Source organism: Pseudophryne corroboree, chromosome 9 (genome assembly GCF_028390025.1).
Source record: "Pseudophryne corroboree isolate aPseCor3 chromosome 9, aPseCor3.hap2, whole genome shotgun sequence".
NCBI lineage: Eukaryota > Metazoa > Chordata > Amphibia > Anura > Myobatrachidae > Pseudophryne > Pseudophryne corroboree.
In genome coordinates this window covers 442,153,973-442,442,330 of record NC_086452.1, presented here as the reverse complement: position 1 = coordinate 442,442,330, position 288,358 = coordinate 442,153,973, and the positions used below count along the sequence as shown (strand labels likewise).

Genomic DNA, 288,358 nt, shown 5'->3' with positions numbered 1-288,358 from the left:
AGCAACACCCATATCCTCCTCATCCTGGTGTACTTCAACACTGACATCTTCAATCTGACTATCAGGAACTGGACTGCGGGTGCTCCTTCCAGCACTTGCAGGGGGCGTGCAAATGGTGGTAGGCACATGCTCTTCACGTCCAGTGTTGGGAAGGTCAGGCATCGCAACCGACACAATTGGACTCTCCTTGTGGATTTGGGATTTCGAAGAACGCACAGTTCTTTGCGGTGCTTTTGCCAGCTTGAGTATTTTGATTTTTCTAGCGAGAGGCTGAGTGCTTCCATCCTCATGTGAAGCTGAACCACTAGCCATGAACATAGGCCAGGGCCTCAGCCGTTCCTTGCCACTCCGTGTGGTAAATGGCATATTGGCAAGTTTACGCTTCTCCTCCGACAATTTTATTTTAGATTTTGGAGTCCTTTTTTTACTGATATTTGGTGTTTTGGATTTTACATGCTCTGTACTATGACATTGGGCATCGGCCTTGGCAGACGACGTTGCTGGCATTTCATCGTCTCGGCCATGACTAGTGGCAGCAGCTTCAGCACGAGGTGGAAGTGGATCTTGATCTTTCCCTAATTTTGGAACCTCAACATTTTTGTTCTCCATATTTTAATAGGCACAACTAAAAGGCACCTCAGGTAAACAATGGAGATGGTTGGATACTAGTATACTTATGGATGGACGAGCGACTGCCGACACAGAGGTAGCTACAGCCGTGGACTACCGTACTGTGTCTGCTGCTAATATAGACTGGATGATAATGAGATGAAATCAATATATATATATATATATATATATATAATATCACACTAGTACTGCAGCCGGACAGGTAGATATATTTATTATGTAATGACTGATGACGGACCTGCTGGACACTGTCAGCTCAGCAGCACCGCAGACTGCTACAGTAAGCTACTATAGTAGTATGTATAAAGAAGAAAGAAAAAAAAAACCACGGGTAGGTGGTATACAATTATGGATGGACGAGCGACTGCCGACACAGAGGTAGCTACAGCCGTGGACTACCGTACTGTGTCTGCTGCTAATATAGACTGGATGTTAATGAGATGAAATCAATATATATATATATATATATATATATATATATATAATATCACACTAGTACTGCAGCCGGACAGGTAGATATATTTATTATGTAATGACTGATGTCGGACCTGCTGGACACTGTCAGCTCAGCAGCACCGCAGACTGCTACAGTAAGCTACTATAGTAGTATGTATAAAGAAGAAAGAAAAAAAAAACCACGGGGAGGTGGTATACAATTATGGATGGACGAGCGACTGCCGACACAGAGGTAGCTACAGCCGTGGACTACCGTACTGTGTCTGCTGCTAATATAGACTGGATGATAATGAGATGAAATCAATATATATATATATATAATATCACACTAGTACTGCAGCCGGACAGGTAGATATATTTATTATGTAATGACTGATGACGGACCTGCTGGACACTGTCAGCTCAGCAGCACCGCAGACTGCTACAGTAAGCTACTATAGTAGTATGTATAAAGAAGAAAGAAAAAAAAAAACCACGGGTAGGTGGTATACAATTATGGATGGACGAGCGACTGCCGACACAGAGGTAGCTACAGCCGTGGACTACCGTACTGTGTCTGCTGCTAATATAGACTGGATGATAATGAGATGAAATCAATATATATATATATTTATATATATAATATCACACTAGTACTGCAGCCGGACAGGTAGATATATTTATTATGTAATGACTGATGACGGACCTGCTGGACACTGTCAGCTCAGCAGCACCGCAGACTGCTACAATAAGCTACTATAGTAGTATGTATAAAGAAGAAAGAAAAAAAAAAAACCACGGGTAGGTGGTATACAATATTATATATATATTATATACAATTATATATATATATTAAACTGGTGGTGATTATTAAACTGGTGGTCAGGTCACTGGTCACACTATCAGCAACTTGCAAGTAGTACTCCTAAGCAGACAATCACAATATATATTATACTGGTGGTCAGTGTGGTCACAATGGCAGTGTGGCACTCTGGCAGCAAAAGTGTGCACTGTACGTTATATGTACTCCTGAGTCCTGCTCTCAGACTCTAACTGCTCCCCACTGTCAGTGTCTCCCCCACAAGTCAGATATACATTAGACAGTCACACTATCTATCTATCTATCTATCTATCTATCTATCTATCTATCTATCTATCTATCTATCACTTCAGCAAGTAGTAGTACTCCTCCTAATGCTCCCCAAAATTACTACTGTGTCTCTCTCTACTCTAGTCTCACTCTCCTCTCTTCTCTATAAACGGAGAGGACGCCAGCCACGTCCTCTCCCTATGAATCTCAATGCACGTGTGAAAATGGCGGCGACGCGCGGCTCCTTATATAGAATCCGAGTCTCGCGATAGAATCCGAGCCTCGCGAGAATCCGACAGCGGGATGATGACGTTCGGGCGCGCTCGGGTTAACCGAGCAAGGCGGGAAGATCCGAGTCGCTCGGACCCGTGTAAAAAAACCTGAAGTTCAGGCGGGTTCGGATTCCGAGGAACCGAACCCGCTCATCTCTAATGCCAACGCCGGTTTGCTGGCCGCCGGCATACCATACTACACCCTGATATAGAACTGTGTGGGTCTAAAGCAGTGATGGCTAACCTTGACACTCCAGCTGTTGTTGAACTACACATCCCAGCATGCCCAGCTACAGTTTTGCTATTTGGCCATGCTAAAACTGATGCAGGGCATGCTGGGATGTGTAGTTCAACAACAGCTGGAGTGTCAAGGTTAGCCATCACTGGTCTAAAGTAATAACCTGATCTAAAACTGCATGCGTCTGAAGGCATAGCCTGTTCTAGAACTGAGTGAGCCTAAAAGCATACCCTGATCTAGAACTACATGATCCTGAATCACCTCTACTAGATCTGTGTAAGCCCGAAAGGTATCACCTGTTCTAGAAGTGCGTGGGCCTGAAAACATCAACTGTTCGAGAAGTGCATGGGCCTAATGTCACAACCTGATCTAGAAGTGCATGAGCCTGAAGACATCACCTGCTCTAGAAGTGCATGGGCCTGAAGACACCACCTGCTCTAGAAGTGCATGGGCCTGAAGACATCACCTGCTCTAGAAGTGCGTGAGCCTGAAGACATTACCTGTTATAGAACTGTACAGAGAGGGAACATATTTTTGTGAAATGAAAACGAGATTTATGGTAAGAACTTACCTTTGTTAAATCTCTTTCTGCGAGGTACACTGGGCTCCACAAGGATAGACATTGCGGTGTAGAGTAGGATCTTGATCCGAGGCACCAACAGGCTCAAAGCTTTGACTGTTCCCAGAATGCACAGCGCCGCCGCCTCCTCTATAACCCCGCCTCCCTGCACAGGAGCTCAGTTTTTAGTTAAACAGCCCAATGCAGTAGCAGGAAAAGAGACGACAACGGTTAGTAGCCACATACACCACTCTCCCGACAAGAGAAGTGTCAGCGGCTAATGCCATACCAACCCAAAGAAGCTAAGTGCGTCAGGGTGGGCGCCTTGTGGAGCCCAGTGTACCTCGCAGAAAGAGATTTAACAAAGGTAAGTTCTTACCATAAATCTCGTTTTCTGCTGCGGGGTACACTGGGCTCCACAAGGATAGACATTGGGGATGTCCTAAAGCAGTTCTTTATGGGAGGGGACACACTGTAGCGGGCACAAGAACCCTGCGTCCAAAGGAAGCATCCTGGGAAGCGGCAGTATCGAAGGCATAGAACCTTATGAACGTGTTCACAGATGACCATGTAGCCGCCTTGCACAATTGTTCAAGGGTAGCACTACGGCGGGCCGCCCAAGTAGGTCCCACAGACCAAGTAGAATAGGCCGTAATGTGAGCAGGAGCCAAGAGGCCAGCCTTCACATAAGCATGTGCAATCACCATTCTAATCCATCTGGCCAAAGTTTGCTTGTGAGCAGGCCAGCCCCGTTTGTGAAATCCAAACAGCACAAAGAGAGAATCAGATTTCCTAATAGAAGCAGTTCTCTTCACATAGATACGGAGAGCCCATACCACATCCAAAGACCGCTCTTTGGAAGCTGATCAGGAGAAACAAGTGCCGGAACCACAATCTCCTGGTTAAGGTGGAACGAAGAAACCACCTTAGGTAAGTATCCGGGACGAGTCCTAAGAACCGCCCGGTCACAGTGAAATATCAGATATGGGGAACTACAGGACAAGGCACCCAAATCAGAATCAGCTTTATTGGCCAGGTGTACTCACATACACTAGGAATTCTTTGTGGTACAATGCATCGCCAAGCAGCAACATGAAGGGGGAATACATAGCATACGAAGGGGGAAGAACATAGCATACATTACACACATTACACGTATGAGTTGATACTGCACATTGCAACTGTACAATAGACTCAACATATTAGACATATTATACACGTAGGACTAAACACAAAGGCTGCTTGGCAGAGCAGCACCGAGGCAGCCATCCGCGGCGCCAACTAGAACTCAAACAATGCACATAATACAGAAGATTTAAGTATTACATCAAAAGATAAACCACACAGACAATAAAGACAGAAAGCATAATGCAGGGTTGGTGTAAGCATTTTGGGTAATAACCTCCAGGGGTTGTGTATTCCACCCTCACAAGGTACCAGGTGCGGCAGCCATCTTAGGCGCTCTGCGTAAAATTACCCAGGGTGGAATAGTCCACCCCTAGAAGAGAACACAAAACGGGGAGATTGCAGAGTCCTTAGGTTCAGAGTAGGGTTCCAATAAAACCATCAGGTCCATGTATTTTTCATCCCATCCACAAGTTTACCGGATAAGGCCGCCATGTTGGGCGCACTACGAAGGTTACACAGTGGGAGATGAGCCATACAAGGGCCAAATGCATTCACGGGAAAACTGACACGAGTGTAGGAGTATGCTATACCCTGCATGGAAAGATCCAAATGAAGCACACCCTGCCCATGGAGGAACCATCCGAGGCAGCCATGTGAGGCGCACTGTGTAGGTTACTGCTGGCAGGGTGTGCAACCAATGGAGGTACACATTACAGGAATAGCACACAGTGGGGGGGAAAGTACCCTGTAAGAAGAAAGAAGAGAAAGACACATTTGCAGGAAAACATTAATTTGTGAAAATTATAAATGTCCTGGTCTCATGAGAGCAGTGCGGGTGGGTGTGAGAGTGTGGGGAGCAGTGCGGGTGGGTGTAAGAATGTGGAGTGCACACTAATGTCCAATGGAACTGACCCAGCAAAATCTGGTCCTGATGCGCACACCCCTCAGTTCCCTGCTCAGCTTGAGGGGTAGTCTTGGGGGCAGTCATGATGTTCTTGGGCAGAGAAGTAGTAGGCATTGGTCCTGGTGTTCTCAAGGCAGAGGTGAGGAGAGGCCACATGATGGTCCTGAGTTACAGTGTTTGGGGAAATTGTTTTATTCGAGATTTTAGCATAGTCCAAATCCAGTTCAAACTCCGGTTCGAACTCCATTCTTAAATCACATTCTTAACAAATGCATTCTTCACAATTGCAAGCAGGCCAAGTCCTGACTGCAGGCCTTGATAATATTGCTCTTAAATGCTCCAACTATATCAGCTGGCAAAGGGGGAGGTATGCAATCAGAAGTTCAGCTAATTAACAGAGGTTATTTTGCATTGAAGAAGGATCACAGGCAATTGCAGACAAACTTCCTTGGGGTGTGAAAAGTGTAGCCAGAGAGAGATGAGAGACTCAGATATACAAGCATGAAGATGGTGTTTTTACCTGTGAAGAGAGGAGAAATGGTTTTCAGTTCAGGTTCTAACTCCATTCTTAAATCACATTCTTAACAAATGCATTCTTCACAATTGCAAGCAGGCCAAGTCCTGACTGCAGGCCTTGATAAATCCGACACTCTTCTAGCTGAGGCAATAGCCAGCAGAAACACCACCTTAAGGGAAAGCCACTTAAAATCAGCTGAACCTAGAGGTTCAAATGGAGCCTCTTGTAACGCCTCCAAAACCACCGACAAGTCCCAAGGAGCCACAGGCGGGACATATGGGGGTTGGATACGCAACACACCCTGAGTAAAGGTATGCACATCAGGTAAGGTCGCAATATTTCTCTGAAACCACACCAACAAGGCAGATATTTGAACCTTGAGGGAGGCCAGACGCAGGCCTAAGTCCAGGCCCTGCTGAAGAAAAGCCAACAACTTGGCTATACTAAACTTGGAAGCGTCATAATCGTTAGATGCACACCAAACAAAGTAAGAATGCCAGACCCTACAGTAAATCCTAGCCGAAGCCGGTTTCCGGGCCCGCAACATAGTTTGAATGACCGCCTCAGAAAACCCTTTAGCCCTTAAGACGGAAGCTTCAAGAGCCACGCCGTCAAAGACAGCCGGGCTAGGTCCTGGTAGACACAGGGGCCCTGAACGAGGAGGTCTGGGCGTTGTGGAAGTAGAATTGGACGCTCTGACGATAGGCCTTGCAGGTCTGAGAACCAGTGCCGTCTGGGCCACGCTGGAGCTATGAGAAGCAGATTTCCTTTTTCTTGCTTGAACTTCCGAATTACCCTTGGCAGGAGTGACACCGGAGGGAACTCGTACGGCAGCCGAAACTTCCACGGCACCGCCAGCGCAACCACGAATGCTGCTTGAGGATCCCTTGTCCTTGCTCCGTAGACCGGAACCTTGTGATTGTGTCGAGACGCCATCAGATCTACGTCTGGAAGGTCCCACTCTTCCACTAGGAGTTGAAACACTTCTGGATGGAGGCCCCACTCGCCGGCATGTACGTCCTGACGACTGAGAAAGTCCACTTCCCAATTCAGGACTCCCGGAATGAATATTGCCGATATGGCCGGTAGATGGCGTTCCGCCCAATGTAGAATCTGTGAGACTTCCTTCATTGCCAAACGGCTCTGAGTGCCGCCTTGATGATTTATGTAAGCCACTGTGGTGGCGTTGTCCGACTGTACTTGAAAAGGACGGTTCTGAATTAAATGCTGGGCCAGGTTCAACGCATTGAAGACCGCCCGCAATTCCAGAATGTTGATCGAGAGGAGGGATTCCTCCTTGGTCCACCGACCCTGAAGGGAGTGTTGCTCCAGCACCGCGCCCCAACCTCTTAGACTGGCATCTGTCGTCAACAGGACCCAGTTGGATATCCAGAATGGACAGCCCATGCACAATTGTCGGTCCTGGAGCCACCAGAGCAGCGACATACGGACCTCCGGAGTCAATGAGATCATGTGAGACCTGATCCGGTGAGGCAGGCCGTCCCACTTGGCTAGAATCAGCTTCTGGAGGGGGCGAGAATGGAATTGAGCATACTCCACCATGTCGAATGCTGATACCATGAGGCCCAGCACCTGCATCGCCGAATGTATCGACACTTGCGGATGTGAAAGGAAGCAACGAATCCTGTCCTGAAGCTTCAGGACTTTCTCCTGAGACAAGAACATCCGCTGTTTGTGAGTGTTCAATAGCACTCCCAGGTGCACCATGCTCTGCGCAGGGACCAGGGAGGATTTCTTCCAGTTGATGAGCCAGCCGTGGGCTTGTAGAAACTGGACAGTCATATCCAGATGACGCAGGAGAATTTCTGGGGAATTTGCCAGGATTAACAAGTCGTCCAGATACGGCAGTATCCTGACCCCTTGACGGCGGAGTACCACCGTCATCACCGCCATGACTTTGGTGAAGACTCGCGGAGCCGTAGTTAAACCAAAAGGTAACGCCCGAAACTGGTAATGGAGGTTACCAATCGCAAACCTGAGGTATTGCTGATGCGACTCTGCTATAGGAATATGCAGGTAAGCATCCTGTATGTCCAGGGAGACCATGCAGTCCCCAGGTTCCAAGGCCAGAACTATAGAGCGAAGGGTTTCCATACGGAACTTGGAAATCTTCACAAACCTGTTCAATGCCTTGAGGTTGAGAATGGGCCGGGAGGACCCATTCGGTTTCGGGACTAGAAACAGCAGAGAATAGTACCCCCGGCCCCTCTGCGCAAGAGGCACCTGTACTACAACTCCTGTATCCAGGAGGGTCCGTACCACCGAATGTAGAGTGTTTGCCTTTGTCTGGTCCAATGGGACGTCTGTTCGGCAAAATCGATGAGGGGGTCGGTTTTTTAAGGCTATGGCGTAACCTCGAGTGACGACTTCCCGTACCCAGGCATCTGAAGTGGTCTTCAACCATTCCTGGGTATACCCTAGAGGCCGGACCCCCACCCTGGGATCCCCCAGGGGGAGGCCCGCCCCGTCATGCAGCAGGCTTATCGGTCTTGGAAGCTGGCTGACGGGCCGCCCAGGCTCTTTTGGACTTTGGCTTACCAGGTTTGGAAGTGCGGGCCTGCTTGTTGTACGCCTGACCTTTTGCTTTACCTGAAGTACGAAAGGGGCGAAAGGAAGTACCTTTAGCCTTCGACACAGAAGGAGCGGTACTTGGCAGACAGGCAGTTTTGGCAGTAGCCAAGTCAGCCACAATCTTATTTAAGTCCTCCCCAAACAGAATATCTCCCTTGAAAGGGAGTACCTCCAGGGTTTTTCTAGAGTCCAGATCTACAGACCAGGATCTCAGCCACAATATCCGGCGAGCCAGGACTGACGTAGTAGAGGCCTTGGCTGCTAGGATACCGGCATCAGAAGCCGCCTCTTTAATATAGCGAGAAACTGTGACAATATATGACAAGCATTGTCTAGCATGGTCAGAAGAGATTTCAGCTTCTAACTCCAAGGCACATGCTTCAATAGCCTCTGCAGCCCGTGTTGCTGCAATAGTGGGCCTTTGTGCAGCACCCGTGAGGGTGTAAATCACTTTCAGACAACCCTCCACACGTTTATCCGTAGGCTCTTTTAGAGACGTGACGGTAGTGACAGGTAGAGCTGAGGAAACCACCATCCTAGCCACATGCGAGTCTACAGGAGGAGTCGTTTCCCAATTATTAGACAGCTCTGGCGCGAGGGGATAGCGAGCCAGCATCTTCTTTTGAGGCACAAACTTCGTACCCCGGGTTTTCCCACGGTTCCTGACGTATATCCACTGGGTGGTCAGAGTGAGGTAAAACTTGTTTAACCACCTTCTGACGCTTGAACCTATCTGGTTTCTTAGGAGGGACGGATGGCTCGGGATCATCCGTAATCTGCAGAATCAACTTAAAAGCCTCCAGAAGATCAGGAACATCCACGTGTGAACTACCCTCCCCATCAGCCATATCTGAGTCAGAACCTGTGGGGTCAGTGTAAGTGCCGTCTTCATCAGACGGGGTGTCAGTGACAGCAGTGGATTGTGAGGAGACAAGAGCTCGCTTAGAGGACCCCTTGGGCTTAGGCGAGCGATGGTCAGACTTTTTAGTAGTCAGGGACTGGTTCAACTTCCTCAATTGAGCAGATAAATCATCCGCCCACGGCGGGTTAGCTGCAGGGACCACATACGGCTGTACCGGCACAGGGGGTCCCATAGGGGGTGTTAGTTTATTAACTAGCGTATGTAGAAGCGTGGAAAAAGCGGCCCATGGTGGGTCATTATGTACCCCCATTGCCACAGTCCCACTGGGGGGTAAGGAGCCCCCAGAACCAGAGCCACCAGCTGCTATACTTTCCTCATAGGGGTCTGTGGCTTCAGCAATACCTGTAGTGTGTTCAGCCCCAGAACCGTTACCCTCAGAAGCAGACATGATATAACTTGAAGTATCAGGTAACACAGTACAATTATCAGCAGCACAATACCTCTTACCCAAACCCCTGCGCAGTGTAGTCAGCACTAGCAGAGATAAAGGAGAGATATGGTGACTACATCACAGAGAAAAATACGTATTAAAGTATATCTTTGTGAAAATCCTATACAGGTTGAGTCTCCCTTATCCAAAATGCTTGGGACCAGAGGTATTTTGGATATGGGATTTTTCTGTATTTTGGAATAATTGCATACCATAATGGGATATCATGGTGATGGGACCTAAATCTAAGCACAGAATACATTTATGTTTCATATACACCTTATACACACAGCCTGAAGGTTATTTTAGCCAATATTTTTTATAACTTTGTGCATTAAACAAAGTGTGTGTACATTCACACAATTCATTTATGTTTCATATACACCTTATACACACAGCCTGAAGGTCATTTAATACAATATTTTTAATAACTTTGTGTATTAAACAAAGTTTGTGTACATTGAGCCATCAGAAAACACAGGTTTCACTATCTCACTCTTACTCAAAAAATCCGTATTTCGGAATATTCCGTATTTCGGAATATTTGGATATGGGATACTCAACCTGTATCAATATAAAACCTGACGCACCAAGCCTCCTCAGGTTATAGTGTCGAAGTCAGAAAAATGTCTCTATGCACGTTGCCATATTTGCACCGCACACTGGTCCGTGCTGCGCATGCGTGCGCTCTCCCGTGGAGGCGCATACCCGCAATAGCGTGCACTCGCAGGCGCGGTATGCGTATTTACGGTAGAGTTTACGTAGTCGTAGCGTGCGACCCATTCGTTACAACTGTTCACAATTAATGTAGTTTATAGATCATGGTCCCTTTGATAGATTCTGAAAGTTTGGTTAAAATAGAATGTCCCTGAGCTGAGGAGTCCCTCTTTGCATCGTACGAAGGGTCTAACAGGAATCATACAGCAGTGTTTGGTACCCATCGGAAGAGTATTTAATTAGCAATATTCCGGTGTTGGTTTGGAGCGTATTAATTGCTCGTGCGAATAGTTATGGACATAAGAAGTTATGTCCATTTATTTATTATTATTTGTTCTTACTTAGTCATGCATCTGAACAGTTGGAGACAGGCATCAGTAGGTCTCAAATGTCTCTTTGACCTCAGAGATCCCCCAAACAATAGTTTGCATGTTAAGAGGGCCTCATATCTACACATGCATAAGGTAAACACAGAAATAGTAATTGAAGATCAATTGTACTCCAAATCAGTATCTTTCCCGCAGACGGAGTACAATAGCCTTTAATTACACTGAGCTTTTGAGACTCAATAAGGAGGGCCAACACCTGTGTTTACAAATGGGGCTGGATTTATATACAGGAGAATGAGGGCTGAGATGTCATTGTCTCAACTGAAAGTGGACATCATGAATATAGAACAAAACCCAGACAGGATTCTGTTTTGTATTCGCCAAACAATAGCTTCTCACTAGACAGGAATGTGTTGGTCATCACCCATTGTGTTACATAACCAAGGCCACTGATGCAGCTGGCTCACATGCTGGGAGGGACACACACTTCCTGTGGTTGACACACCCCCACAGCTGGAATGCAGGTATGATATACCCACTGGAGATCACAGGGCTGACGGACACTCAGAACTAAGCTAGTATCAAGCAGCATGGCGGCTACATCCCCAGGACAGAATTCCTTCCCAAAGGCTAAGTATAGAATCACATGGCTATAGAAGGAAATATAGACATATTGCTTTCTGGTTTAAATAGGATATTGTAACTTGGCTGTGATGATTGTTGGGTGTTAGTGTTGGTGCCCTGTGGAATCTGTGATGGTAGCTGGGATCTTGTTAATCATAAATACCACCATGCAGTACTTTTGAATATGTGCTGGTAGCAATGGCAGGCTGATACTTGTGAGTACCTGGTGGTCTGGTCTTGTGATAACTCATATGCTCTGGTTATAGAGATACTGTGTTTGCTTGAAATTGTGAAAGGTGATTTAGATTGTTTGGAATTGTAAAATCAGAACATATGCATTGTTTTGAGGCTTGGACATTTTGGAATAAAATGGAGTCTAGCTTCTGCCCCATGCGGCATTGTAGGGACGATTGTGTAGCTGGGTGTTGTGTATATAGGGACAGGCAGCATGGGTAAGCTCAAGTACTTTCTAAACAAAGATTCTCAGCATTGATTAACTGCGCAGCGATTGTTCCTCACATGTGTAAGCTTCGCTGCAACCATATTGTCTTTTAATGTTATTGTGAGCCAATCTCTCTCAAATCTCTCTCTCTCTCTTGTCTTCTCATCTTCTCTTATTTCTCCTTAAACTTAACTGTATTGTATTGTAGTGTGTTTCCTGTATAGTTATCTGGTTAGGTGGTTTATGTTATACTGTAGTGTATCATTTGTACTGTGATTCCTTTTTGCAAGTATATTAGTTATAATACATAGTTAATAGGCTTTGGAACCTAAACCAGTATCTGTGTATTTTCTATAGTGTTAAGTGTTCACTTGAGCGTCGGTGACGCTCAAGCAGCTTTGTAGTTAGTCAGGTTACACAAGGTTGCACTTACACCCTGTACTCACATTAAGGTATTCAGTGTATTTCATTGGTATAAGGTTTTAACATAAAGGTATAGTGTTGTGAGCGTCTGCATCGCTGGTGTGATAAAGTGAAGTAACGCAAAGGCGATAATTAACGCACAGCGGTAGATAACGCGAAGCGGTAAATAACGCAAATCTATTTTTGGAAAATCTGAAATTTAGTTTAACAGATCCTGCTCCTAATTGGTAACACTTTTGGCCTAAAGACAATTTCTGCGCAGAAATAGATATAGAAACAAAAGTGTACATGTGTTGAGTGAGTGTGTTTTGTATACAAAAGTTTATATAACTGTAAGGTGGAACCAAAAGGAAAGCCGGGTACTCGTCAAGGGACATACGTGTAAGTGACATATACGGTGGCTAGGGAGGCATCCCTGGTTAAATAATATTTGAGCATTAGAGTATAGCGGACCATAAGGTAACAAGACCAGGAGGTCATAAGGTAACAGACCAGGAGGTCATAAGGTAACAGACCAGGAGGTCATAAGGTAACAGACCAGGAGGTCATAAGGTAACAGGTAAAATAGACAAAGAGGTCCGCTATAAAAGTCCAGTGGCACAACACCTGGGGTGTTGGTGCAGAACCCATATAGGCCATACAAGCTCTTGCTGAAGGAATCGCGGCCGGAAACATCGATTCCATTGATCTTTCAGTACATGACAAGTAGTGCTCGTGTACTGAACGATTGGACCGCACGTAATTTTGTGCAGTAGTTAGTAATCTGACCTAATACCATTAGAGTAAAGTGGTCACAAACGCTATTTGTACATTCTGACGTGATTTGTGTAATTTTTTATTTTTGGAAGGGAAGTTCGCTGGTCACTCAGGAACTATCCAACAACCGATACTTGCTGGGGAACGCGCCCCAGTAAATAAAGGTTCACAGGGGCCCTGGGTTGGGTACAGCAGCTCTGGTTACAGTGATTGCAGCACAGGCCAACGTGGGCGAGAAGTAAGTGGGGTACTTGATAAACCACCACCGCCGGCCTGCCCAAGGACATCTTGGTTTGTTTGTAAGGGTTCGCTGAAAACCTTGAGATAAAGATCCAAGGAGGAATAAGCAACGCCTGCAGATTATGGGGGCCATTTGTTCAGGTAGGGGGCGATCAACCTCGGTTCGGGTTGATTCAGAGAACCGACCAGTTGGGTCGGCACGATATGTAATGTGTGAAAAATACGGTAGTCACACAGAGGTTTTATGTGATGAATGGGAGAGAATGACTGTACAAGACAGGGACAAATTCCCAAGAATAGGTAGCTTCAGTCCAGTAGTGTTACAAAATTTAAGGAGGAGGATAAGTCTCATTGAACCAACGAAGAGACAAAATAAACATTATGAATATTTACAGTTATGGCAACAGGAAAGTGAATTACAAAAAGAGTCTATTGACTTTTCTGACTCTTATCTTGAGAGGAGAGACAGTGGCATCAGGAGAGGGGTTGATTGCGGAGAGAAAGACACAAGGGTGAACAATAAAAACGCTCTTAGCAACTGTAATATAGATTATAAGAATAAGTGTAATAAATGTAACAATGATTATTGTAATACTGTTGAATGTACAACTATTAACCTGTGCAAGCTGCACCCCATGTCAAACCTCCCTCAGGAATACAAACAAGAAAGTGAGCCCAGAACGATGTCGGCACCTCTTCCAGAAGCCATCCTACAAGACATCCAGGTGGACACGACCAAATTGGTAAAGGCAATAATCAAACCCCCTAACGGAGGGTCAGGTGAGGTCGTGTCCACAGGTACGTACAATGTTTTATATCACGCACAAACAAATGTACCTCATATTGTAAGACCAAAACAAGGTGATGTAATTGAGTTTAGTCCTGTCAGGGTGATCACAGTCCCCAATGGGAAGACTGACGATCAGGGAACCATTCCCGTCAAGGACAGTGCAATGCGCCATCCCTGGTCCCGGACAGAATTGAGATCAATCATGTCTGATTACCCAGATCCTAGGAAAGATCTAACTGTATGATCAAAGATTCACAGAAGGTATATCAACTCCCTAGACAACGACATAATCATGGTATCCAAGGAATCAGGTAGGTACAGGGAAAGCGGTTGATGGTGATGAGCATCCAAGCGTTTGAGGAGGCATCAAATCAACCAAAACCCCAGGCCATTGGCACATGGAGGAACTTAAGGATTTGTGATCTGTGCAAAAGAGAAGGGCATTGTGCTAGCAACTGTAATAACCCACATAAAGTTAGACCCCCTAGACCAAGAAATGAGCAAAATTACAATACACACCATTATAATCAAGGATCACATAGGCAGGAAAGGTGATTATTAGGAATGGAGGCAAGCCTGAAGTAACGGTTAATGAAGTGGGAGGTCATTCACTAAAGACACAGGAATGACCAGGTGAAAAGTTGTAAATGTATTTGTGAAAAATGTTTTTCTCTCCCTCTCTCTATCCCCATCTCTGACTAGTAGTGGTAAGAATTCACACATTGCATACCCACTTGGTCCTTGCAGAAGTCTACCAAACCCCAGCATGACCTCCGCCACAATGTATTTCTGGCCAGATACAGACAGTGGAGTAATGCAGGTGCTGGTGGGGAGGGACTGCTCAAGGAGACCAGTAGACACATAGATATGACAGCCTAATAAGTCTGACAATGTTTTTCTAATGCTAACAATGTTTTCTTACAATGTTTAAAAATGCTTTGTTTCTCTTTTCTTATTGATGGTTATTGTCGAGTTATGTAATGTATATATGCACATGAATTGTTCTCTATCTCTTTTGTTTTTTTTTATTTTCTCTCTCTTCTCACTCATGTTTCCATGGTTTAAAGATGCTATGTCACCCCTCAGTTGGACCAATGGTAATGCCAGATTTTTGCTCCTTACAGAAAGATCGTCGGTTAGGAAGGAATATTGCATCACCAGAATGATCGTTTTTGAAGACTGAGAGACAGCACCTTTGAGAGGACAGCAGAACAAGAAGAACAACGAGACGAGAGAACTTATTATCGTAACGAGTTCTCCCCCCCCCCCTCAAACTGTTTTCTTATACCCCCTTTACAAATTTCGTCTTTTCTCCTCCTGTAAGATGGACTTGCCCCAAGAGACTGTGATATGGATTTTTCCCGTTAACCATGATGTTGACCAGAGCAGTCTGTTTCGGTGAGAGTACCAGTGAAGTCGAGAAAGGATCCAGAAAGGTCCTGATGACTGAGACGGAGGTGTAAATTTCCAATAGCAACCCAATCACCAAGCAAAGGCGAGTACCGGGCACGATCTAACAACCATGTTATTTGTAAACAACTGTGAAGGAATGTTAGTTCAAAAAGAAAGTTGTATCTGTAGGCTCTGTAACAAAGAAATGCCAATCCAGTTTTAATATCCATATGGACCGGCATCCATTGAGTGACTATCACTCTCTAGTGGGTAACGTGTTAAACCAAACAGATTGTTGGGTATGCTCTCAAGTACCTCAGGGTCACAGCAAATCAGGGCTAGTACCATTTCCTTTAACGTTAGGGGAGGTACTTGAGCTAAGTGGTGGGAGACCGGTGGACCGGAGGTTTAATATCTCCAGCCCTCCTAGTTTGAAGCTCCACCAATACCATGTGGATAGGTCCCTCATATGTTTTAACATCTCCAATCCCAGAAAACCGGGAAATTGGGAAGTGTCATGGAGCAACCTTACCATGACCTTTTCACACAGAGCAGATAGAATGCCTACAGATACAGAGCTGGTACGCCACATAGCCAGTAGAGGAAAATCTTTCCGGTATCGATATACCTTAGGAAATAGGATTACTAGAGTTGGAGAGGTATCACCAGGATACTGTGCACATATCATACAAACTGATACGTGCATTAGGCAGATGGAAGAATTAGGGTCAGGAGATTTCACCTGGAAGGTTTGTAACATGGTCATGTCCTTCTCCGTCCCATATGTTCTCCCCGATGATGCATATTTCATATGCGGGAGAAAGGCGTACAAGTGGCTTGCCCCAAACTCTGAAGGATTGTGTTATATTGGAAAAGTATTGCCTGAAGTGATGACTGTTACACATGACAAAATGAAGGACATACACCGTGGTGCCCAAGCTCCTTATACTCACACTCATTACGAGCACCGAGTTAAAAGACAACTGTCAGAAAGGTTAGAGCATCCGGCCTCCGATCTTATCCATGAATCCACCGGGATTCAGGTTCTGGTAGCGTTAGATTTCACTCGTACCGCTCGAGGAGTGATGAATTATAGATACATTTCCGCACTCGCCAATTTGTTAGATAATATCACTGAAATGTATGATGACACGTTTAGATACACTGGAAGAGAACTTCAAGCTTACAAAACAGAACTAGTTCAGCATAGGATGGTTCTTAATTATCTTACAGCAGTAACAGGCGGATATTGTGTTACATTGGCAACACAGTACGGCATAAAGTGTTGCACGTATATCACAAATAGCACCGAGGATCCGGTAGTGTCACAACTGAGGGCCTGAGCTGACGGGAGGCAGCCTCAGTTGTAGGGGCTGAGATGTACCGGAACCTGGGAGGTTGTATCAGACCCCTGGACATGTAAGTAACATGAATAATAACTGCCCGAAGGCGTGACCACGACAACTTAGATAAAAGTCAATGATGTTTATTATGACAACTCCGCATCACAGCAGCAATAAAAGAAAACGTAAAAGTCAGCAAAGAATAAATACAGTTCCTGAGTACTACAGCATGGCAGGAGCCACAGGGCACTGGTAGTGTGAGATAGTTCTTATGATCTTCTAGATGGAAAGTCCTTACCAGGCCCGGCTGTAGCAATGGAGATAACCCAGGATTGTACCAGCTGGTGTTCCAGGAAGAGCTGGGTTGCTGAAGGTAAAACAGCTGCTGTGGATACTGGCTGGAACCAGACTGTTGTTAGCACGGAGTGGATACTGGCTGGAACCAGTTAAATAATAAATGAACTTTGGGAGCGATGAAATGTGAACTGAAATGTAGAACTTGAGAGCGGAGAAATAATAATTCCGGTGGAGAGTGGTAAAGTGTAGAAAGGACACCGGCCCTTTAAGGGAAGCTGTACTCTGCTGGAAGCTGAGGCTGGAAGCAGGTAGTGTTGTAGCTGGAAACAGATGAATCCACAATGGATTGGAGAGTCAGGCTACACCGCAGGTGGAATGCTGGTGCGGGTCTCTATGGTGGAAGTCTTGAGACAGGAGCTGGAACCTGGAAGACAATCATAGAAGAGAGACAAACAGGAACTAGGTTTGACAACCAAAGCACTGACGTCTTCCTTGCTCAGGTACAGCTTACTTATACCTGCAGCAAGGAAGGGGTTGGCTAGGCAATTATGCAAATCAACAACACAGACAGCAGATTGGTGGAAATGATCAGATGACAGAATCCAAGATGGCTGCGCCCATGCAGACACTTGGAGGGAAGTTTGGTTTGTAATCCATGTGGTCTGGGAAACAGTAATGGCGGCGCCGGCCACCGGAGACAGGAGACGCCAGGCTGATAGATGCACATTTAACCACGCGGGCACAGCGGAGGCCGCGGCTGATGAAAAGACCACTCTGCATGTGGAAACTCAGGAACAGCGGAATCCGGTCCTGGAACGCTGAGCCCGCCTTAGGAGGCATCTGAAGGGTAAGTAATGGCGTCCAGATACCCGGATCGTGACAGCACCCCCCCCTTTAGGAGTGGCCCCAGGACACTTCTTAGGCTTTAAAGGAAACTTTGCGTGGAAATTTCGGACCAAGGCAGGAGCATGGACGTCAGAGGCATTGGTCCAAGAGCGTTCTTCAGGACCATAGCCCTTCCAGTCAATGAGATACTGAAGTTGACCGTAACGGTGACGTGAGTCCAGGATCTTGGCCACTTCATACTCAACGCCTCGTTGAGTTTGGACTTTCGGAGTTGGTGGAAGTGAGGAATGAAACCGATTCAAGATTAGCGGTTTCAACAGGGAAACATGGAATGTCCTGGGTATTTTTAAGAAGGGAGGTAACTGGAGTCTGTAAGCAACAGGATTGATGACTTGATCAATTTTAAAAGGACCGATGTAGCGAGGTGCAAACTTCATACTGGGAACTCTTAACCTCAAATTCTTCGTGGATAACCATACCCGATCACCCACCTTGAGAGCAGGAACTGCTCGACGCTTCTTATCCGCAAACTTCTTGTACCTGAACGATGCCTTGAGCAGAGCTGATCGTACGCTCTTCCAGATATTGGCAAACTGATGCAAGGTGATATCCACTGCGGGAACAGAAGTTGCTGGAAGCGGTTGGAACTCAGGGACTTTAGGGTGGAATCCAAAGTTGGTGAAGAATGGTGTTGAGGAAGATGAAGAATGATACTGGTTGTTATGACAGAACTCGGCCCAGGGAAGTAATTGAACCCAGTCATCTTGAGAGGAGGACACATAGATGCGGAGGAAGGCCTCCAAGTCCTGATTCACCCTCTCAGTTTGACCATTGGTCTGAGGATGGTAAGCCGTGGAAAACTTTAACTTGACTTGGAGGACTTGACATAAACTTCGCCAGAATTTGGCTGTGAATTGAACTCCTCGATCTGAGATAATTTCTTCTGGAAGACCGTGGAGTCGGAAGATCTCTTGTATGAATACTTGAGCCAACTTGGAAGCTGACGGAAGACCGGTGAGAGGAATGAAGTGTGCCATCTTGGTGAACCGGTCAACTACCACCCAGATGGTATTGAACTTGTTGCACATGGGCAAATCTGTAATAAAATCCATCGACAAATGGGTCCATGGTCGACGGGGAACAGATAGTGGAACCAGTTGCCCCGCAGGCGACTGGCGGGATACTTTATGTTGAGCACACTTTGGGCAAGATGCAATAAACTCCAAAACGTCCTTTTTCAGAGTTGGCCACCAATAGGACCTAGAGATAAACTCCAGGGTTTTTTGGATACCTGTATGTCCGGCAAAACGGGAAGCATGGGCCCAATGCATGAGCTTCTTCCTTAGTGTCGGCTTCACAAAACTTTTCCCTGATGGGGGCGTAGAGTCCATCCCTACCGTGGAGAATGCCAACGGATTTATAATAGGATGCTTGTCTGAAGACTCTGACTCATTTTCTTGCTCCCATGAGCGGGAAAGGGCATCGGCCTTGCGATTCTGAGAGCCCGGACAGAACTGGAGTTTAAAGTCGAACCTGGAAAAGAAAAGTGCCCATCTGGCCTGACGAGGGTTGAGACATTGTGCGCCTTTTAGATATAGAAGGTTCTTGTGGTCTGTAAGGATGGTGATTGAATGAGAAGCTCCCTCCAACAGATATCTCCACTCCTCTAGAGCGAGCTTGATGGCTAGCAACTCCTGGTCGCCAATGGCATAGTTGCGCTCCGCTGGGGAGAACTTCCGTGAGAAGAAACTGCAAGGATGTAAATGACCATCTTTAGCCCTCTGAGATAACACCGCTCCTACTCCAACGGAGGAGGCATCCACCTCTAAGATGAAAGGAGAGTCGATGTCAGGCTGTTTCAGGACAGGTGCAGAGATGAACCTCTGTTTTAAAAGATGAAAAGCTTGCATGGCTTCTTCAGACCACTTGGACGGGTTAGCACCCTTCTTGGTGAAAGCAGTAATAGGCGCCACAATGGTGGAAAAGTCTCGTATAAACTTTCGGTAATAATTGGCGAACCCTAAGAACCTCTGGACCCCTTTGAGGGTTAAGGGTACCGGCCAATTCTGGATTGCTTGTAGTTTCTCAGGATCCATCTCTAGTCCGGAACCGGACACAATGTACCCTAGAAACGGAATGGACTTGACTTCAAAGACGCATTTCTCTAATTTGCAGTAGAGATGATTGACACGGAGACGGGACAGAACCTCCTTTACCCAGAAACGATGTTCCTCTAAATCGTTGGCAAAAATGAGGATATCATCTAGATAGACCACGACATGACGGTATAGAATGTCTCTGAAGATCTCATTGACGAAATGCTGGAAGACAGCTGGAGCATTGCTCAATCCGAAGGGCATGACGAGGTACTCATAATGTCCGTCACGGGTGTTAAATGCGGTCTTCCACTCGTCACCCTCACGGATCCGGATGAGATTGTATGCACCTCTCAGGTCCAGCTTTGTAAAGATGGTAGCTCCGCTAACTCTGTCAAAGAGCTCAGTAATCAGGGGTAAAGGATAGCGGTTCTTGATGGTAATGTCGTTCAAACCTCTGTAGTCGATGCACGGCCGCAGACCACCATCTTTCTTCTTTACAAAAAAGAAGCCTGCGCCGGCTGGAGAAGAAGAAGGTCGAATGAACCCCTTTGCTAGGTTCTCTTTAATGTATTCCTCCATAGAATGTGTCTCGGGGAGAGACAACGGATAAGTTCGGCCTCGAGGTGGAACCTTCCCTGGAACGAGATCAATCGGGCAGTCCCATTCTCTATGAGGAGGAAGGATATCAGCAGAAGCTTTACTGAACACATCCGTGAAATCTTGATATGGAGGAGGTGGAACATCAGACGACCTGGGGGAGGAAGAACAGACAGGCAACACTTTAAACAAACATGTCTTAGTACAGGAGGAACCCCATGCCAGGATTTGCGTAGTCGTCCAATCAATTGTAGGATTGTGAAGACGGAGCCATGGAAGGCCCAGGACCACAGGATGTGTGGCTCTTGGAATCACTAAAAATGAAATAAGTTCGGAATGAAGAACTCCCACTCTCAGACGAACTGGTAGAGTCCTTAGAGAAATAACTGTATCAAAAATTTTACTGCCATCCACAGCAGTTAAGGAAAAGGACGAAGGAAGTCTCTCGGTGGGTAGGGACCACCGTTTAACATAGGCTTCAGTAATAAAGTTCCCAGCTGCTCCGGAATCCAGGAGGGCAATGACGTTCTGATAACGTTGAGCAACTTGAAGCGAGACTGGGAGGTTACAATCTTGAGGAGATGGAGAGGAGATCATTACTCCTAGCCGGCCCTCTCCTTGGCGAGCTAGGATTTGGAGTTTCCCGGACGTTTGGGACAGGCATTAATGGTGTGAGACGGAGCTGCACAATACAGACAGAGAAACTCGGAGAGACGTCTTCGGCGCTCAGCAGGAGTTAAACGGGAACGGACAATTTGCATGGGTTCATCTGTAGTTGGTGACAGTTGGCGAGGAGGAGGAGTAGAAGATTTTGGAGCAGATGATCTTCCACGCTCAGTTGCTCTCTCTCTGAAACGTAAGTCAACTTTCGTACAAAGTGAGATTAGCTCATCTAACTTGGAGGGTAAGTCTCTGGTAGCTAACTCATCTTTAATACGCTCGGATAAACCATGCCAGAATGCAGCATACAGGGCCTCGTCGTTCCATGCCAGTTCGGATGCCAGGATCTGGAACTGTATAAGATATTGTCCTACAGTACGTGATTCCTGGCGTAAACGGAGAATCTCAGACGAAGCTGAAGTTACCCTGCCTGGCTCGTCGAAGATGCGCCTGAATGTTGACACAAATGCAGTGTAAGAAGATAGCAGGGTGTCGGACCTCTCCCATAACGGTGATGCCCAATCAAGGGCTGAGCCACTGAGAAGAGAAATAATGTAGGCAATTTTTGTACGGTCACTGGGAAAATTGCCAGGTTGTAGCTCAAACTGAATCTCACACTGGTTGAGAAATCCCCTGCAGAATCTTGGAGATCCGTCAAATTTTGCTGGCGTTGGAAGATGAAGACGTGGAGCAGAAATGGGTAAGGTGGGTGGGGTTATAGCTGGAGTCACTGTGGTTGACGCACCAGACGCGCCTGATCCACGGAGAGTTGTCTGAATCCCATCCAGCCGAGTAGAGAGATCCTGGAGACAGCGGATGATGTGGCCCTGTGCAGCCTCCTGATGTTCTAGTCGGGCTGCCAGTTCTTGCATCGGCCTGGCCGCTTGATCCTGGTCTCCGGCTGGATTCATTAGGTCAGTGCTTACTGTCACAACTGAGGGCCTGAGCTGACGGGAGGCAGCCTCAGTTGTAGGGGCTGAGATGTACCGGAACCTGGGAGGTTGTATCAGACCCCTGGACATGTAAGTAACATGAATAATAACTGCCCGAAGGCGTGACCACGACAACTTAGATAAAAGTCAATGATGTTTATTATGACAACTCCGCATCACAGCAGCAATAAAAGAAAACGTAAAAGTCAGCAAAGAATAAATACAGTTCCTGAGTACTACAGCATGGCAGGAGCCACAGGGCACTGGTAGTGTGAGATAGTTCTTATGATCTTCTAGATGGAAAGTCCTTACCAGGCCCGGCTGTAGCAATGGAGATAACCCAGGATTGTACCAGCTGGTGTTCCAGGAAGAGCTGGGTTGCTGAAGGTAAAACAGCTGCTGTGGATACTGGCTGGAACCAGACTGTTGTTAGCACGGAGTGGATACTGGCTGGAACCAGTTAAATAATAAATGAACTTTGGGAGCGATGAAATGTGAACTGAAATGTAGAACTTGAGAGCGGAGAAATAATAATTCCGGTGGAGAGTGGTAAAGTGTAGAAAGGACACCGGCCCTTTAAGGGAAGCTGTACTCTGCTGGAAGCTGAGGCTGGAAGCAGGTAGTGTTGTAGCTGGAAACAGATGAATCCACAATGGATTGGAGAGTCAGGCTACACCGCAGGTGGAATGCTGGTGCGGGTCTCTATGGTGGAAGTCTTGAGACAGGAGCTGGAACCTGGAAGACAATCATAGAAGAGAGACAAACAGGAACTAGGTTTGACAACCAAAGCACTGACGTCTTCCTTGCTCAGGTACAGCTTACTTATACCTGCAGCAAGGAAGGGGTTGGCTAGGCAATTATGCAAATCAACAACACAGACAGCAGATTGGTGGAAATGATCAGATGACAGAATCCAAGATGGCTGCGCCCATGCAGACACTTGGAGGGAAGTTTGGTTTGTAATCCATGTGGTCTGGGAAACAGTAATGGCGGCGCCGGCCACCGGAGACAGGAGACGCCAGGCTGATAGATGCACATTTAACCACGCGGGCACAGCGGAGGCCGCGGCTGATGAAAAGACCACTCTGCATGTGGAAACTCAGGAACAGCGGAATCCGGTCCTGGAACGCTGAGCCCGCCTTAGGAGGCATCTGAAGGGTAAGTAATGGCGTCCAGATACCCGGATCGTGACAGGTAGAGGTCATAGACCAAAAGATGGACGATATTCTCCAATTGAAGTGGGAATTTCGTCGAAAACACAATCTCACCCTTGCTGCTGTAGGTAATGAGCTGACTAGTTGGGTGTCATGGTTGAACCCGCGAAATTGGTTCTCCGGTTTGGGAGAATGGGCTCAAGGAGTCATAAAGGATGTTGGAAAGTTTCTACTATGTATCTTGGGTGTCGTTATATCAATTGGATTGATATTTAGATGCGGGCAGGCTTTAATGAGGTGCAAACAAAGTACAAAAGTGATGAGCTTGAGGAGTGAGGAAACTGTAATTAACCTGGATTTGATTTATGACCCAATGATAGAAACCAGAATGTGATGAAAAATGCGATTATACGGTCCGTTTCTTTCACCTGTTTTTCTGCTTTTCTCCAAGATGCAAAGACCCCCTTGGACGTGGAAGTTGACGAGACGCTATACAGACAACAGACAAGCACCAAAGATGAAGTTTTGACAACCTATGATATGGACACTTGATGAACTTTGCCATGGATCCCCAGTTTCCCTAGTACTTTTAAACTCACGCTAGCCCAACATTTTTTGTAAATCTGATGGCTCAGACAAAGCTATTTGCTCATGCCTAAGGAGCAATACAGCGCAAAGAAGACGACTCTCAACAGATACCGAACACAACCTCAACGACAGATGTACATTTCCCTGACATAGAATATCATTGCATTCTCCATAAGTGTTCTTTATCTTCATCTCTACAACCCTCAGGTAATAACACACATAGTCGACAGGGAATACAGGCACAGATATCAGCAACCACATACCTCCCCCATTCATGTATCATCAACTAAAATGTGCTTCCCCATTTTGTTACAACCACAGCCGAAATGAGCTCGGTAGAGTTTGACAGCCCATCCACAGACCTGTACCACAGGATAAGAAGGAATTCAAATGTATACTTCGCAATACCTCGAAGCTTGATTTACCACACGTACGGCACGATGATACATGACCCTCCAAACATGGACTCATACACACATGCTTCTACTCTCTCACTAGGTCATACCCTTTTCACACCTACTCCTCTCTTCTTCCTTACCCCACCATGGAAATCAATTAACCCCTGACTTACATTTTTCTCCTTAAACGTTTTGTGGCAGTTATTATTGACTGCCAAAGGGTGGACTGTCGAAGTCAGAAAAATGTCTCTATGCACGTTGCCATATTTGCACCGCACACTGGTCCGTGCTGCGCATGCGTGCGCTCTCCCGTGGAGGCGCATACCCGCAATAGCGTGCACTCGCAGGCGCGGTATGCGTATTTACGGTAGAGTTTACGTAGTCGTAGCGTGCGACCCATTCGTTACAACTGTTCACAATTAATGTAGTTTATAGATCATGGTCCCTTTGATAGATTCTGAAAGTTTGGTTAAAATAGAATGTCCCTGAGCTGAGGAGTCCCTCTTTGCATCGTACGAAGGGTCTAACAGGAATCATACAGCAGTGTTTGGTACCCATCGGAAGAGTATTTAATTAGCAATATTCCGGTGTTGGTTTGGAGCGTATTAATTGCTCGTGCGAATAGTTATGGACATAAGAAGTTATGTCCATTTATTTATTATTATTTGTTCTTACTTAGTCATGCATCTGAACAGTTGGAGACAGGCATCAGTAGGTCTCAAATGTCTCTTTGACCTCAGAGATCCCCCAAACAATAGTTTGCATGTTAAGAGGGCCTCATATCTACACATGCATAAGGTAAACACAGAAATAGTAATTGAAGATCAATTGTACTCCAAATCAGTATCTTTCCCGCAGACGGAGTACAATAGCCTTTAATTACACTGAGCTTTTGAGACTCAATAAGGAGGGCCAACACCTGTGTTTACAAATGGGGCTGGATTTGTATACAGGAGAATGAGGGCTGAGATGTCATTGTCTCAACTGAAAGTGGACATCATGAATATAGAACAAAACCCAGACAGGATTCTGTTTTGTATTCGCCAAACAATAGCTTCTCACTAGACAGGAATGTGTTGGTCATCACCCATTGTGTTACATAACCAAGGCCACTGATGCAGCTGGCTCACATGCTGGGAGGGACACACACTTCCTGTGGTTGACACACCCCCACAGCTGGAATGCAGGTATGATATACCCACTGGAGATCACAGGGCTGACGGACACTCAGAACTAAGCTAGTATCAAGCAGCATGGCGGCTACATCCCCAGGACAGAATTCCTTCCCAAAGGCTAAGTATAGAATCACATGGCTATAGAAGGAAATATAGACATATTGCTTTCTGGTTTAAATAGGATATTGTAACTTGGCTGTGATGATTGTTGGGTGTTAGTGTTGGTGCCCTGTGGAATCTGTGATGGTAGCTGGGATCTTGTTAATCATAAATACCACCATGCAGTACTTTTGAATATGTGCTGGTAGCAATGGCAGGCTGATACTTGTGAGTACCTGGTGGTCTGGTCTTGTGATAACTCATATGCTCTGGTTATAGAGATACTGTGTTTGCTTGAAATTGTGAAAGGTGATTTAGATTGTTTGGAATTGTAAAATCAGAACATATGCATTGTTTTGAGGCTTGGACATTTTGGAATAAAATGGAGTCTAGCTTCTGCCCCATGCGGCATTGTAGGGACGATTGTGTAGCTGGGTGTTGTGTATATAGGGACAGGCAGCATGGGTAAGCTCAAGTACTTTCTAAACAAAGATTCTCAGCATTGATTAACTGTGCAGCGATTGTTCCTCACATGTGTAAGCTTCGCTGCAACCATATTGTCTTTTAATGTTATTGTGAGCCAATCTCTCTCAAATCTCTCTCTCTCTCTTGTCTTCTCATCTTCTCTTATTTCTCCTTAAACTTAACTGTATTGTATTGTAGTGTGTTTCCTGTATAGTTATCTGGTTAGGTGGTTTATGTTATACTGTAGTGTATCATTTGTACTGTGATTCCTTTTTGCAAGTATATTAGTTATAATACATAGTTAATAGGCTTTGGAACCTAAACCAGTATCTGTGTATTTTCTATAGTGTTAAGTGTTCACTTGAGCGTCGGTGACGCTCAAGCAGCTTTGTAGTTAGTCAGGTTACACAAGGTTGCACTTACACCCTGTACTCACATTAAGGTATTCAGTGTATTTCATTGGTATAAGGTTTTAACATAAAGGTATAGTGTTGTGAGCGTCTGCATCGCTGGTGACCTCCTCGTGGTCTCGAGCGTAGGCTACGCTACAGCGAATCATTCCCCTAGACATAACCAATAACGTGTCCTGTGATCACTGGGCCGTGAGCGAACGTGACGCTTGAGCGTCTCGCCTACGGCTTAGCGATCGTTACGCAGATAGCGTACCCATACGGTATTTCTTAAGCAAACAGCGTACAGTGTTCTTAGCTTCATAAAGGGTTGTTTATACGACAAGGGAATTTGGCATTGTCAATAGAATATAGGGATAGCAAGTTGAGTGAAAGACACAAAATGGACACCACTCAGTTAGCTAGTGCACACACAGATAGTCACAGTTTGTACAATGCAGAGGTTATTACTAACAATAATACTGCACTGGACTAGCTTATATATATAGCTATGTAGTCAATAGATATAACACTGCACAGTAAGAACTGGATGTATATCACAGGGTAATTGTACTAGAAAACCCTGACTAAATGCACTCTTTCTTATATAGCACTGTCTAAAAAGGCAGGTAGAATACTTAAGTGTCATGTAAAGTCACAGCACTGACAACCAGGCGGCTTTACACAGGAGGATTTGCCCAAGCAGTCCCAGGAACAGTGAAGCTGAGAGATAATGGCGCCCAGACACTGACAGGGAGTGAGGGGGAGACAGATATGCAGCTCCAGGGCGGGAACATTTGCGGGAAATGGCGCCCTGGGGCTGGGGGAGGGGCTTCAGGTCTAAGCCTTATTCACCTGCTGGCAAAACCACCGGGTACTGTGGGCTACTGAAAATGGTTTAGAGAGAAAACCTGACCTGCACCCATGCCCTGGTGATCTACTGGGATCGCCTGTACTGCCACAGTGTCCACCGCCAGCACACGCGGCCTGCCTCCCACTGACCGCGTCGGATCGCGATAAAGACCAGGTCCCGCAAGCGGGACCCACTTACCACCTCCCGAAGCGCGGCCACGCGATCCCGGAGAGCCCCCGGCGTGTGTGCCTGACTGTGAAGAAAACCGGAGCCCCCAGCTGTAGTTACAGCAACCAGGGCTCTGGAGTGTACAGCGCCGCTGGGGAGAGCTGGAGCTGCAGCAGTGAATGTCTTCTGACATTTACCACCGCTGCTGCCCTTGTAGTCTTCACTTTTTCTTCATAAAAAGCTCTTCTTAGGACTGCCTGGAGCAGCCCCTCTGTTATGTGCCTGCTTAGTGCAGCACCAACTACAAAACTGAGCTCCTGTGCAGGGAGGCGGGGTTATAGAGGAGGCGGCGCTGTGCATTCTGGGAACAGTCAAAGCTTTGAGCCTGTTGGTGCCTCGGATCAAGATTCTACTCTACACCCCAATGTCTACCCTTGTGGAGCCCAGTGTACCCCGCAGCAGAAAGTTGGGTTAGTTTACCTCTGGTGAACGTCATCTAATGTGATGTGTGTGAGTACATCTCCCAAACAGTCTGTAGCGTATAATATATCCAGGTAGTGATGGCTACATAAGGTATGGAAAGATGCCCAGCTGGCTGCCTGGTAAAGTTCTGTCAGAGACCTGTACACCCAATAATTTGCCACCATTGAGGTGAGTGGGCTCTTAGTATTGATGGCACTTTATACTCAACTGTCTGTATGCCTTTGTGATTACTTCTGTAAACCATCTGGTGATGGCTATTCTGTTTTCCTCCTTTGTCCTGGAACAATTCACAGTAATTGCTCTCAGAATCACACACAGTCTCTACTATTTCCCATCAACCTGCTGCGGGTATAAAGATGGCAAAGCAATCTCCAGATTAATATGGAATATACACTGCTCAAAAAAATAAAGGGAACACTAAAATAACACATCCTAGATCTGAATGAATTAAATATTCTTATTAAATACTTTGGCCCTCATTCCGAGTCGTTCGCTCTGTATTTTTCATCGCATCGCAATGAAAATCCGCTTAGTACGCATGCGCAATATTCGCACTGCGACTGCGCCAAGTAATTTAACAATGAAGATAGTATTTTTACTCACGGCTTTTTCATCGCTCCGGCGATCGTAATGTGATTGACAGGAAATGGGTGTTACTGGGCGGAAACACAGCGTTTTATGGGCGTGTGGATGAAAACGCTACCGTTTCCGGAAAAAACGCAGGAGTGGCTGGAGAAACGGGGGAGTGTCTGAGCGAACGCTGGGTGTGTTTGTGACGTCAAACCAGGAACGACAAGCACTGAACTGATCGCACAGGCAGAGTAAGGTTGAAGTTACTCAGAAACTGCAAAGTAGTTTGTAATCGCAATATTGCGAATACATCGGTCGCAATTTTAAGAAGCTAAGATACACTCCCAGTAGGCGTAGGCTTAGCGTGTGTAACTCTGCTAAATTCGCCTTGCGACCGATCAACTCGGAATGAGGGCCTTTGTTCTTTACATAGTTGAATGTGCTGACAACAAAATCACACAAAAATTATCAAGGGAAATCAAATTTATTAACCCATGGAGGTCTGTATTTGGAGTCACACTCAAAATTAAAGTGGAAAAATAAGAATTTACTTACCGATAATTCTATTTCTCATAGTCCGTAGTGGATGCTGGGGACTCCGTAAGGACCATGGGGAATAGCGGCTCCGCAGGAGACTGGGCACATCTAAAGAAAGCTTTAGGACTAACTGGTGTGCACTGGCTCCTCCCCCTATGACCCTCCTCCAAGCCTCAGTTAGGATACTGTGCCCGGACGAGCGTACACAATAAGGAAGGATTTTGAATCCCGGGTAAGACTCATACCAGCCACACAAATCACACCGTATAACCTGTGATCTGAACCCAGTTAACAGTATGATAACAGAGGAGCCTCTGAAAGATGGCTCACAACAATAATAACCCGATTTTTGTAACAATAACTATGTACAAGTATTGCAGACAATCCGCACATGGGATGGGCGCCCAGCATCCACTACGGACTATGAGAAATAGAATTATCGGTAAGTAAATTCTTATTTTCTCTAACGTCCTAAGTGGATGCTGGGGACTCCGTAAGGACCAGGGGGATTATACCAAAGCTCCCAAACGGGCGGGAGAGTGCGGATGACTCTGCAGCACCAAATGAGAGAACTCCAGGTCCTCCTCAGCCAGGATATTAATTTTGTAGAATTTTACAAACGTATTTGCTCCTGACCAAGTAGCTGCTCGGCAAAGTTGTAAAGCCGAGACCCCTCGGGCAGCCGCCCAAGATGAGCCCACCTTCCTTGTGGAGTGGGCATTTACAGATTTTTGGTTGTGGCAGGCCTGCCACAGAATGTGCAAGCTGAATTGTACTACAAATCCAACGAGCAATAGTCTGCTTAGAAGCAGGAGCACCCAGCTTGTTGGGTGCACACAGGATAAACAGCGAGTCAGATTTCCTGACTCCAGCCGTCCTGGAAACATATATTTTCAGGGCACTGACAACGTCTAGCAACTTGGAGGCCTCCAAGTCCCTAGTAGCCGCAGGCACCACCAATAGGTTGGTTCAGGTGAGACGCTGAAACCACCTTGGGGAGAAACTGAGGACGAGTCCTCAATTCCGCCCTGTCCGAATGGAAAATCAGATTAGGGCTTTTTCAGGATAAAGCCGCCAATTCTGACACGTGCCTGGCCCAGGCCAGGGCCAACAGCATGACCACTTTCCATGTGAGATATTTTAACTCCACAGATTTAAGTGGTTCAAACCAATGTGACTTTTGGAACCCAAAACTACATTGAGATCCCAAAGTGCCACTGGAGGCACAAAAGGAGGCTGTATATGCAGTACCCCTTTTACAAACGTCTGAACTTCAGGGACTGAAGCTAGTTCTTTTTGGAAGAAAATTGACAGGGCCGCAAATTTGAACCTTAATGGACCCCAATTTCAGGCCCATAGACACTCCTGTTTGCAGGAAATGTAGGAATCGACCCAGTTGAATTTACTCCGTCGGGCCTTACTGGCCTCGCACCACGCAACATATTTTCGCCAATTGCGGTGATAATGTTTTTGCGGTTACATCCTTCCTGGCTTTGATCAGGATAGGGATGACTTCATCCGGAAAGCCTTTTTTTCTTCAGGATCCGGCGTTCAACCGCCATGCCGTCAAACGCAGCCGCGGTAAGTCTTGGAACAGACAGGGTCCTTGCTGGAGCAGGTCCCTTCTTAGAGGTAGAGGCCACGGATCCTCCGTGAGCATCTCTTGAAGTTCCGGTTACCAAGTCCTTCTTGGCCAATCCGGAGCCACGAATATAGTGCTTTCTCCTCTCCATCTTATCAATCTCAGTACCTTGGGTATGAGAGGCAGAGGAGGGAACACATACACTGACTGGTACACCCACGGTGTTACCAGAGCGTCTACAACTATTGCCTGAGGGTCTCTTGACCTGGCGCAATACCTGTCGAGTTTTTTAATCATGTGGATGACTTCTGGGTGAAGTCCCCACTCTCCCGGGTGGAGGTCGTGCTGAGGAAGTCTGCTTCCCAGTTGTCCACTCCCGGAATGAATACTGTTGACAGTGCTATCACATGATTTTCCGCCCAGCGAAGAATCCCTGCAGCTTCTGCCATTGCCCTCCTGCTTCTTGTGCCACCCTGTCTGTTTACGTGGGTGACTGCCATGATGTTGTCCGACTGGATCAACACCGGCTGACCTTGAAGCAGAGGTCTTGCTAAGCTTAGAGCATTGTAAATGGCCCTTAGCTTCAGGATATTTATGTGAAGTGATGTATCCAGGCTTGACCCTAAGCCCTGGATATTCCTTCCCTGTGTGACTGCTCCTCAGCCTCGCAGGCTGGCATCCGTGGTCACCAGGACCCAGTCCTGAATGCCGAATCTGCGGCCCTCTAGAAGATGAGCACTCTGCAACCACCACATGATGGATACCCTTGTCCTTGGTGACAGGGTTATCCGCTGATGCATCTGAAAATGCGACCCGGACCATTTGTCCAGTAGGTTCCACTGGAAAGTTCTTGCGTGGAATCTAACGAATGGGATTGCTTCGTAGGAAGCCACCATTTTTACCCAGAACCCTTGTGCATTGATGCACTGAGACTTGGTTCGGTTTTAGGAGGTTCCTGACTAGCTCGGATAACTCCCTGGTTTTCTCTTCCGGGAGAAACACCTTTTTTCTGGACTGTGTCCAGGAACATCCCTAGGAAACAGAAGACAAGTCGTCGGAACCAGCTGCGATTTTGGAATATTGAGAATCCAATCGTGCTGCCGCAACACTACCTGAGATAGTGCTACACCGACTTCCAACTGTTCCCTGGATCTTACCCTTATCAGGGAATCGTCCAAGTAAGGGATAACTAAAATTCCCTTCCTTCGAAGGGATATCATTTCGGCCATTACCTTGGTAAAGACCCGGGGTGCCGTGGACCATCCCTACGGCAGCGTCTGAACTGATAGTGACAGTTCTGTACCATAACCTGAGGTACCCTTGGTGAGAAGGGTAAACTTTGACATGAAGGCAAGCATCCTTGATGTCCCAAGACATCATGTAGTCCCCTTCTTCCAGGTTCGCAATCACTGCTCTGAGTGACTCAATCTTGAATTTGAACCTCTGTATGTAAGTGTTCAAAGATTTTAGATTTAGAATCGGTTTCACCGGGCCGTCTGGCTTCGGTACCACAATAGTGTGGAATAATACCCCGTTCCCTGTTACAGGAGGGGTACCTTGATTATCACCTGCTGGGTGAATGGCTTCCAAAACTGCCTCCCTGTCAGAGGGAGACGTCGGTAAAGCCGACTTTTGGAAACGGCGAGGGGGAGACGTCTCGAATTTCAATATGTACCCTTGAGATATTACCTGAAGGATCCAGGGGTCTACTTGCGAGTGAGCCCACTGCGCACTGAAATTCATTGAGAACGGGCCCCCACCGTGCCTGAGTTTGTAAGGCCCTAGCGTCATACTGAGGGCTTTTGCAGAGGCGGGAAAGGATTTCTGTTCCTGGGAACTGGGTAATCTCTTCAGCCTTTTTCCTCTCCCTCTGTCACGAGCAGAAAAGAGGAACCTTTTGTCCGCTTGCCAACAAAGGACTGCGCCTGATAATACGGCGTCTTATTTTGAGAGGCGACCTGGGGTACAAACGTGGATTTCCCAGCTGTTGCCGTGGCCACCAGGTCTAAAAGACCGACCCCAAATGTCCCCTTTTAAAGGCAATACTTCCAAATGCCGTTTGGAATCCGCATCACCTGACCATTTTACTGGTAGAATTGGACAACGCACTTATACTTGATGCCAGTCGGCAAATATTCCGCTGTGCATCATGCATATATAGAAATGCATCTTTTAAATGCTCTATAGGCAATAATATACTATCCTTATCTAGGATATCAATATTTCCAGTCAGGGAATCCGACCATGCCAACCCAGCACTGCACCTCCAGGCTGAGGCGATTGCTGGTCGCAGTATAACACCAGTATGTGTGTGAATACATTTCTGGATACCCTCCTGCTTTCTATCAGCAGGATCCTTAAGGGCGGCCATCTCATGAGAAGGTAGAGCCCTTGTTCTTACAAGCGTGTGAGCGCTTTATCCACCCTAGGGGGTGTTTCCCAACGCACCCTAACCTCTGGCGGGAAAGGGTATACAGCCAATACTTTTTAAGAAATTATCAATTGTTATCGGGGGGAAACCCACGCATCATCACACACCTCATTTTATTTTTCAGATTCAGGAAAACTACAGGTAGTTTTTCCCTCACCGAACATAATACCCCTTTTTGGTGGTACTCGTATTATCAGAAATGTATAAAACATTTTCCATTGTCTCAATCATGTAACGTGTGGCCCTACTGGAAATCACGGTTGTCTCTTCACCGTCGACACAGGAGTCAGTATCCGTGTCGGCGTCTGTATCTGCCATCTGAGGTAACGGGCGCTTTAGAGCCCCTGACGGCCTATGAGACGTCTGGACAGGCACAAGCTGAGTAGCCGGCTGTCTCATGTCAACCACTGTTTTTTTATATAGAGCTGACACTGTCACGTAATTTTCAACAGTACATCCACTCAGGTGTCGACCCCCTAGGTGGTGACATCACTGTTACAGACACTCTGCTCCGTCTCCACATCATTTTTCTCCTCATACATGTCGACACAAACGTACCGACACACAGCACACACACAGGGAATGCTCTGATATAGGACAGGACCCCACTAGCCCTTTGGGGAGACAGAGGGAGAGTATGCCAGCACACACCAGAGCGCTATATATATATATACAGGGATAACCTTATATAAGTGTTTTTCCCCTTATAGCTGCTGTATGTTTTAATACTGCGCCTAATTAGTGCCCCCCTCTCTTTTTTTAACCCTTTCTGTAGTGCAGGGAAGAGCCAGGGAGCTTCCCTCCAACTGAGCTGTGAGGGAAAATGGCGCCAGTGTGCTGAGGAGATAGGCTCCGCCCCCTTTTCGGCGGCCTTATCACCCGTTTTTCTGTATATTCTGGCAGGGGTTAAATGCATCCATATAGCCCAGGAGCTATATGTGATGCATTTTTTGCCATGTAAGGTATTTTTATCGTGTTTTATTGCGTCTCAGGGCGCCCCCCCCAGCGCCCTGCACCCTCAGTGACCGGAGTATGAAGTGTGCTGAGAGCAATGGCGCACAGCTGCAGTGCTGTGCGCTACCTTATTGAAGACAGGAACGTCTTCTGCCGCCGATTTTTCCGGACCTCTTCGCTCTTCTGGCTCTGTAAGGGGGCCGGCGGCGCGGCTCCGGGACCCATCCAGGCTGAACCTGTGATCGTCCCTCTGGAGCTAATGTCCAGTAGCCAAGAAGCCCAATCCACTCTGCACGCAGGTGAGTTCGCTTCTTCTCCCCTTAGTCCCTCGATGCAGTGAGCCTGTTGCCAGCAGGTCTCACTGAAAATAACAAACCTAAACTAAAACTTTCACTAAGAAGCTCAGGAGAGCCCCTAGTGTGCACCCTTCTCGTCGGGCACAGAAATCTAACTGAGGCTTGGAGGAGGGTCATAGGGGGAGGAGCCAGTGCACACCAGTTAGTCCTAAAGCTTTCTTTAGATGTGCCCAGTCTCCTGCGGAGCCGCTATTCCCCATGGTCCTTACGGAGTCCCCAGCATCCACTTAGGACGTTAGAGAAAACACACTACAGGCTGATCCAACTTTGATGTAATGTCCTTAAAATAAGTCAAAATGAGGCTCAGTAGCGTGTGGCCTCCACGTACCTGTATGACCTCCCTACAACGCCTGGGCATGCTCCTGATGAGGTGGCGGATGGTCTCCTGAGGGATCTCCTCCCAGACCTGGACTAAAGCATTTGCCAACTCCTGGACAGTCTGTGGTACAACGTGGCGTTGGTGGATGGAGCAAGACATGATGTCCCAGATGTGCTCAATTGGATTCAGATCTGGGGAACGGGCGGGCCAGTCCATAGCATCAATGCCTTCGTCTTGCAGGAACTGCTGACACACTCCAGCCACATGAGGTCTAGCATTGTCTTGCATTAGGAGGAACCCAGGGCCAACCGCACCAGCATATGGTCTCACAAGGGGTCTGAGAATCTCATCGCGGTACCTAATGGCAGTCAGGCTACCTCTGGCGAACACATGGAGGGCTGTGCGGCCCCCACATGAAATGCCACCCCACACCATTACTGACCGACTGCCAAACCGGTCATGCTGGAGGATGTTGCAGGCAGCAGAACGTTCTCCTTGGCATCTCCAGACTCTGTCACATGTGCTCAGTGAGAACCTGCTTTCATCTGTGAAGAGCACAGGGCGCCAGTGGCGAATTTGCCAATCTTGGTGTTCTCTGGCAAATGCCAAACGCCCTTCAAGGTGTTGGGCTGTAAGCGCAACCCCCACCTATGGACGACGGGCCATTATACCACCCTCATGGAGTCTATTTCTGATCGTTTGAGTAGACACATGCACATTTGTGGCTTGCTGGAGGTCATTTTGCAGGGCTCTGGCAGTGCTCATCCTGTTCCTCCTTGCACAAAGGCAGAGGTAGCGGTCCTGCTTCTGGGTTGTTGCCCTCCTACGGCCTCCTCCACGTCTCCTGATGTACTGGCCTGTCTTCTGGTAGCGCCTCCATGCTCTGGACACTACGCTGACAGACACAGCAAACCTTCTTGCATAGCTCGCATTGATGTGCCATCCTGGATGAGCTGCACTACCTGAGCCACTTGTGTGGGTTGTAGACTCCGTCTCATGCTACCACTAGAGTGAAAGCACCGCCAGCTTTCAAAAGTGACCAAAACATCAGCCAGAAAGCATAGATGAGAAGTGGTCTGTGGTCACCACCTGCAGGACAACTCCTTTATTGGGGGTGTCTTGCTAATTGCCTATAATTTCCACCTGTTGTCTATTCCATTTGCACAACAGTATGTGAAATTGATTGTCAATCAGTGTTGCTTCCTAAGTGGACAGTTTGATTTCACAGAAGTGTGATTGACTTGGAGTTACATTGTGTTGTTTAAATGTTCCCTTTATTTTTTTTGAGCAGTGTAGATATCACTCAGGGGCATAGCCAGAACATTGTGTGCCAAATAGCAACATTTTAAAGTTGCCCCAGCCCCAAAGCTTCTCTGCAACAATAATTTTTATGCCCCCATAACCGTGCCCTAGTTTATTGCTGAACCATAGTAATACCCTGGTTCACAGTATGACACATTGCTGGGTCACACAATACCTCCAAATTCACAACATAAAAGTGTCCCCAGTACATATTATTTCACATTAGTGCCTACAGTTCATATTGTGCCACATCAGAGTGCCCCCAATTCGTATTGTGCCACAGTATAGTGCCCCCACTTCATAATGTGCCATATTACAGTGCTTCAGTTCATAGTATGTAACATTATAGTGCCCTCCAGTTCATCTTATGCCACATTACAGTATCCGCTTTCCATTATAACATCCACCTCTCACTGAAAGTGCAAACGTTTAGCAAGGGCATGTCGCTGAAAGTACGGGCTATGCAGAATTGTGCTTACATGAAATTATGCTTGTTTGCAGACAGAACGTTTGCCCCAGGGATAGAGTTGGTGCAAGCGCGCATGGACGACAACCAGTACAAAACCAGGTGCGTGGATTGGTGATGGGCAGCTGCAGTGCAGAGATATGTAGAGCCCAGCAAACCAGCCAATATTCGCATTTAGTTCTGTGCACACAAAGCAGGTGCAATTTCTGCCGGACTTGAGTTCAACTCTGCAGCCCCATAATGTGCTCTTGAGGTAGGCTGAATATAGCCATCAGTAGCTGAAAAGACTTTCTGATGTACGGACCACTCCCGTGGAGCTGGCCTCTGAATTCTAGAAGGGGGAAAGAGTTGTACAGTGTAGTACTTCTTGCGGGACCCTAACATGTGACCATGTTATGACTGTATGACTGTTATTATTGTATATTGTCTGGCCCAAAAATGCCGGGATTTGAATCCCAAGATTGGAGCCTCCAATCCCGGGATTCACGGGCTTACATTGCGCATGTGCACTTTTGCACATAGCACAGCGCTTCCCGGGAGGCAGCGGGGTGTTTAAAGCAAGGTGGGAAGCCATGTAGATACACTGAATGCGCCGGCAGCATTTCAAATGCAACGCTGGCGGCCAGCCAATCGGAGCTGATGGACCTGCAGACAATCAGGGAAGCAGCAGCGGTTCCTGATTGGCTGCCATACTGTAATACTAAGTATCGCTACCTACACCCACCCTCACTGCTCCCTACATCCTTCTTCACTGCCCTCCACGCATCCCTACTGCAATCCTGGGATTGAGCATTTTTCAATCCCTAATCCCGGGAATTGAAAAGATGGCCCAGGATTGGCCCCCTAATTGGCAATATAGAAACATAGAATGGGAAGGCAGATAAGAACCACTTGGCCCATCTAGTCTGCCCGTGTACAACACACTAATTTTTGTTAGGGGCCAATTAACCTACCAGTATATATTTGGATTGTGGGAGGAAACCGGAGCACCTGGCGGAAACCCACACAAGCACAGGGAGAATATACAAACTCCACAGTTAGGGCCACGGTGGGAATCGAACCCATGACCTCAGGGCTAAGGCACTAATGACCACCATTACACCGTCCGTATTGCATATGTTGGGAGGAACGTCCCGTGGGGCAGATGTATTAACCTGGAGAAGGTATAAGGAAGTGATAAACCAGTGATATGTGCAAGGTGATAAAGGCACCAGCCAATCAGCTCCAATATGTAAATTAAGTTAGGATCTGATTGGCTGGTGCATTTATCACCTTGCACATATCACTGGTTTATCACTTCCTTATGCCTTCTCCAGGTTAATACATCTGCCCCTGTGTTCTTTAGGAGTGCTACTGTGGGAACATTCAATGTCTAGTTTTGTAGGTGTACCTAGAAAAGAACAGTCCACAATGCATCTGTCCTGATGAGTGCAGCACAAGGAGGCATTGCCACCCATCCCAGGAGCGTGACCACCGCCTCAGGTGAGCTGGGGCACCAACCGTCCCTTTCTCTATGAATGCCAGATGCTTATCAGCCGTTCACTGCTGCGTAGAACAGGACATACTTCCCCAACTTCCACTGTTATCGAGAAAGAGCCCTAAAATCAGGACTGACCCTCAGAAATCAGAACAGATGGGAGATGTCAAAGTCAACATATTGACAGTTTATGTTCTTTTCTTTACATTTGCTCGCCTATGGCAGTGAACATCCGATAGGATTATATACTTCACAATTTATTACGGTAAAGCAAAAAACTGATCAATTACAGCCTGATATTTCTCGGTTTCAAAAACAAAACAAAAAACACAAACAATTGCTAATTTCCTAGGTAAACCTATTAATTCACCAAATTCTCTCATGTATTTAATTATTCTTACACTACAGGAGATTTTCAATCATGCTTCCTTTTAGGTTGGGAGCTATACTGTTCAGTAGGCAGACACTTTGTAACTGACTTGCAGTCTTCTAGGTAACATCGTATCTTAAATGTGTGGCATGAAAAGTTGACATTCAGAATGTCAACAGAAGAGACGGTTTTCAAAATATTTTATTAATGATATGATGTGTGCGTTAATAACCCAGTAGGCTTTGCTATATAATACAGCAGCAGGCTTTCATTAGTAGATCTCTGGGCTCTGTATTAAACAAATTAAATAAAATATGCTCTGCAGAGTTTCCAACTTTATGTAAGTATGATGGACCGCTCCGTAGAGTGAATGGTGGGGCCCCTTGCCTGGGATGTAATATAATGGGAAACTGTTATACTGTATTACTGGTTTGTAACAGTATTAGACCACATGCAGGATGGCCCTTGTGCAGGGTTGGGTACAGGATACCGGCAGTGAGGATGACAGCGCCCAGAATACAGACACGGTCATTCCGACTGCCAAAATTCCAATAGGTGGCCGCAACTAACCCTAACCCTCCCTTCATACAGCCTAACCCTAAATCCTCTCTTCCTGCAGCCTAACCCTAACCCTCCCTCTGCAGCCTAACCCTAATCCTCTCTTCCTGCAGCCTAACCCTACCTTCCTGCAGCCTAACCCAACCCTCCCACTGCAGCCTAACCCTCTCTTCTTGCAGCCTAACCCTAACACTCCCTTCCTGCAGCCTAACCCTCCCACTGCAGCCTAACCCTAATCCTCCCTTCCTGCAGCCTAACCCTAACACCCCTGCAGGAGGCGTCTATCTAGAAACATAGAATTTGATGGCCACTTGGCCCATCTAGTCTGCCCCCTTTTTTTTTTTTTTTACCATATTGTTATCTCAAACTTTATTTGATCCTTATTTCTTTGTAAGGATATCCTTATGTCTATCCCATGCATGTTTAAATTGCTCTACTGTCTTAGCCTCTACCACCTCTGATGGGAGGCTATTCCACTTGTCCACTACCCTTTCTGTGAAGTAATTTTTCCTCAAATTTCCCCTGAACCTCCCCCCCTCCAGTCTCAGTGTATGTCCTTGTGTCCTATTGCTGCTCCTCATTTGGAGAATGTTTCCCTGCTGGACTTTGTTAAAACTTTTGATATATTTGTAAGTTTCTATCATGTCCCCCCTTTCCCTTCTCTGCTCCAAACTATACATATTGAGATTTCTTAGTCTTTCTGGGTATGTTTTGTGATGTAGGCCAAGCACCATGTTATTTGTCATTCTTAGTACACTCTCTAATGTATTTATAGCCTTTCTCTTACGTCCTAGAGGAGACTGGGGATCCATTTAGTACCATGGGGTATAGACGGGTCCACTAGGAGCCATGGACACTTTAAGAATGTGATGTGCGCTGGCTCCTCCCTCTATGCCCCACCTACCAGATTCAGTTTAGAAAATGTGCCTGGAGGAGCCGGTCACGCTTATGGAAGCTCCTGAAGAGTTTTCCGTATTTATTTTTGTTTGATATATTCAGGCAGGTCTGCTTCGTGGGACATGGAAGGAAGGGGGCGGTAATAGACACGGCCCAATCTCTTAAAGGGTTAATGGTCCCATTCCCCGCTGACAGGACACTAGCTCCTGAGGTAACTATTTGCAAGCCCCACCACGGCGAGCCTACATTCCCGCAGAAAGCCGCCACCCCTAGCAGAGCCAGAAGAGTGGTGAGTACTAAGCCGGAGTCCCGGTTAGCAGGTTGCCGGCCATTATGGCGGCATGAGGGTACAGAGACGCGCAGCTTTTAACCGGGACGGACTGCGTCTCCAGACTCAGTACAGACGCACCACTTTGGAGGGGGCGAACTGAGTCGCAGTACACTGTACCCACATTGGTATACAGACTAAAAACGGTTATGACTCCATTTTAAGCACTAAAATACCTCAGCCAGTATTAAAAAAAAAAGCGGGTTACCGTTTGCCATTGAGGGGACGGGGCTTCACTATGAGGGGATCCAGCAGCTCGCCAGCGACATTTTCCCTCTGCAGTGGACACAGACGCTGACTGACAGGGACGCACAGCTCCTCCAGAGTGACTCCAACTTACCTCAGTGGTACCCGAGGGTCATAGTAGTAGTTGGGGGGGGGGGGAGGAGATTATTAGTGACTACATCCCCAATCTGGGTACTTAGTCAGCAACCGGTTAAGCTTGGCATTAGCGATTAGGACGCGGTGTGCTGGCTCCATAATTTATCGGTCTCTCCCTGGAAGAGCTCTTTGTGGGTCAATTGTGCTCTTAACCTTTTGTGTGTGTGTGTGTGTGTTCTGTCACATTTTCAATATGTCAGGCAAAGAGTGTGTTTCATGTACGGCAAAGTATTCCTCTTCCCCACGGGGCTCACTACAGTGTACCTTCCCAGGCTAGCAGGGCAGAGCTAGCATAGCTGGATTCTATTAAAGCAGACATGTCCAAACTGCGGCCCTCCAGCTGTTGTGAAACAACATATTCCAGCATGCCCTGACACAGTTTTGCTGTCAGAGAATGCTAAAGCTGGGTCAGGGCATGCTGGGATGTGTAGTTTCTCAACAGCTGGAGGGCCGCAGTTTGGACATACCTGTATTAAAGAAATGATTTCCCATATTTCTACTAAATTGTCCCGCAATGAGAAAGAGATGCAATACTTAAAAGAGTCTGTGGATGAGATTATGAATAGAGACTAAGGGGGACATTTACCAAGCAGTGATAAGAGCAGAGAAGTGAGCCAGTGGAGAAGTTGCCCATGGCAACCAATCAGCACTGAAGTAACATCTATAATTTGAATACTTTAAAATGATACAGAGCTGCTGATTGGTTGATGGGGCAAATTCTCCACTGACTCACTTCTCCGCTCTTATCACTGCTTAGTAAATGTCCCCCTCAGTCCCCAAACCAGCGTCTCAGTCCCCTGCCATTTGTCCGCAAAAACATACTCTGGCCCATATCCTGCAGTCTGACTCTGATGATGATGGGTCAGACATGGAGGAGGGGCAGGTGGACTCAGAAGAGGGGTGGGGGGATGCTGCTCTGTCAGAGGGAATAGAGGCTCTTATAGAAGCTATCAGAGACGTTCTGCAAATTCCTGATAAAGTGACAGAGGAGTGTGAGGAATCTTATTTTAATGTAAAAAATAAATCCTCAGTCACTTTACCTGTGTCAAAGGAATTGAATACCCTGTTTGAAGAACCATGGGTTAATCCTGAAAAGAAATGTAAAATTCCTAAGAGGTTACTCTCATCCTTTCCTTTTCCTCCTGATAGGAAAAAATGGGAAACTCCACCGATAGTGGACGCATCAGTATCCAGGCTGTCAGGGAAAATAGTATTGCCTGTCCCTGGTGCAGCCTTCCTGAAAGACACGGCTGATCGTAGAATTGAGACCACACTCAAATCCTTGTATACAGCTGCTGGGATGGCCCAGAGACCCACTATAGCATGTGCGTGGATTACCAAAGCCACTGCTAAATGGTCAGGTAACCTAACTGAAGGGTTGGATTCCTTATCTAGGGGGGGGGGGGGGGGGGATTGTTTTACTCCTGCAACATATACAGGACTCTGCAAACTTTATGGTGAAAGCCATAAAAGAAGTGGGTTTGCTTAATGCATGCAGCACTGCTATGGCAGTGTCAGCACGCAGGGGCTTATGGCTGTGCCAGTGGACTGCGAGACAAACTCCAGGAAAGGTGTGGAAGGCCTACCCTTCCCAGGAGAGGCCTTATTTGGAGATGAACTAGACAAATGGATCTCCAAAACTACTGCAGGTAAGTCCCTCAGCCAGGAAGGCCTACTCAGGACCTAACCTACAGTCCTTTCAGACTGACAAGTTTAAGGGCAAAACCAGAGGCAAACCACGGAAAACAGCAGCTGCTGGTTCTCAGGAACAGAGCTCAAGCTCTGCTACCTCAAAGACTTCAGCATGACGGTGGACCACGATGCCTGGAGGACTGGCAGGTGGGAGCTAGACTAAAATTTTTCAGTCACATATGGACAACATCATACCAGGATCCCTGGGTCATAGATCTTATTTCCCAGGGCTACAGACTGAAGTTTCAGGAGCTCCCACCTCACAGATTCTTCAAATCAGGCTTACCAGTTTCACAAGTATAACCTTACAGGATGCCATTCAAAAACTGGTACAGACTCAGGTCATTTTTCCAGTTCCACCTCATCTACAAAAAGGAGATTTATGGTAAGAGCTTACATTTTTAAATCTCTTTCTGCGAGGTACACTGGGTTCCACAGGGATAACATGGGTGTGTAGAGCCTGATCTTGATCCAAGGCACCAACAGGCTAAATGCTTTGACGGTTCCTAAGATGCACAGCGCCGCCTCCTCTATAACCCCACCTCCATGCACAGGAGCTCAGTTTTGTTAACCAGTCCAATGCAGTAGTAGGTAAAAGACGACAACAGTTAGTAGCCACATACACATATTCTCATGACAGGAGAAGGTATTAGCAGCTAATGCCATACCAACCCAAAGAAGCTAAGTGCGTCAGGGTGGGCGCCCTGTGGAACCCAGTGTACCTCGCAGAAAGAGATTTAACAAAGGTAAGTTCTTACCATAAATCTCCTTTTCTGCAGCGGGATACACTGGGGTTCCACAGGGATAATATCAGGGATGTCCTAAAGCAGTTCCTCATGGGAGGGGACGCACTGTAGCGGGCACAAGAACCCGGCGTCCAAAGGAAGCATCCTGGGAGGCAGAAGTATCGAAGGCATAGAACATTATGAACGTGTTCACTGAGGACCACGTAGCTGCCTTGCACAATTGTCCAAGGGCCGCACCATGGCGGGCCGCCCAAGAAGGTCCAACAGACCGAGTAGAATGGGCTTTGATGGTAGCAGGAGCTGGAAGGCCAGCCTGTACATAAGCATGTGCAATCACCATTCTAATACATCTGGCCAAGGTCTGCTTGTTATCAGGCCAGCCACGTTTGTGAAAACCAAAAATGACAAAGAGAGAATCAGATCTCCGAAGAGAAGCTGTCCTCTTCACATAAATATGGAGAGCCCGTACCACATCCAAAGACGGCTCTTTGGAGGATAAACCTGGAGAGGTAAAGGCAGGAACCACAATCTCTTGGTTAAGGTGGAAAGATGACACCACCTTAGGGAGATAACCAGGGCGAGTTCTAAGAACCACACGGTCATGGTGAAAAATCAGAAAGGGTGACCGAGTCTGAAACCAGTCTAGCAGAGGCAATAGCCAGCAGAAACTAGACCTTAAGAGGCAGACTCAAGAGGCTCAAACAGAAACTCTTGTAAAGCATCCAGACAAATCCCAAGGAGCCACAGGCGGGACATAGGGCGGTTGAATCCATAAAACATCCTGAGTGAAGGTATGAACATCAGACAAAGTCGCAATTTTTCTCTGAAACCATATTGACAAGGCAGAAATAGGAACGTTGAGGGAGGCCAGACGAATGCCTAAGTCCAGGCCCTGTTGTAGAAAAGCCAAGAGTTTTGCGGTACTGAACTTGTATGCATCATAATTGTTAGTTGCACACCAAACAAAATAAGAATTCCAGACCCTATGAAATATCCGAGCAGAAGCCGGCTTACGGCCCTTAGTTTGAATGATCGCCTCAGAAAAACCTTTGGCCCTTAGTACGGAAGCTTCAAGAGCCACGCCGTCAAAGCCTGCCGGGCCAAATCCTGGTAGACACAAGGGCCCTGAACGAGGAGGTCTGGCCGCTGCGGTATCAGAAGAGGACGCTCTATCGATAGACCCTGCAGGTCTGAGAACCAATGCCGTCTGGGCCACGCCAGAGCGATTAGTAGTAGTATTCCTCCTTCTTGCTTGAACTTCCCTCCGATGTCACTTCTGCCCAGGGTGATAAGGAACACATACGGCAGCCGAAAGTTCTATGGAATTGCCAGTGCGTCCACAAACACTGCTTGAGGATCGCTTGTCCTTGCTCAGGAAGACCAGAACCTTGTGATTGTATCGAGATGCCATCAGGTCTACAACCGGTAGACCCCACTGTTCAACGGGGAGTTGAAAGACCTCCGGATGAAGGCTCCACTCTCTGGCGTGTACGTCCTGACAACTGAGGAAGTCCGCTTCCCAGTTTAGGAACCCCGGAATGAACACTGCCGATATGGTTGGCAGATGGCGTTCCGCCCAACAAAGAATCTTTGACACTTCCATCAGTGCTTTGCGGCTTCGGGTGCCGCCTTGATGATATATGTATGCCGTGGTGGTGTTGTCTGACTGTACCTGAACAGGTCTGTTCTGTACTAGCCCTGCCAGCGTCAACGCATTAAATGCCCGCAATTCCAGAATGCTTATCAGGAGGGATTCCTCCCCAGTCCACTGACCCTGAAGAGAGTGTTGCTCCAACACTGCGCCGCAACCCCGCAGACTGGCATCCGTTGTCAGAAGGACCCAGTTGGAGATACAGTGTGGACGACCCCTGCTCAGTTGATGGTCCTGCAGCCACCAGGTCAGTGACAGACGGACCACCAGAGTCAAAGATATCATGCGAGACCTGATCCGGTGAGGCAGGCCGTTTCACTTGGAGAGAATTAAACTCTGCAGAGGGCGGGAATGAAATTAAGCGTACTCCATGTCGAAAGCAGACACCATGAAGCCTTGTACTTGCATCGCCGAGTGAATTGACACACGTGGGCGAGAGAGGAAGCATCTTATCTTGTCCTGAAGCTTCAAGACCTTCTCCGGAGACAAAAACAACCGCTGGTTGTGGGTGTCCAATAGTGCTCCCAGGTGCACCATGCTCTGAGCAGGAACCAGGGAAGACTTCTTCCAGTTGATGAGCCCACCCGTGGGCTTGCAGGAATTGGACTGTCAGTTCCAGGTAACAAAGGAGAACCTCAGGGGAGTTCGCCAGGATCAACAAGTCGTCGAGATATGGCAGGATCCTGATACCCTGACGGCGGAGTAAGGCCGTCATATCCGCCATGACCTTGGTGAAAACTCGAGGAGCCGAGGTCAGACCAAAAGGAAAAGGCCTGGAATTGAAAATGTAGGTTGCCAATAGCAAACCGCAGGTATTGCTGATGCGACACTGCAATAGGGATATACAGGTAAGCATCCTGTATATCCAGGGATACCATGTAGTCCATGGGCTCCAGGGCCAGAACAATAGAGCGAAGAGTTTCCTATATGGAATTTGGAAACTTTCACAAATTTGTTCAGAGACTTAAGGTTGAGAATGGGCAGAGAAGATCCATTCGGTTTCAGAACTAGGAACAGCGTTGAATAGTACCCCCTGCCTCTCTAAGCCAGAGGCACCGGCACTACCACTCCCGATTCCAGGAGGGATTGTACCACCAGATGGAGAGTTTTTGCTTTTACTGGATCCAAAGGGATGTTTGTTGAGCAAAACTGGTGAGGAGGATGTTTCTTGAAAGAGATGGCATATCCGTGAGTGACGACTTCCCTTACCCAGGCGTCCAAAGTGGTTTGTAGCCATACCTGGGCGAACCGCAGAAGTCTGCCTCCCACCCTGGGATCCCCTATAGAGAGGCCTGCCCCGTCATGCAGCAGGCTGACGGGCAGCCCAGGCACGTTTAGGTTTGCGCTTAGTGGATTTGGAAGTGCGAGCCTGTTTCGGGTACGCCTGACCCTTTGCTTTACCGGGAGGTCGAAAAGAAGTACTCTTAGCCTTTGGGACCGAAGGAGCAGTACTGGGCAGACATGCAGTCTTAGCAGACGCTAAGTCAGCGACAATCTTGTTGAGATCTTCCCCAAAAAGAATGTTTCCCTTAAAAGGGATCACCTCCAAGGTCCTTTTCGAGTCCAGATCTACCGACCAGGACCGCAACCAGAGGATCCGGCGAGCCAGAAAAGACGTGGTAGACGCTTTGGCCGCTAGAATACCTGCATCCGATGCAGACTCTTAAATATAATGAGAGGCTAAAACAATGTATGAAAGACACTGTTTTGCATTATCAGGAAAATTAGACGGTAGTTTCGCTTCTACTTCCTGAACCCAGGCCTCTATAGCTTTAGCAGCCCAAGAGGCCGCAATAGTAGGCCTATGCACAGCTCCAGCCAGAGTGTAAATGGACTTCAAGCAACCCTCCAAACGCTTATCCGTCGGTTCCTTCAGAGAGGTGACGGCAGTGACGGGCAGAGCAGGTGATACCATCAGACGTCCACCGGCGGCGGTGTTTCCCAATTTTTGCTCAACTCTGCAGCGAGGGGATAAAGAGCCAGCATCTTCTTAGACAGAGAGAATTTCTATTCCCAGGATTCCTGACGTATGTCAACTAAATGGTCAGAATGTGGTAAAACTAACTTAGTAATCTTCTGACGCTTAAACTTATCTGGTTTCTTAGAGGGAGCCGGTGGTTTTTTGTCATCATCAATTTAAGAATCAGCCTTATAGCCTCTAAGAGGTCAGGAACATCCACTTGGGTCAGGGATTCCCCATCAGAAGCATCTGCATCAGTGTCTGAGGGATCAGTATATGCACCATCTTCATCAGATTAAGTATCTGTAATTTGAGTGGATTGTGAGGACGTAAGGGCCCGCTTAGATGACACTTTGGTCCTAGGCGGGCGAGGGTTAAGATTTTGCTTGGCCAAAGACTGATTTAATTGCTGTAACTGAGAGGACAGAGTATCTGCCAATGGCGGATTATCAGCAGGGACGATATGTGGCTGTAATGGCACAGGAGGTCCCATAGAGGGCACAAGTCTAGTTACCAGCGTAGTCAGTAAATTTGAAAACGTAGCCCACAGTGGGTAAGTAGTTGCCACCGTTGTAGTAGACTGACTGAGGGCTACAAAGCCCCCAGCACCTGAACCCTCAGCTGCAATATGACATCCATGGCATGAACACTGCAGGATCAGCCACAGAACCCTCACCCTGATGAGCTGACATTATATGAAAGCTTTACCTTAGGGCGGCACAGTACAATATAAGCAGACAAGGTACCTGACAAAAATCCCCCCGAATAGTGTGACTACAGGCAGAGCTCACACGGAGGATTTAAGAGGTATATGGTGACAGTAACACACAGAAAAAATACCAACAGAGTATATCCTGTGATAAACACTATAATATATGAAAACCCTGACGCACTTAGCCCCCCTCAGGGTTCAGAATATAGGGATAGCAGTATATGTGAGATACACGGAATGGAAATCAGACATGTAGAATACTTAAGTGTCCTGTAAATGCACAGCGCTTAAGATGCAGGCGGCTTTACAGAGGAGGCATCACCCAGCAGTCCCAGGATCAGCGCAGCTGTGTGTAATGGCGCCCAAAACGCTGACAGAGAGAGAGAGAGAGAGAGAGAGAGAGAGAGATGCAGCTCCAGGGCAGGAACATTAGCAGTAAATGGCGCCCTGGGGCTGGGGAAAGGGGTACAGGTCAGAGCCAGATCCGCATGCTGGACTTCACCACCGGGTATTGCGGGCCTTATGTAAACGGATTAATGCTACAATCCGACCTGTACCCTTACCCTGGTGGTCTAGTGGGGTCCCTGCACGGTCAGTGTCCACGCCAACTCACGTGGTCTGCCTCCCATAGACCGCGCCGGATCGTGGTTTGCAGTGGTTCCCACCTTGGGGGACCCTCTTACTTCCTCCTTGTAGCAGCCACGCGATCCCGGAGAGCAGCGGCGGTGTGTGTGTGCGCCCTATGTAAGAACCGGTGCCCTCCGCTGTAGTTACCCAGCAACCAGGGCGCGGGAGTGTACAGTGCCGCTGGGAGGTGAGGGAGCCGCAGCATGTGTCAGAATGTCCCATAGCACTTTTAAGTGCCTATGCTGTGGTTCTTGAAGTCTTCTTTCTTCAAATGAAAGCTCTTTTCAGGGCTGCCCAGCGCAGCCCTCCCTGTTGTCGGCTTGCCCTGCAGGCACCAACTTACAAACTGAGCTCCTGTGCACGGAGGCGGTGTTATAGAGGAGTCGGCGCTGTGCATCTTCGGAACAGTCATAGCTTTTAGCCTGTTGATGCCTCAGATCAAGATCCAACTCTACACCCCGATGTTATCCCTGTGGAAACCCAGTGTACCCCGCTACAGAAACAAGGGATATTATTCCAACTTGTTTGTAGTACCAAAACCGGACGGTTCGGTAAGGCAGATTTTGAATATAAAATAATTGAACCCATACTTACGAGTGTTCAAATTCAAGATGGAGTCTGAGAGCGGTGATCTCAGGTCTGGAGGAGGGGGAATTGCTAGTGTCTCTGGATATCAAGGATGCGTACTTTCACATTCCGATCTTGCTGCCTCATCAGGCTTATCTACGGTCTACACTGAAGGACTGTCACTACCAGTTCCAGGCCCTGCCTTTTGGTCTCTCCACGGCACCGAGGGTGTTCATCAAGGTGATGGCAGAGATGATGTTTCTCCTTCGCAAGCAGGGAGTGAACCTAATTCTGTACCTGAACGATCTTCTGATAAAGGCACCGTCCAGGAAGAGGTTGTTGAACAGCATTGACCTCACAACAAATCTACTCCTGGATCACGGGTGGATTCTAAATCTTCCGAAATCTCACTTAGAGACAACTCGGAAGCTCCCATTTCTGGGAATGATACTGGACATAGAGTCGCACAATTTTTTCTTCCGTTGGAAAAGGCATTGGTAATTCAGTTGATGGTTCGGGATGTCCAGAAGCCAACCTGGATCTCAGTACATCTATGCACCCACCTTCTGGGGAAAATGGTGGCCTCTTATAAGGCTCTTCAGTACGAAAGATTTCACTCAAAACACAGCTTGATCTGTTGGACAAATGGTCCGAATCACATCTTCACATGCACCAGAGGATCCATCTGTCGCCAAAGGCCAGGATCTCCCTTCTGTGGTGGCTACAGACTTCTCACCTAAACGAGGGCAGATGGTTTGGAATTCAGAATTGAATTCTGCTAACCACAGACACAAGCCTCAGAGGTTGGGAAGCAGTCACCCAGGCGGTGCAGTTTCAAGGAAGATGGTCAAGTCAGGAAGTCATCCTTCCAATCAACATTCTGGAACTCAGGGCCATGTACAACGCTCTTCTCACTATCCAACATGCTTATTCCACGGTAGGATTGCCGGTTCCAAAATCAGTACAGGCCCACTCTACTAGGTCGGTGGGTTCTTCTTGGGCGGCTGCCCGGGTGTGTTGGCTTTACAGCTCTGCCGAGCAGCTACTTGGTCAGGTTCGAACACATTTGCAAAGTTTTACAAGTTTGATACTTTGGCCTCTGAGGACCTTCAGTTTGGTCAATCAGTTCTGCAGGAACCTCAGCACTTTCCCACCCGGTTTGGGAGCTTTGGTACTTCGCCATGGTACTAAATGGATCCCCAGTATCCTCTAGGACGTAAAATAGGATTTTAAATACCTACTGGTAAATTCTTTTCACGTAGTCCGTAGATACTGGGCGCCCGCCCAGTGCTTAGTTCTTCCTGCGCGGTTACTTGGTTAAGTACTGTTTGTTGGTTCAGATGTTACCGTTTCAAGTTGGGTTAGCATGGCTTTCCTCTTGTTTGTGTGTGCTGGTTCGGAATTTCACCACTTTCCTTTTTATACCCTTCTCTCAAAGTATGTCCGTCTCCTCTGGCACAGTTTCCTAGACAGTCTGGTAGGAGGGGCATAGAGGGAGGAGCCAGCCCACACTATCAAATTCATAAAATGCCTACGGCTCCTAGTGGACCCGTCTATACCCCATGGTACTAAATGGATCCCCAGTATCCGCTACGGACTACGAGAAAAATAAGATTTTAAACCTACCGGTAAATCTTTTTCTCGTAGTCCGTAGAGGATGCTGGGGACTCCGTAAGGACCATGGGGATAGACGGGCTCCGCAGGAGACATGGGCACTTTAAGAAAGACTTTAGGTATGGGTGTGCACTGGCTCCTCCCTCTATGCCCCTCCTCCAGACCTCAGTTAGAGAAACTGTGCCCAGAGGAGAGGGACAGTACGAGGAAAGGATCTTTGTTAAACCAAGGGCAAGATTCATACCAGCCCACACCATTCACACCGTATAACTTGTGATAAACTAACCAGTTAACAGTATGAAAAAACAACATAGCATCAGTCGGAGACCTATGAAAACTATAACATAACCCTTATGTAAGCAAAACTATATACAAGTCTTGCAGAAGTAGTCCACACTTGGGACGGGCGCCCAGCATCCTCTACGGACTAGGAGAAAAAGATTTACCAGTAGGTTTAAAATCTTATTTTTGTCACAACTGAGGGCCTGAGCTGACGGGAGGCAGCCTCAGTTGTAGGGGCTGAGATGTACCGGAACCTGGGAGGTTGTATCAGACCCCTGGATATGTAAGTAACATGAATAATAACTGCCCGAAGGCGTGACCACGACAACTTGGATAAAAGTCAATGATGTTTATTATGACAACTCCGCAACACAGCAGCAGTAAAAGAAAACGTAAAAGTCAGCAAAGAATAAATACAGTTCCTGGGTACTACAGGATGGCAGGAGCCACAGGGCACTGGTAGTGTGAGATAGTTCTTATGATCTTCTAGATGGAAAGTCCTTACCAGGCCCGACTGTAGCAATGGAGATAACCCAGGATTGTGCCAGCTGGTGTTCCAGGAAAAGCTGGGTTGCTGAAGATAAAACAGCTGCTGTGGATACTGGCTGGAACCAGACTGTTGTTAGCACGGAGTGGATACTGGCTGGAACCAGTTAAATAATAAATGAACTTGGGAGCGATGAAATATGAACTGAAATGTAGAACTTGAGAGCGGAGAAATAATAATACCGGTGGAGAGTGGTAAAGTGTAGAAAGGACACCGGCCCTTTAAGGGAAGCTGTACTCTGCTGGAAGCTGAGCTGGAAGCAGGTAATGTTGTAGCTGGAAACAGATGAATCCACAATGGATTGGAGAGTCAGGCTACACCGCAGGTGGAATGCTGGTGCGGGTCTCTATGGTGGAAGTCTTGAGACAGGAGCTGGAACCTGGAAGACAATCACAGGAGAGAGACAAACAGGAACTAGGTTTGACAACCAAAGCACTGACGCCTTCCTTGCTCAGGCACAGTGTATTTATACCTGCAGCAAGGAAGGGATTGGCTAGGCAATTATGCAGATTATCAATACTGAGAACAGATTGGTGGAAATGATCAGCTGACAGAATCCAAGATGGCTGCGCCCATGCAGACACTTGGAGGGAAGTTTGGTTTGTAATCCATGTGGTAATGAAAACAGTAATGGCGGCGCCGGCCACCGGAGACAGGAGGCGCCAGGCTGACAGATGCACATCCAACCACGCGGACACAGCGGAGGCCGCGGCTGACGTAATCGCCACTCAGACACTCTGCATGCAGAAGTTCAGGGACGGCGGCGGAGGCCGCGGGAGACGCCATGCCAGGTGTAATATGGCGTTTACTGTGACAGCGTCCCAGAGTGACAGGAGAGGATACAGGAATGTACACATCAGGATAACAGATGGGATCCGGTCCTGGAGCGCTGAGCCAGCCTTAGGAGGCATCTGATGGGTAAGAAATGGCGTCCAGATACCCGGATCGTGACAATTTTCTCTTACGTCCTAGAGGATGCTGGGGACTCCGTAAGGACCATGGGGATTATACCAAAGCTCCCAAACGGGCGGGAGAGTGCGGACGACTCTGCAGCACCGATTGAGCAAACAGGAGGTCCTCCTCAGCCAGGGTATCAAACTTATAGAACTTTGCAAAGGTGTTTGAACCCGACCAAGTAGCAGCTCGGCACAGCTGTAGTGCCGAGACCCCTCGGGCAGCCGCCCAAGACGAGCCCACCTTCCTAGTGGAATGGGCCTTGACCGATTTTGGTAACGGCAATCCAGCCGTCGCATGCGCCTGCTGAATCGTGTTACAGATCCAGCGAGCAATAGTCTGCTTTGAAGCAGGAGCGCCAACCTTGTTGGCTGCATACACGACAAACAGTGCTTCTGTTTTTCTGACTCTAGCCACGTAAATTTTCAAAGCCCTGACCACATCAAGGGACTCGGAATCCTCCAAGTCTCGTGTAGCCACAGGTACCACAATAGGTTGGTTCATATGAAAAGATGACACCACCTTAGGTAAAAATTGAGGACGGGTCCACAATTCCGCTCTATCCATATGGAAAACTAGATAGGGGCTTTTATGAGACAAAGCTGCCAATTCCGACACTCGCCTAGCCGAAGCCAAGGCTAACAACATGACCACCTTCCAAGTGAGATATTTTAACTCCACCGTTTTAAGTGGTTCGAACCAGTGCGACTTAAGGAAACTCAACACCACGTTAAGGTCCCATGGCGCCACCGGAGGTACAAAAGGAGGCTGAATATGCAGAACTCCCTTCACAAAAGTCTGTACTTCTGGGAGAGAAGACCATTCTTTTTGAAAGAAAATGGATAAAGCCAAAATCTGAACCTTAATGGAGCCTAATTTTAGGCCCAAATCCACTCCAGTTTGTAGGAAGTGAAGGAAACGGCCCAGATGGAATTCTTCCGTAGGAGCATTCCTGGCCTCACACCAAGAAACATACTTTCGCCATATACGGTGATAATGTTTAGCTGTCACGTCCTTCCTAGCCTTTATCAGATTAGGAATGACCTCATCCGGAATGCCCTTTTCCGCTAGGATCCGGCGTTCAACCGCCATGTCGTCAAACGCAGCCGCGGTAAGTCTTGGAACAGACAGGGCCCCTGTTGCAACAGGTCCTGTCTTAGAGGAAGAGGCCACGGATCTTCTGTGAGCATCTCCTGCAGATCCGGATACCAGGCCCTTCGTGGCCAATCTGGAACAATGAGAATTGTATGTACTCCAATTTTTCTTATTATTCTCAACACCTTTGGGATGAGAGGAAGACGAGGAAACACATAGACCGTCTGGAACACCCACGGTGTCACTAGGGCGTCCACAGCTACCGCCTGAGGGTCTCTTGACCTGGCGCAATACCTCTGCAGCTTTTTGTTGAGGCGGGAAGCCATCATGTCTATCTGGGGCAGTCCCCACTGACTTGCAATCTGTGCAAAGACTTCCTGATGAAGTCCCCACTCTCCTGGATGCAAGTCGTGTCTGCTGAGGAAGTCTGCTTCCCAGTTGTCCACTCCCGGAATGAACACTGCTGATAGTGCGCTTACATGATTTTCCGCCCAGCGAAGAATCCTGGTGGCTTCCGCCATTGCCACTCTGCTCCTTGTGCCGCCCTGGCGGTTTACATGAGCCACTGCGGTGATGTTGTCTGACTGGATCAGAACTGGTAAGTCGCGAAACAAGGTCTCCGCTTAACGAAGGGCGTTGTATATGGCCCTCAGCTCCAGGACGTTGATGTGAAGACAAGTCTCTTGACTTGACCAAAGACCCTGGAAGTTTCTTCCTTGTGTGACTGCTCCCCAACCTCGGAGGCTCGCGTCCGTGGTCACCAGAACCCAGTCCTGAATGTCGAACCTGCGACCCTCTAGAAAGTGAGCACTCTGCAGCCACCACAGGAGAGATACCCTGGCCCTGGGGGACAGGGTGATCAACTGATGAATCTGTAGATGTGACCCGGACCACTTGTCCAGTAGATCCCATTGGAAGGTCCTCGCATGGAAACTGCCGAATGGAATGGCCCCGTAAGATGCCACCATCTTTCCCAGGACTCGAGTGCAGTGATGCACTGACACCTGTTTTGGTTTCAATAGGTTCCTGACCAGAATCATGAGTTCTTGAGCCTTTTCCATTGGAAGATAAACCCTTTCCTGGTCCGTATCCAGAATCATGCCCAAGAAGGTCAGACGAGTCGTAGGAACCAGCTGCGACTTCGGGATATTGAGAATCCAGCCGTGTTGCTGTAACACCTTCAGTGAAAGTGACACGCTGTTCAGTAACTGCTCTCGTGATCTCGCTTTTATGAGGAGATCGTCCAAGTACGGGATAATTGTGACTCCCTGCTTGCGCAGGAGCACCATCATTTCCGCCATTACCTTGGTGAAAATTCTCGGGCCGTGGAAAGCCCAAACGGCAACGTCTGAAAATAAGATTTTACTCACCGGTAAATCTATTTCTCGTAGTCCGTAGTGGATGCTGGGAACTCCGAAAGTACCATGGGGAATAGCGGCTCCGCAGGAGACTGGGCACAACTAAAGAAAGCTTTTAGGTCACCTGGTGTGCACTGGCTCCTCCCACTATGACCCTCCTCCAAGCCTCAGTTAGGACACTGTGCCCGGACGAGCTGACATAATAAGGAAGGATTTTGAATCCCGGGTAAGACTCTTACCAGCCACACCAATCACACCGTATAACTCGTGATACTATACCCAGTTTAACAGTATGAAAACAACTGAGCCTCTCAACAGATGGCTCAACAATAACCCTTTAGTTAACAATAACTATGTACAAGTATTGCAGACAATCCGCACTTGGGATGGGCGCCCAGCATCCACTACGGACTACAAGAAATAGATTTACCGGTGAGTAAAATTTTATTTTCTCTGACGTCCTAGTGGATGCTGGGAACTCCGAAAGGACCATGGGGATTATACCAAAGCTCCCAAATGGGCAGGAGAGTGCGGATGACTCTGCAGCACCGAATGAGAGAACTCAAGGTCCTCCTCAGCCAGGGTATCAAATTTGTAGAATTTTGCAAACGTGTTTGCCCCTGACCAAGTAGCAGCTCGGCAAAGTTGTAAAGCCGAGACCCCTCGGGCAGGCGCCCAAGATGAGCCCACCTTCCTTGTGGAATGGGCTTTTACTGATTTAAGATGCGGCAGTCCAGCCGCAGAATGCGCCAGCTGAATTGTGCTACAAATCCAGCGAGCAATAGTCTGCTTAGAAGCAGGAGCACCCAGTTTGTTGGGTGCATACAGGATAAATAGCGAGTCAGTTTTCCTGACTCTAGCCGTCCTGGAAACATACATTTTCAAGGCCCTGACTACGTCCAGCAACTTGGAATCCTCCAAGTCCCTAGTAGCCGCAGGCATCACAATAGGTTGGTTCAAGTGAAAAGCTGATACCACCTTAGGGAGAAACTGGGGACGAGTCCTCAATTCCGCCCTATCCATATGGAAAATCAGATAAGGGCTTTTACATGACAAAGCTGCCAATTCTGACACACGCCTGGCTGAAGCCAAGGCCAATAACATGACCACTTTCCACGTGAGATATTTTAGATCCACGGTTTTAAGTGGCTCAACCCAATGTGATTTTAAGAAACTCAACACCACGTTGAGATCCCAAGGTGCCACTGGAGGCACAAACGGGGGCTGAATATGCAGCACTCCTTTCACAAACGTCTGAACTTCAGGTAGTGAAGCTAGTTCTTCCTGTAAGAAAATCGACAGAGCCGAGATCTGTACCTTAGTGGAGCCTAATTTCAGGCCCATAGTCACTCCTGCTTGTAGGAAATGCAGAAATCGACCTAGTTGAAATTCCTCTGTTGGGGCCTTTTTGGCCTCACACCAAGCAACATATTTTCGCCATATGCGGTGATAATGCTTTGCAGTTACATCTTTCCTGGCTTTAATCAGCGTAGGAATGACTTCCTCCGGAATGCCCTTTTCCATCAGGATCCGGCGTTCAACCGCCATGCCGTCAAACGCAGCCACGGTAAGTCTTGGAACAGACAGGGCCCCTGCTGCAGCAGGTCCTGTCTGAGCGGCAGAGGCCATGGGTCCTCTGAGATCATCTCTTGAAGTTCCGGGTACCACGCTCGTCTTGGCCAATCCGGAACCACGAGTATTGTTCTTACTCCTCGTTTTCTTATTATTCTCAGTACCCTTGGTATGAGAGGCAGAGGAGGGAACACATAAACTGACTGGTACACCCACGGTGTCACTAGAGCGTCCACAGCTATCGCCTGAGGGTCCCTTGACCTGGCGCAATATCTCTCTAGTTTTTTGTTTAGGCGGGACGCCATCATGTCCACCTGTGGCCGTTCCCATCGATTTACAATCAGCGTGAAGACTTCTGGATGAAGTCCCCACTCTCCCGGGTGGAGGTCGTGCCTGCTGAGAAAGTCTGCTTCCCAGTTGTCCACTCCCGGAATGAACACTGCTGATAGTGCCAGTACGTGATTTTCCGCCCATCGGAGAATCCTTGTGGCTTCTGCCATTGCCATCGTGCTTCTTGTGCCGCCCTGTCGATTTACATGGGCGACTGCCGTGATGTTGTCTGACTGGATCAGTACCGGCTGGTGTAGAAGCAGGGATTTTGCCTGACTTAGGGCATTGTAAATGGCCCTTAGTTCCAGAATATTTATGTGTAGGGAAGTCTCCTGACTCGACCATAGTCCTTGGAAGTTTCTTCCCTGTGTGACTGCCCCCCAGCCTCGAAGGCTGGCATCCGTGGTCACCAGGACCCAGTCCTGTATGCCGAATCTGCGGCCCTCTAGAAGATGAGCACTCTGCAGCCACCACAGCAGAGACACCCTGGTTCTTGGAGACAGGGTTATTAGGCGATGCATCTGAAGATGCGATCCGGACCTGTTTTGGTTTCAGGAGGTCTCTGACTAGAGATGACAGCTCCTTGGCTTTCTCCTCCGGGAGAAACACTTTTTTCTGGACTGTATCCAGAATCATACCCAGCAACAGTAGACGTGTCGTCGGAACCAGCTGTGATTTTGGAATATTCAGAATCCAACCGTGCTGGTGTAGCACCTCCTGAGATAGTGCTACTCCCACCAACAACTGCTCCTTGGACCTCGCCTTTAATAGGAGATCGTCCAAGTACGGGATAATTAAAACTCCCTTTCTTCGAAGGAGTATCATTTCCGCCATTACCTTGGTAAACACCCTCGGTGCCGTGGAGAGTCCAAACGGCAGCGTCTGGAATTGGTAATGGCAATCCTGTACCACAAATCTGAGGTACTCCTGGTGAGGATAGTAAATGGGGACATGCAGGTAAGCATCCTTGATGTCCAGGGATACCATGTAATCCCCCTCGTCCAGGCTTGCAATAACCGCCCTGAGCGATTCCATCTTGAACTTGAATTTTTTTATGTATGTGTTCAAGGATTTCAAATTTAAAATGGGTCTCACCGAACCGTCCGGTTTCGGTACCACAAACAGTGTGGAATAGTAACCCCGTCCTTGATGAAGTAGGGGCACCTTGATTATCACCTGCTGGGAATACAGCTTGTGAATTGCCGCTAGCACAGCCTCCCTGTCTGAAGGAGTAATCGGCAAGGCAGATTTTAGGAACCGGTGGGGTGGAGACGCCTCGAATTCCAGTTTGTACCCTTGAGATACTATTTGCAGGATCCAGGGATCCACCTGTGAGCGAGCCCACTGATCGCTGAAATTTTTGAGGCGGCCCCCCACCGTACCTGGCTCCGCCTGTGGAGCCCCACCGTCATGCGGTGGACTTGGAAGAAGCGGGGGAGGACTTTTGCTCCTGGGAACCTGCTGTTTGTTGCAGCCTTTTTTCCCTACCTCTGCCTCTGGACAGAAAGGACCCGCCTTTTTCACGCCTGTTTTTCTGAGTCCGAAAGGACTGTACCTGATAACACGGCGCCTTTTAAGGCTGTGAGGGAACATGGGGTAAAAATGCTGACTTCCCAGCAGTTGCTGTGGAAACTAGGTCCGAGAGACCATCCCCAAATAACTCCTCACCCTTATAAGGCAAAACTTCCATGTGCCTTTTTGAATCTGCATCCCCTGTCCACTGGCGAGTCCATAAGCCTCTCCTAGCAGAAATGGACAATGCACTTATTTTAGATGCCAGCCGGCAGATCTCCCTCTGTGCATCTCTCATGTATAAGACTGAGTCTTTTATATGCTCTATGCTTAGCAGAATAGTGTCCCTGTCTAGGGTGTCAATATTTTCTGACAGGGAATCTGACCGCGCAGCGGCAGCACTGCACATCCATGCTGACGCAATAGCTGGTCTAAGTATAATGCCTGGATGTGTATATACAGACTTCAGGATCGCCTCCTGCTTTCTATCAGCAGGTTCCTTGAGGGCGGCCGTATCCGGAGACGGTAGTGCCACCTTTTTAGACAAACGTGTGAGCGCTTTATCCACCCTAGGGGGTGTCTCCCAACGTGACCTATCCTCTGGCGGGAAAGGGAACGCCATTAGTAACTTCTTAGAGATTACCAATCTTTTATCAGGGAAAGCCCACGCTTCTTCACACACTTCATTTACTTCTTCTGATGGGGGAAAAACTACGGGTAGTTTTTTCTCCCCAACATAATACCCTTTTTAGTGGTACCTGGGTTTATATCAGAAATTTGTAACACCTCTTTCATTGCTTCAATCATGCAACGAATGGCCTTAGTGGACATTAGACTAGACTCATCGTCGTCGACACTGGTGTCAGTATCCGTGTCGACATCCGCATCTGCCATCTGAGGTAGCGGGCGTTTTAGAGCCCCCGATGGCCTTTGAGACGCCTGGACAGGTACGAGCTGAGAAGCCGGCTGTCCCGCATTTGGCATGTCGTAAATTTTTTTGTGTAAGGAGTCGACACGTGCACGCAATTCCTTCCATAAGTCCATCCACTCAGGTGTCTGCCCCGCAGGGGGTGACATCCCTTCTATAGGCATCTGCTCCGCCTCCACATCATTATCCTCATCAAACTAGTCGACACAGCCGTACCGACACACCGCACACACACAGGGAATGCTCTAACAGAGGACAGGACCCACAAAAGCCCTTTGGGGAGACAGAGTGAGAGTATGCCAGCACACACCAGAGCGCTATATAATGCAGGGACTAACTGAGTTATGTCCCCTATAGCTGCTGTTATATATACTGCGCCTAAATTTAGTGCCCCCCCTCTCTTTTTTACCCTTTTCTGTAGTGTAGACTGCAGGGGAGAGCCAGGGAGCTTCATTCCAGTGGATCTGTGAAGGAAAAATGGCGCCAGTGTGCTAAAGGAGATAGCTCCGCCCCTTTTTCGCGGACTTTTCTCCCGCTTTTTTATGGATTCTGGCAGGGGTAATTATCACATATATAGCCTCTGGGGCTATATATTGTGGTATTTTTGCCAGCCAAGGTGTTTTTATTGCTGCTCAGGGCGCCCCCCCCTAGCGCCCTGCACCCTCAGTGACCGGAGTGTGAAGTGTGTATGAGGAGCAATGGCGCACAGCTGCAGTGCTGTGCGCTACCTTGGTGAAGACTGATGTCTTCTGCCGACGATTTTCCGGACCTCTTCTTGCTTCTGGCTCTGTAAGGGGGACGGCGGCGCGGCTCCGGGACCGAACACCAAGGCCAGTTCCATGCGGTCGATCCCTCTGGAGCTAATGGTGTCCAGTAGCCTAAGAAGCCCAAGCTAGCTGCAAGCAGGTAGGTTCGCTTCTTCTCCCCTTAGTCCCTCGCTGCAGTGAGCCTGTTGCCAGCAGGTCTCACTGTAAAATAAAAACCCTAATTATATACTTTCTTTCTAGAAGCTCAGGAGAGCCCCTAGTGGGCATCCAACCTCGGCCGGGCACAAAATCTAACTGAGGCTTGGAGGAGGGTCATAGTGGGAGGAGCCAGTGCACACCAGGTGACCTAAAAGCTTTCTTTAGTTGTGCCCAGTCTCCTGCGGAGCCGCTATTCCCCATGGTCCTTTCGGAGTTCCCAGCATCCACTAGGACGTCAGAGAAATTGGTAATGACAATCCTGTACCGCAAATCTCAGGTACGCCTGATGAGGTGGATATATGGGAATATGAAGGTATGCATCCTTTATGTCCAGAGATACCATAAAATCCCCCCCTTCCAGGCTGGCGATGACCGCCCTGAGCGATTCCATCTTGAACTTGAACCTTTTCAAGTATAGGTTCAGGGATTTTCAATTTAGAATGGGTCTGACCGAACCGACCGGTTTCGGGACTACAAACAGGGTTGAGTAATATCCCCTCCCTTGTTGAAGTAGGTGAACCTTGACCACCACCTGTTGAAGATACAATTTGTGAATTGCATTTAACACTCTCTCCCTTTCTGGGGGAGAAGTCGGCAGGGCCGATTTGAAAACCCGGCGAGGAGGCACCTCTTCGAATTCCAGCTTGTAACCCTGAGAAACAATTTCTATTGCCCAGGGATCCACCTGTGAGTGAACCCAGATGTGGCTGAAAATTCGAAGACGTGCCCCCACTGGGGCGGACTCCCTTAGCGGAGCCCCAGCGTCATGCGGTGGATTTTGTAGAGGCCGGGGAGGACTTCTGTTCCTGGGAACTAGCTGTGTTGTGCAGCTTTTTCCCTCTGCCCTTATCTCTGGCAAGAAAGGACGCACCTCGCACTCTCTTGTTTCTTTGTGACCGAAAGGACTGCATTTGATAATGTGGTGCTTTCTTAGGCTGTGAGGGAATATAAGGCAAAAAATTTGATTTACCAGCTGTAGCTGTGGAGACCAGGTCCGAGAGACCTTCCCCAAACAATTCCTCACCCTTGTAAGGTAAAACCTCCATATGCCTCTTTGAGTCGGCATCACCTGTCCACTGCCGGGTCCATAGGACTCGTCTAGCAGAAATCGATATAGCGTTGATTCTAGAACCCAGTAGACCAATGTCTCTTTGAGCATCTCTCATATATAAGACCGCATCTTTTATATGTCCTAGGATCAATAAGATGGTATCCTTATCCAGGGTTTCAATTTCCGCTGATAAGGTATCTGTCCATGCTGCTACAGCGCTACACACCCAAGCAGACGCAATAGCCGATCTGAGTAAGGTACCCGAATGTGTGTAAATGGACTTCAAGGTAACCTCCTGCTTGTGATCAGCAGGATCCCTGAGGGTAGCCGTATCTTGGGATGGCAGCGCTACCTTTTTAGATAAGCGTGTCAACGCTTTGTCCACCCTAGGGGAGGATTCCGACCGTATCCTGTCCGTTGGCGGGAAAGGATAAGCCATAAGAATCCTTTTGGGAATCTGCAGTTTTTTGTCTGGAGATTCCCAAGCTTTTTCACATAACTCGTTCAGCTCATGTGAGGGAGGAAAGGTTACCTCAGGTTTCTTTCCCTTATACATGTGTACCCTTGTGTCAGGGACAGGGGGTTCCTCTGTGATATGCAAAACATCTTTTATTGCAATAATCATATATCGAATACATTTAGCCACTTTTGGCTGTAACTTTGCATCATCGTAGTCGACACTGGAGTCAGAATCCGTGTCGGTATCTGTGTCTACTATTTGGGATAGTGGGCACTTTTGAGACCCCGAAGGTCCCTGCGACATAGGTACAGACATGGGTTGATTCCCTGGCTGTTCCCTAGCTTCCGCTTTTTCTAATCTTTTGTGCAATAAATTTACATTAGCACTTAAAACATTCCACATATCCATCCAGTCAGGTGTCAGTGTTGTTGACGGAGACACCACATTCATTTGTTCCTCCTCCTCCCTAGGAAAGCCTTCTACCTCAGACATGTCGACACACGCGTACCGACACACCACACACTCAGGGAATCCTCTTATCTGAAGACAGTTCCCCCACAAGACCCTTTGGATAGACAGAGAGAGTATGCCAGCACACACCCAGCGCTATATGACCCAGGAAAAAACACACAATATGTTTACCTAGATAGCGCTGTATGTATTTTGCGCCAAATATGTGCCCCCCCTTCTTTAAAACCCTCTAAACGTGGATAAGCAGGGGAGAGTCCGGGGAGCTTCCTCAGCGCTGTGCTGTGGAGAAAATGGCGCTGGTGAGTGCTGAGGAAGAAGCCGCGCCCCCTCGGCGTCGGGCTTCTGTCCCGCTCAAATATCTAAAAACCTGGCTGGGGCTCTTTATATATAAAGTGCCCAGCTGTATATATATACTTTTGCCAGAAAACGAGGTTTATTGCTGCCCAGGGCACCCCACCTGCGCCCTGCACCCTTACAGTGACTGCCGTTTGTGTGTGCTGTGTGGGAGCAATGGCGCACAGCGTTACTGCTGTGCGTTACCTCAGTGAAGATCTGAAGTCTTCTGCCGCCTCTGAAGTCTTCTTTCTTCTCATACTCACCCGGCTTCTATCTTCCGGCTCTGCGAGGAGGACGGCGGCATGGCTCTGGGACGGACGGCGAGGGCGAGACCTGCGTACCGATCCCTCTGGAGCTAATGGTGTCCAGTAGCCTAAGAAGCAGAGCCTAACATTAAAGTAGGTCTGCTTCTCTCCACCCCCCCCCCCCCCTCCCCAAGTCCCTCGATGCAGGGAGTCTGTTGCCAGCAGGCTCCCTGAAAATAAAAAACCTAACAAATATACTTTCTTTCAGGAAACTCAGGAGTGCTCCCTGTAATGCACCCAGTCTCCTCTGGACACAGTAGTAAACTGAGGTCTGGAGGAGGGGCATAGAGGGAGGAGCCAGTGCACACCCATACCTAAAGTCTTTCTTAAAGTGCCCATGTCTCCTGCGGAGCCAGTTTATCCCCATGGTCCTTACGGAGTCCCCAGCATCCTCTGGGGCGTAAGAGAAAGGATTTACCGGAAGGTAATTAAAATCCTGTTTTTGAAGATATGGTCTCCAGAATTGAACACCGTATTCTAGATGAGGCCATACCAATGACCTATACAGTGGCATTATTACTTCTTTCTGCTGCTGATTCCTCTCCCGATGCAGCCAAGCATCTGACTAGCCTTCCTCATTGCTTTGTTACATTGCTTACCTGCCTTTAAGTCTCCTACAGACAGGACAATGCCTTACAAATCAAAATCAGGCCGACGTTTATCTGGATACAATTATGACTTGTGGTGCAGAAGACAAAAGGTGCCATAAACTACAGCAATGTATCAGATGTCTGCTTTTATTCTCCAGGCTCCAATAGATATAGGCGCTATATAAAAATGGGATCACTGTTGCTTTCTGTTCTGTGCAACAGGATTGCTCAAGGGATAACAGCCACATTTCTTATTACCACATAGACTGACCGTCCGCTTTAATAAGTACACCAGCTCTCTCCAAGTACCAAATTGGTAAATAATCAGGATTTTGGTACTTACCGATAAATCCCTTTCTCCGATTCCACAGGGGCCACTGGAGTGCAGATACAATGGGGGAATAGTAGCCAGTAACTGGCACTTTAAATTTATAACCATGTGACTAGCTCCTACCCTACTATGTCCCCCCTCCAAGCCAGTCTAGTCAAAACTGTGCCCGAGGAGAGCTGGAAAAGACCAACGTCAAAGTAGAGGAGGTTCGCTAAGCCAACTAAAACAAGATAATACCAAGGAAACCTGGAAACATAGTGATAGGGTAATAGGAACAAAACGCGTAGTCACACAGTGACATGCAACCCGATAATTGTAGGAGGAGGAAACAGCGCTGGGTGGGCGTCCAGTGGCCCCTGTGGAATCGGAGAAAGGGATTTATCGGTAAGTACCAAAATCCTGATTTCTCCTTCATCCACTAGGGGCCACTGGAGTGCAGATACAATGGGGACGTCCCAGAGCTCCCAAGACGGGAGGGAAAGCGCTGAGAGTCCTGCAAAACGGTCAAATCGGTAAAACGTGATAAACGTATGATGTCCCGACTAAGCGGCATCGCAACATGAAGCATTCCTGGAAACCCGTGGACGGCCGCCCCCGAAGGTCCACCAGAGCGCATGGAGTGGGCCGAAATGGAAAACGGAGGCTCTCGAGCAACCGCCAAATAAGACAACGGCCCAACGTCTGCTCTGCTCCCGGCCATTTAGGATGGGAGCATCGTACGGAAACAAAGAAGAAATCAATTTGTCGAATAGCCGAACGTACGGAACAAAGAAGAAATCAATTTGTCGAATAGCCGAAGACCTCTGTGGAGAGAGTCGGCGAGCCCTGACAACATTCAAAGAGGGCCGAAAACACAAGTGTCAGATTTATATGAAAAGCGGACATCACTCATAGAAGGAACGACAGGTGAGTATGAAACTCAGCCGTAACCTTATTCTAAAAAGAGGGGCTGCCGGTAGAGTACTCCCTGCAAGAGAGCCTGAACTTCCGGCAGCCAGGCTAATTTCCTTTGGAAGAAAACCGAAAGAGCAGAGACCTGAAATTCAGGCCAACCTAGTCGAAGCGCAGCCGAGCAAAACCACCCGGAGAAAACCAAAGGCGGCGGCAAAATGAAAAACCGAAGGGAAAAAAACCCTCGTCACCCACACCAGGCCACATAAAGTTTCTAAAAGTGGCAACAGTGAGACGAGGAAACAGACTTTCGAAATCGGGGCTCAGTAGGTATAACCGAACTAGGGAACTCCTTCCTTCTGAGAAGGTCTCGTCAACAGTCATGCCGTTAAACGAAACCTGTGTAAGACTGAACAAAGAAAAAGGACCCTGTTGAAGTAGACATTCCCACAGATGGTAGGAGCCAAGTCTCTTCCACTGACAACAGTGTAGGGTGGATCTTCAAGACGGGCGCGGCCAAATTAGAGTCACCGGAAGGACTAGCGTGCATGCTCCCTTTATGTGTTGCAGAAAGTGAGGAAGAAACAGAAAAGGAGGAAAGATAGACTAACCAGAAGCTCCAAGGAGCCGCAAGAGCATCCTCGGTTACTGCCGCCAGAGCTCACGTCCGAGAGTAGTAAAGGTTTGAAGAGTCAGTCGGAATGCCATGAGGTCGACCAGAGTTCTCCGCCAACAGCGGACCAGCTGACAAAACTCCGGGGAATGTCCACTCACCCGGATGCCTGACCTGGCGGCCTGACCTGGAATGAAGATAGTCGTCCTCTGTGCAGAGGAGAAAGTAGGTAACCCCTCCCAGCGCTGTCACTTGGCTGAAGAGAGAGGGGAAATGGTCCCGAGGAAGGAAAAATCCTCTGACGGACCGAGCTGAGAACCATCCCTAAACACAGAAAACAGTACGAAGAGCATAAATGGTACCCGTGTCGAATCAGAAGATCCTGGATCCTCCGGATATTCAAAAGCAACCTAATCTGCAGAGTGGATTTCCAGCAGTGGATTGTCCAGTTAGGGGAAAAAACGTCACTCCCTGCCTATGAAGTAGTGCTATCCTGAGCCTTTCATGAACACGGTGGGAGCGGAAGAGAGCCCGAGCGGAAAGGTCTGACAGTGGAACTAAGTATCCTGTACCAAGAATCGGAGAAAAGCCCGATGAGGAAGCCCAATGGAAACCAGTAAATAGCATCCCTGATGACTAAGGACGCCTAAACCCTCTTTCTTCTTAAAACTGGCAATCACAGACTGAAAAGGACGCTAAGTTCAGAATAGGCCTGGCCAAGCCATCTGGCTTCGGCACGGGGAAAGAACAAAGACCTGACAAGATTGCCCCGATTCCAAGGATGTGCGGAAACAGGTAACCGCACCCCTGCGGTCAGAAGCATCTGGAACGCCACCTGCAGTACGACTCTTGTCGTCGTAAACCGGTAGACCTGTGGTGAGCGACCCCTGAGGCGGTCGGACTCCAAAATAGAGTATGTACCAGTGATGCAAAACCTAACCCAAACATACCCAGGCCTCCCAGAAAAACCACAGTCATGCGCCCACCCTGGGATCTCCCAGGTGGGAGGGAGGGCTGACCTGCAGTGGGTGTGTTGGAGGACCTATAATCAGACTGGTTTGAGGATGCTGAAGCTCTGCCTTGGCCTTTTACTCTGATATCCCTTGGTGACGGAGATACCGCCCCTGTCATGGACTCGAATGGAAAGGGCACAGAAAGATCGGTACAGGTCCGTCTTGGAGCTGGAGCAGCAGTAGGGGAAAGAAAAGTGGACTTACCCCCAATGGCCTGAAATATCCAGGCAGGAAGATCCTTCCCGACCAGGCCCATAATGAACCTGCTGCTCTTAGGATTCAATATCCGCTCGTCACTGTCGCAGTCCCAAAGGTCGTTGGGTTAAGACAGCCCAAGCGGAAATGCAGGCTCCGAGTATACAGACGTCCTTGGAGACTTCAAAAGAATATAAAGAAGAAACGTGACTGATCTGCCCAAGGAATCAGGTGATCCCGATGCAAACCAACCGGTAACCTAAAGGACAATTGTTCCACAACCTACCTGCTCCGGACAAGGTAGAACCCCTGCTGCCGCCTATTTCTCTTAGATGGCTCCTCAGCAAGGTTGCCCCAGGAAAAGGCAGCTTCTTGGATCGGCGATACATCGAGGGGTATACCCTTGGAGAGGTCGGATATCATTTCCTGCTATCTGCGGGGAAAGGATAGGAAAAGAAACCATGTTTGATACCTGAAATTGTGCATTCAGATGTCTCCAGGCTGTCGACCGGAGCACATCCAGCTCATCCGAAACTGGACAAGTCGTTGACATTTCTTCATTGGCGCCAAACTCCCGAGTTACGTGAAGTGACCGACTCCCTTACCTGCAGCACCAGATGAACTGCTGTACAATGCGCCTCGATATCCTGAGATACTGGTTCAGACTCCACCGAAAACAGTCATCATCAGTATCCTGGACAGCTCTCGCCTTCTCCAAGAGAGGCCTCTCATCCGCAGAGTCGTGTAACACTGAGGTTAGCAACCTCCTTTTAGAAACCTGGAGAGGGGAAATGACAGACAGGGTCTCTGGTGAACAGCGACCTTACCTGCGTAAGCTGAGCTGTGCAAACAGGAGCGTCCTGCAGCTGCGTTGAGGGCTGAACAGATGGCTGCCCCGCACAATCCCCACCTAACAGGGATTTCTCTAACTGTCCAGGTGATATGAACGAAAGGTGGGTTAAAGATGCGTAGCCCTATGTAATGTCTGCACTATAACATGCAGTGACCGATACATTTCAAATAAACCTTCTGAAGCAGCGGAGACCTGAACCGTAAATATCGATTGTAGTGGGAAGTGGGTCCTGAACCCAGTGCTGGATACTGTTGGAAACTGCTAGGCAGTGGCTCTAACCACTTGGCTATTACAGCCACTGCTGCACTGCGGGACAGGAGTCTTAGCCACTAGGCTATAGGAGTTTTAAAGTAGGTTTTTGTTGGGATTCAAACGCTGGTCCCTGTGTTCAGATGTCCCCGCTACTAGTGTACTTGTCTGATGCCACACACATTCCACAAATTACAAGTAAAACAAAAGGAATAATAAAGGGAAGGAAAACCCGTCTCGGAGGCTCCGATGGTCTCCCAAAATGGCGGTTAGCCAGTGATAAAAGCCGGGGGGAAATGTTATGTGGCAAGGCGGAGCTATGTGCAAATATGAACCCAGGTCTGTACCTGGATGTGGCAGAGGTTTCCCCTGCAGGGAGGAAATGGCCGCCAGAGTGAAATTCCTCTGGGCCATGAGTTAAAATCTATATAGTGGACAACTGGATCAGTGTGCTGAGCCACACTGCCTCATTGTACCGGACTGCATAGTGTATACTACATGCTCACCAGCACCACCTGTCTTCGCTGCCGAACAGCATAAAACATGTGCTCCGCATTGGTTAAACTGAGTATAAAGTGGGATCTGAACCCAGATAAATGGCCACCACACTATAACAGCGGCCGGGGAGCGGAAAGCGCTGAGCCCGCTGTACAGAGCGGGAGTTAGCTCCGCCCCCCAGTTATGGCGCCTTATTTAAAATTTAAGAAAAAAGAAATACAGACAGCGCTTGCAGACTTCTTATTATAATAATAAATGTATTAGTTTATTTTATCTTATTATTAATTCTCTATTAGTACCATAACAAAAACAAGATAAAAAATATAGTAAAATCCTTCCCTTGCCTTTACAACTAATTTGCATACAAAAATATAACTAAAACCACAATGACATAAGGAATTTTTTTTCCCCTGACACATCTAATAGAATCATTCAATGCTCTGCTCCATATATAGTTTAACTAACCCTCTTAGTGCACAAAAGATACAACAGTTGCAATAAATTCACAGTGTTTCACTTAGTTGCTACAAGCTACAACAGCTGAGTCCGTTGTTCAATCTCTTATTTTCACTCAGAATAGTGCTGTATCCTTTCCTTAATTTAATATTAAGTCAGATGTTATATGGGCACTGAGTCAGAAGGAGATAAAATATGATGAAAACTTGCTTTCAATAGTGCATCTTACTTGTAACGTTCAGCAGCTTTTTAGCTCCCTTAGAATAGATGCTAATCTGTTTATAGCAGCAATAGATTAGTCACTTGTATATACATGCATGTAAAATACTTGAAGCAGTAGAATTAATGAATATCACCACGGATTTTATAGAACATGGCCATGTTATAATTGATTACCACTACGCCTTCTGGGTTCCGTTTTGTAGTCCTCCCGGCTCTGGTGCCAAATACCCTTTTATAGCGAGCCTTATCCGGAGATGTGTCTGAATTACTTCCCAGTGCTGGACACAGGTGGTGAATAGAGTTGTCACTGGCAGGTCAGGTACAGAGACGCGTTTCACTGCCTCCTCGCATCGGCAGGTTCCTCAGACTGCAGAGCGGGGCTTAGCTCCGCCCCCTCCATAAAATTCGCCAAATTTAAAAATTGCTTTGCGCTCCAGCGGGATCCCTGTGCCGGCTCTGAGTCGCGCTGAGCGGGGATTCGTGCGGGGGGAGCGGGGAGGTGAGCCACAGCCGCCGGAGAGCGGGGGGAGCGCACCAATTTACAGACAATGCCCCATACAATAAAACACTCAGTACATTTCAGCCCCAGAGAGCCCTTCTGGAGTGGGTTGTACAGTTCTACAATAAAAAAGTGTATTGCTCTGAAAACATAATAGCCACCACAAATAAAGGGGTGGTATTCATGTGACCGCCGGTCAGCTGACCGACAGTCACATGACCTCCTCCACGAGCCTGACGGCTCACTTTCCCGATGGTCCGCATGCCGACCAACAGGGACTATTTCCACTCGTGGGTGTCCACGACACCCATAGAGTGGGAATAGAACCCGTGGCGACCGCAGGTCGCCACCGAGCCCGCAAGGGGCTTGCTGCACTCGCCCCTCCCCGCCGGGATCCCGGCGTCGGTATGCTGCCGGGATCCCGGCGTCGGTAAGCTGACCGGCGGTCAGGAGACCGCCAGTCAGCCATACTACACCCCAAATAAAGTACAGCTTACTCACCACTGCTGCTGTTCTTGGTGGAGCGGCCCCGACATGCGCCGCACGCAGCGGTGTCCGGCCACAAATACCGCTGCCAAGCTGTCGGAATCTTCTGCCGACGGAGCGGCACCGACACGCGCCGCACGCAGCAGTGTCCGGCCAGCTCCGGAGAGCTCAGTGTCTCCTTCAGCCGGGCCCCATCCCGAGCCGCACGCAGCTGCGATGGGACCCCGCCGGCAGCCTCCCGTGGTGCAGACTGGCAGTGGCAGAGCTGCCAGTCTGTGTGTGCAAGAATAAAAATAAATAAAAATTTTCAAGAGAAACCCCAAGAGTGACCAGCTCCCTCGGGCACTAAAATAAGACTGGCTTGGGGGGCGTGGCCACGGCGCTGAGCGGGTAGGAAGCAGGCTGGTGGAGCTCCCCGGACGGATAAATCCTGAACCCATCCTGGGGCCCCTTCTGAGGCTCAAACCCGGCCAGCATAGAGCACTGTCTGTGGGGTGGCGGCGGGCATCATTTGCGGCCCTGTTCCGGAGCTCCCAGCCCGCGCCAGCGGCCGCCCGACTCCTGGGCCTAGGCCGCCAGAGGATCCCCGGGCTCAATTAGCACTACACAGCCGCGGGCGCACGCGCGCACGGACCCGCGGCGATCGCCGGGATTTGGCTTCCCCTGTGCCTGGGGTGAGCGGCTCCCCTCACCTGTGTCCCCTGGCCGCTTCTGCCCCCCTGGAGCCTGGAACCGAGCTCCTTGTACAGGGAAGGGAGAGACTGCATGATCCGGCGGCCATCTTGGCTGCAGCTTTCCTCACATATCCTGCCTGTGTGACTCTATGCATTTGTGGGGACTGCAGGGCTGAGGGATCTGCTCTGGGCACGGACTGTCCTGTCCTCGTGGAACACTATATATTATACATTACCATATCGCCCGAGCCCCTCTGCACCCCCCCCCCCCCCCTCCGCTGTACTCTCCTGTTGGATGCCCTGGAGTGCTGCTGACATTATACCTCCTCCCCTCTGTTGTGCTTTCTGACACTGAATACAGGGACCTTGAGCGCTACCTGAGCCTTGCTATCATGGTGATGGGTGGCCAGAGTGCGGCGGCTAAATTGGAGAAGTATGCCCGTCAACCGGCTGCTCAGTCAACTCCCCCGGCTGGGGCCGTCTCGGGCGCGGACGCGCAGCCACCTCCTCCTTCCATTCAGCAGGTCCTGGAGGCCATAGCGGCCAGTGAACAGCGTCTGTCGGACAAAATGGAGAAGGTGCAGTGTGACCTATCCTTATTACGTCAGGATGTTCAGCGGGTCCGAGAGAGAGTGGGAGAAACGGAGACGCGGGTCTCTAATTTGGAAGACCTCAGCGGCCCCCTCCAACGGTCTGTTTCTGCGGTCACACAGCAAGTCTCTACACTGCAAACTAAACTCCTGGATATGGAGGGACGACTTTGCAGAAACAACGTAAGATTCGTGGGCTTGCCTGAGAAGGAGGAAGGGGCACATCCTGAGGACTTCCTGGAATCCTGGTTGACAGAAGCATATGGCGCTGAATCCTTTACATCCCAGTTTGCAGTGGAGCGGGCGCATCGGGTACCGTTCCGGCCTCTGCCCCCAGGCGCCCCGCCGCGGACATTTATAGCCAAGTTTTTACACTATAAAGACCGAGACTCTGTTCTGCACCTGGGTCGCACGAAGGGCCCCCTGATTCGAAATGGTGTCCGGGTGTCAGCATTTCCGGACTTCGCTGCGGATGTCCAAAAAGACCGGGCCCAGTTTCTGCCTGTCAAGCGGCGACTTCGCGACCTGAATCTCCCCTATTCGATGCTGTTCCCCTCTCGGCTGCGTGTGGTGGCGGACGGGGAAACTAAGTTCTTCAACACTCCGAGGAAGGCGGCGGCCTGGCTGGACAGATATGCTCCGGGTGCCCGCCAGCTGGCTCCAGACTGACGCCCAGCTACCTTTCTCCATGGGCCATCACTACGCAAGTATACGTCCGGGGAGTTTCCCCTGGTCATGGTTGTTCTGAACATTGTTGAGCAGTGACTTTACTTAAAGTATTAAGGGTTTCTTTCCCTTTGGGTCTGTTTGCTGCGTATAGCACTGTCGTAGGCTTTCTTGGGCTACCAGATTTTGTGGTTTGTTAGGGATATGTGTATGCCACAGTTCGGGGAGGTATACGGGGAGGGGGGATGTTGTGGGGATGCTGTTTTTATTTCTGTTTTGTATTGTTTTTCATATGATGGCCTATTCTTATGTGAGGTGAGGTTGTGCTATTTAAGGGGTTATGGGTTCCGGGGTAGCACTTTGCAGGGGCGGGTGGGAGCCCAGACAATGCTGTTGCTTGGGCTTTCACAAGGCGCTGCGTCTCAGAATATGCATGGTGCGACATGTCTGCTTTAAAGATTTTGGCATGGAACGTCCGGGGCATTAATAATAAAGTAAAGCGGTCCCTGGTATTTAAAATGATTAAGAAATATGGCCCGGACGTCATCTGTTTGAGCAAAACTCATTTGGAGGGAAATAGGCTGTTGTCGCTCCGTAGGCCTTGGGTGGGCTGGGCGTATCATTCCTCTCACTCCTCTTCCAGGGGAGTGTCGGTAATGATACATAGAACCGTACAGTTTGAATTGATCACGGTAAACACTGATCCATATGGCAGGTTTGTGTTTATGGAATGTAAGATGAACTCCCGAGCTTTATTCATTTTGTCTGTCTACACCCCCCCCCCCCCTGTTTTCATATGATGTCCTGCAGAAAGCTGCATCGTTTATTGCTTCATCCCCCCATATTCCTGTTATATGTCTAGGGGATTTTAATAACGTGCTGGCTGTCTCCCTGGATAGATGGAGGTCCTCTCGAGATCCAGGGGCGGGAGGTGGCCAGTCGTCTTCTCCCTCTAAGTTCGCAGATGTTATAGATCGCATGCAGTGGGTGGATGTTTGGAGGGTTCGGCACCCTACACTTAGACAGTACTCATGCTTCTCTGGTATGCATGGTACATTTTCCAGAATCGACCTGGCCCTGGTCTCGCCCGAGCTTCTACCTAGTGTAACGGATGTTCATTATGAGGCGCGAGGGGTGTCTGACCACTCGCCCCTGTTGTCTCTTGATGTGGAGTGCCGGAAGGGACAGTCTTACTGGAGGTTGCATCCATCCTGGTTGATTCAGTTAGGAGAACGCCCGGAGTTACAGTCCAGGTGGGAGGGCTTTTTTGCGGGTAATGTGGGCTCAGCCCCGGTACATGTTGTCTGGGACACATTCAAAGCATATCTGCGTGATACGCCGATTGGTAAAATTGCTACTTGCAAGTTAGAGTACAGAGCGACAGCTAGAGTATGACTATAGGGATTTAGAAACCAGATATTTGGCGGAGGGCACCTCCGCACTAAAGGTACGGTGGTTGTTAGCTAGGGAGGCTTGGCTGGCTTGCCTCGCAGACAAAAATGCACGATCCCTTTTGTTCAGGGCAACCAATATATGCAGGCAGACAGGCCAGGTAGTCTATTAGCTCATTTGGTGCACTATGACCGCCCTGGGAATACGATAGTGCAGATGTCTGGCCCCGACGGCTCCATTGTGAGCAATACCCCTGACATGGTACAGCTGTTCCTCTCGTACTTTAGGGAGATCTAAGATTCTCAGATGCCGTGCTCCGAGGGGGACTTAGATTTAACCTTGTCTATTATACCCCTTTCAAAGCTTCCCCCTGAGGCTAGGGACTCTCTAGACGCGCCCTTGACTTTAGAAGAAGTGACTGCGGCGATAGGAATGTGTCCCGGTGGTAAGTCTCCGGGAAGTGATGGTATTCCCACCGAGCTGTACAAACAGTATGTGCAGTTCTTTGGCCCAAAACAGTTTGAGATGTACACGGATATATTTGCCACCAACCAACTTCCTCGCTCAATGTCCGAGGCCGTTATTATAGTACTGCCAAAGCCCGGCAAGGACCCAGAATTGAAGGAGTCTTATAGACCAATCTCCCTTATCCCTACCGATGCCAAGATCCTGGCAAAAATCCTCGCGGTTCGGCTCAACCTGGTTATCCAAACTGTAATACATCGGGATCAATCTGGCTTCATGCCGGGGAAATCCACGTCCATCAATTTGCGCAGGCTCTATACTGTATTACAGGCTCCACATGATTTCCCCTCGGACACAGTTGTAGTTTCGCTGGACGCGGCTAAGGCCTTCGACAGTGTTGAATGGTCCTACTTGTGGGGAGTCATGAAATATATGGGCTTTGGTCCTAATTTCATACAATGGATCAAACTACTCTATCAGAATCCACGTGCCAGGATCTTGGTCAACGGCTATATATCCTCCTCCTTCACCTTGACTAGGGGCACCAGACAGGGATGCCCCCTTTCCCCCGCCTTATTTGCCATAGCCATCGAACCCTTGGCTTGTCTGGTAAGGTCGCACTCGGACATTGGGGGAGTTGTTACGGGCCCCTGCACTGATAAAATAGCCCTTTATGCGTATGACCTGTTGCTGTTCTTACATGACTATGCCGTGGATATGCCTGTAGTGCTGCAGGTCATAGAGACCTTTGGCGGCTTCTCAGGTCTCCGCATAAACTGGTCCAAATCATGTATAATGCCCATCATGGGTTCTCCTCCCCAGGTACCGAAGATACCCCTGCCGCTGTGCTGGACAAGCCAGTTTAAATACCTGGGGATCCAGGTTACTAATGACCCCTCGGACTTTATACCCTTGAACCTTGACCCTCTTGTACACATGATTGTACGCAAGTCGAGGGCCTGGTGTAAACTCCCACTGACAATGACGGGTAGGGTTAGCCTTATTAAAATGATAGTTTTGCCCAAGCTACTGTATGTTTTTTCACAATCCCCTGTGTACGTCTTTCCGGCCTTCTTTAAGAAATTAAACAGTATATTGACATCACTGATTTGGGCCAATAAAAGGCCTAGAATAAAGTTGACTACCCTTACTAGACAAAAGGCAGAAGGGGGCTTGGCCTTGCCTCACTTCCAGCTGTACTACTATGCGGCCCAGCTAGCTCACATTGGCATTTGGTTACGGGGAGGAGGCTGATTTATGCCGGACCTTTCCCCGGCGCAGATTCTTGTGGGAGGGAGCGCTTCCCGGCTGTCTCCTCCTATTATTTTTCAGGCCATGAAGATTTGGCTGGCCTTGACAGGTATGTTTGGATATGATGGTATGGACCCGGATACTCCCATTTGGCACTCCGCATCGCTTCGTGAGATGGGGTCCTTGGAGGGTGTGGGCCCCATACTCGGTGACTTCCATATCCCAGCTGTATAGCGACGGTGCTCTGAAATCCTTTCAGCACTTAAAAGAGGAGTTTGGTCTCCCGAACTCTTACTTTTACAGATATTTACAGCTCCGGCACGCCTTACAGTCACAGTTCGGGGATTCACCTCCGGCGCTCCTCCCCTTCCCCATCAAGACCTTTTTATGTGCATTGGGTCGGGTCAAGGTGATCTCCTTCACCTACTCGTACCTTCTTGCAACAATACAGGCAGACCCGCTCTCGACCCTTCGGGAACGCTGGGAGCATGATTTAGGCCCTATAGATGTGGAGGAGTGGGGGTCGCGCTGGGGAACTCGAGCCAGGTCACCAAATCACTGCGGTTCCAACAAATTCAACTCTTTGTACTACACAGATCGTATATGACGCCGAGCAGGTTGGCCAGATTCGGGGCCGGTGGCGCTGCCACTTGTCCTAAATGTGGGACTGCTGGCGGATCATTCTTGCATCTAGTGTGGGAGTGTCCGTCCTTGCAGGTGTTTTGGGCTGGGGTTGGGTCGATTCTGGAACATACGGGGGTGCAGAGAGTCATGCTGACTCCGGGATTCTGCATTTTGGGGGTGGGAGGGCCTGATTCTGGGCCTCGGTGGGAGGGATTGTATGCTTGTAGCATTTGCGCCCTTGCTAAGGTATGCATAGCGCGGACATGGATGGCCCCACATTCTCCTACGATGTCTGCATTTAAAGCATTGGTGAATGACACCGTACTGAAAGATCGGTATGTCTATATGAAAAATAATGCTCTCTCTAAATACAGGGAAAATATGGTCCTTGTGGATCAATTCTATATACTCCTCCCCTGCCCTCAAGCTTTGAGACATTTTGTACCTTCACGAGGGCCTGGTTATATGGGACTTGTGTAAATGGCCTGGGCCCCTCCCCCGGTATTGGTATGTACATTATGCAGATTCTGTACCTCACCTCGCACGACTACGAGACTATAGGCTTGATGGTATTGATTTGTTTTATTCTGCTTATGTTTTTTGTTTATTATTTATCTTGTTTTATTTCTTTTGATAATTATTGTTATTTTAGGCACCCTTGTTCAGTGCGCTAGGCCATGTTTGGCCTTATAGTTGGGGGGTTAATTGAGCTAGATTGGGGAGAAATTTGAAAATGTTTTACGAACGTGTTGATATTTACCTTCAGACAAATTGTTTTTGTGGGTTGTTATTGAGATAGCCTTATGTCTGCCGGTTATGCTTAAACTTATGTGTATATGGTGTGGCGGGGCTATGTAAATTGTATGTGTTATATAATGTCACCCGGATCTCCCGGTATACACTGAAATGTCTGTAATTCTTCCATTTTTGTTGAATAAAAACACTATAAAAAAAAAAAAAAAATAAGATTGGCTTGGAGGGGGGACATAGTAGGGGAGGAGCTAGTCACATGGTTATAAATTTAAAGTGCCAGCTCCCAGTTACTGCCTACTATATCCCCATTGTATCTGCACTCCAGTGGCCCCTAGTGGATGAAGGAGAAAATAAGATTTTACTTACCGATAAATCTATTTCTCGTAGTCCGTAGTGGATGCTGGGGACTCCGTCAGGACCATGGGGATTAGCGGCTCCGCAGGAGACAGGGCACAAAAATAAAGCTTTAGGATCAGGTGGTGTGCACTGGCTCCTCCCCCTATGACCCTCCTCCAAGCCTCAGTTAGGATACTGTGCCCGGACGAGCGTACACAATAAGGAAGGATTTTGAATCCCGGGTAAGACTCATACCAGCCACACCAATCACACCGTACAACTTGTGATCTGAACCCAGTTAACAGTATGACAAACGTAGGAGCCTCTGAACAGACGGCTCACAACAATAACAACACGATTTTTTTGTAACAATAACTATGTACAAGTATTGCAGATAATCCGCACTTGGGATGGGCGCCCAGCATCCACTACGGACTACGAGAAATAGATTTATCGGTAAGTAAAATCTTATTTTCTCTAACGTCCTAGTGGATGCTGGGGACTCCGTCAGGACCATGGGGATTATACCAAAGCTCCCAAACGGGCGGGAGAGTGCGGATGACTCTGCAGCACCGAATGAGAGAACTCCAGGTCCTCTTTAGCCAGGGTATCAAATTTGTAGAATTTTACAAACGTGTTCTCCCCCGACCACGTAGCTGCTCGGTAGAGTTGTAATGCCGAGACCCCTCGGGCAGCCGCCCAGGATGAGCCCACCTTCCTTGTGGAATGGGCCTTGACAGATTTAGGCTGTGGCAGGCCTGCCACAGAATGTGCAAGTTGAATTGTGCTACAAATCCAACGAGCAATCGTCTGCTTAGAAGCAGGAGCACCCAGCTTGTTGGGTGCATACAGTATAAACAGCGAGTCAGATTTTCTGACTCCAGCCGTCCTTGAAATATATATTTTCAATGCCCTGACAACGTCCAGCAACTTGGAATCCTCCAAATCGCTAGTAGCCGCAGGCACCACAATAGGCTGGTTCAGGTGAAACGCTGACACCACCTTAGGCAGAAACTGAGGACGCGTCCGCAGTTCTGCCCTGTCCGAATGGAAAATCAGATATGGGCTTCTATACGATAAAGCCGCCAATTCTGACACTCTCCTGGCTGAAGCCAGGGCCAGTAGCATGGCTACTTTCCATGTAAGATATTTCAAATCCACCGATTTGAGTGGCTCAAACCAATGGGATTTGAGAAAATCCAAAACTACATTAAGGTCCCACGGAGCCACTGGGGGCACAACCGGGGGCTGTATATGTAGTGCTCCTTTTACAAAAGTCTGGACTTCAGGAACTGAAGCCAATTCTTTCTGGAAGAAAATCGACAGGGCCGAAATTTGAACCTTAATGGACCCCAATTTGAGGCCCATAGACAATCCTGTTTGCAGGAAATGTAGGAATCGTCCCAATTGAAATTCCTCCGTGGGGGCCTTCCTGGCCTCACACCACGCAACATATTTTCTCCAAATGCGGTGATAATGTTGTGCAGTCACCTCCTTCCTGGCTTTGACCAGTGTAGGAATGACCTCTTCCGGAATGCCTTTTTCCCTTAGAATTCGGCGTTCAACCGCCATGCCGTCAAACGCAGCCGCGGTAAGTCTTGGAATAGACACGGTCCCTGCTGAAGCAGGTCCCGTCTTAGAGGTAGAGGCCACGGATCTTCCGTGAGCATCTCCTGAAGTTCCGGGTACCAAGTTCTTCTTGGCCAATCCGGAGCCACGAGTATCGTTCTTACTCCCCTTTGCCGTATAATTCTCAGTACTTTTGGTATGAGAGGCAGAGGAGGAAACACATACACTGACTGGAACACCCACGGTGTTACCAGAGCGTCCACAGCTATTGCCTGAGGGTCTCTTGACCTGGCGCAATACCTGTCCAGTTTTTTGTTGAGGCGAGACGCCATCATATCCACCTTTGGTTTTTCCCAACGGTTCACAATCATGTGGAAGACTTCTGGATGAAGTCCCCACTCTCCCGGGTGTAGATCGTGTCTGCTGAGGAAGTCTGCTTCCCAGTTGTCCACTCCCGGAATGAACACTGCTGACAGTGCTATCACATGATCTTCCGCCCAGCGAAGAATCCTTGCAGCTTCTGCCATTGCTCTCCTGCTTCTTGTGCCGCCCTGTCTGTTTACGTGGGCGACTGCCGTGATGTTGTCCGACTGGATCAACACCGGCTGACCCTGAAGCAGGGGTTTTGCCAGGCTTAGAGCATTGTAAATCGCTCTTAGCTCCAGTATATTTATGTGAAGAGACATCTCCAGGCTTGACCATACTCCCTGGAAGTTTCTTCCCTGTGTGACCGCTCCCCAGCCTCTCAGACTGGCATCCGTGGTCACCAGGACCCAGTCCTGTATGCCGAATCTGCGGCCCTCTAACAGATGAGCACTCTGCAACCACCACAGAAGAGACACCCTTGTCCGTGGCGATAAGGTTATCCGCTGATGCATCTGCAGATGCGATCCGGACCATTTGTCCAGCAGATCCCACTGAAAAGTTCTTGCGTGAAATCTGCCGAATGGAATCGCTTCGTAAGAAGCCACCATTTTTCCCAGGACCCTTGTGCAATGATGCACTGACACTTTTCCTGGTTTTAGGAGGTTCCTGACTAGCTCGGATAACTCCCTGGCTTTCTTCTCCGGGAGAAACACCTTTTTCTGGACTGTGTCCAGAATCATCCCTAGGAACAGCAGACGTGTCGTCGGAAACAGCTGCGGTTTTGGAATATTTAGAATCCACCCGTGCTGTCGTAGAACTACTTGAGATAGTGCTACTCCGACCTCCAACTGTTCTCTGGACCTTGCCCTTATCAGGAGATCGTCCATTTTCTTTGAAGAAGAATCATCATTTCGGCCATTACCTTGGTAAGGACCCGGGGTGCCGTGGACAATCCAACCGGCAGCGTCTGAAACTGATAGTGACAGTTCTGTACCACGAATCTGAGGTACCCTTGGTGAGAAGGGCAAATTGGGACATGGAGGTAAGCATCTGTCCCGGGACACCATATAGTCCCCTTTTTCCTGGTTCGCTATCACTGCTCTGAGTGACTCCAACTTGATTTGAACCTTTTTATGTAAGTGTTCAAATATTTCAGATTTAGAATAGGTCTCACCGAGCCGTCTGGCTTCAGTACCACAATATAGTGTGGAATAATACCCCTTTCCTTTTTGTAGGAGGGGTACTTTGATTATCACCTGCTGGGAATACAGCTTGTGAATTGTTTCCACTACTGCCTCCCTGTCGGAGGGAGACGTTGGTAAAGCAGACTTCAGGAACCTGCGAGGGGGAGACGTCTCGAACTTCCAATCTGTACCCCTGGGATACTACATGTAGGATCCAGGGGTCCACTTGCGAGTGAGCCCACTGCGTGCTGAAACTCTTGAGACGACCCCCCACCGCACCTGAGTCCGCTTGTACGGCCCCAGCGTCATGCTGAGGACTTGGCAGAAGCGGTGGAGGGCTTCTGTTCCTGGGAATGGGCTGCCTGCTGCAGTCTTCTTCCCTTTCCTCTATCCCATGGCAGATATGACTGGCCTTTTGACCGCTTGCCCTTATGGGGACGAAAGGACTGAGGCTGAAAAGACGTTGTCTTTTTCTCCTTTATACGGCAATACTTCCATGTGCCGTTTGGAATCTGCATCACCTGACCACTGTCGTGTCCATAAACAACTTCTGGCAGATATGGACATCGCACTTACTCTTGATGCCAGAGTGCAAATATCCCTCTGTGCATCTCGCATATATAGAAATGCATCCTTTAAATGCTCTATAGTCAATAAAATACTGTCCCTGTCAAGGGTATCAATATTTTCAGTCAGGGAATCCGACCAAGCTACCCCAGCGCTGCACATCCAGGCTGAGGCGATCGCTGGTCGCAGTATAACACCAGTATGTGTGTATATACTTTTTAGGATATTTTCCAGCCTCCTATCAGCTGGCTCCTTGAGGGCGGCCCTATCTGGAGACGGTACCGCCACTTGTTTTGATAAGCGTGTGAGTGCCTTATCCACCCTAAGGGGTGTTTCCCAACGCGCCCTAACTTCTGGCGGGAAAGGGTATACCGCCAATAATTTTCTATCGGGGGAAACCCACGCATCATCACACACTTCATTTAATTTATCTGATTCAGGAAAAACTACAGGTAGTTTTTTCACACTCCACAAAATACCCTTTTTTGTGGTACTTGTAGTATCAGAAATATGTAACACCTCCTTCATTGCCCTTAACAAGTAACGTGTGGCCCTAAAAGAAAAATACGTTTGTTTCTTCACCGTCGACACTGGAGTCAGTGTCCGTGTCGACCGACGGAGGTAAAAAGACGTTTTAACGCCCCTGACGGTGTTTGAGACGCCTGGACAGGTACTAATTGGTTTGCCGGCCGTCTCATGTCGTCAACCGACCTTGCAGCGTGTTGACATTATCACGTAATTCCTTAAATAAGCCATCCATTCCGGTGTCGACTCCCTAGAGAGTGACATCACCATTACAGGCAATTGCTCCGCCTCCTCACCAACATCGTCCTCATACATGTCGACACACACGTACCGACACACAGCACACACACAGGGAATGCTCTGATAGAGGACAGGACCCCACTAGCCCTTTGGAGAGACAGAGGGAGAGTTTGCCAGCACACACCAAAACGCTATAATTATACAGGGACAACCTTTATATAAGTGTTTTTCCCTTATAGCATCTTAATATATATAATCATATCGCCAAATAAGTGCCCCCCCTCTCTGTTTTAACCCTGTTTCTGTAGTGCAGTGCAGGGGAGAGCCTGGGAGCCTTCCCACCAGCATTTCTGTGAGGGAAAATGGCGCTGTGTGCTGAGGAGAATAGGCCCCGCCCCCTTTTCGGCGGGCTTCTTCTCCCGTTTTTCTGAGACCTGGCAGGGGTTAAATACATCCATATAGCCCCCAGGGGCTATATGTGATGTATTTTTAGCCAGAATAAGGTACTATCATTGCTGCCCAGGGCGCCCCCCCCAGCGCCCTGCACCCTCAGTGACCGCTGCTATGAAGTGTGTGACAACAATGGCGCACAGCTGCAGTGCTGTGCGCTACCTTATGAAGACTGAAAAGTCTTCTGCCGCCGGTTTCTGGACCTCTTCACTTTTCGGCATCTGCAAGGGGGTCGGCGGCACGGCTCCGGGACCGGACTCCATGGCTGGGCCTGTGTTCGATCCCTCTGGAGCTAATGGTGTCCAGTAGCCTAAGAAGCCAATCCATCCTGCACGCAGGTGAGTTCACTTCTTCTCCCCTAAGTCCCTCGTTGCAGTGAGCCTGTTGCCAGCAGGACTCACTGTAAAATAAAAAACCTAAAAACTTTTACTCTAAGCAGCTCTTCAGGAGAGCCACCTAGATTGCACCCTGCTCGGACGGGCACAAAAACCTAACTGGGGCTTGGAGGAGGGTCATAGGGGGAGGAGCCAGTGCACACCACCTGATCCTAAAGCTTTATTTTTGTGCCCTGTCTCCTGCGGAGCCGCTAATCCCCATGGTCCTGACGGAGTCCCCAGCATCCACTAGGACGTCAGAGAAATAAAGGTTATTTAAGAAGCAAAACTGAGGACCACCACCACTGGCAGTTCCTTGAAGGAACAGGGAGGGGTGGGATGGGGGGGATGTGACCATTTGATGTGCCGTAGTTTGTGGCGGAGAAGGAACGTGTGCAACGCACCTGTACGCATTCTCCAGATTCTTAGTATTACAGTGTAGCCGCTTATAAAGGGGTAAATGTGGCAAACAGCAGAGGTTTGAAGAAGGGGGGAATAATCAATTTGAGCGATTTCTCGTACAGAGAGCTGACGCTTGCCGCAATTCATCAAATCTGCAGCCAAAGCCGAAATTTGTTTAACGTACATTTAAAAAAAAAAAAAAACACATTTCAAGATATAAAAATAATTATTAACCTGCTGTCCAAGTTATTCGTCGGAAGTCTGCTGCGACTCTCATTGAAATCAGTCTCCTTCAACACTGCATGGGTTAAATTGATTCAAAGCTCACGAAAGTGAGGGGATATTGGGATTGGGTTTATCTTTATGTCCTACCATCTCTTCTGGTTTCTGAGAAACCCTGAAATCCGCATTTGGCGATTGCGGAGAAGGTTCTTCTCTATACCATGGGGACAAGTCGCATACACATTTTCAGGCTGACAACTTTGCTCCATGAAACAGGAGCCCGATGCACTTATGTATGTACTGCTCCACGCAGTGACAGTAATGTGTAGAATGAAGTGTGTAACACATTAGGGTCTTCAAAACAACAAATAAATAAAAAAAAGCACAAACAGGATTACATATGTGCATATTTATTACTTTCCCAACGAGAATAATGTTAATTAAAAGCAACTGGATTTTGGATAAAACCTTTCCCCTCCGAATTAAGGCAAGCGGTTGTTCTGGTTGATTGTGCAGAGTCTTTCTACAGCAGAGCTGTCGTTCCACAGCGGAAACATTCACACTTTCCCTGGATCCTCCTTGAGGGTGACTGTTCTATTAAAGACCATCTGAAATGGAAAACGTTACCAGTAACATGTTATTAATGAACAAACAGAAATAGTTCATAAAGACCCGCTGCTATTTTCCTGACAGTACAGTCTTATTGGTCACAAGATTGGTCCTGCCACAGCAGAGTCATTCTATTACCATCCGCTGCTGACACTACTGCTGTTGATGGACTGTGGGTAATTTATTCCACTAGCGTAACATACATAGTAACTAAGGTTGAAAAAAAAAGACAATTGTCCATCGAGTTCAACCTATTTGTGGTCTCCTATGCAGTCTTATTATAGGACTAATTATTTTTATGTTAGGACTAGTTATATTAACTATAATGCGTGCCTACTCACCATAACCCTGAATATCTTTATCCAATAGGAATTTATCTAACCCATTCTTAAAGGTGTTGACTGAGTCCGCTGTTACTACTCTCTCAGGCAGGGAATTCCAAACACCTATTGTCCTTACCCGTGAAAAAACTTTTTCGCCTCAATGGCCCTCATTCCGAGTTGATCGGTCGCAAGGCGAATTTAGCAGAGTTACACACGCTAAGCCGCCGCCTACTGGGAGTGTATCTTAGCATCTTAAAATTGCGACCGATGTATTCGCAATATTGCGAGCACAAACTACTTAGCAGTTTTAGAGTAGCTCCAGACTTACTCTGCCTGTGCGATCAGTTCAGTGCTTGTCGTTCCTGGTTTGACGTCACAAACACACCCAGCGTTCGCCCAACCACTCCCCCGTTTCTCCGGCCACTCCTGCGTTTTTTCCGGAAACGGTAGCGTTTTCAGCCACACGCCCATAAAACGCAGTGTTTCCGCCCAGTAACACCCATTTCCTGTCAATCACATTACGTTCGCCGGAGCGATGAGAAAGCCGTGAGTAAAAATACTTTCTTCATAGCAAAGATACTTGGCGCAGTCGCAGTGCGAATATTGCGCATGCGCACTAAGCGGAATTTCACTGCGATGCGATGAAAAATACAGAGCGAACGACTCGGAATGAGGGCCAATGTGCGGAAACTCCTCTCCTCTAACCTAAGCGAGTGACCACGTGTCCTCTGTGCTGATCTTATAGAAAACAGGTCCCTCCCGAGCTCTGTGTATTGACCCCTTCTATATTTGTAGATGTTGATCATGTCCACTCTTAGTCTCCTCTTTTCCAATGTAAACATGCCTAGCAAGCCTTTCCCCGTATTCCAGAGTCTCCATGCCCTTGATTAGTTTGGACGCCCGCCTCTGAACCTTTTCTAGCTCCAGGATATCCTTTTTGTAATATGGTGCCCAAAATTGCACACAGTATTCAAGATGTGGCCTCACTAGTGATTTATATAATTGGAGTATAATACTCTCAACCCTTGCATCAATTCCCCGTTTTATGAGTGATCCCACGGAACTAGGGTTGTGAAACGTCGTATGTAATCCCCATTTTTCTGTCAGCCACTAGGGGACAACTGGCACTAAGTCAAGACGCTGGGGTATTGATGGTGGCTTACAGGAAGCTGGCACATTAAATATTCTAAAAGTGAAACATACTCCTCCCCCTCTATCCCCCATCATCCCTCAGAACAGGGCACGTTAGGTTTCCTTCATAATTAAATGTAATGGATCATTACAGCCTGCCAACTCTAGACTAGTTAAAAAATAATAAACAAATGCATTAGCAATTGGAGGATATGTAAAAAGTGACAGAGTGGGCGTTTACGCTGAAGTGGGCGTGGCTATGGATATTTTTCTTCTTGTTGATCAGTTTGACTTATAGACCAATAACCTCTTACAGCAGCATAGTAACACAGCACATTAGATTACGCAAATGAGTGGTACAAAACAATATTATCCGACCAGTGAGCACATTATTATAAGTATATCATCATCCCCCACTAAGTGACCATATGGTTTGCATATCTTTTCCAACAATCCCTGGCAGGTATGGGACCCCGATCAAGGGTACAACATACATGAACGTATGCTGTAAAAGATGGCCAAGCCTCACTAAAATCACACACCCGTGATATAAAGGCCCAAATGTATTAAGCCTTAAATAGTGGTAGAGTGGACATGGATAAAGTGGTCTATTCATAAAGCAGTGGAAAGAGTGGAGAAGTGAGCTGCTCTATATAAATTTTATAGTTTGCAAATTATAAATGTTACTTCAATGCTGATTGGTTGCCATGGGCAACTTCTCCACTGGCTCACTTCTCCACACTTTCCACTGCTTCATTAATAGACCCCAAAGAGTTATAAATGGCCAATCAGCTTCCTAGCTGCTATGTAAAAGGATGTGTTTGAAAATAATAGGATTTTAATTACCCACCGGTAAATCCTTTTCTCGTAGTCCATAAGGGATATAGGGGAGACTTAATACGATGGGGTATAGACGGGGTCCAAAAGGAGCCGATGCACTTTAAATTTCTTCACTGGGTGTGATGCACTTTAAATTTCTTCACTGGGTGTGCTGGCTCCTCCCCTCTAAGGGGGCCTCCCACAGGCAGATATAAGTAAAATAGTGTCTGAAGGAGAAAGGACATATATGAGAGAAGGAACAGAATAACAATGAGTGGTGAGATTTATAAACCAGCACACCACTAACATACAACAACCAGCAACACCTGGTAACAATAACAGCAACAGCTGAACAGGTAACCACATAACAAGAACCTGCAGAAAAGTCAACGCACTGAGGCGGGCACCCAATATCCCTTATGGACTACGAGAAAAGGATTTACCGGTAGGTAATTAAAATTCTATTTTCTCTAGCATCCATAAGGGATATTGGGGAGACTTAGTACGATAGGGATGTCCCAAAGCTTCCAGAACGGGCAAGAACAAGCAGGAATGTGCGGAGACTGCTGCAGCACTGCCTACCCAAACTGGGTATCCTCTTTGGCCAGGGTATCAAACTTGTAGAACTTAACAAAAGTGATCTACACCGACCAGGTAGCAGCTCAGCATAGTTGCAAGGCCGAGACTCCACGGGCAGCCGCCCAGTAAGACCCCACAGATCTTGTAGAATGGGCCTTCAGCGACTTGCTTTTATCAGAAGATCGTCCAGGTAAGGGACAACATTGACCCTCTGGAACCGGAGTTGGATCATCTCCACCAACACCTTTGTGAATACCCTCGGAGCCGCGGACAGGCCAAAGGGTAGTGCCTAGAACTGGTAGTGATAAACCTGATGAGGTGGCCAAATTGGTATATGCAGGTAGGCGTTCTTGATATCCAAGGAAACCAAGAATTCCTGTTCTTCCAGGCCCGCAATCACTGCCCTTAGGGATTCCATTTTGAACTAGAAAACCTGTAGCTAAGGGTTCAAGGACTTTAGATTCAAAATGGGCCTTACCGAGCAGTCTGGCTTCCGTGCCAGGTTGGAGTAATAACCCCTGCCTCGTTGTGGTATTGGTACTGGAACAATGACGTGGGAATGGACCAACTTTCGGATGGCCTGTTGCAATGTAACTTGCGTATCCTCCAAAGCTGGCAAGCTTGATTTGAAAAATCATTGGGGAGGAGCACCGTCGAACTCCAGCTTGTAGCCATGAGAAATGAGGTCCCTTACCCAGATATCCTGGCAGGAGCTTTCCCAGATACGGCTTAAGTGACTGAGTCGAGCTCCAACCTCGAGATCTCCTTGGGGTGGGTGGACAGTCATGCTGAGGATTTCGTGGAAGCCGAACTGGTGCTCTGTTCCTGAGAACCGGTGGTTGCAGGTCTTTTTGACTTAACTCTGATGCATTGGAAGCACCTCTGGCCCTGGATCGAAATCTGTTAGACCGAAAGGACTGAACAGACGGCCCTGGGTAGGAACGCCTAGCCGGCAGGGCCCCAGAGTGAAGAAACGTGGATTTCCCAGCAGTGACTTTGGAAATCCACGCATCCAACTCAACCCCAAAGTGGCATTCCCCAGAAAAGGGGAGGGATTCCACACTGCGCTTGGATTCTGCATCCGCTATCCATTGATGCAACAACAAAGCCATGGCAGAAGTCCTAGCATTAATAATGCCTATCTCCTTGAGCGAGTCACAGAGTACGTGTGCAGTGTCCTGAATGTGCTTCATGAGAGTCACCGTAGTGACCGGAGACATATTCCTGGAGACGCCATCCTGAATTTGAGGAAGCCCATGTGTGAATGGCATGATCATCCAGCAACCCGCTATGACCGGCCTCTACGATACACCAGCTGCCATGAAGATAGACTTTAGTGTCGTCCCCCACGGGGCAGGCAGCACTGCTTTTTTAGACAGTTGAGAGACTGATACGTCAACCCCCGGGGGTTCTTCACAGAATTTCCTACCTTCAGGAGCAAATGGGAAAGTGTGCAAAAAATAAGAATTTACTTACCGATAATTCTATTTCTCGTAGTCCGTAGTGGATGCTGGGAACTCCGTCAGGACCATGGGGAATAGCGGCTCCGCAGGAGACAGGGCACAAAAGTAAAAGCTTTAGGATCAGGTGGTGTGCACTGGCTCCTCCCCCTATGACCCTCCTCCAAGCCTCAGTTAGGATACTGTGCCCGGACGAGCGTACACAATAAGGAAGGATTTTGAATCCCGGGTAAGACTCATACCAGCCACACCAATCACACTGTACAACCTGTGATCTGAACCCAGTTAACAGCATGATAACAGCGGAGCCTCTGAAAAGATGGCTCACAACAATAATAACCCGATTTTTGTAACAATAACTATGTACAAGTATTTCAGACAATCCGCACTTGGGATGGGCGCCCAGCATCCACTACGGACTACGAGAAATAGAATTATCGGTAAGTAAATTCTTATTTTCTCTGACGTCCTAAGTGGATGCTGGGGACTCCGTCAGGACCATGGGGATTATACCAAAGCTCCCAAACGGGCGGGAGAGTGCGGATGACTCTGCAGCACCGAATGAGAGAACTCCAGGTCCTCCTCAGCCAGGGTATCAAATTTGTAGAATTTTTCAAACGTGTTTGCCCCTGACCAAGTAGCAGCTCGGCAAAGTTGTAAAGCCGAGACCCCTCGGGCAGCCGCCCAAGATGAGCCCACCTTCCTTGTGGAATGGGCATTTACATATTTTGGTTGTGGCAGGCCTGCCACAGAATGTGCAAGCTGAATTGTACTACACATCCAACTAGCAATCGTCTGCTTAGAAGCAAGAGCACCCAGTTTGTTGGGTGCATACAGGATAACAGCAAGTCAGTTTTCCTGACTCCAGCCGTCCTGGAAACCTATATTTTCAGGGCCCTGACAACATCTAGCAACTTGGAGTCCTCCAAGTCCCTAGTAGCCGCAGGTACCACAATAAGCTGGTTCAGGTGAAACGCTGACACCACCTTAGGGAGAAACTGGGGACGAGTCCGCAGCTCTGCCCTGTCCGAATGGACAATCAGATATGGGCTTTTGTGAGACAAAGCCGCCAATTCTGACACTCGCCTGGCCGAGGCCAGGGCCAACAGCATGGTCACTTTCCATGTGAGATATTTCAAATCCACAGATTTGAGCGGTTTAAACCAATGTGATTTGAGGAATCCCAGAACTACGTTGAGATCCCACAGTGCCACTGGAGGCACAAAAGGGGGTTGTATATGCAGTACTCCCTTGACAAACATCTGGACTTCAGGAACTGAAGCCAATTCTTTCTGGAAGAAAATCGATAGGGCCGAAATTTGAACCTTAATGGACCCCAATTTGAGGCCCATAGACACTCCTGTTTGTAGGAAATGTAGGAATCGACCGAGTTGAAATTCCTCCGTGGGGGCCTTCCTGGCCTCACACCATGCAACATATTTTCGCCAATGCGGTGATAATGTTGTGCGGTCAACTCCTTCCTGGCTCTGACCAGGGTAGGGATGACCTCTTCCGGAATGCCTTTTTCCCTTAGGATCCGGCGTTCAACCGCCATGCCGTCAAACGCAGCCGCGGTAAGTCTTGGAACAGACATGATCCTTGCTGAAGCAAGTCCCTTCTTAGTATCTCTTGAAGTTCCGGGTACCAAGTCCTTCTTGGCCAATCCGGAGCCACGAGTATAGTTCTTACTCCTCTCAGTCTTATAATTCTCAGTACCTTGGGTATGAGAGGCAGAGGAGGGAACACATACACCGACTGGTACACCCACGGTGTTACCAGAGCGTCCCAGCTATTGCCTGAGGGTCTCTTGACCTGGCGCAATACCTGTCCAGTTTTTTGTTCAGACGGGACGCCATCTTCCTGCTGAGGAAGTCTGCTTCCCAGTTGTCCACTCCCGGAATGAACACCGCTGACAGTGTTATCACTAGAGATGAGCGCCGGAAATTTTTCGGGTTTTGTGTTTTGGTTTTGGGTTCGGTTCCGCGGCCGTGTTTTGGGTTCGACCGCGTTTTGGCAAAACCTCACCGAATTTTTTTTGTCGGATTCGGGTGTGTTTTGGATTCGGGTGTTTTTTTAAAAAAACCCTAAAAAACAGCTTAAATCATAGAATTTGGGGGTCATTTTGATCCCAAAGTATTATTAACCTCAAAAACCATAATTTACACTCATTTTCAGTCTATTCTGAATACCTCACAATATTATTTTTAGTCCTAAAATTTGCACCGAGGTCGCTGTGTGAGTAAGATAAGCGACCCTAGTGGCCGACACAAACACCGGGCCCATCTAGGAGTGGCACTGCAGTGTCACGCAGGATGTCCCTTCCAAAAAACCCTCCCCAAACAGCACATGACGCAAAGAAAAAAAAGAGGCGCAATGAGGTAGCTGACTGTGTGAGTAAGATAAGCGACCCTAGTGGCCGACACAAACACCGGGCCCATCTAGGAGTGTCACTGCAGTGTCACGCAGGATGGCCCTTCCAAAAAACCCTCCCCAAACAGCACATGACGCAAAGAAAAAAAAGAGGCGCAATGAGGTAGCTGACTGTGTGAGTAAGATAAGCGACCCTAGTGGCCGACACAAACACCGGGCCCATCTAGGAGTGGCACTGCAGTGTCACGCAGGATGGCCCTTCCAAAAAACCCTCCCCAAACAGCACATGACGCAAAGAAAAAAAGAGGCGCAATGAGGTAGCTGACTGTGTGAGTAAGATAAGCGACCCTAGTGGCCGACACAAACACCGGGCCCATCTAGGAGTGGCACTGCAGTGTCCCGCAGGATGGCCCTTCCAAAAAACCCTCCCCAAACAGCACATGACGCAAAGAAAAAAAGAGGCGCAATGAGGTAGCTGACTGTGTGAGTAAGATAAGCGACCCTAGTGGCCGACACAAACACCGGGCCCATCTAGGAGTGGCACTGCAGTGTCACGCAGGATGGCCCTTCCAAAAAACCCTCCCCAAACAGCACATGACGCAAAGAAAAATAAAAGAAAAAAGAGGTGCAAGATGGAATTGTCCTTGGGCCCTCCCACCCACCCTTATGTTGTATAAACAGGACATGCACACTTTAACCAACCCATCATTTCAGTGACAGGGTCTGCCACACGACTGTGACTGATATGACGGGTTGGTTTGGACCCCCCCCAAAAAAGAAGCAATTAATCTCTCCTTGCACAAACTGGCTCTACAGAGGCAAGATGTCCACCTCATCATCATCCTCCGATATATCACCGTGTACATCCCCCTCCTCACAGATTATCAATTCGTCCCCACTGGAATCCACCATCTCAGCTCCCTGTGTACTTTGTGGAGGCAATTGCTGCTGGTCAATGTCTCCGCGGAGGAATTGATTATAATTCATTTTAATGAACATCATCTTCTCCACATTTTCTGGATGTAACCTCGTACGCCGATTGCTGACAAGGTGAGCGGCGGCACTAAACACTCTTTCGGAGTACACACTTGTGGGAGGGCAACTTAGGTAGAATAAAGCCAGTTTGTGCAAGGGCCTCCAAATTGCCTCTTTTTCCTGCCAGTATAAGTACGGACTGTGTGACGTGCCTACTTGGATGCGGTCACTCATATAATCCTCCACCATTCTTTCAATGTTAAGAGAATCATATGCAGTGACAGTAGACGACATGTCCGTAATCGTTGTCAGGTCCTTCAGTCCGGACCAGATGTCAGCATCAGCAGTCGCTCCAGACTGCCCTGCATCACCGCCAGCGGGTGGGCTCGGAATTCTGAGCCTTTTCCTCGCACCCCCAGTTGCGGGAGAATGTGAAGGAGGAGATGTTGACAGGTCGCGTTCCGCTTGACTTGACAATTTTCTCACCAGCAGGTCTTTCAACCCCAGCAGACTTGTGTCTGCCGGAAAGAGAGATCCAAGGTAGGTTTTAAATCTAGGATCGAGCACGGTGGCCAAAATGTAGTGCTCTGATTTCAACAGATTGACCACCCGTGAATCCTTGTTAAGCGAATTAAGGGCTCCATCCACAAGTCCCACATGCCTAGCGGAATCGCTCCGTGTTAGCTCCTCCTTTAATGTCTCCAGCTTCTTCTGCAAAAGCCTGATGAGGGGAATGACCTGACTCAGGCTGGCAGTGTCTGAACTGACTTCACGTGTGGCAAGTTCAAAGGGCATCAGAACCTTGCACAACGTTGAAATCATTCTCCACTGCACTTGAGACAGGTGCATTCCACCTCCTATATCGTGCTCAATTGTATAGGCTTGAATGGCCTTTTGCTGCTCCTCCAACCTCTGAAGCATATAGAGGGTTGAATTCCACCTCGTTACCACTTCTTGCTTCAGATGATGGCAGGGCAGGTTCAGTAGTTTTTGGTGGTGCTCCAGTCTTCTGTACGTGGTGCCTGTACGCCGAAAGTGTCCCGCAATTCTTCTGGCCACCGACAGCATCTTTTGCACGCCCCTGTCGTTTTTTTAAAAATTCTGCACCACCAAATTCAAGGTATGTGCAAAACATGGGACGTGCTGGAATTTGCCCATATTTAATGCACACACAATATTGCTGGCGTTGTCCGATGCCACAAATCCACAGGAGAGTCCAATTGGGGTAAGCCATTCTGCGATGATCTTCCTCAGTTGCCGTAAGAGGTTTTTAGCTGTGTGCGTATTCTGGAAAGCGGTGATACAAAGCGTAGCCTGCCTAGGAAAGAGTTGGCGTTTGCGAGATGCTGCTACTGGTGCCGCCGCTGCTGTTCTTGCGGCGGGAGTCCATACATCTACCCAGTGGGCTGTCACAGTCATATAGTCCTGACCCTGCCCTGCTCCACTTGTCCACATGTCCGTGGTTAAGTGGACATTGGGTACAACTGCATTTTTTAGGACACTGGTGAGTCTTTTTCTGACGTCCGTGTACATTCTCGGTATCGACCTGCCTACAGAAGTGGAACCTAGATGGTATTTGGTAACGGGGGCACACTGCCTCAATAAATTGTCTAGTTCCCTGTGAACTAACGGCGGATACCGGACGCACGTCTAACACCAACATAGTTGTCAAGGCCTCAGTTATCCGCTTTGCAGCAGGATGACTGCTGTGATATTTCATCTTCCTCGCAAAGGACTGTTGGACAGTCAATTGCTTACTGGAAGTAGTACAAGTGGGCTTACGACTTCCCCTCTGGGATGACCATCGACTCCCAGCAGCAACAACAGCAGCGCCAGCAGCAGTAGGCGTTACACGCAAGGATGCATCGGAGGAATCCCAGGCAGGAGAGGACTCGTCAGAATTGCCAGTGACATGGCCTGCAGGACTACTGGCATTCCTGGGGAAGGAGGAAATTGACACTGAGGGAGTTGGTGGGGTGGTTTGCGTGAGCTTGGTTACAAGAGGAAGGGATTTACTGGTCAGTGGACTGCTTCCGCTGTCGCCCAAAGTTTTTGAACTTGTCACTGACTTATTATGAATGCGCTGCAGGTGACGTATAAGGGAGGATGTTCCGAGGTGGTTAACGTCCTTACCCCTACTTATTACAGCTTGACAAAGGGAACACACGGCTTGACAAATGTTGTCCGCATTTCTGGTGAAATACTTCCACACCGAAGAGCTGATTTTTTTGGTATTTTCACCAGGCATGTCAACGGCCATATTCCTCCCACGGACAACAGGTGTCTCCCCGGGTGCCTGACTTAAACAAACCACCTCACCATCAGAATCCTCCTGGTCAATTTCCTCCCCAGCGCCAGCAACACCCATATCCTCCTCATCCTGGTGTACTTCAACACTGACATCTTCAATCTGACTATCAGGAACTGGACTGCGGGTGCTCCTTCCAGCACTTGCAGGGGGCGTGCAAATGGTGGAAGGCGCATGCTCTTCACGTCCAGTGTTGGGAAGGTCAGGCATCGCAACCGACACAATTGGACTCTCCTTGTGGATTTGGGATTTCGAAGAACGCACAGTTCTTTGCGGTGCTTTTGCCAGCTTGAGTCTTTTTAGTTTTCTAGCGAGAGGCTGAGTGCTTCCATCCTCATGTGAAGCTGAACCACTAGCCATGAACATAGGCCAGGGCCTCAGACGTTTCTTGCCACTCCGTGTGGTAAATAGCGTATTGGCAAGTTTACGCTTCTCCTCCGACAATTTTATTTTAGGTTTTGGAGTCCTTTTTTTACTGATATTTGGTGTTTTGGATTTGACATGCTCTGTACTATGACATTGGGCATCGGCCTTGGCAGACGACGTTGCTGGCATTTCATCTTCTCGGCCATGACTAGTGGCAGCAGCTTCAGCACGAGGTGGAAGTGGATCTTGATCTTTCCCTAATTTTGGAAACTCAACATTTTTGTTCTCCATATTTTAATAGGCACAACTAAAAGGCACCTCAGGTAAACAATGGAGATGGATGGATACTAGTATACAATTATGGATGGACTGCCGAGTGCCGACACAGAGGTAGCTACAGCCATGGACTATTGTACTGTACTGTGTCTGCTGCTAATATAGACTGGATGATAATGAGATGTAGTATGTATGTATAAAGAAGAAAGAAAAAAAAACCACGGGTAGGTGGTATACAATTATGGATGGACTGCCGAGTGCCGACACAGAGGTAGCTACAGCCGTGGACTACTGTACTGTGTCTGCTGCTAATATAGACTGGTTGATAAAGAGATGTAGTATGTATGTATAAAGAAGAAAGAAAAAAAAACCACGGGTAGGTGGTATACAATTATGGATGGACTGCCGAGTGCCGACACAGAGGTAGCTACAGCCGTGGACTACTGTACTGTGTCTGCTGCTAATATAGACTGGTTGATAAAGAGATGTAGTATGTATGTATAAAGAAGAAAGAAAAAAAAACCACGGGTAGGTGGTATACAATTATGGATGGACTGCCGAGTGCCGACACAGAGGTAGCTACAGCCGTGGACTACCGTACTGTGTCTGCTGCTAACATAGACTGGTTGATAATGAGATGTAGTATGTATAAAGAAGAAAAAAAAAAACACGGGTAGGTGGTATACAATTATGGACGGACTGCCGAGTGCCGACACAGAGGTAGCTACAGCCGTGGACTACCGTACTGTACTGTGTCTGCTGCTAATATAGACTGGATGATAATGAGATGTAGTATGTATAAAGAAGAAAGAAAAAAATAAGATTTTACTTACCGATAAATCTATTTCTCATAGTCCGTAGTGGATGCTGGGGACTCCGTCAGGACCATGGGGGGGACAGCGGCTCCGCAGGAGACAGGGCACAAAAGCAAGCTTTTAGGATCACATGGTGTGTACTGGCTCCTCCCCCTATGACCCTCCTCCAAGCCTCAGTTAGGTACTGTGCCCGGACGAGCGTACACAATAAGGAAGGATCTTGAATCCCGGGTAAGACTCATACCAGCCACACCAATCACACCGTACAACTTGTGATTTGAACCCAGTTAACAGTATGATAACAATGGAGTAGCCTCTAAAAAAGATGGCTCACAACAATAATAACCCGATTTTTTTTGTAACAATAACTATGTACAAGTAATGCAGACAATCCGCACTTGGGATGGGCGCCCAGCATCCACTACGGACTATGAGAAATAGATTTATCGGTAAGTAAAATCTTATTTTCTCTAACGTCCTAGTGGATGCTGGGGACTCCGTCAGGACCATGGGGATTATACCAAAGCTCCCAAACGGGCGGGAGAGTGCGGATGACTCTGCAGCACCGAATGAGAGAACTCCAGGTCCTCCACAGCCAGGGTATCAAATTTGTAGAATTTAGCAAACGTGTTTGCCCCTGACCAAGTAGCTGCTCGGCAAAGTTGTAAAGCCGAGACCCCTCGGGCAGCCGCCCAAGATGAGCCCACCTTCCTTGTGGAATGGGCATTAACAGATTTTGGCTGTGGCAGGCCTGCCACAGAATGTGCAAGCTGAATTGTACTACAAATCCAACGAGCAATAGTCTGCTTAGAAGCAGGAGCACCCAGCTTTTTGGGTGCCTACAATATAAACAGCAAGTCAGACTTTCTGACTCCAGCCGTCCTGGAATTATATATATATATATATTTATTTATTTTCAGGGCCCTGACAACGTCTAGCAACTTGGAGTCCTCCAAGTCCCTAGTAGCCGCAGGCACCACAATAGGTTGTTTCAGGTGAAACGCTGACACCACCTTAGGAAGAAACTGGGGACGAGTCCGCAGTTCTGCCCTGTCCGAATGGAAAATCAAATATGGGCTTTTGTAAGACAAAGCCGCCAATTTTGACAATCGCCTGGCCGAGGCCAGGGCCAACAGCATGGTCACTTTCCATGTGAGATATTTCAAATCCACAGATTTGAGTGGTTCAAACCAATATGATTTGAGGAATCCCAACACTACGTTGAGATCCCACGGTGCCACTGGAGGCACACAAGGGCTGTATATGCAATACTCCCTTGACAAACGTCTGGACTTCAGGAACTGAAGCCAATTCTTTCTGGAAGAAAATCTATAGGGCCGAAACTTGAACCTTAATGGACCCCAATTTGAGGCTCATAGACACTCCTGTTTGCAGGAAGTGCAGAAATCGACCTAGTTGAAATTTTTTCGTGGGGCCTTCCTGGCCTCACCCACGCAACATATTTTTACCACATGTGGTGATAACGTTGTGCGGTCACCTCCTTCCTGGCTTTGACCAGGGTAGGTATGACCTCTTCCGGAATGCCTTTTCCCTTAGGATCCGGCGTTCAAACCGCCATGCCGTCAAACGCAGTCGCGGTAAGTCTTGGAACAGACAAGGTCCCTGCTGGAGCAGGTCCTTTCTTAAAGGCCGATGCCACGGTTCCTCTTGGAACAGACATGGTACTTGCTGAAAGTAAATCCCTTCTTAGCTCCCGAGGCCATTAGTCCTCTGTGAGCATCTCTTGAAGTTCCGGTTACCAAGTCCCTCTTGGCCAATCCGGAGCCACGAGTATAGTTCTTACTCCTCTATGTCTTATAATTCTCAATACCTTGGTTATGAGAAGCAGAGGAGGGAACACATACACCGACTGTTACACCCACGGTGTTACCAGGACGTCCACAGCTATCGCCTGAAGGTCTCGTGACCTGGCGCAATACCTGTCCCATTTTTTGTTCGGGCGGGACGCCATCATGTCCACCTTTGGTCTTTCCCAACGGTTCACAATCATGCGGAAAACTTCCCGATGAAGTTCCCACTCTCCCGGGTGGAGGTCGTGCCTGCTGAGGAAGTCTGCTTCCCAGTCGTCCACTCCCGGAATGAACACTGCTGACAGTGCTATCACATGATTTTCCGCCTAGCGAAAAATCCTTGCAGTTTTGCCACTGCCCTCCTGCTTCTTATGCCGCCCTTTCTGTTTACGTGGGCGACTGCCGTGATGTTATCCCACTGGATCAATACCGGCTGACCTTGAAGCAGAGGTCTTGCTAAGCTTAGAGCATTATAAATTTGCTCTTAGCTCCAGTATATTTATGTGGAGAGAATTCTCCAGACTTGATCACACTCCTTGTGTGACTGCTCCCCAGCCTCTCAGGCTGGCCTCCGTGGTCACGAGCATCCAATCCTGAATGCCGAATCTGCGGCCCTCTAGAAGATGAGCACTCTGTAATCACCACAGGAGAGACACCCTTGTCCTTGGATATAGGGTTATCCGCTGATGCATCTGAAGATGCGATCCGGACCATTTGTCCAGCAGATCCCACTGAAGAGTTCTTGCGTGAAATCTGCCGAATGGAAGCGCTTCGTAATAAGCCACCATTTTTACCAGGACTCTTGTGCAATGATGCACTGACACTTTTCCTGGTTTTAGGAGGATCCCGATTAGCTCGGATAACTCCCTGGCTTTCTCCTCTGGGAGAAACACCTTTTCCTGGACTGTGTCCAGAATCATCCCTAGGACCAGCAGACGTGTCGTCGGAACAACTGCGGTTTTGGAATATTTAGAATCCACCCGTGCTGTCGTAGAACTACTTGAGATAGTGCTACTCCGACCTCCAACTGTTCTCTGGACCTTGTTCTTATCAGGAGGTCGTCCATTTTCTTTGAAGACGAATCCTCCTTTCGGTCATTACCTTGGTAAGGACCCGGGGTGCCTTGGACAATCCAACGGCATCGTCTTGAAACTGATAGTGACAGTTCTGTACCACGAACCTGAGGTACCCTTGGTGAGAAAAGGCAAATTTTTGGGACATGGAGGTAAGCATCCCTGATGTCCCGGGACACCATATAGTCCCCTTGTTCTTTGCTATCACTGCTCTGAGTGACTCCATCTGGATTTGAACCCTTGTAAGTGTTCAAATTTTTCAGATTTAGAATAGGTCTCACCTAGCCTTCAGTACCACCATATAGTGTGGAGTAATACCCCTTTCCTTGTTGTCGGAGGGGTAATTTTATTATCACCTGCTGGGAATACAGCTTGTGAATTGTTTTCAATACTGCCTCCCTGTCGGAGGGAGACATTGGTACAGCAGACTACAGGAACCTGCGAGGGGGGAAACCTCTCGACATTCCAATCTGTACCCCTTGGATACTACTTGTAGGATCCAGGGGTCCTGTACGGTCCCAGCGTCATGCTGAGAACTTGGTAGAAGCGGTGGAGGGCTTCTGTTCCTGGGAATGGGCTGCCTGCTGCAGTCTTCTTCCCTTTCCTCTATCCCTGGGCAGATATGACTCTTATAGGGACGAAAGGACTGAGGCTGAAAAGACGGTGTCTTTTTCTGCAGAGATGTGACTTAGGGTAAAAAACGGTGGATTTTCCAGCAGTTGCCCTGGCCACCAGGTCCCATGGACCGACCCCAAATAACTCCTCCCCTTTATACGGCAATACATCTTTGTGCCGTTTGGAATCTGCATCACCTGACCACTGTCGTGTCCATAAACATCTTCTTGCAGATATGGACATCGCATTTACTCTTGATGCCAGAGTGCAAATATCCCTCTGCGCATCTCGCATATATAGAAATGCATCCTTTAAATGCCCTATAGTCAATAAAATACTGTCCCTGTCAAAGGTATCAATATTTTTAGTCAGGGAATCCGACCAAGCCACCTCAGCTCTGCACATCCAGGCTGAGGCGATCGCTGGTCGCAGTATAACACCAGCATGTGTGTGTATACTTTTTAGGATATTTTTCAGCCTCCTATCAGCTGGCTCCTTAAGTACGGCCCTATCCGTAGATGGTACCGCCACTTGTTCTGATAAGCGTGAGCGCCTTATCCACCCTGAGGGGTGTTTCCCACCGCGCCTTAACTTCTGGCGGGAAAGGGTATACCGCCACCGCGCCTTAACTTCTGGCGGGAAAGGGTATACCGCCAATAATTTTCTATCGGGGGAAACCCACGCATCATCACACACTTCATTTAATTTATCTGATTCAGGAAAAACTACAGGTAGTTTTTTCACCTCACACATAATACCCTTTTTTGTGGTACTTGGAGTATCAGAAATATGTAACACCTCCTTCATTGCCCTTAACGTGTGGCCCTAAAAGAAAATACGTTTGTTTCTTCACCGTCGACACTGGAATCAGTGTCCGTGTCTGGGTCTGTGTCGACCGACTGAGGTAAATGGGCATTTTACAGCCCCTGACGGTGTTTGAGACGCCTGGACAGATACTAATTTGTTCGCCGGCCCTCTCATGTCGTCAACCGGCTTGCAGCGTGTTGACATTGTCACGTAATTTCCATAAATAAGCCATCCATTCCGGTGTCGACTCCCTAGAGAGTGACATCACCATTACAGGCAATTTGCTCCGCCTCCTCACCAATATTTTCCTCATACATGTCGACACACACGTACCGACATACAGCACACACATAGGGAATGCTCTGATAGAGGACAGGACCCACTAGCCCTTTGGGGAGACAGAGGGAGAGTTTGCCAGCACACACCAAAACGCTATAAATATCCAGGGACAACCTTTATATAAGTGTTCCTCCCTTATAGCATTTTAATATATATACATATCGCCAAATCAGTGCCCCCCCTCTCTGTTTTAACCCTGTTTCTGTAGTGCAGTGCAGGGGAGAGCATGGGAGCCTTCCCACCAGCCTTTCTGTGAGGGAAAATGGCGCTGTGTGCTGAGAATAGGCCCCGCCCCCTTTTCGGCGGGCTTCTTCTCCGGAGTTTTAGATATCTGGCAGGGGTTAAATACATCCATATAGCCTCAAGGGCTATATGTGATGTATTTTTCGCCATACAGGTATTATACATTGCTGCCCAGGGCGCCCCCCCCCAGCGCCCTGCACCCTCCGTGACCGCTGTGTGAAGTGTGCTGACAACAATGGCGCACAGCTGCAGTGCTGTGCGCTACCTGATGAAGACTGAGAGTCTTCTGCCGCCTGGTTCCGGACCTCTTCATCTTCAGCGTCTGCAAGGGGGGTCGGCGGCGCGGCTCCGGGACGAACCCCAGGGCGAGCCCTGTGTTCCGACTCCCTCTGGAGCTATGTCCAGTAGCCTAAGAATCCAATCCATCCTGCACGCAGGTTAGTTGAAAATCTCTCCCCTAAGTCCCTCGATGCAGTGAGCCTGTTGCCAGCAGGACTCACTGAAAATAAAGAACCTAAAAACTTTTTCTAAGTAACTCTTTAAGAGAGCCACCTAGATTGCACCCTTCTCGGCCGGGCACAAAAACCTAACTGAGGCTTGGAGGAGGGTCATAGGGGGAGGAGCCAGTACACACCATGTGATCCTAAAAGCTTGCTTTTGTGCCCTGTCTCCTGCGGAGCCGCTGTCCCCCCCATGGTCCTGACGGAGTCCCCAGCATCCACTAGGACGTTAGAGAAAAAACCACGGGTAGGTGGTATACAATTATGGATGGACTGCCGAGTGCCGACACAGAGGTAGCTACAGCCGTGGACTACCGTACTGTGTCTGCTGCTAATATAGACTGGTTGATAATGAGATGTAGTATGTATAAAGAAGAAAGAAAAAAAAACCACGGGTAGGTGGTATACAATTATGGACGGACTGCCGAGTGCCGACACAGAGGTAGCTACAGCCGTGGACTACCGTACTGTGTCTGCTGCTAATATAGACTGGTTGATAATGAGATGTAGTATGTATAAAGAAGAAAGAAAAAAAAAAAACCACGGGTAGGTGGTATACAATTATGGACGGACTGCCGAGTGCCGACACAGAGGTAGCTACAGCCGTGGACTACCGTACTGTACTGTGTCTGCTGCTAATATAGACTGGTTGATAAAGAGATGTAGTATGTATGTATAAAGAAGAAAGAAAAAAAAACCACGGGTAGGTGGTATACAATTATGGACGGACTGCCGAGTGCCGACACAGAGGTAGCTACAGCCGTGGACTACCGTACTGTGTCTGCTGCTAATATAGACTGGTTGATAATGAGATGTAGTATGTATAAAGAAGAAAGAAAAAAAAAAAACCACGGGTAGGTGGTATACAATTATGGACGGACTGCCGAGTGCCGACACAGAGGTAGCTACAGCCGTGAACTACCGTACTGTGTCTGCTGCGACTGGATGATAAATAATGATATAAAAAATATATATATATCACTACTGCAGCCGGACAGGTATATATTATATAATGACGGACCTGCTGGACACTGTCTGTCAGCAGAATGAGTTTTTTATAGAATAAAAAAACACCACACAAGTCACACGACGAGTGTTTAACTTTTTCAGGCAATCACAATATAGTATACTACTAACTATACTGGTGGTCAGTGTGGTCAGGTCACTGGTCAGTCACACTGGCAGTGGCACTCCTGCAGCAAAAGTGTGCACTGTTTAATTTTAATAATATGTACTCCTGGCTCCTGCTATAACCTATAACTGGCACTGCTCCCCAGTCTCCCCCACAATTATAAGCTGTGTGAGCACAGTCAGATATATACATAGATGATGCAGCACACTGGGCTGAGCAGTGCACACAGATATGGTATGTGACTGAGTCACTGTGTATCGTTTTTTTCAGGCAGAGAACGGATTATATTAAATAAAACTGCACTGTCTGGTGGTCACTGTGGTCAGTCACTACTAAACTCTGCACTCTCTACAGTACTCCTAAGCTCCAGTAAATCAAGTGTCTCTGTCTCAAATCAATCTCACTCTCTCTCTTCTAATCTAAATGGAGAGGACGCCAGCCACGTCCTCTCCCTATCAATCTCAATGCACGTGTGAAAATGGCGGCGACGCGCGGCTCCTTATATAGAATCCGAGTCTCGCGAGAATCCGACAGCGTCATGATGACGTTCGGGCGCGCTCGGGTTAACCGAGCAAGGCGGGAAGATCCGAGTCGCTCGGACCCGTGAAAAAAAACATGAAGTTCGGGCGGGTTCGGATTCCGAGGAACCGAACCCGCTCATCTCTAGTTATCACATGATTTTTCGCCCAGCGAAGAATCCTTGCTGCCATTGCCCTCCTGCTTCTTGTGCCGCCCTGTCTGTTTACGTGGGCGACTGCCGTGATGTTGTCCGACTGGATCAGCACCGGTTGACTTTGAAGCAGAGGTCTTCCTAGGCTCAGAGCATTGTAAATTGCCCTTAGCTCCAGTATATTTATGTGGAGAGAAGTCTCCAGACTTGACCACACTCCTTGGAAATTTCTTCCCTGTGTGACTGCTCCCCAGCCTCTCAGGCTGGCATCCGTGGTCACCAGAACCCAGTCCTGAATGCCGAATGTGCTGCCCTCTAGTAGATGAGCACTCTGCAGCCACCACAGAAGAGACACCCTTGTCCTTGGAGACAGGATTATCCGCTGATGCATCTGAAGATGCGATCCGGACCATTCGTCCAGCAGATCCCACTGAAAAATTCTTGCGTGAAATCTGCCGAATGGAATCGCTTCGTAAGAAGCCACCATTTTTCCCAGGACTCTTGTGCATTGATGCACTGACACTTGGCCTGGTTTTAGGAGGTTTCTGACTAGCTCGGATAACTCCCTGGCTTTCTCCTCCGGGAGAAACACCTTTTTCTGGACTGTGTCCATAATCATCCCTAGGAACAGCAGACGTGTCGTCGGAAACAGCTGCGATTTTGGAATATTTAGAATCCACCCCTGCTGTCGTAGAACTACTTGAGATAGTGCTACTCCGATCTCCAACTGTTCTCTGGACCTTGCCCTTATCAGGAGATCGTCCAAGTAAGGGATAATTAAGACGCCTTTTCTTTGAAGAAGAATCATCATTTCGGCCATTACCTTGGTAAAGACCCGGGGTGCCGTGGACAATCCAAACGGCAGCGTCTGAAACTGATAGTGACAGTTCTGTACCACGAACCTGAGGTACCCTTGGTGAGAAGGGCAAATTGGGACATGGAGGTAAGCATCCTTGATGTCCAGGGACACCATATAGTCCCCTTCTTCCTGGTTCGCTATCACTGCTCTGAGTGACTCCATCTTGATTTGAACCTTTGTATGTAAGTGTTCAAAGATTTCAGATTTAGAATAGGTCTCACCGAGCCGTCTGGCTTCAGTACCACAATATAGTGTGGAATAATACCCCTTTCCTTGTTGTAGGAGGGGTACTTTGATTATCACCTGTTGGGAATACAGCTTGTGAATTGTTTCCAATACTGCCTCCCTGTCGGAGGGAGACGTTGGTAAAGCAGACTTCAGGAACCTGCGAGGGGGAGACGTCTCGAATTTCCAATCTGTACCCCTGGGATACTACTTGTAGGATCCAGGGGTCCACTTGCGAGTGAGCCCACTGCGCGCTGAAACTCTTGAGACGACCCCCCACCGCACCTGAGTCCGCTTGTACGGCCCCAGCGTCATGCTGAGGACTTGGCAGAAGCGGTGGAGGGCTTCTGTTCCTGGGAAGGGGCTGCCTGCTGCAGTCTTCTTCCCTTTCCTCTATCCCTGGGCAGATATGACTGGCCTTTTGCCCGCTTGCCCTTATGGGGACGAAAGGACTGAGGCTGAAAAGACGGTGTCTTTTTCTGCTGAGATGTGACTTGGGGTAAAAAAGGTGGATTTTCCAGCTGTTGCCGTGGCCACCAGGTCCGATGGACCGACCCCAAATAACTCCTCCCCTTTATACGGCAATACTTCCATGTGCCGTTTGGAATCTGCATCACCTGACCACTGTCGTGTCCATAAACATCTTCTGGCAGATATGGACATCGCACTTACTCTTGATGCCAGAGTGCAAATATCCCTCTGTGCATCTCGCATATATAGAAATGCATCCTTTAAATGCTCTATAGTCAATAAAATACTGTCCCTGTCAAGGGTATCAATATTTTCAGTCAGGGAATCCGACCAAGCCACCCCAGCGCTGCACATCCAGGCTGAGGCGATCGCTGGTCGCAGTATAACACCAGTATGTGTGTATATACTTTTTAGGATATTTTCCAGCCTCTTATCAGCTGGCTCTTTGAGGGCGGCCGTATCTGGAGACGGTAACGCCACTTGTTTTGATAAGCGTGTGAGCGCCTTATCCACCCTAAAGGGTGTTTCCCAACGCGCCCTAACTTCTGGCGGGAAAGGGTATAACGCCAATAATTTTCTATCGGGGGAAACCCACGCATCATCACACACTTCATTTAATTTATCTGATTCAGGAAAAAATAAGAATTTACTTACCGATAATTCTATTTCTCGGAGTCCGTAGTGGATGCTGGGGTTCCTGAAAGGACCATGGGGAATAGCGGCTCCGCAGGAGACAGGGCACAAAAAAGTAAAGCTTTTACCAGATCAGGTGGTGTGCACTGGCTCCTCCCCCTATGACCCTCCTCCAGACTCCAGTTAGGTACTGTGCCCGGACGAGCGTACACAATAAGGGAGGCAATTTGAATCCCGGGTAAGACTCATACCAGCCACACCAATCACACCGTACAACTTGTGATCTAAACCCAGTTAACAGTATGATAACAGAAAGAGCCTCTTAAAGATGGCTCCTTAACAATATAACCCGAATTTGTTAACAATAACTATGTACAGTATTGCAGATAATCCGCACTTGGGATGGGCGCCCAGCATCCACTACGGACTCCGAGAAATAGAATTATCGGTAAGTAAATTCTTATTTTCTCTATCGTCCTAAGTGGATGCTGGGGTTCCTGAAAGGACCATGGGGATTATACCAAAGCTCCCAAACGGGCGGGAGAGTGCGGATGACTCTGCAGCACCGAATGAGAGAATTCCAAGTCCTCTTTTGCCAGGGTATCAAATTTGTAGAATTTTACAAACGTGTTTTCCCCCGACCACGTAGCTGCTCGGCAGAATTGTAATGCCGAGACCCCTCGGGCAGCCGCCCAAGATGAGCCCACCTTCCTTGTGGAATGGGCCTTAACAGATTTAGGCTGTGGCAGGCCTGCCACAGAATGAGCAAGTTGAATTGTGTTACAAATCCAACGAGCAATCGTCTGCTTAGAAGCAGGGGCACCCAACTTGTTGGGTGCATATAGTAACAACAGCGAGTCAGATTTTCTGACTTCAGCCGTCCTTGAAATGTATATTTTTAAGGCTCTGACAACGTCCAACAACTTGGAGTCCTCCAAGTCGCCAGTGGCCGCAGGCACCACAATAGGTTGGTTCAGGTGAAACGCTGATACCACCTTAGGGAGAAAATGCGGACGAGTCCTCAGTTCTGCCCTATCCGAATGGAAGATTAGATAAGGGCTTTTATAAGATAAAGCCGCCAATTCAGATACTCTCCTGGCGGAAGCCAGGGCCAGTAACATAGTCACTTTCCATGTGAGATATTTAAAATCCACCTTTTTCAATGGTTCAAACCAATGGGATTTGAGGAAATCTAAAACTACATTTAGATCCCACGGTGCCACCGGAGGCACCACAGGAGGCTGTATATGCAGTACTCCTTTAACAAAAGTCTGTACCTCAGGAACTGAGGCCAATTCTTTTTGGAAGAATATTGACAGGGCCGAAATTTGAACCTTAATAGATCTCAATTTGAGACCCATAGACAATCCTGATTGTAGGAAATGTAGGAAACGACCCAGTTGAAATTCCTCCGTCGGAACACTCCGATCCTCGCACCACGCGACATATTTTCGCCAAATGCGGTGATAATGTTTCGCGGTGACTTCCTTCCTTGCCTTAATCAAGGTAGGAATGACTTCTTCTGGAATGCCTTTCCCTTTTAGGATCTGGCGTTCAACCGCCATGCCGTCAAACGCAGCCGCGGTAAGTCTTGAAAGAGACAGGGACCCTGTTGTAGCAGGTCCCTTCTCAGAAGTAGAGGGCACGGGTCGTCCGTGACCAACTCTTGAAGTTCCGGGTACCAAGTCCTTCTTGGCCAATCCGGAGCCACTAGTATTGTTCTTACTCCTCCTCACCGTATAATCTTCAATACCTTTGGTATGAGAGGCAGAGGAGGAAACACATATACTGATTTGTACACCCAAGGTGTTACCAGTGCGTCCACAGCTATTGCCTGTGGATCTCTTGACCTGGCGCAATACTTGTCCAGTTTCTTGTTGAGGCGAGACGCCATCATGTTTACCATTGGTCTTTCCCAACAGTTTATTAGCATGTGGAAGACTTCTGGATGAAGACCCCCCTCTCCCGGGTGAATATCGTGTCTGCTGAGGAAGTCTGCTTCCCAGTTGTCCACGCCCGGGAAGAACACTGCTGACAGTGCTATTACGTGATTCTCCGCCCAGCGAAGAATCTTGGCAGCTTCTGCCATTGCACTCCTGCTTCTTGTGCCGCCCTGTCTATTTACATGGGCGACCGCCGTGATGTTGTCCGACTGAATCAACACCGGTTTTCCTTGCAGGAGTGGTTCCGCCTGGCTTAGAGCATTTTAGATTGCTCTTAGTACCAGAATGTTTATGTGAAGAGACTTTTCCAGGTTCGTCCATACCCCCTGGAAGTTTCTTCCTTGTGTGACTGCTCCCCAACCTCTCAGGCTGGCGTCCGTGGTCACCAGGATCAAATCCTGTATGCCGAATCTGCGGCCCTCCAATAGATGAGCCTTTTGCAACCACCACAGAAGATATACCCTTGTCCTTGGCGACAGGGTTATTCGCAGGTGCATCTGAGGATGCGACCCTGACCATTTGTCCAACAGATCCCTTTGGAAAATTCTTGCATGGAATCTGCCGAATGGAATTGCTTCGTAAAAAGCCACCATTTTTCCCAGGACTCTTGTGCATTGATGTACAGACACCTTTCCTGGTTTTAGGAGGTTCCTGACAGGTCGGATAACTCCTTGGCTTTTTCCTCGGGAAGAAAAACCTTTTTCTGAACCGTGTCCAGAATCATCCCTAGGAACAGCAGACGTATCGTCGGAAAACAGCTGCGATTCTTGGAATATTTAGAATCCAGTCGTGCCGTCGAAGAACTACTTTAGATAGTGCTCTTCCGACCTCCAACTGTTCTCTGGAACTTGCCCTTTTTAGGTCGTGCAAGTAAGGGATAATTTAGATGCCTTTTTTCTTTGAAGAAACATCTTTTCGGCCATTACCATGGTAAAAAGGCCCGGGGTGCCGTGGATAATTCAAACGGCATCGTCTGAAACTGATATTGACAGTTCTGTACCACGAACCAGAGGTACCCTTGATGAGAAGGACAAAATTTGGACATGGAGGTAATCCTTGATGTCCAGGGACATTCCGGTTCGCTATCACTGCTCTGAGTGACTTTATCTCGATTTGAACCTTTTATGTAAGTGTTCAAAACATTTTAGATTTAGACTATGTGTCACCAAGCCGTCTGGCTTCAGTACCACAATATAGTGTGGAAAAATAATACCCTTTTCCTTGTCGTAGGAGGGGTACTTTGATTATCACCTGCTGGATATACAGCTTGTGAATTGTTTCCAATGCTGCCTCCCTGTCGGAGGGAGCCGTTGGTAAAGCAGACTTCAGGAACCTGCGAGGAGAAGATGTCTCGACTCTCCAATCTTTACCCCTGGGATAATACTCGTACGATCTAGGGGTCAACTTGCGAGTGATCCCACTGCGCCCTGAGACTCTTGAGACTACCCCCCCACCTTGAGTCCGCTTGCACGGCCCCAGCGTCATGCTGAGGACTTGGCAGACGCGGTGGAGGGCTTCTTTTCCTGGGAAAGGGCTGCCTGCTGCAGTCTACTTCCCTTACCTCTATGTCTGGGCAGATATGACTGGCCTTTTGCCTGCATGCCCTCATGGGAAAGGAAAGATTGAGGCTGAAAAGACGGTGTCTTTTTTAGCTGAGATGTAACTTGGGGTAAAAAAGGTTGGATTTCCCAGCTGTTGCTGTGGTCCCCAGGTCCGATGGACCGACCCCCAAATAACTCCTTCCCTTTATACAGCAATACTTCCATCTGCCGTATGGGATCTGTATCACCTGACCACTGTCGTGTCCCTGACATCTTCTGGGAGATATGGACAACGCACTTATCTTGATGCCAGAGAGCAAATATCCCTCTGTGCATCTCACATACATATATATAGAATGCATCCTATTAAATGCTCTACATGAATAAAATATTTTCAGTCAGGGAATCCGACCAAGCCAACCCAGCACTGCATCTCCAGGCTGATGGCGATCGCTGGTCGCAGTATAACCACCGTATGTGTGTATATACTTTTTAGGATATTTTTCCAGCTTCCTATCAGCTGGCTCCTTGAGGGCGGCCGTATCTGGAGACGGTAACGCCACTTGATAAGCGTGTGAGCGCCTTATCACCCTAAGGGGTGTTTCCCAACGTACCCTAATTTCTGGCGGGAAAGGGTATAACGCCAATATTTGCTATCGGGGTAACCCTACGCATCATCACACACTTCATTTTATTTTATCTGATTCAGGAAAAACTACAGGTAGTTTTTTCACTCCCACATAATACCCTTTCTTGTGGTACTTGTAGTATCAGAAACACGTAACACCTCCTTCATTGCCCTTAACGTGTGGCCCTAATGAGAAATACGTTTGTTTATTCACCGTCGACACTGTATTCAGTGTCCGTGTCTGTGTCGACCGACTGAGGTAAATGGGCGTTTTTTAAAAACCCCTGACGGTGTTTCTGAGACGCCTGGACCGGTCCTAATAGATTGTCGGCCGTCTCATGTCGTCAACCGACCTTGCAGCGTGTTGACATTCTCACGTAATTCTCTAAATAAGCCATCCATTCCGGTGTCGACTCCCTAGAGAGTGACATCACCATTACAGGCAATTTCTCCGCCTCCTCACCAACATCGTCCTCATACATGTCGACACACACGTACCGACACACAGCACACACACCGGGAATGCTCTGACAGAGGACAGGACCCACTAGCCCTTTGGGGAGACAGAGGGAGAGTCTGCCAGCACACACCAAAAACGCTATAATTATATAGGGACAACCTTATATAAGTGTTTCTCCCTTATAGCATCTTTTATATATATACAATATCGCCAAAATCAGTGCCCCCCCTCTCTGTTTTAACCCTGTTTCTGTAGTGCAGTGCAGGGGAGAGCCTGGGAGCCTTCTCTCCAGCTTTTCTGTGAGAGAAAATGGCGCTGTGTGCTGAGGAGATAGGCCCCGCCCCTTTTTCGGCGGGCTCGTCTCCCGCTATTTTTGAAGTTAGGCAGGGGTTAAATATCTCCATATAGCCTCTGTGGGCTATATGTGAGGTATTTTTTGCCTCTAATAAGGTTTTTATTTGCCTCTCAGAGCGCCCCCCCCAGCGCTCTGCACCCTCAGTGACTGTTGTGTGAAGTGTGCTGAGAGGAAAATGGCGCACAGCTGCAGTGCTGTGCGCTACCTTTATGAAGACTCAGGAGTCTACAGCCGCCGATTTTGGACCTCTTCTCTCTTCAACGTCTGCAAGGGGGCCGGCGGCGCGGCTCCGGTGACCATCCAGGCTGTACCTGTGATCGTCCCTCTGGAGCTAGTGTCCAGTAGCCAAGCAGCAAATCCACTCTGCACGCAGGTGAGTTCACTACTTCTCCCCTAAGTCCCTCGTTGCAGTGATCCTGTTGCCAGCAGGACTCACTGTAAAGTAAAAAACCTAAGCTAAACTTTCTCTAAGCAGCTCTTTAGGAGAGCCACCTAGATTGCACCCTTCTCGTTCGGGCACAAAATCTAACTGGAGTCTGGAGGAGGGTCATAGGGGGAGGAGCCAGTGCACACCACCTGATCTGGTAAAAGCTTTACTTTTTTGTGCCCTGTCTCCTGCGGAGCCGCTATTCCCCATGGTCCTTTCAGGAACCCCAGCATCCACTTAGGACGATAGAGAAACTACAGGTAGTTTTTTCACACCCCACATAATACCCTTTTTTGTGGTACTTGTAGTATCAGAAATATGTAACACCTCCTTCATTGCCCTTAACATGTAACGTGTGGCCCTAATGGAAAATACGTTTGTTTCTTCACCGTCGACACTGGAGTCAGTGTCCGTGTCTGTGTCGACCGACTGAGGTAAATGGGCGTTTTAAAGCCCCTGACGGTGTTTGAGACGCCTGGACAGGTACTAATTGGTTTGCCGGCCGTCTCATGTCGTCAACCGACCTTGCAGCGTGTTGACATCATCACGTAATTCCCTAAATAAGCCATCCATTCCGGTGTCGACTCCCTAGAGAGTGACATCACCATTACAGGCAATTGCTCCGCCTCCTCACCAACATCGTCCTCATACATGTCGACACACACGTACCGACACACAGCACACACACAGGGAATGCTCTGATAGAGGACAGGACCCCACTAGCCCTTTGGGGAGACAGAGGGAGAGTTTGCCAGCACACACCAAAACGCTATAATTATACAGGGACAACCTTATATAAGTGTTTTCCCTTATAGCATCTTAATATATAATAATATCGCCAAATAAGTGCCCCCCCTCTCTGTTTTAACCCTGTTTCTGTAGTGCAGTGCAGAGGAGAGCGTGGGAGCCTTCCTAGCAGCGGAGCTGTGTAGGAAAATGGCGCTGTGTGCTGAGGAGAATAGGCCCCGCCCCCTTTTCGGCGGGCTTCTTCTCCCGTTTTTCTGACAACCTGGCAGGGGTTTAATACATCCATATAGCCCCAGAGGCTATATGTGATGTATTTTTAGCCAGCATAGGTACTTTCATTGCTGCCCAGGGCGCCCCCCCCAGTGCCCTGCACCCTCAGTGACCGTTGGTGTGAAGTGTGCTGAGAGCAATGGCCCACAGCTGCAGTGCAGTGCGCTACCTCATGAAGACTGAGAAGTCTTCAGCCGCCGATTTCTGGACCTCTTCTCTCTTCAGCATCTGCAAGGGGGTCGGCGGCGCGGCTCCGGTGACCCATCCAGGCTGTACCTGTGATCGTCCCTCTGGAGCTAGTGTCCAGTAGCCTAAGAAGCCAATCCATCCTGCACGCAGGTGAGTTCACTTCTTCTCCCCTAAGTCCCTCGTTGCAGTGAGCCTGTTGCCAGCAGGACTCACTGAAAATAAAAAACCTAACAAAACTTTTACTCTAAGAAGCTCTTTAGGAGAGCCACCTAGATTGCACCCTTCTCGGCCGGGCACAAAAACCTAACTGAGGCTTGGAGGAGGGTCATAGGGGGAGGAGCCAGTGCACACCACCTGATCCTAAAGCTTTTACTTTTGTGCCCTGTCTCCTGCGGAGCCGCTATTCCCCATGGTCCTGACGGAGTCCCCAGCATCCACTTAGGACGTCAGAGAAATCTTTTTGACACTTCGTATTTTTTGTCTGGGTTTTTCCAGGCTAATTTAAATAGGTCCTCTAACTCTGCAGAATCAGGGAAAGTGACATTAGGCTTGTTTTGTGTAAAGGAAAACGACTGCTGTGTCGCAGCGTCCTCTAGAGGGAGCTTTAACACGTCCCATATAGCCAGAATAAGGGGTTGAATACCCTGAGCAGAAGTGGAATCCCCACTAAAGGGATCCAAGTCCTCCCCATCCTCCTGTATATCCTCATCTGTGTTATATAGTAGAGCAGGCAAACCACGCTTTTGTGGTCCTAAAGTAGAGAGGAGGGGCTGTGTAACATCTGCCCTAGCAGCTAAGTCTGCAACAGCCTGTTGTAGTAGTGGAGTTTTCTGAACAGTAGCAGTGAGTTGTGAGGACATATCAGACATCATAATCTTAAGAGCCCCTAACCAGGAGGGCTCTGGACCCTCTCCCCCAGCCCCCTCACTGAGTTGTGAAGACTGGCTGCATTGTTAACATGAAACAGAATCAGATGATAAGGGAGAGAATCTGGTGTGGCAGACACAGCATAGCTTGTGTTTACCTATGTTTTTAAATAAAGTAATTTTTATTGACATATCATAATACCGAACAGAGTCACACAATGGCAGGATCGGAATATAAAGGCAATCAGTAGCATGAAAGACTAGCATGGAGGTTGATACATAGGGATATAGTACAATACATCTGTTCATATTATCGGAGATATATAGATTGCACATCTTGTCATATCAAATTAAGGCTTAGGCAATGTAGATTACCCATATCAAAGGAATAGTTTCTGTAGACCCTATACACCATACATACGAGTATTCTTTGATTTTTTTTAGATATTTACCATGCTAGAAATAACCAAGTAACAAAACTAACCCCCCACCCCACAGCAATAAAAAATAAAGTAAAAGCATGTGTATAAATTGACAATAAGTGGTGTGCACAGAGGAGGGCAAATCAGCAGACCTAACAAATCAGTCTCAAACACAGATCCCATCAATTCTTATATGTCTACGGTTGATTTTCTTGATCCAAGATATCTCAAATGTATACCATATATACAGTATCATGCACCCAGCGGATAGTGAAGAAAACAGAAGAGAAAGGATTTCGACAAGTTAGACCTTGGTTGAGTAAGGGGAGTCCATCCATCTGGCCCAAATATTGCCAAACTTAACAATAGCTCCACGAGACATATGCATATCTTTCATGTTCCATGGATTCGTTAACCAAGGCTATCCACGCCCCGAAAACAGGGCCCGTCTGCGCAAGCCACCAGCGGGCTATACAAACCTTGGCTAGGGCACATAGGTTTTGAAAGTATTGTGTACCAGGGGTGTTTACCCTTGTTTACAGTAATCACAACTACATACACACAGACAGTAATACGGATCAAGCCTGCCCTTACTGTATGTGAGAGGAGACACACACAGAGAGACACCAGCACACCCCTGCTATACAGCTTCTGTGAGGCTGTCAGCTTACTATATTCACAGTGAAACACTAATGATTTCTGTCCTGTATAGGACACAGACTGTGTACAATAGTGGCTCTCCCCCTTTGCTACACCCTGTACCAGTTTTCCAGCGTGTCTTGTGAGTCAGGAAGTGCTGTGTGTGCTTGCTGCTGCTGCATTAAGCAGAGGAAGGTCCCCAAAATGCCGCTGTGCAATGCTTTTGCATTTCTGCAGGGCGGGGGGGGGGGGGGCACTGCAATCCTGGCCATCCCCCTGCATGTCTGAGTGCCTGATTGTAGCCGATCAACTCGGAATGACCCCCAAAGTCCCCTATTCTGCTTAAAAACATCACACAAGTGCTAGTTTAAGCTATTCCAAGCCAGTTTACACGGGGGGCTCTAGCGGGTCCCCCCCCCCCCCCAGGAGGGTCCCCCATGCCGCGCCCGCGTTCAGCCGCACTGTGAACCGGGGGACCCCTCTAGCGGGCCCCCGGTTTGTACTCACCACAGACATCACCTTCAGGCATATGTTAGGGGTGTTCGGCGTGCTGCGATTGCGTCAGCTAAGGCGCAGTGCCCCGCTGAACAAAACCTCTCAGGACGGTGGTCCTGCAGTGGGGAAGTGGCTCTGATTCCTCGCAAGGCCAGTGACCCCCCTCCTAACTCCCATGGCGCAGGTATGCTGTTGCCCAAACAGCATACCGAAAATAATAAAAGTTTAAAAAAAACTGAAGAAAAATCTCTGGAGCTGCAGAGTGCATCCTCTCCTGAGGGCACTTTTTTCTAAACTGCCTGTGGGAGGGGGCAATGAGGGGAGGAGCCAGCACGCCTAGTGAAGAAATTTAAAGTGCACCGGCTTCTTTGGACCCCGTCTATACCCCAACGTACTAAGTCTCCCCAATATCCCTTATGGGATGCTAGGGAAATGACAGTTAAGAGCTGATTGGCTGGTCATTTATCATTCTTTATCCATCTCTACTTTATCACTTTTTAAGGCTTAATACATTTGGGCTAAAGTGTTCTATTGGACCAGATTCAAACACCTCTGAGTTGTGAATCAGTGCAGGTTTTCCTGTTGCCTGTCTGTACGAGAGGTGAAATAGCAGAGAGACACAGCATCCTCCCCACTTTGGACATCTCACTGGTTGATCATATAGCATCTCTTCTTGTCCCGCCACCTACCAACAGTCTGCCGGGGGGTTTCAGCGATGCAAAACTTCACCTGCAATAAGCACATAAACAGCAGCAGGGTAATCCCCCACTCTGCACACAGATATCACCGTAAGTGCACACTCACCTTCTCCTGAGTGGTGTCTGGATCCACAGAGAAATACCCCAGTCTCTCAAACTGGAACTTATCTAGGGGCTTGCTGTTCTTTACAGATTGATCTACAAGGGCATCTGGGATTATGGTCAGGGAGTTCTGTAAAAGGGTAAGAGATGGTGTTAAAATACTCTCAACTTGCGAATGTGTTGATTTTTTTTTGCATTTTTTTTTTTTATTGGGCACTTGAGACACTGTGGGCGGGATGTATTAACATACATCGCCGCCCCCCGCAGCGATGCTAATCGTATATGTACTAACGTATGTGGTAACATCGCAATGAGGTGACGGAGGTTCCCCGCGATACCTGTGAGGTGGTATGTGGGGGGTCTCCATCACCTCCCTGGCTGGGAATCAGGCAGCAGGCTGTTCCGGACGCCTCCTCCCTGTAGCTGGAAGGACCTCCGTCTGTGTTGCTAGGGGGAGGAGTTTAGCTTCCGGGACCAGGGCTGCCTGGAAGGAGGTATGGCGGGTGTCAGCGTCTGCTGCATGGGCCGGTGGAGGTCGGCGGCAAGAAGCTTTTTGACCTGTCGACATTTTAAATGTCTGTATTTTGACCATGTTGGGATTTTGACCGTCAGCCAATGGTTGTCGGTGTTTTTACAGCCGGTATTTTGATTGTAGGTAAATTGACCGCATCCCCAATAAACACGCTTAAAACGAATTCCTGTAAGGTTAAAGTCGCAGCCCAGTGTGTGTAGTACAAGCTGTGGTGTTTCGCTGAGTCTGTGACGTGACAAAAGCTGTGTACACACGGTGAGATCCTTGCTATGCCCGATGTTGAATATGCGATTTCCCTTGAACTCCCCCAGAGCCCAGATAGCACAGAGAGTACAGATTTTGTACTTTCGATATTGACTATGTACGATTTTGACTAAGTGCCAATTTGGACTATACTATGTATTAGATAGTACGCTAGATAGTCAAGATTGACTTGCCTGCACAGTCTATCTAGCCTTATGATACCGACACGCGGGAGTGCGCTTTGGGATCGAAACGGTATCGCAACCTGCCTCACACCTTGTGATTTCCACTAACTTTCCTTGCGATTTTGACTATATAGGCTATATCTCACCGTGTGTACACACCCTAAGACACAAAGTTTAAAGAGAACCGTGAGACAGCAGAATCCCACATCGGGGAAAGGTTGGGAGGGAACTCTTTCAGAGGCTAATGTGGATCTGAGGCTGGAGGGCGGGGGGAATCAGAGGAAGAGCAGCGTCCCCCGCTTGTTTGTAGGGACAGTAATGTGAATCTGGGGCTGGGGGATCAGAGGAGGAAGAGCAGCGTTCTCCCCCTTGTTTGTAGGGACTGTAATGTGGATTTGAGACTGGGGGGGGGGAGAGATCAGAGGAGGAAGAGAAGCCAATAATTATTTAGATATCATTTTTGACTATATAAGGGTACGGGTCGTTGGGTCGACTCGACCTCGGTCAACAGTCATTAGGTCGACATGGGAATTAGGTCGACATGTGAAAAGGTCAACATGATATTTTGGACTTTTTTTGGTGTTTTCTTTGTAAAGTGACGGGGAACCCCAATTAGTGTACTGTGTCCCCTTCGGGCAGGTTACCGTTCCCAAACTGTAGTCCCCGTGGAACGTCAAGTATGAAAGTCCAAAAAATTCGACCTTTTGACCTGTCAACCTAATGACCATGTCAACTTTCAGTGGTCGCCCTAACGACCGTATCCCCTATAAAAGTGCAGAGATCCAAAATCCATCAGACTTTCTATCCAATAAAATATTACACGTCGTCATGGAATGCTGAAACATACAATTCTGTGGATAGTTTGAGAACTTACATGGTTTACATCCGTTAAGAACCCGCCAGGAACTTCAGAAGGGTCTTCAGGAGTCTTGTGTAAGAATCTGAAACAAGACCACACTTGTCCATCTTTGTCATTTATCAATCTGTGCAGACACCGCATGCGTTGTGTGCTACTCACAGTCGGTCGTACAGACGCACTTCACACACCAGAGGGTGAGACACCCAATGTATAAACGCCTTAGGTTTCTCAGCCACCTCGGACTTCATGCAGGTGACCTCCAGCTCCACCACTTTCCCATTTCCATCCTATACAAAAAAGAACAAGGAATATACAAAGATGTAGATCTGCTGGGAGGAGGCCAAAATCACTTCTCAAAGCAATATATGTGGAGTGTGTGTTCCACTAGAAGCCAGGATACATTTCACATCATGTCCAGAACCTAAAGCAGAGTTGAACGTTAGTCAGTTTTGCAGATGCATGTCTTTTTGCATTGCGCATGCTCCGTAGCCAAACGTACGCACCTACGCAATATTCCACCTTCAGCTGAAATGTAACAAAACACTATAGCATCAGTGGTCTGAACCTAAAAGGGTTAAAATCTAGAGACAAAAAACAAAACAAAAACATAACAGTAGAACAGCAGTGTACAAAACCATGGAGCTTATATAATAGCCTACGAGGCGGTGCGGTAATTCCAGCAAGTCTGCCTGCATTTTTAAAGGGGCAATCCTTTACAAGGCAAAACCAACCCGGTTTTGTCTCGTTAATGATTGCCGCTTTAAAAATACAGGCAGACTCAACACTTTTCCTGCACAGTCTGCAGCTCGAAAGCTATTACATGAGCCCCTATGTGTGAGATGTGAAATAGCAGAGGACCAGCTGGTGACCCCACTTTGGAAATTCACTAGTATTGTAGAAAAGCTTCTTGTCGCAACAGTTATGGGAACTGCAGAGGGGTTTCAGCAACGCAAAGCAACCTCTACTGTAAATGGTAGAAGGACAAGGCTTGCAAGATGTATAGTACTGTAGGTATTCATTTACACAAAATACAAGAGGTGGGGGGCAAGCCTTAATGTCCATACATATTAGAGGTATCCGCACGGATATCAACATATCCTTCCAAGCCTGGCAGCCCCGAACACTACATTGTTTGGAAAACGTTTTTTGCAAGAGAATCGGGAGCCCTGCTAAACGGAATGGGGGTCGTGTGTGTGAGAACGGTGGGGCTTCCATATACCCTAGCCAGGAAGTGCACCCAAAAATGACATTTTAGTGAATAGGAACATCCATCGGTTATCAGTCATTTATATAACGCAATGTGTAGGTTTTGCTGCTTAAGAACGAATGTCCAGCTTATGTAGCTTTCATGGGGAGCGAGGTCCCGATTTCAGTGGAAATATTCTCTAGTGGCGGAATGCATTAATTTGCTGCGGATTTGCACCAATTCCTCCAGTGTTTACAGATGTCATACCATAACACTATACAACACTCACCTTTACAATGTTCTGTACAGAGATGACATATCCAGCATGTCTGAGGCCTACAGACTGGTCAGGGGTCAGACGCTTATATCCCTTCTCCATTACCTACAAGATAATGGTTAAATACTTACTTCTTTTGAACATGGTTAACAATACATCTGATCTACTATACATTACTGCCACCTTGTGGTTGGGGTCCAGACTACACCTTCCGACTTTGATCACCCTTGTACATTAGATTTGTTCATACACTTGTACAACTGTACAATACTAGACAGCGCTGCAGCAACTTGTAGCTCCACATGGAAAGCCGCTGGCTGCCTACCTCCGCTCTAGACTATTCATTTGCAGGCAGGAGCCTATATATCTGTAATACCTCTTGATTTGTCTGTTTTATTACAATACAACGCTGTAAATGCTAATGAGTGATAAACCAGTGAGCACAATGGTCCACAGCGATTTACCTCTCTGAAGTCTGTCTGTTCAATGTACACCGTTGAGGAGAAAGGAACAGTGTGAAAACCTTTAGACTCGTCAGCTGGGAAATTTGGAACCTTGACTTCACATGCCTGTCGGAAGAAATCAGCGGTTACGTTACAGGACTTGAGCCTAAACATAATGAATGGCACCATCAGCCCTGTCAGGCTCACCTGCTCTCCAGGGAAGTTGGCGATTGTGACTTTCAGAGGTTCTAGCACAGCCATGACCCGCGGGGATGTCTCGTTCAGAACCTCTCTGACGCAGGCTTCCAGCAAGTGAGGCTCCATGGTTGTCTGAGCAACCGTAACCCCAACCTACGTGTGAAAGCGCAAACCATGAAGACTTAGAAGTAATAGATGCTTCTGTTTAACCTACAGATTTAGACTGGCTCTTTAAGTAGGGCAAGCCCCGGATTTAGATCAAACAGAATTCCTTTCATTGGCCCTCTGATACAACCCATCCCTGCTGTGTTATATTTATTGGCAACAGAACTGAACACTGCTGCATGTTGTATAAACAAGACTGAAAGGCACAGAACGAATGAATACAGGAAGTGGAAACCATTTAGTAAGAATTATAGCAGGACATGAGCAAGTGGATAAACTAGTCATCCATATAATGAAAAACGTTTAGATATATTATAAACCGCAAAATTCAAACGGTTCCATATTGTAGTCACCCAAATGATAAAGAAGCACTTTACCTGCAGACCTGGAACTTTTAGAACACTTGATACTTGAGAACGAGTTTTTATTAAATCGGAACATGCAGAGTTCCAGGCTCTATGCTTGATTACATGAAGCTCAGCACACTGGGGCTAATTCAGAACTGATCGCTCGCTAGATTTTATTTTATTTTTTTCCCCTTGCAGTCCTGCGTTCGCAGAGTCGCCGCCTACAGGGGGAGTGTATTATAGCTTTGCAAGTGTGCAAACGCATGTGTAGCAGAGCTGTACAAACAGATCTTGTGCAGTCTCTGAGGAGTCCAATACTTACTCAGCCGCTGCGAACACTTCAGCCTGTCCGGGACCGGAATTGACGTCAGGAACCCTCCCCTGCAAACGCTTAGACACGCCTGCGTTTTTCCAAACACTCCCAGAAAACGGTCAGTTGACACCCACAAACTCAATCTCCTTGCTGATCACCCGTGCGAATGGATCCTTCGCACAAACCAATCGCTAAGCGGTCGATCCGCTTTGTACCTGTGCAACGCGCCTGCGCATTGCATACGCAGTTAAGACCTGATCGCCCGCTGTATGAAAACGCAGCTTAGCGATCAGGTCTGAATTAGCCCCACATTTGTGATGACAGATGGCCGCTCGGCTGGTCTGCCGACTAATCTAACGACGGGTAAGGTTTATGCACAAACCATCTTGTGCATACAGACTTACCAATCCACCGCCTGACAAGCCTGGCCACAGGAACCGGTAGTGATGTCATTGTTGGCGTTTCCTGCGGCAGGCAGATGTACCGTTATGTCTGAGAGGTATAGCGGCATCTGCCGTGCTGCACAGCCTACGCGATATGTCTGATTGACGTCGTTCGCAGTCCTATTGCCTTTACACACAGCCTTGGTGCAGCCGATCTATATCGTTCATCGGCCGTGCGAACGATATATATCGGCAACTGTGCACCCAGCGTAAGTCATCATGTGCTACTGAGCGTCCTATCTACTCGCTGGAAGTTGTGCGTCTTTTAGGAAGGAGCGGATAAACACATTCGTACCCTTGCGCAGAAGTTGTTAATGGCTTCGGGTGGGAATCCTCTTCGCCGTAGAGCAGTCAGTGTGAACAGGCGAGGGTCATCCCAATCCCTGCATTCGGGAGAAGCATTTTAAAGGCTGACCGGAACAGAGACGGTAAGGAGAAGGTTTTCTTGCATGAATTAAACCTCTCTCTCCTACCTGACTGCTCCAGTTTCCACCAGTTTGATAATCTTCCTCTTTGACACCACGGTATAGTGCAGGTTTAGCCGTCCATATTCCCACTGCACAGGGCAGTAAACGTCCAGCGCATTACACAGCCAGAAGTACGACGACCGTCTGTGTAAAGATTGAGAGATCACACTTATTGCTAGTGAATGGAGCCAGTGTCTACGGTATAGGTGGGCCACACAAACTTCAGAGAAAGCTACTTGAAAGTCATATTGCAATAGGGGTATTGCACCTACATGGCTGCAGATCAGACCCCACATGTAAAACAGTAGAGATTATTCAGTTTAAGAGAGCTGGGGCCACTTTCAGCCCACGGGCAGCCCTGGACTAGTGGAAACGACTGGTTCTGTGTGAGAGGTGAAATTGAGCAGTAACACCCAGTCTCTGCCCATTGGAACTCTCACGGCTTTCCTCTGGCATCACTACTTGCCCCCGGGATCTATGGATGGAAGATAGCCGGTGTGTTTGAGTGATGCAGACCGCTCATAACTCGCTCTCAGCTCCCCCCGTTTGTAGTCATTATGCTGTGTGTCTAGTATATTGGCTGGGGGAGAGGCTCAGGACTTCTCATTGCTTAGGTGCAGTCTTGCTGGCGGCGTGCGATTACTCCTACCTGGCCTGGAACTCTTTGGTGCAGAGAGAGTGAGTGATGTGTTCTATGGAATCACAGAGGCAGTGCGTATAGTCGTACGTGGGATATATACACCTGCGGAGAAACAACCAGCATGGGATCAGCGGCACCATTCAAAGCGGACACACAGGGCAACATCTTAATGTATGTATGTATATATGCAACTTACTAGAAGACAATTATAATACACAGGTTATACAACTAGCATTGGCAGAGATGCAAGCACCAGACTGGAGAACATGGTCTCATGCCTGGTAATTCTGGGACCTACCATTTGTCTCCTGTGCGGTGGTGAGGGGTGTATTTTATCCGATAAGCCACTGGGTCCATCTTCCCATCCTCCATTACTATCTTCATCCTCAGTGTGACTTCGCCCTCTGCAAATTTCCCCTTCCTCATTCCCTGGGAGCACAAATAAGACAAAATACTGGACAACGATCTCCGATATGTTGTATTGAAAAGAGAAATGACAGGATCTGGCCAAATTTGTTCATAAGTGAATTGCAACCTATTTACCTGGAAGAGAAGCAACGATTCTTCAACTGGTCGGTCTCTCCAAGGGGACGGTGGCGGATTGTGTCCTTTAATTTCATCCACCTTTTGGTGACAGGCGTAGGCATGTCCCCTGAAACAGATTTAACCACATATGAATCATGCACTTTGGATGCCACTTTGTGGCACAATTCTAAATCTGAGGGCTGATGGGGGATAGAGGGGGCGGAGCTTTCACACTATAGCCACCAATCTATACCCCAGTGTCAACATGTTCCAGTGTCCCCTAGAGGGCGACTGAGAAAAACGGTTTTGCCTTCAGTTAACGAGGGGTGGGGAGGGGATACAAAACAGCACCAACCAGTGAAATCCCCATAGTGCGAAAAGTGCTTCAATAAGTGAACCCATAGATACAAACTATTCTGTTTAGGACAAGCATCATTACCCAATTACACAAGGTGGTTTCCTGGCGGCTGATCATCCTAAACACAGGCTACTGTGGCCACTAGCAGAAAGACTTTAGGGCAGTACGGATGGTGTAAGGGTTAGCATTACTGCCTCACATCACGGGTTTGATTCCCATCATGGCCTTAACTGTGTGGAGTTTATATAGTCTCTCCTTGCTTGCGTAGATTTCCTCCAACAATCCAAACCCTAACGTGTAAGTGTGTTCATGTACATGGGCAGACTAGATGGGCCTAGTGGCTCTTATCTGCCGTCAAATCTAGGTTTCTATGGCTTACATCCAGGTCCTACCAAATTTCCAGGCCAGTTCAGCCTCCGTATTACGCTAAGAACACCACATATTCTGTTCTTCACTATTCACCTCTTAATGAGCTCCACCGCCCACTCGTACAGCTGGTCAAAGTTATCGGAGGCGTGTGTCACAGCGTAGGGCTTGTATCCTGTAACAGGAAAGAAACAGGCTAATAAAATATTACAATCCAGGACCCCTTCCTGCTGCCGCTTCTTCTCGCTGCAATAACAAGAGGCCTGCAGGGTCTCCTCCTGGCGCCATGGCAGGGACACAGCAGACTTATCACTCACAGATGACAGCGCGCGTCACACATCGGGTTACAGATGGAATCCTGATGTTGTAAATGGCGTCTTTCACCCAAGCTGGTGGGGTAAATTTACTAAGACGGGAGTTCTATTTAAGATGGGATGTTGCCCATAGCCAATCAGAATCAAGGAATTATCTCCTAGAAGGTGCTAAAGGAGAAGTAGAATTGGATTGGTTGCTACGGCCAACATCCCATCTTAAATAGAACTCCCATCTTAGTAAATTTACCCCGGCGGTGTGAGCACTCATCCATAAAGGATGTCAGGGCATGCCGGAACTTGTAGTTACACAGCTTTAATCCGCTTATTAATTCATGATCTTAACGTCCTGGAAGTTTATGTCAGGACTGTTGGTACGTTCTGCACATATGCAGGTGAAACGGTAGCCGTCGCTTCTAATTAACCAAATTTCAACAAACTATTGTTTTATAAAAGTATAAAAATAATCAATTTTAAATTAAGCGCTTTGCAATGCACCCTTTCAGTTTGTTGGGTACTATCGCGCACAGAAGATATACAACGGCTAACGTTTATATAAAAAAAGAAATCTATATTTAATCAAATAAACAAAAAACAGAAAATCAAATGGCCCCACAATTACTGCATCCATGTGGAAATGCGTGAGAATAAAAAACAAACAAAAAACAACGTAGTGTATAGATGAATACCAACCGAGCCATTCTACCATGTCTTTGATGGCTGTAAAATACTTCTCCTCCTCTTTCTCTGGGTTTGTGTCATCGTAGCGTAGAAAGCAGATTCCGCCATTGGCCTGTGTGCACATATATTAGAAATGGACTGAGCGAGTGATGGACAGTCATGCCGCTGCTACCCTATGCTCTATTACGGGTGTAGTACGGTATGCAGGCGGCCGAGCTCCCAGCGACCAGCATACAGGCGCCGGGATCCCGACCGCTGGCATACAGACAGCGCGGCGAGCGCAAATAAGCCCCTTGCGGGCTCGCTGCGGGCACGGTGGCGATTTATTCTCCCTCCAGTGGGGTCGTGGACGCCCCAAGAGGGAGAAAAAAAAAGTGTTGGTATGCCGGCAGTCGGGATTCCGGTGCCGGTATACTGTGCGCCGGAATTCCAACAGCCAGCAAACTGAAGACCACCCCTCTATTACACACCATGGTGAAGGTGCAGCATCCTGCATCTGGACTACAAGGCCTAGGGAGCCAGTCAGTTTATATAAGGCTGCTGAGGCTACATATATTTGTGGAAGGTTATGGTTCGTTTACAAAAGAAGCCCCCCCCCCCAACTCCTCCTTCCCCGCGGACTGGAGAAAACTGAAAAAACACGTTTAATGTAGCACTGTGGTGCTCTCTTCAGGAACCAACAAAATCCCCAAATATTGCTGCCTGTAACACCAAGTGTTAATAATATAGTATCAGGCCTGACCGCTATACTAATAACATGGGAAATGTTCTATATAGTTATACGTCCCAACATTGCAACAGAAGTAATTCGGAATGGTAACACCACATTGGGGGTGTAACTAGTGATTCCATATGGCTCCTTCCTCCAAGATCCCTTGAACTACCAAGTGATATTCATCTATTCACAGGACTGGTCCTTCCTATTGGGACTATTCTGACTAATGAGAGACCAATGAATGGTAAAATGTATGAATATCCCAACATATGATGAAACTGGATCAACTTGGGTCCTAGGATGAGTGGAGGTACAGTTGGGAATTCTTCTAGGTGAAAATCCCATAAAGCAGTAATCAAATATGTTACTCAATTGTGTCATTATGGAGTATATTCAATTGAAGTCGAAAACTGCCGTCTGTCGAAAAGACGGCAGTTTTCAACTTTTTAATGTCGAATCGTGATTCGACCTATTCAATATTTTCGTCAAGTCGATGAATTCCGCCGATCCACGTGCTTGTGTCGAAAACGGGGCCAAAACCGACAGGTTTTGGCCCCCTTTTCGACCATCTCAGTCTGACATCAAAAGATGTTGGACTGAGATGCGGACCCAGAGGAGGAGAGGGGGTAGCCGTAGGGAGACGAGGGACAGCCGCGGGCAGCCAGAGGAGGTCAGCGCTACAGCACAGCAGCAGAATGACACACACCCGCGCCGCTCACGGCAGCATCCACCCGGCTCCAGCAAGCTTGCTGGAGCCGGGTGAACACTGCCGTGAGGTCGGGCGGCTGTGTGACATCCTTCTGCAGTGCTGTGCTGTAGCGCTGACCTCCTCTGGCTGCCGGCGGCTGTCCCCCGCTGGTCTCCCCACCACTCTCCTCCTCTGGGTCAGTCATCTTAATTGGACTTGAAAAAGTCGAGATGAGATGAGATTTGAATAGGGGTTGTCGGATCCATTCCGACAAATGCATGTCGGAATGGATCAGACTTCAATTGAATATACCGCTATATGGTTTTCATCGGAGATGTACCCAAAACTCTATGCCTGGTCAATATACTCCTCAAACGGTCATCTCAGGCCTGGCGGCATATGAAGACATGTATGCATGATGACCAGCTCACCTTTGCGTACCCGAAGTTAAAGTTTATCGCTTTGGCATGACCGATGTGCAGGATGCCATTGGGTTCCGGAGGAAATCGTGTCCTCACCTAAGAGCAGAGACATCATTTTCACAGCAATCTTACCTACCTACACCTTTTAACAGTTCGTTCTCAACTTATGTACTTGTGAGCTGGAGATTGCGGAATACACTGGACAACTCTGTAGAGATATCCCCTCCCCCCCACCCTTTTCCTCAATATTCACAACAAAACCATTTTTTTTTTCCGTACATTGATGCAAAAATGTTTTAAATCTCAAAGGCATTTAACCCTTAGAGTCACACAGAAAAGCCACACACAAGAACCTTGCTTCCTGTGGGTGGAGCTTCACCCCATCAATTAATCTCTGCCCCTTTTGACTGAGAAAATATATATTGTGACAAAGACAGCACAAATCTGACATGTGCCATACAGCAGGATTGTGGCTGAAGATAATTCAGTCCAGGTGTTGCTGCTGGCCAGGGCTGAGTAGCAGCTGACAGCAGGCACCTGTCAGGTTGTGTTAAAAGATTTTCAGACCAAAGACGCACTGCTCCTGATGGTGGACAAGCTGCCCAGGTGATAAGCCAAGGGGTGGCTACTGTTAGAGGTCCTCTGGAGAATTTGTGTTTGTGCATTTTGAAGACTCTGTGAACACTGCTTTGCTGTACCCAACCTGTGAATCCTGCTTGTAGTTGGAAATCAACTTCTCCTGGATTTTACTCCGGTCTATGTGATTCTTTTCACAATACACATTTAATGATATATATTTAGAATTCGCTCCTTAAATGAACAAAATTGCCATTGCATAAATAGAGTATCATACAAGATACAATGTCATTTGTTTTACCTGTCCCCCAGTGATCTCCAGGTGTTTTTTAAGCAGTTCCATAGTTTTAGGCGTTACAACGTATCCTTCGGTCTTGTAATTTTCACCTATTTAGGGAGTACAGCACAATTAACAACCTCAATACTGATTCACCACAATTTCAATTGTCAGTTTAGTAGCAGTGTTGATCGTCCAAAGAAACGATGGAAGCTTTACGTGTCACTCGTCACATACACATAGTGATTTGTGTCCCCCCAGAGGGGGCAGCCATTTAATTCTTTGGTCTCCGTTAAAATGTCATTTCAGACTATCAGCTGCCTAGGAACCGGTGACATCACTCAGGCACAAGTTGGCCAATGGACTGGAATATTATTTTCCATTTATTTAACATGGGTGTCGCTACATCAGTACTGCTGCTCTAAAAGAGCGTCTCACGAGCAGGACCCTCTACTCTCATTTGCTTTTCCTTCCACCCTGTGATCCGAGGGATGATGCCGCAATATTTATATACGCTGTATGTGTCTTGCATTGTCTTTTACTATAAGTTATTGTTTTTCTCATTTGTTTGGCGCTGCGGAACCCTTGTGGCACCATATAAATAAGCTATAGTAATAAAAATAATATAGCAAATCATTCTCAAATTTATATCACAACAGCTGGATCAGATTACACCTAGAATATGTGGACTATTAACACTTACTGAACCAAAAACGTAACGGATCGAAATCCGCATGTAATGCCGGTGCTTGGGATCATAATACAGACACAGGGATCCCGAAGATTGAAATCCCGACAGGGGTAATTAGAGACTATTTCCCCCTAACCCCCAACCCTCCGTTCCCGCAGCCTAACCCTATCCTCCCCCTTTAGTGCCTGCCCTAAGCACTCCCATGTGGCACTTAAACCTCCTTCCCGTCCCTAAACCTAACCCAACAGCATAGTCACTGCATCCCCACTGATCCTATGGTGTTAATCTAGGAAGCAACTTGTGCTCCAGCCCTTCAGGGGTCCCCAGGGCTGCACGACTCCTAGGTACGCACGCGGTCATTCAGACCTGATCGCATGCTACTATTTTTGCAGCGCTGCGATCAGGTCAGAACTGCGCATGCTCCGCAATGCGCAGGTGCGTCGCCCCTCTGGCGCTGGGGATCGCTGGAAAGCGACGGACTTACCAAAGAAAATCGATCACACCGGCGATCGCAAGAAGATTGACAGGAAGAAGCCGTTTGTGGGAATCGACTGACCGTTTCCAGGGAGTGTCCGAAGAAACGCAGGCGTGCCCGGCCGTTTTAAGGGAGGGTTCCTGACGTCGGCTCCAGGCCGGATCATCGCAGCGGCTGTGCAAGTCCTGAGCTGTGAAGAGACTGCACAAACTTTTGTTTGTGATGCTCTCTGCACGTGCATTAGCACCCCTGCACAGCGATTACCCCCTCCTCCTGTAGCCGGCGACTACCTGGACGCAGCAGTGCAAAAAATGCCTGCTTGCGACCAGGTCTGAATTAGGTCCACAGACTCTGCAATGTGAAAAGCACTAGTGAGTCCTGCCAGTATATAATCAGTTATGGTATTGGAAAATGATAAATTGTAGAAACCGCTATATGCAAACGTTAAATCATGATCCTCTAAATGCAGTTACACAGATCTGCTACAGTTCAGAGACCGTAGGAGGTTACTGTACTCTTCCAAATTTGAATGACTGCATGTAAAGAGGCAGATATTGCAGTTTAGCAAACACCATCAAAGGTATAAACATAGCACGAGTACATACCCGCTATATAAACAGCAAAGCCACAAAGCAAGTGCCTATTACTCGCCTCGTCTTCTGACATTTTAGAGCCGACAACGTATCACAAAGTAGCACTGGCTTGGCTTCGTATTGCCCTTATTTAAAGAACCAACTGTCAAGATATATTTTATGTAGGTTGCATTCCCTACGCTACCATTTACACCATGTTAACCCCGCCCTGTGTTCAGCCAATCAGATTTTGGACACAGAATGGTCTTTGTGACAGCGAGAACGTCCAGAAAAAAAAAAAAAAAAGGATCAATCAGTATGTGCAGCTCTGGATGACTCTGGCTGGGAACAGAGATTAATAACCTACCCGGTTTGTGGAATTTCAATGCCTCCCCTCTTAGCTGTTCCATCAGAGACGCAGACTCAAGTTTTACGTCACCTAGACAAGGAGACAAAGCAAAATATAAAGAACAATGGCAGAATGCGTTTACCAATTACAAAGGATATTTCTGAGTCAGAACAGTAACACAGACAAGCGTGCACATGAACTCAAGCAACTGATGAGAAAAACCAAATGCATTTACTGTGCACTTTCCAAGAACGTGTAAATAAAATGTGTGTGTAACATATTTGCTACTATATATCTATCTGCAGTTACTTAATCCGTAACTAGAGGGCATTATTCCCCCACACCTGAGGATAGATTATCTTTTCTTTGTGTATACGTTCTTTGTTTCACACGAAACTTCCAGGAAATTTAAACTAAACGCTCCGGTTTTCTAGGAATACTGGAGTTATGTGAATGGCGTCATTACATCGGCTGAGAGACGTGAGCATGAGAGCTGCACAACGTTTGAGCGGACCCCAGCCAATACGGGTATCCTGATCAACACGCTATAGTCCAATTAGGAAGATTACTTTGTACAACAGAAACACAGGATTAGAGCCGGGTGCAATTATTCAAAGCTCTGCATTTGCAAAGACAGACCGGCTCTGGGAACCTTCGTCTTTGCACTGAATGTATGCATCATCACACAGCCCCAAAAATAAACACTAACCGTACGGATAATGGAAACCAATGCTAGTTACAGCGAAGACAAAACCTTGTATTTTGTCCATACAACACAAGTGCAATCAGCGACATGTCTCAAGGTGCTTCTACAGCCCAGTGTACTATGTACTTAAGTGAACGATCCTACAGAAAGCCATTATATTGTACAGCGGATTAATACTACCGAACGTCGCAGCAACCTCAGAGGTGATAAAGCAAACAGTGTCAGGTCGATATGTTTACGTTATTTGTTTTGGCCTAGATACACCAACGAGCAATTAACAGGCTTTGAGAATGCGAGTTCCACGATATAAAAGAGCAGCCAAGTACACAAAGGCCTAAGCCTCAGACATTTGATATTTAATTCACAGAGATGGCCCCAATTTCAGTCTACACACCACACTATGGGCTGCAGTATAACCCTGGTCCAAAAAGAGCTGAAGAGCTTTTCGTCAAGTATGATGGTTTTTTTGTTTTTATATATACATTTATTTTTTTTAGCCCATAATTCCCCCTTGTAGTAAAGACTTGGAACCTGGACTCACACATGGAAAATCAAGTACTGCACTGAGCCGTCATTATCCCAGCGATCGCCTGTCAGCTTCCAAAAACACACGAGCGCCTCATAACCCAGTCACAGGCCTGAGATGCAAGAGCACCCCCCCCACACCTTACCCCCATTCCTCCTCCAGTATTCCCGTCAGCTGCACGACCAAGCACAATTAAAAACACAGGGAAGAAAAAGGGGGTTGGGGTTTGGGTTGGACCACAATGCAGGGCCTGTACTCCTCCCCCTCATCCTCGAGATGCTACGCAGGAGATAAGATGGCTGCGCTTATTTTACGTTCAGTAATGGACTGTTGTGCACCACACCCGACTGGACCCATTTGACACATTGCTAATATTGTACATGGTACTCGACGCCCGGCAATATAGCCTGTCCAAGATGAAGACTGGTTCTTGTTACTCATATAGAACATTGGGAGTTACATATATACGTTAAATACCTACCTCGGAGCCCATATGGGCACACCGGCACCCTGAGGTATAAAGTGCAGAGGAAGGAGCTTAGGTACTTTAAATATAAACCACAATACATTCAAACCCCACCCCACATACCCCTATTGGCTGTCTGGGACTTTCAGTGTTTTATTAACAAAGCCCCAAGAGTAAGAACCAGGAATACAGAATAGGGAGAGAAGAGAATAACATTCTACTAATAAAACAATCCTAAGAAGGAAAACCGTTAAAGCAACAAAACAACGGACAAGAACAGAAACACAAAGGTCGTAGAAAGGGAGAACTTCCAGTATCTCTCAATAGACTGCGAAAATGAATTTTATAGAACATCGATTTTCTCATTCATCTAATTGGGGTACAGTGGGACACTAGATATTCCACTCTCCCCCAATTAGATGAATGCCCAAAATAGACATCTTTGTACAAAAACTTATTGAAGCTCAAAATTTCTACGAAAGCATGCACCAAAGGCCAGGTGGCTGCCTGGCTCAGCAGAAGCTGCCCACTCATTTGGTGGCGTGAGCCCTTACATTTTCAGGGACGTTTCCGGTTTAGAAGCTGGTTACACTCTCCTGTGGACACCATAGAGGACCTAAGGGTCATACGGCCTACACAATTCCCTCCTCTGGAGACATATCCCAGTCTAAGCCCTTGATCTCAATATCCAGACAGAACCTGGGAATCTCCATGGGCTTTTAAAAGGGTTTGGTTTTAAGTACAGCCCTTTCCCCAAGGTGGAATGGGGACCTGAAAGACCACCAGCTCTGAAAGTCTCCAAGCTATGGAGGTAGTAAACAGAAAAGCAGTTTTCCTGGTCAGGAACTTCAACTCCAATGGTAAGAGAGTGATGGAAGGATGTCTGCACCGGGCAGAGATCCCACGAGTTATTTGACGGAGAAATGGGAGTAAGACAATTCTCTCTACGAGAAAGACCAAGCTCTCAGACCCCTCTGTTTTCTTTTAATCACCCTCCCAAATATCTAGAAGAAAAAGTAGTAACTGGTTCAAGTGAAAAGAGGAGGAGGTAGCAAACTTTCTGGGCTTGAGCATGGTCTGAAACACTCCCAAATAAACCCTTAGGCTTCAAGTATCAAGCTCATAACACACATGCCATTAAAGCCCCTTTAACACCCTCAGTGACCCTTTCTGAGGACACCAATACTGGAGAGAAAGGCAGATCTGATGGACGCTGCAAAGAAGAAACATGTTATCTACTAAAAACACCTGCAGATCCCATGTTATGGGAATAACTACTTCTGCAGAAGAAGGGACAGAATAACTTTACTTCAGAAGATCTAGTGGTGAAAAATAGGATTTTAATACCTACCGGTAAATCCTTTTCTCTTAGTCCGTAGAGGATGCTTCAAGAATCATGGGGTATAGACTGGGTCCGCAGGAGACATGGGCACTTTAAGACTTTAAAAAGGGTGTGAACTGGCTCCTCCCTCTATGCCCCTCCTCTAGACTCCAGTTATAGGAACTGTGCCCAGGGAGATGGACATTTCGAGGAAAAAGGATTTATTTTGATTTAAGCTAAGGTGAGATACATACCAGCTCACACCTCAAGCATGCCGTACAACATGGCATTTAACCCAACGCATGCAACAGCATGAATAACGACAGCAACAGGCTGACTATAAACGCAACACAACACGTGTGTAACCATAACCAATAGCTGCAGATACAGTACCCACTGGGACGGGCGCCCAGCATCCTCTACGGACTAAGAGAAAAGGATTTACCGGTAGGTATTAAAATCCTATTTTTTCCTTCGTCCTAGAGGATGCTGGGGACACTTCAAGAACCATGGGGTTTATACCAAAGCTCAAGAACGGGCGGGAGAGTGCTGATGACTCTGCAGCACCGATTGACCAAACAAGAGGTCCTCCTTAGCCAGGGTATCAAACTTGTAAAACTTTGCAAAAGTGTTTGAACCCGACCAAGTAGCTGCTCGGCAAAGCTGTAATGCTGAGACCCCCTGGCAGCCGCCCAGGATGACCCCACCTTTCTGCAAGAATGGGCCTTCACCGATTTCGGTAACGGCAATCCAGCCGTAGAATGAGCTTACTGAATCGTATTACAGATCCAGCGTGCAATAGTCTGCTTGGAAGCAGGGTCCCCAATCTTGTTGGGATCATACAGGACAAACAGAGCCTCCGTTTTGCTAATCTGAGCCGTTCTGGCTACATAAATTTTCAAAGTTCTGACCACATCTAGAGACTTCGATTCCGCTAAGGCGTCAGTAGCTACTGGCACCACAATAGGTTGGTTCATGTGAAACGATGACACCACTTTCGGCAGAAATTGCTGTCGAGTTCTCAACTCCGCTCTATCTTCATGGAAGATCAAATAGGGGCTCTTGTGAGACAAAGCCGCTAATTTAGACACCCGCCTTGCAGCGGCCAAGGCCAACAGCATGATCACTTTCCTAGTGACGAATTTCAACTCTACCTTACGTAAAGGTTCAAACCAATGAGATTGCAGGAACCTCAACACCACGTTAAGATCCCATGGTGCCACCAGGGGCACAAAGGGAGGTTGGATGTGCAGCACGCCTTTCACGAAAGTCTGAACTTCCGGAAGGGAGGCCAATTCTTTTTGAAAGAAAATTGACAAGGCCGAAATTTGTACTTTAATTGAGCCTAATTTTAAGCCCGCATCCACACCTGCTTACAGAAAATGGAGAAAACGGCCCAGCTGAAATTCTACCGTAGGAGCCTTCTTGGATTCACACCAAGACACATTTTCTCCAAATACAGTGATAATGTTTCACCGTTACTTCTTTTCTAGCCTGAAGAAGAGTGGGAATGACTTCACTGGGAATACCCCTTTCGGGCTAGGATCCGGCGTTCAAACTCCAAGCCGTCAAACAAAGCCGCGGTAAGTCTTGGTACACGCACAGCCCCTGCTGTAACAGATCCTCTCGTAGGGGAAGAGGCCAGGGATCTCCTACGAGCAATTCCTGAAGATCCGGATACCAGGCCCTCTTTGGCCAGTCTGGAACAATGAGGATTGCATGAACCCTTGTTCTTCTTATGATCTTTATCACTTTTGGAATGAGTGGAATCAGAGGGAACACATATATACCGACTGAAACACCCACGGTGTCACTAGGGCATCCACCGCTATTGCTTGAGGGTCCCTCGACCTAGAACAATATCTCGGAAGTTTCTTGTTGAGGCGAGACGCCATCATGTCTATTTGAGGAATTCCCCAATGACTTGTCACTTCTGCAAAGACCTCTTGATGAAGACCCCACTCTCCTGGATGGAGATCGCGTCTGCTGAGGAAGTCTGCTTCCCAGTTGTCCACACCTAGAATGAAGACTGCTGACAGAGCGCTTACATGCCTTTCCGCCCAGCGGAAAATAAGATTTTACTCACCGGTAAATCTATTTCTCGTAGTCCGTAGTGGATGCTGGGAACTCCGTAAGGACCATGGGGAATAGACGGCTCCGCAGGAGACTGGGCACATCTAAAGAAAGATTTAGGACTATCTGGTGTGCACTGGCTCCTCCCCTTATGACCCTCCTCCAAGCCTCAGTTAGGACACTGTGCCCGGAAGAGCTGACACAATAAGGAAGGATTTTGAATCCCGGGTAAGACTCATACCAGCCACACCAATCACACCATATAACTCGTGATAGGAACCCCGGTTAACAGTATGATAACAAATGGAGCCTCTGAACAGATGGCTTGCCATAACAACCCGATATTTGTAACAATAACTTTGTACAAGTATTGCAGACAATCCGCACTTGGGATGGGCGCCCAGCATCCACTACGGACTACGAGAAATAGATTTACCGGTGAGTAAAATCTTATTTTCTCTGACGTCCTAGTGGATGCTGGGAACTCCGTAAGGACCATGGGGATTATACCAAAGCTCCCAAACGGGCGGGAGAGTGCGGATGACTCTGCAGCACCGAATGAGAGAACTCAAGGTCCTCCACAGCCAGGGTATCAATTTTTTTAGAATTTTGCAAACGTGTTTGCCCCTGACCAAGTAGCAGCTCGGCCAAGTTGTAAAGCAGAGACCCCTCGGGCAGCCGCCCAAGATGAGCCCCCCTTCCTTGTGGAATGGGCTTTTACAGATTTAGGCTGCGGTAGTCCACCGCAGAATGCGCAAGCTGAATAGTGCTACAAATCCAGCGCGTTTAGTCTGCTTAGAAGCAGGAGCACCCATTGGGTGCATCCAGGATAAACAGCGAGTCAGTTTTCCTGACTCCAGCCGTCCTGGAAATATAAATTTTCAGGGCCCCGACTACGTCCAGTAACTTGGAATCCTCCAAGTCCCTAGTAGCCGCAGGCACCACAATAGGTTGGTTCAAGTGAAAGACTGATACCACCTTCGGGAGAAAGTGAGGACGAGTCCTCAACTCTGCCCTATCCATATGGAAAATCAGATAAGGGCTTTTTCACGACAAAGCCGCCAATTCTGACACATGCCTGGCCGAAGCCAGAGCCAACACATGACCACTTTTCATGTGAGATATTTCAAATCCACGGTTTTAAGTGGCTCAAAACAATGTGATTCCAGGAACTCCGAAACCACATTGGGATCCCAAGGTGCCACTGGGGCACAAAAAGGGGCTGAATATGCAGCACTCCCTTACAACGTCTGAACTTCAGGCTGACATCCTTCCTGGCTTTGATCAGGATAAGAATGACTTCCTCCGGAATGCCTTTTTCACTCAGGATCCAGCGTTCAACCGCCATGCCGTCAACGCAGCCGTGGTAAGTCTTTTAACAGACAGGGCCCCTGCTGCCGCAGATCCTGTCCGAGTGGCAGAGGCCATGGGTCCTCTGAGATCATCTCTTGAAGTTCCTGGTACCAAGCCCTTCTTGGCCAATCCAGAACAATGAGTATAGTTCTTACTCCTCTTTTTCTTATTATCCTCAGAACCTTGGGTATGAGAGGGAGAGGAGGGAACACATAAACCGACTGGTACACCCGTGGTGTCACTAGAGCGTCCACAGCGATCGCCTGAGGTTCTCTTGACCTGGCGCAATATCTTTTATTGAGGCGGGACGCCATCATGTCCACCTGTGGTCTTTTCCAACGGTTTACCAGCATTTGGAAGACTTCTGGATGAAGTCCCTATTCTCCCGGGTGGAGTCTGCTGCGGAAGGCTGCTTCCCAGTTGTCCACTCCCGGAATGAACACTGCTGCCAGTGCTACCACATGATTTTCCGCCCAACGGGGAATCCTTGTGGCTTCTGCCATTGCCCTCCTGCTTCTTGTGCCGCCCTGCCTGTTTACATGGGCGAGCACCGTGATGTTGTCTGATTGGATCAGTACGGCTGGTTTTGAAGCAGGGGCCTTGTTTGGGTTAGGGCCTTGTAAATGGCTCTTAGCTCCAGAAAATTTATGTGAAGTGAAAGCTCCTGTTTGGACCACAGTCCTTGGAATTTCACTCCCTGTGTGACTGCACCCCAGCCCCGAAGGCTGGCATCCGTGGTCACCAGGACCCAGTCCTGTATTCCGAATCTGCGGCTCTCTTGTAGATGAGCCCTCTGCAGCCACCACCGCAGCGACACCCTGGTTCTTGCCGACCGGGTTATCCGCTGCTGTATCTGGAGATGGGACCCGGACCATTTGTCCAACAGGTCCCACTGGAAATTCCTTGCGTTGAACTTTCCTAATGGAATTGCTTCGTACGAAGCTACCATTTTTCCCAGGACTCGTGTGCATTGATGTACCGACACCTGTCCCGGTCTTAGGAGGTTTCTGACTAGAGATGACAACTCCTCGGCTTTTTCCATTGGGAGAAACACTTTTTTCTGGTCTGTTTCCAGAATCATTCCCAGGAACAGAAGACGTGTCGTCGGGACCAGCTGTGACTTTGGAATTGAGAATCCAGCCCTGCTGTTGCAGCACTTCCCGAGAAAGTGCTACCCCCTTACCAACTGTTCCTTGGAGCTCGCCTTTATCAGGAGATCGTCCAAGTACGGGATAATTAAACTCCCTTCTTGCGAAGGAGTATCATCATTTTGGTCATTACCCTGGTAAAGACCCTCGGTGCCGTGGATAATCCAAACGGCAGCGTCTGGAACGGATAGTGACAGTCCTGTACCACAACCTTGAGGTACTCCTGGTGAGGAGGGCAAATGGGGACATGCAGGTAAGTATCCTTGATGTCCAGAGAGACCCTGTAATCCCCCTCGTCTAGGTTCGCAATAATCGCCCCGAGCGATTCCATCTTGAACTTGAATCTTTTGTTAAATGTGTTCAAGGATTTTAAATTTAAGATGGGTCTCACCGAACCGTCCGGTTTCGGTACCACAAACATTGTGGAAAAGTAACTCTTTTCCTGTTGAAGGAGGGGTACCTTGATAATCACATGCTGTGAATACAGTTTTTCGGATAGCCACCAACACTGCCTCCCTGGCAGAGGGAGTTGCCGGTAAGGCAGATTTTAGGAAACGGTGGGGGGGGGGGGGAAGACATCTCGAATTTCAGCCTGTACCCCTGAGACACTGTTTGAAGAACCCAGGGATCCACCTGTGAGAGAGCCCACTGTGCGCTGAATTTCTGAGAGGGGCCCCCACCGTACCCGGGTCCGCCTGAGCAGCCCCAGCGTCATGCTGTGGACTTACCGGACGCAGGGGAGGACTTCTGCTCTTGGGAACTAGCTGTGTGCTGCAGCTTTTTCCCTCTACCTTTTCCTTTTGGCAGAAAAGATGAGCCTCTAGTCCTCTACTTTTCTGGGGCCGAAGGGACTGTACCTGATTATACAGTGCTTACTTTTGCTATGGGGTAGCTTGTGGCAAAAGTTTTGATTTCCCAGCCGTAGCTGTGGAAACGAGGTCTGAAAGACCATCCCCAAACAGTTCCACCCCCTTATAGGGCAAACTGCCATGTGCCGTTTTGAATCGGCATCGCCCGACCATTGCAGAGTCCATAACCCCCGTCTGGCGGCAATGGTTTTACATATCGCTTATTAGTGATGCCAGTTGGCAAATATCCCTCTGTGCATCACGCATGTATAAGACAGCGTCTTTTATATGCTCTATTTTCAGCAAAATATTGTCCCTATCTATAGTATAAATATTATCTGACAGGGAATCTGACCACGCAGCTGCCGCACTGCACATCCATGCCGAGGCAATAGCAGGTCTCAATATAATGCCCGTGTGTGTGTATATAGCTTTAAGGGTAGTTTTCTGCTTTCTATCAGCAGGTACTTCAGGGCGGCCGTATCCGGAGACGGTAGTGCCACCTTTTTTAATAAGCGTGTAACCGCTTTTTCTACCCTAGGGGGTATTTCCCAACGTGACCTATCCTCTGGCGGAAAAGGGTACGCTGCTTAGAAATTATCAATTTCTTATCGGGGGAAGTCCACGCTTCCTCACACACCTCACATCAATTTCTCAGATGCAGGAAAACTGCTGGTAGTTTTCTGTCACCAAACATAATACCCTTTTTTGTGGTACCTGGGGTATTATCAGAAATGTGTAATACATTTTTCATTGCCTCAATCATGTAACGGGTGGCCCTATTGGAAGGTACACTAGTCTCATCGTCGTCGACACTGGAGTCGGTATCCGTGTCAACATCTGTGTCTGCCATCTGAGGTAGCGGGCGTTTTAGAGCCCCTGATGACATTTGAGACGCTTGGACAGGCACAAGCTGAGCAGCCGGCTGTCCTATGTCGTCAAACCTTTTATGTAAGGAGTTGACACTGTCACGTAATTCCTTCCATAAGTCCATCCACACCGGTGTCGACCCCGCAAGGGGGTGACATCCCATTTACAGGCATTTGCTCCGCCTCCACATCATTATCCTCATCATACATGTCGACACAGCAGTACCGACACACAGCAACACACACAGGGAATGCTCTGACAGAGGACAGGACCCCACAAAGCCCTTTGGGGAGACAGAGGGAGAGTATGCCAGCACACACCAGAGCGCTATATATCACAGGGATATCACTATACAGAGTGTTTTTCCCTTATAGCTGCATAATATATTTATACTGCGCCTAATTTGTGCCCCCCCTCTCTTTTTAACCCTTTTATGTAGTGCAGGACTGCAGGGGAGAGCCAGGGAGCGATCCCTCCAGCGGGGCTGTGAGGGAAAATGGCGCCAGTGTGCTGAGGGAGATGACTCCACCCCTTTTTCGGCGGGCTTTCTCCCGCTATTGTAAAAGTTCTGGCAGGGGTTAATAAACACCTATATAGCCCCTGGGGCTATATATGGTGTCAGTTCGCCAGCCAAGGTGTTAATATTGCTGCTCAGGGCGCCCCCCCCCAGCGCCCTGCACCCATCAGTGACCGCAGTGTGTGGTGTGCATGAGGAGCAATGGCGCACAGCTGCAGTGCTGTGCGCTACCTCGGAGAAGACAGAAGTCTTCAGCCGCCGACTTTCCGGACCACCTTCTTGCTTCTGGCTCAGTAAGGGGGACGTCGGCGCGGCTCCGGGAACGGACGACGAGGTCGGGTCCTGTGTTCGATCCCTCTGGAGCTAATGGTGTCCAGTAGCCTAAGAAGCCCAAGCTACCACCACTTAGGTAGGTTCGCTTCTTCTCCCCTTAGTCCCTCGGTGCAGTGAGCCTGTTGCCAGCAGGTCTCACTGAAAATAAAAAACCTAACATATACTTTCTTCCTAGGAGCTCAGGAGAGCCCCTAGTGTGCATCCAGCTCGGCCGGGCACAGAAATATAACCGAGGCTTGGAGGAGGGTCATAGGGGGAGGAGCCAGTGCACACCAGATAGTCCTAAATCTTTCTTTAGATGTGCCCAGTCTCCTGCAGAGCCGTCTATTCCCCATGGTCCTTACGGAGTTCCCAGCATCCACTAGGACGTCAGAGAAAACTGTGTGTGGCCTCTGTCATTGCCGCTCTGCTCTTTGTTCCGCCCTGGCGGTTTATGTATGCCACTGCTGTTATGTTGTCCGACTGAATCAGGACGGGCAGATCGCGAAGAGGATGTTCCGCTTGTAGAAGGCCGTTGTAAATGGCCCTTAATTCCAGAATGTTTATGTGTAGACAAGTTTCCTGGCTTGACCATTTTCCCTGGTAATTTTCCCCCTGTGACTGCACCCCAGCCTCGGAGACTCGCATCCGTGGTCACCAGGATCCAGTCTTGGATCCCGAACCTGCGTCCCTCTAGGAGGAGGTGAGAGCTGTGCAGCCACCACAGGAGTAAGATTCTGGTCTTGGAAGACAGGATTATCTGTCGGTGCATGTGCAGATGGGACCCGGACCACTTGTCCAACAGGTCCCACTGAAACACTCTGGCATGGAATCTGCCAAACTGAATGGCCTCGTAGGCCGCCACCATCTTCCCCAGCAACAGAGTGCATTGATGAATCGACACTCTTGCTGGTTTCAGAATCTGTTTGACCAGGTTCTGATTTCTAGAGCCTTTTCCACTGGAAGAAAAACTCTAATTCCGTGTCCAGAATCATTCCCAAGAACGACAGATGTCTCGTCGGAATCAACTGCGATTTTGGTAAGTTTAGGAGCCAACCATGTTGTTGCAGAATTGTCATGGAGAGCGTAATGTTCTGCAGTAATTGTTCCTTGGACCTCGCTTTTATCAGGAGATCGTCCAAGTACGGGATAATTGTGACTCCTTGCTTGCGCAGGAGAATCCTCATTTCCGCCATTACTTTGGTGAAAATTCTCAGAGCCGTGGACAGACTAAACGGCAACGTCTGAAACGGATAATGGCAATCCTGCACTGCAAACCTCAGGTAAGCCTGATGTGGAGGAAAATGGGAACATGCAAGTAGGCATTCTTTATGTCTACAGACACCATAAAATCCCCCTCCTCCAGACTGGATATCACTGCCCGGAGAGATTCCATCTTGAATTTGAATTTCCGTAGGTAGAAATTGAGGGATTTGAGGTTCAGGATCGGTCTGACTGAGCCGTCTGGCTTCGGGACCACGAACAGGCTCGAATAGAAGCCTTCTCCCTGTTGCGACAAAGGAACCCTGACAATGAAGTGTCCCCAGCATCCTCTAGGACGTAGGAGAAAAGCCTTTAAGCAGGGAAACAGATCTAGGATGTATTCCCAAATCATAAATCCTCTCACCCAGGTTTTGGCAGTGACACTGAACCACAGGTCCTAAGGAAATCAGATGGGCTCCCACATGGGCAGCCTGCCGTTACATCCGAGCCATCCTGCGCCAAGTCAGGACTGCGATGATAGGCCCTCATCCACTTGACACCTCCTACCCCACATCCTGTGCAGGACCCAGTGCTGGAGGTTAAACCATAACTTATGACCTCCTCCCTGCTCCATGATGTGTCTGGAGACATTTATCTCAATTACAGTCTTGACAACAGGAGGCATGATCACTACCTACAATTCCAAGGCTCTCCGGCAGCAACACACTGAGTGCTTTGCTAAGGTACCATGCTGGAAACAGGCCTGATGGTTTTGATGGAACCCTACTCTGAACTGTAGGACTCTGAAATCACCCCCATTTTGTGTCATCTCTTCTAGGGGTGGACTATTCCACCCTGGGTAATCCTACGCTGAGCGCCCAAGATGGCTGCCGCACCTGGTACCTTGTGAGGGTGGAATACACAACCCTTGGAAGTTATTACCCAAAATGCCTACACCAATCCTGCATTATGCTTTCTGTGTGCTTAAGGTTTTCTTTTATGTCTGGGTGGCTTATCTATTGTCGTATTACTCAAATCCTCTGTATCATGTGCATTGTTTTTGATATCTGTAAAGCGCCTCGAGTCCTGTTGGAGAAAGAGCGCTATATAAATAAAATTATTATTATTATTATTATAGGTGACAACTTCAACACCGTGGCAGCCTGTTTGAGGCATCTGCAGCTGACAAGATACCGGCCAAAAGTTATATAGCATTAAAATAAAGCAAACTACCATTGGGAGATGGGAAGTGAGAGACCCAGCTCCTACGGACACTGAAAGCATCACTAATTAAGCCCACTGTGCTGCTCAAGCATGGATATCCTTAAAACCTGGACTGTTAGGATGACTTGTGGACAGAGTTTGGGAAGCCCTGTTCTAAAATGGTGCTTACAGGAGGAGAAGACCGCATCTAGGTGTCATTTTATTGTTACAGACAACAGAGCATACAGCGAGTCATGTGACAGACCACGCAGGGACACACATATTGCAGGAGTGACATCACTACTCACCAAATATAAGAACTTTTTCTTTTTTTAAGTTTTTACGTATTCAGGTCATGTTTGTTATTTAGAACATACCAGACATGAAAGGACACAGTCGATAGAGGAAATGTGCTAGATGGAAGCAGAGCTTTCCATTCCAGGTGGAGTGTCTAGGGAACACATTAGAATCATACACCATAGCTATATATTCCCTGCAACAGCCATATAACACATTAGCTATTGCTTTCTAAGAAACTGCAGTAACGTTAACCCCATCCTGATTCCAAGGGATTGATATACTATGTCGACATTCATATAAAATTGACATTGCCAGAATGTCGACAAATGTATTTTAAACTAAACCTAACCCTAAAGCTGGACACACATTTAAAGAGTTTTGTTCCAACCAGCTGATGACCTTTTCGATGGGGATGTAGCTCCGCCAGTCACTATACAGACGCCAGGATCCTGACAAATTGAAATTCTGACAGCAGGCCTTCCGTCTAACAGGGACTATTCCCACTCGTGAGGGTCCACCGGGATCCCAGCGTCCGTATGATGACCGGCAGGATCCCAAGTGCCGGCCACCCATACCCAACCCATTTAGATGTGTAGACAGCTACACACTAATCTAACTCTAATTGCAGCCCTACCCGAAAACCATACATAGACTTTCTGGCACTCAACATAATATGCTGACATTCTGAATGCCGACATAAGGACTGCATACACTTTGCAATGAGCCATGCAGTCTGTGGGTCTGACGCATGGATGCGCTGTAACATTAATCGGTGAGACTAACCACCGGGAAAGCAATCCGGGTACACACTTCTACATTTACGCAAGGGACTGGTCCACTATATAAGCCAAAGTGCCGACACCCTTACCAAAACAGCAAACATAGTCTCTTTGCTGGCACTCATGAAACAAACTCCAACCAATTATTAATAATGACATTTTGATATATGGTACATTAGACGAGCTCGCTTAGTTAACAATCTGGCGAATATTGAATTTATTTCCAGTCTAGTTAGGAGTAAAAGCCACAATGGCGGGACACCCCTGCAGGTTTCATCAGCGTAGCCAGGACTGTACAGTTTTTAGTTGATTAGAAATATAACCTCATGCATGGGCTTTATACTCCAAAGAAAGAGACTATAGTGCTGATGCACACTCCACAATACCAAGAACTGATAGAATGATTACAATAAGCTCTGCAATTTAACAGAGTAATTAGAGGTTCTTGGCCAAAAAACAGTAGCCCACCAACCAACATTTTAAGTGATCTCATCTCTGGTGGGTCCCTAACACTAAGTTTGAATCTGTCTTGTTGGGGTCTTGCGCCCCAAATTCAAACTTAGTGTTAGGGACCCACCAGAGGTCACCCAGATGTTGGTTGGTGGGCTACTATTTTTTGGTCAAAATCAGGATTTTGGTACTTACCGATAAATCCCTTTCTCCGATTCCACAGGGGCCACTGGAGTGTAGTTACAATGGGGAGATAGTAGGTGGTATTGGTAGCTGGCACTTTAAAAATTCTCACACTGTGGCTAGCTCCTCCCCTACTATCTCCCCTCCAAGCCAGTCTACGTTAAACTGTGCCCGAGGAGAGCTGTAATAAACAAACCGTAAGGTAGAGGAGGTTAACGACGCCCTGTAAACCAGGCGAACACAAACTAAACCTGGAACAGAACCTGACAAAAAACCAGGCTAGCCTGAACCCAACAAGCAGTCATATGGTGATCTGCAATCGTTAATCAAACAAAAATCAGGAGAAACAGCGCTGGGCGGGCGTCCAGTGGCCCCTGTGGAATCGGAGAAAGGGATTTATCGGTAAGTACCAAAATCCTGATTTCTCCTTCATCCACTAGGGGCCACTGGAGTGTAGTTACAATGGGGACGTCCCAGAGCTCCCAAAAAACGGGTGGGAAAGCGCTGAGAGTCCTGTAAAAACTGCTCGGCCAAACAGTGATGCAGAGGCCGTAAAAGTGTCAAACTTGTAGAATTTGACAAAACGAATGTCGGTTTGACCAAGTAGCCGCCCGACAAAATATTCATGGAGACCCCGCGGGCGGCTGCCCACGAAGGTCTTACAATGCGCGTAAAGCGCGCTGAATTGGAAAACGGAGGTTCCCTAGTAACCGCCAAGAAGACTGTCTGATGATCAGATGTATCCAACTGTCCAGCATATGCTGGGGCCCCGGCTATTTAGTACGGGAGCATCGTCCAGAGCAAAGAAGAAAAAACACTTCATCGAATAGCCTGAGACCTCTGTAGAGAGAGTTGACGAGCCCTGACAACATTCAGAGAGGATTGAAAACCACTAGTGTCAGATTTATATGAAAAATGGACCTCCCCTCTGGAAGAAACGACCGCTGAGGCCGAAGCCGAGCCCGGGGAGTTGCCAATAGAGTACTCCCTGAACAAGAGGCCGAACTTACGGCCGCTAGGCTAATCTCATTTGGAAGAAAAGCGAAAAAGGCAGAGACCTAAAATTCCGGTCAGTGTGGTTTGAAGCGCAGCGGAGCAAAAAACCTCCCAGAGAAACCAAAGATGAATGGTAACTGGAAGAAGGGGGAAAAACCCCCTTTTATCTTCATTATGTTCCATAAAGTTTTCCCAAAGTGGCAAAAGCGAGAAGAGGTAATAGACTTCTGAAATCGGAGCCCAGTAGGCCTAACCGAACTAGGGAACTCCTCCCTTCTGAGGTCTCGTGAACAGTCACACGGGTAACCGAAACCAGTGTAAAATTGAACAAGGAGAAAAAAAAAAAGGAGCCTGTTGAAGTAGACAGTCCCGTCGAGGTAGGAGCCAAGGCTCCTCTACTGACAACAGGCGTATCTGTATCTTCAAGTCATGCGTGGCCCAACCAGCGAAACCGAGAGGACTAGCACGCATAATCCCCTCCTGTGTTACTGAACATGAAGTAGAAATAGAAAAGGAGGCAGGATAGAATAACCAGAAAACTCCCCGGAGCCCTGAGGGCCTCCACGGCTACTGCCGTCCGAGAGTAATAAAGGGTTAAAGAGTCAGTCAGAACGCCCTGAGGTCGATCCGAAATCTCCGCCCACAGCGGACCAGCTGACAAAACTCCGGGGCATGTTCCCTCACCCAGGAGTCTGACCTGGTGGCTTGATCTGGAAACAAGATTGTTGTCCCCCGTTCCGAGAGGAATGGAGGCGACCACTCATTACGTCGCAACTTGACTGAAGAAATAGAGTCTCTGGTGCCGAGGAATGAAAAAACCTCTGACGGACCGTGTTGAGAAACGTCTATGCGGAGCATAAATTGGATCTGTGTCGAATCAGAAGCTCGTGGATCCTCCGGATATTCAGAAGCCACCTAATGTACAGAGTGGGATAGTAGCAGTAAATTGTCCCATTAGGGAACCAACGTCACCCACTGCCCTTGAAAAAGAGTTATTCTGTTATCTTCCTAAACTCTGTGGGAGCGGAAGAGAGAAGAGTAAAGGACTTACAGTGAAAATGAGAATCCTGTTAAGGGGGAATCTGAGAAAAGCCTGTCCAACGGAAATCAGTAAACAGGCATCTCTGAAGACAAGGGACACGTAAAACTCCCTTTCTTGTTTAAACTAGCAATCACAGACTAAAAGGATTGTAAGGCCAGAATAGGCCTGTCCGAGCCACTTGGCTTCGGAACGTGAAAAGAAAACAAAGGCCTGAGAACTGTCCTAATTCAAATGATATGTGTAAAACAGGGATCAACACCCTTTGCGGTTAGAAACCTATGGAGCGCAGCCTGCAGTATGACTCTCTTGTCATCGTAAATCAGCCGACCCATGCCGAGGGACTCCTGAGACGGTTGTAACCGCCCAAGCCTTCTCCCATCGACCTGCGCCTACCCTGGGACCCTGCAGGTGTAATGGGTGTATAGGATGACATAAAATCAGACTGGACTGAGGATGTTGAACCTCTGCTTCAGCCTTTTTACCCTGAGAACCCCTGGCGACGAAGATATCACCCGTGTGGAGTCAAAAACCTGAAAGGGCACGAAACAATCTAAAGGGAAGACCAGTAAAGGTCTGTCTTGGAGCTGGGGCAGTAGTAGGAGAAATCAAAGTGGACCTACCTCCATTGGTTCAAGAAATCCTGCAGAAAGTTCCTTCCCCAGAACCATCTGCCCCGTAGGATTTCATGTTTACTTGTCACTGTCGCAGCCCCAGAGGTCGTCGGGTTAAGACAGCCCAAGCGAAGATGCAGGGTCCGAGTCTGTAGACATGGAGACCTCCAAGGAACATAAAGCAGAATCGTGATTCTGACCTGTATCAAAGTATCAATTAATCCTGATGCGAAGCATCCTGTAACCTAGAGGACAATTGTTCCCCAACCTACCTGCTCCGGATACGGTAGAACCATGCTGCCGCATATGTCGATGGATCCCTGAGCAAGGTTGCCTCAGGAAAACGGCGGCTTGATGGACCGGCGATACACCGAGGTGTATACCCTAGAGAGGTTCTGATACCATCTCCTGCCATCTGCGGGGAAAAGATAGGAAAACAAACCCTGTTTGATACCTGATATTGTGTATTCGGGTGTCTGTCGGCCGCCTACCGGAGCCTGCCCAGCTCATCCGAAACTGAACCAGTCGCTGTCATTTTCGTCAATGGCGTGGAACCCTGATGGACTTGACGTGTCCTCCTCCTTTACCTGCAGTATCAGATGAACTGCTGTATTATGTACCTGTATATTCTGAGACACTGGTTCAGATCCACAGAAAACAGACATCAGTAATGCATGGAATGTTAGCAAAGTTTCTTTTTGGAAAGGTGTGTTTGGTCCCGCTGTGATTTGATCCTGTGACCGTGGAAACCAAAGTCCAAGGGCTTACCTGATGAGCTATTGTCTGGTTAATAGTGACATTACCTGCATCATTGATCAAACAGGGGTGTGCAGGTGCGTGGAGGGCGAAGCAGATGGCTCCGCCGCATACTTCACACCTAAGAGGGAATTCTTCGACTATCCCAGGAGAGACAAACGAAAGGAGAAAAGGTGGGTTAAATAAACAGAGCCCTACGTAAGGTCTGCACTATAATGTGTAGTGACCGATACGATTAAAATAAACTTTCTGGAGCAGCGGAGACCTGAACCAGCAACGCTGCGCTGTGGGACAGGAGTCTTAGCCCTAGGCTATAGGAGTTCTCCTTAAAGTTTTGTTTGGATTCAAACCCCTGTTCAGATACCCGCTACTAGCGTACTGAGCCGCAGCGCTATTTGTCTGATGCCTTACACGCATTCCACAATTACAAATAGCATTAGTAACTAGTGACAACAAGGAATAATAAAGGGAAGGCAACACCCCGCCCTGTATTTAGTGTACCGCTAATTAAGGTGCACCAGATGTTTCTCTGAGGTTCCGCTGGCTTTTCAAAATGGTGACCAGCCTGTGAGAAAGATGGGGGAAAATGTTATGTGCAAGATGTTGTTATTAGAAAACATTGCGGAAGTAGCCTACAGCACCTGGTATTCCCAGGCGGTCTCCCATCCAAGTACTAACCGGGCCTGACCCTGCTTAGTTTCCGAGATCAGACGAGATCGGGCGTGTTCAGGGTGGTGTGGCCGTAGGCTTTTATCCCCTATATCTGGTATTTTATGGATTTATCTATATACATACCTACACGCACTTAAATATATATATCTATATATATACATGCACAAACATAACTATATATGTATATATACACACACACCGTAGGTAAATAAATACTGCACAGTAGATCCTTTTAATTATTATTGAGCTGAGTCCCAGCTACTGTAATAGAGCAGGTTCCCTGATTTGCAAGTAGGAAAATGCTGGGTAGAGGACTCTACTGCAGGAGGAATGTATCTATATTTCAGCAGCCTGAAGTATCGAAAAGTTACAAATCCCAGAGCTGTTGCCTAGCGACGGGGAGACCTGGGAGCCCGCTGAGTAAAGCGGGTTAACTGTTAATATACCTGGGACTTTATTTGTATTTGTCTCTGAGTATGCAAGATTAGCCCACTGGGCTATAGGAGACACTGCAAATATGAAGCCAGGTCTGTGCAGGGAGGAAATGGCCGCCAGAGTGAAACTCCTCTGGGCTATGCGATAAAATCTATATAGTGGATAACTGGATTAGTGCTGAGCCACTCTGACTATATCACATTCTCCTCAGCACCATGTGCATTAAACTCACATAAATGCCTATTACACTATAACAGTGGCCGGGGAGCGGAGAATGCTGAGCCCGCTGTACAGAGCAGGAGTTAGCTCCGCCCCCCGGCTATGGCGCCTTATTGCAAAACTAAGCGGGAAGCGAGCTGTACCCTCCGCTGGGCCTGCGAGTCACCGCCGGGGAGCGCTGAGCGCTGAGCCCGCTATACAGCGCTAGTAGAGCCCTGTATCTGCTAGCCGCCGCCGGGGAGTGTTGCGCTGAACAGAGCGCGAGTCGCCGCCTGGGAGCAGGGAGCGCTGAGCTCGCTCTACAGAGCGGGACTTAGCTCCGCCCCCTCCGTACAAGGCGCCAAATTTAAACATTGCTTTGCGCTCGAGCGGGATCCCTGTGCCGGCTCTGTGAGTCGCGCTGAGTGGGTGCGGGGGGTGCGGGGAGCTGGGGGAGCAGAGGGTTATCAGAATGACACACACCCGTTTTTCAGTCAGGGTTGTATAAACACATACTCAGCCTCCCCCAATCATCCTGTCTGTTTCTCCATGAGGAGGACAGGTAAGGATACAATAAAGTACATTACAGCCCCAGAGAGCCCTTCTGGAGTGGGTTGTACAACAATAAACAGATTGCTCTAAAAACATACATAGCCACCACAAATAAAGTATACTTCACTCACCACTGTGTTCTTGGTGGATCGGCCCCGACACACGCCGCACGCAGCGGCGTCCAGCCGGAATCTTCTGTGGTGGGGTGGTCCCGACACAAGCCGCACGCAGCGGTGTCCGACCATTTTTGATACTCACCGCTGCCATGCTGCCGGAATCTTCTGCTGGATGGAGTGGCCGCGACACGCGCCGCACGCAGCGGTGTCCGCCAACTCAGGAGAGCTCAGTGTCTCCCTCAGCCGGGGCCCATCCCTAGCCGCACGCAGCTGCGATGGGACCCCGCCGGCAGCTCCCACGGTGCAGACTGGCAGTGGCAGAGCTGCCAGTCTGTGAGTGTGTGTAAGAAAAATAAAATAATAAAGAAAAAAGAAGAAAATTCTTCAGCTAAACCCAAGTGAACCAGCTACCTCGGGCACTTAACTAAGACTGGCTTGGAGGGGAGATAGTAGGGGAGGAGCTAGCCACAGTGTGAGAATTTTTAAAGTGCCAGCTACCAATACCACCTACTATCTCCCCATTGTAACTACACTCCAGTGGCCCCTAGTGGATGAAGGAGAAAAGTATACTACAAACCTCAGAATTTGCTCTGTTAGATTGCAGAGATTATTGTAATTATTCTGACTAGTAGTTATTGGTCTTGTGGAGTGTGCAATCGGCACTATATTCTCTTTCTTTGTGAAACTACAAGTCCCAGCATGGTAGCACCTCCTACTATATGTGTAATTAGGATGTGCAGTCCAACCTCCCCCCCCAATATGCTTCATACTCCCAATCACACTAGGACCGATTTTATTTTGGAAGAAAACAGGGTCAGCCAATCCCTGCATTTGCGTAATTACCATGATCAATCTGCAAAATGCAGGAGCAGCGGTCTGATCTGGGTGCACAAATCTGGTTAGAGCCTGGCCAAATTGCTTAGTTATCTGATCATTTTTAGAGTTGTACCAAACGCAGATTGGCTATGAACTAGTGGATCGCATAGTAGGTTTGGAAGAAATGTGGAGATTTGGCTTACTAAAATGAAAATCATTAAATCTCGGAGGGGACTGTAAAGGAGAAAAACATATATGATAAAAAAAAAACACCAACAACATATTACTTCCTACAGACATGCAGTTTGTCAGATCTGCCAAAGCCCCCGAGGGCTGTAACGGGCCCGTTTCATACTTCTCTTTCAACTCTTCCTGTCAATCAGAAGAAACTGTAAGATGAATGCGACGTTATAGCTGCCAGGGATTCAGGTGGGTCCACCGAGCATCTGCTCCAATTAACAACACCCTGATTTGAACCTAAACCTACAATACTCCTGCACTGCACCATTCATCCAGGTTAGCGGTACAGCGATCAGCCATGCTGCTCTACCAGTAATACTACTGCTGCTCTACACTGGTACGGATTAGGGAGAGCATCGACGTTCGGTGGTGGGGCGGCACCGGAGAGACAGAGTACTGCCTCATATTAACTGGTTGCGGTACAGTGGTTAGCATTGCTAGCTGGCAGCACAGGTCATGAAATCGGATCCATGTGCATAGCAACTTTATATTCTCTGCGCGTCTGCGTGGGCCACCCCCAGGTCCACACTCACTTACAAAAACTAACTTAGCAAGTCCTCCAATGACCGGACAGGTTTTTTTTTGTGGCCAGGGAGATATTTAAACTGGGCTAAATACTCTATTAATTGGATAAATCCTTGATATTCAGTTTAGTAAAAAGATCAATTGCATCTAAATAGCTAATCCCCCCCCCTCCCCCTCCCTCAATACTTCGGTACAGGAAACGGAGACCTCTACCCACACGTGAAGCAGAAGCCCGTGATGCACGGTCTCTCCGCAGGCAGAATGATCTGCAGCCTGTCTGCGAGGGGGCCAGATTGTGGCTGGAGATGCCTAGACAGAGCAGTGTGTGTTTCCACACATACTCCACCAATCTGCAGCTTCTCAGAACTGACACAGTGTTTGGGTTTCGGCTGAGACTTTCCAAGAAAACCAACAAAGCTGCACAGAAAGAGGATCTCTCTTGCCTGTGTCAGCCCTCCCCGGGCCGCACGCCCCAGCTCAATCATCTCCTTTCTGGACGGTTTGAGAGGACAGGCAGGCAATACACAATACAGGGCAGCTGCCAGACTGCGAGGCTCGGAGCTGCTCTCCCCAGGGAAAGCTGGAGCAGGACTGGTGGGAATGAGCCACCTTGAAGGCAGCCCTGCTTACGCAATATTGGCTGTATCACAGAAGATGTAGTGAATTCATGGAAGGACCTCTCAGCGAGTGACACAGTGGACAATACACACAGAAGCCGATACAAGAAAGTTGGTCCTGCTTTCTTCTATACATAGTAGTTTGCGGATATATTTTTGGTTCAAGAACTTGCATTTAAAAGACGACTTTTCCTAGATTTAATATTAGTGTAAAATTGGCTTAGATTACTTTATTAGATAAAAGATGCAGCGCTCAATCGGGCCTCTGCAAAGCCACAGCTTACTCCGCCCCTTACCCTCAAACGGTATGCGGTTAACATAGCGCTCGTCGGGATCCCGGCTGTCTCAATACCTACGCTGGGATCCCGATGGGGAAACTATACCACTGCTGGAATACCAGCGAGGTAGGTTATTCCCTATATATGGGTGTGCACTACACCCAGAGAGGGAGAATGTAACCTGTCGCTCGCCACCGAGCTCGCAAGAAGCTTCGTTGCGCTCGCTCCCCTGACGGCATCCCAAGCAGCAGGATCACATACCGATCCTCCTCAATCGCCTAGTAGAGAGTGCAAAGTTATTTTTACGTTGTAAAGATCCCCAACAACAATAACAATAATACAAAAAGCACAATTTCTTTATATCAAGGCTATTTTCAGTACAAAGGCGGAACAGAGTGGGGATGTATTTCTCTTGAGCTGCCCCTCTACCTGTGTGCACCTTTCACTAGTCCCAAACTGATGGAGCCACTTGAGTTTGTGCTTTATTTTGTATTCTTTGATCATACAAAGACTGTACCAAGCGTAATAATAATAATAAATAGTGAAAATAGTGTAAAGTCCTGATAACTGGTATGCTGCAGGCACTCCTCTCTGACATTCCAGCCCGATTCAGAGGCCAATGCTGGACGCAGTGGAGTGATTTTTTGCTGCTGCACATGTATGAACGTTGCACTGCACATGCGTCCTGCCTATGCAAAGACGCTGTTGCCATTTCAGACGCACCCACGGAGAACCGCATTGGAAATGCAGTGGGTGTTCCTGGGAAACGGTTATGGGCGGTGTTATGGAGGCAGTGATAGTGGCTGTGTACCCAGACGCTCACATGGTAGACCATGTTTGGGCAGAGAAACTGCACCTGCTATAGGGCTTGCGATGCACCCATCTGTATTACAGCAAATATGGACGCCAAAAGTGGGGGCGTCTCCTTTCTTGCACAATTACGGACGGACATCGGGTAAAGACTTTGTAGCCACATCTGCATAATCCCCAGAACGGCGACTGCAAACAGACGCAGACGCTTCTGCGGCCCCCTCTGAATCCGCCCCATAGGTGTCCAAGCCACTTGGAGTTTCCTGTGCCAAACACTATACAATAAATGACTACACGTGTTTATTAGAGAACAGGGGCACATACAGCACAATTAGACAACCGGCCTCAGCCAGGAATATTCAGCTCAGACATTTCCTACACGGCTATTTCACTTAAGCCAGGTCTTGTCCATAACGTTACAGGCCCTATGAAAGCCAGGAGAAAAATAAATAATGCAGTGTTTGGCGAGAGCAGGGAACACTCCCAGCTGGCAGAAGGCAGCGTCTTAATGTCACCTTCTAGAACCTCAGGAGGGAAACGTCAGACTCCTCGCAGCCCACAGAAGGCCCCTTGGAAATTGGGGCATCTTGTTAACAGCCTGCTCTAATTGCTAGATAAACAAATCGGGCTGCCATCGTCAGAATAGGAGAGTGTGAACTGCGAGCGGGAGGCTGGGGATTAACCAGTGTTCTGCCGAAGCGTGCACACCAATAAGAGAAAAAAAGGAATAAAATAAGAACATTAAAATTATATATATATATATATATATATATATATATATATATATATATATATATCTCTCTCTCTATCTATCTATATCAAGCACAGGTGCGGCACTCGGGCCACGGTTAGCAGCAAAAAATGACAGGCGGAGACTGTGATTGAATTACACAGTCTCCGCCTGTCATTTTTTGCTGCTAACCGTGGCCCGAGTGCCGCACCTGTGCTTGCTATATACTCTCCAATTGTGAGGGCACCGGCTCAAGTTGTTTATGCTGCGGGGAGTGCCGGACTCTGGAATTTCTCTCTCTATATATATATATCTATCTATCTATATATATTTTATACATACATATATACACACACACACACACACACACACACACACACACACACACACACACACACACACACACACACACACCTATACCTATTTTCAAGGCGTTAAAGCAAGATTATGAACTTGAACTTTTTTTCTGGGCTAAAATATTCATGCACACCCCCTACAGCTAGTCACATATGGGGTGCTTAGTATCAGTGGGCCATTTTGGCAACCGCTTCTCCACTAAAATCTAGGCCCTGACCTGGAATTAAAAACACTGGGGCAGATGTATTAAGCCTGGAGAAATGATAAAGCAGTGATAAGTGCAAGGTGATAACGTACCAGCCAATCAGCTCCAATATGTAAATTTACAGTTAGGAGCTGATTGGCTGGTGCGTTATCACCTTCCACTTATCACTGATTTATCACTTCTCCAGGCTTAATACATCTGCCCCACTGTTCCAATTCGGATTAGGCCCCGTTACTACTGGAGCTCTGACTCAAGTTATTACTGGGTCGGCGCCGTTCACACTGCACATGGGTGCAGTCTCTTTTCTGCAGGCGCTTGCAGACGAAATCTCCTAGCGTCGGGAAGTCTGGCTCTCCTCGTGCTGTAAACGGGACCTTTTACACTGAGTCTTACCCGAGTCCTTCCTGGGACCAACCATGGTAGCTACGTAAAAAGGATTGCTGGGTCTCTGGACCTGGGTTCAACACCACTGCAATTTGCTAAATGCCCACATACCTTCCTGGCAAGCCTGGGGCAATTACTGTGGCTAGTAGAGGCCCAAACTCATACTGTAGGATAATAGCCATGGCCTGCTGCATTAACCAGCGCTCCCAGAGAATGATCTGATTGGCTAAAGAAGTACCGGTCAGACACACTGCAGTACTGGGCTGTGATGACGAAGCAGAAAGGTAAGGTACAAAAAATAAATATCAGTAACGTGGCTGGCTACCTTTCATTAACAAATCCTCCCCTGCCCACAGCAGTGTATCACACAGGGTGATATAATCGTTGCGACCAACCGCAGAATACCTGGATCTTTGCCCAAGTCGGTCACACTAATGGGAATCGAAATTGGGTCAATCAGGGACACACAGAAACGTAAACACTGGTCACCTTGCCAGTTCTGATCACATAGGCAGGTTTACACTGCAGCAGCAGCAGCGTGCTGGGCCAGCGGTGATGTGTTTAGAGTGTGCGTCGCGGGGCTAGAGATTCTTCTGCAATCTAATGCCCCCACCCGGTCTCCAGAGGAAGCTGCCCGAGGTGCCGCCGAGGAGAGGCTTTTTTTCCCTCCTTCATTCTCGCCGCTACTTAATCTGGAAAATGGACAAGGCTGCTTGTTCTGTCTGCAGAAGCGTGCCCACACAAACACAGAGAGCATTGTCTAGCAACGTAGCCAGCGACAACCAACCACTGGGGTTAAAGCAATTGCTTTAATTGCAGAGTTACGGGAATATGAAGTAAAAGTTTTCAAGGAACTAATATGCATTTAAAAGAAAGTCGCTGTAACCCACTAACCAGAACATCGTGCTTAGTAAGACGTCTCAATATGGCTGGAAATACTACACACTGTGCTCAATCCAATTAGCCGTGAGTTCATTTGCGGCGCAAGTAAGTGCGGATGCATGCACCTGCGGTACTGCTGGACTCGCAGATTTACAGTTGTAGGCTACATACAAATATCCACAAGTCTGGGGTCATATTAAGCTGTGGGGTGGAGGTGGGGTGGGGTTTTTTTGGTGCCACTGCTGGGGTTTCGACGCCGTTGCAATGGCAACTCGCCCCCTTTGCGGCTTTGACCCAACCGAGTATGACTAAAGGGCTTGGACTTCCCAGTGTAGGAGGGGATTCAGCTTCTATGACAAATAAAGGCAATGGCTATATATTGCATTTATATTAACGTTCGTCCTAGAATATAGAGATTGTTATATTATGACGACAAACAAAGTTTGACTCCTGTGAACATTACAGTATGGAACTTCAAAACTGGATCCGTTTTAGTTTAAATGGTTTTTGAAGCGAATAGGAAGAAAGCGCGCATTTCACGGCCGCTGGTAAGAACCGGTTTGCTTTCTCCAGCATTTCACTTGTAGACAAACTGGAGAATTTCACCTTTACCTGTACATTCCATTAGTTGATGGACAGCATCCTCACACACGCCAACCGTGAAACAAAACATCCTACATGAACCCAGTTTACAGGCTGAATTGCCACGTTTTCCTGTAAAGCGGCTGCTACTGACAACAAAGCAGCCGCTAGGGCTCTGACTCCACAGATAAGTATTTGGAATAGAATGCGATGCTCCGTGCAGCTCTGTGACAAGAATGCCTGGAATGCAGTTAACAAGAGGACGGAAAGAATAAACCTGCTTTTTTATCTCGGTACTTGTGGGGGGGGGGCAGTAGAGGAGGCAGAAAATTCTAACATTTGTAAGAAAACAAATAAACGCCCCGCGTTACTCACCGTTTACAACCGCATCACATTTTTTCTCTGTTTCCACCACTTTCTGCTTTATTGCCTAAACAAATGCAGGGAGAAGACTTTAATGCAGAAGGTACTGACACTCAGAGCATGCAGATAATTGGAGCACGGCTGTGAGCAGAAGAAAAAAAATAAGTAAAGAAATGGGCGATTTTCAATTACTAGTAAAAATAAAGGCTTTATCTGTGTGGTGCCCGGTCCTCTCCAACCACCTACACCCCATGGTATCCCTTTGGACTCCCTATGGACCAGAAAATTAATTATATATATAAATGGGACATGCAGGGGGGGGCTTCTGAAATGCAGTAAATGTGGGGTGTAGTACAAAATGTTGACTTTCAGATCGCCAGAAGGGCGACATTCAGGGCCGGACTGGGACTAAAAGTAGGCCCTGGCATTTTCGAAGCACACAGGCCCACCTCTGTGACTCCTCCCCTTACTATTCCTGACTCCTCCCACTTATTAGTCTATGCTCTTACAAATATAATTTATATTCTAACAACATACAAGCGTCCAATACACACAACCAGTGGTTGAAGAGGAAATTTTTAAGTGGGGGTATGGAAATGTGAAGTTTGTAATTATGCGCGCTCGCGCTCCGGAAAATGGGGTGTGGCCACTCAAAAGGGGGCGTGGCCTTCAGTGTAGTTTACCACACCATACACCCCTTATACGCATTATGCACCACAATAGTAGGACCGCTTATTCTATCTAGTACTGGTGCCTCTTTCACATTATACCACACAGTATGAGCCAAAATTTAAATTATATGCCCCCAATAGTGCAGTGCCAGATACACAATTGCCCCGACAGTGCCAGATCCACAAATGCCCCCACAGTGCCAGATCCACAAATGCCCCCACAGTGCCAGATCCACAAATGCCCCCACAGTGCCAGATCCACAAATGCCCCCACAGTGCCAGGTAAACAATTGCCCCCACAGTGCCAAGTAAACAATTGCCCCCACAGTGCCAAGTAAACAATTGCCCCCACAGTGCCAGGTATACAAATGCCCCACAGTGCCAGCCAGGTATACAATTGCCCCCACAGCAGCCAGTGCTGCAGCTGCTTACCGCTGCTGCTCCTCCTCCGGGCTCCGGCTGTGAGGGACGGGTGAGTCAGGAGAGGTAGCGCCCGCCAGCGCGGCTGTGTCTGGCGCGTCGGCGTATAGCGGACTTCGTTCAAACCAGCCGCCAGTTCGTGAGCCAATCAGAGCTCGCGAACCGGCGGCTTCTGATTGACTGCCGGTCCGCGAGCTCCGATTGGCTTGTGAAACGGCGGCTGGTTTGAAGTCCGCTATACGCCGCCGCGCCAGACACAGCCGCGCTGGCGGGCGCTCTCCTCTCCTGACAGCTGAGACATGCTGCCGCCGGACTGAGCGGCAGCGTGTCTCAGTCAGCGCTGGATCGGCCCACGTGGCCATCGGCCCTTCTGGCATTTGCAAGAAGTGCCAGATGGCCAGTCCGGCCCTGGCGACATTGTGTATGTCAACAGTCTGTACCTCGACTATGCAGTTTTGCTTTGGTGTGGAGTGTATCCCTAAAATTGTGGTGGAGAGATCTTCTGTGAACAGTCTAATGTCGACACTGAGTGTCAACGCTCTGAACCTAAATGTGAACTGCAGGAACCACAAATGGAGGGGGTTAGGGATATAAAGGAGAAATATAACTATTAGGTGGGAATTCAGTTGCCCACTGTAAATTACCACGGGGGAGGGGGGCGCTACAGACTATTCAGCTGAATGCTTGCATTTCCCCAATAGCCCTTCTTAACGCCCATTGAAGTATTGCTTAAAACATACAGACACATTTGGCTTTGTTAAACAGGTTAAATATCTCATGCATTGTGAATTAAAACACTGGAACAAGCCCACAGAGTGTCCGGCCCCCTCGGACACATTTCTAAAACTGGTCTGGAGGTGAGGCATAGAGGAGGAACTAGACACTAATAAATTTCAAGTGCCGGCTCCTCTATTCCACCTGTCTATACCCCACTGTAAAAAGACTCCAGTATCCCCTATGGAATCTGTGAAAAGGTTTTTATCAGTAAGTACCAAACTCCAGTTTTTATATAAGTTTAAAAAAAATTGAGCGAATCACAGCTATGATCAGGTCGGAATGACCCCCAAAGCACCAGCCAATCAGCTCCTAACTGCTATGTCACAGGCGGTGTTTGAAAAATGACAGTTATAAGCTGATTGGCTGGTGCTTTCTCTCCATCCAAGGCTTAGTAAATAGACCCCTGTATTACATTGAGATACTGAGCAGTATATTTGGGACACGTGGCACTGAGCCACAATCAATTACAGCAAATTGATGGCAGTGGCAGAACTGGAAAACCTGCACAGCACATTGGCAGCAGTGGTAATACCAGATAACCTGCACTGCAGTGGTGTCATCGCCCACCATCTCCGCATTGAGAAGTAGATGTATGAAGCAGTGATGAGAGTAGAGAAGTGTGCCATGGCAACCAATCAGCTGTGAAGTAACATTTATCAAGTGCATTCTATAAAATGACACGAAGCAGCTGATTGGTTGCCATGGCACACTTTACTCTTATTACTGCTTCATACGTCTATCCGAGTCACTACTTCATTCCAGAGACCAGTAGCGGCAGCAACGCGGGGACGCTCTAAGCCTCGGTTAACAGACAGATACAAACCGTAGCTGTGTGCTCGCCACGCTGTGGGCTCGGTGACTGTGCGCTCGCCACAGGCTCTATTCCCACTCCATGGATGTCGTTGACACCCACGAGTGAGAATAGACGTTCGGGATCCCAGCGTCTGCATAAACGCATCCAGCTGAAATACACCATTACACTGTCGAGTGTTGAGATACAGAACTTTTGGGACTTGTCATATTCAAATACAGGTGAGCAAACCATACAGCAGGACATACAGTACCTGCAACATATCAATAACACCATTAAAACACTTTCCAATGATTTGTGACTGAAGTGTTTGCTTGAATAGACTTCTGCTCCCTAACTTGGGGGGGGGGTGTCATTCCGAGTTGATCGCTCGCTAGCTATTTTTTGCAGCGCTGCGAACAGATAGTCGCCGCCCATAGGGGAGTGTATTTTCACTTTACATGTGTGCGAACGCCTGTGCAGCAGAGTGGTACAAAAAAGTTTTTGTGCAGTTTCTGAGTAGCTCAGAACTTACTCAGCCGCTGCGATCACATCAGCCTGTCCGGGCCCGGAATTGACGTCAGACACCCGCCCTGCAAATGCTTTGACACACCTGCGTTTTTCCAACCACTCCCAGAAAACGGTCAGTTGACGCCCACAAACGGCTTCTTCCTGTCAATCTCCATGTGATCGGCTGTGTGAATGGATTCTTAGTAAAATCCATCGCTCAGCAATGATCTTTGTACCCGTACGACGCGCCTGCGCAATAGTGACCTGATCGCAGCAAAACAATCCTAGTGTGCGATCAGGTCTGAATGACCCCTTTATGTACTAACAGTGATACAGTAACAAGTCAGTGAGACATTCCGACTAGTGCACCGAAATATCCACTGACCGTTTGCAGAGTATTATTTGTTAATAATACACTGTTTATACATGTGTTTAATGTGCATTTATTAATTCTGGATTGTAAGTAGTAATAAAAAAATAAGAATTTACTTACAGATAATTCTATTTCTCATAGTCCGTAGTGGATGCTGGGGACTCCGAAAGGACCATGGGGAATAGCGGCTCCGCAGGAGACTGGGCACAAAGTAAAAGCTTTAGGACTAGCTGGTGTGCACTGGCTCCTCCCCCTATGACCCTCCTCCAAGCCTCAGTTAGAATACTGTGCCCGGACGAGCGTACACAATAAGGAAGGATATTGAATCCCGGGTAAGACTCATACCAGCCACACCAATCACACCGTACAACTTGTGATCTGAACCCAGTTAACAGCATGATAACAGAAGGAGCCTCTGAAAAGATGGCTCACAACAATAATAACCCGATTTTTGTAACAATAACTATGTACAAGTAATGCAGACAATCCGCACTTGGGATGGGCGCCCAGCATCCACTACGGACTATGAGAAATAGAATTATCGGTAAGTAAATTCTTATTTTCTCTAACGTCCTAGTGGATGCTGGGGACTCCGAAAGGACCATGGGGATTATACCAAAGCTCCCAAACGGGCGGGAGAGTGCGGATGACTCTGCAGCACCGAATGAGAGAACTCCAGGTCCTCCTCAGCCAGGGTATCAAATTTGTAGAATTTAGCAAACGTGTTTGCCCCTGACCAAGTAGCTGCTCGGCAAAGTTGTAAAGCCGAGACCCCTCGGGCAGCCGCCCAAGATGAGCCCACTTTCCGTGTGGAATGGGCTTTTACAGATTTTGGCTGTGGCAGGCCTGCCACAGAATGTGCAAGCTGAATTGTACTACAAATCCAACGAGCAACCGTCTGCTTAGAAGCAGGAGCACCCAGCTTGTTGGGTGCATACAGGATAAACAGCGAATCAGATTTCCTGACTCCAGCCGTCCTGGAAACATATATTTTCAGGGCCCTGACTACGTCCAGCAACTTGGAATCCTCCAAGACCCTAGTAGCCACAGGCACCACAATATGCTGGTTTAAGTGAAATGCTGAAACCACCTTAGGGAGAAATTGAGGACGAGTCCTCAATTCTGCCCTGTCCGTATGAAAAATTAGGTAAGGGCTTTTATAGGATAAAGCCGCCAATTCTGAGACACGCCTGGCTGAAGCCAGGGCTAACAGCATTACCACTTTCCATGTGAGATATTTTAAATCCACAGTGGTGAGTGGTTCAAACCAATGTGATTTTAGGAATCCCAAAACTACATTGAGATCCCAAGGTGCCACTGGAGGCACAAAAGGAGGCTGTATATGCAGTACTCCCTTGACAAACGTCTGAACTTCAGGAACAGAAGCCAGTTCTTTTTGGAAGAATATTGACAGGGCCGAAATTTGAACCTTAATGGACCCTAATTTTAGGCCCATAGACAGTCCTGTTTGCAGGAAATGCAGGAAACGACCCAGTTGAAATTCCTCTGTAGGGGCCTTCCTGGCCTCGCACCACGCAACATATTTACGCCAAATACGGTGATAATGTTGTATGGTTACATCCTTCCTGGCTTTGATCAGGGTAGGGATGACTTCATCCGGAATGCCTTTTTCCTTCAGGATCCGGCGTTCAACCGCCATGCCGTCAAACGCAGCCGCGGTAAGTCTTGGAACAGACATGGTCCCTGCTGGAGCAGGTCCTTTCTTAGAGGTAGAGGCCACGGGTCTTCCGTGAGCATCTCTTGAATTTCCGGGTACCAAGTCCTTCTTGGCCAATCCGGAGCCACGAGTATAGTCTTTACTCCTCTCCTTCTTATGATTCTCAGTACTTTTGGTATGAGAGGAAGAGGAGGGAACACATACACCGACTGGTACACCCACGGTGTTACCAGAGCGTCTACAGCTATTGCCTGAGGGTCCCTTGACCTGGCGCAATATCTGTCCAGTTTTTTGTTGAGGCGGGACGCCATCATGTCCACCTTTGGTTTTTCCCAACGGTTCACAATCATGTGGAAGACTTCTGGGTGAAGATCGTGTCTGCTGAGGAAGTCTGCTTCCCAGTTGTCCACTCCCGGAATGAACACTGCTGACAGTGATATCACATGATTCTCCGCCCAGCGAAGAATCCTTGCCACTTCCATCATTGCCCTCCTGCTTCTTGTGCCGCCCTGTCTGTTTACGTGGGCGACTGCCGTGATGTTGTCCGACTGGATCAACACCGGCTGACCCTGAAGCAGAGGTCTTGCCTGACTTAGGGCATTGTAAATGGCCCTTAGTTCCAGGATATTTATGTGAAGTGACGTTTCCATGCTTGACCACAAGCCCTGGAAATTTCTTCCCTGTGTGACTGCTCCCCAGCCTCTCAGGCTGGCATCCGTGGTCACCAGGACCCAATCCTGAATGCCGAATCTGCGGCCCTCTAGGAGATGAGCACTCTGTAACCACCACAGGAGAGACACCCTTGTCCTTGGAGACAGGGTTATCCGCTGATGCATTTGAAGATGCGATCCGGACCATTTGTCCAGCGGTTCCCACTGAAAAGTTCTTGCGTGGAATCTGCCGAATGGAATCGCTTCGTAAGAAGCCACCATCTTTCCCAGGACATTGTGCATTGATGTACTGACACTTGGCCTGGTCTTAGGAGGTTCCTGACTAGGTCGGATAACTCCTTGGCTTTCTCCTCCGGGAGAAACACCTTTTTCTGTACTGTGTCCAGAATCATCCCTAGGAACAGCAGACGTGTCGTCGGAATCAGCTGCGATTTTGGAATATTTAGAATCCATCCATGCTGTCGTAGTACTACTTGAGATAGTGCTACTCCGACCTCTAACTGTTCTCTGGACCTTGCCCTTATCAGGAGATCGTCCAAGTAAGGGATAATTAAGACGCCTTTTCTTCGAAGAAGAATCATCATTTCGGCCATTACCTTGGTAAAGACCCGGGGTGCCGTGGACAATCCAAACGGCAGCGTCTGAAACGGATAGTGACAGTTCTGTACCACAAACCTGAGGTACCCTTGGTGAGAAGGGCAAATTGGGACATGGAGGTAAGCATCCTTGATGTCCAGAGACACCATATAGTCCCCTTCTTCCAGGTTCGCTATCACTGCTCTGAGTGACTCCATCTTGAACTTGAACCTTTTTATGTAAGTGTTCAAGGATTTCAGATTTAAAATGGGTCTCACCGAGCCGTCCGGCTTCGGTACCACAAACAGCGTGGAATAATACCCCTTTCCCTGTTGTAGGAGGGGTACCTTGATTATCACCTGCTGGGAATACAGCTTGTGAATGGCTTCCAATACCGCCTCCCTGTCGGGGGGAGACGTTGGTAAAGCAGACTTCAGGAACCGGCGAGGGGGAGACGTCTCGAATTCCAATTTGTACCCCTGAGATACTACCTGCAGGATCCAGGGGTCCACTTGCGAGTGAGCCCACTGCGCGCTGAAATTCTTGAGACGGGCCCCCACCGTGCCTGAGTCCGCTTGTAAGGCCCCAGCGTCATGCTGAGGACTTGGCAGAAGCGGGGGAGGGCTTCTGTTCGTGGGAAGAGGCTGTTTGCTGCAGTCTTTTTCCCCTTCCTCTGCCCCGGGGCAGATATGAGTGGCCTTTTGCCCGCTTACCCTTATGGGGACGAAAGGACTGAGCCTGAAAAGACGGTATCGTTTTCTGCTGCGAGGTGACTTGGGGTAAAAAGGTGGATTTTCCAGCCGTTGCCGTGGCCACCAGGTCCGATAGACCGACCCCAAATAACTCCTCCCCTTTATACGGCAATACTTCCATATGCCGTTTGGAATTCGCATCCCCTGACCACTGTCGCGTCCATAATCCTCTTCTGGCAGAAATGGACATCGCACTTACTCTTGATGCCAGAGTGCAAATATCCCTCTGTGCATCTCGCATATACAGAAATGCATCCTTTAAATGCTCTATAGTCAATAATATATTGTCCCTGTCCAGGGTATCAATATTTTCTGTCAGGGAATCCGACCAAGCCACCCCAGCACTGCACATCCAGGCTGAGGCGATTGCTGGTCGCAGTATAATACCAGTATGTGTGTATATACTTTTAAGGATATTTTCCAGCTTCCTATCAGCTGGTTCCTTGAGGGCGGCCGTATCAGGAGACGGTAACGCCACTTGTTTTGATAAGCGTGTGAGCGCCTTATCTACGCTAGGGGGTGTTTTCCAACGCGCCCTAACCTCTGGCGGGAAAGGGTATAATGCCAATAATTTTTTATAAATTAGCAGTTATTTATCGGGGGAAACCCACGCTTCATCACACACCTCATTTAATTCATCTGATTCAGGAAAAAATAAGAATTTACTCACCGGTAATTCTGTTTCTCGTAGTCCGTAGTGGATGCTGGGAACTCCGTAAGGACCATGGGAATAGCGGGCTCCGAAGGAGGCTGGGCACTCTAGAAAGATCTTAGACTACCTGGTGTGCACTGGCTCCTCCCACTATGACCCTCCTCCAAGCCTCAGTTAGGTACTGTGCCCGGACGAGCGTACACAATAAGGAAGGATTTTGAATCCCGGGTAAGACTCATACCAGCCACACCAATCACACCGAACAACTCGTGATATGAAACACAGTTAACAGTATGAAACGATAGAGCCTCTCAACAGATGGCTCAACAATAACCCGATTTAGTTAACAATAACTATGTACAAGTATTGCAGATAGACCGCACTTGGGATGGGCGCCCAGCATCCAGTACGGACTACGAGAAACAGAATTACCGGTGAGTAAATTCTTATTTTCTCTAACGTCCTAGTGGATGCTGGGAACTCCGTAAGGACCATGGGGATTATACCAAAGCTCCCAAACGGGCGGGAGAGTGCGGATGACTCTGCAGCACCGAATGAAAGAACTCCAGGTCCTCCTCAGCCAGGGTATCAAATTTATAGAATTTTGCAAACGTGTTTGCCCCTGACCAAGTAGCTGCTCGGCAAAGTTGTAAAGCCGAGACCCCTCGGGCAGCCGCCCAAGATGAGCCCACCTTCCTTGTGGAATGGGCATTGACAGATTTAGGCTGTGGCAGGCCTGCCACAGTATGTGCAAGCTGAATTGTACTACAAATCCAACGAGCAATAGTCTGCTTAGAAGCAGGAGCACCCAGCTTGTTGGGTGCATATAGGATAAACAGCGAGTCAGATTTTCTGACTCCAGCCGTCCTGGAAACATATATTTTCAGGGCCCTGACAACGTCTAGCAACTTGGAGTCCTCCAAATCCTTAGTAGCCGCAGGCACCACAATAGGCTGGTTCAGGTGAAACGCTGACACCACCTTAGGGAGAAACTGGGGACGAGTCCTCAATTCTGCCCTATCCATATGGAAAATCAGATAAGGGCTTTTACATGATAAAGCCGCCAATTCTGACACTCGCCTGGCTGATGCCAGGGCCAATAACATGACCACTTTCCACGTGAGATATTTCAGATCCACGGTTTTTAGTGGCTCAAACCAATGTGATTTCAAGAAATTCAACATCACGTTGAGATCCCACGGTGCCACAGGAGGCACAAATGGGGGCTGAATATGCAGCACTCCTTTCACAAATGTCTGAACTTCAGGTACTGAAGCTAGTTCCTTTTGAAAGAAAATCGACAGAGCCGAGATCTGTACTTTAATGGAGCCTAGTTTTAGGCCCATATTCACTCCTGCTTGCAGGAAATGCAGAAATCGACCCAGTTGAAATTCCTCTGTCGGGGCCTTTTTGGCCTCGCACCATGCAACATATTTCCGCCATATGCGGTGATAATGTTTTGCCGTAACATCTTTCCTGGCTTTAATAAGCGTAGGAATGACTTCCTCCGGAATGCCCTTTTCCTTCAGGATCCGGCGTTCAACCGCCATGCCGTCAAACGCAGCCGCGGTAAGTCTTGGAACAGACAGGGGCCCTGCTGTAGCAGGTCCTGTCTGAGCGGCAGGGACCAAGGGTCCTCTGAGATCATCTCTTGAAGTTCCGGGTACCACGCTCTTCTTGGCCAATCCGGAACCACGAGAATTGTGTTTACTCCTCGCTTTCTTATTATTCTCAGTACCTTTGGTATGAGAGGTAGAGGAGGGAACACATACACTGACCGGTACACCCACGGTGTCACTAGGGCGTCCACCGCTATCGCCTGAGGGTCTCTTGACCTGGCGCAATACTTCTCTAGTTTTTTGTTTATGCGGGACGCCATCATGTCCACCTGTGGACGACCCCATTGATTTACAATCATTTGGAAGACTTCTGGATGAAGTCCCCACTCTCCCAGGTGGAGGTCGTGCCTGCTGAGAAAGTCTGCTTCCCAGTTGTCCACTCCCGGGATGAACACTGCTGACAGTGCTAGTACATGATTCTCCGCCCATCGGAGAATTTTTGTGGCTTCTGCCATCGCCGTCCTGCTTCTTGTGCCGCCCTGTCGATTCACATGGGCGACTGCCGTGATGTTGTCTGACTGGATCAGCACCGGCTGGTGTAGGAGCAGGGATTTTGCTTGACTTAGGGCATTGTAAATGGCCCTTAGTTCCAGAATATTTATGTGAAGGGCAGTCTCCTGACTTGACCATAGTCCCTGGAAATTTCTTCCCTTTGTGACTGCCCCCCAGCCTCGTAGGCTGGCATCCGTGGTCACCAGGACCCAGTCCTGTATGCCGAATCTGCGGCCCTCCAGAAAATGAGCACTGTTCAGCCACCACAGAAGAGACACCCTGGTTCGTGGAGACAGGGTTATTAAACGATGCATCTGAAGATGCGATCCGGACCACTTGTCCAACAGGTTCCACTGAAAGATTCTGGCATGGAACCTGCCGAATGGAATTGCTTCGTAAGAAGCTACCATCTTTCCCAGGACCCGCGTGCAGTGATGCACCGATACCTGTTTTGGTTTTAGGAGGTCTTTGACTAGAGAAGACAACTCCCTGGCTTTCTCCTCCGGGAGAAACACTTTTTTCTGGGCCGTGTCCAGAATCATTCCCAGGAACATTAGACGTGTCGTGGGGACCAGCTGTGACTTTGGGATATTCAGAATCCAACCGTGCTGGCTCAGCACTTCCTGAGATAGTGCTACTCCCACTAACAACTGTTCCTTGGATCGTGCCTTTATTAGGAGATCGTCCAAGTATGGGATAATTAAAACTCCCTTTTTTCGAAGGAGTATCATCATTTCCGCCATAACCTTTGTAAATACCCTCGGTGCCGTGGAGAGTCCAAACGGCAGCGTCTGGAATTGGTAATGGCAATCCTGTACCACAAATCTGAGGTACTCCTGGTGAGAATTGTAAATGGGGACATGCAGGTAAGCATCCTTGATGTCCAGGGATACCATGTAATCCCCCTCGTCCAGGCTTGCAATAACCGCCCTGAGCGATTCCATCTTGAACTTGAATTTTTTTATGTATGTGTTCAAGGACTTCAAATTTAGAATGGGTCTCACCGAACCGTCCGGTTTCGGTACCACAAATAGTGTGGAATAGTAACCCCGGCCTTGTTGAAGTAGGGGTACCTTGATTATCACCTGCTGGGAATACAGCTTGTGAATTGCCGCTAGCACTGCCTCCCTGTCTGAGGGAGCAATCGGCAAGGCGGATTTTAGGAAACAGCCTGTATCCCTGAGATACTATTTGAAGGATCCAGGGATCCACCTGTGAGCGAACCCACTGATCGCTGAAATTCCTGAGGCGGGCCCCCACCGTACCTGGCTCCGCTTGTGAAGCCCCACCGTCATGCGGCGGACTTGGAAGAGGAAGCGGGGGAGGACTTTTGTTCCTGGGAACCTGCTGTTTGCTGCAGCCTTTTTCCCCTGCCTCTTGACAGAAAAGACCCTCCTTTTCCCCGCTTGTTTTTCTGGGATCGAAAGGACTGAACCTGATAAAATGGCGCCTTCTTAGGCTGTGAGGGGACATGGGGTAAAAATGCTGACTTCCCAGACGTTGCTGTGGAAACTAGGTCGGAGAGACCATCCCCAAATAATTCCTCCCCTTTATAAGGCAAAACTTCCATGTGCCTTTTGGAATCTGCATCTCCAGTCCACTGGCGAGTCCATAAGCATCTCCTAGCAGAGATAGATAGTGCACTTACTTTAGATGCCAGCCGGCAGATTTCCCTCTGTGCATCTCTCATGTATAAGACTGAGTCTTTTATATGGTCAATTGTTAACAGGATCGTGTCTCTGTCTAGTGTGTCAATATTTTCTGACAGGTTATCTGACCATGCAGCGGCAGCACTGCACATCCAAGCTGACGCAATTGCTGGTCTGAGTATAATGCCTGAGTGTGTATATACAGACTTCAGGATCGCCTCCTGCCTTCTATCAGCAGGTTCCTTAAGGGCGGCCGTATCCTGGGACGGTAGTGCCACCTTTTTTGACAAACGTGTGAGCGCTTTATCCACCCTCGGGGGTGTTTCCCAACGTAACCTATCCTCTGGCGGGAAAGGGAACGCCATTAGTAATTTCTTAGGAATCACCAATTTCTTATCAGGGGAAGCCCACGCTTCTTCACATACTTCATTTAATTCATCTGACGGGGGAAAAACTACAGGTAGTTTTTTCTCCCCAAACATAATACCCTTTTTTGTGGTACCTGGATGTAAATCAGAAATATTTAACACCTCTTTCATTGCCTCAATCATGCAGCGAATGGCCTTAACGGGCATTAAATTTGACTCATCGTCGTCGACACTGGCGTCAGTATCCGTGTCGACATCTACTTGTGCCACCTGAGATAACGGGCGTTTTAGAGCCCCTGATGACTTTTGAGACCCTTGGACAGGCACGAGCTGGCTGAAGACTCGGCTGTCCCACAGTCGGCATGTCGTCAAATTTTTTATGTAAGGAGTCTATACGTGCACTCATTTCTTGCCATAATACCATCCACTCAGGTGTCTGCCCCGCAGGGGGTGACATCTCTGCTAAAGGCATCTGCTCCCCCTCCACATCATTATCCTCCTCAAACATGTCGACACAGCCGTACCGACACACTCCACACACACAGGGAATGCTCAAATAGAGGACAGGACCCACAAAAGCCCTTTGGGGGGACAGAGTAAGAGTATGCCAGCACACACCAGAGCGCTATATATATATACAGGGACTAACTGAGTTATGTCCCTAATAGCTGCTTATACTGTATACAGTGCCAATTTAGTGCCCCCCCTCTCTTTTCCCTCTTACTGTACTGTAGAAATGCAGGGAAGAGCCAGGGAGCTTCCTTCCAGCCGAGCTGTGAGGGAAAAATGGCGCCAGTGTGCTGAGGAGATAGGCTCCGCCCCTTTTTCGCGGCCTATTCTCCCGCTTTTTTTTGGGGATTCTGGCAGGGGTATTTACCTCATATATAGCCCCAGGGGCTATATATTGAGGTATTTTAGCCAGCCAAGGTGTTTTTATTGCTGCCTCAGGGCGCCCCCCCCCCAGCGCCCTGCACCCTCAGTGACCGGAGTGTGAAGTGTGTATGAGGAGCAATGGCGCACAGCTGCAGTGCTGTGCGCTACCTTGGTAAAGACAGGATGTCTTCATGCCGCCGATTTTCCGGACCATCTTCCTGCTTCTGGCTCTGTAAGGGGGACGGCGGCGCGGCTCCGGGACCGAACATCAAGGCTGGGCCTGCGGTCGATCCCTCTGGAGCTAATGGTGTCCAGTAGCCTAAGAAGCCCAATCCGGCTGCAAGCAGGCGAGTTCGCTTCTTCTCCCCTTAGTCCCTCGCTGCAGTGAGCCTGTTGCCAGCAGGTCTCACTGAAAAAAACAAATTCTAAGACTATAACTTTCTAAGAGCTCAGGAGAGCCCCTAGTGTGCATCCAACCTCGGCCAGGCACGAAATCTAACAGAGGCTTGGAGGAGGGTCATGGTGGGAGGAGCCAGTGCACACCAGGTAGTCTAAGATCTTTCTAGAGTGCCCAGCCTCCTTCGGAGCCCGCTATTCCCATGGTCCTTACGGAGTTCCCAGCATCCACTAGGACGTTAGAGAAACTACGGGTAGTTTTTTCACACCCCACATAATACCCTTTTTTGTGGTACTTGTAGTATCAGAAATGTTCAAAACCTCCTTCATTGCCGTGATCATGTAACGTGTGGCCCTACTGGAAAATACGTTTGTTTCCTCACCGTCGACACTGGAGTCAGTGTCCGTGTCAGTGTCTGTATCGACCTGAGGTAACGGGCGTTTTATAGCCCCTGACGGTGTTTGAGACGCCTGTACAGGTATTAACTGATTTGCCGGCTGTCTCATGTCGTCAACAGTCTTTTGTAAAGTGCCGACACTATCACGTAATTCTTTCCATAAGACCATCCAGTCAGGTGTCGACTCCCTAGGGGGTGACATCACTAACACAGGCAATTGCTCCGCCTCCACACCATTTTCCTCCTCATACATGTCGACACAGCGTACCGACACACAGCACACACACAGGGAATGCTCTGACAGAGGACAGGACCCCACTAGCCCTTTGGGGAGACAGAGGGAGAGTTTGCCAGCACACACCAGAGCGCTATATATATATACAGGGATAACCTTATATAAGTGTTTTTCCCTAATATAGCTGCTGTATATATTAATATGCCAATTTAGTGCCCCCCCTCTCTTGTTTTACCCTGTTTCTGTAGTGCAGGACTGCAGGGGAGAGTCAGGGAGCCTTCCTCCAACGGAGCTGTGAGGAAAAAATGGCGCTTGTGTGCTGAGGAGATAGGCTCCGCCCCTTTTTCGGCGGCCTTTCTCCCGCTTTTTTGTGGAAAACTGGCAGGGGTTAAATACATCCATATAGCCCAGGAGCTATATGTGATGTATTTTTAGCCATTTAAGGTATTTTCATTGCGTCCCAGGGCGCCCCCCCCCAGCGCCCTGCACCCTCAGTGACCGGAGTGTGAAGTGTGCTGAGAGCAATGGCGCACAGCTGCGGTGCTGTGCGCTACCTTATTGAAGACAGGACGTCTTCTGCCGCCGATTTTCCGGACCTCTTCACTCTTCTGGCTCTGTAAGGGGGCCGGCGGCGCGGCTCCGGGACCCATCCATGGCTGGGCCTGTGATCGTCCCTCTGGAGCTAATGTCCAGTAGCCTAAGAAGCCCAATCCACTCTGCACGCAGGTGAGTTCGCTTCTTCTCCCCTTAGTCCCTCGATGCAGTGAGCCTGTTGCCAGCAGGTCTCACTGAAAATAAAAAAACCTATTTAAACTTTTACTCTAAGCAGCTCAGGAGAGCCACCTAGATTGCACCCTTCTCGTTCGGGCACAAAATCTTAACTGAGGCTTGGAGGAGGGTCATAGGGGGAGGAGTCCGTGCACACCAGCTAGTCCTAAAGCTTTTACTTTGTGCCCAGTCTCATGCGGAGCCGCTATTCCCCTTGGTCCTTTCGGAGTCCCCAGCATCCACTAGGACGTTAGAGAAATAAATATATTATGATCTACATTGCATTCTAGCATTTATGCAATGTGTATCGCGCAGCCAACACTTTTTCTGTACATACTGCTCTGCGTCGCCTGTTGCTGTGTACCCTCCCCCGCAGCATGCGCGGAGCAAACACACAGAATACACTCCGCAAATGGACTCGCATTCAACTCTGCACCAGCAACATTACCAGAAGGTTACCCTGCTCCGATAGATGTTGTAGCAGAATTTACTGGAACACGCACACAAAACATACAAACAAACCGGAAGAAGTATAGACTGGGCAGACCAGTGATGCTCATTCCATAGCAGTTATGCAGGAATAAGCAACACATTGCAACTCCTCACCCCATACTTGCACCCTCTTAGGCACGCTGGGAATGTGCCCAATGGCAGCGCCTGGGTGGAGCCAGCACTCGTGGCACTAAGATCAGTAATTAACATAGTATCTTGCTCCAAAATTCTCCGACAGCTCCAGCAGTCAGCTCTGAACTATATCAGTTTGGCCACTAGAGGGCACTGTCCTGCTAAAATGTGTGTAGAGAGATTTCATTCCTCCATGAATCCGGTTGGCAGCTACCACTACAATTAATGTAAATATACAGCGAATTAACGGTCTTATTGGGAGACTCCAGTAGGTCCATCTATTTTAAAGTACATTCAGGAGATTGGAGTCAGGGGGAAGCCTAATTGTCCGCCATGGGTATATTATAGGGGATCCGGTCTGAAGATCGACAGTGTCTAGGTCGACAATGTTTAGGTCGACCACTATAGGTCGACAGTCACTAGGTCGACATGGATGGAAGGTCGACAGGGTTTCTAGGTCGACATGAGTTTTTCACATTTTTGTTCTTTTTTTTTTATTTTTTTTTATACTTAACGATCCACGTGGACTACGATTGGAACGGTAAAGTGTGCCGAGCGAAGCGAAGACACCATGCCCGAAGCATGGCGAGCGAAGCGAGCCATGCGAGGGGACGCGGTGCACTCATTTGGGATCCCGGTCACTCTACAAAGAAAACGACACACACAAAAAAAAATCCTCATGTCGACCTTTAGACCTAGCACATGTCGACCTAGATACCCTGTCGACCTTCTATCCATGTCGACCTAGTGACTGTCGACCTATAGTGGTCGACCTAAACATTGTCGATTTGATGAACCACACCCATATTATAGAGCATGTTCACTTGGCAATCTTCGGAAATGCTTCCTGTAAAGATAGCTTACAGTTCCAGGCGCTCCAGAAACAAGTAGTGGGGCAAGCTATAAGATCAGTGGAGGGAATTCAAAGGAACACGATGTAACGTTCCGGAATGGCAAACCGTGCCTGCTGACTATTAAACATACAAAGTCGACACCACCGTAAGTGGCTGATGTGTGCAGTCGGGCATCACGTCACATCCAATTGATCGAGTCCATTCTACTTACACTCTAGGTCAAATCCCTTCATTAAATGTACAGTTTATTTGTTTTGCCGAGATATTGCTTGTACAACAATCGTCTCTCGGCGCTAATTGTGCCTTATTAAATAAACTCAGAAATAGAATGCATTTATAATCATCAGCTGCTGAGTGTTAATATGCTTGTGTAGGCATATAACAAACCGGGTCTCCAAACACGCTGGAGAACCAATTAACCAAATACTAAAAGACACACTGCGCTAATTGATATTAGCAGGCTTGAAAAATTAGAATGAATTCACGTGTATATAAAAAAAAAAAAAAAAGGAAAACAATTTATTCAATGGATTGATCCTATGGACCTAAAAATAGATACATACATGTACTTAATATTAAAAAACTATCTATTTTTAGGTTCATAGGATCAATCCATTGAATAAATTGTTTTCCTTTTTTTTTTATATACACGTGAATTCATTCTAATTTTTCAAGCCTGCTAATATCAATTAACGAGATATTGCTTGGTTTAGCATAATTTAATGTCGTAAATTAATCACGCGTGTGTGTGTGTGTGTGTGTGTGTGTGTGTGTGTGTGTGTGTGTGTGTGTGTGTGTGTGTGGAGATGGGAGGGGGAGAAGATACGACGACATCACAAATCAACTCTATTACATTTGTACATTTTGTGTGTTTGAAGGGTTTTATTATATTGGCAGATGTGTTTATAATTCTACTTCTGGGGGAAAAAGTAGCCATAAGAGCTTTGGTGCAGGAGTTTTTGCTCTGAGGCATATTTTGAGTTGAACCCATCCGCAGCCGCCTGCTTATTATAATGCCAGAATCCGCCCGTGTATACTAACAATCTGCGTTTCTGCATTTGGAACCCTTGTGAACTAATAAGCCATCTCTGAGCACACAATCTGTGGCAGATGAGTTATAATGTGACAGCAATGAACAGGCAAAGGGTCCTTTTACTGCAGGGAAAGCAGACTGACAGTCTCCCCCTGGAGGAACGTACAAAGGCTAGACAGGTGGTATTGGGGGCACTGGGATCACACGAAACCCTAATTCACTGTCGCTCTCGCCAAGAAAACAAAATACCTTGGGTTTCTTCTCTAGATCGGCTTCTGTCTTGGGGCCAAGTAAATGCAAAACCTATGGGAGGAAAAAGAAAAATGGAACGAAAGGTCAAAGGTCAGTAGACAAAGATCAAGAGGCAGCTCTGACACATGATCAGGGAATGTGGTTAAACCGATGGCAGAGCATCGTCACGCCAGCGAAGAATATTCCGGGCAATTATAGTAAATAAGAGGTATGCAGGGTGGATAAGGTACAGGGTAGAGAGACGTCATATGTTTGGGCGCCTCTGAAGAACATTGTCTGCACGGTAAGAAAGAAGGCGTGTAACCTTTTGCAAGGCCTTGTTACCTGCATATCCACTTCATTCTTGATGATCTTTCCATCCGCCCACTTCAGTCTATTCCGCGCTTCCCCTGCACATGGGGGACAGAGAGGCTGGATTAGAGAACATTTAAGGTGTAAAAGGGTTGTTCACATTTGGGCAACACCTGCTCAACAACAAAAAAACTTTTCCTACAATATGCAGCTATATCTATAAAACTTTCCCAATTGACAGCAAGGAGGTCTCCGGCCTGAAGCAATTAAGTCCATCAATAGCGCAACACTGGAGCTTGGTATGCAGTTAAAACACCGGCTGTCGGGATCCCAGCGTTCAGGAGACCGACGCCGGAGTCCCGACAGCTGGTGAAATTCCGACGGCCAGAATCCCGACAAACTCTGGTTATTCCCACTCGGTCCACACCGCCAACCAAGTGAGAATATAACCGGGATCACTGCCAGCATCCCATCTGGCGGTAATACATATGTATTCCTGGAACTCTATGGTAGCTCTCCTATAAAACTGTACTGGTGTACTCCGGAACAGTCCGCAGTGCGCTCATTTGCCACAATGCTCCGTCTACAGGCAACTCGGGGGTTCCAGGCAGACTATTAGCACCACAGAAAAGGACCTGGGGGGCTGTATATCTTATTGGAAGCCAGTGTGTCTGGGGGAGCACATGGGCATACGATGGAGGAAACTGTGTCTAGACTTAAATTCCTTGAGAATAAAATCAAACACTTCACTAGGAACCAATGAGGTCTCAAAGAATGAGACACAAAGGGGGATATTCAATTGTTTGAAAAGTCGGTTGGGTGTCTGTTTTTTCCTGTCTGTTAGATGGGGGGGGGGGGGGAGAACAGACACCCAACTGACTTTTCAAACAATTGAATACCTCCCAAAGTGTCACTGACTGAAGACTGCACACACAGTACCTCATGCCTCGATGAGGTCACTAGCTCCTAGTAGACCAATTCACTGCATTCGTATGGCGCACAGAATGGCTACATCCACTGTGCGGCAATTTAATAAGCCTGACAGATCGAAGGACAAGGAAGCAACTACACAACTTACAATGAAACACAAGTGAACCTCGTGCTTTGCAGAATACATAAATGCAACACACAGGTAACCACTGGCCTCTAATTATCCTGCGCACACAAGGTCACGTATGAACAAGCCTGCTTCAGCACAGGTGATCGACATGTTCCATATCATATGTGATCCTGTGGGACCGCACAGTGGACAGTAGACATCTGCTAGGACGTGCATTAGACGTTGACTTACCCATCAGCAGGCCCATATTAAAACGATATCGCTCTGCCAGCAGCTGATCTTTGAATTTCTGGATAACGGCTTCAACCTGTAGAGGACAAGAGCCGCCACAATCAGCGATGACGGCCGTGGCCATAACCTTTTGAGTGCTAGTATTTTAGGCAAAAGGATAATAGTATATAAGGCAGCACGGACAGTGTAATGGTTCGCATTACTGGCTCACAGCACTGAGGTCATGGGTTCAATTCCCACTACAGCCCTAACGGTGTGGAGTTTGTATATTCTCCCCGTGCTTGCGTGGGTTTCCTCCGGGTACTCCGGTTTCCTCCCACAATCCAAAAATATACTGGTAGGTTGATTGGCTCCCAACAGAAATTAACCCTAGCATGATTGTGTGTGCTCGTGTACATGTGGTAGGGAAAATAGATTGTAAGCTCCACTGGGGCAGGGACTGATGTGAATGGCCAAATATTCTCTGGAAATCGCTGCAGAAAATGTGTGCGCTATATAAATAACTGGTAATAATAATAATATATCAGTCATTTATCACTAGAAATAACCAGCTCAATCGCATAAGTTTGCTATCTGTACATTAGTTTAGGCCTCATTACTGTGACCATATTCCGAGTCACGAACTACGTGCAAACAGTTTCTCTTTGTACAGGAGAGTTTTTCAGCAGTTAGGTCATCTCACTTTTGGGGAGATGTATCAAACCTTCCGGAGAGAGACAAAGTGATGTTGCCCGTAGCAACCTTAAGCTTCTAGCTACTCTTTATCTAGCCCAATCAATAAAATGACAGTGAGATGCTGATTGATCACTATGGGCAACTTCCCTACTTTATTTCTCATTAGTTTTTTGTTTAGTTTAGTACATTCACCAAATTAATGAATCACTTAAAAATAACCCAAATGTAAAACATTACATGCGTCAGGCACAGACCTCTGAGCACCACACTAATATACAAAATTACTTTTAGAATGCCGAGTATTATTATTATCCTTTATTTATATGGCGCCACAAGGGTTCCGCAGCGCCCAATTACAGAGTACACACTGTACGGCTGATATATCGCCGGTGCATCGGCCAGTGTGCCCCAACGATATGTCTGAACGACCTCATTCACAGACGTATCACGTCAGCTGTGCCAATGGCCACTATATCGAAGGATATATCAGCACATCATACTGTGTCACACAGCTGCACAAACTGGCAGCGATTGACAGCGCAACTGGGTCGGCGTATGTAAATGCCAGCCCAGTTGTGACGGCAGTGACGACTTATCGGGCAGTGTGAACGCAGAAGACACTACCTGATCTGTCGGCAGATATAGCTATAGGTGTGTACTGAGCTCTAGCTCTCAAACAGAAGAAAAACACGAATCGCCGTCTTTCACACGTAAAGTATTTCATGAAAACTAAGCAATCAAGACCATGAAAAACTATTTCAGGTTTTAGATCGATATAATATTGCTAAAAGGTTTCAAATGTTTTGGGCATATGCACAAATAAACACATACAGATGGGGCCTCCGTTGTCTTGCCGTCTTCTGTGACAAGACGCGCCCGCCTGGGCACTTTAATGGAGAGCGTCTCCGCCTGCGCGCCTGGACAGAGACGCTCTGAATGGGAAGCGGCTCGTGCACTCCCAGCGTAACTAGACGGACGGATCTCCTCGTCACGCCGTGAGTGCACGTCTGCGACTACGCAGGCAAATATAAAGAAGGCTCCATCTGTACATACAACACATACATACATACATACATACTGAAAAGATTATGGCATACACAAGATTAGGTATTTATGGTGAGCGCTGTTCCTTCCCAAGGACGTGTGCAAAAAATTATTTACTTAATGTCCAATTTCTTAAAAAGACATTTTTATTTTTATATCCATGATAATTTAGTGACACGTTGCACATTATACATGGATTGGACATACGTAAAACATGAAATCGTTTGAATAAAATTGATGAATTATTGCACAGACCCTTAATTGTAAACAAATGACAAAACAGTCTATGTGCAAATCATATGATGGTGGAACTTCTGGCTCATACCGTAGGAGGCATGTGGTGTGTGCCTTTGATGTAAATAGGGTGCCGTACTACTAATGGGACTGTGACCTTCTTGGATTCTTACCGGGAACCTGTGATATCCATCTACATTGGCAAAGTGTGTGGTGTGTTGCTGGGCTGCCAGCTGGAACCCTATTTACATCAAAGGCACACACCACATGCCTCCTACGGTATGAGCCAGAAGTTCCACCATCATATGATTTGCACATAGACTGTTTTGTCATTTGTTTACAATTAAGGGTCTGTGCAATAATTCATCAATTTTATTCAAACGATTTAATGTTTTATGTATGTCCAATCCATGTATAATGTGCAATGTGTCACTAAATTATCATGGATATAAAAATAAAAATGTCTTTTTAAGAAATTGGACATTAAGTAAATAATTTTTTGCACACGTCCTTGGGAAGGAACAGCGCTCACCATAAATACCTAATCTTGTGTATGCCATAATCCTTGACATTGATGTTAGTGTCTTTTTGGTATTTTAATGGTTTGCGGCATATTCCTCTCCCAAAGTGCGCAATAATCCACCTAAATTTCTTCTTTTTTTCGCATACTGAAAAGATTACACTAACCCTACATACAAACCACCACAGCCAATATAAAAGGCAGCGATCACTCTGAGGGACAAAATGTGGATCCCAAGGACCCCTCACTTTAAAATATTGAAGTCCTACTCCGGTACTTCTGAGTCCCATCACAAGGGGCCTAAGGACATGCAGCAGTTGGGAAAGAGCTGGGGGTCGGGATAGGTGGCGGCTTGGGCAAGTAGGAGTTGGAGAAGCCCTGTGGGTCGAGGCAGTCAGCAGTTATGGTACAGCGGAGGACTGAGACGGGGAGCAGTTGGGGCAGGCAGTGCTGGGGGTAGGGAGTTGGGTAAGGACAGGAAGCAGGGGTAAGGGTAGATAGCAGCTGGAGCAGTACTGGGGGCAACATGGGATTTAGGGCAGGGAGGGGGTAAATAGATACCTCGTTCTTCCAGTCGGGAACTCCCCCCAGTCGGGTCACTGTTGAGCTGCATCCCCAAGCTTGTCCCTCACCACCCAGGCAGAGCTGGCCTCCTGCGTGTGGAGAGCTGGCTGAAGGGGCCCAGCACCACCAACATAGTGCAGGTGGAAAAGTCGCAGGCCGCTTGATGGAGAAAATGTGCAGAGCCTTGCGAGGGGGAGCTGAATTCTGAAGAGGATGCCCGCTGCAGAGCCTACTGGTGGGCAGGGAGGGAGGTCTCAGGTGGCAATTGTCTGGGAAGACGGCGACGATTGGCTGACAGGTCAGCGAGTCACAGAGCATCGTACAGGACCCGCTAATTTTGCTAAAATCTCTCACTGCCAGAGTCCCTCACTGCCTGCGGCGCATAAAATACGCAAATCTGTGATCACTGGAAGCACAGATTCTAGTACTGCTGACTGGACCGCCAAACCTCCCGAGTAGAGTGGACGGACTAGGTAGCCCGATGATGAAAATCACGCTGACATGCGTCACCATATTGCTGCGTTGTCTGTTTGGCAGCACATCACACATAACCGAATCGGCCCCTAAGGTGCGCAAGTTTGAGAATATAACCTATGTTACTGTACTGAGGCAAAAAGCCACTAATGCATCATAATACTTACAGCTTCTTCTATCTGTTCTGGGGTCACAGAAATCCCCACCCCACATTCTCTCTCAAAATCAGCAACATCGATGGGGTCCAGGGGGTGGGCCTTCACGTAGTCCAGGGCAGCTAGAGACAAAGAGGCGGAGTAAGAGACAATGAGAGGCAGGAACGTGTATGGTCACGGCAAGAAACAGCAAGAATAAGGATACGGTATACACAATACACGCTGCTGTAGGGGGCTGAGAACTTCCATGTACATAAACGGAAATCCTTTGTGAAGCCAATTCCACCATTAGCCCAGTAGTGGTCTAATCAAGTAGTTCTCAGAAAGACCACGGGGGCCACAAACTTACACAAAACCTTGTGGGAAGCTGAAAGGTGTCAAACAAAAAAAACAACCTGCCGTAGATTCAGCTGTATACACCGACAGCAGATAATGGGGCAATCCATGGCAGGATAACCAATCCTACTTGGACCCCAATGAAGCCCCGCATGGCCCTGTACTGCTACACCTGCGGCCTACTACGTCATTTCCTGACCCTTATAGAGAGCAGCGGTGGGTGATATGGTGGGACACAGACTGAGAAAGCACAAGGCCCTTAGAAGAAGGGATTTTAAGATTGGGATAGAAATGCATCAAACCTTCTAAACAGGTCACGTGCAGAAGATGCCCATAGCAAGCTGGCAGGTTGCTATCGACAACCTCTCTCCCTGTTCTCTTTAGAAGGTTTAATACCCCGCTTCTGGTATTGAGAAAGAGGGGGTGTGTGTGATGTCACGGGCCACAAGTGATGTAGCCCACCATCAAAGTAAACACTGAGGAGCTCACTGCGCTGGTAAAACCCGGAATACATAACACCCTGCATAACATGCCATCGGCAGTAAGGACAAGACTGCAGGACAGTATTAGGAGGAGCACACTAAGGGCAGAGGGTTATCCTGTATAGGAGTCTAGCACATTGTTTTCTCTGTATCCGGTCTCTAGGTCGACAAAACTTAGGTCGACAGTGTCTCTAGGTCGACAGGTCAAAGTCGACATGAGTTTTTCGCATTTTTTTCTTTTGAACTTTTTCATACTTTACCATCCACATGGACTACGATTGGGAACGGTAACCTGTGCCGAGCGCAGCGAGCCATGCGAGGGGACGCAGTGCACCAATTGGGTTCCCCGTCACTGTACGACGAAAACGACACAAAAAAAAAAAAAAAAAAAAGATTAAAAACCTGATGTCGACTTTTTGACCTGTCGACCTAGAGACCTGGTCGACCCAACTGTGGTGGACCGTCAATACCACACCCGTATTCTCTACCTATATGGCGACGGGTCACATCTTCCACTATAGTATATATGGAAAGTACCATTGAGCTGCAGATCTGTGGCAATCTTCTTGCTGGCGATGTATCCAACCAGGAATCCCAGTCTTTTCGTATCCTTGAGGCGCGTGGCGACATTGTATAGGAGGGTGCCGATTACTTTGTCAATGGAGGGACCCAAAATCGCCTGGGCCTGAAAATATGCAGAGAAAGGCAGACATGAGATGATGATGATAATAATAATAATAATAATAATAATAATACTTTTTGGTTTGCCCGTTGGAAGGAATCAGCAAGGGGATTCCGGATACCTACACACATACCCAACTAGCCCTATCCCTACCCACACATTCTGGGGCTCATGCAGAGATGGGCACTAGACATTTGCAGATGGATCTTGCATGTTTTCACCCTGTGAAATGCTCCGGGGCCGAGCGCGCACATCTACAGGCAACGATGAGACGTACGCAACCCAGCTGCGGCTGAAACTGCATATCTAGGCGGTAACCAAGCATTGGCCATAACAATGTGCAGGCAGTGTTCACTGGATTCTGAGCCGGCAGCAAAGGGAGGGGGCAACACCAACCCTGCACCCACCGTATGTTGTCGGCCAGAATAAATCAGCCAGCCAGCCCACTGGTCGTACATCAGCCGAGTCGAGGGAGGGAAGCAGCTGCAAGCTGCGCAGTTATGTATGCGTGTAAATACTTTTGTTTTCCGACCCATCTTTATAGGGCTGTTGCAAGTGCACACAACGAATACGCAACCAAAAGTAAAGATGGGGCAGCGCGATCACACGCAACTCCACATGCCGGTGAATATACGCATTTCGCATTTACTTCCACGCTTGCAATCCCTGAGGGCCATACTGTTAGGACGCCTGTGGTTCAGAGATGAAGTGACACTTGGGCTTGTAACAGGAAGAGATTCTCCCATCAGCTTCTCTGCAGATCCCCAGCACACAGCAAGCTAACCACAGTCCAATAATAAACCAACTATGGCCAATAACGTGCGTTATCAACCGTTGTATGGAATGACTTAAAGGATGCATCGTCCAATACTTCTCCATCATACCTCGTAGTACCACGCCATGACGCACAGTCATATCCCAGCCGCATAAACCACAATACGTGCCTTGTTTTTGCATTCATAAATCACGGTTGTCGATATCATTTATATAATATTGTTATCAGTGCTGCACGCACTATGTACGGACACATTGCATTTGTTCCTATACATATTTCTATAGATACATCCATAAGCACCACAAAACTCACACTGCAACTTACAGCTTAAATGACCATTGTGTCGGCACTGACCATTGTTACCGTCGACACAAATTACTTGCTGTATATGATAGCACACTACAGGGGAAGAAAGCACAATTATATATCTTAAAGGCCGAGGTTCTCAAACGCGGTCCTCAAGGCACCCCCCAAAGGTCCAGGTTTTACGTATATCCATGCTTGGCTACAGGTGTATTAATTGGCCCCTCCGTCAATTTGATTTAATCATCTGTGCTGAACCATGGATATACCTAAAGCCTGGACCGTTGGGGTGTGCCTTGTGCACCCACGTTTGAGAACCTCTGTATTAAGGTGTAATCAGGAGAACTGAACTGACAGTCTGCAGCTCCGTCCAATCATTTCTCTGCAGGCTGGGATAAGGAACCCACGTGTTGTGCAGCACATATGGGACGCGTCATTAGAGGTGGAGTTTGCTGGCCACGTAAGTAGTAATTACAAAATATACACTATGTGAATAGTTTAGATGACTAGGCCAGGCGGACAATGAATGGGAATGTTTGTTTTTGGGCTGCAGAACCCCTTGAATTGCATTTTGCATTAATGGTTATCAAGTTGTGCACAGACTTGCAAAGGTTAATTCTGCGAGGCGGCAGGAGAGGTGTCGGGGGGGCTGTAACCAGAGACCAACTCACTAGCAGGTCCTGAATAGTTTGCCATTTGCCGCCTACGTCATTGGAAGGTCTGGTTATGTGCCGGTGATTGAATGCTGCAGCCGGGGCAGTGCAATAAGAAACCCCTGCATTGCAGCCTGACTGACGGATCTAGAAATAAACCCTAGGAACAACAGGGATTACACTAACCGGGTAACGAGCACTGCCCTCTCCTGACCTATAGTAGGCAGCCAACCCTGCAACAACTACTAGTTTTAAGGCTTTATCAGATGCCAAAATAAAAAAATTATACCATAGAAAAACAAGTAGAAATGCAATATAATGTACTTGGTCCCCCCCAATTGGCTTCAGCCCATGCACATTTTCACCAGATACAATTATATATACTACAGCGGGTTTATGGACTCTTAAGGCTTTTGGATAAGACTGCACGGTCAGCTTCTTCCTGCAACACCCCCAACACAGATTTCTGGCTTCTGCTATGGTCATGCTCCTATGCAGCAGAATTCTGACCCACAGTCTTACAATATATTGATAAGACTGGAATCAGAATCTCCCCCTTACCGATTCCCATAATCACGTTTGGTCTAGGCCTTTCAAGTTCATATTCACAACCTGTACTTATAACACTAGCTAAGGGGCTTACTGTCATGAGATTAATGGCTCCACACTTGGGTCCACCCTTTGCCGCCTGCACTGGGCAGGTAAACTCCACCTCCTCCCATGAACGTTTTATGTATATTGGGGTCAATTCAATTCACTGACAGTTGAATAGCGCCGGGAGTTAGCTCCCGTCGCTATTCAATTCAGCTCAAGTTAAGTCGGCGAATGCCCGTTCTCCCGGACTTAACAGGTTGAATTGTCGGGAGAACGGGCATTCTCCGACTTAACTCCCCGCCGCGATGCTGATTCCCGACAGAATCTGCCTTGCGCCGGCCGCGCAGCAGCACTTTTTGTCGGATTTCTTCTCTCATCCCCCCGAGGGTGAGAGAAGAATTCCCGACAATTGAGGGTCACTTGTCGCTGTATTGAATAGCGCCGGGAGTTAGCTATTCAACTGTCAGTGAATTGAATCGACCCCATTAAGCGTAAATGCCCCGAATATATTTGATAAGTTGTGGTCTGTTTGGCAATCATCACGCTTTGTCCTAGACCTGGGACTTTCTGCTCCCCGATTTCTCTGGGGTCCTGTAGGTGTTCTCGTCTTCCTAACTATTGATATTATATGTTTATTTGAATGGTTATTCTCCTTTTCTTCTTTTGTCAACTGTTAAATTTCACAATCCGCTTTTTACTGCTCATTTTAATTTTCATTGCACTGGTTTCATTTAACCATTTTATTTGGGTGTTATGTCTTTATAAGCTCAATAAAAAAAAAATCCTGTTAAATTCCATTTAAAAAGGACAAGATAGATCGTTCAGAGAAACAGGAACAAAAATTTCCAAAGGAAATGGTTATAAAAAAATAAAAATAAAAATACTACAGCCCATTGCGTTGTACAGATTACTAGAAGATGCTACAGAAGGGAAGTTCTCGAACACCAAATTAGTGAATTAACGGCACAGAACTTTTCATGGTGTCCGACCTGAATCCCTCAAAACTTTGGCTACAAAAGTTTTCAAAAACAGAATTAATGGGGTTGATAGACAACATGACTAAAATAAGAATTTACTTACCGATAATTCTATTTCTCATAGTCCGTAGTGGATGCTGGGGACTCCGAAAGGACCATGGGGAATAGCGGCTCCGCAGGAGACTGGGCACAAAGTAAAAGCTTTAGGACTAGCTGGTGTGCACTGGCTCCTCCCCCTATGACCCTCCTCCAAGCCTCAGTTAGGATACTGTGCCCGGACGAGCGTACACAATAAGGAAGGATTTTGAATCCCGGTTAAGACTCATACCAGCCACACCAATCACACCGTACAACTTGTGATCTGAACCCAGTTAACAGCATGATAACAGAAGGAGCCTCTGAAAAGATGGCTCACAACAACAATAACCCGATTTTTGTAACAATAACTATGTACAAGTAATGCAGACAATCCGCACTTGGGATGGGCGCCCAGCATCCACTACGGACTATGAGAAATAGAATTATCGGTAAGTAAATTCTTATTTTCTCTAACGTCCTAGTGGATGCTGGGGACTCCGAAAGGACCATGGGGATTATACCAAAGCTCCCAAACGGGCGGGAGAGTGCGGATGACTCTGCAGCACCGAATGAGAGAACTCCAGGTCCTCCTCAGCCAGGGTATCAAATTTGTAGAATTTAGCAAACGTGTTTGCCCCTGACCAAGTAGCTGCTCGGCAAAGTTGTAAAGCCGAGACCCCTCGGGCAGCCGCCCAAGATGAGCCCACTTTCCGTGTGGAATGGGCTTTTACAGATCTTGGCTGTGGCAGGCCTGCCACAGAATGTGCAAGCTGAATTGTACTACAAATCCAACGAGCAATCGTCTGCTTAGAAGCAGGAGCACCCAGCTTGTTGGGTGCATACAGGATAAACAGCGAGTCAGATTTTCTGACTCCAGCCGTCCTGGAAACATATTTTCAGGGCCCTGACTACGTCCAGCAACTTGGAGTCCTCCAAGTCCCTAGTAGCCGCAGGTACCACAATAGGCTGGTTCAAGTGAAACGCTGAAACCACCTTAGGGAGAAATTGAGGACGAGTCCTCAATTCTGCCCTGTCCGTATGAAAAATTAGGTAAGGGCTTTTATAGGATAAAGCCGCCAATTCTGATACACGCCTGGCTGAAGCCAGGGCTAACAGCATTACCACTTTCCATGTGAGATATTTCAAGTCCACAGTGGTGAGTGGTTCAAACCAATGTGATTTTAGGAATCCCAACACTACATTGAGATCCCAAGGTGCCACTGGAGGCACAAAAGGAGGCTGTATATGCAGTACTCCCTTGACAAACGTCTGAACTTCAGGAACAGAAGCTAGTTCTTTTTGGAAGAATATCGACAGGGCCGAAATTTGAACCTTAATGGACCCTAATTTGAGGCCCATAGACAGTCCTGTTTGCAGGAAATGCAGGAATCGACCCAGTTGAAATTCCTCCGTAGGGGCCTTCCTGGCCTCGCACCACGCAACATATTTACGCCAAATACGGTGATAATGTTGTACGGTTACATCCTTCCTGGCTTTGATCAGGGTATGAGAGGAAGAGGAGGGAACACATACACTGACCGGTACACCCACGGTGTTACCAGAGCGTCCACAGCTATTGCCTGAGGGTCCCTTGACCTGGAGCAATATCTGTCCAGTTTTTTGTTGAGGCGAGACGCCATCATGTCCACCTTTGGTTTTTCCCAATGGTTTACAATCATGTGGAAGACTTCTGGGTGAAGTCCCCACTCCCCCGGGTGAAGATCGTGTCTGCTGAGGAAGTCTGCTTCCCAGTTGTCCACTCCCGGAATGAACACTGCTGACAGTGCTATCACATGATTTTCCGCCCAGCGAAGAATCCTTGCCACTTCCGTCATTGCCCTCCTGCTTCTTGTGCCGCCCTGTCTGTTTACGTGGGCGACTGCCGTGATGTTGTCCGACTGGATCAATACAGGCTGACCCTGAAGCAGAGGCCTTGCCTGACTTAGGGCATTGTAAATGGCCCTTAGTTCCAGGATATTTATGTGAAGTGACGTTTCCATGCTTGACCACAAGCCCTGGAAATTTTTTCCCTGTGTGACTGCTCCCCAGCCTCTCAGGCTGGCATCCGTAGTCACCAGGACCCAATCCTGAATGCCGAATCTGCGGCCCTCAAGGAGATGAGCACTCTGTAACCACCACAGGAGAGACACCCTTGTCCTTGGAGACAGGGTTATCCGCTGATGCATTTGAAGATGCGATCCGGACCATTTGTCTAGCAGATCCAACTGAAAAGTTCTTGCGTGGAATCTGCCGAATGGAATCGCTTCGTAAGAAGCCACCATCTTTCCCAGGACCCTTGTGCACTGATGCACTGACACCTGGCCTGGTCTTAGGAGTTTCCTGACTAGGTCAGATAACTCCCTGGCTATCTCTTCCGGGAGAAACACCTTTTTCTGTACTGTGTCCAGAATCATCCCTAGGAACAGCAGACGTGTCGTCGGAATCAGCTGCGATTTTGGAATATTTAGAATCCATCCGTGCTGTCGTAGTACTATTTGAGATAGTGCTACTCCGACCTCTAACTGTTCTCTGGACCGTGCCCTTATCAGGAGATCGTCCAAGTAAGGGATAATTAAGACGCCTTTTCTTCGAAGAAGAATCATCATTTCGGCCATTACCTTGGTAAAGACCCGGGGTGCCGTGGACAATCCAAACGGCAGCGTCTGAAACTGATAGTGACAGTTCTGTACCACAAACCTGAGGTACCCTTGGTGAGAAGGGCAAATTGGGACATGGAGGTAAGCATCCTTGATGTCCAGAGACACCATGTAGTCCCCTTCTTCCAGGTTCGCTATCACTGCTCTGAGTGACTCCATCTTGAACTTGAACCTTTTTATGTAAGTGTTCAAGGCTTTCAGATTTAAAATGGGTCTCACCGAGCCGTCCGGCTTCGGTACCACAAACAGCGTGGAGTAATACCCCTTTCCCTGTTGTAGGAGGGGTACCTTGATTATCACTTGCTGGGAATACAGCTTGTGAATGGCTTCCAATACCGCCTCCCTGTCGGGGGTAGACGTTGGTAAAGCAGACTTCAGGAACCAGCGAGGGGGAGACGTCTCGAATTCCAATTTGTACCCCTGAGATACTACCTGCAGGATCCAGGGGTCCACTTGCGAGTGAGCCCACTGCGCGCTGAAATTCTTGAGACGGGCCCCCACCGTGCCTGAGTCCGCTTGTAAGGCCCCAGCGTCATGCTGAGGACTTGGCAGAAGCGGGGGAAGGCTTCTGTTCGTGGGAAGAAGCTGTCTGTTGCAGTCTTTTTCCCCTTCCTCTGCCCCGGGGCAGATATGAGTGGCCTTTTGCCCGCTTGCCCTTATGGGGACGAAAGGACTGAGCCTGAAAAGACGGTATCCTTTTCTGCTGCGAGGTGACTTGGGGTAAAAAGGTGGATTTCCCAGCCGTTGCCGTGGCCACCAGGTCCGATAGACCGCCCCCAAATAACTCCTCCCCTTTATACGGCAATACTTCCATATGCCGTTTGGAATCCGCATCCCCTGACCACTGTCGCGTCCATAATCCTCTTCTGGCAGAAATGGACATCGCACTTACTCTTGATGCCAGAGTGCAAATGTCTCTCTGTGCATCTCGCATGTATAGGAATGCATCCTTTAAATGCTCTATAGTCAATAATATATTGTCCCTGTCCAGGGTATCAATATTTTCAGTCAGGGAATCCGACCAAGCCACCCCAGCACTGCACATCCAGGCTGAGGCGATTGCTGGTCGCAGTATAACACCAGTATGTGTGTATATACTTTTAAGGATATTTTCCAGCCTCCTATCTGCTGGCTCCTTAAGGGCGGCCGTTTCTGGAGACGGTAACGCCACTTGTTTTGATAAGCGTGTGAGCGCCTTATCCACCCTAGGGGGTGTTTCCCAACGAGCCCTAACCTCTGGTGGGAAGGGATATAGTGCCAATAATTTTTTAGAAATTAGCAGTTTTTTGTCGGGGGTAACCCACGCTTCATCACACACTTCATTCAATTCATCTGATTCAGGAAAAACTACGGGTAGTTTTTTCACACCCCACATAATACCCCTTTTTGTGGTACTTGCAGTATCAGAGATGTGCAAAACCTCCTTCATTGCCGTTGTAACGTGTGGCCCTACTGGAAAATACGTTTGTTTCTTCACCGTCGACACTGGAGTCAGTGTCTGTGTCGACCCACTGAGGTAACGGGCGTTTAATAGCCCCTGACGGTGTTTGAGACGCCTGGACAGGCACTAACTGAGCTGCCGGCTGTCTCATGTCGTCAACAGTTTTCTGTAACGTGCCGACACTGTCACGTAATTCCTTAATTACGGCCATCCATTCAGGTGTCGACTCCCTAGGGGGTGACATCACCATTATAGGCAATTGCTCCGCCTCCACATCATTTTCCTCCTCATACATGTCGACACACACGTACCGACACCCAGCACACACACAGGGAATGCTCTGATAGAGGACAGGACCCACTTAGCCCCTTGGGGAGACATAGTGAGAGTTTGCCAGCACACACCAGAGCGCTATATATGTATAGGGACAACCTTACAATAAGTGTCTATCCCTTATAGCTGCTTATATCTGTTATTTTGCCAAATAAGTGCCCCCCTCTCTTTTTTACCCTGTTTCTGTAGTTGCAGGATGCAGGGGAGATTCTGGGAGCCTTCCTACCAGCGGAGCTGTGTGGGAAAAATGGCGCTGTGTGCTGAGGAGATAGGCCCCGCCCCCTTCACGGCGGGCTCTTCTCCCGCTTTTTACTGGAAAACTGGCAGGGGTTAAATACATCCATATAGCCCAGGAGCTATATGTGATGTATTTTTTGCCAAATAAGGTAAATTCATTGCTTCCCAGGGCGCCCCCCCCCAGCGCCCTGCACCCTCAGTGACCGAAGTGTGAAGTGTGCTGAGAGCAATGGCGCACAGCTGCAGTGCTGTGCGCTACCTTATGAAGACAGGAAAGTCTTCTGCCGCCGATTTATGGACCTCTTCTTGCTTCAGCATCTGTAAGGGGGCCGGCGGCGCGGCTCCGGGACCCATCCATGGCTGGGCCTGTGATCGTCCCTCTGGAGCTAATGTCCAGTAGCCTAAGAAGCCCAATCCACTCTGCACGCAGGTGAGTTCGCTTCTTCTCCCCTTAGTCCCTCGATGCAGTGAGCCTGTTGCCAGCAGGTCTCACTGAAAATAAAAAACCTATTTAAACTTTTACTCTAAGCAGCTCAGGAGAGCCACCTAGATTGCACCCTTCTCGTTCGGGCACAAAATCCTAACTGAGGCTTGGAGGAGGGTCATAGGGGGAGGAGCCAGTGCACACCAGCTAGTCCTAAAGCTTTTACTTTGTGCCCAGTCTCCTGCGGAGCCGCTATTCCCCATGGTCCTTTCGGAGTCCCCAGCATCCACTAGGACGTTAGAGAAAATAAGATTTTACACTTACCGGTAAATCTATTTCTCGTAGTCCGTAGAGGATGCTGGGACTCCGTAAGGACCAGGGGGATAGACGGGCTCCGCAGGAGACATGGGCACTTTAAGAAAGACTTTAGACTCTGGGTGTGCACTGGCTCCTCCCTCTATGCCCCTCCTCCAGACCTCAGTTAGAGAAACTGTGCCCAGAGGAGATGGACAGTACGAGGAAAGGATTTTTGTTAATCCAAGGGCAAGATTCATACCAGCCACGGGTGGTCTTCTGTATGCAGACTGACGGGATCCCGGCGCACAGTATACCGGCGCCGGGATCCCGACAGCCGGCATACCGACACTTATTCTCCCTCGTGGGGGTCCACGACCCCCCTGGAGGGAGAATAAAATAGTGTGGCGTGCGTAGCGCGCCACCGTGCCCGTAGCGTGGCGAGCGCAGCGAGCCCGCAAGGGGCTCATTTGCGCTCGCCACACTGTCGGTAAGCCAGCGGTCGGGCTGCCGGCGCCGGTATGCTGGTTGCCGGGAGCCCGACCGCCGGCATATCGTAGTGAACCTCCAGCCACACCGTATAACGTGTGATAAACTACCCAGTTAACAGTATGAACAAACATAGTCGCGGTCCAAACCGATGAACTATAATATAACCCTTATGTAAGCAATAACTATATACAAGTCTTGCAGAAGTAGTCCGCACTTGGGACGGGCGCCCAGTATCCTCTACGGACTACGAGAAATAGATTTACCAGTAAGTGTAAAATCTTATTTTCTCTAACGTCCTAGAGGATGCTGGGACTCCATAAGGACCATGGGGATTATACCAAAGCTCCCAAACGGGCGGGAAAGTGCGGATGACTCTGCAGCACCGCTTGAGCAAACAGGAGGTCCTCCTCAGCCAGGGTATCAAACTTATAGAACTTTGCAAAGGTGTTTGACCCCGACCAAGTAGCTGCTCGGCACAACTGTAATGCCGAGACCCCTCGGGCAGCCGCCCAAGACCAGCCCACCTTCCTAGTGGAATGGGCCTTAACCGATTTAGGCAATGGCAATCCTGCCGTAGAATGCGCCTGCTGAATCGTGTTACAGATCCAGCGAGCAATAGTCTGCTTTGAAGCAGGCGCGCCAACTTTGTTGGCTGCATACAGAACAAACAGCGCTTCAGTTTTCCTAACCCTCGCTGTTCTGGCCACATAAATCTTCAAAGCCCTGACCACATCAAGGGACTCGGAATCCTCCAAGTCCCGTGTAGCCACAGGCACGACAAAAGGTTGATTCATATGAAAAGAAGAGACCACTTTAGGCAGAAATTGAGGACGAGTCCTCAATTCTGCCCTATCCACGTGGAAAACCAGATAGGGGCTTTCATGTGACAAAGCCGCTAATTCCGAAACACGCCTCGCAGAAACCAAGGCAAACAACATGACCACTTTCCAAGTGAGATATTTCAACTCCACTGTTGTGAGTGGTTCAAACCAAGGTGACTTGAGGAAACTTAATACCACATTAAGATCCCACGGCGCCACCGGAGGTACAAAAGGAGGCTGAATATGCAGCACCCCCTTCACGAATGTCTGTACTTCAGGGAGAGAAGCGAATTCCTTTTGAAAGAAAATGGATAAGGCCGAAATTTGGACCTTTATGGACCCTAATTTTAGGCCCAAAGTCACTCCCGTTGCAGGAAGTGAAGCAGACGACCCAAATGGAACTCCTCCGTAGGAGCAGTCCTGGCCTCACACCAAGAAACATATTTTCGCCATATACGGTGATAATGTTTCAATGTCACGTCCTTCCTAGCCTTGATCAGGGTAGGAATGACCTCCTCCGGAATACCTTTTTTCGCTAGGATCCGGCGTTCAACCGCCATGCCGTCAAACGCAGCCGCGGTAAGTCTTGGAACAGACAGGGCCCCTGCTGCAGCAGATCCTGTCTTAGAGGAAGAGGCCACGGATCTTCTGTGAGCAACTCTTGCAGACTCGGATACCAAGTCCTTCGTGGCCAATCTGGAACAATGAGGATTGTTCTTACTCTTCTTAGTCTTCTTATTCTCAACACCTTGGGTATGAGAAGTAGAGGAGGGAACACATAGACCGATCTGAACACCCAAGGTGTCACTAGAGCGTCCACCGCTACCGCCTGAGGGTCTCTTGACCTGGCGCAATACCGCTTTAGCTTTTTGTTGAGACGGGACGCCATCATGTCTATCTGAGGCAGTCCCCACCGACCCACGATCTGTGCGAAGACTTCTTGATGAAGTCCCCACTCTCCCGGATGCAGGTCGTGCCTGCTGAGGAAGTCCGCTTTCCAGTTGTCCACCCCTGGGATGAATACAGCAGATAGGGCGCTTACATGGCCTTCCGCCCAGCGAAGAATCCTGTTCGCTTCTGCCATGGCCGCTCTGCTCCTTGTGCCGCCTTGGCGGTTTACATGAGCCACTGCTGTGACATTGTCTGACTGAATCAGAACCGGTTTGTCCCGAAGCAATGCCTCCGCCTGGCGTAGGGCGTTGTATATGGCCCTCAACTCCAGGACGTTGATGTGGAGACAAGTCTCTAGATTCGACCAGAGACCTTGGAAATTTCTTCCCAGTGTGACTGCTCCCTAACCTCGGAGGCTTGCGTCCGTGGTCACTAGGATCCAGTCCTGAATTCCGAACCTGCGGCCTTCTAGGAGGTGAGCACTGTGCAGCCACCACAGGAGAGATACCCTGGCTCTGGGAGACAGGGTGATCCTCTGATGCATTTGTAAATGGGACCCGGACCATTTGTCCAGTAGATCCCATTGAAAGGTCCTCTCATGGAACCTTCCGAAGGGGATGGCCTCGTACGATGCCACCATCTTACCTAGGACACGCGTGCAGTGAAGCACTGAACCCTTTTTTGGCTTTAATAGGTTCCTGACCAGGGCTATGAGCTCCTGAGCCTTTTCCATCGGAAGAAAAACCTTTTTCTGGTCTGTGTCTAGAATCAGACCCATAAAGGTCAGGCACGTTGTAGGGACTAGCTGGGACTTCGGTATATTGAGAATCCAGCCGTGCCCCTGCAACATCCTCACCGACAGAGACACGCTGTCCAGCAACTTCTCCCGAGATCTCGCCTTTATGAGGAGATCGTCCAAGTATGGGATAATTGTGACACCCTGCTTGCGCAGGAGCACCATCATTTCCGCCATTACCTTGGTGAAAATTCTCGGGGCTGTGGAAAGCACAAACGGCAACGTCTGAAATTGGTAATGACAGTCCTGTACTGCAAATCTCAGGAACGCCTGGTGAGGAGGGAAAATCGGAACATGAAGGCATGCATCCTTTATGTCCATGGACACCATCCAACCCCCCCTCTCCAGGCTGGCGATGACCGCTCTGAGCGATTCCATCTTGAACTTTCTCAAGTACAAATTCAGGGATTTTAGATTCAAAATGGGCCTGACCGAACCGTCCGGTTTCAGAACCACAAACAGGGTTGAGTAATACCCCTTTCCTTGCGGGAGAAGAGGAACTTTGACTATCACCTGCTGAAGATACAATTTTTGAATTGCAGTCAACACTAACTCCCTCTCTGACGGGGAAGCTGGCAGAGCCGATTTGAAAAACCGGCGAGGAGGCACGTCTTCGAATTCCAGCCTGTATCCCTGAGAAACAATCTCTATAGCCCAGGGATCCACCTGTGAGTGAACCCAGACCTGGCTGAAAAATCGAAGACATGCCCCCACTTGAGCTGACTCCCCCCGGGAAGCCCCACCTTTATGCGGTGGACTTTGCAGATGTAGGGGAGGACTTCTGCTCCTGGGAACTAGCTGTATGCAGCTTTTTTCCCTTGCCTTTTCCTCTGGCAAGGAAGGACGATCCCCGTACCTTCTTGCTTTTATTGGAACGAAAGGACTGCATTTGATAATGAGGTGCCTCTTTTTAGTATGCTGCGGGGGGACATAAGGTAAGAAATTCGATTTACCGGCCGTAGCAGTAGAGACAAGGTCCGAGAGGCCTTCTCCAAACAACTACTCCCCCGTGTAAGGCAACGACTCCATATGCCGCTTTGAGTCGGCATCCCCCGTCCACTGCTGGGTCCACAGAAGTCGCCTAGCAGAAATAGACATAGCATTTATTCTGGAGCTTGGTAAACAAATGTCTCTTTGAGCATCCCTCATATATAAAGCAGCATCTTTGATATGCTCTAGGGTCATTAGAATGGTATCCTTATCTAGGGTGTCAAGTTCCGTAGATAAGGAATCTGTCCATGCTGCGACAGCACTACACACCCAGGCCGATGCCATAGCCGGTCTAACGATAGTGCCGGAATGTGTGTAAATGTGCTTCATGGTAACCTCCTGCTTACGATCAGCAGGATCCTTGAGGGAAGCTGTATCCTGAGAAGGCAGTGCCACCTTCTTGGATAAGCGTGTCTACCTTCGGCGAAGATTCCCATCGTATCCTGTCCTTTTGTGGAAAGGGATACGCCATAAGAATCCTTTTAGGAACTTGTAGTCTCCTATCTGGAGTGTCCCAAGCCTTTTCGCACAAGTCGCTTAGTTCAAAAGAGGACGGAAAAGTGACCTCAGGCTTTTTCCTTTTATACATGTGTACCCTTGTGTCAGGGACAGGGGGTTCCTCAGTGATATGCAAAACCTCTTTAATGGCAATAATCATGTAACGAATACCTTTCGCCACCTTTGGCTGTAATTTTGCATCCTCATAGTCGACACTAGAGTCGGTATCTGTGTCAGTGATCTGGGATATGGTGCGTTTTTGAGACCCCGAAGGTCCTGGTGCCACAGGGACAGGCATGGTCGGACTACCTGACTGATCCCTAGCTTCAGCCTTGTCTAATCGTTTATGCAGTAAATTTACATTTGCATTCAAGACATTCCACATATCCACCCAGTCCGGTGTCGGCGTTGCAGACGGCGACCTGACCATCATGCACTCCCCCTCCTCCTTAGGTGAGCCTTCCTCGTCAAACATGTCGACACACACGTATCGACACTTCACACACAGGGAATCTCTTTTCTGAAGACAGGTTCCCCCTGAGGCCCCTTGGAGAGACAGAGAGAGAGTTTGCCAGCACACACCCCAGCGCTATATAACCCTGGAGAAAAACACAGATTGTTTACCCAGTAGCGCTGCTTAATGTAAAAACGCCAATAATGTGCCCCCCCCCCCTCTACTTTAAAACCCCTTTTCACCGTGTGTCAAGCAGGGGAGAGTCCGGGGAGCTTCCTCTCAGCGGTGCTGTGGAGAGAAAATGGCGCTGGTGAGTGCTGAGGGAGAAGCCCCGCCCCATCGGCGGCGGGCTTCTGTCCCGCTCAAACTTACTAAAAAATGGCGGGGAGTCTTTTATATACATGTACTGTGCCCACCTGTACATGTATATAGACTTTTTGCCATAGGAGAGGTGTTTTATTGCTGCCCAGGGCGCCCCCCTGCACCCTGCACCCTTACAGTGACCGGAGTGTGTGAGGTGTATGGGAGCAATGACGCACAGCTGCGGTGCTGTGCGTTACCTCAGTGAAGCACCGAAGGCTTCTGCCGCCTGAGACGTCTTCTGGCTCTGTGAGGAGAACAGCGGCGCGGCTCTGGGGTGAACGCCCAGGACGAACCTGTGTTCCACTCCCTCTGGAGCTAATGGTGTCCAGTAGCCGAGGAAGCAGAGCCTATCATTTAAGTAGGTCTGCTCCTCTCTCCTCAGTCCCTCGATGCAGGGAGCTTGTTGCCAGCAGTGCTCCCTGAAAAAGAGAAAAAAATCCTAACAAAAATGCTTTCTAAGCAGGAAACTCAGGAGAGCTCCCTGCAGTGCACCCATTCTCCTCTGGGCACAGTCTAAAACTGGGGTCTGGAGGAGGGGCATAGAGGGAGGAGCCAGTGCACACCCAGAGTCCAAAGTCTTTCTTAAAGTGCCCATGCCTCCTGCGGAGCCCGTCTATTCCCCATGGTCCTTACGGAGTCCCAGCATCCTCTAGGACGTTAGAGAAAGTAAGGCAATTTCAATAGCATCATGTCAGGCACGCTGGAGAATGGGTGCACAGGCACTTTCCGATGTGCAACCAAGGCTCTGCTGAGACTCCAAGCTGTCTCTTGAGAGTACACGGCTGCATGTAACATGATATGAGGAGGGAAGGGAAGCCACAGACAGTTATATAGTGGGAGGAGCAGGTGCCCACAGCAGCACAGTGTATATCAGGAGATGAGCGATGTGTCTGCGCTGCATGTGACAGGGGCAGTGACATCATGCGAGGAGTGAATGGAGGCAGCAGGAAGCCTGAGGGTTATGTAGTGGGAGGAGCAGGGGCCCACAGCAGCACAGAGTATATCAGGAGATGAGCGATGTGCCAGCGCTGCATGTGACAAGGGCAATGACATCATGAGAGGAGTGAATGGAGGCAGCAGGAAGCCACATACTGAGGGTTATATGGTGGGAGGAGCAGGAGCCCCAGCAGCACAGAGTATATCAGGAGATGAGCGATGTGTCAGCGCTGCATGTGACAGGGGCAGCGACATGAGAGGAGTGAATGGTGGCAGAAGGAAGCCACATACTGAGGGTTATATGGTGGGAGGAGCAGGAGCCCACAGCAGCACAGAGTACATCAGGAGATGTGTTAGCAAGGGCAGGGCTGTATGTGACAGGGGAAGTGTTAGGATGGTAACGTTGGTAGCAGGCAGCCACAGATAGATGGATAGTGGAAGGAGCAGGGTCCTCTATCAGCACAGGGTAAAGAGGCTGCGGTCACACTGGTTTTGGGAAGACTGTGGTGTCAAAACGCATACGTGCATGACTCAAAGTTCAAACATCCACCTTGTTACCTAGAAAGCTGGAACACATCTAAACACTGTCATGGTGCACTGACAGTAACAAATACTAGACTAATAATAGAGGATGTGCAGCTTCAGGACTTCCCTCTTGTACCAGCATGACGCACACCTGAATGAAGTATCTTTGTGTGTCTGAAACAGGGTGGGGACAAGAAAGGATGTTACCTATCATTAAACAAAACACATTAAAAACCTGGTAACAGTCCGCCTCGTCCTAGAGACGTACACCTTTGGGTCAATGGCATTGTTGCGTGTATTTATTAATATCACATTGTAATCTTATGTAGCTATTGTGATTATAACACAGGCGTGCATCTATTGTCAGGGCAGGTAGAATTTGTTTTGAAAGAAAACGTATCTTAGTGGCTGCAAATTAAAGGTCTATGCTGCATAATTCACATTTAAATAAAGGGCAGCAGGATCCCGTGTAGGACTCGCTAAAGGAGAGCTCTGACTCCAGTCATCTGATCCAGCAGGTGGATGGAGCACTAGGGGGATTTCAGAGAGTTCGCCACTAAATTGCAGAATGCAATCAGTTTGACTGGGGCGGTACACCTGTCAAACCGTCACACCGGTGTCCTAAGGCGAGTTCAACGAGGACAAACCCTCCCCGAGGAGCAGCTTGCCGCACTAATCTTAGCAGCGAACTCACTGACATCCCTCCGGTTCTGTAATCTCGGAACCCATTACATAACCCCCCCCCAGGATGTACCGTCATAGAAGTAATGAAACACTGCACAGAAGACAACATGACTAAAAGGTAGCATTAACTGTGCAGCTATATACAGTTATTTATGAAATGTAGCCGGAGAGCCCTTTAAACTTCTCCGGTGTCTTCTACACACTGAACCTCATCCTAGGACACATCAGTCTCGCAACTTCTGTACTACACAAACACAAAACTAAGGATGCAATCGGTCCATTGTGCCACTAGTCTACCATATTAATAAAAACACCCAGCGAAAGCTGGTGAAGGAATGTTCCATTCTGAAACAGGTTAGTGTCCTGGTATGACCAGCCTGCTATAGTATAATAATTATCGACCACTGCAGGATGCGGCTAATGGGCCAATAAAAAGATAACTGGCTAAGCTTGCAGAATAGATAAAAGAACACAGTGAGGCGGGTACACATAATACCACCACAATGCTATAAATCATACTGCTACACACAAAGCTGAGCAGCATTCAATTAAAAACACTTTTTTTGCTTGTTTTTTTTAATAATGTTTTGACCAATTCAGTTTTATAGCGATTGTACGGCGTTTTAGTTTCCTTTTGACCAGTATGGAGTGCACTAGAGGTCACCTATAAGGGGAAGGAAGAAAGCATTCATTATAATGCTACAGAAGTATGCATATACAGCAGTGCTAGAGAGTTCGGGAACCCTTTAGAATTATCTGCATAAATGCACTTTGTGAACACCAGGTCTCGGTTAAAGGCCGCAGAGGACCCTCAGGAAGAGCTTTCAATGATCACGGGGCTGTAAAAGGTTATAAAACAATTTCCAATCCACGGTCAGGCAGATGGTGCACAAATGCAGAGAAGGCATCACCACTGTTACTCTCAGCAGAAGGGGTGGCCACACAATAGTCACCACAGGAGCAAGGTATACAACACTCACGCAGATCATAAAGAGCCCCAAGGAACTGCAGGCCTCAATTGCACTGGCTAATGTCAACGTTCACAAGACCACCATCACGCAAACACTGAACTAGAATAGGGTACAAGGGGGGGCAATAAAGACCTTGCTCTCCAAGAACAACATTGCTGTATCTGGAAGAACCAGAAGACTACAAGAAAAAATAAGAATTTACTTACCGATAATTCTATTTCTCGGAGTCCGTAGTGGATGCTGGGGTTCCTGAAAGGACCATGGGGAATAGCGGCTCCGCAGGAGACAGGGCACAAAAAAGTAAAGCTTTTACCAGATCAGGTGGTGTGCACTGGCTCCTCCCCCTATGACCCTCCTCCAGACTCCAGTTAGGTACTGTGCCCGGACGAGCGTACACAATAAGGGAGGCAATTTGAATCCCGGGTAAGACTCATACCAGCCACACCAATCACACCGTACAACTTGTGATCTAAACCCAGTTAACAGTATGATAACAGAAAGAGCCTCTTAAAGATGGCTCCTTAACAATATAACCCGAATTTGTTAACAATAACTATGTACAGTATTGCAGATAATCCGCACTTGGGATGGGCGCCCAGCATCCACTACGGACTCCGAGAAATAGAATTATCGGTAAGTAAATTCTTATTTTCTCTATCGTCCTAAGTGGATGCTGGGGTTCCTGAAAGGACCATGGGGATTATACCAAAGCTCCCAAACGGGCGGGAGAGTGCGGATGACTCTGCAGCACCGAATGAGAGAATTCCAAGTCCTCTTTTGCCAGGGTATCAAATTTGTAGAATTTTACAAACGTGTTTTCCCCCGACCACGTAGCTGCTCGGCAGAATTGTAATGCCGAGACCCCTCGGGCAGCCGCCCAAGATGAGCCCACCTTCCTTGTGGAATGGGCCTTAACAGATTTAGGCTGTGGCAGGCCTGCCACAGAATGAGCAAGTTGAATTGTGTTACAAATCCAACGAGCAATCGTCTGCTTAGAAGCAGGGGCACCCAACTTGTTGGGTGCATATAGTATCAACAGCGAGTCAGATTTTCTGACTTCAGCCGTCCTTGAAATGTATATTTTTAAGGCTCTGACAACGTCCAACAACTTGGAGTCCTCCAAGTCGCCAGTGGCCGCAGGCACCACAATAGGTTGGTTCAGGTGAAACGCTGATACCACCTTAGGGAGAAAATGCGGACGAGTCCTCAGTTCTGCCCTATCCGAATGGAAGATTAGATAAGGGCTTTTATAAGATAAAGCCGCCAATTCAGATACTCTCCTGGCGGAAGCCAGGGCCAGTAACATAGTCACTTTCCATGTGAGATATTTAAAATCCACCTTTTTCAATGGTTCAAACCAATGGGATTTGAGGAAATCTAAAACTACATTTAGATCCCACGGTGCCACCGGAGGCAACACAGGAGGCTGTATATGCAGTACTCCTTTAACAAAAGTCTGTACCTCAGGAACTGAGGCCAATTCTTTTTGGAAGAATATTGACAGGGCCGAAATTTGAACCTTAATAGATCTCAATTTGAGACCCATAGACAATCCTGATTGTAGGAAATGTAGGAAACGACCCAGTTGAAATTCCTCCGTCGGAACACTCCGATCCTCGCACCACGCGACATATTTTCGCCAAATGCGGTGATAATGTTTCGCGGTGACTTCCTTCCTTGCCTTAATCAAGGTAGGAATGACTTCTTCTGGAATGCCTTTCCCTTTTAGGATCTGGCGTTCAACCGCCATGCCGTCAAACGCAGCCGCGGTAAGTCTTGAAAGAGACAGGGACCCTGTTGTAGCAGGTCCCTTCTCAGAAGTAGAGGGCACGGGTCGTCCGTGACCAACTCTTGAAGTTCCGGGTACCAAGTCCTTCTTGGCCAATCCGGAGCCACTAGTATTGTTCTTACTCCTCTTCACCGTATAATCTTCAATACCTTTGGTATGAGAGGCAGAGGAGGAAACACATATACTGATTTGTACACCCAAGGTGTTACCAATGCGTCCACAGCTATTGCCTGTGGATCTCTTGACCTGGCGCAATACTTGTCCAGTTTCTTGTTGAGGCGAGACGCCATCATGTCTACCATTGGTCTTTCCCAACAGTTTATTAGCATGTGGAAGACTTCTGGATGAAGACCCCACTCTCCCGGGTGAATATCGTGTCTGCTGAGGAAGTCTGCTTCCCAGTTGTCCACGCCCGGGAAGAACACTGCTGACAGTGCTATTACGTGATTCTCCGCCCAGCGAAGAATCTTGGCAGCTTCTGCCATTGCACTCCTGCTTCTTGTGCCGCCCTGTCTGTTTACATGGGCGACCGCCGTGATGTTGTCCGACTGAATCAACACCGGTTTTCCTTGCAGGAGTGGTTCCGCCTGGCTTAGAGCATTTTAGATTGCTCTTAGTACCAGAATGTTTATGTGAAGAGACTTTTCCAGGTTCGTCCATACCCCCTGGAAGTTTCTTCCTTGTGTGACTGCTCCCCAGCCTCTCAGGCTGGCGTCCGTGGTCACCAGGATCAAATCCTGTATGCCGAATCTGCGGCCCTCCAATAGATGAGCCTTTTGCAACCACCACAGAAGATATACCCTTGTCCTTGGCGACAGGGTTATTCGCAGGTGCGTCTGAGGATGCGACCCTGACCATTTGTCCAACAGATCCCTTTGGAAAATTCTTGCATGGAATCTGTCGAATGGAATTGCTTCGTAAAAAGCCACCATTTTTCCCAGGACTCTTGTGCATTGATGTACAGACACCTTTCCTGGTTTTAGGAGGTTCCTGACAGGTCGGATAACTCCTTGGCTTTTTCCTCGGGAAGAAAAACCTTTTTCTGAACCGTGTCCAGAATCATCCCTAGGAACAGCAGACGTATCGTCGGAAAACAGCTGCGATTCTTGGAATATTTAGAATCCAGTCGTGCCGTCGAAGAACTACTTTAGATAGTGCTCTTCCGACCTCCAACTGTTCTCTGGAACTTGCCCTTTTTAGGTCGTGCAAGTAAGGGATAATTTAGATGCCTTTTTTCTTTGAAGAAACATCTTTTCGGCCATTACCTTGGTAAAAAGGCCCGGGGTGCCGTGGATAATTCAAACGGCATCGTCTGAAACTGATATTGACAGTTCTGTACCACGAACCAGAGGTACCCTTGATGAGAAGGACAAAATTTGGACATGGAGGTAATCCTTGATGTCCAGGGACACCATATAGTCCCCTTTTTTCCGGTTCGCTATCACTGCTCTGAGTGACTTTATCTCGATTTGAACCTTTTATGTAAGTGTTCAAAACATTTTAGATTTAGACTATGTGTCACCAAGCCGTCTGGCTTCAGTACCACCATATAGTGTGGAAAAATAATACCCTTTTCCTTGTCGTAGGAGGGGTACTTTGATTATCACCTGCTGGATATACAGCTTGTGAATTGTTTCCAATGCTGCCTCCCTGTCGGAGGGAGCCGTTGGTAAAGCAGACTTCAGGAACCTGCGAGGAGAAGATGTCTCGACTCTCCAATCTTTACCCCTGGGATAATACTCGTACGATCTAGGGGTCAACTTGCGAGTGATCCCACTGCGCCCTGAGACTCTTGAGACTACCCCCCCACCTTGAGTCCGCTTGCACGGCCCCAGCGTCATGCTGAGGACTTGGCAGACGCGGTGGAGGGCTTCTTTTCCTGGGAAAGGGCTGCCTGCTGCAGTCTACTTCCCTTACCTCTATGTCTGGGCAGATATGACTGGCCTTTTGCCTGCATGCCCTCATGGGAAAGGAAAGATTGAGGCTGAAAAGACGGTGTCTTTTTTAGCTGAGATGTAACTTGGGGTAAAAAAGGTTGGATTTCCCAGCTGTTGCTGTGGTCCCCAGGTCCGATGGACCGACCCCCAAATAACTCCTTCCCTTTATACAGCAATACTTCCATCTGCCGTATGGGATCTGTATCACCTGACCACTGTCGTGTCCCTGACATCTTCTGGGAGATATGGACAACGCACTTATCTTGATGCCAGAGAGCAAATATCCCTCTGTGCATCTCACATACATATATATAGAATGCATCCTATTAAATGCTCTACATGAATAAAATATTTTCAGTCAGGGAATCCGACCAAGCCAACCCAGCACTGCATCTCCAGGCTGATGGCGATCGCTGGTCGCAGTATAACCACCGTATGTGTGTATATACTTTTTAGGATATTTTTCCAGCTTCCTATCAGCTGGCTCCTTGAGGGCGGCCGTATCTGGAGACGGTAACGCCACTTGATAAGCGTGTGAGCGCCTTATCACCCTAAGGGGTGTTTCCCAACGTACCCTAATTTCTGGCGGGAAAGGGTATAACGCCAATATTTGCTATCGGGGTAACCCTACGCATCCTCACACACTTCATTTTATTTTATCTGATTCAGGAAAAACTACAGGTAGTTTTTTCACTCCCACATAATACCCTTTCTTGTGGTACTTGTAGTATCAGAAACACGTAACACCTCCTTCATTGCCCTTAACGTGTGGCCCTAATGAGAAATACGTTTGTTTATTCACCGTCGACACTGTATTCAGTGTCCGTGTCTGTGTCTGTGTCGACCGACTGAGGTAAATGGGCGTTTTTAAAACCCCTGACGGTGTTTCTGAGACGCCTGGACCGGTCCTAATAGATTGTCGGCCGTCTCATGTCGTCAACCGACCTTGCAGCGTGTTGACATTCTCACGTAATTCTCTAAATAAGCCATCCATTCCGGTGTCGACTCCCTAGAGAGTGACATCACCATTACAGGCAATTTCTCCGCCTCCTCACCAACATCGTCCTCATACATGTCGACACACACGTACCGACACACAGCACACACACCGGGAATGCTCTGACAGAGGACAGGACCCACTAGCCCCTTGGGGAGACAGAGGGAGAGTCTGCCAGCACACACCAAAAACGCTATAATTATATAGGGACAACCTTATATAAGTGTTTCTCCCTTATAGCATCTTTTATATATATACAATATCGCCAAAATCAGTGCCCCCCCTCTCTGTTTTAACCCTGTTTCTGTAGTGCAGTGCAGGGGAGAGCCTGGGAGCCTTCTCTCCAGCTTTTCTGTGAGAGAAAATGGCGCTGTGTGCTGAGGAGATAGGCCCCGCCCCTTTTTCGGCGGGCTCGTCTCCCGCTATTTTTGAAGTTAGGCAGGGGTTAAATATCTCCATATAGCCTCTGTGGGCTATATGTGAGGTATTTTTTGCCTCTAATAAGGTTTTTATTTGCCTCTCAGAGCGCCCCCCCCAGCGCTCTGCACCCTCAGTGACTGTTGTGTGAAGTGTGCTGAGAGGAAAATGGCGCACAGCTGCAGTGCTGTGCGCTACCTTTATGAAGACTCAGGAGTCTTCAGCCGCCGATTTTGGACCTCTTCTCTCTTCAGCGTCTGCAAGGGGGCCGGCGGCGCGGCTCCGGTGACCATCCAGGCTGTACCTGTGATCGTCCCTCTGGAGCTAGTGTCCAGTAGCCAAGCAGCAAATCCACTCTGCACGCAGGTGAGTTCACTACTTCTCCCCTAAGTCCCTCGTTGCAGTGATCCTGTTGCCAGCAGGACTCACTGTAAAGTAAAAAACCTAAGCTAAACTTTCTCTAAGCAGCTCTTTAGGAGAGCCACCTAGATTGCACCCTTCTCGTTCGGGCACAAAATCTAACAGGAGTCTGGAGGAGGGTCATAGGGGGAGGAGCCAGTGCACACCACCTGATCTGGTAAAAGCTTTACTTTTTTGTGCCCTGTCTCCTGCGGAGCCGCTATTCCCCATGGTCCTTTCAGGAACCCCAGCATCCACTTAGGACGATAGAGAAATGTTGGGTAAACAGAGTCTAAAACAGAAATTTTTGTGTTAAAAAAGAGAAACATTCAACAACAACAACTCCATTCCAACATAAGAACCTTACAAAAAACATGAACCACAGTGGATGAGGGGTCATGGTTTGGGGCAGTTTCGCATCCACAGGACAGCTTGCCACCAAAGATGGAAATCACAGATCCTACCAGCAAATTCTATAGGAGACTGTGAGGACATGCACTGAAGCACAACAGAAGGTGGGTCTTGCAGGAAGACGACGACCGAAAATCCACAAGTCCGTATACAAACAAAATGGCTGAAGCAGAAGAAAAGCCACACTTTGAAATGCCCGTGTCCAAGCCTTGATCCAACAGTGGTGGAAAGACCTACATTGGGGAGTTCGTGCAGGAAAGCCCACCGACATACATGAGCTGATGGAGCTGTGCAAGGTAGAGTGGGACTAAAATTCCTCCCATCTGATGGGCGGGATTATCAGAATCGTTTCATTGTAGACACTGCTTCACAAGGGGTCGCAGCAATTTCTGAAACCTCGAGGGTCCCAACTGTTTCTGGCCAAGAAATGAGAAGGTACATCCTTTTGTGTTACAGAAATCTCAGTCTATTTTTAAAAGATAGATGCAGATTTCCGGTTCACATACCATCTAACAACTCTGTACGCCTTGGAAGTGGCATTTCTTACACCTAACTGTAGAGGAGGTGCCGATATATGAGGAGACAAAGACTTGCCGTAAACTAGGTGAAAATACGCTATTTTTATTTTTAGCGTAATTTACATACAATTAGCCACAAAGGCCTGCCAGGGCTGTGCATAGCTGCATTTTAATAAGGAGAAACTACTGATCTAGATAAAGACGCCAATTGCTGCTCATGTGCAACAAAACGTTAGCATTAACCTTCTCCGTCAATATACGGATATGGAGTTATAATTCATCTTTGCTCCCTTCTCCGCACGGTGCCCTGCCTCGTTTCAGTTGCACCACAAGTGTTGTAAAGCCAGTTTTGCAGCAGAAAAACCAACATCCTAGTTTCAACGCCTTTAATCTTTCCTTCCAGCAGAGGTTGTCTCCCAAATGTTACTTAAAGGGATTATAATAATTGCAGGCCGTCTGCACACAGGGTTCTCTTAACAAACAGCCATGTAATACTCGTGGACTGGTAATCTAGCTGCACGCTGGTGTAACAGAGGCAATATTCAGTATTAAACTGGCCGCAACCTCGATATTTTTCTTTGCTTATTGGCGTCTTGGGCAGCGTATATTAGCCCTAGTTGTAGGCAATCCCCAGTGACGTCACACCTTTCTAACTAGGTCACACATCTCTTGCCACAAGCCAACGCCTGCAGGCTACTGCACAGCAAGAGGATTGTTATAATGACAGGAGCTCTCCGAGAGTACGGGAAAGGGAAAACAATGGCATCACTACAGAATGACTTCACCTGCTCAGGAACTAGGTAACGTCAAACATATTTAGACATCCCTTCAAATTTACACTAGACTAATGTCAACACAACAAAGATGGAGGTCCTTTTAAATGTATGTTCACCATCAGTCAGTGACCCCCCCCACTTCATGCCCCCCTGTTCTCTTAGAGGAGATACTCAAAGTTTTAAAGAACTGTAAAAGTACATGAATGTGACCCAACAACACGCTATACGGCTAAGTCCATCTTATTCAGACCCGGAGAGAAGAGAAAATGTGACTATTCAGAGGCACGCGTTTCGAACTTAGTACAGAACCTAGGGCCTGATTCAAAGTTTCAAAGTTGATGCAGTAGCCATGTGAATACACGCTAATGCCGCAGGGGGGAGTCTTTTTTTTTTGGGGGGGGGGGGGGGGCGGCTCCTGCCAGTATTGCGGGACGGAGTGCTGCGTCCTAACACGCAGCATAGGAATATCGGCTGGAAAATCAGCCATTTGAATAACCTGGAGGTCTGCATTATTAGACCCTGGAAGCAGAACTCCCAGAAAATGGGGCAATGCACACCCCTCTTCTGGAACGCAGACCGGAACAGCTCTCGACCCCAAACTGGAGCAACCAGTCAATCAGGATGCGGATCAGGGGGCACTGCGTGCATAAACGCAGAACCCCTTCTGCACACGAGCAGAGTGGGTTCTGCGCAGGCACCCCACCATCAGAGATGCATGTTAGCCTTTGGGTTTTCCGTACCTCTCTGAATTAGGCCGCAAGTGTAAACGCTACATACAAAGAAGCTGGCACATCCCGAAAAGCATCCGGCACATCCCGAAAAGCATCCCGCTCAGCCTATGTGCAAATACACACAAGGTGCAAGAAGCTACAATCAGGAGCATATTGCACAAGCAATGCACACCAGATTCCCTTCCAGCTCTGCGTCAGTCCCTAGGTGCCCGAATAGGTCATTACTTTACGGGTGGTATTCAATTCTTTCCGCCGCCTTCCACATCCGTTCTGTTTCTGCTGACGGGTGTGGTTTCATCATTTCAGCTCGCTACCCCCAGTGTAGTGAGGCGCTCAATCTTTAGGCAGCTAAACCTTGTTTATATGGGTGCGATAACGGGGATCACTTTAGAAAGGAGATAGGGCGGTATTCAAATGATATATCACGCCCAAAGTGTCTTCACTCCAAGCTGTCTCCTAACATCTCTACTACTTCTAGAGAGGACCTCACCTGGAGTTCCGGGCCCATTTATCAAAAGAGATCTGCGGCATCTCCGATACCTGCTACGATCCTTCCATTCACGACTACAGCCGCTGCAATGCTGCCAGATTTATCAATATCCGTAATTCAAAGCATTCCGGAGATAGGCCCCCGTAGCTGGTGCCATCTTCAGATGGCGGTAGCCTGCTGTAACCTAAGGGCTCCACACCGCAAATGTAGTTCCAGAGGATTCCTCTGAACCCTCCACGGAAATGCCCGCTGTGCATGCGTGGTCAGCAGGACTGCGCACGTGCAGCAGCCGCGGCAACTCACCGAGCATATAGCAAGGACGGGCTCCTTTCGGAGTCCGTGTCCCTGCGGGGGCCCGATCATACATCCTGCTGATGCAATTGAATATTAAAATGCGATTCTGCACACTAACATCGCTCCCATATTGCACTGAATATGCAATCAGTGATAAATGGACCCCAAGGATTACGCAAACTGTCCTCTTTACTGGGTTATACAGGAAGACAAGGTTCCTACTTACTACAGACATCAAATTAAATGAAATACAAATTAGTAATGATAGAGAAAAAGTGGGTAAAACAAAATAAATATCTATCTATATATATCAGAAATCAGCAGGCATGGGTAATTCTGAGCTACGGATAGTGAAATGAACTGTGGAACTGCAACATCAGTGTGGCCACCACCTTGGGGAGGGAGCCAAAAGGTGGTTATAGATGGTTTCTTCAATATTTAGCCATATGTACTAAAAATAAGATTTTACTCACCGGTAAATCTATTTCTCGTAGTCCGTAGTGGATGCTGGGAACTCCGTAAGGACCATGGGGAATAGACGGGCTCCGCAGGAGACTGGGCACTCTAAAAGAAAGATTAGGTACTATCTGGTGTGCACTGGCTCCTCCCACTATGACCCTCCTCCAGACTTCAGTTAGGATACTGTGCCCGGAAGAGCTGACACAATAAGGAAGGATTTTGAATCCCGGGTAAGACTCATACCAGCCACACCAATCACACCGTATAACTCGTGATGTTATATCCAGTTAACAGTATGAAATATAACTGAGCCTCTCAACAGATGGCTCAACAATAACCCTTAGTTAGGCAATAACTGCATACAAGTATTGCAGACAATCCGCACTTGGGATGGGCGCCCAGCATCCACTACGGACTACGAGAAATAGATTTACCAGTGAGTAAAATCTTATTTTCTCTGACGTCCTAGTGGATGCTGGGAACTCCGTAAGGACCATGGGGATTATACCAAAGCTCCCAAACGGGCGGGAGAGTGCGGATGACTCTGCAGCACCGAATGAGAGAACTCAAGGTCCTCCTCAGCCAGGGTATCAATTTTGTAGAATTTAGCAAACGTGTTTGCCCCTGACCAAGTTGCAGCTCGGCAAAATTGTAAAGCCGAGACCCCTCGGGCAGCCGCCCAAGATGAGCCCACTTTCCTCGTGGAATGGGCTTTTACTGATTTAGGATGCGGCAATCCAGCCGCAGAATGCTCCAGCTGAATTGTGCTACAAATTCAGCGAGCAATATTCTGCTTAGAAGCAGGAGCACCTATTTTGTTGGGTGCCTACAGGATAAAAAGCGAGTCAGTTTTCCTGACTCCAGCCTTCCTGGAAATATAAATTTTTAAGGCCCTGACTACGTCCAGTAACTTGGAATCTTCCAAGTCCCTAGTAGCCGCAGGCACTACAATAGGTTGGTTCAAGTGAAAAGCGGATACCACCTTAGGGAGAAACTGGGGACGAGTCCTCAATTCTGCCCTATCCATATGGAAAATCAGATAAGGGCTTTTACATGACAAAGCCGCCAATTCTGACACACGCCTGGCCGAAGCCAAGGCCAATAACATGACCACTTTCCACGTGAGATATTTCAAATCCACAGTTTTAAGTGGCTCAAACCAATGTGATTTTAAGAAACTCAACACCACGTTGAGATCCCAAGGTGCCACAGGGGGCACAAAAAGGGGCTGAATATGTAGCGCTCCCTTTACAAATGTCTGAACTCCAGGCAGTGAAGCCAGTTCTTTCTGGAAGAAAATCGACAGAGCCGAAATCTGGACCTTAATGGAACCCAATTTTAGGCCCATAGTCACCCCTGACTGTAGGAAGTGCAGAAAACGACCCAGCTGAAATTCCTCTGTTGGGGCCTTCCTGGCCTCACACCACGCAACATATTTTCGCCAAATACGGTGATAATGGTTTGCGGTTACTTCTTTCCTGGCTTTTATCAGCGTAGGAATGACTTCTTCCGGAATGCCCTTTTCCTTTAGGATCCGGAATTCAACCGCCATGCCGTCAAACGCAGCCACGGTAAGTCTTGGAACAGACAGGGCCCCTGCTGTAGCAGATCCTGTCTGAGCGGTAGAGGCCATGGGTCCTCTGATATCATTTCTTGAAGTTCTGGGTACCAAGCTCTTCTTGGCCCATCCGGAACCACGAGTATCGTTCTTACTCCTCGTTTTCTTATTATTCTCAGTACCTTTGGTATGAAAGGCAGATGAGGGAATACATAAACCGACTGGTACACCCACGGTGTCACTAGAGCGTCCACAGCTATTGCCTGAGGGTCCCTTGACCTGGCGCAATATCTAGTTTTTTGTTTAGGCGGGACGCCATCATGTCCACCTGTGGCCTTTCCCAACGGTTTACCAACAGTTGTAAGACTTCTGGATGAAGTCCCCACTCTCCCGGGTGTAGGTCGTGTCTGCTGAGGAAGTCTGCTTCCCAGTTGTCCACTCCCGGAATGAACACTGCTGACAGTGCTAAGACGTGATTTTCCGCCCATCGGAGAATCCTTGTGGCTTCTGCAATCGCCATCCTGCTTCTTGTGCCGCCCTGTCGGTTTACATGGGCGACTGCCGTGATGTTGTCTGATTGGATCAGTACCGGCTGGTTTTGAAGCAGAGGCCTTGCCAGACTTAGGGCATTGTAAACGGCCCTCAGTTCCAGAATATTTATGTGTAGGGACGACTCCTGACTTGACCAAAGTCCTTGGAAATTTCTTCCCTGTGTGACTGCCCCCCAGCCTCGAAGGCTGGCATCCGTGGTTACCAGGACCCAGTCCTGTATGCCGAATCTGCGGCCCTCTTGAAGATGAGCACTCTGCAGCCACCACAGTAGAGATAACCCTGTCTCCAAGGACCAGGGTATCAGCCGATGCATCTGAAGATGCGATCCCGACCACTTGTCCAAGAGGTCCCACTGAAAGGTTCTTGCATGGAACCTGCCGAATGGAATTTTGCTTCGTAAGAAGCTACCATTTTTCCCAGGACTCGTGTGCAGTGATGCACCGATACCTGTTTTGGTTTCAGGAGGTCTCTGACTAGAGATGACAGCTCCTTGGCTTTCTCCTGCGGGAGAAACACTTTTTTCTGTTCTGTGTCCAGAACCATCCCCAGGAACAGTAGGCGTGTGGTAGGAACCAGCTGTGACTTTGGAATGTATAGAATCCATCCGTGCTGTTGTAGCACTTCCCGAGATAGTGCTACTCCGACCAACAACTGCTCCTTGGACCTCGCCTTTATAAGGAGATCGTCCAAGTACGGGATAATTAAAACTCCCTTTTTTCGAAGGAGTATCATCATTCATAATTTCTGCCATTACCTTGGTAAAGACCCTCGGTGCCGTGGACAGTCCAAACGGCAGTGTTTGGAATTGGTAATGGCAATCCTGTACCACAAATCTGAGGTACTCCTGGTGAGGATGGTAAATGGGGACATGTAGGTAAGCATCCTTGATGTCCAGGGATACCATGTAATCCCCCTCCTCCAGGCTTGCAATAACCGCCCTGAGCGATTCCATCTTGAACTTGAATTTTTTTATGTATGTGTTCAAGGATTTCAAATTTAAAATGGGTCTCACCGAACCGTCCGGTTTCGGTACCACAAACAGTGTGGAATAGTAACCCCTTCCTTGTTGAAGTAGGGGCACCTTGACTATCACCTGCTGGGAATACAGCTTGTGAATTGCCTCTAGCACAGCCTCCCTGCCTGAGGGAGTTGTCGGCAAGGCAGATTTGAGGAAACGGCGAGGGGGGAGACGCCTCGAATTCCAGCTTGTACCCCTGAGATACTACTTGAAGGATCCAGGGATCCACCTGTGAGCGAGCCCACTGATCGCTGAAATTTTTGAGGCGGCCCCCCACCGTACCTGGCTACGCCTGTGGAGCCCCCGCGTCATGCGGTGGACTCAGAGGAAGCGGGGGAAGAATTTTGATTCTGGGAACTGGCTGACTGGTGCAGCTTTTTCCCTCTTCCCTCGTCTCTGTGCAGAAAGGAAGCGCCTTTGACCCGCTTGCTTTTCTGAAGCCGAAAGGACTGTACCTGATAATACAGTGCTTTCTTAGGCTGTGAGGAAACCTGAGGTAAAAAAAAAAAATTTCTATTTTTTTCTCTCCAGCTGTTGCCGTGGATACGAGGTCCCAGAGACCATCCCCAAACAATTCCTCACCCTTATAAGGCTCTATGTGCCTTTTAAAGTCAGCATCACCTGTCCAGTGTCGGGTCTCTAATACCCTCCTGACAGAATGGACATTGCATTAATTCTGGATGCCAGCCGGCAAAATATCCCTCTGTGCATCCCTCATATATAAGACGACGTCTTATGTTCGCACAATAGTATCCCTGTTTGACAGGGTTACAGGCCACGCTGCAGCAGCACTATCTGCAGGTCTCAGTCTAGTACCTAAGTGTGTAAATACAGACTTCAGGATAGCCTCCTGCTTTTTATCAGCAGGTACCTTCAAAGTGGCCGTATCTTAAGACGGCAGTGCCACCTTTTTTGACAAACGTGTGAGCGCCTTATCCACCCTAGGGGATATCTCCCAGCGTAACTTATCCTCTGGCGGGAAAGGGTACGCCATCAGTAACTTTTTAGAAATTACCAGTTTCTTTTTCACACTTCATTCACTCATTTGATGGGGGAACAAAACACTGCCTGCTTTTTCTCCCCAAACATAAAACCCTTTTTTAGTGGTACTTGGGTTAATGTCAGAAATGTGTAACACATTTTTTTATTGCCGGGATCATGTAACGGATGTTCCTAGTGGATTGTGTATATGTCTCAACCACGTCGACACTGGAGTCAGACTCTGTGTCGACATCTGTGTCTGCCATCTGAGGGAGCGGGCGTTTTTGAGCCCCTGATGGCCTTTGAGACGTCTGGGCAGGCGCGGGCTGAGAAGCCGGCTGTCCCATAGCTGTTACGTCATCCAGCCTTTTATGTAAGGAGTTGACACTGTCGGTTTATACCTTCCACCTATCCATCCACTCTGGTGTCGGCCCCACAGGCGACATCACATTTATCGGCATCTGCTCTGCCATCACATAAGCCTCCTCATCAAACGTGTCGACACAGCCATACCGACACACCGCACACACACACACAGGGAATGCTCTGACTGAGGACAGGACCCCACACAGCCCTTTGGGGAGACAGAGAGAGAGTATGCCAGCACACACCAGAGCGCTATATAATTTTGGGATTAACACTATATTGAGTGAATTTTTTCCAATAGCTGCTTGTATATACAATATTGCTCCTAAATTTTGTGCCCCCCCTCTCTTTTTAACCCTTTGAGCCTGAAAACTACAGGGGAGAGCCTGGGGAGCTGTCTTCCAGCTGCACTGTGAAGAGAAAATGGCTCCAGTGTGCTGAGGGAGAAGCCCCGCCCCTTTTTCAAATGACTTTCTCCCGCTTTTTCTGGAATACTGGCAGGGGTAATTTTACATCTATATAGCCTCTAGTACTATATATGATGTAGATTTGCCAGCCAAGGTGTCATATATTGCCCTCAGGGCGCCCCCCCCAGCGCCCTGCACCCTCAGTGACCGGAGTGTGAAGTGTGCATGAGGAGCAATGGCGCACAGCTGCAGTGCTGTGCGCTACCTTGGTGAAGACCGAAGTCTTCTGCCGCCGATTTTCCGGACCTCTTCTTGCTTCTGGCTCTGTAAGGGGGACGGCGGCGCGGCTCCGGGAACGAACACCAAGGCCAGTTCCATGCGGTCGATCCCTCTGGAGCTAATGGTGTCCAGTAGCCCAAGAAGCCCAAGCTAGCTGCAAGCAGGTAGGTTCGCTTCTTCTCCCCTTAGTCCCTCGATGCAGTGAGTCTGTTGCCAGCAGGTCTCACTGTAAAATAAAAAACCTAAAATAAACTTTCTTTCTAGGAGCTCAGGAGAGCCCCTAGTGTGCATCCAGCTCGGCCGGGCACAGAAATCTAACTGAGGTCTGGAGGAGGGTCATAGTGGGAGGAGCCAGTGCACACCAGATAGTACCTAATCTTTCTTTTAGAGTGCCCAGTCTCCTGCGGAGCCCGTCTATTCCCCATGGTCCTTACGGAGTTCCCAGCATCCACTAGGACGTCAGAGAAACACAGGTTCTCAAACTCGGTCCCCGGGACCCCACATGGTTCATGTTTTCCAGGTCACCTGTGGATTTTTAAAATGTGACAGTTGGTGACAAACAGCGCACCTGCCTGGTGACCCGGAAAACGTGACCCGTGTGGGGTTTCGGAGGACTGATTTTGAGAACCACTGTACTAAAACAGCAGCAAAGTGTACTTACACCTTCCCCATGTCTGTAATATCTGCACCACTTACATTTTAATATGCCCCTTATAAAATCATAGAATAAATGTATATGCCCAGTCATCTATAGGAGAACTTTGTGATGTTCTGTTGAATCTCAAAGTCTTCTTTCCATAGTCGTTGAGGCCAAGGCATCAGAAATATAAAACACATGGCCAATCTGGGATTGGAAACAGCGAGAACTACTAGCAAAAGGTTTCGTTTCTAATCAGATGCACATTCAGAAAAGACACGAGGACAAGGTCACGCAGGGGTTCCAGAACGCTGAGATTTTGTGATGAGGAAACAGTCGGCACAGCAGTAAAGCGAATGGAGGACGCTGTCACTCAGCAATTCCTCAATATCTGGCTTTGTGACAGCAGAGTCACTCTGAATAAGGGAAGATGTTCCCTTGTCGCTTCAGTTTAATGTCTGGATCTTTGCTTTAGAACTCCGCTGGACAGAAAATCACAGCAGTGCAAAACACAGCCCAGTCTAAGGGCAAGGTCAGACGGACAATTACCAAATTAGCAGAGGGACGTACAAGGCTAAAAGGTAGCACGAAGTGCAGAATCACTATTTGTAGTGCTGCAGTTTGCCAACACGTTCCTGAGCCAGCCTGAAGCCAGGCAGGGTGAAATCCGTAAACGTTCCTTCACGGCCACGGAGAGTGAGAGAGCCACTGTGCTCCGTTAATGATCTCCTAACATACAATGCGTACAATCCTGCTGTACGTGGGCCAACGCTGGGCAGACGTACATCCTTTTTTTGCCAGGTAATAGATAATAAAGCAGATAACGGGCCAGAACTACACAGGGCATTTACAAGGTAACCGAATTCACTGGATTTTATAGAGAGTGCAAGGGCGATTATGTACAGTAGTATTAGACTTGCCATACAACTTCTAAAAGCTTACATTTTTAAAGGGACAATTACACCCAATATATTACATGTTAACTATCATCCCAACACCAACAGAAGAGGGATTGCACCCCAAATCAGCACTGTGATGCAGGAGAGGTGCGCACAGTGCTGTGCTCCCCCAATCAGCACTGTGATGCAGGAGAGGTGCGCACAGTGCTGTGCTCCCCCAATCAGCACTGAGATGCAGGAGAGGTGCGCACAGTGCTATGCTCCCCCCATCAGCGCTGTGATGCAGGAGAAGAGCGCACAGTGCTGTGCTCCCCCAATCAGCACTGTGATGCAGGAGAGGTGCGCACAGTGCTGTGCTCCCCCAATCAGCACTGTGATGCAGGAGAGGTGCGCACAGTGCTGTGCTCACCCATTCAGCACTGTGATGCAGGAGAGGTGCGCACAGTTCTGTACTCCCCCCATCAGCGCTGTGATGCAGGAGAGGTGCGCACAGTGCTGTACTCCCCCCATCAGCGCTGTGATGCAGGAGAGGTGCGCACAGTGCTGTACTCCCCCCATCAGTGCTGTGATGCAGGAGAGGTGCGCACAGTGCTGTACTCCCCCATCAGCGCTGTGATGCAGGAGAGGTGCGCACAGTTCTGTACTCCCATCAGCGCTGTGATGCAGGAGAGGTGCGCAGTGCTGTACTCCCCCCATCAGCGCTGTGATGCAGGAGAGGTGCGCACAGTGCTGTACTCCCCCATCAGCACTGTGATGCAGGAGAGGTGCGCACAGTGCTGTACTCCCCCATCAGCGCTGTGATGCAGGAGAGGTGCGCACAGTTCTGTACTCCCCCCATCAGCGCTGTGATGCAGGAGAGGTGCGCAGTGCTGTACTCCCCCCATCAGCGCTGTGATGCAGGAGAGGTGCGCACAGTGCTGTACTCCCCCATCAGCACTGTGATGCAGGAGAGGTGCGCACAGTGCTGTACTCCCCCATCAGCACTGTGATGCAGGAGAGGTGCGCACAGTGCTGTACTCCCCCCATCAGCGCTGTGATGCAGGAGAGGTGCGCACAGTGCTGTACTCCCCCCATCAGCGCTGTGATGCAGGAGAGGTGCGCACAGTTCTGTACTCCCCCCATCAGCGCTGTGATGCAGGAGAGGTGCGCACAGTGCTGTACTCCCCCATCAGTGCTGTGATGCAGGAGAGGTGTGCACAGTGCTGTACTCCCCCATCAGTGCTGTGATGCAGGAGAGGTGTGCACAGTGCTGTACTCCCCCATCAGTGCTGTGATGCAGGAGAGGTGTGCACAGTGCTGTACTCCCCCCATCAGCGCTGTGATGCAGGAGAGGTGTGCACAGTGCTGTACTCCCCCCATCAGCGCTGTGATGCAGGAGAGGTGCGCACAGTGCTGTACTCCCCCATCAGTGCTGTGATGCAGGAGAGGTGCGCACAGTTCTGTACTCCCCCAATCAGCACTGTGATACAGGAGAGGTGCGCACAGTGCTGTACTCCCCCATCAGCGCTGTGATGCAGGAGAGGTGCGCTCAGTGCTGTACTCCCCCATCAGCGCTGTGATGCAGGAGAGGTGAGCACAGTGCTGTACTCCCCAATCAGCGCTGTGATTCAGGAGAGGTGCGCACAGTGCTATACTCCCCCCATCAGCACTGTGATGCAGGAGAGGTGCGCACAGTGCTGTGCTCCCCCAATCAGCGCTGTGATGCAGGAGAGGTGCGCACAGTGCTGTACTCCCCCCCATCAGCACTGTGATTCAGGAGAGGTGCGCACAGTTCTGTACTCCCCCCATCAGCACTGTGATTCAGGAGAGGTGCGCACAGTGCTGTACTCCCCCCATCAGCACTGTGATGCAGGAGAGGTGCGCACAGTGCTGTACTCCCCCCATCAGCACTGTGATTCAGGAGAGGTGCGCACAGTGCTGTGCTGAGAAGAGACGCGGCTCACTCCAATTTAATATTCCGTCTACAGATACGCGGCTGTGTAACTAGAAGCTCTTATACATAGTAATAAACACAGAGCAATGGTCTACACTCCTATACAAGCTATGTGGTAGAATGGGACAGTAAAGAGTAACAGTCATCCACACTGAGCAATGTTTTGTTAGCTGAATAAATATGCAGCCCATCGGTTCTCTAGGAAATAGTGTGATTATTGTAGGATGAAATGCCTCATGCCTCTTTAAATGTCACTGCCCCCCAGAGACAAGATAAGCTACACTCTCAAACGTTATCGCCACCTAATAAATGGCTCTCTCCGCAGTGTATACGGAACATTCAGGTGTGTGATACAGAACAAAACGTTCCAAGACAAAGTATCACATTGAGCAACAGAGAGATTGCGACATAGCATTGCATAAAAAGTGTGAGGGAGACAACAATAAGATTTTAAACCTACCGGTAAATCTTTTTCTCCTAGTCCGTAGAGGATGCTGGGCGCCCGTCCCAGTGCGGACTACATCTGCAAGACTTGTATATAGTTGTTGTTTTCAGGCGGGAGAGTGCGGATGACTCTGCAGCACCGACTGAGCAAACGCAAGGTCCTCCTCAGCCAGGGTATCAAACTTGTAGAATTTTGCAAAAGTGTTTGAACCCGACCAAGTAGCTGCTCGGCAAAGCTGTAATGCCGAGACCCCTCGGGCAGCCGCCCAAGAAGAGCCCACCTTCCTAGTGGAATGGGCCTTTACCGAATTTGGTAATGGCAATCCAGCCGTAGAATGAGCCTGCTGAATCGTGTTACAGATCCAGCGAGCAATAGCCTGCTTAGAAGCAGGAGCGCCAACCTTGTTGGCTGCATACAGAACAAACAGAGCCTCTGTTTTCCTAACCCTAGCCGTCCTGGCTACATAAATCTTTAAGGCCCTGACTACATCCAGGGGACTTGGAGTCCTCCCAGTCCCCCGTAGCCACAGGCACCACAATAGGTTGGGTCATATAAAAATAAGATTTTACTTACCGATAAATCTATTTCTCATAGTCCGTAGTGGATGCTGGGGACTCCGTCAGGACCATGGGGAATAGCGGCTCCGCAGGAGACAGGGCACAAAAGCAAGCTTTTAGGATCACATGGTGTGTGCTGGCTCCTCCCCCTATGACCCTCCTCCAAGCCTCAGTTAGGTACTGTGCCCGGACGAGCGTACACAATAAGGAAGGATCTTGAATCCCGGGTAAGACTCATACCAGCCACACCAATCACACCGTACAACTTGTGATTTGAACCCAGTTAACAGTATGATAACAATGAAGTAGCCTCTAAAAAAGATGGCTCACAACAATAATAACCCGATTTTTTTGTAACAATAACTATGTACAAGTAATGCAGACAATCCGCACTTGGGATGGGCGCCCAGCATCCACTACGGACTATGAGAAATAGATTTATCGGTAAGTAAAATCTTATTTTCTCTAACGTCCTAGTGGATGCTGGGGACTCCGTCAGGACCATGGGGATTATACCAAAGCTCCCAAACGGGCGGGAGAGTGCGGATGACTCTGCAGCACCGAATGAGAGAACTCCAGGTCCTCCTCAGCCAGGGTATCAAATTTGTAGAATTTAGCAAACGTGTTTGCCCCTGACCAAGTAGCTGCTCGGCAAAGTTGTAAAGCCGAGACCCCTCGGGCAGCCGCCCAAGATGAGCCCACCTTCCTTGTGGAATGGGCATTTACAGATTTTGGCTGTGGCAGGCCTGCCACAGAATGTGCAAGCTGAATTGTACTACAAATCCAACGAGCAATAGTCTGCTTAGAAGCAGGAGCACCCAGCTTTTTGGGTGCCTACAATATAAACAGCAAGTCAGACTTTCTGACTCCAGCCGTCCTGGAATTATATATATATATATATATATATTTTCAGGGCCCTGACAACGTCTAGCAACTTGGAGTCCTCCAAGTCCCTAGTAGCCGCAGGCACCACAATAGGTTGTTTCAGGTGAAACGCTGACACCACCTTAGGAAGAAACTGGGGACGAGTCCGCAGTTCTGCCCTGTCCGAATGGAAAATCAAATATGGGCTTTTGTAAGACAAAGCCGCCAATTTTGACAATCGCCTGGCCGAGGCCAGGGCCAACAGCATGGTCACTTTCCATGTGAGATATTTCAAATCCACAGATTTGAGTGGTTCAAACCAATATGATTTGAGGAATCCCAACACTACGTTGAGATCCCACGGTGCCACTGGAGGCACACAAGGGCTGTATATGCAATACTCCCTTGACAAACGTCTGGACTTCAGGAACTGAAGCCAATTCTTTCTGGAAGAAAATCTATAGGGCCGAAACTTGAACCTTAATGGACCCCAATTTGAGGCTCATAGACACTCCTGTTTGCAGGAAGTGCAGAAATCGACCTAGTTGAAATTTTTTCGTGGGGCCCCCTGGCCTCACCCACGCAACATATTTTTACCACATGTGGTGATAACGTTGTGCGGTCACCTCCTTCCTGGCTTTGACCAGGGTAGGTATGACCTCTTCCGGAATGCCTTTTCCCTTAGGATCCGGCGTTCAAACCGCCATGCCGTCAAACGCAGTCGCGGTAAGTCTTGGAACAGACAAGGTCCCTGCTGGAGCAGGTCCTTTCTTAAAGGCCGATGCCACGGTTCCTCTTGGAACAGACATGGTACTTGCTGAAAGCAAATCCCTTCTTAGCTCCCGAGGCCATTAGTCCTCTGTGAGCATCTCTTGAAGTTCCGGTTACCAAGTCCCTCTTGGCCAATCCGGAGCCACGAGTATAGTTCTTACTCCTCTATGTCTTATAATTCTCAATACCTTGGTTATGAGAAGCAGAGAAGGGAACACATACACCGACTGTTACACCCACGGTGTTACCAGGACGTCCACAGCTATCGCCTGAAGGTCTCGTGACCTGGCGCAATACCTGTCCCATTTTTTTGTTCGGGCGGGACGCCATCATGTCCACCTTTGGTCTTTCCCAACGGTTCACAATCATGCGGAAAACTTCCCGATGAAGTTCCCACTCTCCCGGGTGGAGGTCGTGCCTGCTGAGGAAGTCTGCTTCCCAGTCGTCCACTCCCGGAATGAACACTGCTGACAGTGCTATCACATGATTTTCCGCCTAGCGAAAAATCCTTGCAGTTTTGCCACTGCCCTCCTGCTTCTTGTGCCGCCCTTTCTGTTTACGTGGGCGACTGCCGTGATGTTATCCCACTGGATCAATACCGGCTGACCTTGAAGCAGAGGTCTTGCTAAGCTTAGAGCATTATAAATTTGCTCTTAGCTCCAGTATATTTATGTGGAGAGAATTCTCCAGACTTGATCACACTCCTTGTGTGACTGCTCCCCAGCCTCTCAGGCTGGCCTCCGTGGTCACGAGCATCCAATCCTGAATGCCGAATCTGCGGCCCTCTAGAAGATGAGCACTCTGTAATCACCACAGGAGAGACACCCTTGTCCTTGGATATAGGGTTATCCGCTGATGCATCTGAAGATGCGATCCGGACCATTTGTCCAGCAGATCCCACTGAAGAGTTCTTGCGTGAAATCTGCCGAATGGAAGCGCTTCGTAATAAGCCACCATTTTTACCAGGACTCTTGTGCAATGATGCACTGACACTTTTCCTGGTTTTAGGAGGATCCCGATTAGCTCGGATAACTCCCTGGCTTTCTCCTCTGGGAGAAACACCTTTTCCTGGACTGTGTCCAGAATCATCCCTAGGACCAGCAGACGTGTCGTCGGAACAACTGCGGTTTTGGAATATTTAGAATCCACCCGTGCTGTCGTAGAACTACTTGAGATAGTGCTACTCCGACCTCCAACTGTTCTCTGGACCTTGTTCTTATCAGGAGGTCGTCCATTTTCTTTGAAGACGAATCCTCCTTTCGGTCATTACCTTGGTAAGGACCCGGGGTGCCTTGGACAATCCAACGGCATCGTCTTGAAACTGATAGTGACAGTTCTGTACCACGAACCTGAGGTACCCTTGGTGAGAAAAGGCAAATTTTGGGACATGGAGGTAAGCATCCCTGATGTCCCGGGACACCATATAGTCCCCTTGTTCTTTGCTATCACTGCTCTGAGTGACTCCATCTGGATTTGAACCCTTGTAAGTGTTCAAATTTTTCAGATTTAGAATAGGTCTCACCTAGCCTTCAGTACCACCATATAGTGTGGAGTAATACCCCTTTCCTTGTTGTCGGAGGGGTAAATTTATTATCACCTGCTGGGAATACAGCTTGTGAATTGTTTTCAATACTGCCTCCCTGTCGGAGGGAGACATTGGTACAGCAGACTACAGGAACCTGCGAGGGGGGAAACCTCTCGACATTCCAATCTGTACCCCTTGGATACTACTTGTAGGATCCAGGGGTCCTGTACGGTCCCAGCGTCATGCTGAGAACTTGGTAGAAGCGGTGGAGGGCTTCTGTTCCTGGGAATGGGCTGCCTGCTGCAGTCTTCTTCCCTTTCCTCTATCCCTGGGCAGATATGACTCTTATAGGGACGAAAGGACTGAGGCTGAAAAGACGGTGTCTTTTTCTGCAGAGATGTGACTTAGGGTAAAAAACGGTGGATTTTCCAGCAGTTGCCCTGGCCACCAGGTCCCATGGACCGACCCCAAATAACTCCTCCCCTTTATACGGCAATACATCTTTGTGCCGTTTGGAATCTGCATCACCTGACCACTGTCGTGTCCATAAACATCTTCTTGCAGATATGGACATCGCATTTACTCTTGATGCCAGAGTGCAAATATCCCTCTGCGCATCTCGCATATATAGAAATGCATCCTTTAAATGCTCTATAGTCAGTAAAATACTGTCCCTGTCAAAGGTATCAATATTTTTAGTCAGGGAATCCGACCAAGCCACCTCAGCTCTGCACATCCAGGCTGAGGCGATCGCTGGTCGCAGTATAACACCAGCATGTGTGTGTATACTTTTTAGGATATTTTTCAGCCTCCTATCAGCTGGCTCCTTAAGTACGGCCCTATCCGTAGATGGTACCGCCACTTGTTCTGATAAGCGTGTGAGCGCCTTATCCACCCTGAGGGGTGTTTCCCACCGCGCCTTAACTTCTGGCGGGAAAGGGTATACCGCCAATAATTTTCTATCGGGGGAAACCCACGCATCATCACACACTTCATTTAATTTATCTGATTCAGGAAAAACTACAGGTAGTTTTTTCACCTCACACATAATACCCTTTTTTGTGGTACTTGGAGTATCAGAAATATGTAACACCTCCTTCATTGCCCTTAACGTGTGTCCCTAAAAGAAAATACGTTTGTTTCTTCACCGTCGACACTGAAATCAGTGTCCGTGTCTGGGTCTGTGTCGACCGACTGAGGTAAATGGGCATTTTACAGCCCCTGACGGTGTTTGAGACGCCTGGACAGATACTAATTTGTTCGCCGGCCCTCTCATGTCGTCAACCGGCTTGCAGCGTGTTGACATTGTCACGTAATTTCCATAAATAAGCCATCCATTCCGGTGTCGACTCCCTAGAGAGTGACATCACCATTACAGGCAATTTGCTCCACCTCCTCACCAATATTTTCCTCATACATGTCGACACACACGTACCGACATACAGCACACACATAGGGAATGCTCCGATAGAGGACAGGACCCACTAGCCCTTTGGGGAGACAGAGGGAGAGTTTGCCAGCACACACCAAAACGCTATAATTATCCAGGGACAACCTTTATATAAGTGTTCCTCCCTTATAGCATTTTAATATATATACATATCGCCAAATCAGTGCCCCCCCTCTCTGTTTTAACCCTGTTTCTGTAGTGCAGTGCAGGGGAGAGCATGGGAGCCTTCCCACCAGCCTTTCTGTGAGGGAAAATGGCGCTGTGTGCTGAGGAGAATAGGCCCCGCCCCCTTTTCGGCGGGCTTCTTCTCCGGAGTTTTAGATATCTGGCAGGGGTTAAATACATCCATATAGCCTCAAGGGCTATATGTGATGTATTTTTCGCCATACAGGTATTATACATTGCTGCCCAGGGCGCCCCCCCCCAGCGCCCTGCACCCTCCGTGACCGCTGTGTGAAGTGTGCTGACAACAATGGCGCACAGCTGCAGTGCTGTGCGCTACCTGATGAAGACAGAGTCTTCTGCCGCCTGGTTCCGGACCTCTTCATCTTCAGCGTCTGCAAGGGGGGTCGGCGGCGCGGCTCCGGGACGAACCCCAGGGCGAGCCCTGTGTTCCGACTCCCTCTGGAGCTATGTCCAGTAGCCTAAGAATCCAATCCATCCTGCACGCAGGTGAGTTGAAAATCTCTCCCCTAAGTCCCTCGATGCAGTGAGCCTGTTGCCAGCAGGACTCACTGAAAATAAAGAACCTAAAAACTTTTTCTAAGTAACTCTTTAAGAGAGCCACCTAGATTGCACCCTTCTCGGCCGGGCACAAAAACCTAACTGAGGCTTGGAGGAGGGTCATAGGGGGAGGAGCCAGTACACACCATGTGATCCTAAAAGCTTGCTTTTGTGCCCTGTCTCCTGCGGAGCCGCTATTCCCCATGGTCCTGACGGAGTCCCCAGCATCCACTAGGACGTTAGAGAAATGAAGAAACCACCTTAGGCAAAAATTGAGGACGTGTCCTCAGCTCTGCTCTATCCACATGGAAAATCAAATAGGGGCTCTTGTGGGACAAGGCCGCCAATTCGGACACCCGCCTTGCAGATGCCAAGGCCAATAACATGTCCACCTTAAACGTGAGAAATTTTAATTCCACTGTTTGAAGAGGTTCAAACCAGTGAGATTTCAGGAAACTTAACACCACGTTAAGGTCCCACGGTGCCACTGGGGGCACAAAGGGGGGCTGGATGTGCAGCACTCCCTTCACTAACGTCTGGACTTCTGGGAGAGAAGCCAATTCCCTCTGAAAGAATATAGATAGGGCCGAAATCTGAACCTTAATGGAGCCTAACTTCAGGCCCATATCCACTCCTGTCTGTAGAAAGTGGAGAAACCGGCCCAGATGGAAATCTTCTGTAGGAGCATTCTTGGCTTCACACCAAGATGCATACTTCCTCCAGATACGGTGATAATGCTTTGCCGTCACCCCCTTCCTAGCCTTTATCAGAGTAGGAACAACTTCCTCCGGAATACCTTTCCAAGCAAGGATTCGGTGTTCAACCGCCATGCTGTCAAACATAACCGAGGTAAGTCTTGGAACACACATGACCCCTGCTGTAACAGGTTCTCCCTGAGAGGAAGAGGCCACGGATCTTCTGTGAGCATTTCCTGAAGATCTGAGTACCAGGCCCTTCAAGACCAATCTGGGACAATGAGTATTGTCTGCACTCTTCTTTGTCTTATGATTCTCAATATTTTTGAGATGAGAGGAAGAGGAGGAAACACATAGACCGACTGAAACACCCATGGTGTCACTAGGGCGTCTACTGCTACTGCCTGAGGGTCCCGAGACCTGGCACAATACCTCCGAAGCTTTTTGTTGAGGCGTGACGCCATCATGTCTATTTGAGGAATTCCCCAAAGACTTGTTATCTCTGCAAAACTTCTTGATGAAGTCCCCACTCTCCTGGATAGAGATCGTGTCTGCTGAGGAAGTCTGCTTCCCAGTTGTCCACTCCCGGAATGAAGACAGCTGACAGAGCGCTTACGTGATTTTCCGCCCAGCGAAGAATCCTGGCGGCTTCCGCCATCGCCACTCTGCTCCTTGTCCCGCCTTGGCGGTTTACATGAGCCACGGCTGTGACGTTGTCCGAATGAATCAGAACCGGTAGGTCGCGAAGAAGATTCTCCGCTTGTCGTAGGCCGTTGTATATGGCCCTCAATTCCAGTACATTGATGTGTAGACAAGCCTCCTGGCTTGACCATAGTCCCTGAAAATGTCTTCCTTGTGTGACTGCTCCCCATCCTCGGAGGCTCGCGTCTGTGGTCACCAGAACCCAGTCTTGAATGCCGAACCTGCGACCCTCTAGAAGATGAGCACTCTGCAGCCACCACAGGAGAGACACTCTGGCCCTGGGAGACAGGGTTATTTTCTGATGTATTTGTAAATGGGACCCGGACCACTTGTCCAGAAGGTCCCACTGAAAAGTCCTCGCATGAAACCTGCCGAAGGGGATGGCCTCGTAGGCTGCCACCATTTTCCCCAGAACTCGAGTGCATTGATGAACAGACACTCTTTTTTGACCATGTTCTGGAGATCCTGGGCTTTTTCCAATGGGAGAAAAACCCTCTTTTGTTCCGTATCCAGAATCATGCCTAGGAATGATAGCAGAGTCGTATGAACCAATTGTGACTTTGGCAGATTGAGAATCCAACCGTGCTGTTGCAGCACTTTCAGGGAGAGCGACACGCTCTTCAGCAATTGGTCTCTTGATCTCGCCTTTATCAGGAGATCGTCCAAGTATGGGATAATTGTGACTCCCTGCCTGCGCAGAAGCACCATCATCTCCGCCAATACCTTGGTGAAAATCCTCTGGGCCGTGGAAAGCCCAAACGGCAACGTCTGAAACTGGTAATGACAGTCCTGTACAGCGAATCTCAGGTACTCCTGATGAGGGGGGTATATGGGGACATGAAGGTATGCATCCTTTATGTCCAGTGACACCATTAAATCTCCCCCTTCCAGGCTGGATATTACAGCTCGGAGCGATTCCATCTTGAATTTGAACTTTTTCAAGTACAAGTTTAGGGATTTTAGTTTTAAAATGGGATTGACCGAACCATCCGGCTTCGGGACCACAAACAGGGTTGAATAATACCCTTTTCCCTGTTGGACCAGGGGAACCTTGACCACCACTTGCTGTTGACACGGCTTTTGAATTGCAGCTAACACTACTTCCCTCTCCGGGGGTGAAGCTGGCAAGGCCGACTTGAAAAATCGGCGAGGGGGCACCTCTTCGAATTGTAGCCTTGGGAAAAATTTCCATCACCCAAGGATCCACGTCTGAAAGAATCCAGAACTGACTGAAAAGTCGAAGGCGCGCCCCCACTGGTGCAGACTCCCTTAGGGGAGCTCCAGCGTCATGCAGTGGATTTTGTAGAAGACGGGGAGGACTTCTGCTCCTGGGAACTAGCCGAAGCAGGTGTTCTCTTTCCTCTACCTTTACTGGCAAGGAAGGAGGAGCCCCGACCTCTTCTGGACTTATGCGACCGAAAGGACTGCATCTGATACTGTGGAGTTTTCTTTTGCTGTTGGGGAATAAAAGGTAAAGAGGTAGATTTACCCGTGGTAGCTGTGGCAACCAGGTCCGCGAGCCCCTCCCCAAACAACACTTCACCCTTGTAAGGTAAAACCTCCATATGCTTCTTTGAGTCTGCATCACCCGTCCATTGGCGGGTCCATAGAGCTTGTCTCGCAGAAAGAGCCATGGCATTGGAACCCAGCAACCCAATATCACTTTGTGCGTCCCTCATATATAAGACTGCGTCTTTAATGTGGGCTAAGGTTAATAAAATGGTATCCCTGTCTAGGGTATCAAGGTCAGCTGACAAGGTATCTGTTCAAGCTGCAACTGCGCTACATACCCATGCCGATGCTATTGCCGGTCTGAGCAAAGCACCCGTATGCGCATAAAAAGACTTTAAAAGTAGTCTCCAGTCTGCGATCAGCAGGATCCTTCAGGGCTGCCGTGTCCGGAGACGGCAGCGCCACCTTCTTGGACAGGCGCGTTAAAGCCTTATCCACCCTGGGAGAGGATTCCCAACGTACCCTGTCCTGTGCAGGGAAAGGATACGCCATAAGAACCCTTTTGGGAATCTGCAGTTTTTTTATCTGGAGTTTCCCAAGCTTTTTCAAATAACTCGTTAAGCTCATGAGATGGGGGAAAGGTTACCTCAGGTTTCTCTCTCTAACGTCCTAGTGGATGCTGGGGACTCCGTAAGGACCATGGGGAATAGACGGGCTCCGCAGGAGACATGGGCACTTTAAGAAAGAATTTAGATTCTGGTGTGTTCTGGCTCCTCCCTCTATGTCCCTCCTCCAGGCCTCAGTTTGAATCTGTGCCCGGACGAGCTGGGTGCTGTTCAGTGAGCTCTCCTGAGCTTGCTGTAAGAAAGTATTTTGTTAGGTTTTTTTATTTTCAGGGAGCTCTGCTGGCAACAGACTCCCTGCATCGTGGGACTGAGGGGAGAGAAGCAGCCCTACTCTCTGAAGATAGGTCCTGCTTCTTAGGCTACTGGACACCATTAGCTCCAGAGGGATCGTACACAGGATCTCACCCTCGTCGCCCGATCCCAGAGCCGCGCCGCCGTCCCCCTCGCAGAGCCGGAAGACAGAAGCCGGGTGAGCATAAGAAGCAAGAAGACTTCGAAATCGGCGGCAGAAGACTCCTGTCTTCACTGAGGTAGCGCACAGCACTGCAGCTGTGCGCCATTGCTCCCACACACACCTCACATACTCCGGTCACTGTAAGGGTGCAGGGCGCAGGGGGGCGCCCTAGGCAGCAATTGGGACCTCTTTGGCAAAAGTTAGCATATATACAGTTGGGCACTGTATATATGTATGAGCCCCCGCCAAGTAAATGTATATTTAAGCGGGACAGAAGCCCGCCGTCGAGGGGGCGGGGCTTCTTCCTCAGCACTCACCAGCGCCATGTTTTTCTCCACAGCACCGCTGAGAGGAAGCTCCCCAGTCTCTCCCCTGCAGAGAAGAGGGTAAAAAGAGAGGGGGGGGGGGGGCACATAATTAGGCGCAAAAATCAATATAAACAGCAGCTACTGGGTTAACATTAAGTTACTGTGTTATTCCTGGGTTAATAGCGCTGGGGTGTGTGCTGGCATACTCTCTCTCTGTCTCTCCAAAGGGCCTTATGGGGGAATGGTCTTCAGATGAGCATTCCCTGAGTGTGTGGTGTGTCGGTACGTGTGTGTCGACATGTCTGAGGTAAAAGGCTCCCCTAAGGAGGAGATGGAGCAAATGTGTGTGTGAGAGTGTCTCCGTCGACAACGCCGACACCTGTTTGGATATGTGTAATTAAGTGCTAAGGTGAATTTATTGCACAAAAGATTAGAGAACAGACAGGGAATCTACCCATGTCTGTCCCTATGTCGCAGAGACCTTCAGAGTCTCGCAATGATCTCTATCCAAAATAAGACACTGATATTGACACAGAGTCTGACTCCAGTGTCGACTACGATAATGCAAAGTTACAGCCAAAATGGCAGAAAAGTATTCAATATATGATTATTGTAATAAAAGATGATTTGCATATCACTGATGACTCATCTGTCCCTGACACAAGGGTACACATGTTTAAGGGGAAGAAAGCTGAGGTAAATTTCCCTCCTCCCAGGATGAAAAAGAGCGGGAATCTCCAGGCAACAGACTGCAGTTTCCCACAAAGAATTCTCAGGGAGTATCCTTTCCCTACTAGGGCCAGGATACGATGGGAATCTTCCCCTAGGGTGTCACGTTGGCCCAAAAGGTAGCCCTGACTTAACAGCTATCCTCAGGGATCCTGCAGATAGCGTGCACATTCTGGTACACTACTCAGACCGGCGATGGTGTCGGCATGGGTTTATAGCGCTGTAGCAGCGTGCACAGGTACCTTATCAGCAGAAATTGAGACCCTAGTATGTATGTGTATATATATATATATATATATATATATATATATATATATATATATATATATATATATATTTTAAAGATGCTGTCTTAAGAGACATTAGTCTACTGGGTTCTAGAGTCAATGCTATGTCGATTTCTGCTTGACGTGTCCTGTAGAATATGCAATGGACAGGTGATGCCGACTTAAGAGGCATATGGAAGGCTGAGGATTGTGTGGAGAAGGGATCTCGGGCCTGGTCTCCACAGCTATAGCTGGTAATTCTGATATTTTGCCTTATATTCCTGCACAGCCTAGGAAAGCACGACATTATCAAATGCAGCTTTTCGAACACAAAGAAACAAGAAAGCCCGAGGTGCGTCCTTTCTTGCCAGAGGCAGGGGCAGAGGAAAGAAGCTGCACAACACAGCTACAGCCTCTACAAAATCCACCGCATGTCGCTGGGGCTCCACAGGCGGAGCTAGGCCCGGTGGGGGCATGTCTTCGTAAGTTCAGCCACAAGTGGGTTCACTCCCTGTTGGATCCCTGGGCAATAGATATTGTGTCTCAGGGATACTTGCTGGACTTTGAGGAGATGCCCCCTCATAGACGGCCCTGCCGGCTTCCCCCCACGAGAGGGAAATAGTGTTAACTGCAATTCACAAATTTTATCTTCAACAGGTGGTGGTCAAGGTTCCGCCCCTTCAACAAGGAGGGGGTTATTATTCGACCATGTTGTAGTCCCGAAACCGGACGGTTCGGTAAGACCCATATTGAATTTCAAATCCCTGAACATATACCTGAAAAGGTTCAAGTTCAAGATAGAATCGCTAAGAGCGGTCATCGCGAGCCTGAAAGGGGGAGATTTTATGGGGTCTCGGGACATAAAGGAGGCATACCTTCATGTCCCCATTTATCCACCTCATCAGGCGTACCTCAGATTTGCGGTAAAGGATCGTCATTACCAATCTCAGACGTTGCCGTTTAGTCTCTCCACGGCCCCGAGAATATTCACCAAGGTAATGGCGGAAATGATGGTGCTCCTGCGGAAGCAAGGTGTCACAATTATCCCGTACTTGGACGATCTCCTCATAAAAGCGAGATCAAGAGAGCAGTTGCTGAACAGCGTATCACTTTCTCTGGAAGTGTAACGGCAACACGGCTGGATTCTATATATTCCAAAGTCGCAGTTGGTTCCTATGACTCATCTGCCTTTCCTAGGCATGATCCTAGACACAGACCAGAAAAGGGTTTATCTCCCGATAGAGAGAGCTCAGGAGCTCATGACACTGGTCAGGAATCTATTAAAACCCAAACAGGTGTCAGTGCATCACTGCACTCGAGTCCTGGGAAGGATGGTGGCATCATACGAGGCCATTCCCTTCGGCAGGTTCCATGCGAGGACCTTTCAATGGGATCTACTGGACAAATGGTCCGGATCACATCTTCAGATGCATCGGTTAATCACCCTATCCCCCAGGGCCAGGGTGTCTCTCCTGTGGTGGCTACAGAGTGCACACCTTCTGGAGGGCCGCAGATTCGGCATTCAGGACTGGGTCCTGGTGACCACGGATGCAAGCCTCCGAGGGTGGGGGGCAGTCACACAGGGAAGAAATTTCCAAGGTCTGTGGTCAAGTCAGGAGACTTGCCTTCACATCAACATCCTGGAACTAAGGGCCATATACAACGCCCTACGTCAAGCGGAGACCCTGCTTCGTGACCAAATGGTTCTGATTCAGTCAGACAACATCACAGCAGTGGCTCATGTAAACCGCCAAGGCGGCACAAGGAGCAGGGTGGCGATGGTAGAAGCCACCGGAATTCTTCAATAGGCGGAGAATCACGTAAGCGCACTGTCAGCAGTGTTCATTCATGGAGTGGACAACTGGGAAGCAGACTTCCTCAGCAGACACGACCTCCACCCGGGAGAGGGGGGACTTCATCAAGAAGTCTTCACGCAGTTTGCAAGTCGGTGGGAACTGCCACAGGTAGACATGATGGCATCCCGCCTCAACAAAAAGCTACAGAAGTATTGCGCCAGGTCAAGAGACCCTCAGGCGATAGCTGTGGACGCACTAGTGACGCCGTGGGTGTTCCAGTCGGTCTATGTATTTCCTCCTCTTCCTCTTATACCCAAGGTGCTGAGAATCATAAGAAAAAGAGGAGTGAGAACAATACTCATTGTTCCGGATTGGCCAAGAAGGACTTGGTATCCAGATCTGCAAGAAATGCTCACAGAGGACCCGTGGCCTCTGCCGGTAAGACAGTACTTGTTGCAACAGGGGCCCTGTTTGTTCCAAGACTTACCGCGGCTGCGTTTGACGGCATGGCGGTTGAACGCCGGATCCTAGCAGAAAAAGGCATTCCGGATGAGGTCATTTCTACGCTGATAAAGGCTAGGAAGGACGTGACGGCTCAACATTATCACCGTATATAGCGAAAATATGTTGCTTGGTGTGAGGCCAGGAATACCCCTACGGAGGAATTCCAGCTGTGCCGTGTCCTTCACTTCCTACAGTCGGGAGTGACTTTGGGCCAAAAATTGGGTTCCATTAAGGTCCAGATTTCGGCCCTATCCATTTTCTTTCAAAAAGAACTGGCTTCTCTGCCTGAAGTTCAGACGTTTGTAAAGGGAGTGCTGCATATTCAGCCCCCTTTTGTGCCTCCAGTGGCACCTTGGGATCTTAACGTGGTGTTGAGTTTCCTGAAATCACACTGGTGTGAACCACTCAAAACGGTGGAATTAAAATCTCACGTGGAAGGTGGTCATGCTACTAGCTTTGGCTTCGGCTAGGCGTGTGTCAGAATTGGCGGCTTTGTCACATAAAAGCCCCTATCTGGTTTTCCATGCGGATAGAGCAGAATTGCGGACCCGCCCACAATTTCTGCCGAAAGTGGTTTCATCCTTTCATATAAACCAACCTATTGTGGTGCCGGTGGCTACTACTGACTTGGAGGATTCCGAGTTACTTGATGTGGTCAGGGCTTTGAAGGTTTATGTAGCCAGAACGGCTAGGGTCAGGAAAACAGAGTCTTTGTTTATCCTGTATGCTTCCAACAAGCTTTGTGCTCCTGCTTCAAAGCAGACTATTGCTCGCTGGATCTGTAATACGATTCAGCAGGCTCATTCTGCGGCTGGATTGCCGATGCCAAAATCAGTTAAGGCCCATTCCACTAGGAAGGTGGGCTCTTCTTGGGCGGCTGCCCGAGGGGTTATCGGCATTACAGCTTTACCGAGCGGCTACTTGGTCAGGTTCAAACACTTTTGCAAAGTTCTACAAGTTCGATACCCTGGCTGAGGAGGACCTTGTGTCTGCTCATTCGGTGCTCCAGAGTCATCCGCACTCTCCCGCCCGTTTGGGAGCTTTGGTATAATCCCCATGGTCCTTACGGAGTCCCCAGCATCCACTAGGACGTTAGAGAAAATAAGAATTTACTCACCGGTAATTCTATTTCTCTTAGTCCGTAGTGGATGCTGGGTACTCCGTAAGGACCATGGGGAATAGACGGGCTCCGCAGGAGACTGGGCACTCTAAAGAAAAGATTAGGTACTACATCTGGTGTGCACTGGCTCCTCCCTCTATGCCCCTCCTCCAGACCTCAGTTAGGAAAACTGTGCCCGGAAGAGCTGACATTACTAGGAAAGGATTTGGAATCCAGGGTAAGACTCATACCAGCCACACCAATCACACCGTACAACTTGTGATAATTATACCCAGTTAACAGTATGAACAACAACTGAGCCTCATTAAACTGATGGCTCAGAACAAAAAACCCTATAGTTAAGCAATAACTATATACAAGTATTGCAGAATTCCGCACTTGGGACGGGCTCCCAGCATCCACTACGGACTACGAGAAATAGATTTACCGGTGAGTAAAATCTTATTTTCTCTGACGTCCTAGTGGATGCTGGGTACTCCGTAAGGACCATGGGGATTATACCAAAGCTCCCAAACGGGCGGGAGAGTGCGGATGACTCTGCAGCACCGAATGAGCAAACACAAGGTCCTCCTCAGCCAGGGTATCAAACTTAAAGAATTTTGCAAACGTGTTTGATCCCGACCAGGTAGCAGCTCGGCAAAGTTGTAAAGCAGAGACCCCTCGGGCAGCCGCCCAAGAAGAGCCCACCTTCTTCGTGGAATGGGCTTTGACTGATTAAGGATGCGGCAGTCCAGCCGCAGAATGTGCAAGTTGAATCGTGCAACAGATCCAGCGAGCAATAGTCTGCTTTGAAGCAGGAGCACCCAGCTTGTTGGGTGCATACAGGATAAACAGCCAGTCAGTTTTTCTGACTCTAGCCGTCCTGGAAACATAGATTTTCAGGGCCCGGACTACATCCAGCAACTTGGAAGCCTCCAAGTCCCGAGTAGCCGCAGGCACCACAATAGGTTGGTTCAAATGAAACGCTGATATCACCTTAGGGAGAAATTGGGGACGAGTCCTCAATTCTGCCCTGTCCATATGGAAGATCAGATAGGGGCTTTTACATGACAAAGCCGCCAATTCTGACACACGCCTAGCCGAAGCCAAGGCCAAAAGCATGACCACTTTCCACGTGAGATATTTCAACTCCGCGGTCTGAAGTGGCTCAAACCAATGTGATTTTAGGAAATCCAACACAACGTTGAGATCCCAAGGTGCCACTGGGGGCACAAAAGGGGGCTGAATATGCAGCACTCCCTTAACAAACGTCTGAACTCCAGGCAGTGAAGCCAGTTCTTTTTTAAAGAAAATAGACAGGGCCGAAATCTTGACTTTAATGGATCCCAATTTTAGGCCCATAGTCACTCCTGACTGTAGGAAGTGCAGAAATCGACCTAGCTGAAATTCTTCTGTTGGGGCCTTCATAGCCTCACACCAAGCAACATATTTTCGCCATATGCGGTGATAATGTTTTGCTGTCACATCCTTCCTTGCTTTTATCAGCGTAGGAATGACTTCCACCGGAATGCCCTTTTCCATCAGGATCCGTCGTTCAACCGCCATGTCGTCAAACGCAGCCGCGGTAAGTCTTGGAACAGACAGGGCCCCTGCAGTAGCAGGTCCTGTCTGAGAGGCAGAGGCCATGGGTCCTCCGAGATCATTTCTTGTAGTTCCGGGTACCAAGTCCTTCTTGGCCAATCCGGAACGATGAGTATAGTTCTTACTCCTCTCTTTCTTATTATCCTCAGTACCTTTGGTATGAGAGGAAGAGGAGGGAACACATAAACCGACTGGTACACCCACGGTGTCACTAGAGCGTCCACAGCTATCGCCTGAGGGTCCCTTGACCTGGCGCAATATCTTTTTAGCTTTTTGTTGAGGCGGGACGCCATCATGTCCACCTGTGGCCTTTCCCAACGATTTACAATCAGCTGGAAGACTTCTGGATGAAGTCCCCACTCTCCCGGGTGGAGGTCGTGTCTGCTGAGGAAGTCTGCTTCCCAGTTGTCCACTCCCGGAATGAACACTGCTGATAGTGCTATCACGTGATTTTCCGCCCATCGGAGAATCCTTGTGGCTTCTGCCATCGCCATCCTGCTTCTTGTGCCGCCCTGTCGGTTTACATGGGCGACCGCCGTGATATTGTCTGACTGAATCAGCACCGGCTGGTTTTGAAGCAGGGTCTTGCCTGACTTAGGGCATTGTAAATGGCCCTTAGATCCAGAATATTTATGTGTAGGGAAGCTGCCTGACTCGACCATTGTCCTTGGAAGTTTCTTCCCTGAGTGACTGCCCCCCAACCTCGGAGGCTTGCATCCGTGGTCACCAGGATCCAGTCCTGTATGCCGAATCTGCGGCCCTCGAGAAGATGAGCACTCTGCAGCCACCACAGCAGAGACACCCTGGCCCTCGGGGACAGGGTGATCAGCCGATGCATCTGAAGATGCGATCCGGACCACTTGTCTAACAGATCCCACTGAAACATCCTTGCATGGAACCTGCCGAATGGAACTGCCTCGTAAGAAGCTACCATCTTTCCCAGGACTCGCGTGCAGTGATGCACCGACACCTGTTTTGGTTTTAGGAGGTCTCTGACCAGAGATGACAACTCCTTGGCCTTCTCCTCCGGGAGAAACACCTTCTTCTGTTCTGTGTCCAGAATCATACCCAGGAACAGCAGACGAGTCGTAGGAACCAGCTGCGACTTCGGGATATTCAGAATCCAGCCGTGCTGTTGTAGCACTTCCTGAGATAGTGCTACTCCGAACAACTGCTCCCTGGACCTCGCCTTTATAAGGAAATCGTCCAAGTACGGGATAATTATAACTCCCTTCTTTCGAAGGAGTATCATCATTTCGGCCATTACTTTGGTAAATACCCTCATACCCTCAGTGCCGTGGACAGACCAAACGGCAACGTCTGGAATTGGTAATGGCAGTCCTGTACCACAAAACGGAGGTACACCTGGTGAGGTGGGTAAATGGGGACATGTAGGTAAGCATCCTTGATGTCCAATGATACCATGTAATCCCTCTTCCAGGCTTGCAATAACCGCCCTGAGCGATTCCATTTTGAACTTCCTTATATAAGTGTTCAAGGATTTCAAATTTAGAATGGGTCTCACCGAATCGTCTGGTTTCGGTACCACAAACATTGTGGAATAGTAACCCCGTCCCTGTTGAAGGAGGGGAACTTTGATTATCACCTGCTGGAGGTACAGCTTGTGAATTGCCGCCAGTACTACCTCCCTGTCCTGGGGAGTAGCTGGCAAGGCTGATTTCAGGTAACGGCGAGGGGGAGACGTCTCGAATTCCAGCTTGTATCCCTGAGATACCACTTGTAGAACCCAGAGATCCACCTGTGAGCGAACCCACTGGTCGCTGAAGTTCCGGAGACGGGCCCCCACCGCACCTGGCTCCACATGTGGAGCCCCAGCGTCATGCGGTGGACTTAGTGGAAGCAGGGGAGGATTTTTGTTCTTGGGAACTGGCTGTATGGTGCAGCTTTTTCCCTCTACCCCTGCCTCTGGGCAGAAAGGACGCGCCTCTAACTCGCTTGCCTTTCTGAGGCCGTAAGGACTGTACTTGATAATACAGTGCTTTCTTAGGCTGTGAGGGAACCTGAGGTAAAAAAGTCGACTTCCCAGCTGTTGCTGTGGATACGAGGTCCGAGAGACCGTCCCCAAACAATTCCTCACCCTTATAAGGCAAAATTTTTATGTGCCTTTTAGAATCAGCATCACCTGTCCATTGCCGAGTCCATAATACTCTCCTGGCAGAAATGGACATTGCATTAATTCTAGATGCCAGCCGGCAAATGTCGCTCTGTGCATCTCTCATATATAAGACTACGTCTTTAATATGCTCTATGGTTAGCAATATAGTGTCCCTGTCCAGGGAATCAATGTTATCAGACAGGGAATCAGACCACGCTGCTGCAGCACTACACATCCATGCTGAAGCAATAGCAGGTCTCAGTATAGTACCTGAGTGTGTATACACAGACTTCAGGATAGCCTCCTGCTTTCTATCTGCAGGCTCCTTTAAGGCGGCCGTATCCTGAGAAGGCAGTGCCACCTTTTTTGATAAGCGTGTGAGCGCCTTGTCCACCTTAGGTGATGTCTCCCAGCGTAACCTATCCGTTGGCGGGAAAGGGTACGCCATTAGTAACCGCTTAGAAATTACTAGTTTCTTATCTGGGGAACCCCACGCTTCTTCACACAATTCATTTAACTCATCAGATGGGGGAAAAGTCACTGGCTGCTTTTTCTCCCCAAACATAATACCCTTTTTTGTGGTAACCGGGTTAATGTCAGAAATGTGCAACACATTTTTCATTGCCGTAATCATGCATCGGATGGCCCTAGTGGATTGTGTATTTGTCTCATCCTCGTCGACACTGGAGTCAGACTCCGTGTCGACATCTGTGTCTGCCATCTAAGGTAGCGGGCGTTTTTGAGCCCCTGACGGCCTCTGAGATGCCTGGGCAGGCGCGGGCTGAGATGCCGGCTGTCCCAAAGCTGCATCATCTAACCTTTTATGCAAGGAGTTGACACTGTCGGTTAATACCTTCCACATATCCATCCACTCAGGTGTCGGCCCCGCAGGGGGCGACATCACACTTATCGGCACCTGCTCCGCCTCCACGTAAGCGTCCTCATCAAACATGTCGACACAGCCGTACCGACACACCGCACACAGGGAATGCTCTGACTGAGGACAGGACAAAGTCCTTTGGGGAGACAGAGAGAGAGAGTATGCCAGCACACACCAGAGCGCTATATAACAGGGGGATATACACTATACACAAAGTGAATTTTCCCCCTATAGCTGCTTATATCACAATTTGCACCTAAATTTATGTGCCCCCCCCCCCCCCTCTTTTTTACCCTTTCTGTAGTGTATACTGCAGGGGAGAGCCTGGGGAGCGTCCTTCCAGCGGAGCTGTGAAGAGAAAATGGCGCTGGCTGTGCTGAAGGAGATAGCCCCGCCCCTTCAACGGCTGGCTTCTCCCGCTTTTTATATCGTTAATGGCGGGGGTTTCTGCACATATACAGTGTTAAACACTGTATTATGTGCTTTTTATTGCCAAAAGGTATACTAATTGCAGCCCAGGGCGCCCCCAGCGCCCTGCACCCACCAGTGACCGGAGCGTGTTGTGTGCTGTGGGAGCAATGGCGCACAGCTGCAGTGCGCTACCTTATTGAAGACCAAAGTCTTCAGCCGCCGTTTTCTTCCGTCTTCTGGCTCTGCAAGGGGGACGGCGGAGCGGCTCCGGGAACGGACGATCGAGGTCGGGCCCTGTGTTCGATCCCTCTGGAGCTAATGGTGTCCAGTAGCCTAGAAGCACAAGCTAGCTGCAAGCAGGTAGGTTTGCTTCTCTCCCCTAAGTCCCACGTAGCACTGAGTCTGTTGCCAGCAGATCTCACTGAAAATAAAAAACCTAACAAATACTTTTCTTTTTAGTGAACTCAGGAGAGCCCACTAAGTGCATCCAGCTCAGGCCGGGCACAGATTCTAACCGAGGTCTGGAGGAGGAGCATAGAGGGAGGAGGCAGTGCACACCAGATGTAGTACCTAATCTTTTCTTTAGAGTGCCCAGTCTCCTGCGGAGCCAGTCTATTCCCCATGGTCCTTACGGAGTACCCAGCATCCACTAGGACGTCAGAGAAAATAAGAATTTACTTACCGATAATTCTATTTCTCGTAGTCCGTAGTGGATGCTGGGGACTCCGTCAGGACCATGGGGAATAGCGGCTCCGCAGGAGACAGGGCACAAAAATAAAGCTTTAGGATTAGGTGGTGTGTACTGGCTCCTCCCCCTATGACCCTCCTCCAAGCCTCAGTTAGGATACTGTGCCCGGACGAGCGTACACAATAAGGAAGGATATTGAATCCCGCGTAAGACTCATACCAGCCACACCAATCACACCGTATAACTTGTGATCTGAACCCAGTTAACAGTATGACAAACGTAGGAGCCTCTGAACAGACGGCTCACAACAATAACAACCCGAATTTGTTTGTAACAATAACTATGTACAAGTATTGCAGACAATCCGCACTTGGGATGGGCGCCCAGCATCCACTACGGACTACGAGAAATAGAATTATCGGTAAGTAAATTCTTATTTTCTCTAACGTCCTAAGTGGATGCTGGGGACTCCGTCAGGACCATGGGGATTATACCAAAGCTCCCAAACGGGCGGGAGAGTGCGGATGACTCTGCAGCACCGAATGAGAGAACTCAAGGTCCTCCTCAGCCAGGGTATCAAATTTGTAGAATTTTGCAAACGTGTTTGCCCCTGACCAAGTAGCAGCTCGGCAGAGTTGTAATGCCGAGACCCCCCGGGCAGCCGCCCAGGATGAGCCCACTTTCCTTGTGGAATGGGCCTTGACAGATTTAGGTTGTGGCAAGCCTGCCACAGAATGTGCAAGTTGAATTGTGCTACAAATCCAACGAGCAATCGTCTGCTTAGAAGCAGGAGCACCCATCTTGTTGGGTGCATACAATATAAACAGTGAGTCAGACTTTCTGACTCCCGCCGTTCTTGAAATATATATTTTCAATGCCCGGACCACGTCCAACAACTTGGAATCCTCCAAATCGTTAGTAGCCGCAGGCACCACAATAGGCTGGTTCAGGTGAAACGCTGACACCACCTTAGGCAGAAAATGAGGACGCGTCCGCAGTTCTGCCCTGTCCGTATGGAAAATCAGATATGGGCTCTTATATGATAAAGCCGCCAATTCTGATACTCTCCTGGCTGAAGCCAGGGCCAGTAGCATGGTTACTTTCCATGTAAGATACTTCAACTCCACCGATTTGAGCGGCTCAAACCAATGGGATTTGAGAAAATCCAAGACTACATTAAGATCCCACGGTGCCACTGGGGGCACAACCGGGGGCTGTATATGTAGTACTCCTTTTACAAAAGTCTGGACTTCAGGAACTGAAGCCAATTCTTTCTGGAAGAAAATCGACAGGGCCGAAATTTGAACCTTAATGGACCCCAATTTGAGGCCCATAGACAATCCTGTTTGCAGGAAATGTAGGAATCGACCCAGTTGAAATTCCTCCGTGGGGGCCTTCCTGGCCTCACACCACGCAACATATTTTCTCCAAATGCGGTGATAATGTTGTGCAGTCACCTCCTTCCTGGCTTTTACCAGTGTAGGAATGACCTCTTCCGGAATGCCTTTTTCCCTTAGAATTCGGCGTTCAACCGCCATGCCGTCAAACGCAGCCGCGGTAAGTCTTGGAATAGACACGGTCCCTGCTGAAGCAGGTCCCGTCTTAGAGGTAGAGGCCACGGATCCTCCGTGAGCATCTCTCGAAGTTCCGGGTACCAAGTTCTTCTTGGCCAATCCGGAGCCACTAGTATCGTTCTTACTCCCTTTTGCCGTTTAATTCTCAGTACTTTTGGTATGAGAGGCAGAGGAGGGAACACATACACTGACTGGAACACCCACGGTGTTACCAGAGCGTCCACAGCCATTGCCTGAGGGTCTCTTGACCTGGCGCAATACCTGTCCAGTTTTTTGTTGAGGCGGGACGCCATCATATCCACCATTGGTTTTTCCCAACGGTTCACAATCATGTGGAAGACTTCTGGATGAAGTCCCCACTCTCCCGGGTGTAGATCGTGTCTGCCGAGGAAGTCTGCTTCCCAGTTGTCCACTCCCGGAATGAATACTGCTGACAGTGCTATCACATGATCTTCCGCCCAGCGAAGAATCCTTGCAGCTTCTGCCATTGCTGTCCTGCTTCTTGTGCCGCCCTGTCTGTTTACGTGGGCGACTGCCGTGATGTTGTCCGACTGGATCAACACCGGCTGACCCTGAAGCAGGGGTTTTGCCAGACTTAGAGCATTGTAAATCGCTCTTAGCTCCAGTATATTTATGTGAAGAGACATCTCCAGGCTTGACCATACTCCCTGGAAGTTTCTTCCCTGTGTGACCGCTCCCCAGCCTCTCAGACTGGCATCCGTGGTCACCAGGACCCAGTCCTGTATGCCGAATCTGCGGCCCTCTAACAGATGAGCACTCTGCAACCACCACAGAAGAGACACCCTTGTCCGTGGCGATAAGGTTATCCCGCTGATGCATCTGCAGATGTGATCCGGACCATTTGTCCAGCAGATCCCACTGAAAAGTTCGTGCGTGGAATCTGCCGAATGGAATCGCTTCGTAAGAAGCCACCATCTTTCCCAGGACTCTTGTGCATTGATGCACAGACACTTTCCCTGGTTTTAGGAGGTTCCTGACAAGTTCGGATAACTCCCTGGCTTTCTCCTCCGGAAGAAACACCTTTTTCTGAACCGGGTCCAGAATCATTCCCAGGAACAGCAGACGTGTCGTCGGGGTCAACTGAGATTTTGGAAAATTCAGAATCCACCCGTGTTGTTGCAGCACTAGTTGGGTTAGTGCTACTCCGTCCTCCAGCTGTTCTCTGGACCTTGCCCTTATCAGGAGATCGTCCAAGTAAGGGATAATTAATACGCCTCTTCTTCGCAGAAGAATCATCATTTCGGCCATTACCTTGGTAAAGACCCGAGGTGCCGTGGACAATCCAAACGGCAGCGTCTGAAACTGATAATGACAGTTTTGCACCACGAACCTGAGGTACCCTTGATGAAGGGCAAATTGGGACATGCAGGTAAGCATCCTTTATGTCCAGGGACACCATAAAGTCCCCTTCTTCCAGATTCGCTATCACTGCTCTGAGTGACTCCATCTTGAAATTGAATTTTTGTATGTACAGGTTCAAAGATTTCAGATTTAGAATAGGTCTTACCGAGCCGTCCGGCTTCGGTACCACAAATAGCGTGGAGTAATACCCCTTTCCCTGTTGTAGGAGGGGTACCTTGACTATCACCTGCTGAGAAAACAGCTTGTGAATGGCTTCCAATACCGTCGCCCTGTCTGAGGGAGACGTTGGCAAAGCAGACTTTAGGAACCGGCGAGGGGGAGACTTCTCGAATTCCAACCTGTAACCCTGAGATACTACCTGCAGAATCCAGGGGTCCACCTGTGAGCAAGCCCACTGTGCGCTGAAATTCTTGAGTCGACCCCCCACCGCTCCTGAGTCCGCTTGTAAGGCCCCAGCGTCATGCTGAGGGCTTTGCAGAACCCTGGGAGGGCTTCTGTTCCTGGGCAGGGGCTGCTTGCTGCCCTCTCTTACCCCTTCCTCTGCCCCGAGGCAGATATGACTGTCCTTTTGTCCGCTTGTTCTTATAGGACCGAAAGGACTGCGGCTGAAAAGACGGTGTCTTTTTCTGTTGGGAGGGGGTCTGAGGTAAAAAGGTGGATTTTCCGGCAGTTGCCGTGGCCACCAGATCCGATAGACCGACGCCAAATAATTCCTCCCCTTTATACGGCAATACTTCCATATGTCGTTTGGAATCCGCATCACCTGACCACTGTCGCGTCCATAAACTCCTTCTGGCAGATATGGACATCGCATTTACTCTCGATGCCAGAGTGCAAATATCTCTCTGAGCATCTCGCATATAAAGGAAAGCATCCTTTAATTGCTCTATAGTCAATAAAATACTGTCCCTATCCAGGGTATCAATATTTTCAGTCAGGGAATCCAACCAGACGACCCCAGCACTGCACATCCAGGCTGAGGCGATGGCTGGTCGCAGTATAACACCAGTATGTGTGTATATACTTTTTAGGGTAGTTTCCAGTCTCCTATCAGCTGGATCCCTGAGGGCGGCCGTATCAGGAGACGGTAACGCCACTTGTTTTGATAAGCGTGTGAGCGCCTTATCCACCCTAGGGGGTGTTTCCCAGCGCGCCCTAACCTCTGGCGGGAAAGGGTATAATGCTAATAACTTTTTTGAAATTAGCATTTTTCTATCTGGGTTAACCCACGCTTCATCACATACATCATTTAATTCCTCTGATTCAGGAAAAACTACAGGTAGTTTTTTCACCCCCCACATAATACCCCTTTTTGTGGTACTTGCAGCATCAGAGATATGCAAAGCCTCCTTCATTGCCGTGATCATATAACGTGTGGCCCTACTTGAAAATACGTTTGTTTCATCACCGTCGACACTAGATTCAGTGTCTGTGTCTGGGTCTGTATCGACCGACTGAGGTAAAGGGCGCTTTACAGCCCCTGACGGTGTCTGAGACGCCTGGGCAGGTACTAACTGGTCTGCCGGCCGTCTCATGTCGTCAACTGATTTTTGTAATGTGCTGACATTATCACGTAATTCCATAAACAAAGCCATCCATTCCGGTGTCGACTCCCTGGGGGGTGACATCACCATTATCGGCAATTGCTCTGCCTCCACACCAACATCGTCCTCATACATGTCGACACACACGTACCGACACACAGCAGACACACAGGGAATGCTATTATCGAAGACAGGACCCCACTAGCCCTTTGGGGAGACAGAGGGAGAGTTTGCCAGCACACACCCAAGCGCTATAATATATATGGGAACAACCTTATATAAGTGTTGTTCCTTATAGCAGCTTAAATATATCAAAATATCGCCAAAAAATGCCCCCCCTCTCTGTTTTACCCTGTTTCTGTAGTGCAGTGCAGGGGAGAGTCCTGGGAGCCTTCCTCACAGCGGAGCTGAGCAGGAAAATGGCGCTGTGTGCTGAGGAGAATAAGCCCCGCCCCCTATTTCGGCGGGCTTTTCTCCCGGAGTTTTAGATATCTGGCATGGGTTAAATACATACATATAGCCTCAATGGCTATATGTGATGTATTCTTTTGCCATAAAGGTATTAAATATTGCTGCCCAGGGCGCCCCCAGCAGCGCCCTGCACCCTCCGTGACCGCTTGGTGTGAAGTGTGTGACAACAATGGCGCACAGCTGCAGTGCTGTGCGCTACCTTCATGAAGACTGAAGAGCCTTCTGCCGCCTGTTTCCGGACCTTCAATCTTCAGCATCTGTAAGGGGGGTCGGCGGCGCGGCTCCGGGACGAACCCCAGGGTGAGACCTGTGTTCCGACTCCCTCTGGAGCTAATGGTGTCCAGTAGCCTAAGAAGCCAATCCATCCTGCACGCAGGTGAGTTCACTTCTCTCCCCTAAGTCCCTCGATGCAGTGAGCCTGTTGCCAGCAGGACTCACTGAAAATAAAAAACCTAAAAACTTTTTCTAAGCAGCTCTTTAGGAGAGCCACCTAGATTGCACCCTGCTCGGACGGGCACAAAAACCTAACTGAGGCTTGGAGGAGGGTCATAGGGGGAGGAGCCAGTACACACCACCTAATCCTAAAGCTTTATTTTTGTGCCCTGTCTCCTGCGGAGCCGCTATTCCCCATGGTCCTGACGGAGTCCCCAGCATCCACTTAGGACGTTAGAGAAAATAAGATTTTACTTACCAGTAAATCTATTTCTCATAGTGCGTAGTGGATGCTGGGCGCCCGTCCCAAGTGCGGACTTCTTCTGCAATGCTTGTATATAGTTATTGCTTAAAAAAGGGTTATGTTATAGTTGCATCAGGGTTGATCTGATGCTCTGTTGTTCATACTGTTAACTGGGTAAAGTTATTACAAGTTATACGGTGTGATTGGTGTGACTGGTATGAGTCTTACCCTGGATTCCAAAATCCTTTCCTTGTACTGTCAGCTCTTCCGGGCACATTTTCTCTAATTGAGGTCTGGAGGAGGGACATAGAGGGAGAAGCCAGAGCACACCAGAACCTAAATTCTTTCTTAAAGTGCCCATGTCTCCTGCGGAGCCCGTCTAATCCCCATGGTCCTTACGGAGTCCCCAGTATCCAATACGGACTACGAGAAATAGATTTACCAGTAAGTAAAATGTTATTTTTCCTTATACATGCGCACCCTCGTATCAGGGACAGAGGGGTCATCAGTGATATGCAAAACATCTTTTATTGCAATAATCATACACTGAATACACTTTGCCACCCTTGGGTGTAATTTTGCATCATCGTAGTCGACACTGGAGTCAGAATCCGTGTCTGTACCAGTGTCCACTATTTGGGATAGGGGACGTTTTTGAGAACCAGAAGGGCCCTGTGACCCAGTCCAATCCGTGGATTGACTCCCTGCTTTCTCCCTGGACTCTGCTTTGTCCAGTCTCTTATGTAATGAGGCCACACTCACATTTAACATAGGCCACATGTCCATCCAATCATGAGACGGCGTTGCCGACGGAGACACCACACATCTGCTCCACCTCCTTCTTGGACGAGCCTTCCGCTTCAGACATGCCGACACGCACGTACCGACACCCCCACAGGGATATATCTATAAGGGGACAATTCCCCAACAGGGCCCTTTGGGGAGACAGAGAGAGTATGCCAGCACACACCCAGCGCCAAACGGACATTGGAATAAAACCCAGATAGCGCTATATTATAATATATATATATATATATATATTCATATTCAATGTAATACACTCACTGCGCCTTAAACATGCGCCCCCCGCCTCTTTTCAGCCCTCTGTCACCGAGTTCAGCAGGGGAGAGTCCGGGGAGCCAGCTTCTCTGCAGCATTCTGTGGAGAAAATGGCGCTGTTAGTGCTGAGGGATCAAGCTCCGCCCCCTCCAGCGGCAGGCTTCAGTCCCGCTTCAATATTCAAAAAATGGCGGGGGATCTCTTCATTTACTGCCTCCGCAGCCTAATGTACCCTTATATGCCAGACCAGAGGTTTATTGCTGCCCAGGGCGCTCCCCCTGCACCCATCAGTGCCCGTTCTGTGTGTGTAGAGTGTGGGAGCAATGGCGCGCAGCGTTACCGCTGCGCGTTTACCTCAGTGAAGATCTGAAGTCTTCTGCCGCCTTGAAGTCTTCTTTTCTTCTTATACTCACCCGGGTTCTATCTTCCGGCTCTGCGAGGAGGATGGCGGCGCGGCTCTGGGACGAACGGCGAGGGGAGACCTGCGTTCAGACTCCCTGTGGAGCTAATGGTGTCCAGTAGCCTAAGAAGCAGAGCCTATCATTTAAGTAGGTCTGTTTCTCTCTCCTCAGTCCCACGATGCAGGGAGCCTGTTGCCAGCAGAGCTCCCTGAAAATAAAAAACCTAACAAAATTATTTTTCAGAGAAACTCTGGAGAGCTCCCCTGTAGTGCACCCAGTCTCCTCTGGGCACAGGATCTAACTGAGGTCTGGAGGAGGGGCATAGAGGGAGGAGCCAGTGCACACCCATACTAAAAGTTCTTTATAGTGCTTATGTCTCCTGCGGAGACCGTCTATACCCCATGGTCCTTACGGAGTCCCCAGCATCCTCTAGGACGTAAGAGAAAATGAGAGATAGTCAGAAATGACTGCAGAACACTTACAATGGTATAAGCAGAGCGGACTCATGGCGGTCAGTAAAATGACACCAGCGCAGTCCCCTATAGTGATAACCCTGCACAGGAGCGCAGGTGTAACCTTAAGGCGGCATTTCCAGGGAAACTTATTGGAATACTTCCTCTGGGATTATTGCCTGGAAGTCTCCCTCGCGCTGCTCAAAGCTGTAATAAACGCAGAGCCATCTACCCAGCCGCAATGACTGATGCCAGCTGTGCAATACTCAATACTAAGCCCTTTATCTGCCATTACATGCCACAGTAAGGGATTGCGCATTGCAGATACAGAAAACCACTATTATAAGCACAGACAGAACTTATTTCATCCCAGACTTAACAGGAGAATCACGCTCTCAGGGATAAATTTACTAAAGATTTTTGTTTTTACTAAAGATTTTGCCCATAGCAACCAGATTATGTCTACCATTTCTTTATTGCATCCTAGAAAATGATAGTCAATTGTTTAATCGCACCCGATCTCTCGTCTAAAGTACCAGGAGATCGTGGGGCGATATTCAATTGTCCCCCTTTATCGCACTCATATCAGTCGGGTTTAGCTGCGTAAAGCAACAAAACCCATCTAAACGAACGGGCGTGACGTGAAAAGTCCCATTTGGGCACCCAAACGGGTCACTTCTCACATTTCAGCTTGCCACCCCCTCTTCCTGGTACGTAGTTATTAGATATCCAAATCTGTATCACATGGGAACATAAATACACTGTCCTTTCAGTGCAAATAAAATGCCAGGAGACGAATACCCCTTTTTCCACTAGTGATGCGGGTCGCAGCCGGGAGCCTGACACGGGTGCTACTTGGCTGCGACCCACATCAGAGCCCCCTTTCCCACTGCACTCACCAACCCGGCCCAGGGGCGGCGCTGGGAGATCACGTGATCTCCCTTCCATACACTGTGAACAGGAGCCGCGTCGCATCGACACAGCTTCCGTTCACACTGCACAGCTTACCGGGTTGAACTCGTGTTCAACTCTGTAAGCTACCCGGGTAGGATTCCCGGATCACTTGATCCGGGTTTTTGCAGAGGGAGCCGTTTCCACTAGGGAAAAATAAGAATTTACTTACCGATAATTCTATTTCTCGGAGTCCGTAGTGGATGCTGGGGTTCCTGAAAGGACCATGGGGAATAGCGGCTCCGCAGGAGACAGGGCACAAAAAGTAAAGCTTTAGGATCAGGTGGTGTGCACTGGCTCCTCCCCCCATGACCCTCCTCCAAGCCTCAGTTAGGTACTGTGCCCGGACGAGCGTACACAATAAGGAAGGATTTATGAATCCCGGGTAAGACTCATACCAGCCACACCAATCACACTGTACAACCTGTGATCTGAACCCAGTTAACAGTATGATAACAGCGGAGCCTCTGAAAAGATGGCTCACAACAATAATAACCCGATTTTTGTAACTATGTACAAGTAATGCAGATAATCCGCACTTGGGATGGGCGCCCAGCATCCACTACGGACTCCGAGAAAATAAGAATTTACTTACCGATAATTCTATTTCTCGGAGTCCGTAGTGGATGCTGGGGTTCCTGAAAGGACCATGGGGAATAGCGGCTCCGCAGGAGACAGGGCACAAAAAGTAAAGCTTTTCCAGATCAGGTGGTGTGCACTGGCTCCTCCCCCTATGACCCTCCTCCAGACTCCAGTTAGGTACTGTGCCCGGACGAGCGTACACAATAAGGGAGGATTTTGAATCCCGGGTAAGACTCATACCAGCCACACCAATCACACCGTACAACTTGTGATCTAAACCCAGTTAACAGTATGATAACAGAGGAGCCTCTGAAAGATGGCTCCCTAAACAATAACCCGAATTAGTTAACAATAACTATGTACAAGTATTGCAGATAATCCGCACTTGGGATGGGCGCCCAGCATCCACTACGGACTCCGAGAAATAGAATTATCGGTAAGTAAATTCTTATTTTCTCTATCGTCCTAGTGGATGCTGGGGTTCCTGAAAGGACCATGGGGATTATACCAAAGCTCCCAAACGGGCGGGAGAGTGCGGATGACTCTGCAGCACCGAATGAGAGAACTCCAGGTCCTCCTTTGCCAGGGTATCAAATTTGTAGAATTTTACAAACGTGTTCTCCCCTGACCACGTAGCTGCTCGGCAGAGTTGTAATGCCGAGACCCCTCGGGCAGCCGCCCAAGATGAGCCCACCTTCCTTGTGGAATGGGCCTTAACAGATTTAGGCTGTGGCAGGCCTGCCACAGAATGTGCAAGTTGAATTGTGTTACAAATCCAACGAGCAATCGACTGCTTAGAAGCAGGCGCACCCAACTTGTTGGGTGCATACAGTATAAACAGCGAGTCAGATTTTCTGACTCCAGCCGTCCTTGAAATGTATATTTTTAAAGCTCTGACAACGTCCAACAACTTGGAGTCCTCCAAGTCGCTTGTAGCCGCAGGCACTACAATAGGCTGGTTCAGGTGAAACGCTGATACCACCTTAGGGAGAAAATGCGGACGCGTCCGCAGCTCTGCCCTATCCGAATGGAAAATTAAATAAGGGCTTTTATAAGATAAAGCCGCCAGTTCAGATACTCTCCTGGCGGACGCCAGGGCCAGTAACATAGTCACTTTCCATGTGAGATATTTCAAATCCACATTTTTTAGTGGTTCAAACCAATGGGATTTGAGGAAATCTAAAACTACATTTAGATCCCACGGTGCCACCGGAGGCACCACAGGAGGCTGTATATGCAGTACTCCTTTGACAAAAGTCTGGACCTCAGGAACTGAGGCCAATTCTTTTTGGAAGAATATTGACAGGGCCGAAATTTGAACCTTAATAGATCCCAATTTGAGACCCATAGACAATCCTGATTGCAGGAAATGTAGGAAACGACCCAGTTGAAATTCCTCCGTCGGAGCACTCCGATCCTCGCACCACGCAACATATTTCCGCCAAATGCGGTGATAATGCTTCGCGGTGACTTCCTTTCTTGCCTTAATCAAGGTAGGAATGACTTCTTCTGGAATGCCTTTTCCTTTTAGGATCTGGCGTTCAACCGCCATGCCGTCAAACGCAGCCGCGGTAAGTCTTGGAATAGACACGGTCCCTGCTGAAGCAGGTCCTGTCTTAGAGGTAGAGGCCACGGATCGTCCGTGACCATCTCTTGAAGTTCCGGGTACCAAGACCTTCTTGGCCAATCCGGAGCCACTAGTATCGTTCTTACTCCGCTTTGCCGTATGATTCTCAATACCTTTGGTATGAGAGGCAGAGGAGGAAACACATACACCGACTGGTACACCCAAGGTGTTACCAGCGCGTCCACAGCTATTGCCTGCGGATCTCTTGACCTGGCGCAATACCTGTCCAGTTTTTTGTTGAGGCGAGACGCCATCATGTCCACCATTGGTCTTTCCCAACGGTTTATTAGCATGTGGAAAACTTCTGGATGAAGTCCCCACTCTCCCGGGTGAAGATCGTGTCTGCTGAGGAAGTCTGCTTCCCAGTTGTCCACTCCAGGGATGAACACTGCTGACAGTGCTATCACGTGATTCTCCGCCCAGCGAAGGATCCTGGCAGCTTCTGCCATTGCACTCCTGCTTCTTGTGCCGCCCTGTCTGTTTACATGGGCGACTGCCGTGATGTTGTCCGACTGGATCAACACCGGTCTTCCTTGAAGCAGAGGTTCCGCCTGGCTTAGAGCATTGTAGATTGCTCTTAGTTCCAGAATGTTTATGTGAAGAGACTTTTCCAGGCTCGACCACACTCCCTGGAAGTTTCTTCCTTGTGTGACTGCTCCCCAGCCTCTCAGGCTGGCGTCCGTGGTCACCAGGATCCAATCCTGTATGCCGAATCTGCGGCCCTCCAATAGATGAGCCCTCTGCAACCACCACAGAAGAGATACCCTTGTCCTTGGAGACAGGGTTATCCGCAGGTGCATCTGAAGATGCGTGCATTGATGTACAGACACCTTTTCTGGTTTTAGGAGATTCCTGACCAGGTCGGATAACTCCTTGGCTTTTTCCTCGGGAAGAAAAACCTTTTTCTGAACCGTGTCCAGAATCATCCCTAGGAACAGCAGACGAGTTGTCGGCATTAATTGGGATTTTGGAATATTCAGAATCCATCCGTGCTGCTTTAGCACCTCTTGAGATATTGCTAATCCCATCTCTAGCTGTTCTCTGGACCTTGCCCTTATTAGGAGATCGTCCAAGTATGGGATAATTAATACGCCTTTTCTTCGAAGAAGAATCATCATCTCGGCCAAAATCTTTGTAAAGACCCGAGGTGCCGTGGACAAACCAAACGGCAGCGTCTGAAACTGATAGTGACAGTTTTGTACAATGAACCTGAGGTACCCCTGGTGTGAGGGGTAAATTGGAACGTGGAGATACGCATCCTTGATGTCCAAGGATACCATAAAGTCCCCTTCTTCCAGGTTCGCTATCACTGCTCTGAGTGACTCCATCTTGAACTTGAACTTCTTTATGTACAGGTTCAAGGACTTCAGATTTAGAATAGGCCTTACCGAGCCATCCGGCTTCGGTACCACAAATAGAGTGGAATAATACCCCTTCCCTTGTTGTAGAAGAGGTACCTTGACTATCACCTGCTGAGAGTACAGCTTGTGAATGGCTTCCAAAACCGTCTCCCTTTCGGAAGGGGACGTTGGTAAAGCAGACTTCAGGAAACGGCGAGGTGGATCTGTCTCTAATTCCAACCTGTACCCCTGAGATATTATCTGCAGGATCCAGGGATCTACCTGCGAGTGAGCCCACTGCGCGCTGTAATTTTTGAGACGACCTCCCACCGTCCCCGAGTCCGCTTGAGAAGCCCCAGCGTCATGCTGAGGCTTTTGTAGAAGCCGGGGAGGGCTTCTGTTCCTGGGAAGGAGCTGCCTGTTGCTGTTTCTTCCCTCGACCTCTGCCTCGTGGCAGATATGAATAGCCCTTTGCTCTCTTATTTTTAAAGGAACGAAAGGGCTGCGGTTGAAAAGTCGGTGCCTTTTTCTGTTGGGGAGTGACTTGAGGTAGAAAGGTGGATTTCCCGGCTGTAGCCGTGGCCACCAAATCTGATAGACCGACTCCAAATAACTCCTCCCCTTTATACGGCAAAACTTCCATATGCCGTTTTGAATCCGCATCGCCTGTCCACTGTCGCGTCCATAAAGCTCTTCTGGCCGAAATGGACATAGCACTTACCCGTGATGCCAGTGTGCAGATATCCCTCTGTGCATCACGCATATAAAGAAATGCATCCTTTATTTGTTCTAACGACAGTAAAATATTGTCCCTGTCCAGGGTATCAATATTTTCAATCAGGGACTCTGACCAAACTACCCCAGCACTGCACATCCAGGCAGTCGCTATAGCTGGTCGTAGTATAACACCTGCATGTGTGTATATACTTTTTTGGATATTTTCCATCCTCCTATCTGATGGATCTTTAAGTGCGGCCGTCTCAGGAGAAGGTAACGCCACTTGTTTTGATAAGCGTGTTAGCGCCTTGTCCACCCTAGGAGGTGTTTCCCAGCGCTCCCTAACCTCTGGCGGGAAAGGGTATAATGCCAATAATTTCTTTGAAATTATCAGCTTTTTATCAGGGGCAACCCACGCTTCATCACACACGTCATTTAATTCTTCTGATTCAGGAAAAACTATAGGTAGTTTTTTCACACCCCACATAATACCCTGTTTAGTGGTACCTGTAGTATCAGCTAAATGTAACGCCTCCTTCATTGCCAAAATCATATAACGTGTGGCCCTACTGGAAAATACGGTTGATTCGTCACCGTCACCACTGGAATCAGTGCCTGTGTCTGGGTCTGTGTCGACCGACTGAGGCAAAGGGCGTTTTACAGCCCCTGACGGTGTTTGAGGCGCCTGGACAGGCACTAATTGATTGTCCGGCCGCCTCATGTCGTCAAACGACTGCTTTAGCGTGTTGACACTATCCCGTAATTCCATAAATAAAGGCATCCATTCTGGTGTCGACCCCCTAGGAGGTGACATCCCCATATTTGGCAATTGCTCCGCCTCCACACCAATATCGTCCTCATACATGTCGACACACACGTACCGACACACAGCAGACACACAGGGAATGCTCTAAACGAAGACAGGACCCACTAGCCCTTTGGGGAGACAGATGGAGAGTCTGCCAGCACACACCAAAAAGCGCTATATATGACAGGGATAGCCTTATAATAAGTGCTCCCTTATAGCTGCTTTATATATATCAAGATATTGCCATTAAATTTGCCCCCCCTCTCTGTTTTACCCTGTTTCTGTAGTGCAGTGCAGGGGAGAGACCTGGGAGCCGTCCTGACCAGCGGAGCTGTGAGAGGAAATGGCGCCGTGTGCTGAGGAGATAGGCCCCGCCCCTTTTTCGGCGGGCTCGTCTCCCGCTATTTTGTGAATACAGGCAGGGGTTAAATATCTCCATATAGCCTCTGGGGGCTATATGTGAGGTATTTTTAGCCTTTATATAGGTTTACATTTGCCTCCCAGGGCGCCCCCCCCCAGCGCCCTGCACCCTCAGTGACTGCGTGTGAAGTGTGCTGAGAGGAAAATGGCGCACAGCTGCAGTGCTGTGCGCTACCTTTAGAAGACTGCAGGAGTCTTCAGCCGCCGATTCTGGACCTCTTCTTACTTCAGCATCTGCAAGGGGGCCGGCGGCGCGGCTCCGGTGACCATCCAGGCTGTACCTGTGATCGTCCCTCTGGAGCTGATGTCCAGTAGCCAAGAAGCCAATCCATCCTGCACGCAGGTGAGTTCACTTCTTCTCCCCTCTGTCCCTCGTTGCAGTGATCCTGTTGCCAGCAGGAATCACTGTAAAATAAAAAACCTAAGCTAAACTTTCTCTAAGCAGCTCTTTATGAGAGCCACCTAGAATTGCACCCTTCTCGGCCGGGCACAAAAATCTAACTGGAGTCTGGAGGAGGGTCATAGGGGGAGGAGCCAGTGCACACCACCTGATCTGGAAAAGCTTTACTTTTTGTGCCCTGTCTCCTGCGGAGCCGCTATTCCCCATGGTCCTTTCAGGAACCCCAGCATCCACTAGGACGATAGAGAAATAGAATTATCGGTAAGTAAATTCTTATTTTCTCTATCGTCCTAGTGGATGCTGGGGTTCCTGAAAGGACCATGGGGATTATACCAAAGCTCCCAAACGGGCGGGAGAGTGCGGATGACTCTGCAGCACCGAATGAGAGAACTCCAGGTCCTCCTTAGCCAGGGTATCAAATTTGTAGGATTTTACAAACGTGTTTGCCCCTGACTAAATAGCCGCTCGGCAAAGTTGTAAAGCCGAGACCCCTCGGGCAGCCGCCCAAGATGAGCCCACCTTCCTTGTGGAATGGGCATTTACATATTTTGGCTGTGGCAGGCCTGCCACAGAATGTGCAAGCTGAATTGTATTACACATCCAACTAGCAAAAGTCTGTTTAAAAGCAAGAGCACCCAGTTTGTTGGGTGCATACAGGATAACAGCAAGTCAGTTTTCCTGACTCCAGCCGTCCTGGAACCTATATTTTCAGGGCCCTGACCACATCTAGCAACTTGGAGTCCTCCAAGTCCCTAGTAGGCGCAAGACACCACAATAAGCTGGTTCAGGTGAAACACTGACACCACCTTAGGGAGAGAACTGGGGACGAGTCCGCAGCTCTGCCCTGTCCGAATGGACAAACAGATATGGGCTTTTTTGAGAAAAAAACCACCAATTTGACACTCGCCTGGTCCAGGCCAGGTCCAAGAGCATGTTCACTTTTCATGTGAGATGCTTCAAATCCACAGATTTGACTGGTTTTAAACCAATGTGTTTTGAGGAATCCCAGAACTACGTTGAGATCCCACAGTGCCACTGGAGGCACAAAAGGGGGTTGTATATGCAATACTCCCTTGACAAACTTCTGGACTTCAGGAACTGAAGCCAATTCTTTCTGGAAGAAAAATCGACAGGGCCGAAATTTGAACCTTAATGGACCCCAATTTGAGGCCCATAGACACTCCTGTTTGCAAGAAATGCAGGAATCGACCGAGTTGAAATTTCTTCGTGGGGCCTTCCTGGCCTCACACCACGCAACATATTTTCGCCACATGTGGTGATAATGTTGTGCGGTCACCTCCTTTCTGGCTTTGACCAGGGTAGGAATGACCTCTTCCTGAATGCCTTTTCCCTTAGGATCCGGCGTTCCACCGCCATGCCGTCAAACGCAGCTGCGGTAAGTCTTGGAACAGACATGGTACTTGCTGAAACAAGTCCCTTCTTAGCGGCAGAGGCCATAAGTCCTCTGTGAGCATCTCTTGAAGTTCCGGGTACCAAGTCCTTCTTGGCCAATCCGGAGCCATGAGTATAGTTCTTACTCCTCTACGTCTTATAATTCTCAGTACCTTAGGTATGAAAAGCAGAGGATGGAACACATACACCGACTGGTACACCCACGGTGTTACCAGAACGTCCACAGCTATTGCCTGAGGGTCTCTTAACCTGGCGCAATACCTGTCCCGTTTTTTGTTCAGACGGGACGCCATCATGTCCACCTTTGGTAATTCCCAACGGTTTACAATTATGTGGAAAACTTCCCCATGAAGTTCCCACTCTGCCGGGTGGAGGTCGTGCCTACTGAGGAAGTCTGCTTCCCAGTTTCCATTCCCGGAATGAAACACTGCTGACAGTGCTATCACATGATTTTCCGCCCAGCGAAAAGTCCTTGCAGTTTTTGCCACTGCCCTCCTGCTTCTTGTGCCGCCCTGTCTATTTACGTGGGCGACTGCCGTGATGTTTTATCCCACTGGATCAATACCGGCTGACCTTGAAGCAGAGGTCTTGCTAAGCTTAGAGCATTATAAATTTACCCTTAGCTATATTTATGTGGAGAAAAATCTCCAGACTTGATCACACTCCCTGGAAATTTTTTCCTTGTGTGACTGCTCCCCAGCCTCTCGGGCTGGCCTCCGTGGTCACCAACATCCAAAACTGAATGCCGAATCTGCGGCCCTCTAGAAGATGAGCACTCTGTAACCACCACAGGAGAGACACCCTTGTCCTTGGATATAGGGTTATCCGCTGATGCATCTGAAGATGCGATCCGGACCATTTGTCCAGCAGATCCCACTGAAAAGTTCTTGCATGAAATCTGCCGACTGGAATTGCTTCGAAGGAAGTCACCATTTTTTTACCATGGCCCTTGTGCAATGATGCACTGATTTTAGGAGGTTCCTGACTAGCTCGGATAACTCCCTGGCTTTCTCTTCCGGGAGAAACACCTTTTTCTGGACTGTGTCCAGAATCATCCCTAAGCACAGGAGACTTGTTGTCGGGATCAGCTGCGATTTTGGAATATTTAGAATCCACCCCTGCTGTTGTAACAGTATCCGAGATAGTGCTACTCCGACCTCCAACTGTTCCCTGGACTTTGCCCTTATCAGGAGATCGTCCAAGTAAGGGATAATTAAGACGCCTTTTCTTCTAAGAAGAACCATCATTTCGGCCATTACCTTGGTAAAGACCCGGGGTGCCGTAGACAATCCAAACGGCAGCGTCTGAAACTGATAGTGACAGTTCTGTACCACGAACCTGAGGTACCCTTAGTGATAAGGGCAAATTTGGGACATGGAGGTAAGCATCCCTGATGTCTCGGGACACCAGATAGTCCCCTTCTTCCCGGTTCGTTATCACTGCTCTGAGTGACTCCATCTTGATTTGAACCTTTGTAAGTGTTCAAATTTTTTTAGATTTAGAATAGGTCTCACCTAGCCTTCTGGCTTCAGTACCACAATATAGTGTGGAATAATACCCCCTTTTCTTGTTGTAGGAGGGGTAATTTAATTATCACCTGCTGGGAATACAGCTCGTGAATTTTTTCCCATACTGCCTCCTTGTCGGAGGGAGACCTTGGTAAAGCAGACTTCAGGAGCCTGCGCAGGGGAAACGTCTCGACATTCCAAACTGTACCCCTGGGATACTACTTGTAGGATCCAGGGGTCCTGTACGGTCTCAGCGTCATGCTGAGAGCTTGTCAGAAGCGGTGGAACGCTTCTGTTCCTGGGAATGGGCTGCCTGCTGCAGTCTTCTTCCCTTTCCTCTATCCCTGGGCAGATATGACTCTTATAGGGACGAAAGGACTGAAGCTGAAAAGACGGTGTCTTTTTCTGCAGAGATGTGACTTAGGGTAAAAACGGTGGATTTTCCAGTTGCCGTGGCCACCAGGTCCGATGGACCGACCCCAAATAACTCCTCTTCCTTTATACGGCAATACACCTTTGTGCCGTTTGGAATCTGCATCACCTGACCACTGTCGTGTCCATAAACATCTTCTGGCAGATATGGACATCGCACTTACTCTTGATGCCAGAGTGCAAATATCCCTCTGTGCATCTCGCATATATAGAAATGCATCCTTTAAATGCTCTATAGTCAATAAAATACTGTCCCTGTCAAGGGTATCAATATTTTTAGTCAGGGAATCCGACCAAGCCACCCCAGCTCTGCACATCCAGGCTGAGGCGATCGCTGGTCGCAGTATAACACCAGTATGTGTGTATATACTTTTTATGATATTTTTCCAGCCTCCTGTCAGCTGGCTCCTTGAGGACGGCCCTATCTATAGACGGTACCGCCACTTGTTCTGATAAGCGTGTGAGCGCCTTATCCACCCTAAGGGGTGTTTCCCAACGCGCCCTAACTTCTGGCGGGAAAGGGTATACCGCCCATATTTTCTATCGGGGGGAACCCACGCATCATCACACACTTCATTTAATTTATCTGATTCAGGAAAAACTACGGTAGTTTTTTCACATCCCACATAATACCCTCTTTTGTGGTACTTGTAGTATCAGAAATATGTAACACCTCCTTCATTGCCCTTAACGTGTGGCCCTAATAAGGAATACGTTTGTTTATTCACCGTCGACACTGGATTCAGTGTCCCTGACTGTGTCTGTGTCGACCGACTAAAGTAAACGGGCGTTTTAAAACCCCTGACGGTGTTTTTGAGACGTCTGGACCGGTACTAATTGTTTGTCGGCGGTCTCATGTCGTCAACCGACCTTGGCGCGTGTTGACATTATCACGTAATTCCCTAAATAAGCCATCCATTCCGGTGTCGACTCCCTAGAGAGTGACATCACCATTACAGGCAATTGCTCCGCCTCCTCACCAACATCGTCCTCATACATGTCGACACACACGTACCGACACACAGCACACACACAGGGAATGCTCTGATAGAGGACAGGACCTACTAGCCCTTTGGAGAGACAGAGGGAGAGTTTGCCAGCACACACCAAAAACGCTATAATTATATAGGGACAACCTTATATAAGTGTTTTCCCTTATAGCATCTTTTTTATATATTTCTAACGCCAAATTAGTGCCCCCCCTCTCTGTTTTAACCCTGTTTCTGTAGTGCAGTGCAGGGGAGAGCCTGGGAGCCTTCCCTCCAGCCTTTCTGTGAGGGAAAATGGCGCTGTGTGCTGAGGAGATAGGCCCCGCCCCTTTTTCGGCGGCCTCGTCTCCCGCTCTTAACGGATTCTGGCAGGGGTTAAATATCTCCATATAGCCCCCGGAGGCTATATGTGAGGTATTTTTAGCCAAAAAAGGTTTTCATTTGCCTCCCAGGGCGCCCCCCTCCCAGCGCCCTGCACCCTCAGTGACTGCCGTGTGAAGTGTGCTGAGAGGAAAATGGCGCACAGCTGCAGTGCTGTGCGCTACCTTAAGAAGACTGAGGAGTCTTCTGCCGCCGATTCTGGACCTCTTCTCGTTTCAGCATCTGCAAGGGGGCCGGCGGCGAGGCTCCGGTGACCATCCAGGCTGTTCCCTCTGGAGCTAATGTCCAGTAGCCAAGAAGCCAATCCATCCTGCACGCAGGTGAGTTCACTTCTTCTCCCCTAAGTCCCTCGTTGCAGTGATCCTGTTGCCAGCAGGACTCACTGTAAAATAAAAAACCTAAGCTAAACTTTTCTAAGCAGCTCTTTAGGAGAGCCACCTAGATTGCACCCTTCTCGGCCGGGCACAAAAATCTAACTGAGGCTTGGAGGAGGGTCATGGGGGGAGGAGCCAGTGCACACCACCTGATCCTAAAGCTTTACTTTTTGTGCCCTGTCTCCTGCGGAGCCGCTATTCCCCATGGTCCTTTCAGGAACCCCAGCATCCACTAGGACGATAGAGAAAACACGGGTAAATGCGCGCCCCGGTGCATTTATCCGTGTTTTTTGAGCTAGTGGAAAAGGGGTATAAGGCAGCGATTCCACTGCTGCCGGGCATTGCTGCGAAGCCCGGCTACACACCTCCTGTGACGTGCATGGATCCCCGACAGCACACCTCCTGTGACGTGCATGGATCCCCGACAGCACACCTCCTGTGACGTGCATGGATCCCCGACATGACACCTCCTGTGACGTGCATGGATCCCCGACATGACACCTCCTGTGACGTGCATGGATCCCCGACAGCACACCGCCTGTGACGTGCATGGATCCCCGACAGCACACCGCCTGTGACGTGTATGGATCCCCGACAGCACACCGCCTGTGACGTGCATGGATCCCCGACAGCACACCGCCTGTGACGTGCATGGATCCCCGACAGCACACCGCCTGTGACGTGCATGGATCCCCGACAGCACACCGCCTGTGACGTGCATGGATCCCCGACATGACACCTCCTGTGACGTGCATGGATCCCCGACATGACACCTCCTGTGACGTGTATGGATCCCCGACAGCACACCTCCTGTGACGTGTATGGATCCCCGATAGCACACCGCCTGTGACGTGCATGGATCCCCGACATAACACCTCCTGTGACGTGCATGGATCCCCGACATAACACCTCCTGTGACGTGCATGGATCCCCGACAGCACACCGCCTGTGACGTGTATGGATCCCCGACAGCACACCGCCTGTGACGTGCATGGATCCCCGACATGACACCTCCTGTGACGTGCATGGATCCCCGACATGACACCTCCTGTGATGTGGATGGATCCCTGACATGACACCTCCTGTGACGTGCATGGATTACTCCGGAATGGAGCATCACGGCTAAAGCATTGGACTGAGTCGCTCTCTTCCGTGCAGCTTTATGAAGAAACAGAGAGAATAAGCTATATTAACTACTCGGGCACAATAGTTTAGAAAAGCTCGCAATTTCTGCTCGTTGAAGGGGGGGGGGGGCTCCGGTCAGCATGCTGGGTGGCCTTGCCATGCAATGGGCAGCCCCCAGCATGCTAGGGAAAGGATAGCAAATTCTGCTGATTAGCTATCCTTACTGAATTAGCCCCAAAATCTGAAATTCTGGTGATAATAATAAGAATTTACTTACCGATAATTCTATTTCTCATAGTCCGTAGTGGATGCTGGGGACTCCGAAAGGACCATGGGGAATAGCGGCTCCGCAGGAGACTGGGCACAAAGTAAAAGCTTTAGGACTAGCTGGTGTGCACTGGCTCCTCCCCCTATGACCCTCCTCCAAGCCTCAGTTAGGATACTGTGCCCGGACGAGCGTACACAATAAGGAAGGATTCATGAATCCCGGGTAAGACTCATACCAGCCACACCAATCACACCGTACAACCTGTGATCTGAACCCAGTTAACAGCATGATAACAGAGGAGCCTCTGAAAAGATGGCTCACAACAATAACCCGATTTTTGTAACAATAACTATGTACAAGTATTGCAGACAATCCGCACTTGGGATGGGCGCCCAGCATCCACTACGGACTATGAGAAATAGAATTATCGGTAAGTAAATTCTTATTTTCTCTAACGTCCTAAGTGGATGCTGGGGACTCCGTAAGGACCATGGGGATTATACCAAAGCTCCCAAACGGGCGGTAGAGTGCGGATGACTCTGCAGCACCGAATGAGAGAACTCCAGGTCCTCCTCAGCCAGGGTATCAAATTTGTAGAATTTAGCAAACGTGTTTGCCCCTGACCAAGTAGCTGCTCGGCAAAGTTGTAAAGCCGAGACCCCTCGGGCAGCCGCCCAAGATGAGCCCACTTTCCGTGTGGAATGGGCTTTTACAGATTTTGGCTGTGGCAGGCCTGCCACAGAATGTGCAAGCTGAATTGTACTACAAATCCAACGAGCAATCGTCTGCTTAGAAGCAGGAGCACCCAGCTTGCTGGGTGCATACAGGATAAACAGCGAATCAGATTTTCTGACTCCAGCCATCCTGGAAACATATTTTCAGGGCCCTGACTACGTCCAGCAACTTGGAATCCTCCAAGTCCCTAGTAGCCTCAGGCACCACAATAGGCTGGTTTAAGTGAAATGCTGAAACCACCTAAGGAAGAAATTGAGGACGAGTCCTCAATTCTGCCCTGTCCGTATGAAAAATTAGGTAAGGGCTTTTATAGGATAAAGCCGCCAATTCTGAGACACGCCTGGCTGAAGCCAGGGCTAACAGCATTACCACTTTCCATGTGAGATATTTTAAGTCCACAGTGGTGAGTGGTTCAAACCAATGTGATTTTAGGAATCCCAAAACTACATTGAGATCCCAAGGTGCCACTGGAGGCACAAAAGGAGGCTGTATATGCAGTACTCCCTTGACAAACGTCTGAACTTCAGGAACAGAAGCCAGTTCTTTTTGGAAGAATATTGACAGGGCCGAAATTTGAACCTTAATGGACCCTAATTTGAGGCCCATAGACACTCCTGTTTGCAGGAAATGCAGGAAACGACCCAGTTGAAATTCCTCTGTAGGGGCCTTCCTGGCCTCGCACCACGCAACATATTTACGCCAAATACGGTGATAATGTTGTATGGTTACATCCTTCCTGGCTTTGATCAGGGTAGGGATGACTTCATCCGGAATGCCTTTTTCCTTCAGGATCCGGCGTTCAACCGCCATGCCGTCAAACACAGCCGCGGTAAGTCTTGGAACAGACATGGTCCCTGCTGGAGCAGGTCCTTTCTTAGAGGTAGAGGCCACGGGTCTTCCGTGAGCATCTCTTGAATTTCCGGGTACCAAGTCCTTCTTGGCCAATCCGGAGCCACGAGTATAGTCTTTACTCCTCTCCTTCTTATGATTCTCAGTACTTTTGGTATGAGAGGAAGAGGAGGGAACACATACACTGACTGGTACACCCACGGTGTTACCAGAGCGTCCACAGCTATTGCCTGAGGGTCCCTTGACCTGGCGCAATATCTGTCCAGTTTTTTGTTGAGGCGGGACGCCATCATGTCCACCTTTGGTTTTTCCCAACGGTTCACAATCATGTGGAAGACTTCTGGGTGAAGTCCCCACTCCCCCGGGTGAAGATCGTGTCTGCTGAGGAAGTCTGCTTCCCAGTTGTCCACTCCCGGAATGAACACTGCTGACAGTGCTATCACATGATTCTCCGCCCAGCGAAGAATCCTTGCCACTTCCATCATTGCCCTCCTGCTTCTTGTGCCGCCCTGTCTGTTTACGTGGGCGACTGCCGTGATGTTGTCCGACTGGATCAACACCGGCTGACCCTGAAGCAGAGGTCTTGCCTGACTTAGGGCATTGTAAATGGCCCTTAGTTCCAGGATATTTATGTGAAGTGACGTTTCCATGCTTGACCACAAGCCCTGGAAATTTCTTCCCTGTGTGACTGCTCCCCAGCCTCTCAGGCTGGCATCCGTGGTCACCAGGACCCAATCCTGAATGCCGAATCTGCGGCCCTCTAGGAGATGAGCACTCTGTAACCACCACAGGAGAGACACCCTTGTCCTTGGAGACAGGGTTATCCGCTGATGCATTTGAAGATGCGATCCGGACCATTTGTCCAGCAGATCCCACTGAAAAGTTCTTGCGTGGAATCTGCCGAATGGAATCGCTTCGTAAGAAGCCACCATCTTTCCCAGGACCCTTGTGCATTGATGTACTGACACTTGGCCTGGTCTTAGGAGGTTCCTGACTAGGTCGGATAACTCCTTGGCTTTCACCTCCGGGAGAAACACCTTTTTCTGTACTGTGTCCAGAATCATCCCTAGGAACAGCAGACGTGTCGTCGGAATCAGCTGTGATTTTGGAATATTTAGAATCCATCCGTGCTGTCGTAGTACTACTTGAGATAGTGCTACTCCGACCTCTAACTGTTCTCTGGACCTTGCCCTTATCAGGAGATCGTCCAAGTAAGGGATAATTAAGACGCCTTTTCTTCGAAGAAGAATCATCATTTCGGCCATTACCTTGGTAAAGACCCGGGGTGCCGTGGACAATCCAAACGGCAGCGTCTGAAACTGATAGTGACAGTTCTGTACCACAAACCTGAGGTACCCTTGGTGAGAAGGGCAAATTGGGACATGGAGGTAAGCATCCTTGATGTCCAGAGACACCATATAGTCCCCTTCTTCCAGGTTCGCTATCACTGCTCTGAGTGACTCCATCTTGAACTTGAACCTTTTTATGTAAGTGTTCAAGGATTTCAGATTTAAAATGGGTCTCACCGAGCCGTCCGGCTTCGGTACCACAAACAGCGTGGAATAATACCCCTTTCCCTGTTGTAGGAGGGGTACCTTGATTATCACCTGCTGGGAATACAGCTTGTGAATGGCTTCCAATACCGCCTCCCTGTCGGGGGGAGACGTTGGTAAAGCAGACTTCAGGAACCGGCGAGGGGGAGACGTCTCGAATTCCAATTTGTACCCCTGAGATACTACCTGCAGGATCCAGGGGTCCACTTGCGAGTGTGCCCACTGCGCGCTGAAATTCTTGAGACGGGCCCCCACCGTGCCTGAGTCCGCTTGTAAGGCCCCAGCGTCATGCTGAGGACTTGGCAGAAGCGGGGGAGGGCTTCTGTTCGTGGGAAGAGGCTGTTTGCTGCAGTCTTTTTCCCCTTCCTCTGCCCCGGGGCAGATATGAGTGGCCTTTTGCCCGCTTGCCCTTATGGGGACGAAAGGACTGAGCCTGAAAAGACGGTATCTTTTTCTGCTGCGAGGTGACTTGGGGTAAAAAGGTGGATTTTCCAGCCTTTGCCGTGGCCACCAGGTCCGATAGACCGACCCCAAATAACTCCTCCCCTTTATACGGCAATACTTCCATATGCCGTTTGGAATCCGCATCCCCTGACCACTGTCGCGTCCATAATCCTCTTCTGGCAGAAATGGACATCGCACTTACTCTTGATGCCAGAGTGCAAATATCCCTCTGTGCATCTCGCATATATAGAAATGCATCCTTTAAATGCTCTATAGTCAATAATATATTGTCCCTGTCCAGGGTATCAATATTTTCAGTCAGGGAATCCGACCAAGCCACCTCAGCACCGCACATCCAGGCTGAGGCGATTGCTGGTCGCAGTATAATACCAGTATGTGTGTATATACTTTTAAGGATATTTTCCAGCTTCCTATCAGCTGGTTCCTTGAGGGCGGCCGTATCAGGGGACGGTAACGCCACTTGTTTTGATAAGCGTGTGAGCGCCTTATCTACGCTAGGGGGTGTTTCCCAACGCGCCCTAACCTCTGGCGGGAAAGGGTATAATGCCAATAATTTTTTAGAAATTAGCAGTTTTTTATCGGGGGAAACCCACGCTTCATCACACACCTCATTTAATTCATCTGATTCAGGAAAAACTACGGGTAGTTTTTTCACACCCCACATAATACCCTTTTTTGTGGTACTTGTAGTATCAGAAATGTTCAAAACCTCCTTCATTGCCGTGATCATGTAACGTGTGGCCCTACTGGAAAATACGTTTGTTTCCTCACCGTCGACACTGGAGTCAGTGTCCGTGTCAGTGTCTGTATCGACCTGAGGTAACGGGCGTTTTATAGCCCCTGACGGTGTTTGAGACGCCTGTACAGGTATTAACTGATTTGCCGGCTGTCTCATGTCGTCAACAGTCTTTTGTAAAGTGCCGACACTATCACGTAATTCTTTCCATAAGACCATCCAGTCAGGTGTCGACTCCCTAGGGGGTGACATCACTAACACAGGCAACTGCTCCGCCTCCACACCATTTTCCTCCTCATACATGTCGACACAGCGTACCGACACACAGCACACACACAGGGAATGCTCTGATAGAGGACAGGACCCCACTAGCCCTTTGGGGAGACAGAGGGAGAGTTTGCCAGCACACACCAGAGCGCTATATATATATATACAGGGATAACCTTATACAAGTGTTTTTCCCTAATATAGCTGCTGTATATATTAATATGCCAATTTAGTGCCCCCCCTCTCTTGTTTTACCCTGTTTCTGTTGTGCAGGACTGCAGGGGAGAGTCAGGGAGCCTTCCTCCAACGGAGCTGTGAGGAAAAAATGGCGCTTGTGTGCTGAGGAGATAGGCCGCCGAAAAAGGTGCAGAGCCTTTCTCCCGCTTTTTTGTGGAAAACTGGCAGGGGTTAAATACATCCATATAGCCCAGGAGCTATATGCGATGTATTTTTAGCCATTTAAGGTATTTTCATTGCGTCCCAGGGCGCCCCCCCCCCAGCGCCCTGCACCCTCAGTGACCGGAGTGTGAAGTGTGCTGAGAGCAATGGCGCACAGCTGCGGTGCTGTGCGCTACCTTATTGAAGACAGGACGTCTTCTGCCGCCGATTTTCCGGACCTCTTCACTCTTCTGGCTCTGTAAGGGGGGCGGCGGCGCGGCTCCGGGACCCATCCATGGCTGGGCCTGTGATCGTCCCTCTGGAGCTAATGTCCAGTAGCCTAAGAAGCCCAATCCACTCTGCACGCAGGTGAGTTCACTTCTTCTCCCCTTAGTCCCTCGATGCAGTGAGCCTGTTGCCAGCAGGTCTCACTGAAAATAAAAAAACCTATTTAAACTTTTACTCTAAGCAGCTCAGGAGAGCCACCTAGATTGCACCCTTCTCGTTCGGGCACAAAATCTTAACTGAGGCTTGGAGGAGGGTCATAGGGGGAGGAGCCAGTGCACACCAGCTAGTCCTAAAGCTTTTACTTTGTGCCCAGTCTCCTGCGGAGCCGCTATTACCCATGGTCCTTTCGGAGTCCCCAGCATCCACTAGGACGTTAGAGAAATTTTGTTTTATGGCGAAGTGTCACCTATTGTATAAATAGGGAAGCGGTAGTTTGTAGTGCTTGAGAAGAGGTCCCTGTGTACTCAGCCAACACGTATGTCACAGTGGGGTGAGTGGGTCCAGCGCACACCTACCATTGATGGACACGGCAATTCAGAGGTGGGCTGCGGCCTAGCACTAGGCAAACCTCCAGGGAACATGGCACACCCTCATGTGGCGTCACCATGTGGTCCTACATTAGACTGGGAAAACATTGGGTGGTACACAACCATCACTGAGCAGTGAACGCATTTGTTGCCTGAAGTATTGCAACCCTCTTACCTCTGTTTGTCATTACCCGGTCTCGTCTTAATACGGTCTTGTTCCCAATTGTAAAGAGCAATGGCGGAATATGCTGCTGCCATATAAGTGCTAATAGAGAAATATGAGAGAGATATTGCAGTGGACTGGGGGGTATCCAATTACCCGCGGTCTAAGACCGTGGGTAATTGTTTCGCCGGGGGCTATCCAATTAGCCCCGATATGGCGCACTCCTCCCCCCAATGCCGGCACTTTCTAAGCATAGTCCGAGATAGGTGGCACGCCGGAGCCGCGATAACACACATGGGATCAGGGACTTATCCCCGATCCCATGTTTTCGCATGATTGCAGGTCCAATCTCAGCCGATCATAAAGGCCTGTAATTAGATACCACGATAATGACCATCGGTCATTAATCGAGACATCCAATTGGATACCTCCCATTGTAGATAGATAGATAGATAGATAGATAGATAGATAGATAGATAGATAGATAAAATTTAAGGCAGGTGTGGAAAAAATGCTGCAAAGACTGCTTAAAAATAGAAGTGTTAATAGTTTATTTTGATCAATTACCAAAATGCAAAGTGAATGAACAGATGAGAAACTTGAATCAAAATTTGGTATGGCCACCCTTTGCCTTCAAAACAGCATCAATTCTTCTAGGTACACTTGCACACAGTGTTTGAAGGAACTCGGCAGGGAGGTTGTTCCAAACATCTTGGAGAACTAACCACAGATCTTCTGTGGATGTAGGCTTGCTGAAATACTTCTGTCTCTTAATGTAATCTCAGACAGACTCGATGTTGAGATCAGGTTCTGTGGGGGCCATATCATCACTTCCAGGACTCCTTGTTCTTCTTTACGCTGAACATTCTTCACGACATTGGCTGTATGTTTGGTGTCATGTCCTGCTGCAGAATAATTGAAGCCAATCAGATGCCTCCCTGATGACACTGAATGACATAAGTACTTCCCTGTATTTCTCAGCATTTAGAACGCCATTAATCCTGACCATATCCCCTCATTTGCTGTTAATGCTGCCCCAAAACTTTGAAGGAACCTCCACCATGCTTCACTATTGCCTGCAGACACTCATTATTGTACGGCACTCCACACCGTTCAGCGAACAAACTGGCAAATGTTTCACATTTTGACTCATCAGTCGCTTGCTGACATTTTCCTGCACCCCAGTTCCTAGGTTTCCGTACATAGTTGAGTCGCTTGCCTTTGTTTCCACATCACAGGTATGGTTTTATTGGGCGCAATTCGTCCATGAAGACCACTTCTGGCCAGACTTCATGGAACAGTAGATGGGTGTACCAGAGTACCACTGGTTTCTGTCAGTTCTGAGCTGATGGCACTGCTGGACATCATCTTATTTTGAAAGGAAAATATGATGTGTCATTCATCTGATGCAAGTTGTTTCCTTGGCCGACCACTGCGTCTACTGTCTTCAACGTTGCCTGATTCTTTGTGCTTCAATGGGAAGAGTACCTGCCTGTACTTCTCAGCATCATGAAATACCATCAGGGAGGCGTCTGATTGGCTCCAAATTTATTCTGCAGCAGGACAACGACCCCAAACATACAGCCAATGTCATTAAGAATGATCTTCAGCATAAACAAGAACAAGGAGTCCTGGAAATGATCATATGGCCCCCACAGAGCCTGATCTCGACATCAAGTCTGTCTACATGTAAAGCGTAACGGAATTTGCTGCGCTATATAAGAAACTTAACAAATAATAAATAATGAAGATACAGAAGGATTTGAGCAAGCCAACATCCACAGAAGATCTGAGGTTAGTTCTCCAAGGTGTTTAGAACAACCTCCCTGCAGTGTTCCTTCAAAAACTGTGTGCACGTGTACCTAGAAGAATTGATGCCGTTTTGAAGTTAAAGTGTGGTCACACCAAATACTGATTTGATTTTAGATTTCTCTTCTGTTCATTCACTTTGCAGTTTGTTGATTAAAAAAAAAAAAAAAAACTATGAACATTTCTATTTTTTAAAGCATTCTTACTCTGCAGCATTTTCTCCACACCTGCCTAAAACTTTTGCACATCTATATAAAAATATAACAAAAAAATAAGACACATTTTGCCGTGAGGGCACCCAGTGCTAAGGCTAAGTACATTTGAAGTGGCTGTGCCAGACGTGTGTGTGTGTGTGTGTATATATATATATATATATATATATATATACACATACACACACTGTACAATGTGTTAATACCCACACGTATCTGCAAATGACCTGGTCTGAGACAGTATAATAATAAACTATAATTATAATGAGGACACAGCAGACTGACAGGACCTGGCTGCCCTGAGAGATGAGTAACTAATACATAAGGAAAGAGGAAGCTTCTCTCTAGAACCAGTCAATAGCAAGGGCCTGGCAAGGGACAGCTGAGGGCACGGCACAGTACCTGGAGCACCGTGTCTCGCAGCACCGAGCTCAGCGCTTCGTTCTTTAGCGTCTCCCGCGCCTTCTGCTCGCTGAGCCCGATCACTGTGAAGAGAGACACCGAATCAGCCGCCATCTTCGAACCGGGAGAAAGGGAAAGGGCAAAGCCACCAACCGGCGTTGGGCTCCTCGTACGTCACACGCCGCTGGCCAATCGGATCGAAAAGTGCCTAGAGGGTGCCACCAATAGCGACGCACTGATGCTGGCGTTTAGCCAATTCTGTGAAGGGAGAATGATAAAGGAGGCGGGCTCTGAGTTGCATCAGGCTGTCCGCAGTATTAAAGGGCCCAGCTGGACGCACATGGTTGGTGTGTGCTCAGTGCTGCTGCTGAAGTGGTCTGTGCTGCTGTGTTCTCTCTGTGCTGCTGTGTTCTCTCTGTGCTGCTGTGTTCTCTCTGTGCTGCTGTGTTACTGAGGGTCTGATAGAGGCACAGACTCAGCTTTTAAATTATTATCTTTGGAAATGTCACTGTTCTGCATATTGATTATATATATATATATATATATATAGTTGGCAGCATTTTAAATTCATTTGCAAGATCTATGTTTCTGTGGAAGGGCGTGAAAGTAATCTGTTCATCATATATGTTCGATATTCACTAATGTCGATGGTTGCACTGTCAACAATGAACATGACATGGCAACCCTAACCCTAAGTCCTTTTGGAAACGTCAACATTATGACAATCACAACATATCCAATGTCGACATTTTGCAGGTGTCGATATGTTAACCATATAAAGACTGCACACTGAAAGCAAGCATATCATGAATGTACTGTCTAGTCCTCAGTGCACGTCGGTTGGTATGGTGATGTTTCCTGATAGTGAGAAATGTGCCATTTCAATAAATGTTACCTAATAGGGGCAGATTCATTTAACCACAGGACTTTCACAGTATGTTTCCCTGGGAAAACTGGCCAGAGCTGCTCAGTTACTGACCTGCGATCAACCGGCGAGCAGCCATTGGTGCTTACTTCTGTTTGCAGCCTCCAAGATGCGTGCAGAATTAAGCATTTCTGGCCTGCTTGTAGGTCTGTAATTCAATACCTATAGGCTACAATCGCTAATGCCATCTTTACCTAGAGTCTGGGACTCAAGGTCGACACCAATTTGTCGACACACCTTAGGTCGACATCTGAAATATGTCGACTTGGACAAAAGGTGGACATGGAGAAAGGTTGTCATGAGTTTTTTATGGGGGGGGGGGTTTTGAGTCGTTTTCTCCGCAATGTGACCGGGAACCCCAATTATTGCACCGTGTCCCCTCGCATGACCACAGGTTACTGTTCCCAATTGTAGTCCACGTGGATCGTAAAGAATGAAAAAGTTCAAAAAATGTGAAAAACTCATGGTGACCATTTTCCATGTCGACATTGTTCATGTCGACCTATTTTAGGTGTCGACATAAGGTGTGTCGACAAATTTGTGTTGACCTGGGGTCCGGATACCCTTTACCTATCAGAGCCAAGCTCTGGAATGCTTTAGATTCTGGTGCTTGGTATATTCAGTAAGAAAGCAGCCCCCATAGGTTTTAATGGGAAATGCTTTGGCGGTCCAAAACGGGGAATTACAGCAGATCAAGATCCCCGAAAAAGCGGGATATCCGCAAATAATAATTGAATAAACAGGCACCTAAGCAACATCTACAGCAAGAAGTGGAAAACAGTCGTGCGGCCTATAAAGTCATATCCTTGGGGTTATAGGGCCTAATTCTGAGTTGATCGCAGCAGCAAATTTGTTAGCAGTTGGGCAAAACCATGTGCAGATATAACATGTGCAGAGAGAGTTAGATTTGGGTGGGGTGTATTCAAACTGAAATCTAAATTGCAGTGTAAAAATAAAGCAGCCAGTATTTACCCTGCACAGAAACGAAATAACCCACCCAAATCTAACTCTCTCTGCACATGTTATATCTGACCCCCCTGCAGTGCACATGGTTTTGCCCAATTGCTAACAAATTTGCTGCTGCGATCAACTCGGATTTACCCCCATAGTCATGCAGTTTCATGGCCATGCAGGGCCTGATTAAGGGTACGGTCAAACCCAAGGACCCCAAACACGGGGAGAGGGGGTGCCACTCAGGGTTAGTCTGACCCTGCAATTGGCGAGAAGAGTTGCCCATCTGCAACTGTCCTCAAACGGGGGCTGCCGCTGTTCTGCGTTCTCCATGCACAGACTGCGTACAGTGCAGAGCTGCTCCTGAGTCCCCTCATCAGCGTCACATGACATATCAGCGTCATGTGACACATTACACACGTACCTCTGATAAGGTGATTTGGGATTTGCTCTGCACTGTATGCAGTCTGTGCATGGCGAACGCAAAGCCGGATGCATGCCATGGGACAGAGCCGGCCCTAGCCAAGTTTATGCCCTAGGCAAGATTTTGGCTTGTGCCCCCTAGCACCTCCGCTAGTTCCGCTTCTGACCCTTTACCCTTCTCCCATCGCAGCACCTATCACCACAGATCACAGCAGCAGCCAGCAACATCCCTCACCCATAGCAATCCTCATTTTGATGTTCTATGCCAGCAAGATCATTGGTGGCCCCACCACCCTATATATGAAATAGGGACAGTGTGCACCAAAGGCACATGGTCCAAAAAGATGCGGGTTCTTGCTGGGAAGGGGCATGGACACACAATAGTACCCCCAATTCAAATTACGCCACATAGTAGTGCAACTTTATTCACATTATATCACATGATATTGTCCCCTATACATACAATGCCTCACCGTATCACTACTTGTTCACATTACTCCTCACCGTATAGCTACCATTACACCGCACCGTATTGCTCCTTACTCACATAAAACCACACAGTATTACCCCTTATTCACATTACACCACACTGTATTGCTCCTTACTCACATTACACCACACCGTGTAACTCCTTACACACATTACACCACACCATATCGCTCCTTGTACACATTACACCACACCGTATCGCTTCTTTTTCACATTGCACCACACCGCCGGGCTGCGGAAAGTTTAAGTACTGCGGCGAAGAGTATGGTTGTGAGAGGGCTGCAAGGTAGAATTAGGCTGTGGGGAAGGGGGTCTGTATGTCGCCACTACCACTGATAATCCAGCAAGACGGATAATCCATCCAGTGGGTGCCGGATTATCAGTGGTGTGCCTATATTGCATATGAATTTCAATTCATTAAAGCTCAAAAAGCCTGCAAACATTAAATAAAAAAAAGACACCTGTTACTGGGTAGGTCCCATCTGGCTGGCAGGCTGGCTGTGGCTGGGAAGAGCTGTCTGGCTGCAGCTGGGATGATTCGCGCTGGCTGTGGCCTGGCAAGTGCCCCCTGGATGGCTGCGGCTGGACGGGTCCGCGCTGGCTGTCTGACTACGGCAGGGTCATTCACCGATGGATGGCTGCGTCTGGTTCGGTCCCCACAGCCTGTTCCTTTCTTAAGCGCCGCGGCTCTTCATAGAGACGTCATGACGTTAAGTCATGTGAGTCTTTCTACTAGTCCCCACAGCAGCAGCTCCTGTGGCTTCCGGCTGAGCTTCTCGATCGGAGCTGAGAGCTCCAATCGCGGTAGCCAGCACAAAGCAGGGGTCAGCGGGCTCTAGCTAGGCTTGAATGCCCCTCGGCATTCTAAATGCCCTAGGCAATTGCCTAGCTTGCCTATAGCTAGGGCCGGCTCTGCCATGGGAGGCGAGTGCTCAGGGGGCATAGGGGAGGGGATTCCTGGGGTGGGGAGCACTGTGTGTCGAAGTCGAAAATATTATTGTCACACGCACCAAGTACAAACACCATACAGATGGCCTCCGTGCGTGTACTTGTTCCGCCGTACGTGCACATGCCCGCAATCTGCGTATACTCGCTCACGCGGTAGTGCGTATTAGCGCGTGGTATGAGTAATTACGGTAGCATTTGTATTCACACGGAAAAGCCACAAAGACATATCTCATATTTAATCCACATAGTGCACAATGTACACATAGCCCACATGCACCACACCAGCAAGTTATACTTGTTTAAAAGGAACAACAAAGGGATTCACCTTTACAGGATATGAGGGGACAGCATTAGGTTAGGAGGTGGTGTTTGGTATCCAGCTGTAGGGTATTTTAAGGGCAACATTCCGGTAGCAGTTTGCAGAAGATAGCACGCTCCTGCGCATAGATATGCGCAGGAACAGAATATTGATATTATACTGTATTTACTGTACTCTGATATTCTGCGGGAACCCAGTGGAGACCAACTGCAAATGCACCTGGACCAGGCATCGCCCACCTATTCAAACCAACCTATGACCCCTCCTGTACTGTAAATGACCATCCCTTTTACCTATAGGTGAAGAGATTACAGTTTCCAGAGGCGTAGCTAGGGTTTTTGTAGCCCAGGGCAAGATGGAAAATGGTGCCCCCCCCCAAAAAAAAAAAAAAGCAAAAAACCACCAAAAGTAGCATGTGCGTGGAAAAAAGGGGTGTGGCCACACTCCAGAAGGGGTGTGGCCACACACCAGAAGGGGTGTGGTCACTGAAAATGGCCCACAGTGCCAGTTACATTGCCCCACAGTGCCAGATACAATGCCCCACAGTGCCGGATACATGCCCCACAGTGCCAGTTACATTGCCCCACAGTGCCAGATACAATGCCCCACAGTGTCAGTTACATGCCCCACAGTGCCAGTTACATTGCCCCACAGTGCCAGATACAATGCCCCACAGTGCCAGTTACATTGCCCCACAGTGCCAGTTACATGCCCCACAGTGCCAGATACATTGCCCCACAGTGCCAGATACATTGCCCCACAGTGCCAGTTACATGCCCCACAGTGCCAGATACAATTCCCCACAGTGCCAGATACAATTCCCCACAGTGCCAGATACATTGCCCCACAGTGCCAGTTACATTGCCCCACAGTGCCAGTTACATTGCCCCACAGTGCCAGTTACATGCCCCACAGTGCCAGTTACATGCCCCACAGTGCCAGTTACATTGCCCCACAGTGCCAGATACATTGCCCCACAGTGACAGATACATTGCCCCACAGTGCCAGATACATTGCCCCACAGTGCCAGTTACATTGCCCCACAGTGCCAGTTACATTGCCCACATACACCACACTAGCCCCAGACACACACACACCACACTAGCCCCAGACACACACAGTAAATTGCACACACACACACACACACACACACACACACACACACACACACACACACACACAGTTTAGCCTGCCCTGCTCACCTCCTGCACCTCCCGCCGAGGCCACACGCGCACCTCCAAAGTCGCGCACGCGCGCACCTCCAAAGTCGCGCACGCGCGTACCTCCGAGGTCGCGTACGCGCACCTCCGAGGTTGCGCACACGCACCTCCGAGGTTGCGCACACGCGCACTGAAGGAGGGGGGGGTTAGTAGGGGGAGGCTCCTGGCTGCCGCTGCCTGCACAGTGTGACAGGCACAGCCGGCAGAATCCCTGTCGCATGGGACGAGTGGGCCGTGCAGGTGCCGGTGGCGCCCCCCTCTGCTGGGGCTGCCACAGCGCCCAGGGCACGTGCCCTGCTCGCCCCATGCTAGATACGCCTCTGACAGTTTCTATTGTATTATGTTTTAGCCAAATGTATAAAAAGTCAAGCTGCCTGGCCGGTCACTCTCTCTCTCTGAAGGTCATCTAACTTGATTGACTGAGCACCGGGACCGTGTGGCGCTGGCGAAACAAAACGTATGTACCATTGTTTGTAGCCTTTTCTCATATTGAGTCTGTATTATTGTTGTAACCCCCTTTTAGCAATTATATGTTGGTGGGTCGGATCCCAGCATTTTAAATACAATTGGTGTCGTGTCCCTTTCCTGCTAAGGTCTAAAGTGTATTTCAGCCACACGTGTAGCTGCATTGTGCTTACAGCGTGTCGGTGTGTGTGTACTCTAAGTGAGTAAAAAGTACGTAGGTTAAGGATTACATCCAGCAGCGGCTCGAATTTCAGTGTAAAAGATATTTCTTTTCTGTCCTGTATGATAATCAGCATTAACATGTGTAACATAGAGGAGAGGCGCTGTGGCCATATCTGGGGGTGGGGCGAGTTAGGGAGGCATTTTATTGGAGGGGCCCATAACTTAGTTGCCCCAGGGCCCCCACAAGCCTTAATATGGCCCTGTGGCCATGCAAGGAGGGCGATCATTCAGACCGGGCCAAGGTCTCAGGCCCATTAAACACAGTTACACTGGAAGCATTAGGAACTATGGTCAGATTTAGAATATATGAAAAGGGCTTCTCTTATGGTAAACCCTGAATATGGAGAGAGAAACACCCCTTTCAGACCACCACCTATGAACACGGGTTATTGGCACATGAGCGCGCATAACCCGTGTTCAGGTGCGGTCTGAAAGGTGCAAGGGTTGAAATACCGGTCCGGAATTTCAACCCTGGTCGCGAGCAGGGTTGAACCCATGTTCAACTCGGCTCACTGTGCGGTGTGAGCGGTAGCCGGATCGATGGGACACGTTTCCCGTTCACTGTGTGTGTACGAGCGGCGCTTGGAGATCATGTGATCTCCAAGTGCCGCCCCCGTCGCGTCACCGCTGATGTCACCAACCCGGCAATATGCCGGGATGCAGACAGCAGCAGTGGGGCGCCTGAGGCAGGTCGCACCCTGGAAGCTCCGGTGTCAGGCTCCCGGATGCGACCGGCCTCAGGCGGTCTGAAAAGAGTATTACTAATGCTAGCCATACATCAGACCAACTTCAGACCAACTTTTCTCCAACTCTCCAAACTTCCAACTTGTATGTCCAATTAAAACAGTGCCCCACACATCTAACCAACTTTTCATCAGACCAGTAGACCAGCCAACTTCTCACCAACTTCTGATGTCACAGAAGTAGGCGGACAGAGCCTGCCTACTTCTGCATGTTTTGAATAGTTTATTTAAATATAGAATATTTCAGGTCTATTTAGTTATTTCAATAAAAAGACAAAGGGGTCTATGTATGAAAAAACGTCCTGACGGACGTTATGTGTCCAGGGGCGTATCACCACATTTTCTCTAACGTCCTAGTGGATGCTGGGGACTCCGAAAGGACCATGGGGAATAGCGGCTCCGCAGGAGACTGGGCACAAAGTAAAAGCTTTAGGACTAGCTGGTGTGCACTGGCTCCTCCCCCTATGACCCTCCTCCAAGCCTCAGTTAAGATTTTGTGCCCGAACGAGAAGGGTGCAATCTAGGTGGCTCTCCTGAGCTGCTTAGAGTAAAAGTTTAAATAGGTTTTTTTTATTTTCAGTGAGACCTGCTGGCAACAGGCTCACTGCATCGAGGGACTAAGGGGAGAAGAAGCGAACTCACCTGCGTGCAGAGTGGATTGGGCTTCTTAGGCTACTGGACATTAGCTCCAGAGGGACGATCACAGGCCCAGCCATGGATGGGTCCCGGAGCCGCGCCGCCGGCCCCCTTACAGAGCCAGAAGAGTGAAGAGGTCCGGAAAATCGGCGGCAGAAGACGTCCTGTCTTCAATAAGGTAGCGCACAGCACCGCAGCTGTGCGCCATTGCTCTCAGCACACTTCACACTCCGGTCACTGAGGGTGCAGGGCGCTGGGGGGGGGCGCCCTGGGACGCAATGAAAATACCTTAAATGTCTAAAAATACATCACATATAGCTCCTGGGCTATATGGATGTATTTAACCCCTGCCAGTTTTCCACAAAAAAGCGGGAGAAAGGCCGCCGAAAAAGGGGCGGAGCCTATCTCCTCAGCACACAAGCGCCATTTTTTCCTCACAGCTCCGTTGGAGGAAGGCTCCCTGACTCTCCCCTGCAGTCCTGCACTACAGAAACAGGGTAAAACAAGAGAGGGGGGGCACTAAATTGGCATATTAATATATACAGCAGCTATATTAGGGAAAAACACTTATATAAGGTTATCCCTGTATATATATAGCGCTCTGGTGTGTGCTGGCAAACTCTCCCTCTGTCTCCCCAAAGGGCTAGTGGGGTCCTGTCCTCTGTCAGAGCATTCCCTGTGTGTGTGCTGTGTGTCGGTACGCTGTGTCGACATGTATGAGGAGGAAAATGGTGTGGAGGCGGAGCAATTGCCTGTGTTAGTGATGTCACCCCCTAGGGAGTCGACACCTGACTGGATGGTCTTATGGAAAGAATTACGTGATAGTGTCGGCACTTTACAAAAGACTGTTGACGACATGAGACAGCCGGCAAATCAGTTAATACCTGTACAGGCGTCTCAAACACCGTCAGGGGCTATAAAACGCCCGTTACCTCAGGTCGATACAGACACTGACACGGACACTGACTCCAGTGTCGACGGTGAGGAAACAAACGTATTTTCCAGTAGGGCCACACGTTACATGATCACGGCAATGAAGGAGGTTTTGAACATTTCTGATACTACAAGTACCACAAAAAAGGGTATTATGTGGGGTGTGAAAAAACTACCCGTAGTTTTTCCTGAATCAGATGAATTAAATGAGGTGTGTGATGAAGCGTGGGTTTCCCCCGATAAAAAACTGCTAATTTCTAAAAAATTATTGGCATTATACCCTTTCCCGCCAGAGGTTAGGGCGCGTTGGGAAACACCCCCTAGCGTAGATAAGGCGCTCACACGCTTATCAAAACAAGTGGCGTTACCGTCTCCTGATACGGCCGCCCTCAAGGAACCAGCTGATAGGAAGCTGGAAAATATCCTTAAAAGTATATACACACATACTGGTATTATACTGCGACCAGCAATCGCCTCAGCCTGGATGTGCAGTGCTGGGGTGGCTTGGTCGGATTCCCTGACTGAAAATATTGATACCCTGGACAGGGACAATATATTATTGACTATAGAGCATTTAAAGGATGCATTTCTATATATGCGAGATGCACAGAGGGATATTTGCACTCTGGCATCAAGAGTAAGTGCGATGTCCATTTCTGCCAGAAGAGGATTATGGACGCGACAGTGGTCAGGGGATGCGGATTCCAAACGGCATATGGAAGTATTGCCGTATAAAGGGGAGGAGTTATTTGGGGTCGGTCTATCGGACCTGGTGGCCACGGCAACGGCTGGAAAATCCACCTTTTTACCCCAAGTCACCTCGCAGCAGAAAAAGATACCGTCTTTTCAGGCTCAGTCCTTTCGTCCCCATAAGGGCAAGCGGGCAAAAGGCCACTCATATCTGCCCCGGGGCAGAGGAAGGGGAAAAAGACTGCAGCAAACAGCCTCTTCCCACGAACAGAAGCCCTCCCCCGCTTCTGCCAAGTCCTCAGCATGACGCTGGGGCCTTACAAGCGGACTCAGGCAAGGTGGGGGCCCGTCTCAAGAATTTCAGCGCGCAGTGGGCTCACTCGCAAGTGGACCCCTGGATCCTGCAGGTAGTATCTCAGGGGTACAAATTGGAATTCGAGACGTCTCCCCCTCGCCGGTTCCTGAAGTCTGCTTTACCAACGTCTCCCCCCGACAGGGAGGCGGTATTGGAAGCCATTCACAAGCTGTATTCCCAGCAGGTGATAATCAAGGTACCCCTCCTACAACAGGGAAAGGGGTATTATTCCACGCTGTTTGTGGTACCGAAGCCGGACGGCTCGGTGAGACCCATTTTAAATCTGAAATCCTTGAACACTTACATAAAAAGGTTCAAGTTCAAGATGGAGTCACTCAGAGCAGTGATAGCGAACCTGGAAGAAGGGGACTTTATGGTGTCTCTGGACATCAAGGATGCTTACCTCCATGTCCCAATTTGCCCTTCTCACCAAGGGTACCTCAGGTTTGTGGTACAGAACTGTCACTATCAGTTTCAGACGCTGCCGTTTGGATTGTCCACGGCACCCCGGGTCTTTACCAAGGTAATGGCCGAAATGATGATTCTTCTTCGAAGAAAAGGCGTCTTAATTATCCCTTACTTGGACGATCTCCTGATAAGGGCAAGGTCCAGAGAACAGTTAGAGGTCGGAGTAGCACTATCTCAAGTAGTACTACGACAGCACGGATGGATTCTAAATATTCCAAAATCGCAGCTGATTCCGACGACACGTCTGCTCTTCCTAGGGATGATTCTGGACACAGTACAGAAAAAGGTGTTTCTCCCGGAGGAGAAAGCCAAGGAGTTATCCGACCTAGTCTGGAACCTCCTAAGACCAGGCCAAGTGTCTGTACATCAATGCACAAGGGTCCTGGGAAAGATGGTGGCTTCTTACGAAGCGATTCCATTCGGCAGATTCCACGCAAGAACTTTTCAGTGGGATCTGCTGGACAAATGGTCCGGATCGCATCTTCAAATGCATCAGCGGATAACCCTGTCTCCAAGGACAAGGGTGTCTCTCCTGTGGTGGTTACAGAGTGCTCATCTCCTAGAGGGCCGCAGATTCGGCATTCAGGATTGGGTCCTGGTGACCACGGATGCCAGCCTGAGAGGCTGGGGAGCAGTCACACAGGGAAGAAATTTCCAGGGCTTGTGGTCAAGCATGGAAACGTCACTTCACATAAATATCCTGGAACTAAGGGCCATTTACAATGCCCTAAGTCAGGCAAGACCTCTGCTTCAGGGTCAGCCGGTGTTGATCCAGTCGGACAACATCACGGCAGTCGCCCACGTAAACAGACAGGGCGGCACAAGAAGCAGGAGGGCAATGATGGAAGTGGCAAGGATTCTTCGCTGGGCGGAGAATCATGTGATAGCACTGTCAGCAGTGTTCATTCCGGGAGTGGACAACTGGGAAGCAGACTTCCTCAGCAGACACGATCTTCACCCGGGGGAGTGGGGACTTCACCCAGAAGTCTTCCACATGATTGTGAACCGTTGGGAAAAACCAAAGGTGGACATGATGGCGTCCCGCCTCAACAAAAAACTGGACAGATATTGCGCCAGGTCAAGGGACCCTCAGGCAATAGCTGTGGACGCTCTGGTAACACCGTGGGTGTACCAGTCAGTGTATGTGTTCCCTCCTCTTCCTCTCATACCAAAAGTACTGAGAATCAGAAGAAGGAGAGGAGTAAAGACTATACTCGTGGCTCCGGATTGGCCAAGAAGGACTTGGTACCCGGAAATTCAAGAGATGCTCACGGAAGACCCGTGGCCTCTACCTCTAAGAAAGGACCTGCTCCAGCAGGGACCATGTCTGTTCCAAGACTTACCGCGGCTGCGTTTGACGGCATGGCGGTTGAACGCCGGATCCTGAAGGAAAAAGGCATTCCGGATGAAGTCATCCCTACCCTGATCAAAGCCAGGAAGGATGTAACCATACAACATTATCACCGTATTTGGCGTAAATATGTTGCGTGGTGCGAGGCCAGGAAGGCCCCTATAGAGGAATTTCAACTGGGTCGTTTCCTGCATTTCCTGCAAACAGGACTGTCTATGGGCCTCAAATTAGGGTCCATTAAGGTTCAAATTTCGGCCCTGTCAATATTCTTCCAAAAAGAACTGGCTTCTGTTCCTGAAGTTCAGACGTTTATCAAGGGAGTACTGCATATACAGCCTCCTTTTGTGCCTCCAGTGGCACCTTGGGATCTCAATGTAGTTTTGGGATTCCTAAAATCACATTGGTTTGAACCACTCACCACTGTGGACTTAAAATATCTCACATGGAAAGTGGTAATGCTGTTAGCCCTGGCTTCAGCCAGGCGTGTCTCAGAATTGGCGGCTTTATCCTATAAAAGCCCTTACCTAATTTTTCATACGGACAGGGCAGAATTGAGGACTCGTCCTCAATTTCTACCTAAGGTGTTTTCAGCATTTCACTTAAACCAGCCTATTGTGGTGCCTGCGGCTACTAGGGACTTGGAGGATTCCAAGTTGCTGGACGTAGTCAGGGCCCTGAAAATATATGTTTCCAGGACGGCTGGAGTCAGGAAATCTGATTCGCTGTTTATCCTGTATGCACCCAACAAGCTGGGTGCTCCTGCTTCTAAGCAGACGATTGCTCGTTGGATTTGTAGTACAATTCAGCTTGCACATTCTGTGGCAGGCCTGCCACAGCCAAAATCTGTAAAAGCCCATTCCACACGGAAAGTGGGCTCATCTTGGGCGGCTGCCCGAGGGGTCTCGGCTTTACAACTTTGCCGAGCAGCTACTTGGTCAGGGGCAAACACGTTTGCTAAATTCTACAAATTTGATACCCTGGCTGAGGAGGACCTGGAGTTCTCTCATTCGGTGCTGCAGAGTCATCCGCACTCTCCCGCCCGTTTGGGAGCTTTGGTATAATCCCCATGGTCCTTTCGGAGTCCCCAGCATCCACTAGGACGTTAGAGAAAATAAGAATTTACTTACCGATAATTCTATTTCTCATAGTCCGTAGTGGATGCTGGGCGCCCATCCCAAGTGCGGATTGTCTGCATTACTTGTACATAGTTATTGTTACAAAAATCGGGTTATTGTTGTTGTGAGCCATCTTTTCAGAGGCTCCTTCTGTTATCATGCTGTTAACTGGGTTCAGATCACAAGTTGTACGGTGTGATTGGTGTGGCTGGTATGAGTCTTACCCGGGATTCAAAATCCTTCCTTATTGTGTACGCTCGTCCGGGCACAGTATCCTAACTGAGGCTTGGAGGAGGGTCATAGGGGGAGGAGCCAGTGCACACCAGCTAGTCCTAAAGCTTTTACTTTGTGCCCAGTCTCCTGCGGAGCCGCTATTCCCCATGGTCCTTTCGGAGTCCCCAGCATCCACTACGGACTATGAGAAATAGAATTATCGGTAAGTAAATTCTTATTATCGTGGTGATACGCCCGCAGCTGCCGCCACAATGTATGATTAGGGCCCCCGCCGATGTGGGAGTGCGTTATCCTACCTTTCCCGCGGTAGCGCACCTTCCACATCGGCTCGGCGCCGCAATGTGTGCGCATGCACCCTTCTCCCTTCTTCCTGTGTGCACCGCCAGAGGCCCCCGGCGCATGCGCAGTAGAGCTGTGTGGACCAGCAGAAGAATGTCCACGTTAAATAAAGTTTATTCAAAACCAAAAAAAAAAAATAAGCCACTGCACATTTTGAACACATCGCCTGCCCGGGGGAGGCGTTCCGGACCGGCGGCTTCAGGAGACGAAAAGGGACAGCAGAGGCAATCATACATTGCCTCTGCTCTTCGTCTCCCATTCAGTACTGCGGGGAAGTGGTAAGTGGCGGGGGCGCGCGGCGGCCAGTGCATACGGCGTTAACACGCCGTTCATACATATGGGTGCAGCGCAAAATGCTGCCTTAAGGTGAACCACAGCACACTTTCATACATCTGGCCCCAAGATCTAAAATATACAGTTTTCTATTTCCCGTATCAGGTTACAGAGTAACAGATATAAATAAACCCAATGTTTCATTATGATGTCTTTGATATAGGTTTTTAAATAAATAGTTGATTATGCAGCACGGTAGAGCAACTTTATTCACATTACGCCATGCAGTAGAGCCCTTTATTCACACTGCATCACACACCAGAGACCATTTTTCACATTCTGTCACACAGTGTAACACCGTGTTCTTGTTATGGCAGACAGTAGAGCACCTTATTTATTCACGTTAGAAGAGGGAGGTGGGTGAGGTTAGGGCAGAGAGAGAGAGAGAGAGAGAGAGAGAGAGAGAGAGAGAGAGAGAGAGAAAGGCCAGGAAGAGGTTGGTGAGGTTAAGCCACAGAAGTCAGGATGAGATGGGTGAGCACCAGGGGTGGGGGTGGGGGGTAGTGTGTGTGTGTGGGGGGGGGGGGGGGTAGTCAGGGGAGACTGAGCTGCTATTGGGGTCGGGGGGCAGGGGAATCTGTGCTGCTACTCTGATGTGGGTGTGGGCAGGGGAAACTTCTGTGGGGGGGTGCAGGCATAGGAGACTATGCTGCTGGGGGGGGGACAAGTGATGCTGTGCTGCTATTTTTAGGGGGTATGCAGGCAGGGATGGAGCTACATGTTGCTTTTATATATATAAGAGAGATAGATAGATAGATGGGAGGGAGAATTGCCGGCCGGTTGTGTCACTATTCTAGGTTGTGTGGGTGGGTAGAGGTGTGGGTGCCGGCAGGGGAGATAGTGTTACTGCTGTAGGTAGGGGGGAGCCCGACTCTGTGTTGTTATTGGAGCTTTGTTGGGTCCGAGATGTGCCCTGTGGCTGGAGCTTGCAGCGGTCTTTGTGTCCTGAATTGGCACCAAATTTCCCTTGCTGCAGGAGGATGGAGCGCAGTGCAAAGGCTTCCTCCATGCTCCCTCCTGACATACCCGGCTCATGTCTCTCTCCTCCTACGCCCGGCTTCCTGTTCCAGTAAAGACCCTCACGGCTGCTCCTCACTGGCACTTGAAGCTTCCACAGGGGATGCTTGACATCCTCTTACTGCAGCCTGAACCTGTTCGGCTCTACCATCCTCAAGCCATGATCCTGCCGGATAATAGTACATATAGTGTAAAGATCCGTAAAGGTGGCACTCAGAGAGCCGGATGTACTAAGCGGAAAATGCGGTAAACCCCCTGTTTACCGCATTTTCCTGATGTACTAAGCCCCGTCCGGCAGGTCAGCGCCGCGGCGGGGTTCGCCAGCTTTAGCTGGTGATAGTCCATAGAAGCCTATGGGCTTCTCTCCGCGGCGCTGTGTGAGGGATCCGATCGGATCCCTCCCAGCATACCCTGCGGCCGCCCCCCATCACCCCGCGCATGCGCAGACTGACTCCTGGGGCCGAATCCCGGAAGTCAGGCTGCCGCTGTGCATCGCGGAGGACAGCTCTTATCGGAAGAGCTGTCCTCCGCAATGCTGATCGCATATGTTAGTGCATATGCCATCAGCATCGTGGCGATGGGCGGCTATGTACATTAGTACATCCCGCCCCAAGTGACTTTCAATTAAGATAATAAGCATTGTTTTGTCAACGTTTCAGAAGTCATTTACCTCAGTTCTTTCATCAGGATCCTGACGAAAGAACTGAAGTAAATGACTTCTGAAACGTTGACAAAACAACGTTGACTTATTGTCTTATTTGAAAGTTATTAGGAGTGCTGCCTTGATGGATCATAAAAAAAAAAAATGTTTATATATAGATAGATAGATAGATAGATAGATAGATAGATAGATAGATAGATAGATAGATAGATAGATAGATTGGCCCTCATTCCGAGTTGATCGGTCGCAAGGCGAATTTAGCAGAGTTACACACGCTAAGCCGCCGCCTACTGGGAGTGAATCTTAGCTTCTTAAAATTGTGACCGATGTATTCGCAATATTGCGATTACTAACTACTTAGCAGTTTCAGAGTAGCTCCAGACTTACTCTGCCTGTGCGATCAGTTCAGTGCTTGTCGTTCCTGGTTGACGTCACAAACACACCCAGCGTTCGCCCAGGCACTCCCACCGTTTCCCCGGCCACTCCTGCGTTTTTTCCGGAAACGGTAGCGTTTTCAGCCACACGCCCCTGAAACGCCGTGTTTCCGCCCAGTAACACCCATTTCCTGTCAATCACATTACGATCGCCGGAGCGAAGAAAAAGCCGTGAGTAAAAATACTTTCTTCATAGTAAAGTTACTTGGCGCAGTCGCAGTGCGAACATTGCGCATGCGTACTAAGCGGATTTTCACTGCGATGCGATGAAAAAGAACGAGCGAACAACTCGGAATGAGGGCCATAGATAGAAAACCAATAAGTTAATTATGTTGTGAGCCCTTTTTTTTTTTTTTGTTAAAGAGCATTTAAAGAGCATTGCAGAGGGGAAGTGCATAGTGCCAACTGTCTCTCCCTCTGTTCCCGGTGCTGGATTGAAGGGGTTCACCTCAGGTTTGTGGTCACAGGGAAGGGGTCACATTGTGCCTGGTGATCACGGGGTGGAGGGTGCCAGGTGATCGCGAGCTGCGGTAACACTTATCACGGCGGGGGGGAGAGGAGAGAATGGGGAGGTGGCGCATTGTGCCGGGTACTCGCAGGTGGGGGATATAGCTATCACAGGGGTGGAGGGTGCCGGGTGATCGCGAGCTGCGGTAACACTTATCACGGCGGGCGGGAGAGGAGAGAATGGGGAGGTGGAGCATTGTGCCGGGTACTCGCAGGTGGGGGATATAGCTATCACAGGGGTGGAGGGTGCCGGGTGATCGCTTGTGGGGTGCAGTCAGGGGACAGTGAAGTAAAGGGGTGCTCCTCTGGGTGGTGATCGCGGGAGGTGGGCGGGCGATCGCTGAGTGTGGACGGGGGACCCTGAGGTTACTGTGCATTTCTGGAGGGTGATCGCGGGAAGAGAGGGTGCCGGGCATTGGCTGGTAGGGTGCGGCCAAATGGTGCTGGAGGTGGAAGGGAGTGATTGCAGCCAGGGTACACTGATGATGTTGTGGGTCGTATTCAGGAGGAGGGGGGTGCAGGCTTGTGGATATTGATGCGAGTGGTGATAGTGGGAGGTGGGCGATCGTTGATGGGGTGTGGGCAAGGGACCCTGAAGTGATGGTGCTTTTTCTGGGTTGTTGATCGTGGTGGGGGAAGGGCATGTGGCCAGGGAACACTGATGAGCTGCGGGGGGTGATGCTGCGGGAGGTGATCAGGAAGAGGGGGAGGGGTGCGGGCTTGTGGACACTAATACGGTTGGATAACGGGGGTGATTGTGGTCAGCAGCAGTGTTCATCCTCTTCGTTATATGGGGGTTATTCCGAGTTGATCGTAGCTGTACTAAATTTAGCACAGCTTTACCGTGCTGGCCGGGAGCTACTCATTGCTCCCTGGCCCGCAGTGGCTGCGTTTGACGTCACGCAGCCGCTGCGGGCCACTCGCTGCACAGTCCGGCCACGCCTGCGTTGGCTGGACCGCGCCCACGAAACGGCGGCCAGATGCCGCCATTTCGCCCCCTCCCACCCATCGACCGCCTCTGCCTGTCAATCAGGCATAGGCGATCGTAGCACAGCGACGGGCGGTCATGCGCCGGCGCACTGCGGTGCCGGTGCATGCGCAGGTCTGACCCGATCGCTACGCTGCGAAAAACTGCAGCGTGCGATCAGGTCAGAATGACCCCTTATGCCTCTAACAGATAGATGGGGATGGTGAAGGAGTAGGCGGACACAGCTGACCAGTGTCCACTTACATATCGTTCAGTTGGAGGGAAGTTTCCCCTTACACTAGAACGATTAGTTTGGGAAAATCAAACATGTTTGTTTGATTTTCCCAACTAGTTGGGCAGACCGTTTTTTGCCGTTTTTCAGCGTGTGGAAGCAAACGGTTGATTATCGGTTGCTCCCACACACTGCCCAACTATCGTTCCAACCAGCCAACCAGTTGGCTGGTTGGAATGATATTGTGCTGATGTATGGCTAGCATAAGATCCGCTCTTCCAGCTATCTCCTGTGGGCCTAATTTATGTTTGTCCTCTAATGCATTAGCAAGTGCGAATGTCTGGGCTTTGGAATTTCTAGTGTTAGAAAGTGAAGCTGCCGCCCACCGGAGCCATCTAAAACTCATTTGCAACTTGTGTACACATTCGCACATACACATTTGTGTACACATAAAACAGGAATATCGGGTCTAAGAGTTTGGCGTATGGTTACGCAGAGTGGACACAGCATGTGCGGCGCAGACGCCATGTTTGTGCACGTACGATCCTGCAGTCGTCAGTAGATACATGCCCTGTAACCGGCCATGGCACACCTGTGTTTTCCCAGCCACTCCATGTAAACTCCCCGTTAACACCTCCAAACAGTCACGTCCTTTCAATCACCTTTCCATGAAATCCTCATAGTGAGTGGGATTGCAGCTACACCATCTATACGCGTTGCGAACGCAGCACATGCGCAGTCTGTCGATAATCGCCCGTTGCGTGATATACAGCCACAGCGTACAAACATGAATTAAAGGGGAGATGTACAAAGTAGTGATAAAAGTGGAGAAGTGAGCTAGTGGAGAAGATGCCCATGGCAACCAATCAGCATTGACGTAGCATTTATAATTTGCATATTATAAACGTATACAGAGCAGCTGATTGGTTACCATGGGCAACTTCTCCACTGGCTCACTTCTCCACTTTTATCACTGCTTTGTACATCTCTCCCCTAAGCCATACTTGCCTACCCTCCCGGAATGGCCGGGAGGCTCCCGAAAAACGGGTGACCCTCCCGGCCCCCCGGAAGAGCAGGCAAGTCTCCCGATTTACGGGGGTCACCCCCTGCCCGCCGCCCACTTAACGAGTAAAGTGGGCGGTCCGGGCAGGCGATGACGCGATTCTTGTTGAATCGCGTCATCGTAACCACGCCCCCTGCTGTATAATGCCGGTAATCGCGGCATTACACAGCGGGGGCGTGGCTTAAAGGATGTGTTCCAAAAGCCACGCCCCGTTCTGCCTCCGGCCCGCCCCCGTTCCGCCTCCGGCCCGCCCCCCTTGCGCGTCACCTGACTGCCAGCCCCCCCTGCTGAGCCGACGGGCTGCTCTCTCCCGGAGAGAGCAGCCCAGAAGTCGGTAAGTATGCCCTAAGCCCTGTATCAGCTGAGCAATGGAAGACTTGATATCGGCCTCCAAGTCCTCTTTCATGTCAGCCAGATCTTTATATTTGAAGTGAAACTTTATTGAGATTTTCAGATGTTTAACATATTTTAAGTTAAGGATGGAAAGGGAGGAGCGGTACACAAATGATAGGGGAAGGAGTAATGCAGGAATGGGAAACACATACCAAACAAATAGACGTAATGTACAACTTGGATTTAAGCTTAGTGGCTCCTGGTATTTTAAGATTAATGACACATAAGTGATGGTTAAGTGAGATAAAGCTGAGTTTAGAGGTTTGGCAACAGGATATGTAATCACTTATAACTGCTGCAGTTACCTCAGAGATCTATATTTACAGGTTACTTACGCCATATCCTTGCATACAGTGTTTGTATACTCCCATATGTGCATGGGTGTGGTATGGCTGACTGGCGGGGTCAGCATACCGACGCTGGGATCCCGGCAGCATACCGACGCCGGGATCCCGGCGGGGAGGGTCAAGTGCAGCAAGCCCCTTACGGGCTCGCTGCGGGCTCGGCGACCTGCGGTTGCCACGAGTTCTATTCACACTCTATGGGTGTCGTGGACACCCACGAGTGGAAATAGTCCCAGTTGGCCGGCATGCCGACCGTCGGGATAGTGAGGGGGGCGGGATGTTGTTGGAGGTCATGTGACCGCGGTCTCCCGACCGCCAGTCATATGAATACCACCCGTATGCATACCATGGTCCTGTTATTTTGCATCTTGACACTTAGGGGTCTATTTACTAAGCCTTGAACGGACATAAAGTGCATGGAGATAAAGTACCATCCAATCAGCTTCTAACTGCCATGTCACAAGCTGGGTTTGAAAAATGACAGTTAGGATCTGGTTGGCTGGTACACTGGGGTCATTCCGAGTTGTTCGCTCGCTAGCAGTTTTTAGCAGCCGTGCAAACGCTAAGCCGCCTCCCACTGGGAGTGTATTTTAGCTTAGCAGAAGTGCGAACCAAAGTATCGCAGAGCGGTTACAAAATAATTTTGTGCAGTTTCAGAGTAGCTTCAGACCTACTCAGCGCTTGCGATCACTTCAGACTGTTCAGTTCCTGTTTTGACGTCACGAACACGCCCTGCGTTCGCACAGCCACGCCTGCGTTTTTCCTGGCACGCCTGCGTTTTCTCGATCACTCCCTGAAAACGGTCAGTTGACACCCAGAAACGCCCCCTTCATGTCAATCACTCTGCGGCCAGCAGTGCGACTGAAAAGCTTCGCTAGACCCTGTGTAAAACTACATAGTTCGTTGTAATAGTACGACGCGCGTGCGCATTGCGCCGTATACGCATGCGCAGAAGTGCTGATTTTTTTGCCTGATCGCTGCGCAGCGACCGAAAGCAGCTAGTGATCAACTCGGAATGACTCCCTTTATCTCCGAGCACTTTATCTCCATCTAAGGCTTAGTAAATAGACCCCCTTAGGGCAGTACGGATGGTGTAATGGTTAGCATTACTGCCTCACAGCACTGAGGTCATGGGTTCCATTCCCTCCATGGCCCAACTGTGTGGAGTTTGTATATTCTCCCCGTACTTGCGTGGGTTTCCTCCGGGTACTCCGGTTTCCTCCCACAATCCAAAATATACTGGTAGGTTAACTGGATCCCAACAAAAATTAACCCTAGCGTAAATGTGTGCGTGTACATGTGGTAGGGAATATATATTGTAAGCTCCACTGGGGCAGGGACTGAGGTGAATGGCCGAATATTCTCTGTAAAGCGCTGTGGAATATGTGTGCGCTATATAAATAACTGATAATAAATAGGGGGAGATTTACTAAAGCTTCTAAAACAGAGAATCGGTGATTTTGCCCATATCAACCAATCAAATGCTGTCTATCATTTTCTAAAAAGCAACAGAGAAATGGCAGACAGAATCTGATTGGTTGCTTTGGGCAATGCCACCAATTCTCTGTTTGAGAAGCTTTAGTAAATTCATCCCTTAGGGGGAGATTTATCAAACCTTCTAAAGAGGACAGGTAGAGGTTTTGCCCATACACCTAATTCCCAAATGTCCCAATTTGGGCAGGGCAGTCCCGATTTTCAGGGACTGTCCTGCTGTCCAATCCACAGTTCTGGAAGGGGGAAGCAGTGGTTGAATAGATGCCGTGCGGATATGCATGGCATCTTTATGCATTAAGGAGAGAGCCTGGGGGCAGCCCAGCATCTGCGGGAGTGCTGGTAATGCCCCCAAAGTGATGAAAACAGGGGCTTTCTGCAAAGTCACAACAACTGCCTGTGAGGCCACGCCCATTATTTGCTTATCAACCAATCATTTTATAGACTGTACTAACTAAATAGATTGTAGCTAGAATCTGGTTGGTTGCTATGGGCAACACCTCTTTAGGAGATTTAATAAATCTCCCCCGTAGAATATCTCCTATATAATAGCCCAGATCTGTGATTTTGTGATTCATTTGCTAACGCTGGGCGGAGTCACAGCAGTGGGCGGAGTTAGTCAAATGAGTCACAGATCTGGCCAAATCTATAGGACACTAGGAGCAGCTGCAGAAGCAGATACACACACACACACACACACACACACACAGCGAAAAGGGGGCGTGGCTTCACGGGAGGGCCCCGTTTTCGTCAGTGAGGGGGCATGCCCAGCGCTCTGTGAGCTGCTGGCATGCCCCCAGGGGCTGATTATGAGTCCGGGGGGCACAGGGCACTTGAGACAGGGGAGCCCTATCTCATTGCTGTGCCTGCTGTGGGGTTGGGGGCGTGACCTAATCGCGCCCCGCGAGGCCACGCCCCCTTATGCAAATTCCGGGGTTTTTTTTTATGGGATTTTGGCCCCTCAGCTAGGGCTAAATCCAGAGGAGGTGGTCGCTCCCCCCTACACACCCGCACAGGCAGAAGAAAGTAGGGAGACTGCTGCCTCCCTGCAACACCACAGACCTGCCAATACGCAGCAGCGTGTGCTGACTGTAGCACAATGCTGCCACTGTTGCTGGCAGGACGGGGGGGGGGGGGAGCTTCTGAGCTGGGACAGAGCTACTCCAGCCGGGGGGCCCCCTAAAACTGTGGGGCCAACGGTACGTACCGCCTGCCCCCCCCCTTAATCCAGCTCTGCTGCTGGAACCCCCCCATTAATCCGTACCCCCTGATGCCCCCTCTCCCTCTGTCTCCACTATTCACCGCTGCTCTGCTAAGCAGAACAGCGAGTACAGGAGCTTTCCAACTGCCCCCCCCCACCGCAGGACACTGCGACCCGCGGGTGGGACAGCGGGACAGACCCCAAAAAATGGGACTGTCCCGCGAAAATTGGGACATTTGGGAGGTATGGGGGTGTGTGAGGGCCATACTTGACCCCCACATCAGCATACTCAGCAGGGTCTCTCTGGCGCGGAGGAGCGTCACTTTCAGGTACACTCCACGCTTCTTAGCTGTAGTTTTGTGGGTCACCAGCCGCTGTGCACTTTCCGTACTGCCTCTGTTATCTCCAGCCCCGGCAACCCCACCGCTAGCTGCAGCGCTGCCACCCGCAGTGAGGTGCGCCCAGCTCCTTCACACACTTTAGCCGGCGGGTAGCGCTGCAGAAGTCCGCGCTGCTTGCAGGCTCTGACCCCCTCCTCCCTCCAGCAGCAGCATCTCCTGGGAGCTAACCAGTCACTCCCAGTCTCCCCTTACCACAGTGCCCGGCAGCTGCGCGAGGTCTGCGGTGTGTGACTGAGGAGGGGGGGAGTGATGCGGACGGGCAGAGGAAGCAGGACTACAGCCTAAGAGAGTCAGCCATGCCAAGTCTCCACCAGCAGCAGATCCCAACAGGTTGGAGTGGAACAGCAGCAGCCAGCAGCAGTGACTCCGGTAAGACACATCTGTCTGTCACCACTGTTCTGTCCCTAATACCAATCTCTCCCATGCCCTGTGTTCTGTCATGTCCCTGTCACCCCTGGCCTTGACCTGCCACCCTTATCCTGGCCCTTTCACCCTTATCCTGGCCCTGTCACCCTTATGCTGGCCCTGCTACCCCTATCCTGGCCCTGTCACCCCTGTGCTTGCCCTGTCAACCCTATTCTGGCCCTGTCACCCCTGTCCTGGTCCTGCCGCCCCTACACTGACCCTGTCACCCCTATCCTGTCCCTGTCATTTCTGTCCTGGCCCCGTCGCCCGTGTCCTGGCCCCGTCACCCCTGTCCTGGCCCCCGCATCTGCAGACACCCTCCTCCATCCGCGGTCCCCCCCTCACCCACCCCTCCCCCACCAATGGCACCCCCGCACCTGCCCCTCCACCACCTGCAGCACCACCGGACCTCCTTCCCCATCCGCCGCAACACCCGTACCTGCCCCTCCCCTATCCATGGCGCCTGCGGACCCCTACCCCACCAGCGGCACTCCCGCCCCTTCCCATCCCACAGCACCTCCGGAACCCTTCACCCATCTGCAACATCCCCACACCTGCCCCTCCCCCACCCATGGCACCCCTGCCCCTCCCCCACCTGCAGTGCCTCCGGACCCCTACCCCATCTGCATCCCCCACTCCTCTGCCCCTCCCCCACCCGCAGCACCTCCCAACCCTTCCCCATCCGGGCCCCACCCCCACTTCCGCCCCCCCCTCCATCTGCAGCATCTACAGACACCATTCGCAGTACCCCCCTCACCCGCTACATTCTGTACATTGTGGCCTGCAGGTGCTGTTCACGCCGTCGCAAGGGGCTGCGCCTCCTTCACCATCGCACACCCTTTCATTGTGCAATATTTAACCACTAACAAAGGAATGCAGGTGATACTCCACATAACACAAATATTGAACCCCAGAAAGGCATGCAAGGGTTAAGGGGGCGTAGCCCCTTGCGACGGTGTGAAGAGCGCCCGTAGGGCGCGATGAAGCACCTAGTTATATATATTTCATCGCCAATTAGCCTACCATCCTACCTGCCCATTTCCCCTTCTTCCAATCCTATCCCCCTTCAATCCAACTTCTTCCTCCACCCCTTGATCCTTTGTTTTCTCCTTGCCATTTCCACCCAGGTTGTTATACACTAGGGCAATGGTTCCCAAACTGGGTGCCGTGGCAAGTCAGATTATTTATGGTCAATGTAATAGGCAAAACCAGTGCTGGTGGCTTCCAGTCATAAAATATGTGGACAAACAGAAGCAAATCCTGTCCCTCACCACACAACTGAGCCTAGTGGGAAATCCTCCGCTGGTGAGTAGTTTATACTTGTTATTTTCAATAAGGAAAGATTCAATTAATAAAGATAATAATAATATGTATATGTTCTCTGTTCATTACCATTTTTTAATACTATGGCCCAGATGTATAAAGCCACAGTGATAAAGTACCAACCAATCAGCTCCTATCTGTCATTTTTCAAACACAGCCTGTAACGTGGCAGTTAGGAGCTTGATAAATCTGAGCCTAAGGGGGTCATTTACTAAGCAGTGATAAGAGCGGAGAAGTGAGCCAGTGGAGAAGTTGCCCCATCAACCAATCAGCAGCTCTGTATAGTTTTATAGTATGCAAATTATAGATGTTACTTCAGTGCTGATTGGTTGCCATGGGCAACTTCTCCACTGGCCCACTTCTCCGCTCTCATCACTGCTTAGTAAATGTCCCTCTACATCTCCATTATTAAATCTTCTGCCACCACTATTCCAGCACTGTGCACTTACCCGCTGACGCATTTTTCCAACCCAAAATTGAATTGAAAAAAAACAAACATATTGTGAATATTATGCAAAAATAGGTTTGTATCCGTCTTTATCTAGGCTTCACTGCTGTGTTATTCTGCTACTGTATTTCAGGTTATTGTTAGACAGATGCCAGGTCCCCAGGTCACCATTAACAAGCTGGTGCCCCTATTGTCAGTGCATATTGTTATGTTAAATGGTCATGGAGATGTTGGACTGGTATTGACGTTTGCACCACAGCTTGTTGCCTGAAAGGGGAAACATGTTGGTGTGTTACATCTGGCTCCATCACAATTCGTATGACAGATATGTAATGCGTGGTGTCCAGCTACCCAACTCCCCTGACCCTGGCCCCTGCTTGTGATGTCATGAGGCCATGTTCTGGGGGCAGGAGCAGTGGGGCCTGGCACAGTGTGTAGATGTGCATTGCACAGGCCCACCCTCGTGACACAGTACTCGATTTGCGGCATCACACAGTGGTGCAATTGTCAGCGAATCACGTCACCAAGCCCCGCCCACTTCATTATGGAAGTGAATGGTGTGCAGGAGTCTTCTGGACTTTAGTTAATAAATTATGGGGTACATTTACTAAGCAGTGATAAGAACGGAGAAGTGAGCCAGTGGAGAAGTTGCCCATGGCAACCAATCAGCACTGAAGTAACATCTATAATTTGCATACTATAAAATGATACAGAGCTGCTGATTGGCTGATGGGGCAATTTCTCCACTGGCTCATTTCTCCGCTATTATCACTGCTTAGTAAATGTTCCCCTAAGAGAGAAGTCCAGGAGCAGAGCATTCAGTCCCTCCTGGAGAGGGTCACGTTGGGAGGTATGGAGTAGTGATATTGCTGAGGCAAACAGTGCCTCATGCCTCAGAGACATCACTAGTTACTAGAGAACTAGGTGCTTCATCGCGCCCTACGGGCGCTCTTCACACCGTCGCAAGGGGCTACGCCCCCTTAACCCTTACATGCCTTTCTGGGGTTCAATATTTGTATTATATGGAGTATTACCTGCATTCCTTTGTTAGTGGTTAAATATTGCACAATGAAAGGGCGTGCGATGGTGAAGGAGGCGCAGCCCCTTGCGACGGCGTGAACAGCACCTGCAGGGCACAATGTACAGAATGTTAGCGGGTGCGGGGGGGACTGCGGATGGGGGAGGGTGTCTGTAGATGCAGCGGGTGGAGGGGGGTGGAAGTGTGGGGGGGCCCGGATGGGGAACGGTCGGGAAGTGCTGCGGGTGGGGGAGGGGCAGAGGAGTGGGGGCTGCAGATGGGGGAGGGGTCCGGAGGCACTGCAGGTGGGGGAGGGGCAGGGGTGCCACGGGTGGGAGCGGGGCAGGTGTGGGGATGTTGCGGATGGGTGAAGGGTTCCGGAGGTGCTGTGGGATGGGAAGGGGTGGGGGGTGAGGTAGGGGTCCGCAGGCGCCGTGGGTAGGGGAGGGGCAGGTACGGGTGGTGCGGCGGATGGGGAAGGAGGTCCGGAGGTGCTGCAGGTGGTGGAGGGGCAGGTGCGGGGGTGCCATGGGTGGGGGAGGGGGGGGCACGGATGGAGGAGGGTGTCTGCAGATACTGCGGGTGGAGGGGGCAGGTGTGGGGGGAGACATATATGGGGGGTGGATGGTGGAGGGGGTCTGGAGGTGCTGTGGGTGGTGAAAGGGCGGAGGAGTGGGAGCCGCGGGTGGTGTAGGGGGTCTGGAGGCACAGTGTGTGGGGGAGGGGTGGAGTGCCGCATGTGGTGGAGGGGAAGGTGCGGAGGTGTGGTGCATTGGGGAGGGGTCTGGAGGCGCTGCGGGTACTGTACCTGCCAAAAAGGTAGTTGGAGGGTATGCAGTGACAGGGCCAGGACAGGGGTGACAGGGTCAGAACAGGGGTAACGGGGCCAGGACAGGGTCGGAACAGGGGTGACGGGGCCAGGACAGGGGTGATGGGGCCAGGACAGGGGCGACGGGGCCAGGACTGAAATGACAGGGACAGGATAGGGGTGACAGGGCCAGGGTAGTGGCGGCAGGACCAGGACAGGGGTGACAGGGCCAGTATAGGGTTGACAGGGCAAGCACAGGGGCGACAGGGCCAGCATAAGGGTGACAGGGCCAGCATAAGGGTGACAGGGCCAGGATAAGGGTGAAAGGGCCAGGATAAGGATGACAGGGCAAGGCCGGGGGTGACAGGGACATGACAGAACACAGGGCATGGGAGAGATTGGTAATAGGGACAAAACAGTGGTGACAGACAGATGTGTCTTACCGGAGTCACTGCTGCTGGCTGCTGCTGTTCCACTCCAACCTGTTGGGATCTGCTGCTGGTGGAGACTTGGCATGGCTGACTCTCTTAGGCTGGAGTCCTGCTTCCTCTGCCCGTCCACATCCCTCCCCCCCTCCTCAGTCACACACCGCAGACTTCGCGCAGCTGCCGGGCACTGTGGTAAG

At 48.8% G+C, this 288,358-nt stretch overlaps 1 protein-coding gene and 1 non-coding gene across 2 annotated transcripts; both read right to left on the bottom strand.

Moving 5' to 3' along the window:
- Positions 1-82,179: 82,179 nt before the first annotated feature.
- Positions 82,180-262,009, bottom strand: QARS1 (glutaminyl-tRNA synthetase 1). Its single transcript, XM_063941120.1, has 24 exons — positions 261,862-262,009; positions 176,740-176,887; positions 175,397-175,506; positions 171,719-171,794; positions 170,461-170,525; positions 170,134-170,187; positions 152,718-152,772; positions 126,299-126,370; positions 124,218-124,303; positions 123,350-123,436; positions 121,528-121,627; positions 120,620-120,698; positions 119,818-119,926; positions 119,573-119,703; positions 119,284-119,376; positions 118,641-118,778; positions 118,463-118,550; positions 116,909-117,052; positions 116,723-116,827; positions 116,271-116,363; positions 114,955-115,082; positions 114,811-114,877; positions 112,981-113,106; positions 82,180-82,393 (listed from the first exon to the last, which is right to left on the bottom strand). The coding sequence occupies exons 1-24, from the start codon at positions 261,973-261,975 to the stop codon at positions 82,343-82,345; spliced, it is 2,319 nt and encodes a 772-aa protein (XP_063797190.1). The 5' UTR covers positions 261,976-262,009; the 3' UTR covers positions 82,180-82,342.
- On the bottom strand, positions 144,573-144,691 carry LOC134962120 (5S ribosomal RNA). Its single transcript, XR_010187999.1, has one exon. It is a non-coding gene; the product is annotated as a 5S ribosomal RNA (ribosomal RNA).
- Positions 262,010-288,358: the final 26,349 nt, after the last annotated feature.

What these genes read in the sequence shown, in the direction of transcription:
- QARS1 (XM_063941120.1), bottom strand. Translation starts at nt 261,975, where the DNA reads ATGGCGGCTGATTCGGTGTCTCTCTTCACAGTGATCGGGCTCAGCGAG. An exon ending in ATGTGATGCGGTTGTAAACG is followed by an intron (nt 126,371 to 152,717) that starts GTGAGTAACGCG and finishes CTCCTTGTCTAG; the next exon opens with GTGACGTAAAACTTGAGTCT. An exon ending in TCTTAACGGATGTAAACCAT is followed by an intron (nt 113,107 to 114,810) that starts GTAAGTTCTCAA and finishes ACCCTTTTACAG; the next exon opens with AACTCCCTGACCATAATCCC.